Below are 288,358 nucleotides of genomic sequence, written 5' to 3'. Positions count from 1 at the left end.
AGGGCAAATGTTCCCATTAGGATTTCTCTTCCTCAGGAGTCTGAAAGGGGAAATACCAGTTGTACTATGAGGGGTAACCAAATAAGACCATAATTTGCCCCTAAGGAATTTTTCTACATCTAGACTAGAAGACACAGCGGTCTGTATTCCTTCCTTGAAAAACCTATTCATTCTCTCGACTAGTCCGTTGGAAGAAGGAGAGTATAATGCCACTTTAAGATGTTTGATATCATAAGACTTGAGGAATGACTCAAACGAGGATGAACAAAAATGAGAGCCATTGTCACTGACCAGCTCTCTAGGGGGACCCTCAGAGAGAAAAACTTTACTGAGAAAATCAATGGCAGCAACAGAAGTGGGAGAGTCTAAGAAGTCAAAAACACACCACTTAGAATGATAGTCAACTAGTGACACAATAAAACGTTTATTACTAGGTAAAATCTCCCAAGGACCAGAGAAGTCAATAGCTAGCTTTTGCCAAGCTTCAGCAGGAAAAGGAACTGTATGCAACGGTAAAAGGGGTGTCTTCCAGTGCTTGTCCGAAACCAGACAAGTAGAACAAGACCCAATCCAGTTAGCAACATCACCATCTAGACCAGGCCACCAAAAGTGTTCCTTCAATTTCCTTGAGGTGCTGCCAATGCCAAGGTGTCCCTGATGAGCAAAGTCAAAAAGTTTTTTTCTAATACCCAAAGGAGGAACACATAAATCACCCCTAAAAATGACATCATTAGCAATGGAAAGTTCACCAGACACTTGAGCAAAGACTTTCAAGGACGCAGGGAGAGAGCGAATTCTTGGCCACCCAGAAACAATTAGATTTTTAACATTGAGAAGAACTGAATCCTCAGAGCAACTATGCTTCCATTCAGTCTCTGATATACAAAAAGGTGAAAGGACCAACTCTTCTATGGATGCTACAACACACTCAACGTCATCAACGGAATCATCATCAACATCATTTTCAAGTAAAGTAAGTCTTGAAAGGGCATCAGCACGCAAATTATTGCCACCTGAAATGTGTCTAATGGTGAAATTGTACTCATGTAGTTTAGACAAAATACGAACTAACCTAGAGGAAGCCTTGCCTGTACCATTACCATTGAGAAGATGAAGTAAGGGCTTGTGATCACTGAGGAGAATAAAGTGAGAGCCCCATATAAATGTTTTGAATTTCTCAATTGCCCAAGAACAGGCAAGGGCTTCTCTTTCAATAGTGCTATAGTGAGACTCAGCTACATTTAAGGCTCTTGACGCAAAACCTATAGTATTCTCCCTACAAGAGTCTCTTTGAGTTAACACTGCACCTAAACCCTTTTGACTTGCGTCAACAGCAATGGTACATTCTAAACTTGGATTGAATGATGATAGTGCAGGTGCTTCAACAATAACCTTTTTAACAGTGTCAAAAGCCTTGTTAGCTTCTTCAGACCAAATGAATTTGATATCTTTCTTGAGTAAGGTGCGGAGAGGTTGGACAAACTGAGAATAATTTTGTATGAATCGTGAATAGTACTCAGCAAGTCCAAGAAATGACCTTAGGGCATCCTTATCTTTAGGGACAGCAACATTGGAAATAGCTTTGGTTAAACAAATCTTTGGTTTAATACCATATGCAGAAATACTATGGCCCAAGTAGTCAAGTTCTTTTACCATGAATATGCATTTCTTAACACCCAGAGTTATGCCAACTTCCTGAAAGCGAGACAAAACTTTCCTTAATACTTTAAGATGCTCTGATCTATTTTTTGAATGGATCAGGACATCATCCTGATAGGCTTGTACATTAGGGATGTCATGCAAAATTGTGTCCATGAATTTTTGGAAGACACTGGCGGCAGAAGCCAAACCAAAAGGGAGTCTGAGATATTTAAATGCCCCGAAAGGGGTTATGAAGGTTGTTAACTCAGAGGAGGACCTCGAGAGAGGAATCTGATGGTAAGCACTCTTGAGGTCTAAAAGTGAGAAAATTTTTGATTCTGAAATACCTGTCAACAATTCTTGAATTTTAGGTAAGGGATGGCAATCCACAATGATGTTTTGATTAAGGGAGCGCAAATCCGCACATAAACGAATAGAGGAATCCTTTTTCTTAACGACAACAATAGGACTAACCCATAAAGAAGAATTGGTGGGAACAATAATGCCTTCTGAAACTAAATTGTCTAGAACTTTTTTAAGGTCATCTCTTACATTCAAAGGAACATTCCTCAGTTTATGACAGACAGGAATGGCATTGGGTTTCAATCTGATCAGATGCTCAAAATCTTTGATGTAGCCCACGGAATTTTTGAAAACCTCTGGAAATTCAGATATTAAACTCTGAATCTCCAAGTTTTCTTCATGAACTACATTAAAAATTGAGGTTTCATTGATTTGGACTGGTGTGTCAGAACCAGGAACCAATTTCAAACCCATTCTAGCCAAATCTTGCCATCCAACAATAAGTTTTCCATCAATGGCAATGTATACTTTTGTATTAGTAAACCTACCTAAACATTCAATTCTTGAAATAAAATATCCTAACATGTCAATATGTTTCTTATTATATGCTTTGGGAATGATGTCAAGAGGAGATAAAGTTACATTCTTGCTCCAGATTTCATCAAATAAGGTATTAGAGATGATGGTAACAGGTGCCCCTGAATCTGCCATCATGTCTAATTCTACACCATCAACAATTACACAGCAAGTGGGGTCTTTGACAAGTGTAGTGTCTAGATCAAGCTCAACTAAATCAATGGAGAGAATTTTCCTTTCAGGAATAGACAGGTTAGAATCAACATTTTGAATAGAGTTAATGTGAAGATCATCAAATGGAGATTGCAAGACAGACATTTCAATGTTGGAAACATTTACATTAGGGTCTTCAACAGAAGAAAGGTTATTGATTCTAACACCTTTCCTGTTTCTGCAAACAATATTAAAGTGGCCAATTTTGCTACAAAAAGTACATTTTTTACCCAACGCAGGACATGTGGGGCTGTTACTAAGGTGGCTTTTTGATCCACATCTAAAGCAATAAGAATTAAATTTCTTTTGAAAAGGTTTAAATGATGAGTTTTTTTGAAGAACAGCATTAATTTGTACATCCTTTTCATGTTGAAGAGAATTTCCATCGGTGATGCATCTGGAAGAAACAATCGACCTTTCTACACTTTTGGCCATATCCAACACTTCATTTATCGTGGGGTCACGACAACTTAAAATCCTTTCCTGAATTTTTTTGTGATAGCAGTTGTAGACAAACTGGTCTCTTAAAACAGTATCTAGATATGCTCCAAAATTGCATTCCGCAGCCAAATTTCTTAAAACAGAGATGAAGTCTTCTACAGACTCATCTTGATGTTGTTTCCTTTTCATGAAGTTGAAACGCTCCATCATAACACTTGGCTGATCAATAAATTTTTTATTCAATCTTGAAATTGCATCTGTGAAAACATTCCATCCTTCTCCATCTCCTGATGGAGGTATAGACAATGGAAGATTGTTGAAAATTTCTTTTCCTGCAGTACCCAAATGGCTATATAAAATGGCCAGCTTCCTTTTTGCAGAGTATTCATCTGCTTCAATGGCCACTAAGTAATTTTCAAAACTTATGAACCATAACTTCCATGACTCTTTAGGTTTACCAGGATTGGGTAAAAAATGGTTCAAATAAACAATTTGTTGACTAGTGGCCATGATAAAGTAATTAAAACAGGAAGCTTTTAAATTTCTTGTGAAATAGTAATAACAGTATATAACATGTAGTTAAAACGAAATGCAGGAAGTCTTTTAACTTGTAAATATAAAACAAATACTTTTTTAAAAATGCAGAAAGTCTTTTCTTTTGTAAATATGAAGCAAATACCTTTTGAATTAGGTGTGCGCGCTGTTTAAAAGCAACTTGAGGGTCACTGGTTGAAGAAAATCAACTTTAAAATCACTCGTTACAGCGTTGTCATAGAGACGAGTGAATAAACCTGGCTGTCTGGGCGTGAGCGTAATGACGTTGAAGACGATGTCATACGCGTAGTTGGCCGCTAGACAAATCAAACGCTGGTATCCCAAAACTGTGAAAAGAGAAGAAATGCCTCACGGCTCAGCGCAGTGCCACAGGATGACGAGGTTTCCAGGAATGCAGTAGCAGATCAAAATCGAGGTTAGCGCGGTGCACACAAAAATGAAGGTATTTGAGAAGGATGCGCAAAAATGGTGAAATGCTGGTAAAATCGCCGGAGTTGCCGAGATGCTTGTCGCCAATATGTGAAGAGCGATTGATATAGGAAGCAGACGGTGAAAGTATTAAGAAATACTTTATTTAAGTAATATACAGCAGAACACAGGAGCGCAGCCTGTTCAAGTTAAGTCCAGGGAACAACTGACACAAACCACTAAACATAAACTGTATACAGGATTGACTCGAGGGAACGCACTTTTGAAGAGAAACATTCTCTTCAAGAGTGCGTGTACAATGATGGAACACTGAGCGGGTGCTAAAACATGAGCGCGTCGTAGCGTGCTATGTTGACAATCAAATAAAGAACTTACGTGTACTTTACACCGGGCAAGCCACCTGGCGTGACACGTGGAAGGTTATGAAGGGAGCATGTGGGAAGGGCAGGGCCGGGCATCAGCATGGGGAGCCCTGGCACTCCTGTGGGGTTCAGCTGCTTGTGGGGCTCAGCACCGGACGCTGTGATCCAGTCACCCATTGTGGAAGTTGGCAGCCCTACCTGTTGTGCCGGCACACCCGGGTGCCAGAGAAGATTCTTGGATACGTAGAAATTGGTAACTGGTGACGCCCTCTCGACGTCCCTTTTTCTGGAGACAACCACTCCAGGCCTCATTAAAGTGCATATTTCTGTGAAGACGTCTTCAATGCACTAATCTGCATATTTTACCGCGGGTGAAGCCTGTCGGGTGCATATGCGATGCTCATAACGATAATAACTGGTGAATAGGTCCATTTCCATACAGAAAATGACAACAGACACAACAATTTGCCCATTTCATTTCAGATAATGGCGGCCACACATGCACCAATGTACCAGGTCTGCTAGTTTCCCTCCGATAATGTTACCTGGTTCATCCTATATTCCCAATCCCACAGATTGCGGCCATCGGGCATATACAGTCTGCCCGGTTCCTGGGTATATGATGACCCCCGGTTTACTTCCTGCCCTTTTGCTGCGTCAGAAAACGCTCCAGCTCCGTCTTTGCTTTCAAGCTATACTTTCACCTTGTGCTTGTACTAGTCTTTTCAGCTCTGTTTACACCATGCATCTATCTGACAGACCTCTGTCTTGCTGGGTACTAAATGGTTTAGAAGTCCCCCTCCCGTTACTCTCTCCATCCATCCCTTCCTTCTTTCCCCTATGTGCTTCTCGTTACCATAGCCACAGTGTTATTCCTCCCTCCAGCTTCCCATTTGTGCTTCTGGGGCTGTTTAATTTTTTTCCTCCTACAATCAAAAGGCTGTCTATATTGAAATCTGTTACCTTTTGTACACACCATCTTTTACACCCGTCAATTGAAGATCAAGTGGCACGGGTGCCTTCATGAAAGTTTTTCCTTACTTTTAACGTCATAGAAATTATGACAATAATTCAGCCTCCCAGTCTTCTAAGTTTTATTTTTATTAGAAATTAAAACAGAACGGTATTGAAGACAAGGGGTTCTGCTGGACCAGTGGCATAGCTAGGGGCGGGGGTGGGCGGGTGGTCCACTCCAGGCAGCACAATTTTAGGGGCGGCGGCATTTACAAGGTGCGCGCTTGCTCTTCACACAGGAGCCGCGCGGCACTGGCGGCGGCCTCTATAATTTTTTGGGGGCACTTAAATTCTATAATAAAATTAATTATAAAGGGCGCCGCCAGTGCCGCGCGGCCCCCGTGTGAAGAACAAGCGCACCTTGTAAATGCAGCCTGCAGTGCAGCATGCGCGTCTTACCCCGTTTGTGTTTGTCAAAAATCGGATCCGATACAGTCCCAGGACCGTCAATCTTGTAGCGCGTGAAAGCGCTACCAATGACGGCCCTGGGCATTATGTTTGGCCAGCCTTCACCTGAGTCATGTGCTCCACAACCACGCACGCGCTCACCTCTCGTGAGCGGATGCCAGCACACCTGTCACTGGAGGTGGGCCGGACCTGGGCGGCAAACTCAAATTGCCGCGGCCGGGACACGCTGTAACACACGGCCTGAATCTGCCGGCAGCCAGCCTTGCTTGCACCTCTGCAGAGTGCAGACCGGAGTCGATGGATGTTTTCAATTATATAGAATGGTGAATTTAAGTGCAAGGCCAGAATTCAACCCTCGCAGTGACGTCAGGCTGACCCATTCAGCTGTTTATCAGATCCGGCTGTGGCACAGAGTTTGAACATAGCAGGTAAGGAAATGAGTGGCTATTGTTCAGATAAACTGTTTTTTATGTGGCTATGGATAGCTCATTGGGTTACTTGTAGTACAGAAGTTACAATCCGAAAATAGGACAGTGACCTATAAACTGACATCAAAGAGCTGCATATAAACCTGAATGGTATACTTAGAACTTTTTTTGTGTGTTTCCAATGTAGTTAAAATTTCCCTACTCTTTCATTACTGTAATGTTGCTATAAAGAGTTTGTTTTGGTAGATATACATTTTAATCAGTAAAGCCAACCCTGTAAACACTGGGGTATACTTTCAATCCTGTGTTTGTGCTTATCCAGACAAAACCTTCTTAAAACATATTGCCCACCAGTATGGATGACATGTGATTCCTACACCTTGTAATCTTCATTGGCTTATATGACATTCCCTATAGGCTGATTTACATACTTTTGTGATTCATTGTCTCTGCTTAATGTGTACATGATGTAAAGTACTGTGACACCCTACACTATGAGTAGCCCTATATAACAATTGAAATCAAATATGAGTGAGGGGCTATGGAGAGATGAATGACACTGTTGGAGGGTGCAATTAGGGAATCCGAGGAGGAGGTCATCAGGGGGAAAGGCTATGGAGTGATAAGGGGCACTGATCGAGGGTGGCAGTGAGGGAATCCAAGGAGGAGGCTATGGGGGGCTGGGCTATGGAGCGATGAGGGGCACTGGTGGAGGGTGCCGGTGAGGGAATCCAAGGAGGAGGTCATGGGGGGCTGGGCTATGGAGTGATGAGGGGCACTGGTGGAGGGTGGCAATGAGGGAATCCAAGGAAGAGGTCATGGGGTGGCTGGGCAATGGGCGATGAGGGGGACTGGTGGAGGGTGGCAATGAGGGAATCCAAGGAGGAGGTCATGAGGAGGGGGGCCTTTGGAAAGAGGAGGGGCGCTGTTGGAAGGTTGTAGTGAGGGAATCCGAGGACGAGGTCATGGGGGGATGGTGGAAGATACAGAGAGATGAGGGGCACTGGTGGAGGGTGGTAGTGAGGGAGTTTGAGGAGAAGGTCATGAGGGGGAGGGGCTACGAAGAGATGAAGTTGCACGGTTGGAAGGTTGCAGTAAAGGTATCTACAGAGAAAGAGGTCAGTGGTAGGGCGCCAATAAATAACTCTCCACATGTTCTGTATACACACAGAAGCAATCCTTGTATCATAGTGACTGTTGGCAAGTAGATATGATGCACATGAGTAGTAGTGGCATGAGCATCACCAGAGCCTGCCCTGATGACCTGGCATAAATATCTCTAGATCCCTAGTGTCGCACAGCGACTGACAAGTTACACACCAAGTGTAAATACACCAGACGACACTTCAAACAAAGATTGACATTTTGTTTTCTGCCCGTGGCTCAGAAGCAGCTTAGTCTACAGTCGGGTATTCAGTCCATCCGGCATTACTGTTTAACGCCTACAGCACAGCAAGTGTCGAAAGACCACTAAATCCAACACCCCCCCTTCAGATCTAGGTGAGTGCAAAAGTAGTCTGTCTCGAGTGACAGTCACGACGCACGCTGATGAGAGCACCGGTCTGTGAACATGTGGCATTGCGGCTGTTTGGAGAGAGCTCAAATAATAAACCAGGAGAGAAGAATCACTAAAATCCATGCTGCTCACTCTGTCCCACATGGGACCTGGGCCCAGACTATAACAGGGTGTGAGGGGCCCTAACACCGATCTCAATTGCCTCAGGCCTATACCATAAATTCATAGTGTCAGCTGACTTAAGGACTCCGGCCACCATTTTGAGCATGCGCATAATAGCATGATTGCTGGGCAAGCCTCAGCAGAGCCTGTGCGACACACAGTCGGCAGGATGACAAATATTTTAAAGTATTAAAAAAAATCACACCAGTATAATTAAGTGAGTGGCCCCGGGGTGCTGTGCGCAGCCCTCTACAACTGCGAGTTCAGGTAGTTAACACTTACTTGCACTAGTTAATAGACCAATGTAAAACTAGCATTCAAATGATACATGTGAGAAATATTTGGGACCGAAATTTGACAGTGAGGTGAGATTCAAAATTCGAGTCTGAGACTTAAGCTCATCCAATCACAGGGCTGCGGATGCCATAGGCGGCAACCTGAGGGATAGCCCCGGGCACCACAAGCTCTAGCTACGCCTTTGTGCTGGAGGAGAGCGGTTGTGAGATTCCCAGATCCTTAAAAGGCTCCCAGGTTGTGACTTCGGCCTTCTGGCGAATGAACAAAAACTTTCTTTGCAGGGACATTAGGGCGGTTCTTAAGGTCATCAACTGCAAACTGATGCCTAGTCTAGCCTGTTGTTTTAAAGATCATCTTGTAGTAAATTGGGGTAACATTAGTGCACATGTGTTTTTATTTATTTATTTATTTATTTGAACTTATATCGCGCAACAGCTACCCACAGTGGGTTTCCCGGCGCAAGGGATAGACTCAAGAAGGAAAACACAGACCTGTCAGACAGCACCACAGATCAGAATAGAGCAGCAAGGAATATTTTAAAAAAGAAAAGTTTTCAGTTTTTTCCTAAAAATGAATAGATTAGTTTCGGTTTTCAGAGAGGTGGGTAATGTGTTCCAGTATTTGGGACCTAGATGAGAAAAGGTCCGTCCCCCCATCCTAGCAAGCTTAAATCGTGGAACAACAAAGTCGCAGTTAGTAGAAGATCTAAGTGTGCGACTAGGCTTGTACTTGTTTCACCCACCTTATGCAAAATAAGCCTGGGTAGGGTGACCAGATAAATCCTTGGCAGCGCGGCACACTTTGCATGTTGATTTAACATATTGGTGCATCCTGGGAGTTGTAGTCTTGGTTAATTTTCAAAGAGCCAATTGGACCAACGGTGTTGCAAATGCAATAGGTCTCGCATTTGCGCGAGATTAAGCTATTGGCATTGTAAATGACAATGCCATTTATTTATCTGTTTTCAAAACCAACACACAAATAACACTTTTGTCATTTATAATGCCAATAGCTCTAACTTTTGTAAAGGTGAGACCGTTGCATTGTAAATGCTTGTTCAGGTATTAATATGTGCGGTCAGAGATATTGGGAAAGGGTCTTGAGAAAAATGATGTGTCATGTTTGTCCTTGTGTATTATGTGTACAAATCAACCATTTCAGAGTTTTGTGGTTATCCACTTAATGGCCTCTTCACAGTATAATGTATTTAAATGAATGCCATAAACATTAGCAACACATCAAAATTCTACAGCATCTGATGCATAAGGAATGAATGCATCATTTTACTTCTTTAATCAAATCATATAATTCGCATATGAGATGCCTTAATGTAATTATGAATTCACTGAACATTTGAATGTTGCAATTACTTTGTTGGGATATTAATACCTCTTGTTTTTAAGTTCAGCCTCGGTTTGTCTTTTGCTCAAAACATCTTCTGAATTCAAAAAACCCTTTCATGTTTATGAAGTCTGAAATATTACCCGAATTTGATTTCACAAAAATAGTTTTAGGAAATGGTCAGTTACTTGTGAAATATTATTTCACTGAAGTGTATGCGTTTGTGCCTATGTAGACTTTGCATGAAATCATGGACTGACATGAAAGAATTGGACAATAGCGCAACATCACAAATGACAATATTAATTCATAATTCCAAGTGAAAAATTATGTTACAATCAGTAACATTATATTAGGCGCACCTTGTGAAAATGGCACCCAGGCAAGTGCATTCTGCCCTGTAAATGGACCCTCATCCTGTGAGAATGGTATGGGATCTGTTAATATAGCAACTCGTCTGTCACTGGCCATGCGGGGAGAGGGACTTACACCTTCCATCCACTGGGCAGGGTGGGGATGAATACAAACTAAGATATTCACCCTTCAAAAAGTGAAAGGTTAAAGCTTGTAGTGCTGCTTCACTGCAATGGAAGTGAAACAAAAACAACAACAAAACACAGCCTTGGGCAAAGCTGAGAGAGTTTTTTTTTAAGTCACTCATGTGATTCTTCCCTACAGTACGTAGGGGAGGGGAAATAATACCCGTTACAGCTAAAAATACCTCACCAGGCCACTGCGCAAGCTAGGGGGCAAAGATAATTTAAACAGGAGTCCTGCTTGAGTGAGACAGATTTAAGGACTGTAGTAAATTTCCCAGCCATTGGTGAAGGCAGGAGGTAAACAGTCACCCCCACACTACACAAACAACCCTCTTCAGCCTTTCACACAGGGGGTTCAGACCACCGTGGGCTTGTCATTACCAGTGGTTAAAAAGCACCCAGGGGTCGCCTGGTCAGGTATTCAAAAACAAAACCTCGATCTTTGAAAAATACATGAAGCTTAGGAATCTTCTCTCCGTCGGATCGATTTTAAAATAATTTTAAAGAGTACAATGTGTGCTTCGTTTTTTGCATTTGATATTAAAACGTGCCAATCTCTAAAGCACTGGACCTCTTTACTAGAACCTGAACCTTATACTAAGATACGCCTGAAGACATGTTATCGAGGCCCTATCGATACATTTTATTTTTTTATTTTTTAGTTCAGAAAAAGTTTATTAATGTAAATAGAATGAAAACATACAAAATAAGGCAATAATGATGATGAGAAGAACATACAGCAAAACATATAAAATCAATAATAAGGGATGAAATAAAGAAATAAAAAGCAATATACAAGTTTAACCGACAGTAATTAAAGCATATGGCAATAAAATACATTAAGAATCTTTATAATAGAAAGTCAAACATTATAGTAATAGAAGTAAATATAATAACTTGAGGGAAGTCATGGAGGTTTAGTAACTTCTTGTTGCAGAGGATTTTGAGGCAAAGAGCACCTAGCACTCATATCGAACAATAAAGTGACTGGATCCCACAATTCCCGTCTCATTGGGGCAAGAATCATCGGATAAACACATTTTGTATCTAATCTATGGTTATAACATACTGCATACCACCAAGCCTGATAGGAAAGTTTGGTAAAATCTTTCCAAAATTTGGTAATTTGTTGGAATGCCACTGCTAATATTAAATCAATTATTTTTACATTAAGGGCATAATGATCCCAAATAGGAGAGATACTGCCTAACAGAATGTGGGAAATAGAAAAGGGGTGATTAGAGGAAAAAATATTATTTATTTGAGACCATATTTTGACCCAAAAAGTGTGAACTGGGGTGCAATGAAAAAGCATATGAACTGAGTCTGCATGTGGAGAGGAACAAGTCCAACATGTATCTGCAGTATCTGGATGTCGTTTGTTAAGAATAAATGGCGTCAATAAAAGTCGGTTATACACAAAAAACTAAGTCTAAGTAGTATTCGCAGCTCTGGAAGATTTGCGAATCTTCAGCCATATTTTTTCCCACAACACAATGGACCAGGAAACATCTAAATCATTTTCCCAAGCTTCTTCTATCTTGGTCTTAACACGTGGTGATATTGGAGCCTGAAGAAGTGCATACATTTTTGAAGCTCTAGTACCTTTAAGTAATAATGAACATAAAGTTAAATTATTAGGGTGGTTTGAACATGAGGGGGGAGGGGAAGTGATGAAAGTAGTATAAGCAAGTTGAAGTGCTTGTGTTAATAATCTGAATTTGATGAAATAGTTGATGCACCCATATAAGTCCTCTCTGCCTCCAAGATTTCCCAAAAATCGGTTTGTTATTTATTAAAATGGAGGAATTATGCCAAATAGGTTGTTAAAAAAAAGATGTGATAGGAATAGGTGGGAGAATTTTAGAAGTATATTTAAGGATGGGAGTGGATAAAGATTGTGGCTTACGAGAAAATGAAAGGTATTCTTTAAAAGAAAAAGGAGATATGAAAGATTGTTCCAGGGTCGACCAAAGAGGAGAGGACAAGGAGAAATCAGAGAGCCAACGAGATGCTTGATTTAATAAAAAAGATTTATGATAAAGTGAAAAATCCGGAAAATTCACCCCCCCTTCCATTTTGGGACGTATCAATTTAGATAAGGACATATGAGATTTTTTGTGACCCCACAAAAAAAGTGTCCATATGGAATTGATTTTCCTGAAATGCTTCAAAGCGATAGAGAATGGGATGTTAGAAATTGTGAAAAGAATTATGGGGGAGAGCATCATTTTTATTGTATCTAATCTTCCCCACCAATATAAGTATAGAGGATGCCATTTTGTGGTAAGGGTATTAATTTTCTGTATGCAATCATCCATACAGCGAGTAACCATGCCCGAGAGTGTGGATGTAAAATTAAGACCTTGATATTTCTTGGAATCAGGACTCCATGAGAAACCTGAAGCACTAAAATCAGTCTTGAAGGTAGATTTAGTAAGGGGTAGAATCTCACATTTGTCCCTATTTAATTTATAACCAGAGACCTGTGCAAAGGAATTAACCTCTTCTAAAAATGCAGGAAGAGACGACTTGGGTTGTGATAAGAACAACAACACATCATCAGCATATGCTGCTATTTTAATTGTGGATTGATGAAAATTAAAACCATGAATATCATTATTTTGACGAATACGAAGTAAAAAAGGATCTAGGGCCAAATTGAACAAAAAAAGGGAGAGTGGGAAACCTTGTCTAACCCCCCTACCAAGGGAAAAATAAGGGGAGATGCCACCATTCGCCGAAATAGCTGCTCTGGGATGAGAATATAAAAGTGAAATTAAGGTAGAAATTTTTGGTCCAAAACCAAACCACTTTAACGTCTGAAAAAGATACGACCACTCGACTCTATCAAAAGCTTTTTCAGCATCTAAGGCTATGGCCGCGAGGAGGTGTGAAGAATGCGAAGCCTTGGAAAGTATATAAAAAAATAACCTAGTATTATCTGTAAGCAATCTACCCTTAATGAAGCCAGATTGTTCTTTTCCCAGAAGGTCTGGTAAAAAAGATTCTAAACGAAGAGCTAAAGCTTTTGAAAAAAAATTGTAGTCTATATTAACTAGGGATATGGGACGATCATTTTTGCAGTATTGTGCATCTTTACCTGGTTTAGGAAGAATACAAATAAGCACTATCAACACACTTAACCATGAGTCATTCAATTTCAGTCATACATTCTGATGATCTATAGTGAAAATTTCACAAAAGATTAGGTTGTCGAAAGAAATTAAGGTAAAATATATATATATATATAATTATATATATATAAAGTATTTTATTAAAAAAAGGGGGTTTAAAAACACATATTTCAATACACAATAATTTATACAACAAATCAATAAACAAAATAATAATAATGATCCGACGAAAACATACAATAGTGCAGGAGAAATCACAACTAAAAAGACAATAAAATCTGTCTTATGTACAGTTAATTTACACACAGTTGGTTCAACAAAGGTTTGGTAACATTTCCTGATCCCCTCATAGGCGTTGACCACTATAAATTTAACTTGCAATACAGCGTTGACGCGTTTCGGTGGTCTATGAATGATTTTAACCACCTTCCTCAGGACAATTTTATGTTACTTCTCCTTTTCAATCAGCATTACCCATGTTTTTGCACCTGTGTGTTTTATTCCTTCTTTTCCTTTAGTTATATCCGGGGTTGTTTTCATATGAAAAAGACGAGGCTGGACGGGGAAGCATAGTGCACGAAATTAAAGTGATTAATCATCGATACCCGCAGCCAGAACCGAAGTGAACGGGAAAGGGATTCAACCGAAAAGGGAGGACTCTCAAATCAAGAAGTGGCCCTGAATCCCAGTGGATAAAATAACAGCACCACTCCCACAGAAATAATATAAGGAACATTTACTTCAGAAATTGGGGATTGATGGTTAAATAAGAAAACAACCCCGGATATAACTAAAGGAAAAGAAGGAATAAAATCTTTTAATCAAAAGACAAGTTCCTCGATATTGAAAGAAGAGGAAACCTATGACTAATTCTTGACACACAGGTGCAAAAATATGGGTAATGCTGATTGAAAAGGAGAAGTAACATAAAATTGTCCTGCGGAAGGTGGTTAAAATCATTCATAGACCACCGAAACGCGTCAACGCTGTATTGCAAGTTACATTTATAGTGGTCAACGCCTATGAGGGGATCAGGAAATGTTACCAAACCTTTGTTGAACCAACTGTGTGTAAATTAACTGTACATAAGACAGATTTTATTGTCTTTTTAGTTGTGATTTCTCCTGCACTATTGTATGTTTTCGTCGGATCATTATTATTATTTTGTTTATTGATTTGTTGTATAAATTATTGTGTATTGAAATATGTGTTTTTAAACCCCCTTTTTTAAATAAAATACTTTATATATATATAATTATATATATATATATATTTTACCTTAATTTCTTTCGACAACCTAATCTTTTGTGAAATTTTCACTATAGATCATCAGAATGTATGACTGAAATTGAATGACTCATGGTTAAGTGTGTTGATAGGACTTCATGACATAAACCTTCTTACCTTAAGGGATAAATTTGTGTTTACTGAACGTATACTGATGCTCCATTCCCTTTGGGTCTACAAAGGAGTAACTCTCATTGTCTTTGAGAATACAAATAAGAGCATCAGAAAATGTTCCAGAAGCAGAAACAGAATTAAGAAAGGTTGAAAGGAGAGTATGCAATTTGGGGATAAGTAATTTCGAGAAATGAAGAAAAAATTCAACTGTGAAGCCATCAGGGCCCGGAGCTTTACCACTTTTAACAGTTTTTCATGCAAGAATAAGTTCTTTTTGAGTTAGATCTGTCTCCAATGGGGAAAGATCATGACATTTATCCGAAGGGAATTGAATCTTAGATAAGTATTGGGAAATAGAGTGTTCAGAAGATATTGTTTCGGATGAATATAGTGTTTTATAAAAATGAAGAAATTCTTGTAAAATTTCATCATCCTTATGTTTCAATAAACAATCTTGACCGAAAACAGATTCTATGTTTACTTTATTGTGTTTTACTATCAAATAATTGGCCAATAATTTACCTGCCTTGTTTTGACCACCGTAGAATTTAGAACTAGACTTTAATAAAAAATTGGAGGCATTGTCTTTGGAATCCTTGTTAAATTGAATTTTAGTAGCAATGAGTTCAGTTAAACATTCTTTGGATTAAGAGGTATGATAAGAGTGTTCTAATTGTTTAATTTTAAATAAGAGATTATTAGTGATTTGTTGTACTTTTTTAAGTTTACGAGAAACATAGCTAATAATAAAATCTCTAGCCGACGCCTTGAACGCATCCCAAACTACATGAAATGAAATGTCATCAGTGTGATTCAACAAAAAATACTCGTGAAAGAAAGAGGTGAAGAAAGAGACGAAATCTGAATCAAGAAGGAGGAAGTTACTAAAACGCCATTTCCGAGTAACTTTAGATTTTTGTAATACATCCAATTGAATAGTAATTGGTGCATGATCAGAGATCAAAATGGAACCAATATCCGAAGCAACCAAGGATTGGGAAAGTTGATGTGATATGAAAAAATTAATCTAATCTTGATTGGGTTCGATGAGGTGGAGAGAATAAAGAGTATTCTCGCAGAGTGGGATTAAAAAGTCTCCATGCATCAACAAGTTTGTATTGATTAATAAGTTGTACAAAAGACCTGTGAGATTTATGAGGGATGTATGCAATAGAAGAATGTCTATCTAAAAATGGGTCATAAACTTCATTACAATCTCCTACAAGAATGAAATTGTCATCGTAATATTGTGTAATGTGCGGGGCCTATGATGTCCAGAATGAAGCATCACCAGTCGCCGGGGCATAAATGTTGAAAAGGGAAATAGGGACATTATCAATCGTGAATTTCACTTGAACCCATCTACCTAATTGATCTGTGCAATTTGTTATTATCTTAACGGAAAGAGTTTTCCGAAATAAAATGAGTACCCCATTACGCTTTCCATCACCAGGAGAAAAGAAAACTTCACCCACCCAATTCCTTTTTAATTTAGCAGATTCCTCATACGACAAATGTGATTCCTGTATACAAGCAATGTCTGCATTTAGTTTGGCTAAGTGTGTTAATACTCTTTGTCTTTTGATAGGTGAGTGCAAACCTCTAACATTCCAAGATATTATTTTTAAAGGCATTGGAAAAAACGATAAAAATACATCAAAAGCCAGTTAAAGTGAAACTTCAAGGAGCGAGAACTATTAATACATTTGTAAATGTCATATAGATACATCGGGGAACAAATATAATATATCAAACAGGAGCAAAAAATCACTAACAGTAATTAATAGCCATCTGTATGTCAGGTTAGGAAATTGAAATTGAAAAAAGGAAGTAAAAAAAGAAGGAAGAAAGAAGAGAAAGAGAAACAGCAAAGAGCGAAAATTGAAGCTATGTATAACTCGAAATTTACAAGAATTGGAGAAAGAGATAAGAAGAGAATAAAAAATAAGGGATTTGAGTATATAAAGAATATGACAAGTAACATAGGAATAAAGTGAGCATAGAGCAACTGGATCAAGAGACAGAATATAAAAGAAAAAATAGAGTAAAACAAAGTGATGAAGGTATTCGTCAACTTACATAACTTCGAAAACATACAAGGGGGTAGGAGGATGGAGGCCACATAGAACAATGACGGATCCTAGGCTCCGAAGGAAGGGCGGGAAGGGAAAACGACTCCAACGAACTCCAAGAACAATCGGGAGGAATGAAACATGTAGAAAGGAAATCTGTTTGGAAGGGAAAAAGAACAATGCAAAACAACGTTAGTGAGTGGGATAATGAGTCACATATACGTCATAAAATAATACTTATAAATTACGTCATCGACAACTACTAAGGGTTCAATATAGAAGCAAAACTATCAATTGACAGAAGTCATTTAGAACTCGATGCTGAAGCAGTGTCCATTGTGACTACACTTTGAGAATAAAGGAAACTCTTTAATTTTAATGGATCTTTATAAGTGGTTGTTGTTGAGGGTCACTTTAAAAAGGCAAGGGTGGAATAACCCATATCTTGCTTCCCAGTGAGCGAAGCTGTGGCCGTAGAAACAAAAATTATTTACGGCGATCTGCAGTAGATTTGGCGTAATCTTGTGAAAAGAAAAGAGTGCTTCCGGACCAGGTAATTCGAGGCATGGCTCTGGCAGCTGATAAAATTGTAAGTAAATTACAAGTAATGGACGTACACCGCTTAGTTTAAATTAACCACTTCTTGAGATTCTCTGTGCTTTCCTAGGAATCACTCCCCACTCCGGAGTGTGTGCTATATGGCTATTGGTTGCAGTCCAAAAGTCCTTTTGAACAGTCTCACAAGGGCACTTAGTGATGTGCTGTATATCCAGCTTAACTTATTCGAAATTTCTTTATATAAAAATAAATGAATGGCTTTTCCTTCGTTTGAGAAAATGGCTTTTTATTACCAATGTTTGACTTCACATCAGTTAATTTTCTTACGAAATGCCATGATCCTTTCTTCAATTACAATCTTCCTTTACATCTTTATCTTTCACCATTTCATTCCCAATGCATTTCGACATATTGTATGCCTTCATCAGGGGAAAATCTGTAAGGTAAATGACGTTTGTTCAAATGTTTGAAAATGATCCCTAGAAGTTTACCTCCACCCTCCCATAAAGCGCCGCGGTGCTTACAGCTGTACTTTATGTTCTGTCTTGGGCTGTGCAACTGTGTATGTGTTTTGTCCTCTTCATAGCTGTGCTGCCCTCCTTATTGTAATGTGTGTCCCCGTCGATGTTAATCCCTTTGGAGTTATTAAAGTGGCCAGATTGCTATCACGATGTGTGTAACTGATTAGCTCGTGTGTGTTTGCTTACAGGCATATGAAGGTTAATAAACCGAATGTTGTTTATGGCTATGTGCTCCCTTCAGGTACTATATCAGGTTACGCCTGGTTCATATTCTTTACGGTGTGTGAAGCGCTTATGAATCCTATTGTGAAATCGGCGTACTGCCGGATTAACTAATTAGTTTGCGTGTGTTTGCCTACAGCGTATTAGCGTTAGTATGTCGTGTGTTGTTTGTGGCTGTGTGTTCCCTTAGGGTGCTATATAAAGTACGCCTGGCTAATGTCCTTTATGGTGTCTGAAGCGCTTAAAAATCTTACCGTGAAACCGGTGTGTTAACCGGCATATGGTGCTCTCGACCTTCGCTGCTCGGCTTGTGCGCTGTGTTCTGGCGTCAGTACGAATGTTGCGACGTTGGCTATTTTTTTAAAGTGATAGACACTCTTCCTGTGCTGAAGTAATAGTTTAAATAAAGTACAAATAAAACATCGCTGAGTCTGCGTGTAAGGCTGTGTATTGGTGTTGGTAATGTATGTCATGTGTTGGTAACCGACAACATATTTGTTAACTATGTGAGGCTTATCTTGAGGCGTTTGGGAATCTGAATGCGAAACTCATATAAACATTTAAAAATACGTGTTTACTGTTTGTGGTTGATTGACACTGACCTCGTATAAGGGTCTCCCTTCCAGGACCTGGCCGGGGTCGACCCTGCTTAGCTAGGGTGGTACTATAGTTCTCCTGTATGTGAATACCTGGCCTAAGTGAGATCTATTGTTTGAAATATGTATTATGGCCGCCCAGTGCACTCAAGGACAGATATTGTATGCCACCGTTACCATAATATACAATAATGCAGAAGAAGTAAGATCGTTATTTACAAATAACACAACAATTCCACTCTGTCATTTAGTCCATTTGGTTTCATTGTATTTAAAAAATAAATCCAGCGATTCTCTCTTTTCAATAACAATTTCTTATTGTCCGTGCCTTCTCTCTTTCCCACGATTTCAATGATGCACGCTCTTAGTTGGCTAATTTGATGTTTTGCTTCCAGAAAATGGGTAGCTATGGTGGATTTCATCATTTTAGTCCTGATGTTGCTCTTGTGTTCGTTAAGTCGGACTTTCAATTTTCTCTCAGTTTGGCCTATATAAGCCTTACCACATGGGCATTTCAACATATAAATAATGTTGGTAGTGTCACATGTTGCATTAACTTTAAGTGTTATGCTGTTTCCTTTCGTAGGGTGTGTGATGGTTGAACCCCTCATAATAATTTTCCAGTTGCTGCCATTGTGACACGGTTGCGAACCAGTAAACTTCTTCCGTGTTTGTTTCTCTATGGGTGGTTTTAACAATTCTCCTATATTTTTTGACCTAGTATGGGCAAATAAAGGTTCGTTGATGAATGATTGTTTGAAATCTGGGGATGTATGACGTTACAACGCATACTTTTACAACGCCTACCTTTACATCGCATTTTTTACAACGCATACCATTACAACGCATAATGCTTTTGGGCGCTGGATAGTGAATAGTTTAATTTACTATTCCAACTCCAGTCCCCGTGGATAGTAGGGAAGGTGTTGGATAGAACATTAAACCTATTCCCTATCCTAGAGCGCCCCAAGCGCTATGCGCTGTAATAGTTTGCGTTGTAAAAGTTGCGTCGTAATGGTAGTGCGTTGTAAAAGTTTCGTTGTAAAGGCTGTTCACCGAAATCTGGTTCTGCTTTCAGTAAAGCCCAGTGTTTTCTGATGATCCTTTTGAAATGCGTACTCATGTTAGAAAATTTGCTGACACAAGTTATGCTTTTTTCTGATCTCTGTAATCGTGTGTTAAGAAGGTCTTCTCTGGTCTTTAGTTGTGCTCTGCTTAGTGCTTGTTTAAGGGTTCTTTCAGGATAGCCTCTTTGTTCGAAGCGGGATAGCATTAGCTGTGTTTGTGTATTTTGTTGTTCGGGTTCCGAGACCACTCGCTTCACCCTTAACAATTGGGAGTACGGTAGGTGTTTTTTGAATGACGGAGGGTGGAAACTCTCGTATCTCAAGATGTTGTTCCTGTCTGTTGGTTTTCTAAAAATGTTCGTTGTGAACCCTGTCGATTTCTTTGTGATTTCTACATCCAAGAAATGGATGGTTTCTTCCTGAATCTCCCACGTGAATTGTATCCTATTGTCTACTCGATTCAATTGAGTTATCTGATTGTGTAAAGATTCTTTGGATCCTTTCCAGGTTACAAATATGTCGTCGATGAAACGAACATAAAGTTGGATGTTGGATTTCCACGGTTCTATCTGCAGTATATTGATTTCCTCAAATACGCTCATGTAGATATTGGCATAGGCTGGTGCAGCGCAATTACCCATCGAGGTCCCGCTCTTCTGTAGGTACCATTTATTGTTGTATGTAAAATAGCTGTGCATTAACGTGAAATATAATAGTTCCATTAGGAATTCTTGCATTTCTTGTCCATTTTCACTGGACAGTAACCCTTTTCCACTGTTACCAAACCCTGTTTGTGCGGTATAGATGTATACAACGCCTTTACATCGATGGTTGCCATGATGATGTTCTCGCTGTCTTCTACTTGTATGGTGGATAACTTATTGAGGAAATCTGTGGTGTCCTTTATGTAAGATTTCGTGGTTCTGACACTTGATTGTAAGTATTTATCCAGAAATTTCCCAACTGGCTCGTAAATGCTTCTTCTGGTTGACACGATAGGTCGACATGGAGGGGTTTGTAGGTTTTTATGTACTTTGGGTACCATATAAAAACTGGGACAGACTGGATTCTCTTGGGTTAGGTATTGCTTGACTTCTCCTTGTATTATCCCGTTTTCTGTGGCTTTCTGTAGTATGGTCTCCAAGATGTTTTTGATTTCTTGTATTGGATTTGAGTCTAGTTGCATGTAGATGTTGTCATCCTCCAAGTGGTTTTCTACTTGAGATTCATAGTATGATTTATCCAGAATCACGAGAGCTCCTCCTTTGTCTGCCTTTTGGCATATTATTTGATCGTTACTACTGATGCTGTTTAGTATCCCATATTCCTTCTTGGTCATGTTGAGATGTTTACTTCTTTTTTGTGTCTTCAATTTATGATGTCTTGCTTACATAGTTGCTCAAATAGATCTATGGTCTTATGACTTATTGGAGCCATGTAGGTACTTTTTGTTCTCAATCCTTTTAACTGATCCTCATCCTCCTGACGTGTATCGGTTATAATGTTATCAAAGAAATGTCTCAATCTTATCTTCCTGGATAGTTTAAATAAACTGATTTCCAGTTCTAAGGTGTTGGTGTGTGCTGTGGGAACGTAGGATGTGCCTTTTTGAAGAGTTTGTATCTGTAATTTGCTTAGTGGGTATTTCGAAATGTTTATTACTAAATTGTCCTCCATATTTTCTAGTTCAGGTGTTTCTTTGTCTTGTCTTTCTTGGCTGTAACATTCCTCGTTTGGGGAGGTCCCTTGTCTTTTTCTTTTTCCTTGTCCCCTCCTGGGTCTTCCCTTTCGTCATGGGCTCCTTCTAAAAAAGGCGCCTTAGATGATGTGCTGGCCTGTTCTTGCGGCTGTTGATTGTTACTCGCCCGTGGTTTATGAGTGGCTGATGTATCGCTCTCAGTGGACGATGAGTCTGTTTGCAAGGTATACGTTTTACTTTGTCTCTTTCTTGCGTATATGTCTGCCCATATGTACACCTATTCCAATTTATAGTCGATGGTGTCTCGTCTATACTTTCGTATTTTCCTGTCGTTTACTTCCTGTGTGTGCTTATTAATATCCTCTAGAATTGTAGTCATCTCCTGTTGTGAGATCAATTTGTTGAGTTCCTGTTTGCTTTTGTCTATATCCATTCGGAGTTATTCCAATATTTTTGATAGTTCTTCTATTATCAATAGTATGAGATCCAGGCTGCATTTGTTTAAAATGGCGTACCATTTTTCTGTGAATTGCTTAGAATTCTTACAGAGAGAGGGTTTCAGGGATATTCGAAGGCCCCTCGGAATCATCTGCGCTTTATGATATCTGACCAAGGTGCATGCATGTAGGCGTTAGTTTATTTCTTTTCTTGTATAGTACAGTAATTGTCTGATATGTTGTTCTTTGGTTTTGGTGGTGGTAAATTCCGTAGTTTCTTCATGTATCAAGGAGTATATCCTTGAACTGGCTTCTTCCGCAAATGCAAATGTTTCCGCTCTGATTTCTGTGAGATGTTTTATCTCTTCGTACTGCATAATTTATGATGGCGTGCTGCGTCGTTAGAGTAGGTTCCAAATGTCAATTACAAGTAATGGACGTTCGCCGCTTAGTTTAAATTAACCACTTCTTGAGATTCTCTGTGCTTTCCTAGGAATCACTCCCCACTCCGGAGTGTGTGCTATATGGCTATTGGTTGCAGTCCAAAAGACCTTTTGAACTGTCTCACAGGGCACTAGGTGATGTGCTGTATATCCAGCTTAACTTATTCGAAATTTCTTTATATATAAATAAATGAATGGCTTCTCCTTCGTTTGAGAAAATGGCTTTTTATTATTTAAACCTCTAATAATAGGTGAGAAATAATTATAGTCAGTTGAGATAACTCTTGAAAATTGAAGAAAAGTGCGTTATGGAGTGCCTTAAGATACTGAAGTAACGATGTTATACATTAGAACTGTGCAGGAGTTGTAGAATTATGATAAGAGCGTAAGAGAACAAAAATGTTAGTTATTTTCGAAATTTGCCATTTATATAGCTGAGCGCTAATTATGGACGTCCTGAATGCCCAAAAACGATATTTCCTGAAGAATATGTAACTGTTTGAGGTAAGCGCTGAAAACACGTCAGCGTATAATACAGCAAGACTGTGAGCTATGAGGAGGACTTTCGTATGTGAGAAAAGCACTAATATAATAAATTCAGCCGAATTCTTGATAAATAGCGCTGCCAATGCGGAGCACAGGAAGGTAGAAAATGAAAGTACGGCAATTGCTTCAGCAAAGTGTCTCTGCGCAAAACGAAGGAACCGCTTGGAGCGAAGCTCCGTCAGCGGGACCTCAAAATGGCGGCCGCAATCCTGGGTGTCGGCGCTGAACTCACTTGAATACGGTAAAGCTGAAAGGAAGCTTTGGAAGGGTCACCAAGAGGTAAAAATCAAAACCTCAAGGTTTCCCACATCACCCCTGTGCTTTTCTCCTCTTATTATCGAGAATTGGAGTCGCGCTGGGCCCGCCTCCCGGAGAGCTAAGGGAGAGCCGCCATCTTCTTTGGGCGCTAGCCACGCCCCCCCTATCGATACATTTTAATAAGGGAAATGCTAGACTTCCCTTGACCAGTTCTGGGGAAATAAAACAAAATTGAAAAATACCCGCTATTTAGGCAGTTGCTGCCTGTGCCAATGTAAACCTGAACACTGTCCCATATTCTATGCTGCTCTTGAGGCCTACATAAAGAACGAGTGAAATTAATTCCAACCTTACGAAGATGGCGATTAGATTTTGACAAAAGTAGTAAAGGTGTGCTTCAACACCACAGATACACAGCTAGCCAGTGGACTACTAACGTCTATAAAATACAAGCATTGGCAAAGCCAAGAGGTTTAGTCAATGGGAGATGTTTTGGCTTTGTAATTTTTTTTATCTATGTTGCACAGCAGCCCAACCACTGTTAAATATGTCTGAAAGTAAAGAAAATAAAGGAGCTATAGCGTGGTCAATGCTGGTAAAGTCACAATGCCTTTTTTTGTTTTTAACATTCAGCCCTGTTGTGCAGCAGCTGCTGTGCAAAAAGTCTGAAAGTAAAAAAAAAAGGCAGTGGCGCAGAGCCCTGCTGCCTCGTATCACTTTTCTTTTAAATATCTAAAGAGAAGATATAAGACTACTGTAATTCTACCACACCACATAGAAGGTGAGATTTCACAGCCTGATAAAAGAAAAATAGTAGAGATACTGAAACAAGTGAAAGATGAGGACAGTTGGTAAATAGCAAACTTTATCGACTGAACATTATAAAATTGTACGACTTGTTTATTTGCAAGGAACAACAAATAATGTTGCAGAATCAAGGTCTGCCCGGTTCCTCACCGGTAATCTACATTACTCCGAGTCCTGGTCTTCCCGTTCCATTTCTCATGAGCGTCTTGTCTGCGCCACAGAAACCTATTACCTAGCAGAGGTTAAACACTTCCTCCAATGTGGCGCTGCCTAGCTGGCATGCATATAGTGGCGACTGCTATGGGGCCATGGTGGTGGGGTGAAGGCCGGCGGGAGGGGGGGAATAAAAAAAAAAAAGGAAAATTGCACCTACTTGGCTGTCGCCTCTCCTCCGTTGCACGCAGGCTCCTAGTCTCTCCCAGCCAATCACGAAGCTACTGATAGCAGCATCGTCATTGGTCTGAGTGGCGTGGTTTGGTGCTCAGACAGGCAGTGGGAGCCTGGGCATGTTTTCCATCTTGGCTGTAATAGAGCCTGGGGGAAGAACATGCAAAGTGCGCATGACGGTTTGGCTGGCCCCAGACGGCTGGCCAATAGTCATGCACACTTAACTTCACATACCACTCCTCCACCTGCTGGCTGACATCCCAGCCCTGCCCCTGAAACAAAAAGGGGCGAGTACCATAAAAATAAAATACTAATAACATGTTATTATCATTTTAGTTTTCATGCGGGTCGACGCCCCTCTGCCGCTCATGCATAAAGAGCCTGAGAATACCAAAGAAAGCAACAAAAAAAAAACACAAAACAATCACCTTAAACAGAAACAGGGAGAGAAAGGGTGTTACAAAGATGAAAGATGCGTAGACCAAGTGATGTTGAACAGGATCTCTGCTTTATTCTTAAGAACACTTCTTAGTTACAGATAACCAGATGTAAGTCAGATCCTTTAAAGTGCCCCACCAGGAGCAGCCCGCTCGCTGCTCAGCCCATCCACACCAACTGACTCTCTTCATATACAAACCCACTCAACATTCTATATGACCTCATCACAGGCTGAGCAGCAAGGCAGAGAACTACTGTAGGGAGAGTGCAATAAGTAAAAGGTACATTACAACACATCTCCCCCTTTATAGCAACTAAAAACATTTAAAAATGTGTGAAGATGATAAAACACACGTTTGAGCAAAGGAAGATGAATAATCATCAAAATGATACATCCCCCCCCCTTGCTATGATGATCATAACAATCAAATGCAGGGAAGAAGTGAATTATACAAATGAGAGTAACGAAAGATGCATGACGCATGAAATAACTAAGATCACCACACACATCTCCCCTTAATAATGATCACAAACAATAAGAAAGCCAGATAAATACATCCATTCTTAAAAACTAAAAACTAGTGGAAACTATCCACATAACTCACACCCCAAACCGCGGGTACAATAGTGTCACCCTTCACAAAGTACCCAATGCGCCACATACTAAACCAGCACAAAACTGTGGCAGAACAGGGATCTACAACCCTCAACTGCACAAACTAATGGCAGAATAGGTCTACCTCAAAGAAGAGGAATAAGACTCCGCCCAAACCAAAACAGGGTAATAAAATCCCTAAAAGACTCTAAAAACTAATATGGGTATTTTCAAATCCAAAGTAAATCCAGGGTATTCCTTAACCCAAAGCAAACATATTATGGGTGTGCTTAAACCCAAGGCAAATATATTATGGGTTTCTTTAAACACAAGTCAAACATATTTTGGGTAACTCTAAACCCAACGTGCACAGCCAAAATGCACAGTCCAAACACCTCCTTGAGGCATCAACCACATACAGGGTATCATCAAAACAAATAGGAGAAGCTATACAAGAGGTAAACTTCCCACGTGCGTACCCGTAACGCACAGTCCGAAAAATACTCTACGTGCATATCTATAACGCACATTCCAATACATACTCCAAAGATACTCTCAAAAATCAGCCTCATAATAAAAAAAACAATTTGCAAATACATACTCCAAAGATACTCTCAAAAACCAGCCTCATGTTAAAAGAAAACAATTTGCAAAATGAGATACACAACACCACAAAACACACACCAACCCCCAAAACCCTACCAGATGAGAATAAAGCAGGAACACTGCACTCCCAACAACCATACTTCCCCACCGTAAAATAAAATGACTGTCTGTCTGCCCACAAAACCTGCCCAGAAAGAGTGGTAAGACACTAACCAGGATAGAGGGTAAAAGTGATACTAGCTGCAAACTACCCTACAAGCACATCAAAACAAAAGGTACATTGCACACACTAATCAAGGCATGACTTAAACTTCAAACAAATACATTACAAAGTTGAGCTATCCCTTCTGATTGTCCGTGTTGTTTTCAGACAATAAACAAGTGTGTGCTGTCCCTTCGGATTGTCCGAGTTGTTTCCAGTCAATAAAGAAGTTTGAATTTCATGTGTCGATCCATAACATCCAAAGACATGAATATTCTCATGTCACACAAAACCATACTTAGAAGCTGAACTAAACCACCTAACTGCGAGCTTCTAAACATAAATTACCATGTGTGTGACAGAAACGTCTTTCCTCGTTGCGGGCTTGGAAACATCGCGTAGTCCCATGAGTCCATCTCGTTTGACTTCAAATGTATTCTCCCGATTTTAAATGCGGCAAGAAAAAAACCAGTGCGGTTGGTGGCAAACATACAGGAACTAACATAGAGGATCAAAGATGAGACCGCCCACAACAAGATGGCGGTACACAGCGCACGTCGTGCTGGAAGGTTCACGGCACGTCAGTGCATGTGGCATCCAAAAGAGGGCAAATGACGAAGAAACCATGACGATAAAGAGAATCCCACCAAGAAACTTCAGGTAAGGTCGCGCGCGCTCTATTAAGAGCTCGCGACTCTGTGCTTTGAATCCTAACATGGCAGTTGACCGTAGCCATAGTATGGATGTCATAGCAGACACCATCAACAAGAAACATATTGTCGATACTCACAAAACAAGTTGGTGCGCCCGTTAGCAAAATATTCTGTCACGAGATCACTTGTCCTAAATATCCAAGACGTGTGTATGAGCTTTACAACGCTCTCAGGGTTATCAGTTTTCCCTGTCCACATCACAGCCACCATTCACTGCTGCCAATTCCCAGCACACATCGCTGCTCTCCTCTGGAGTTTTGAGGCATTCACTTGAAACATTCACTTCAAAACAGTTCAAGTTGCAGGTGCCAATACCAATGAAATGTCAGTCAGGTCAAGGTAGAGAGCAAGTAGTAGCAGTGATGCTCATCCAATACAGGTTACAGCAAGTTACACAGGCTGGCACCTGGGCGACCGATGACAGGGTCACTGGTGGGGCTTGGGTAAGTGCCAGTTTGCTTCACTCAAATAAAGTTTCCATACCATAGAGAAATGTTCATACCTTAAAGTCTTTAATTTCTTTTAAATCGTCGCCAGTGTTACAAAGATGAAAGATGCGTAGACCAAGTGATGTTGAACAGGATCTCTGCTTTATTCTTAAGATCACTTCTTAGTTACAGATAACCAGATGTAAGTCAGATCCTTTAAAGTGCCCCACCAGGAGCAGCCCCCTCGCTGCTCAGCCCATCCACACCAACTGACTCTCTCCACATCTATATGACCTCATCACAGGCTGAGCAGCAAGGCAGAGAACTACTGTGGGGAGAGTGCAATAAGTAAAAGGTACATTACAATACAGGCTCAGGAATGGAATGAGAAGACCAGGACTCAGAATAATGAAGATTATCGGTGAGTAACGGGTCATTACCTCCTTGTCTGTTTTCCCATCCCATTCCTTACATATAAGCCCATATCCAAGGGCATGGTAATTGAAACACAAAGACCAGAGGGATGCAGCAAAACCAACATGTCAGTTTAATTGTAGAAGAAAACAGTACAAATCACAAATCATGCACAGCAGACAAAACGTGAGCACCAAAAGCAGTGGAAGCCTCCTTCCACAACTGAAGACAGGAATGAGAAACAAAAGTGTGGGGAGAGGCCCATGTAGCAACATTACAAATATCACATAATAAGGCACCCTTACCCATGGCCCAGGGCGAGTAAACCCTCTGAGTGGACGGCTCCTGGACAGATGATGGAATAGGACAGTGAGCAGCCTTGTATGGCAAGAGTACTGTACACTTCACCCATCGAGTCAGAGTGGACAAATAAGAGCTTTAGACCCACCCCAGAGAGACCATAGGTAACAAACAAGGAATCCACCTTCCTAAAACCTGTGTAGGATCCAGGTAGATGCAACAGGCCCTCAACACATCCAGAGAATGGAGAACCTCCTCCCCCTCCGAAGATGGGTCAAGAAGAAAAACGGAAAGGACAATATCCTCCTGATAGTGGAAGTCAGACAAGACGTTGGGTAGAAAAAACTGACGACGACACAAAATCACTCTGTCTGGGCAAAAACACCATAAAGATGGAGAAGCTAGCAAAACCCCAGTCTCACTAACCCATTAACGAGATAAACGGCCAGATTCTCAAGTGCCATACCCCCAGCCGGAGGCGATGAAGAGAGGAGGCGCTGAGAAGAGGAGCAAGCAGTGGAGATGGGTACAGGGTACATTTTCAATGGGGACACACTGCCAAACCATGAAGATGGCGAAACCAGGGCCTGTAGGACCACTCCAGAACAACCGGAAGAACTTCTGCCGGATCTAACCGAATCTTCCTGAGGACTCGAGAAATCAAGGGAAGGGGGGGCAAACCGGAGTCCCTGGGACAACAGGATGGAGGAAGGCATTAAATGCCCAGGCCAACGGTGAGGGAACTAGGCTGAAAAAATACAGAAGAAGGACTGTCTCCTCCAAAGCAAACAGATCCAGCCAGAGAAGGCCAAATCTGAAGAGGATCTGCCAAAAAAGAAGAGGAGACAGACACGTGATTACTGATGAGGGGAGCAACCTCTCAAAGAATCTGCAGACCGATTCTCCTTCCCCGGAAGACAGACTGCCAAGAGAGAAGGGAGATTCCCTTTGGCTCACAAGCCGATCTTCTGAGAAAGGAGAAACAGATACCAGCGCATCCCCCCTGCCAGGTGACATAAGCACTAATGACCTGGTTGTCGGTCTGAATGCAAACAGCTCAGTTCTGAAGGAGGGGATGGAACCAAAGAAGAGCCCGCCAAACTGCCATCAATTTCTGCCAGTTTGAGGATTGAAGAGTCTCAAAATGGTACCATCAGCCCTGGACCTTTGAATCCCCAGAACTGCCCCCAACCCAGTGGCACTGGCATCGGTGGACAAGATCACCAAGGAAGGAGGAGAAAGAAGATCGAAACCCCCATAGAGACTGAGAGAGGACAACCACCACTGCAGGGATTCTTGAATCTCATGAGGCACGGGAATGAGATCCTTACAGGCCTGAGAAGCAGCATCCCAGTGGTGTAGAAGATGATGCAAGAGGAGATACAAATGGGGATGGGCCCAAGCGAGGACATGCAGGGTGAAGGCCCTTTCCCCCTGGATCTGCAGCCAGAGCCAGACAGACACCTGAAACTGGGATAGCACCCAAGAGAGATGCTAGAACACAGTCAATTGTCTTTTGAGAGACAGGAACACCTTTCCCAGTTCCACCCGGAAGAGGGCCTTAGAAACTTCAAAGACTGCAGTGGCAGAAGAGAGTACTTCCTGTGGTTTATGAGAAACCCAAAAGAACCCAGCAGATGACAGACTTGAAGAACATCCTCCGAAGCCTGCAAGGAAGAAGGAGAAACAATAAGCCAATCATCAAGGTAAGGATACACCTAAATACCCCTAGAATGGACAATACCCACCAGGGGGACCAAGAGCTTCGTAAAAACCCTTGGCACTGAAGAAAGGCCAAAAGGAAGCACCTGGACCTGGAAGTGCTGTAAGCCAACAGCAAAGTACAGAAACTGTTGACCTGTCAGAGAAATAGGCACATGCAGTAAAGGCATCCATCGGGTTGAGGGAGGTGAGGTAGCACCCCTGGTATACTAACTGAAGGATTGAGTGCAAAGCCACCATCTTGAAATGACAATGAGGAATTTGTATTTTCAAGCCCTTCAGATCCAACACGGGGCGGAAGTCTCCGGTGTCCTTCTTTGAAATCAGAAAAAGAATGGAATAATAACCCAGCACCCGTTACAGGGGTGGAACCTCGATGATAGCCACCTTCTCCAAGAGAAGTGAAACTTCGCTTCACGGGATTCTGTGGCAGAGGAGTCTCCTTGAATACTTGAGCTGGGTGAAATGAAATTTCGATCCGGTAACCGGAGGTCACTGTCCAAACTGCTCAAGCTTTGGAAAGACCCTGCCGGTGGTGACAAAAGAAGCGAAGTCAACCTCCAACTTGAAAAGGTGGATAGTCACTACTTGGGAGAAGGAGCGGAGGAAATACCACTGGACTAAGACTGGGACTTGTCACCTCCAGGCCTCTCCTCCCCCGTCCACAACCCTTGCCACAAAAGGTCAGGTGAGCACCCCTGGCCTGAGGAAAGGCAAAAGCGTGGTGATATCCAAAACTCTGACTCAGAGAGGGAGCCACCATCTTCTGATTCTTGGCCGACTTCTTGACCATTTCCTCCAGCTGGGGGCTAAACACCTTCAAACCTTCAAATGGCAATTTCCGAAGGACAAGCTTCTGTGAGGCCTACGTCTTCCAAGTCTGCATCCAGATAAGGTGATGAGCTGTAATATATGCCCCAAATGCAGCAGCAGCCACGCACAAGTTATCAAAGGAGATGTTGGACAGGTAGCAAACCTGGAGCTCCAGCAGAGCCAACAGAGAGGAAGCATTCTCACTTTCACTCAACTGAAGAGCCAGAGCCTAGAAATCCATCAACACGGACTGCACCATATATTTGGTATAGGCCGTTGCCCTGACTGATTAATTGAAGGTAGCATTAGACCTCTTCACAGCACCCTCCACCTTCTTGCCGATGGGGTTGAAAGGAAGGGTGTCATCTGAAAGTACCATGCCCTGGTATGAAAGGCCAGCCATTGAATCATCCACCTTGTGAGACTGAAAATTTCTCTGAAAATCTTTCCAACGTGTAACGTTTTCCAAAAAAGCAAGGAAAAGTAGATTTATCAAAATCCCACCATTCATGGGCCAGCACCTTGTGGACCACACTGTGCAAAGGCAAAGGGTCTGGATCAGGTTGGTGGTACTGGGTAAAAAAATCCTCCTCCAACTCATTCACCACAGGAGAAGGGAAACCCTGATTGCCCCTGACATGGGCAAATAATTCAGAGAGCTCAGACCCCTGCACAAAGCAACTGCACCGTCCTTCCCACTCATCGGGATCAACCAAATCAGCGAGGGGATTAGCCTAGGAACCTTAGCAGGAGCTCCTTCAGCCTCCTATGCCCAGAATGTTGGCTTCACAGCCTCATTAATCAAGAAGTGCAGCTCATCTACTGGTGGAACCCCCACAGAGCTACAAGAAGCAGCAGGCTCCATGATTGCAAGCACGAGCATGGGCACTTCCAAACAAGGTCTTGCAGCCCCTACCTCTTGTGGGAGACACCAGAATGCAGGAAGCACATGTAAGCACAAAAGCAGCCCAGTCGGGCGGGTGCCATAGTAAGAAGGAGCCTGAACAGCACAAGGACGCTTAGCACTGCCACCCACAGTGGCACCTACGCCTTCTGAGCATGGCAGACAGGTCGCAGAAAGCAGCGAGACTGCTAAAGCAAGTCACAAAGGAACAAAGTAAGAAAAAGAAAAATAACGTACCCGACTACTCTAGGCAAACAAGACTGCAGCCGCAATAAGAAAATAACAGGATGTCATGGTGACGCACTTCACCCTTCCTGCATGCTGTGTAGACAGCACCATATTGGGGGAAGTGTTTGACCTCTGCTAGGTAATAGGTTTCTGTGAAGCAGACGAGCTGCTCATATGTAAGGAATGGAACGGGAAGATGGATGAGGAGATATGACAGCTTTCCACTAGCAACCTCGGATAGTGGTCAACCCACAGGAGCAGTGGTCGAAGTGGGGGAAAAGAGTAAGGAACTGGGGGCAGAGAATCAGAGGGCAGGAATAACCTGAGGATTGGATCAGTGGGGGGAGTTAGTGGTGTGGCCAGGATTGGCAAAACATCCCAATCTTTAGTATTTGTTTGGCATTTCACTGACCAGTTACAGCCTATTATGTTATGCAATTCAATCAATGGTTACACATGATTATTTAACGATTAATATGAGTTATTGACATTGAAATAAATTCATAAAGTGGGATATGTTTCTATTCACAGAATGTCCCAAATATGCTTAAAACTGGAAGCACAAGCCATTTGTTTCCGAGACATGGAATAGAAAAATGTCAAAACGGCATTTCCAGCAAAAGTGTTTTTCTTTTTTGCATCCATTTCACAGGGGAACAAATGAACGACAGGAAGAAAGAGAGGGTGAGAACCATTTCTTGAGTCACGGTTTTCGCTAAGTGAGGAGGAGTTAGACAGAAAGAGAGGAAATGAGAGTAAGAAAGAGAAGGGGGCATCTGCCAGCGGCAGAGCAGAAGCGGACACCTTCCTTGTCTTGTCTGGGCATGAAGCCAGAGACAGAGACCTTTTCCTTCTCTACTCACCGCCTATCCCCCAACAGTCACTAATGCCGAGCCTTCTCTGCAGGCCTTGGATATTTCTTACGTCCAGGGACGCATGTTCAAAATAAACAAGCATTGGCATAGCCAATAGGTCTCGCTTTTGGGATCTTATACGTGTTTAGCCATGCAACACTTGATGTTGTTTAATGAAGGATATTGTGCTGGATAACTAAACACTTACAATGTCCCAAAGGACATATTGGCTGTGCATTGGGGCACCTTTTAAGTGTTTAGGTAGAGCTATTGATTTTGCCAATGTTTCTAAGCTGTGCTGTAGAGAAGTGTGGCTGCTGTGCAGCATTCTGAGAAGTTGTAATTAAAAAGTGTAAGAAGCACTGAGTGATGCTGTGGTGTCGTTGAGTGATGCTGTGCTGGTCCTGAGTTATGCAGTTGTGGTGTTGAGTGACGCTGTTGTGGTGCTGAGTGAGGCTGTGGTTACTACCTCGTAATTTCCCTTCTTCAAATTATTCCTCGCACAACTGGGTGGTAAATGAAACGTGTCTGTCAGTATAAAAAATAAATAGTGCAGTGATATTAGAGACCAAACAAAACAAAGCTTTAAAGATTAAAGGAGGTAATAATGAAATTAAGGACCCCCACCAATATCTTTCTGGGGATAGTCTCTTAAAAAGCTTCAGCTCAGTGTAGAAACTCTTCTCCTAACATCCTCTTAAACTAAGTGAAAATGGAGTACTAGAACTAAAACTATTTATAGACTTCCCTTAAGTCTTGGAAAAAAGAAAATGTAATGCTGTCCCTTTCATTTTCAGGAACTGAGGTTAAAAGACAAAAGAAGCATGTCTCCACAGAGGGGAGCAACAATCTTAAAGAAGTATAACACCTTAATATGTTCAAGATAAGCCTTAGAAGGAGAGCCTACATGGTTACCGTGAGGCTGGGAAACTAGATGTTTGTTTTTTGTCTATAACACGTAGCCACTTTCAGGAGTCAACGTGGGATGCCAGAAATCACTGCCGCAACCCAGAGACAATGCAGGGGCACCGGGAAGTTACCTCTCACTACCAGAAATCAATGCGGGATGCCCGAATCACCGCCGCAACCCCACGTCTTGGAGTTCTGGACTTTTTGGTTCCGTCCAGAGGTGTCAGGGAAAACACCCGAAGACCCCGGAGTTCAACCTGTCTCGGTGCACAAACAAACAGAAACACGGGCTTCTCGATGGTGGCGTCAAAGACCAAAGGTTTATTACTGCAGGGACACAGAAGTCACAGAAACTGCACAGGGGCAGTGTCTAGGAGCCTGTTCAATTTGTACAAAGAGGGTTACTCCTTAAATACTAAATATTCTGCTCGGGGCAAATTCTTTACATGTTACCACAGTTCTAAACATTCGTGTCTTAAACAATAAATATTTGGCGTTGCACAGGAATCGTCAACAGTATCTGATGTCAAAACATTACGAATGAGGGGTTCCCACTTTTCCATCATAATCCCATGTCAATTTCTCATTCAAGACCCGGACCGCCTCATCGTAAATTTCGTTACCTCCCCCTAATAAAGGCCCAGAAGGAAAGGAGCAGAGCCAGGTGCAGAAGATAGAACGACAGGATAAGAGATGTTTGTGGGTCGTAAATGGGCACGGTTACCAGCTTCGGCCGCCTAATCATGATCAGGCCAACGAACACAAGAACCAGTATAGCAGGACTGGCCTCAGGCTGGGGAGGCAGTTCTTGCCGAGTCATGCTGCTACAGCGTTGCTGGCCTAAGGTGCACGTGTCACTAGCAAGGTGAATCGCCGGTTAAAGCCTACGTGTCCTTTAATGAAAAGAGGTCATTGCGTGTCCATTGACTATGTGAGGGCAAGGAATACAAAATGGCTTCCGTGTTCTAAGATGGATGCCACGGGTAGAACAGAAATGTGTTTGTAACAGGAGTGCTCTTGCTCGTAGCATAGCGAAAACACCAGGATATACTAAATGGATCATTTGCGGTTCACTGATACCAAAATTATGTATTTACGACAATGTCAAAAACACGGGTAAAATCGTCACGGAACCTCAGACCCTCCTTTTGCCCTTACATAGGCAATTACTCAGTCTATGTCAGAGTCAGAGTCTAATTCTATGCTCATTAGGTCAGTGACATGTTGTTGCATCATCATCCTGTCTCGTGCCTTTTCTCCTAATGCAGGTGGTTTTCTGAAACAGGTTGCAGCACAGAGACTACACAGAGCGGGACCACATTGGATAATAAGACAGCACGAGAACAGAAATACTAGGATGACACCAATGACCATCAGAACCTTCCATCCCCACGCTGATACCAGAGTCCAAAACCACTCCATGAAGGACCAGTTTCCCTTGTCTACGTGTATAGAGTCGGAAATCTTGTGTAGCTTAGAGATCGCTTCATAGACTGTTGGAGCATTATTTGGAATAAAGACACAGCAGCTCGATTGGATCATTCTGCATACCCCACCTCTATCTGCAAGTATTACGTCTAGAACCATACGGTTCTGTAACATCATGAGACGATCCGCCTGAAGCTCAGCTGTTAAGTTACTAAGGGCACCAGCAGTTTCTGTAATAGTAGATTCAACTACCCGTGTTAGTTGACGTAGATTTCTACTATTGGCCATAGGCCCCCAAAACGGAAGGAAACCTTTGAAGAAGTCTCCAGCTTCCTGACCAGCGGTATCTTCCTTGCTGAAGACACCTCTTGCTACTCTGGTCTTGTGATAATCTGAAGAAGCAGTGTATGTCGGAGGTAACAATCGAGCAATATAACATGAACCTGAAAAGTCAGCAGGCAGCCATGTATATGCTCTGTCCTGACAGATGAAGTAGGTACCCCTAGCAGTCAGGAAGGCAGGGGAGGAGTTAGACGGAAATACGTAAGTCTCAACGCACTCACTCCTCCCTAGCTGAGCTCTCAGATTTCTCCCATTTCCTTGCAAACAGACCTGACCTCGGTGAGGCACGACCCAAACTGAAGTGGAGCTTTTACGCTTGCTTTCTCCCAAACTAAGGCGATACTCGGTAGAGTTCCAACTCAAATACACCCGTAATTCATCTCTAGGGTAAGATGGAGTATTATTGACGTCTTTAATCATGTCAATAATTCCCTGGACTAAAGCTTTGTTGGCTGAGTTGTATTTAGTGGACCGTGGTGGACGCGGAGGATAGGTCTCAAGGGCATATGAAAAAATGGTCTGAAAGGCCTGAAATGATCCATTGTAGCTAAAAGGCAAGACTAGATAGGGAATGCCTTTATCCATAGTGTGAGGTATCAAGCCACACACCCAGCAGTCTGTAGTATTAACTACCAGTTGGTGTTGATGCAAGAGCTGTACAAATGTATTGTTAATAAATTCTGAGCGTCGAGCTTGTTCGTGTTCAGGAAATGAGTGAAAAGAATGCATAGAAGAAACCGTAGAAGTAGTAGGATCAAGGGGAGGTACTGTAGTTACTGGCATAAAAATCAAATGTACACCAAAGACGATTCCACCCACCAACGTTATCAAAACAATTAAAAATGTAACTGCACATTGCATTAGAAAGCATTTGCTGTGAAGTATTCTGTACAGTCTATTTCTGCGAACATAAATTACATTTTCTCGTTGCAGCTCAGGAAGCTCCATCTTCTACAATCCGCTCGTGACCACTGATGATGTGTACGTAGATGAAAATGCCTCTATCAGCCCTGGGAGTTCCCAGAACTAACAGAAAGATCGACCTTGTGTCTGACCCCCGCAGATTCAACTAGGCACACAGCCACGACCCTACGGCTACCCAGACGGCAAGGCAATTTTAAAACAACAAAATAATAGCAAACTTCCTGGCTGGAGGCAATGTATAGAAAATTCAGATCTGAAAATAGGCAGTTTCCTGCTTTATTTGTCCATATTGCGAGGTCGCAAGTTGTATCTCAGTTTTGCAGGAGCTGTCTGATCTGGAAACAATGTATTTTCAGCTGACGTTACAATGTTCACGTTCGCAGATGACAAATGTTCTTTTGGTGCAGATGGCAAATGTTCGTTGGGTGTGGATGACAAATGTTCAGGGTTCAAAAGAGCAGTTTCAGGAGGAGAGTCAGAATTTGGTGAATCCGTGATCAGTTCTGCATCGCTGAAAGGTATGAACCTGGGGACTTGTTCCGTTTCAGAGGCACCGATTCCTTTCTTTACCCAGTTGTCGTAAGGAAGTGGCAGAGGCACACGTTTGACGTGTGTCGTATGGATCCAGTTCTTCCTTCCGGCCACTCGAATAGCAGTTCTTGTCGCCAATAGGACTTGGAAAGGGCCAATGAATCTGGGTTGAAGATTTTTCGTTCTTGCAAAATTTCTAATGACCACCTGGTCACCCGGTTTCAGCTGATGGCCTGGACTCTCCGGTGGCTTTGGCAATGCATCGAAAACCTGGTGGTGAATAAGACTCAATTTAGCAGTCAAGTCGAAAAGGTAATCAATTAACATTGGGTATTCCAGCTGCTTGAATTCTTTTGGTCTAGGTACCCCCCAAAAATTTGCAGGACGACCAAAAACTATTTCATATGGACTAAGCCCTACTCTAGAATGTACAGTTGCTCTTGTTGATAGCAAAGCCAAAGGCAATGCGTCTGGCCAGGACAAACCCGTGGACGCTTGTATCTTAGCAAGTTTCAGTTTAAGGGTGCCATTGTAACCCTCGACTAAACCCGCGGACTGGGGATGATTCGCACTATGAAACTTCTGTCTAATCCCTAGGCCGGCACACACACTCTGCATAACTTTCCCTACGAACTCACTTCCGTTATCTGACCATACAATCCGTGGCATTCCGTATCTGGGGAAGTATTCTTTAAGAAGAATTTTGGCAGTGGATAAGGCAGTATTGTCCTTTAGCGGGTATGCTTCGATCCATCTGGAGAAAGCACAAACTACCACTAGGACGTACTTTAGGTTATTACAACGATCCATGTGAATGAAGTCTAGCTGGATCACTTCAAAGGGGCAGGAAGGAGGAGCGAAGTGACCTGCAGGTGTGGGGATTCCCTTGCCAGGATTATGCATCAAGCATACCATACAATTTCTCACCACTCTCTCTGCACACTTACTAATCCCATCATTCTTCCAGACCGGAGCCAACATCTTACAAATCCCTTTTGAACTGATGTGCGCTGTTCCATGTGCCATCGTTACTACTGCAAGCACATACGCATCAGGCAACATCCAACGCTGTTGTTCCGACAAGTCAATCCAACACCCACTCGAGTCCAATTTACCCGTGCTCTCTTTCCATGCACGCTTTTCCTCCTCAGTCGCCTCTTTCTGAATTTCCTTCACGCTTTCCACTGTGTCCTCACACATTCCAGACTCAGAAATCCATCTTGCAGACGTTGCAACATACATTCTACTCATCATATTTCTAGCTGTCTGTTTTGCAGTCTCATCAGCAAAAGCATTCCCACGACCAACACCATCCGTGATTGCTTTATGAGCACTGCATTTCACAATCGCAACTTCAGTCGGCAAGGTTAGAGATTCCAACAAGTCATTAACTAGCTGACCATGTTGAATCTTAGTCCCATGGGACGTAATGAAACCTCTCTCTTTCCACAAGCGGCCAAAACTATGGGCCACGCCGAACGCGTATTGACTATCTGTGAACACATTCACTCTCTTTCCCTTAGCTAAAACGCACGCTCTTGTTAGCGCGATCAATTCTGCAGCCTGGGCAGAATTCTGACTCACTCTTGCAGTCTCCACAATCGTACTCAAGGTCGTTACTGCATAAGCAGCAGTCACATCACCATTCTCCAATTTGAAGCAAGACCCATCAACATACAGCGTGCCATCTGGATCTGATAACGGAGTGTCTTTTAGATCAATTCGTCCTTTTGTTTCTTCCTCAGTTTTGAAACAACAGTCGTGTGGTTCGGAATCACTCGACTCTTGGCTAGTCGGCAACAATGTTGCTGGATTCAATACATTGCATCTCTTGATCTGAATATGACTAGCTAACAGTGTCAGTTCATAACCTGATAATCTAGCACTGGTAAGGTGCTGCGTCTTGGTTCGGTTCATGAGTGTATCCACAGCATGAGGAACCATAACCACTAGCATGTTGTTCATTACTAAACCAGCAGATTGTCGAATGGAGGCTGCAGCTGCGGCTGCAGCTCTCAAGCAACTAGGCAATGCTCTGGCTACCGGATCTAACGTTGATGAAAAATACGCACAAGGGCGTTGTTTATCGCCAAATTTCTGTGTCAAAACACTCAATGCACAACCTTCTCTCTCGTGGACATAGAGCGTGAATGGCTTACTGTAGTCGGGTGTACCCAATACAGGAGCTGAACACAGTGCATTTCGCAATTCAGAAAAACTCTGCTGACATTCTGCAGACCATGGTACCGGACTCGGAACATTTTTCCCAGTCAAGGCTACCAATGGTTTTGCTAAAAGAGAAAAATTTGGGATCCATTGCCTACAATATGAGGTAATACCTAAAAAGGCACGTACTTCTCTCTGCGTGCTAGGAACATTCATCTGTGTAATTGATTTTATTCTCTCTGGGGTCAACTTCCTTCCCTCCTTTGACAAGAGATGACCTAGGTAGGTCACTTCTTGGCAGCAGTATTGCATTTTTGAAGGTGACACCTTGTGATTCAAATCTGACAAGTGATGCAATAAAGAAATCGTAGCTGTTTTGCAAGTTTCCTTGTCATCAGCAGCCACTAGAAGATCATCGACATATTGTACTAAAGCAGAACCAAGAGGAAGTACGAAGGAATCTAACTGACTTTTTAATGCTTGACTGAAAATGGATGGGCTTTCACAATAGCCTTGTGGAGCGCGTTTAAACCTGAAGCTTCGTCCTCCTAGAGAGAAACCGAAGATATCTCTGCTTTCTTCGGCTATCGGAATGCTGAAAAAGGCATTTTTCAAGTCGACAACCGAAAACCATGCTGCTGTAGCAGGAATCAACGTTAACAACGCAGTAATATCTGGAACCACAGGAAACTGTGGAATCACAATTTTATTAACCTCTCTGAGATCAATTACAAACCTATATACTGGAGGTTTTGTTGGGTCAGTTCGTTTCAAAATAGGCAGTACAGGACTATTACAGACATTACCTCTAGTTTCTTCTATAACGTCTTTCTCAATCAGATCTTGCACTATCAGTAGGAGCGCACGCTCACCTTCACTAGAGATTCTGTATTGTGGAATTCGTGGAAGTTTGACATTTGCTTTCAAAGTTATTACATAGGGTGGAATTTCCAATAGACCTACATCATTAGGACCAGTCGCCCAAAGAGTATCAGGGAGTGAACGCAGCTCTGGTGGGAGCGCATCCATCGACAAGTACATCGGAGAGATTATTCTTTTACCCAACGTAAGCTGTACTCCTGCTGGAGAACAGTACAATGTCGCGTACAGGCGTTTTAACAAGTCTAAACCAAGCAGATTTTCGTTACAACCTGTCGTCAAAATCAGGGGTGCTTTCAATTGACGGGGTCCAACAGAAATAGACAAAGGACCAGAAACCGGATTGTGAACAGGGGCGCCAGAAAAACCTACTGAAACGTTTGTTAAGCCAGACAAAGGTGCGCCAGGGAGTTTCGCATAAATGATAGAACTTTTTGCTGCACCAGTATCCAACAGAAACGGTTCGACTATACCTGATGTTGCTACTGCGACATAAGGCCCACTCTGATCTACTGGAACTGATACTACTCCCTCTCTTTGTCCATGGCTGTCCTAGTACTCACTTTGCTGAACTTCCTCACTAGCTTCATAATAGTCTTCAACATGATACTGTGGAGACCTATTCTGTTGGGCAGATTGTCCATTTCGCTGGTCGAAATAATTAGAAGGGCGATCACTCGTCTGCGGAGGCATAGCACCTCTTCCTCGACCTCTAGAGTTTTGCATAGAACTACCACGACCTCTCTGAGCTGCCGCAGCATTATTTTGCGTTCGAACTGGACACTCATTTTTGTAATGACCTTCCACTTTGCAATAAGCACATTGATTCCATTGGTATTGTGGCCTTTGAAAATTATAATCCGTTCTTTGATATGACCCTTGCTGCATACTAGTCTGATTCGTGCGAGGCGGATAAGCTTGCTGTAAAAGTACTTTAGTTTTTAAATCTTTCGTCTTTTTATCTGATTTTTCCTTCTCTTCTTTATCCCTATTTTCATAGTACTGGGCAGTCGCAAGTATTTGCGCAGTCGTAGAGACAGCCCACGCACTTTCAGAATTCTTTAATTTACCACTAAGTTCTGGCAACAGATTGTGCACAAATTTATCAACAAATAATCTCTGGCCTCCTTCTGTGCTCATATCCTGACCACTATGATCCACAAAAGTTTCCTCGAATCTTGTGAAAAAGTCGGAGACGCTTTCGTCTTTCTTTTGTTTGCACGCGGACAATTTGTCCCAGTTAATGCGCAATGCTGGCATCAAGGTTTTCATTAAATCGATTATCCTACCAGGCAAATTAGCAATTAAGGGTTCAGGTTTAGAACCACCGAATTATAGCTGCCCAATCACCACCTAGGGCAACTGGATGATTCTCTTTACGAATTTTAGCCCAAATTGGTTGTGGTACTACATTACCAAATAGCAGATCTATGTCAGCCAGATTCAATACACAAGCGTCAACTGTCTGAGCCAACTCTTTGTAGTATCCTGCAGGATTTTTACGCGGATCTGGCAAGGCCTGTTTTACTGCTAATACTTCAGCTCGCTTCCATGGAATATGTATCCATACTCTCTGGAATTGGGCCGGAGCGGCTGCAATACCAAGCGGTGCATTAGCTTGCACAGCTTCACGCCAAATTGGTGGAACCTCTCTCATTGGATATTGACGATTTTGTTTCGTACTACGTTTCCCTAACTCTCTCGGGGAACGAAGGGATGAGTCGGTCCTATAACTTAGAACCAGTTCCATCGCTTCTTTTATATTGTGTCCAACTATCATACCTGCAGCAAACTCTTTCTGAACATTAATTAATTCTTCTAGATTTGATTCAGGGTCATCCTCTTCCAAGTCCTCACGTAGAAGGAAACACATTTCATCGAACACATATCGTTGTGTCGGTTCATTCCATTGCATAAACGTATCTAATACATCTTGTACATTATATCTTCCAACTTTTGAAACCCATCTAAGAGCAGTGGAATCTAATATTCCTCTTTCTTCAGTACTGGGAAGCTGACTACGTCTCTGCACAGAGTCAGAGGTAGGAGTCTTAATCAGAGTTTTATAGAAGGGAGATAGAATATTAGAGACAGAATCAGTGATTCTCCGACGAACAGAAAGTGGAGTCATAATATTAGCAGAAGCAGTAAATAGAGTAGCAGTTGGAACAGATAGATCAGGAACAGTAGGAGTAGCAGGCAAAATAGCTTGTGAACTAGCAGGTGTGAGCGACACAGGCATAGGTAAAGAAGCCGGCAACCCTGGAAGAGGGGTTGTCGAAGGAACATTAATATTGACCACAGGAGGTACAGGAACTTGATTCAGGGGAGCGGGAACAGGGACACCAGGTTGTCCGGCAACCGGTAATTGAACATTCGGCATAGGTGGAGCCGTAGCACCCTGTGCATACGGTGGGGGTGATCGTAACAAGTAAGACAACAGGGGATCCTTTTCAGGGTCCTCTACTATCTTAGCTGTACTCGATGGCAAAGCAGGATAGCACTTGTCTATCGCTAAATTACGCTCTCTATTGGCCACCTCCATCGCTTTCTCAGACTCGTTGAGTTGCAGCTGCTTAGCAGACTGTTCTAAAGTCAACTCTTGCTCTTTCTGTTCTTTCTTCAACTTTTTAATTTCTCTCTGTTTAGATTCTTTTCGCCAATAACGGAAAGAATCAAACATTGCCGGCCGGGCTTTCTTCTTGAATAATTTCATTTCTAAATTATCAAGAACTTGAGGTTCAAAACTACCATGCAGTGGCCAACTAAGGACACCATCTTTCTCCGTGAAGCGGATCCATACCTCGTTATAAGATATAGGGCCCACACCAAATTTGCAATATAGATCATAAAGGGGAGTTCCAATCGGAGGAACCAAACACGAATCCTCCAACTGGGAATCACTGTTGCAACTGAAACAAGACAACATAAAATTTTTCCGACTTACCATTTTATAATCCGGAACACAAAACAAACGAGACACAAACAGAAAAAATGCGCACTCGAACCAAGAACTTAGGCCTACCAGAACTGATAAATGTATCGATACCTGAACTGAACAGAATGATTATCGTAACCAGAATAACCAGTGATAATCTTACAGAACTGAACTGAACTGAGAACTAAAAGGATTATCCAAACAGGAGCAACCCTCACAAAATACTTAACTGAGGCACTGAAGACGTCACCAAGGAGAAACCCGTCACGTCTCGCCGTACTAAGGACTGCACCTCGGGTCCAAGACAGGGCGACGGTCAAGGCAACGGACCACTGCAGCCGTCTGAACGGGAACCCTCGCGGAAGAGAACGTCGGGGCCACTTTTGCGATATGCCGGGATCGATGAAGTGGGGCGCCTCCCTCTGAAATCTTCACACGAAGCTCCTCGAACTCTTCAGGCTTTTGGACCGGTACCGAATGACGTCGCCCCACGTTGGGCGCCAATTGGAGTTCTGGACTTTTTGGTTCCGTCCAGAGGTGTCAGGGAAAACACCCGAAGACCCCGGAGTTCAACCTGTCTCGGTGCACAAACAAACAGAAACACGGGCTTCTCGATGGTGGCGTCAAAGACCAAAGGTTTATTACTGCAGGGACACAGAAGTCACAGAAACTGCACAGGGGCAGTGTCTAGGAGCCTGTTCAATTTGTACAAAGAGGGTTACTCCTTAAATACTAAATATTCTGCGCGGGGCAAATTCTTTACATGTTACCACAGTTCTAAACATTCGTGTCTTAAACAATAAATATTTGGCGTTGCACAGGAATCGTCAACAGTATCTGATGTCAAAACATTACGAATGAGGGGTTCCCACTTTTCCATCATAATCCCATGTCAATTTCTCATTCAAGACCCGGACCGCCTCATCGTAAATTTCGTTACCTCCCCCTAATAAAGGCCCAGAAGGAAAGGAGCAGAGCCAGGTGCAGAAGATAGAAAGACAGGATAAGAGATGTTTGTGGGTCGTAAATGGGCACGGTTACCAGCTTCGGCCGCCTAATCATGATCAGGCCAACGAACACAAGAACCAGTATAGCAGGACTGGCCTCAGGCTGGGGAGGCAGTTCTTGCCGAGTCATGCTGCTACAGCGTTGCTGGCCTAAGGTGCACGTGTCACTAGCAAGGTGAATCGCCGGTTAAAGCCTACGTGTCCTTTAATGAAAAGAGGTCATTGCGTGTCCATTGACTATGTGAGGGCAAGGAATACAAAATGGCTTCCGTGTTCTAAGATGGATGCCACGGGTAGAACAGAAATGTGTTTGTAACAGGAGTGCTCTTGCTCGTAGCATAGCGAAAACACCAGGATATACTAAATGGATCATTTGCGGTTCACTGATACCAAAATTATGTATTTACGACAATGTCAAAAACACGGGTAAAATCGTCACGGAACCTCAGTCTCCGTGGAAAAAGCTAACCCAAATAAAACCCTGAATTTTGAACTGCAACTGCAAATTGGTTAGAGAAGCTGAGGAGGCGCAGAGGGGAGTGACACCATAGTAGATGGCACCCCGGTTGGCAGGGGGTGGAGATAAGGGAGGGGGGAGGTTTTGAAGCACTGTCTGGATAATAGGAGCCCACCCCCCCCCAGAAGAGGGGGGCAACTAAAACTGTGTTGAAAGAGGATCCATTGGGGACAGAGTGGATCTTCCAGTAGCCTACACTGATTTAATGCTGCCCAAATGCCACTGTTCGCATCTTCAAATACTGACAGAACCTTGGGCTGTCGCCTAGGATTTTTTGGCACTACTGAGGCGCCTCCTGAAATATTTTACATTCCTGATCCTTAACTTCACACAGCCGAGTATACCTAGTTTCACAAACTGCACAACGGGTCCTGTCAGATTGCTTCTGCAAAAGCTCTTCAGCAGTGTTTAGTGCACAATACTTTTCTTCTGCCTTTATGTCCCTGTTACACCTACAGAAGATTTTCAGCCTAAATGAGCACACTTTGGTAGCAGATGGTCTTTGACAGATTATGAATCCTTTAATACATTACTCAATGAATGGTTCCTTATAACGGTGGGGCATCTAATTCCACTGGCCGTGTTCGCAGCTTTCTCCCTCACCGGGGATGTTAACCTTACCCTAATCGGTGTGGAACCCTGTGCTCTCTTACCAATGCGCTTGGGGTACCGCTGCACCCGTGGCTGACTCCGTGACCCACACACCATGAAGGTGGCCTGTCTATCCGAGTTAGCTGCAACGCCTCCCTCTTCCTACCCTCCCGTTATTGGAGATCCCCTAAAATGATTTCCCGGAGCACTGATTTCAGCTGTGGCTCCTCCCGGTCACAGAGGTCCTTCCTTTCACCCTACAGTGTCCGTGCACCTCCATTTTCTGTACCTGACAGTATTAAAAACAGTGTGAATGACAGGGATAAGGATGTTCCCCATCTGCCTGGATGACCAAAGGGTACGCGGCATTCATCAGGACCATCTAAATGTCAACTGCTACAAAGTTTAAGAATGTGAAAAAAGAAAAAAGAAAAACCATACTTAATTATATGGGTCTCTCCAGGACCAACTTCAGTCTGGTCTGCTTCAGGATCAGACCAATTGTCTGCTTCTACCTTTACTAGGTCCTCTATACGCTTGATTCACGGGGAACGGCTCTTACTCCTGCGGTCCTCCAAATATAGAGGCCAAAAGGAGAACCGATGTAAGGGCAGAGCTCTTCCTTAAATGCTCGCCCGACACTGCCCTTTCCGACCCCAAAAGGTCTTTTTTATTTTTTCACATTCTTACACTTGGTAGCAGAGTGACACTGTTTTTAATACTGTCCACAGGGATACTTATTACACACATTTTCCCCTGTTGGAGGCAGTTTTAATTCACTTTTTGAATTTTATTTTTGCACTCTGCCCCTCACTCACTGTATGCATTGGAGAATAAAACACCTCACGCTCCTCTCCTGAGGGAGAGTTGCAGCCCACACAGTGCACCTTGCGGGCATTGTGTGCAAGAGGGAACCCAATGATGAAGCATTTCACCCTTAAGGTGAGTGAGGGTTCTCGTCTTTAAAAGGCAATTGCCCCATTTTTTCTGTTCATTAGGACATTCACATTCACATGCTAGGTTGTGACAGCATCGGGTTGCCTTTTGTGTGTATTATTATCATTAGTAAACGCATCCGCTGCCTTTGATTCAGTGCATCACCCCACATGGGTTCTAAGGCTAGCAGATTTTGGTATTTAAGGAACCTTCATATAATCATTTGTGTTTAGGTGCTCTAATTGCAGAGTTTTGCCTTTGGAAAGTAACAGGCTTTCTTTGTTATTTCCTGGCAGCTGTCCTGTTTTATGCAAGTGCTGTCTGCAAAGAACAAAGGGGCCCATTAGGATAGTGGGCAGATACTCCCGCTGTGCAGATTCCTTTTACATTGTGAGCGGGTCTGCAGCCAGCAGATCCACCTGCAATGTAAAAGGTCCAGGATGTGCCTGCCAATGTGGCTGGCACATCCTAAATTGAATGGCGTAACCGCCGCAACATTCGTGGTCGGTCCCGTGCTCCGAGGTGGTGGCGGGCGATCATAGTCCGCCCGTCATCGTAATAGGCCCCAAAGTGTGAATTTTGCTTTGCCATTTTGCTCTTCCTTCCTATTCCCAACACTTCAGATTTTCCCTAGAGCTGGCTGTCTGTTGTCTTGTATAAACAAGTCATAACTCTTAAACAGACTTTCAGAAACTTATAATGCACAACTATTCACGGAGCTACAACTTACAAAAAAAATAGCTTATTATTAATCAAATCGGGAAAATCAAATGCATTTACCGATGCTATTTTGGTCTGGAGTTAGCCAAGATCCTATTATTTTACTAAAATGATATGCATAATATACTACTTATCACTGTTCTATTATTTTGTCATTCACATTATTATATCACCTACTACAGCATACATCATGGGGCAGATAACATCAGCTATTGGCTGTGAGTGACGGCTTTCACTGTGAGTGACGACATTCACTTTGAAATCAGTCGTGGCCGGCATGACTCGCGGGTGGGGTGGTCACGCGGAAGGGGGTCAGGTGGGGAAGGTTTAATTTTAATTAAATTAAAAAATAAGAAACTTACCGTAGCCACCCGATCCGGTCCTGCACTGTCTCTGCTCCTCGCAGACGCAGGAAGCAAGCAGCCTCCCTTGTCTCCCCTAAGCCAATCAGAATGTTGCAATGGCAGCATTGTGATTGGTTGGGATGCCGATCACACTAGCGTCTATGGGGAGGCCTTTTTCTCTATGCAGGCTGCATTCAGCCTATATGGAGAAAATTGCAGAGTGCGCATGACTGGTTTGGTCGGCCCCAAAGGCCCGACCAAACAGTCAGGGCCCGCAACACTGAGTTAGCCACTCCTCCCCTGCCTTGTTGCAGGACCGGCCACCCACTCGCCCGCCCCCAACTAAACCCTTCTGCTTCCTCGCAGTGCGAGAAGCAGTAACATAAAATGGTATACAATTTTATGTTCCTGTTTTTCGCACTGCGAGAAAGCAAGTGGGGCGACGTTCCTCCGCCCACAAGGAGGAGCCGCCCCTGTTTGAATGATGGCATTCTGTACTTTCACAAAGACCACCTTCATGCACAAAGTAGTTGTCTTAAATGCCAGGAAATATTTTGGCAATGCCTGCTTTTAGCCTGCTTTTGTTTAGATTTTTTAGACTCTCAAGGGCACGTCAGCTTCTCTTACAACAATGCCAAACCAAAGCAAGAATTGACAAAGCCAAAGGGCTGGTGGCTAACACCAGATCTAATGTATTTGCAAATACTTGACTACAAAAGAAAGAAAATATTTATTATTATTGTTATTATTACAATTAAATGAAATGTGTTGTTTATTTGTTACTTCAAACCGTTACAGGATAAAAACAGCCTAAACAATGAATTTGTGATTAATGTACAGAGACTTCATTACATTTAATTTATCAGTATTCATGTAAGGTTAATCCAATAAAAATGTTTTAGCAATGTGACAATTATTGCTATGCCACCTAGCAATATACTAAATGTTTAATATGCAATTAATATTAGGTAAAAGGAAAACTGGCTTCATTAAAAATGACCTACCTCAGTAAATCAAGGTTATTTCCTTTCCTTTAAAAAATAAATAAATACAAAATTAGCTCAATATACCCTAAAACAATTAATACCTAAAAACCTCAGCACGCACAACACATACCTATTTATATGGTGCATCTATACTACTATTATAAAGGAAGAACTTTGAGGCGGGTAAACTCGGGAACCACAGCACCAATCCACACACCCGATACACTTATGGAATCCTCAGGGTGTGCAGATGGACATAGGCTATATAAATTTAAAAAATACGTTATATTTAAAAAATTTACATTTAAAAAAAAGTAGTCCCCTCGAAGTAGCGCCGGCGGCGACCTGCGTGCTGACGTTGTCCAGGAGCACGGGGAGGAGCGGCGTCCAGGAACGCGAGGAGGAGCAGCGGACATGGCACGGGGGAGGAGCACTGACCAGCGGCACACAGGCGGTGAGCAGCAGCAGACCGGCGGAGCGGCGAGGAGCACTGAACTGAGGAGCGGCGGCTGAGCGGCGGACATGGCGCGGGGGAGGAGCACTGACGAGCGGCACACAGGCGGTGAGCAGCAGCGGACCGGCGGAGCGGCAAGGAGCACTGAACTACGGAGCGGCGGCTGAGGTAAGGCTCCGGGGGACAATGTCGGGGCAGGCGGGGGTCGGGGCAGGCGGGGGTCGGGGCACGCAGGGGACGGGGAGTTACAACAAAAAGGCTCCATGAGACAATGTCGGGGCAGGCAGGGGGTCGGGACAGGCGGGGGACCCTCTGGCATAATTGTGCTCAAGCTCCCGACTCCCGCCGGCCGCTCCATACTCTGTGAACTCCTACTCTTATCCCTGCAACCTCTGCTCATCCTCGCCTCCCTGCAAACAGAGCGCCAGAGCCCCACTTACCCACAAAGCTCTCCAGTGCCTCAGGCGCTGCTGCTGGCCACCACTGCAACACTGGGCCTCTAGCATAATTGTGTGAGGTAAGCCTCCGGAGGACAATGTCAGGGCAGGCGGGGGTCGGGGCAGCCGGGGGACAGGGCGGACGGGGGCCCGGGCTGCTGGCCAATGTGGGGGCAGGCGGGGGTCGGGGAAGCCTGATTGCTCCCGGACAAGGTCGGGACGGGCTGCTAGTTAAGTTTATAAAATACATTCTGATGGAGCAAGGACTTGTAGAAAAGAGACTTGCTCGAAGATAATCCTCTCATTGAACTTCGAACATTGTATTAACTGTGTATTGTGTTAATTAATATGCACATTACACATACAAGAAAGAGAAGCTTGCCTATGTGTATTACTAGTAAGTAACACTAGTGAATTTCTAAAATGGCCGCTAACGGGTAAAACTGTACTGCACATGCGTCAGCTGCATCTACGCAGTATGACGAGCTGTCGCTTGGAAGGAATTTCCTGCGCTTGCGCAAATGCTATTAACATGGCTGCTTGAAAGCTCACATGCTCAGCATCTGCTTTTCTGAAAATAAATGCTAATACCGGGAAAGCTTAAATAAATTAATGGGATTACAGTAGAGATAGGTGGTATACAGTGAAACCATTTATGTTCGAAATTAACATATATATTTTTGACTCTTTTATTAGTGTTTGTCTTGGGCCTTTCATATGATACTAAGGTCTGTTTGCCACCTAATCTCTGCACATGCGTGGTGTGATCGAGTTGAAGGAAGTGATGGGACACTTGAACACAGTCCAAGGACAAAAGAGATACATATCCTTGGAACCAGAACTCAAGTCCTGTGGATGAATAGAAAAACATGAGAACTTTTACACTTGTTTCAATTATGATGTGAACACGGGTGGGAAATAAAGATTTATGAATAAAAATTAAGGGGTGGGACTTTTAACAATGGATTAAAATAATACATTGGGAAATAAGCATGGTGTGATGATCATTTCCCCTTGCCTGTCCAATCAGAGTTCAGAGTTTCATGATATTGAAACATTTTTGGGAGGTACATGAATATTGTAGGGTATAATTGAGGGAATTCTTAGTTAGTGAGAGACATCAATACTGAATGTTGCAGAGCTCGGCATGCTGTCGGAGTGACGAGAGAAGCGGAAGAAGAATCGAATGCAGAGCATCTTTATCTTAAATTAATTTACTTAGAAGAAGATCACAGAAGAATCTCGAAGAGGAAGAGAGTGTCAGAGAGGGGTGATACGCAAGCGACGGTGGTAGAGAGGTAATCTATCCGGCCATCTTTTTATATTTTGATTATGTGCAGGCCAGGTAGGGTTATTGAAGCCTCTGCTGATAAGACATAATACCCGCCCAGGAGTGCCTACGCCTTGCAAAAACATCCATGCCAAGCTGCCGCGAATAAGACCATACTCTCTTTCTGATACTTTTCTTGAAGGCATTTTGGGATACATTTGATTTCCAAAACTTGGAAGTATTCAGCCGATTGGAACATTCCTCATGGTATAAGGAATGAGGCTGTCTGACCTTTTCGTGCCACAAAAGAGCCTCCAAGCTTATTTCCCTGGCCAGCCAGAGTTTGTGGCAAATATTTCAGAACACTTCTGCCCGAGCCCCCCCCCCCCCGCTGGACTTGGAGGTCGAATTCCAGTCGGATCTGCCTGGCTGATGACAGTCGTGGCAGGCGAAGAGTGGCCTTATAAAATCTAGTGACCAGGTTGCTTAGGAGCTCTTCAACCAGGTCAGGACTGGCCGTTGCGGGCACCGGGCAATCCCCCGGGCCCCTGGGGGCCGTTTTTGGTACAGGGCAATTATTGCAATGCCACCTAGCAATATACTAAATGTTTAATATGCAATTATATAAGGTAAGAAGGAAAACTAGCTTCATTAAAAATGACCTACCTCAGTAAAACAAGGTTATTTCCTTTCATTTAAAAAATAAATAAATACAAAATTAGCTCAATACACCCTAAAACAGCATAGCTGCAAAAACGGCCCTGTAACAAAAAAGGCGGGCCGGTTTTTGGTTCCTAGTCCGGCCCTGTCCTCAACCTTCCCCAACAGAAGTTCACTGCCATAAGGCAAGGTTGGAATGGCCTTGGCCTTCTTTACCTTCAGGAGTGGATCATGCCTCATACCCCACAGTGAGCTAGGCAGTTTAAAAAAGACGAGAGGCCCAGTGCATTAACTTCCACAACTCCCCTATGATGGACAAGAACAACTTGCATCAATTGTAACACCAAGATATTTATACGACGGGTCCTTGTAAACTCTCTTGCCATTAAAGTACCAACTTCTCACCTTATTGATGTGTCTGCCCACAATAAGAATGGCTGTTTGTTTTAGCTTGACTTCCAGGCATTTGCATCCATGTAGCAGTGCAAAAGTTTGATTAGTATATGGCTCGGGCTTTGAAAATCAATGAGCAGCTAAGAATATGCCTGAGTTGGGAAATGGCGGAAAATAACAAATATGAGTACTGTGCAAAGAAGGAAGATGCCATTTTAAATACTGAACTGAGGGGCATATTATCAACCACGGCGTTAACATTATCGCCGCTTTAGCGGCAGAAAACTGCCGCTAAAGCTGCAATAATGGGCTTGATAATATGCCCTTGTGAATTCCCATAGAAGCCCATGTTCTGGTGTAAACATGGGCTTCTATGGGAAATCACGAGGTCATATTATCAAGCCCCTTATCGCCGCTTTAGCGGCAGTTTTCTGCCGCTGAATTGGCGATAATGTTAACGCTGCGGTTGATAATATGCCCCAAATGCACTTCTGGCGCTACGTCACTTACACTCAACGAAACAACTGGAGAATTAGAGCAAGTTGCAGAACTCCATTAAAAAGGGTAAAGTGCTACGTGAAGCTACGGTAATTTCAGCGACGAACAGATCATGGATGTGTTTGTTTTACAGTTTAACATTCATTCGAGGATGGTGATGCCTTGGCTCAAAGGGAACCTCAGCTTGACCGAGGTTACAGCTGCTGGTAAGTGTTTGACCAAGGACGATGGATTGTCTGGAACAATGTGAAAAGGAAGTTACTGAAATGCTAGCGTAGAGCTGCAAGAGATTAAAAACCATTGTTTATTAAGGTATTTAGTGATCAACAAGATGTATTTATAATTATTAAAAAAATTATAAATACATCTTGTTGATCACTAAATACCTTAATAAACAATGGTTTTTAATCTCTTGCAGCTCTACGCTAGCATTTCAGTAACTTCCTTTTCACATTGTTCCAGACAATCCATCGTCCTTGGTCAAACACTTACCAGCAGCTGTAACCTCGGTCAAGCTGAGGTTCCCTTTGAGCCAAGGCATCACCATCCTCGAATGAATGTTATTAAAAAAAACGTTCCTTTTGAGCACAATTTACCTGATGTGTTGTTGTGCTGTACATGAAACTAGTAGACGCCAAACCTTCCACAAACATACTTTAACACAGCACATTTTTATTAAACATTGTTAAAAAATGTTTTGAGTTCTGACTTTAAAAAGAAGCTGCATTATTGTCTACGTTTTAGAAGAATAAAATAGTCTCGTTTGTATTTCTATTTATTCATTACCGTTTTTAGTTACTTACATATTATTTATTTCCATAGCACATACAGCTATATGAAATGCAAAAAATAAAATGTATTTCTATGAAGATCCGCAGTTAAAATTTCACTGTTGTGGAAACCATGCACTAATTTCAATCAACCTGCATTGATGATCATAGCCATGTGCGACCTTCTTCGTAGAATATAAAATTCGTTAATCACTGCAGGTTATTAATACAATATTTAAACAATATTTTTTTATTGAAGTTGCAAATATTATTTCACTCTCCCTAAAATATAAAAAGTCTGAAGCACAATTTATAGTCATTACCACATAAACATAGCTGAATACCATCTTTCAAAGTTCTAATTCCATTAGCGTTAACTTATCAGTTCAATAACATTTCCTAATTCTTTTCAAGGAGGGCATAATGAGATCAAATGAGACATACTCTGTGTCCAATTGACTTTGACACTCTCAAACAATGTTAACGTAAAGTAATATTTAATTACCATACATAAATCCAACCCCACACATGCAGCCAAGCCCATGCGGTGCATGGACTTTGGCCGTGCGCAGTGGGGGGTTGAGCACAGGGACATGACCTGTGGCCAACCCCTCACATGCAGCCAACCCTTCGGTTCATACAGGCAGTGGGGGGTGGCTGGCCAACTCACCCACAGGCAACCACCTGCACATGACATTTGGCCATTCAGAGTGGGGGGTTGGTCACAGGGCCTAGCCCTTGAGACCCAATCCCATAGGGGCTTTCTTTTTTTAAAGGGGTGGGGGGTCGCAAACCTATGATAGCCCTCGGGACACCATTCTCCAGGTATTGATATTTAATCGGGAGGGGGTGTGTGCCCCACCCACCCTGAGCCTCATTTGGCCAAATTATCCAGACACATGCCATCAATCTTCCAATACATGACAAACTTGAACACCAAGTCTCGCATTTATACAAACTCCTCTGACCGGTCTCAACGAAACTGAATGTAAAGAACAGCAAGTACTGGCAGGCCCAACTCGGGTACGATCTCACAGACCAAGATTAACACACCCTCTGGGCAGCCCCATCAAAAAACATCATATCCCCAGTGCTAGCACAAACCAAATTCTGGCTCTTACATCAGGCTTACTGGACACCTGCCTGCCTGGCATCATTAGGTCTAAAAGACAATGACAGCTGTTGGAACTGCGGCGCGGCCGGTGGAGACCTCGCACATCTCATCTTCCACTGCAGTAAGGTGAACAAATTCTGGGGGAAGGTGTTCAATTTCACCAAAGAAGTCTTAGGATGCACTCTACAACACTCATTTGCCACAACAGCCACCGCCTTCATCACAACAGACCTAACCACACAGCACGACAAAATACTTCTAGACTTCCTCATGACTACAGCAGTCAAGACGGTACTGGCGAAATGGAAAGACACCTCCAAGGTCCCTTTCAAGGAGTGGCTAAACTGGATCACATTCCTTAGAGGGGCTGACATCACGGGCCTACGACAGACACCATGGAAAAACCCCAACCGAGGAATGTGGTAAACACTGGACGAATTCCTCAGCGCACACAAACCCCCATAGATCAAAATGATACTCCAGATCACACACCGACAACCCGTAGTAGTGAGCGAGATTTAGCAACAAACGGCCCCCATGCACCTCTATGTTATATGTCTGTATGTCGTACGCCTGTCAGAGATTAAACGTCCAAACTGAGATACTTATATGTTAAACGTTAAATGTTTAGACGTCGGATGCCGAAACATAGGGCAAACGCATATGTAAACGCATACTCCAGTTAGCTTGCCCGGCAAACGTCGTATTCGCTATCTGTTATTTGGTTTTCTATTTTTGTACTGTACAAAATACCAATAAAAATATATTACAAAAAAAAAGAAAATGAAAAAATTATTTTCCAGACAAAACTTAATCATCAGCAATATCATATGTTGTAGGAAAGAGATCGACCGGGATTTTAGAAAATGTTTGCAGGCCTGAATACTATCAACATGTTTGATAGCGGTATACTGGCTGCATACATCCAGTATAATCAGCAAAAAACCTTGATGCCAAAACACATCCTTGATTTTGTTTAAAAAATCTTTGCTATCCCTTATATAAGAAGGGAAGCTTTCTAAATAAGGTCACAAAAAAATAGATGTACTTGGATGTTTTCTCCAATGAGGAACCCATCGAGGACACAATAGGTCTCCCTGGTGGTCTCAATGGGTCCTTGTGCAATTTAGGCAATATGTAAAGAATAGCCACTTTAGGAGCACGATTCAAGAGAAAAGAGTATTTATCCCACTCAAAACTTACCTACGTGTGCCATACTTTGAGCATATTGGGATATGTGGTATTGGAATCCTAAATCATAACTTTAGAAGCTTTCTCACAGCAATCCTGATTCTCTAACTGTCGTAAGCCCTCTTGTAGATAGTCTTCAATATTCAACATGACAACATTACCCCCCTTATCTGATTGGCAGATAACTATACTCCGATCTAATTGCAGAGATTTTACAGCCATTCTATGCTTCTTATTCAGGTTGTCATGATGCCATTGTATTTTTTTAGCCAATCTTTTTAGATCATTAATCACCAAAGTTTCAAATATATCAATACCACATGAAGGAAGTGCAGGGTTAAAAATAGATTTAGGTGTAAACTCACTTTATAACCTAAAGATTGAGCATTAAGAGGTGTTAATTCCAAATTGTCAGACTCCTGTTCCTTCAGAGCAATTAGAGTATCCACCTCGTTGATAGACTCTTTGGCAGGAGCAGCTATAGTTAAAACATTATAGGTGGGAGAGTTCTTAACTTTCAATTTATGCCATTTCCCCAGTCTCAATTTTCTTACAAAGTGATACAAATCAACCCTTTCTTGCGGATAAGAAAATGAGGTTGTAGGACAGAAAGATAAATTGTAGCACATTGTGTTCAATAGTACTCAAAGGACGATTCGATTGAGTTACCACATTCCTGCAGTCCTTCATTTATATGACAGCAGCTACAAGTAATCCGGAGGAGCCACCTGACTTACTGCCTAGGGGAGGACCGTAGCAGCATAAAAGGAAGGTGGAGGTGAAACCCTTGTCTTGTGAAGGGTGTCTGATGAAGGCACACTCAACGCAGAAATGCATTATGCTACATGCTTCAAATAAAGAGAATCTTCCAAAAGGTCCCAGCTATGTCCTCTGATCTCTTCTGCACGGGGTGGTCTCATTTTGATATACATATCATATATATATATATATATATATATATATATATATATATATATATATATATCTATACTACTATAATAAAGTAAGAGCTTTCAGGCTTTGAGGCGGGTAAACTCGGGAACCACGGCGCCAATCTACACACCCGAGACACCGCTGAAATCGTCATGGTGTGTAGATGGTTATAGGCTATATAAATATAAAAAATAAACGTTATTTACAAAATCTATATAAAAAAAAGTAGTCCCTCCAAAGTAGCACTGGCTGCGACGTGCGTGCTCACGTCAGGAGCACGGGGAGGAGCGGCGTCCGAGGAGCGGCAGACATGGCGTGGGGGAGGAGCGGTGACGTGAGGAGCAGTGGACAGGCCAGCGGTGGTGCGAGCAGCGGAGAGGCGGACATGGCGCGGGGGAGGAGTGGCGGCGGACAGGCGGTGAGGAGCAGAGCGGTGAGGAGCGGTGAACTGAGGAGCGGCGGCTGAGGTAAGGCTCCGGGGACAATGTCGGGGCAGGCGGGTGTCGGGCCAGGCGGGGGACGGGGAGTTACAACAGAACAGATCGGCTGAGGAAAGGCAATGTCGGGGCAGGCGGGGGTCGGGGCAGGCGGGGGACGGGGACTAACAAGGTGACGGGTGGAACATTTTGCACGTACTACTGTCCACGGGGAGTTACAACAGAACAGATCGGCTGAGGAAAGGCAATGTCGGGGCAGGCAAGGGACGGGGACTAACAAGGTGACGTGTGGAACATTTTGTCCGACCTCCATTGACTCAGGACAGGCGGGGGTCGGGCCAGGCGGGAAAACAGATTGGCTGAGGAAAGGCAATATCGGGGCAGGCGGGGGACGGGGCGGGCGGGGGCACGGGCTGCTGGGCAATGTCGGGGGAGGCAGGGGTAGGGGAAGCCGGACGGGCTGCTAGTATATATATATATATATATTACCTACTGGCGGTCGCCAGTAGGTATATATAGTTAGGATTTTTTCTCTATGGGTTTTTTGAAAATTCTATGTCTAATAACTTTGGCGTTTGTGGACGGAATTGGCTGAAATTTTCAGGAAAATGGCACATTTTGTTTCGGGGCATCCCTTGAAAATTTGGGGGGGGTTCGTCAAGGGGGGGCCGAGAAAAAAGGGGGGTCCCAAAACGTGTTTTTAACATTGAGTTTTCCATAGGGCGGTTGGCCTCACTTTTAGCCCGAACGGCTGAATGGATTTGCACGAAACTTGGCAAAATTGTAGGGACTGGTAGCCCGATGTGCCTTTTGTAGGTCTCAATATATGTGCTGCAGTGGATTTTGAGAAATTAACGTTTAAAAAAAGATATATATCTGTAACAGCGGACCGGGCAGCGCTCCAGTACGCGTACTTTTCGCGCAACGGAGCTTTGTGAAGCGAAGCTGATTGGTTCTCCGGCGTCTGTCAACATTCCAAACAGTCCGTAGCGGCCGCCATCTTGTCTCTCGGTAGGATCGAGAGACAAGAGGAGGCCAAAGCGAAGGGGCAAATGACCATAAGGGGGCATAGTACATTGTCGCTCACCCCCTAGGTTTGATGTGGAGGTTTTAAAAGGGCCCCGCGGGGCAAAAAAAAATAAAAATAATAATAATCGAACAGCTGAATGGATTTGCACGAAACTTGGCAAAATTGTAGGGACTGGTAGCCCGATGTGCCTTTGCTAGATCTCAATATATGTGCTCCAGTGGATTTTGAGAAATTAACGTTCAAAAAAAGATATATATCTGTAACAGCGCACCGCGTACTTTTCGCGTTACGGAGCTTTGCGAAGCGAAGCTGATTGGCTCTCCGGTGTCTGTAAACATTCCAAACAGTCAGTAGCGGCCGCCATCTTGTCTCTCGGTAGGATCGAACAGCTGAATGGATTTGCACGAAACTTGGCAAAATTGTAGGGACTGGTAGCCCGATGTGCCTTTGCTAGGTCTCAATATATGTGCTTCAGTGCATTTTGAGAAATTAACGTTCAGAAACAAGATAAAATTATATGTGTATTACCTAGCTGTTGCTAACACCAGTTAGCGACGGCTAGTAGAAGATAGCGACCATCTTGGGCCCCACTTTGCATGTGAGTGATATTTATCACTAATGACATGCAAAGTGGGCATGCCAAGATGTTAGCGACTGGAAACAGTCGCTAACATCGCTATCTCCTATTATCAACTTTTGGAAATATTCGAGATAAGCGCGAATATCTCCAAAAGCTACCACCTGCCCTGAGCAGTTCTTAGCCATGTTATCCAATGGGAGGTGGATAACATGGCTAAGAGCATTAGCTCGGTAATGCATGAATATCGCTGAGTTTTCAGCGATATTAATGCATTGCGGTCGTTTTTTATCGTATTTCCGATAAACCTTGATAATAGCAAGGTTTATCTGCGATAATTTCTGACGGTAAAAAAATCGTTGCTAAGCATCGTTAGGGATAAATATCGCTTAACTTTGGTAATATGCCCCAACGTCTGTTAACGTTCGATTCGAAGGAAATCAGGAAGTGTTGAAAAACATTGTCTGCGCCATCTTGTCTTTTTTCAAATGCCACACTTTTGTCGTGCACGGCAGCCATTTTAGATGCCTTGACCAGACCCACTCTGTGCACGCTGTCGATCCTTAGCATGGCTCCCCACCCTCGCAAGCATCTCCCCCAGGCAGTGGTCACCCCCGCTCTCTGTCTTATGCATGGGTAATAAACCTCCCCCATCTGCGCTGCTCTTCCCTGAGAATCACACCCTGTGCCCGCCCGACACCTCCCTTTCGCCCTATTCACTACCGCACCCTCTGATACTCCTTTTCCTCTGTGTCCGATTGTCCAGGCTGGTCCTAGGGTATCAGCTAGCCCTGCAGATGTAGTTTATGGCCACAGCTGTAAAGAATCACCCCTCTTCAAAGGAGTTATAGTAGATCAAGGCCCACACTCGATGAGATCCGTCACAGCAGAAGCGTTGCTATTATCTGAAAACCATCCTGTATTGTGATTGGGGAGGGGACCGAGCCTGAAGCGGAAGATTCCAGGGATGACTCTTTGTACATCAAAGTTTTTACAATTATGTGTCACATTAAAAATATATAGCACTCCGACAAAGTAGTAAGATTATAAAACTTTAATAATTTATAAATATATACAAGAAAACAAAAATAGTAATAACATATAAACATTTTTAGGGAAAAACAACGAAGTAGCGGTCGGCTGTGCGAATAGTCCCAACGCAGCACAACGTCCAGATTTCCGGCGTGGGGCGTCGCGGGGGGTGGGTCATCAGTAGCAAACTGTTGTGCGAATAGTTCCAAGGCAGCAGAACGCGCTGAAATCTAGATGACACTAAAGTGATGTCTAGTAAGTTGCCACCCAGCAAATAACGGCATGGGGCGTCGCGGGGGGTGGGTCATCAGTAGCAAACTGTTGCGCGAATAGTTCTAAGGCAGCAGAACGATGGCACCAAGGTGATGTCCAGTAAGTTGCCGCACTGGTTTTGGTATCCTACAATGCTGCTCCGAATAACGGCGCGGGGCGCCCCGGGGGAGGCGGTGAACGGGCCTGTCCAGGTGGAGTGTCATCTGTTGTAGTGGGGCGCCCCTTTACCGTTTCAGTTGCCATTCCGTCCGTTTTTGGTCCACTGTGTCAAAAGCCGCAATTCAGCTGAGTTGCGCCCACTCTTGCGGTGCAGCGATAGGCGGCTGTCACAGGACTCTCAAAATGGCGGCAGGCTGTTTCCTTTTTGGGCCTGGTCCACTGAAATGGCCCTGGGACACCTTGGAAATCGGACGCTTGTCTGCTAGGTCTTGGACCCCATTCTCGAAAGCGTCCCCTCCGCCTTGAGAATTCATCAAAAGTTTTGGGGGCTCCGACTCCTGCAGGCTTCTGGTGGGGAGCGGCTGCCATGATTGCTCGCGGAATGACCACGACTGAGCTACGAGATGGTGGTGCTTTCATGCTGACGCCAGCTTCAGTCTGAAACATCCAGAAACAAGGTGGGGCTTTCATCGTTTGGGGAAAAAAAAAAGTTTTCATCCTATGAAAAGTGTTGTTTTTAGGTCACATGATCATGCCTTCCATCATTAGGAAACCAAAAGTAAAATGAACCAATGAAAAGTTTTATAAACAAGTCACATGACCTGTTATGCGGCATAGGGTGTAAAATGCGGAGAAAATACGTTGGTACGTGAGGCGGCGTCAATGTGGAGGCTTTAAAAGGGCCCCGCGGGGCAAAAAAACAAAAATATTTTTTGTTTTTTTTGCGTGGGTAGCGCCCGGTACGCGTACCGGGAAGCGGTCGGAGGAGCGTACTATGAGGAGAAAAGAAAGACAGGGTATAAACATTTTGGCAATTTTGTTATAAATGGAAGGTAGTTCTGAAAAGAACTGTTTTTTTATTCTTTTTCTTTTTTTTCTTTTTTTTAATGAATTTTCTGAACAATTTTTTGATTTTTTTTTGGATTTTTGAAAACTATTTTGTGTTTTTTTTGTGTTTTGTAAGGGGGAAATAACAAAAAAGCAGGGTTAGAACATGTCTCAACAGGAGCAAAAAAAAATAAAAAGGATTCATTGTTTTCTCATCTTGTAGCATTTATGATTTTCTCCAGCTCGGTTAATCAAAGTAATACTCTTCTCTCCATAAGCAATAGTTCCTCCACAATATATACAAACTATTTTGTAGTGTGCAAAAGGAGCTTGAATATTGGGGATTATTTCTCGGCCTTCTGGTCCGGCGAATGAGCTTTGACCCCTGTTGGTGCTGGGGATGACATCTGGGGGGTTGGCAGCAAGATCCCTTACTTGTGCTTGGGAAAGATTATTGGGATGCCATCGCTCCATGTGGCGAATCATTGTATGATTGCCAAAGCTGTATTTCTTGTTGGGGTTGCCACGAGAAAGTATATTTTTGCAAATCAAACAAGACACCTGGGGTGCATTGACCTTCTTTTGTCCAGGTGGAATTTTAAAGAATTGCCATATGTAGTGGTCTTTAATATGGCTCTGCCTTGGTGTTTCTGGCAGGAACTGCCTTACTTGCTCTTCCTCCTCCTCCTCCTCTTCGTCCTCATTATCTTCCTCTCTACCAAAGTCCAGTGTTGGTGGTGGTCCTTTTGGTGGTGGTGGTGGTGGTGGTTGCTGAGAAGCACCAGCTGCAGCTATTACAGAAGCCATTGTGAAAAATAGGTCTTGCTCTCTGGAAATAGAAAGTAAGAATGAGGTAAAAAGAAGGAGGGGTTTTCATCATTTGAGAAAAAAAAATAGTTCTAAACCAATGAAAAGTGTTATTTTTAGGTCACATGACCAAGCCTAACAACATTATGAAACCAAAAGTGAAATGAACCAATGAAAAGTGTTATTAACAAGTCACATGACCTCTCACGCTTATGTTACGCGCTGCGGAACACGCCCCGGATAGCTTCCGGGTCGCTGCGCTTCGCGCCTTGGTCCGCGCCCCGGAGCACTTCCGGGTGCGCTAACGCGGTACGTCATAAGACGCATTACGCGGTAACGCGATACGTCGCGCTTACTCGACGCGCCGCGGATCGCTTCCGGGGAGCTGCGTTTCGCGCATCGGTCCGCGCCCAGGAGCACTTCCGGGTGCGCTAACGCGGCGCGTCATAAGACGCATTACACGACAACGTGATACGTCACGCTTCCGCGACGCGTCACGATAATGATTTCTAACGTGGCAGTTGCGCTAACGGAACGTTTACCGGTTCGCGGACCGGGTCGCGGCATCAAATTGAGCTAACGGGAAGCTTCTTACATCATTAGGAAACCAAAAGTGAAATGAACCAATGAAAAGTGTTATTACCAAGTCACATGACCTGCTGTGTTTACGTTACGCGCTTTGCAGGGCCTCCCGGTTTGCTTCCAGAAACCTGTGCTTTGCGACTCGGTAAGCGTACCAGTTCGCTAACGTAGCACGTCATATGACGTATCACACGACAACGCGAAACGTCATGCGGACGGGAGGCGTGATGATGTTGTTTTCTAACGCGGCAGTTGCGGTAAAGAAACGTTTATATGCTCGCGGTCTATTTCGCGGCATCAAGGTCAGCTAACGGGAAGCTTCCCGATTCGCGAAGCGGGAACGAAGAAAAAAAATATATTAAAAAAAAAAGTTATTAATAAACATATAAAATATATTTTTGGATTTAAAGAAGAATACATTTTACAGGTATAGATATTAGCTTTTAAAAAACCAATGAAATTCACTGAAAAAACCATAGGTTATAGACCATATATAGTTAGGAATTAGCATTTACAAAACCTTGAAAATTCACTGAAAAAACCATAGGTTATAGACCATATATAGTTAGGAATTAGCATTTACAAAACCTTATTTTACTCACACAAAACCATTGAAATTCCATATATAGTTAGTTGCACTAACTATATATCGCGCACCCGCAATCCACTGCTGATGATGTCACATATTACATCATTCATGACATGGTCAGTGACATCACTGATGACATCACTGATGACATCTCAAATGACATCACTGATGACAATACTGATGACATCTCATTTGACATCAATGACCACATCACTGATGATATCATTCATGTGACAATACAATGCATCTCCTCACATTTTAATATAACCTCTGTTACACCCAGTGTTAAATACAGAGTATAATTTTTGAAACCATTGACACACCAATACTAGTTACTACATACACACTCACTGATTCCTATGTCTACACACACATTCACTCATTCACCCATACAATCATTCATACATACAATCACTCATCTTTACAACACTATCATATGCACTCATACACCTATACAGACACTCACACTCTGCCACTCATCCATGGAGTTACTCACACACCTAGTCAGTCCTGTAAAGAATCAATCACACTTCCATTTTCTAATCTATACAGTTAAACATAGAGCACCTTACATTTTCAAACATATACTAACACATACTTACTCTCTTATACAATCATTGATACAAGTACACATTGATCTGCACAGAGTCACACACCTCCCAGCCAGCCACACACACACTCAGTCTCCCATACAAATACTTGGACAATCAATCAATAACCCATATAGTTACTCATATAGCTACTGATCAACACATGCAGCAGTTTACAGAACAACAGACATAATGATGCACAAATTAAGACAGTTTAGTCACTAACCCATGCACTCAGTGAGACACATTTAATCACTCACTCATACATTCAGTCATGCACCTACTAAATCCTTCGTCCAGACACTTATACTTCCACTCATTCTTCAATATGTAAGACATATTTTAACTTTACAGAAACATACAGTCACTGGATGTTGTCATCAGTGATGTCATCAGTGATGTCATCAGTGATGTCACTGACCATGTCATGAATGATGTAATATGTGACATCATCAGCAGTGGATTGCGGGTGCGCGATATATAGTTAGTGCAACTAACTATATATGGAATTTCAATGGTTTTGTGTGAGTAAAATAAGGTTTTGTAAATGCTAATTCCTAACTATATATGGTCTATAACCTATGGTTTTTTCAGTGAATTTTCAAGGTTTTGTAAATGCTAATTCCTAACTATATATGGTCTATAACCTATGGTTTTTTCAGTGAATATATATATATATAGACCGCCAGTAGGTAGTTATAGTTAGGATTGTTTTCCATAGGGAAATTGCAACATTCTATTGGGAATAACTTTGGCGCCGGTTGAGAAATCTGCCTGAAATTTTCCTCAAATTTGCCTCGCGGCGCTCCGGTCCTTCCCTGAAAGTTTGGGGGGGATTCGTCAAGTGGGGGCCGAGATAAAAGGGGGGTCCCAAAACGTGTTTCCCCATGTTAATTTCCATAGGGCGGTTGGACTCACTTTTAGCTCGAACGGCTGAATGGATTTTCACCAAACTTGGCAAAATTGTAGGGACTGGTAGCCCAATGTGCCTTTGCTATGTCCTAAGATATGTGCTCCAGAGGATTTTGAGTAATTTAAGTTAAAAAAAATATATATATCTATAAGCGCGCCCCAGTACGCGCACCGGGGAGCGCACCAGGCGCGTACCGCGAGTTCGCGCGCGGAAAGCTGATTGGCTCTCGGGTGTCTGTCAACATTCCAAACAGTCCGGAGCGGCCGCCATCTTGTGTCTCGGTAGGATGGAGACACAAGAGGTGGCAAAAACAAAGGGAGAAATGACCATAAGGGGGCAGGTTAGACCCCCCCTGACCCCCTAGGTTTGATGTGGGGGCCATAAAAGGGCCCCGCGGGGCAAAAAAAACCGGGGAGCGTACCGGGGAGCGTACCATGGAGAAAAAAGAATGACAGAGTTTTAAAAAAATTTAGCATTTTTTTAAAAATTGGAGGTAGTTCTAAAAAGAACTGTTTTTTTAATTCTTTTTGTTGTTTTATATTTTTTTAATTTTTTTGGAACATTTTTTACTTTTTTGGGCTTTTCTGAACAGTTTTATATTTTTTTGTATTTTTTATGTGGAGAAACAAAAAACAGGGAATTGTAAACGGCTCAACTGGAGCAAAGAAAAATCAGGAAAAAATTAGGGTTTTTTGGGGCAATTGTGGTTGTCACCAGCAAGGACGATGAGCTTTACGCTCTGCTCACCATAGCTGATGGTCTTACCACAAAAAATACAAGTGACCCTGAATTCACCAAACCGTGGTTGTATAATTGGCATCACCTCTCTTGTCTCTGGTCCCGATGGAGTGGGTTGCTTTCTTTTGGAGGTGCTGGGTGAAGATTGGGGAGGGTGAAGTAGAAAAGATTAGGGACAGATCTCCAAACAGGTCTTCCTCAATCAAAGGACAAAGTCAGAATAAGGAAAAAAGGTGGGGGCTTTCATCATTTGGAAAACAAAACTGTTCTGGACCAATGAAAAGTGTTATTTTCAAGTCACATGATCCGGGCTTTCATCATTTGGAAACCAAAACTGATCTGCACCAATGAAAAGTGTTATTTTCAGATCACATGACCCGGCGTGCTTACGCTACGCGCCCCGGGGCGCGCCCGGGGGCGCGTTGCGTAAGCGCGCCAGGACGTTCCGCGATCGTATGCGCTCGCGTGCTTCCGGGTGCGCTTACGCTGTGCGTCATATGACGCATCACGCGGCTACGCGATACGTCACGATGTTGTTTTCGTTCGCGGCAATAGCGCTAACGGGACGCTCACCGGTACACGCCCTGGGGCGCGCCGTAACACTGCGCTCACCGGTGAGCGCATTGGTACGCGCACCGGGAGCGCTCCGGGGCACAAAAAAGAATAAATAAATAAACTTAAAAAAAATTGTATAACTTCATTATAAAAATTATCACATTTCATACCTATAGAGATTTGCTATTAAAAAAACCTATGAAATTCACTGAAAAAACCATAGGTTTCACATCAGTTATAGTTAGGAATTAGCATTTAAAAAACCTATTAAATTCACTGAAAAAACCATAGGTTTCACACCAGTTATAGTTACCAGGAAATTTTACTCGCATAAAACCATTGAAATTCCCACGTTATAGTTAATTGGACTCACTATAACTTGCGCGTGCAATGCACTGCTGATGACGTCACATATTACATCACTCATGACATGGTCAGTGACATCACTCATGACATCACTGATGACACCATCCTTGTGACAGAGTGACAGACCTCCTTTCACTGTAATGTAACCCTTGAAACACATATTCAAAAATAGAAACTAAAATTTTCAAAAAAATGGAGATACCCATACCAGTTATAACAACCAATTCAGTAATTCCACCATCTATATACACATCCATTCAATCACCAACAGTTCTATATAGTCACTCATACATATACTCACTCATCATATGTAGTGATACACCTATACATCCTGTTACACACCGACAGTCATCCAAAAGTTACTCACACACATACTCACACATGCAAATAAACTATTGAACATCCATTTATTTGCATATACAGCTATACACACACTACCACTTTACTTCTAAGGAAACTTACACATACTTACTCTCTTAAACAATCACTTATAGAAACACATACTAATTTAAACAGGAACTCTTACAATCCCCACTCTCACATATACTCACTTTTATACATCAATAATCACATATACTAGATTAAAACATATGTAGTTACTGATAAAGACACTAGAGAGACAGTCATTCACTCACTAACACACACATATACACACTCATCCACCCATACAGTCCTGCACATATGCTGTCTTCAAAACACATACAAAGAGAGAGTCAGTCATTCATGCATGTATGTGCTAAGTAATACTAATTCCTAACTATAACTGATGTGAAACCTATGGTTTTTTCAGTGAATATATATATATATATATATATATATATATATATATATATATATATATATATATATATATATATATATATATATATATATTCACAATATAGCAAAGGTTGCAACTTAGTTGTAGTTAGGGGTTATAACATAACAACACACCATTTAACCTACACAAACATTAGAAATACCATATGGTATAGTTTTCTTTTCAGAGTTTCCATTACAACTTTATTCATACACATGATACTACAGTCCATAATCAAACATTACATATATACATCACTGATAGAACCAAACAACTATAACTCACCATATATATAGCACCAGTAAACGAAAAAGCTTGCATCGCCATATCACAATACATATATCAATGCTACATTAATATATGTCTTTAGAAGCCATTGTTTAATGGTGCGAAGAATACATATACAACTGGCGAGTTATAGCTGTTCACCTCGATCAGTGACATATATCTGTAATGTTTGGATCATTTACTTTCATGGAGTAAAGTAAGGTTTGTTTTGCCTAAAATGTGGGTCTTCTGAATATAGTCTTGTCGAACAATATTTGCAGCAAAGTTTGGAATAGGACAATCATCATATTGCCCTCCTTTTCCTGTTGGAAATAAAACTGGATAACATCAGCCCTCTGAAACGTTTTCCAAAATACTAATACGATCTCCTGTACCTGCTTTCATTTCATAGAGTTCTAAGACATAACCGATTAAATCCTTTGAATGCAACAGCTGTCTACTATAGTGTTTGTATATTTCTTCTGAGTGTTGTTTAGGCATTTTCTGAAACTGTCCTACATTACTTTTGTCTGCAACAAGTAGGGCATTGGTGGCTATGAACATTCAGTTAAACATTTTGGTAGTGTATGTTCTTATCTAACAAGTAAGAAATTGCGTCTTGTATTTTATAAATCTTGCCAATATTTAAAAATCTTTTGTTGGAACACCATTAACTAATAAACTAAAGGTTCTTCTAATTTGCTCCGTACTCCCTCAGTGACAATATTTTTTTTAAATCTAATGGTAGAAAAACAACCTTTCCTTATAGTGCACACACTAATTCCTTATGCTTAAAAGTTCCCAGATTTTGATTGCAATCAAATAATAGTTTGAAAAAGATGTAAAGTTTGATTTAAGATAGTTTTGTACAAATTCTAATTTTGTATTTCTGAAGGTATAGGATACATTTCCAAATTAGTCCAAATTGCATGTGAAGGCATAAAGTGACAGTCAAGTTTCCAAAGGCAATGATAACATACCATTTGATCAGTGCAAACATCACATCTGTTTTCCATTATAAGATAAATAGCAAGTTTTCTCCAAGCTACTCTGTCTTCTTTTTCAGTTTTTTGTAGTAAATCAATATATTTAGTTTGTTTTTCATAATCTGTGTGTCTACAGCAAATGCACACTTTGGGGCCTATTATGATTGCGGTTTTCCCGCATCCTCCGGGCCGAACCCGGAGGATGCGGGAAAACCGCCGCGGAGCCGAGACAGACCCACCGCCACATTAGGATGGCTGGTGGGTCTTGCAATCTGTCCGCAGCTTTTCCGCCTCGGTCGCCTTCCGACCGCGGCGGAAAAGCTTTAACATGGCTGGCGGTGTCTATCAGACACCGCCAGCCATATTATGATGGTGTAAAATGTATGCTTTTCCGCGGTGGCTTTTCCGCCGTGGAAAAGCATACGGACCTTCACTTTGGGGGCCCGTTGCGGGCCCCCTGGGTGAAGGGGGGTGGGGGGTGCACATGGGGGGATACCTATGGTACCCCCTTGCATTTGCGTGAACAAAGCAGCAGGCACCGCGCGGTGCCTGCCGCTTTGTGCACGCAAATGCGGTGCATGCATTTTTAACATTGTGGCGGGTGCAGCTTCAAGCTGCACCCGCCGCAATGTTAAAGATAGAGGATGTGACCGCCACCCTGGCGATCACATCCTAATCTGCACGGAGGGAACGCCGCAGCCCATGCGGACGTTCCCTCCTACTCTCGGGTCGCAGACGGACTCAAGTCCGTCCGCGATCCTAATGACCCCCTATATTTGGAAATTCTAAAATGGTTTATTGAATAGCCAAATATTCAAATCATACGGGTGAAAGTCCCCAATTAGATTGTCCATTAAACTTTCCGGGTATAAAATATTTTGAGGCACGTCATCTTGAAAGTCACTTCTAAAGTATTTTGATTGTATATTCATTGTAACTGATTGGACCTTCTCAGGATTACAGAGTAATAGAGCATCATTTATTTACTCCAATTGTATTGCAGGGCCTTTAACAAAGTATAAAGTTCTAACTAGTTTTCATTTTCGTTCTGTAGAAAGCATTTTAATGTAATGAAAATTGGAATTACACAATATTTTTAAGGCCGCCTAAAACTATGGTATTGTAGCTGTGTAATGTTTCAAAAAAGGCATTTGTCAAATGTTTGCAAAAGTTTAATTTAATTTGTTTTTTAAATATTAAGAAAGTTTTGTCTTTTTTATAATAATCCACAGTTGTATAGCGCACAATCACCCGTAAGGGTCTCTAGGCGCTGGGGGTCGTCGGGAAGATTGAGCAAGCTATTGCCCAGAGTTACATGGTGCTGGGCTAATCTGCCACCGGTGAACGGGATTGAACCATGATCCCCAGATTCCAAACTCAGTCGCCCTAGCCGCGGCGCCACACCTGTTCCGATGGATGTTGTCTCAATCTTGCATACTGAAGTGCAATTCCATTGGTAAACAAGATGTTTAATATCTTTTTTCCTGTAAATTCTGGTTTGAGTGGTCCATTACATGTTTCACTTTCTTCTCTAGCCCAACAAAAGAACCATGTATAACTTCATTGCAACATCCTTGACTATTTAGCAATAGGACCTAATTAGTATGGTAACCCCCTTGGTGAAAGTATGGTTCACTACTGGATGTATGTCCCCATAAGCTTCTAACTATGTTAGAGAAGTTTAGCCGATTCAATGTTTTTTAGGCTAACTTACATACTTTGGAAGTCAGAACTAAATGCTGAGTGTTTTGATTCAATTCATGTTTAAAATAAGCAATTTTCTTTTCAGAGCAAAGGCTTTTTCCACAATCAAGTGAACATATTATTTATGTTTTGAAGTAAGGTTTTTGCAAGTGGTAATACAGCTAATGTAAATACTGTTTGCATTAGTCTAGTATTATTGGGCTATGTCTGTATCCTAATGGTAATTGTAATGCAATAGCCATTTCTGTTACATCCAAATGTTATTTATAACAAACCTTATTAGTAGGTATTTTTCTCATGTGATTAAGGGCAGTCAGTCTTTCATATCACTTTAAAACAAACCCGTAAGTGCATAACAGATACTTGTTGGGCTACCTTTGTGATACTATAATCTATTGGTTTACATATGACCTTAAAGTGTAGAGAAATTGCATTAGCTATTGTGTATTACGTTTAAAATACACAGCCTAGTCTTTTTGTGAATGAATGTGTTTCTCTAGTACTATCTGGGATATGTTAGCCATCACATATAGCTAACCATCCTGTTCCGTTTATAAGAATAATTAGTTACAAGGGTACTCTCTAGAGACCAATGTGAAAGCACTGTGGTAATCCATAATCCAAAAAAAAAAGACATATGCACCTTTCTAAACATTATTCCCTACATATCACCACTGTACTGACCTCATTACAATAACAATTGCAAGGCTCAAATTGTTATAACAGACATTGTTGAAGTCTATTACAAAACACATTAAACCTGCTTAACAAAACATGGCTGCCTTCAGGTTTTGGAAAGGTACACATTAGCCAATCAGATAATCCCTTGTCATTGCTATGTATTGAGGGTGCACTGCGATACTGCAGCAGCCACAGATATAGCTGAAAAAAACTTAAAACGTATCTTTTACTTATTGTACTTGTCTGTACTACCCCACAGAATAATCTACCCCCCTACTATATAATACTGCCAAATATCACTAAAATCTAGACTGTTTTCGTGCTATGCGAAATACAAAAGTCAATGCAAACTGTATTGAATTTCAAGCCTGTTTTGGGACCCAACTTTTTTCTTTGCACTGCCTTGATGAAATATCGCAAAACTTTCAGGACTTTGACAATGAAATGGGGTTGCTAGGTTTGCAAACTTGCACAGACAATCCTCAAATGGGTGCCAAGGTATTAAGGGACAAATATCTTAAAATCCCGATCTCTGATCACCCTAACTATAACTACAGAGTGGCTACCGCCACGCTATAAAAAAATATATCTATACCTCTGTGTGTATGTGTCTGTATATATATATATATATATATATATATATATACTAGCAGCCCGTCCCGACCTTGTCCGGGAGCATTCAGGCTTCCCCTACCCCTGCCTCCCCCGAAATTGCCCAGCAGCCCGTGCCCCCGCCTGCCCCATCCCCCGCCTACCCCGAACCCCGCCTGCCCCGAAATTGCCTTTCCTCAGTCGATCTGTTTTCCCGCCTGGCCACCCCGCCTGTCCTGAGTCAATGGAGGTCAGACAAAATGTTCCAACCGTCACCTTATTAGTCCCCGTCCCCCGCCTGCCCCGACCCCGGCCTGCCCCGACATTGCCTTTCCTCAGCCGATCTGTTCTGTTGTAACTCCCCGTGGACAGTAGTACGTGCAAAATGTTCCACCCGTCACCTTGTTAGTCCCCGTCCCCCGCCTGCCCCGACCCCCGCCTGCCCCGACATTGCCTTTCCTCAGCCGATCTGTTCTGTTGTAACTCCCCGTTCCCCGCCTGGCCCGACACCCGCCTGCCCCGACATTGTCCCCGGAGCCTTACCTCAGCCGCCGCTCCTCAGTTCACCGCTCCTCGCCGCTCTGCTCCTCACCGCCTGTCCGCCGCTGCTCCTCCCCGCGCCATGTCAGACTCTCCGCTGCTCGCACCGCCGCTGGCCTGTCTGCTGCTCCTCACGTCACCGCTCCTCCCCCGCGCCATGTCCGCCGCTCCTCGGACGCTGCTCCTCCCCGTGCTCCTGACGTGAGCACGCACGTCGCGGCCGGTGCTACTTTGGAGGGACTACTTTTTTTTTATATACATTTTATAAATAACGATTATTTTTTATATTTATATAGCCTATAACCATCTACACACCCTGACGATTTCAACGGTGTATCAGGTGTGTAGATTGGCGCCGTTGTTCCCGAGTTTACCCGCCTCAAAGCCTGAAAGTTCTTACTTTATTATAGTAGTATAGATATATATGTATACTAGCAGCCCGTCCCGACCTTGTCCGGGAGCATTCAGGCTTCCCCTACCCCTGCCTCCCCTGATATTGCCCAGCAGCCCGTGCCCCCGCACGCCCCGTCCCCTGCCTGCCCCGACCCCCGCCTGCCCCGACATTGCCTTTCCTCAGCCGATCTGTTTTCCCGCCTGGCCCGACCCCCGCCTGTCCTGAGTCAATGGAGGTCGGACAAAATGTTCCACCGTCACCTTGTTAGTCCCCATCCCCCGCCTGCCCCGACCCCCGCCTGCCCCGACATTGCCCTTCCTCAGCCGATCTGTTCTGTTGTAACTCCCCGTGGACAGTAGTACGCGCAAAATGTTCCACCCGTCACTTTGGTAGTCCCCGTCCCCCGCCTGCCCCGACCCCCGCCTGCCCCGACATTGCCTTTCCTCAGCCGATCCGTTCTGTTGTAACTCCCCGTCCCCCGCCTGGCCCGACACCCGCCTGCCCCGACATTGTCCCCGGAGCCTTACCTCAGCCGCCGCTCCTCAGTTCACAGCACCTCGCCGCTCTGCTCCTCACCGCCTGTCCGCCGCCACTCCTCCCCCGCGCCATGTCCGCCTCTCCGCTGCTCGCACCGCCGCTGGCCTGTCCGCTGCTCCTCACGTCACCGCTCCTCCCCCACGCCATGTCCGCCTTTCCTCGGACGCCGCTCCTCCCCGTGCTCCTGACGTGAGCACGCACGTCACGGTCGGTGCTACTTTGGAGGGACTACTTTTTTTTAATATACATTTTGTAAATAACGTTTATTTTTCATATTTATATAGCCTATAACCATCTACACACCCTGACGATTTCAACGGTGTATCGGGTGTGTAGATTGGCGCCGTGGTTCCCGATTTTACCCGCCTCAAAGCCTGAAAATTCTTAATTTATTATAGTAGTATAGATATATATATATACATATATATATATATATATATATTTATATATATGGAGGCAGAAATAACAAAATGGAGACTAATGACCAGATGAAAAAGTGGAGAGATGAAATGATGATAAGATTGGGGAAGGATGAGGACGTTATAAAGAAAAGCAAGGCTGTTAAATTTGAGCGAGACCAGTTGGATTATCAGAACGGACACATTTTTACTTTTGCCCGGAGATACGACAATGTGAAAGCTCAAGTGGGAAGAATAGAAAGAAAAAACACGTGATGAAGTACCAACATCAGCCTCATCCACAGATCTCAGCTCGGCAGCTGAAAGCGACCTTGAGGGGGACCCCGCAGGTATACAACGAGTGGGGTTTGTCAAACTATCCCTGGCGCAAGAGGTAAGCTGCCTTTGTCAAAATCGTTGGGACACGCTAAGACCCAGTGTGCCGTCTGGAAGTAAACCAAGCAACAAAGAGCCAACTACAGGCGGTACCAGCGTCGTAAATCCCGCAAAAGGAAAGAAAACTGGAGAAAAGAAGGCAACCCGGGGCAGGTGGAACAGGTTTCAAAACCGACCCCAACCGTCAGCATCAAGTCAATAATAAATCTTACAGATATGAAGTTAACACCAAAAGATGAAGCAATCTTGGGACTGGGACTATCGTATTGTCCACCGTGTAATTTCAATTATGCCAACACATGTATAGACCAGAATATTATTGTGCGGCAAGCAGACAAAGGTGGGAACATTGTCCTGTGGCCACGCAATATGTACATCAAAGAAGCAGAATCTCAACTGGGTTATCCTTTGTGCTATAAAAGGAGCAACATCATGGCGATAAAGGAAGCTTGGAATGATCAAAAGTCAAAACTGGTGGCATGGAGAAGCGGTAACTTAATTTAAGATGAAGAGTTTCCTTACCTCAGAAAAGAACATCCTGTGATTCCGACATTTTATTTGATTCCAAAAGTCCATAAGGACATTAATACACCACCTGGTAGGCCGATCATTTCTGCCATTGATAGCTCCACCTACACAAGGAGATCATGATGAACAACGTACGTTGTATTATACCTGAGATACATAGATGACCTGTTTTTGGTTTGGAGGGGTTCCCAGTGCAGTGCTGAGAGCTGCGATTGATAGCTCCACTGAGAACATTTCCAAGTATATTGACTTTTTTTTACAGGATTGGGTGAAAAGTTTGAATTTTTTTATTGTTTGTTATTGTGATGGAATGAAAGCTGCTGAATATTATTTGAGCAAACGTCCAATGAATTTCTTTAACCACAACAGGATGATTTTAACAATGTTACAGATGTGTTTGAAGCAGAATTATTTTCTATTTAATGGTCAGGTATTCCAACAAATAAGGGGTGTGGCTATGGGGGCCTTTTTCTCCCCCAGCTTTGCATGTTTGCACATGGGGCTGTGGGAGGAGCGGGTCCTCATGGACCTACACAAAGAGATCATGATGAACAACGTTGTATTATACCTGAGATACATAGATGACCTGTTTTTGGTTTGGAGGTGTTCCCAGTGCAGTGCTGAGAGCTGCGATTGATAGCTCCACTGAGAAAATTTCCAAATATATTGACTTTTTTTTACAGGATTGGGTGAAAAGTTTTAATTTTTTTATTGAGTATACTACTGATTTTATTAGGAAATTGGAAGATGTGGCCTGGAATTCGGATTGTCTATTGATGACTCTAGACGTGACTTCTCTATATACGTCAATTAGACATTGTGATGGAATGAAAGCTGTTGAATATTATTTGAGAAAACGTCCAATGAATTTCTTTAACCACAACAGGATGATTTTAACAATGTTACAGATGTGTTTGGAGCAGAATTATTTTCTATTTAATGGTCAGGTATTCCAACAAATAAGGGGCGTGGCTATAGGGGCCTGCTTCACCCCCAGCTTTGCATGTTTGCACATGGGGCTGTGGGAGGAGCGGGTCCTCATGGACCAACACAAAGAGATCATGATGAACAACGTTGTATTATACCTGAGATACATAGATGACCTGTTTTTGGTTTGGAGGGGTTCCCAGTGCAGTGCTGAGACCTTTGTGAAAGATTTAAATGACAACAGCTTTAATTTGAAATTTACATCTGAAATTAATGCTAAATCAGTATATTTTCTTGACGTAGAGGTGTTCGTAGATAGTAATGGCTTGGCCACAAGATTGTATAGAAAAGCAACTGCTGGCAACACGGTGTTGCATGCGGCTAGCCAACATCCGCATCATTTGATCCGCAGCATCCCCTATGGGTGAGATGCTGCGCATCAGACAAATCTGTAGCACGGAGTTTGAATGTGCCACTGCGCAAGAGGCTAGCAAAAAACGCTTTTTTGAGAGGGGTTACTCGGAGGAAATAATCAACAATGCCATTGCAAGAACAAGAAATATTTCAATACAACAGGCATTGATTCCCAAGAGCGCTGCAATTAAAACTGATGATTCAGCAGCACAGATTCAGTCGAGAGTCATTTTAACCTATAACAGACAGCATTCTGAAATCAGGAGAATCTTCTACAGAAATTGGAATTTGGTGAAGGCTGACCCTGTGATAGGCAGTTTGGTGGCTAATAAACCCAAACTGACCTTTAGAAAATCTCCCTCGATGGGTAATGCCTTGGTCAGCAGCAACCTTGAGGCTCCAATTTCAAGCACATGGATGGCGTTAAGTAAGGGTTTTAAAAAATGGCCATCTTGTAAGGCTTGTTGCTTTGGTTGCAATAAGACTTATTATTCAAGTCCGTTCAAAAGTCAACCAATACCCATTAATAAAAGATTAACTTGTAAAACTGATTATGCGGTATATGTGTTGCAGTGTCTGTGTGGGCTCAGATATGTGGGCAGCACTCATCTGCCCGCCCACAAACGGATTCTGCAACCCATTAGAGCCATTTCAGGAAAAGATCAAGTGTACCCGGTGGCGTGTCATTTTGAGTTGAAACATGACAGCGACCCCAAATTTCTCCAATATTTTTTAATTGACTCGATATTACCTTTAAAATGTGGAGGGGATAGAGAAGCGAGATTGCGTCTCCTCGAGACACGTTATATATTGGAGTTGGATACTAAGAAGCTGGCGGGTCTGAATGCCAGCGAAGACTTATACACCTGTCTTTGAAATAAACTGGGTGAACTTAGGATATCATGATAATGGATTGACAATTGTAGTGTAGCTATGCCTGGAAGGTAGGTCACGATGTGATGAAATAATAATCAGGAGAATGTGACACCTTCATTTCCTAAAAATCTTTCAGAATAATGAATTTGAAATAGACACGGTTCTGGTACTGTAGGGTACTTTGTATTATTACGCACTAGCACATATGTTTTTTTTTTTGTTATTTATATCTACATCACCCCCAGGAGGGTAGGTTAAGAGTGCCTTGTACAAATGCTCATCAATAGCTAGCTCAATTTATACTTATGCCCACTGGGGTGTGATTTTTGATGGCCATAGGATTATATGATAAGTATTCAATCAGTGGTCTAGTGGCTGATTGATTACAGGAATTTAGATACAAATGTGTTTGGACATTGTCATAACATAAAAACATCAAATTAGATTCATGGTGGAAATATTTTTATATGGATTTATCTTTCTGTAAATAATCATGTATATATTGTATATAAATTAAGGATTATACGGATGATATTTATTTATTTATATATTATTTGTAAATATGACATTTGAATGAATTTGAGACACTATGGGGTCCATTAGGATGGCGGGCGGATTGCCCCCGCCAGGCTGGCGGTAGCCACCGCCAGCCTGGCGGAGGCAATCCGCCCGCCATCCTTCTCTGTATTCCCCCCGCCATATTAGAATGGCGGTGGGGACCATGGCGGAGCAAAACACCGCCCGCCACTTTTCCGCCCCGGTCACATTGCGGCGGGGCGGAAAATGATTAATATGGTGGCGGTGTCTAGCAGACACCGCCAGCCATATTATGATGGGCTGAGGGTGATGCCTTTCCGTGGCGGCGATGCTGCCACGGAAAGGCATGCGTTCTTCACTCTGGGGGCCCCCTGCGGGCCCCCAGAGTGAAGGAGGGCGGGTATTGCTCATGGGGGGTACCTGTGGTACCCCCCTTCATTTGCATTAACAAAGCGGCAGGCACCGCGGTGCCTGCCGCTTTGTTAATGCAAATGCAGAAATGCATTTCTAGCATTGTGGCGGGCTTTGCTGAGAGCACCGCCCACCACAATGCTAGAAATGCAGGATGTGCCCGCCACTGTGGCGGGCACATCCTACTGCTGGCGTCGGGACCCCCGCCCTTAAGGCGGGCGGTCCCGTTTACCGATAGGGTGGCGGGCGAGCAAAGCCCGCCCGCCATCCTAATGGACCCCTATATCTTATATTTAAACTAAATGTTTACAAACACTACAGAATTTTTTCTATGTCTATTTTGAGATGTTGAATTCCCTTGAGCTGCTATTTCGCGCACTTTTTTGCACTTTAAATACCCTCTTCTATGTTAATGACACATCATGTGATCAAGCCTCGGGGAAGAGGCGAAACGGGTCATGACGGACTGCTGGGCGATATTTTATGCATTAATAAAGCACTGAGAAACTACACCTATTTGTGGGTCCACTTATCGTCATTTTCCGGGATTGGAAGTGTTTGTGTGGCGAGAACTTTGATATATATATACGAAAGGTAATGAGTTGTTCTGGGACAATACTACAGATCCCAGGAATCACTGTGTGCTCTAAGCACGGCCTACAAATGGGCGGCAACTAACTGTCAATCAGCTGATCCAAAACTCCCTGCGCAACACGCATACTTACAAGTGACCTTTGAAGAAGCGAATTGCACTCGAAACGCGTCGGTCAAGGAAAAATTACCCAAAAATGAGGATGCGAGTTTTCTGCTTTGAAAATAAAAACCGGTTGGTTTTCATCTGCTGTTGTGTGCGCTTCTGATGCTTTTGGGCAATTGGTGGATAATCTATTTGCACGGCAGCCCTGCCGTGGGAGGCTGCACCATCCACAAGACTAAAAGGAGGCTGCGTGGTGAGAACTGAGTCTCTACTCGTGATGCAGCACAGCGGACTGGGACACTTAAACTCGCAGATGCATTAGGGGCCCACTGAGGGTTAATGGAACTATATGGCGGTATCGCAAGACCTACGAAAGGTAATGAGATGTTCTGGGACAATACTACAGATCCCAGGAATCACTGTGTGCTCTAAGCACGGCCTACAAATGGGCGGCAACTAACTGTCAATCAGCTGATCCAAAACTCCCTGCGCAACACGCATACTTACAAGTGACCTTTAAAGAAGCGAATTGCACTCGAAACGCGTCGGTCAAGGAAAAATTACCCAAAAATGAGGATGCGAGTTTTCTGCTTTGAAAATAAAAACCGGTTGGTTTTCATCTGCTGTTGTGTGCGCTTCTGATGCTTTTGGGCAATTGGTGGATAATCTATTTGCACGGCAGCCCTGCCGTGGGAGGCTGCACCATCCACAAGACTAAAAGGAGGCTGCGTGGTGAGAACTGAGTCTCTACTCGTGATGCAGCACAGCGAACTGGGACACTCAAACTCGCAGATGCATTAGGGGCCCACTGAGGGTTAATGGAGCTATACGGCGGTATCGCAGGACCTACGAAAGGTAATGAGTTGTTCTGGGACAATACTACAGATCCCAGGAATCACTGTGTGCTCTAAGCACGGCCTACAAATGGGCGGCAACTAACTGTCAATCAGCTGATCCAAAACTCCCTGTGCAACACGCATACTTACAAGTGACCTTTGAAGAAGAGAATTGCACTCGAAACGCGTCGGTCAAGGAAAAATTACCCAAAAATGAGGATGCGAGTTTTCTGCTTTGAAAATAAAAACCGGTTGGTTTTCATCTGCTGTTGTGTGTGCTTCTGATGCTTTTGGGCAATTGGTGGATAATCTATTTGCACGGCAGCCCTGCCGTGGGAGGCTGCACCATCCACAAGACTAAAAGGAGGCTGCGTGGTGAGAACTGAGTCTCTACTCGTGATGCAGCACAGCGGACTGGGACACTTAAACTCGCAGATGCATTAGGGGCCCACTGAGGGTTAATGGAGCTATACGGCGGTATCGCAGGACCTACGAAAGGTAATGAGTTGTTCTGGGACAATACTACAGATCCCAGGAATCACTGTGTGCTCTAAGCACGGCCTACAAATGGGCGGCAACTAACTGTCAATCAGCTGATCCAAAACTCCCTGCGCAACACGCATACTTACAAGTGACCTTTGAAGAAGAGAATTGCACTCGAAACGCATCGGTCAAGGAAAAATTACCCAAAAATGAGGATGCGAGTTTTCTGCTTTGAAAATAAAAACCGGTTGGTTTTCATCTGCTGTTGTGTGCGCTTCTGATGCTTTTGGGCAATTGGTGGATAATATATATATAACCACTCTTGGGCGGCAACTTTGGTGTTTCAGGAAATGTGGTTTGTTTATATACCTGTGATAATGCACTTTTCAAACTGACCGTGAACAAGACAGCGGAGGCTGTCGAAACGCGTTGGTTTTGTCTTGGTTTTGACACCCTATGGATTAAAATAAATAACTTTGAAATCAATCTCCTTGAGAATCGTGTTGGGTAATTGCGACTCCAGGATTTCCTTCCGCGGAAGTAATCGTTGTTTGGATAAATAGCGGTTGGGCTCAACCGCAGGAGCAACGCGGCCACAACTAGCAGCGCCTACCGGAAGAGAAAGAGAGCCATATGGATTGATATATATATATATATATATTCACTGAAAAAACCATAGGTTATAGACCATATATAGTTAGGGATTAGCATTTACAAAACCTTATTTTACTCACACAAAACCATTGAAATTCCATATATAGTTAGTTGTACTAACTATATATCGCGCACCCGCAATCCACTGCTGATCATGTCACATATTACATCATTCATGACATGGTCAGTGACATCACTGATGACATCACTGATGACATCTCAAATGACATCACTGATGACATCTCAATGACATGACTGATGACATCACTGATGACATCTCAAATGACATCACTGATGACATCTCAAATGTCTTACATATTGAAGAATGAGTGGATGTATAAGTGTCTGGATGAAGGATTTAGTAGGTGCGTGACTGACTGTATGAGTGAGTGATTAAATGTGTGTCACTGAGTTCATGGGTTAGTGAGTAAACTGTCTTAATTTGTGCATCATTATGTCTGTTGTTCTGTAAACTGCTGCATGTGTTGATCAGTAGCTATATGAGTAAGTATATGGGTTATTGATTGGTTGCCCAAGTATTTGTATGGGAGACTGAGTGTGTGTGTGGGTGGCTGGGAGGTGTATGACTCTGTGCATAGATGTGTAAGCAGTTGATTCACTAGATATATGGATTCAAAAGTGCATGTGGAAACAGGTGTATGGGCGGTTGACTGAGTGCATTGGTGAGTGAATGGATATCTGAGTGCTACATGTCAAAGTAAGAACATATGTAAAACACAGTACATGTGAGAGTTGACATATATAAATAACTGTGCATAAGAGCCAGTGAATGTGTGAGTGGCTGTATTGATCATTGTGAACTTGTATCAGGGATTGTAAAAGAGAGTAAATATGTGTTAGTATATGTTTGAATAAGTAAGGTATGTATAACTGTATAGTTGAGGAAATGGAGGTGTAATTGATTCTTTGCATGACTGAGTAGGTGTGTGAGTAACTCCATGGATGAGTGACAGTCTGTGAGTGTCTGTTTACACTGAGTGTATCTAAGGTTATTTTAGAGTCTGAAGAAGTTCATCGTATTATCACATGAATGATGTCATCAGTGATGTCATCAGTAATGTCAAATGAGATGTCATCAGTGATGTCATCAGTCATGTCATTGAGATGTCATCAGTGATGTCATCAGTGATGTCATTTGAGATGTCATCAGTGATGTCATCAGTGATGTCACTGACCATGTCATGAATGATGTAATATGTGACATGATCAGCAGTGGATTGCGGGTGCGCGATATATAGTTAGTACAACTAACTATATATGGAATTTCAATGGTTTTGTGTGAGTAAAATAAGGTTTTGTAAATGCTAATCCCTAACTATATATGGTCTATAACCTATGGTTTTTTCAGTGAATTTTCAAGGTTTTGTAAATGCTAATTCCTAACTATATATGGTCTATAACCTATGGTTTTTTCAGTGAATTTCAATGGTTTTTTAATAGCAAATATCAAATCCTTTCCAATGTATTCTTCTTTAAATCGAAAAATATTTTTTACATGTTTTTAATACAATTTTTTTTTAATTATTTTTATTGTTTCGCTCCCGGTACGTGAACCGGTTAGCTTCCCGTTAGCTCAATTCGGAGCCGCGACCCGGTCCGCGAACCGGTAAACGTTACGTTTGCGCAACTGTCGCGTTAGAAAACAACATCGTGATGCGTCGCGTCAGCATGACGTTTCGCGTTTTCGCGTGATACGTCATATGACGTGCTACGTTAGCGTACCCGGAAGCGCAGCGGTACGCGAACCGGAAGCGATCCGCGGCGCGGCCCGGACCGCGTAACGTAAACACAGCAGGTCATGTGACTCGGTAATAACACTTTTCATTGGTTCATTTCACTTTTGGTTTCCTAATGATGTAATACTAGGTCATGTGATCTAAAATTAACACTTTTCATTGGTTTAGAACTTTTGCTTCTCCCAAATGATGGAAACCCCTCCTTCTTTCCTCACTCTGACTTTCATCTTGGTGAGAGAAAGACCCTTTATTTACATTGTGACATGGCTTCATTAGTAGCTTCAGCTGGTTCTAACCCACCACCTCCACCAAATCCAAAGAAGAGAGGACCACCTGCTGAAGTAATTTTACAACAAGAAGAGGAAGAACAGGAAGAGGAGGAAGAGGAGGAAGAGCCAAGGTTTTTGCCAGAGGAGCCCAGGAGGTTTAATCGAAAAGAGAACTACATTTGGCAATTCTTTAAATTTCCTGAGGGGCAAAAAAAAGTAAATGCACGCTACGTGTTTTGCCGTATATGCGGTGATAGACTGTCAAGGGGGACTGAAAAAAAGTACAGTTACGGAAATTACACTATGCATCGGCATATGAGTAGGTGGCATCCTAATAATTATAGTGCTGCCCAGCTACGTGATGAGCAACAAAATCCCCCTGCGATGGCAAGAAGATCGGTTGTTCCAGAAGTGTCGGGACCAGAGGCGAGGGAGATGATCCCAAACATTCAAATGTTGTTTGGGGAAGTGAAGCAAGTGTGCGTGCACTGCAACCAATTCATTTGCTACAGGGAAAGTAGCATCATTTTGATTATGAGAGCCATTGAAAATCATGTTTGCCCGAAACGCCCCAAAAAATAAATTCTTTTTTTTTTGTTGCTCCTGTTGAGCCCTTTACAATGGATCGTTTTCGTTTCCCCCCCCCCCCCCCAAAAACCCCAAAAAAATATAAAAACGTTCAGAAAATACAAAAAAAGTAAAAAACATGTTCAAAAAATACTAAAAAAAATATAAAACAACAAAAAAATTTAAAAAAAAGTTCTTTTCAGAACTACCTCCCCGTTATAAAAAAATTGGTAGAATATTTGGAACTCTGCCAACCTCTATTTCTTTTAGTTCGCTCCCCGGAGCGCTACCCGGTACGCGAACCGGAAGCTAACCAAAAAAATTATTTTTAAAAAAAAGAACAGTAAGTATAAGGGAAGGAAACAGACAGTTATGTGAAAAGAAAGACAGCTCTAGGGAGTAAACAAGAGATACTGTTACCCACAATCCACTGCTGATGATGTCACATATTACATCATTCATGACATGGTCAGTAACATCATCAGCAGTGGATTGCGGGTAACAGTATCCTTAGTTTACTCCCTATAGCTGTCTTTCTTTTAACATAACTGTCTGTTTCCTTCCCTTATAGTTACTGTTCTTTTTTTAAAAATTTTTTTTTGATCAGTCAGAAACAGTGACATTAATAGAAACAGAGAGAGTGAACAAGAGTGAAGAACTATGGTCCTCCTCAGCCACCCTCAGAAAACCAAGGGGGTCAAGATACATCTACCGTGCCCCCTTCTACCCATTCTGAACATTATTTGCCCTCCATCTTGTATCTTGATTCGACCGAAACACAAAATGGTGGACTCCCGTAACGCTGCTGGTTTGCGAACCGGGCCGCTTCCCGGGAAGCGGTCCAAAAAAAAAGGTGGGAAAGTAATTCACAGACACTAAGAGTAATAGAGACGGAGTGAGTGAACAAGACTGAGGAACTATGAGAAGAGAGGGACTGAGAAAAAGAGTGGAAGGAGTTGAGTAAGTAGGTAATAGAGAAAGGAATGAGGAAAGTAGCAAAGGCAGGAAACTGAGGGTTAAAGAAATGAAGCAGTGGAACTAATAGTAGGTGAATGTGATAGAAATGTAACGAAAAGAGTACAAAATATTTACCTTATAATTGCCGTTAAATTACTCACTTTTTGTTTTTATACTTTCAATCTGTGAAAGAGAGAACCAACATTTGAAAAATATTAAAACATGTATTTAAAAATTACAAAAGACAAGGGAAAAGATTGAAGGACAAATAGTTTTTCAACAACTTTGACACTGACAGAAGCTTCTGCTTCTCCAGGCCCCCTACACAGTCCAAAAGATATACATTTTAAACTAACAGTATCTTGATGCAGATGAAGTGAGGCCTATCTTAAAACATGGTGCATCTTTTGCATTGCTCTTGTTTCAGAAAAGTGTCGCTTCAGGATGCCAATAACATGTCTCCTATCCAGAGGTTTGTTTGAGGTGAGGCCAACTCAGAGTTCAAGATGAGATTTACACTTGTTGAAGTGTACAGAGGAGATAATATCTGTGAAAGTCTACCAATGAAGTGAGTCATGTCCACTGCACTCTTCAACAAAGTACAAACCTCCTATGTTTCCCTGGACAGACCTAAACTTGATCTGCACAATGTGATTCGTAATGATAGGAAACACAGGTGATGTAATTGAAATATGTGCAATTTATTTTGCTCATTTCACAATCACATCACTTGTGTTTCCTTTGCTTAGGTATCTCATTGTGCAGATGTAGTCTAGCATATGAAAGAATACGCAGAAGTGCAGCACTGTATGCAACACCTTTGACACTTACAGAAGCCTCACCTTCTCCATGCCTCCTACACAGTTCTACATGTACATCATAAATGCAAACAGTACAGAATTAATTATACATGTTAAATGGTTTATTTTTGCTGTTCTCAGAATGTATCAAATTTCACTAAAAACAGTGACTTGAAGGTATTCATCATGTAACAGCGGGGAAAAAAACACAATCAAAATGATTGTGTTTAAAAAACCCATACAACATCAGAAATCAAAATTCAGAACTCCTTAAAGTTAACTTACTTTCCATGACGTCCAAGGATGTCCTATGAACAGCTTACACTCTTTTGTGCTGTTATTACTTTCAGCCCGCCACTTTCTGAAAGAAAATCTCCATCGTTTTTAAAAACACGTTACATGCAATAAATGACTTCTTGCTCTCTACCACAATTTTCCACAAGGCCAAATCTGGTCAGAGCCATTTATAACTCTTGGATTTCTTGTAAGCCAATCCCGTCATTTGGCATTTCCGCAACTTTCAGAATTAAAATGTTGAAGATCATTTTCACAATCCTGGAATAGTAATATCTTCCCCTTCTTGCTCAGTCATGTTCTACATTTCCTATGACACTGATACTGCTTACTATGAAGCAGACTTACACTACCTCTATGACTACTACATCACTTTTAATCACAAAGCAATGTAAAACAGTAGACAGCATTGCAGACTTACATTCCCTCTACTCCATGTTTTGATTGGCTGCTTCAAAAGAAACAGTTTTTCTGAACTCATTGAAAGTGAACACATTTCTTCATGACGTCCAGTCCTATGGTTAGAAGTTATGTCTCTGAACTACACTTATCCTCAAGGCCAAATTGTGTAGGAGCCATTAGAACTTCTTGAAATTCCACAGAGCACATCCCGAGATTATTTCCCTAAAATTTTGGTTTTAAAAACACCAGGTAAGAGTTTTTAAGGTCATACGGCAATTTTTTTTTGAAAATTAAAACAGAATCATTGCAGAATGACCAGCCATTTCTAGACTTTAAATAAGCTGTGTAATGTCCTGATGTTATTGAAGGGCCGTCATGATATATAATTGCTGCAGTTACAAAAGTCCTTCCTGATATTGACAACTGCGAAGCTACAAATTTTTTAATTAAAGTTGTCAATTTTGTTCCATCAGGCCTACATCGTTGGAACATTAAAATGACATACTGGCCATATGTTCGTATAAATAATGTGGACATCATTTCAGATTTACATTGGCTACACTCCATGTTGTGATCAGCTGCTTTTACTAGCTTATTAAAGGAGACTGATTTACTGTCTGGCAAAGTTAAATATATAAATCTTTCTGAGTCTACACTAGTAGTACTTGATACCATACAGTTCTCGCAGTCATGCTGCCATTGATAAGAAAGCCCAAACAGGTGATCTACATCTACACCTTCAGCATGCAATACATCAAGCATATACATTAAAAACTCCTGACAATCTTGCTGAATATTTTGAGAGAATTGTGTTTGGCCTGAACATCTGTCTAACAGATTTCGAATTTCAGACACACTTTCTATGTTTCTTCTATCAGTGCTACATTTCTCTAACACAGAATTTAACAAACTGCAAAATCTTTGATCAGAATTGACCACAATCTCTTCTTTTACATTTTTTAGAGAAAACAAAACATTAACCACTACATTAGCATAGCAGTTGACACCAGAACTGTTTTCAAACTGAAAACCAACAACATCTTCAACAGAATCCTTTTTGTTTCTGCTTGTAATTTTAGGTTCATTGACTTTTTGTCTTTTTGCTACAACCTCCCCAGTATTGTTCTCATTTCTTCGTTTCCGGCCTACCACACGTTTCTCAAACAAAGGATACTGAGGCAAATGTGGCGCATACTCTCTTCTTAACCTATTGTATTCCTTAACACAATCTAGATCCGCACAAATGTTTGTGACATCACACTCAATCAAGTACAATCCCGATAAAGTTCTAACTCGTGACAATGCCACATATGCCATACCCTCCTTGAACACAGAACTGCCAATATTCACCAATGCACTGTCTACACTTAAACCTTGCGATTTATGGATTGTCACCGCATATGCCAAGCAAACAGGAAACTGCTTACGGCGAACATATAAGTCTTTTACAAGCAAAAATCTAGCAGAACAACGACCAATTAGCTGTACTTCCTCAATGCCATCAAATTTAATTTTTAAAAATTCAATTCCATCTCTATTTCTGTATTTCACAAAATCAACAACATTACCCATTGATCCATTTACCAGACCTCTTTCAACATGTAAATTCCTTCTTAAAATTATACGGCAGTTCAAGCACACATTCAGAGTCTTTTCAAAACCTGCAGTTTTAGATATACTCTTCTCTAATGAATCCAATTTTGTTTTCAGATTCTCAGACAAAATAATTGTTGATCCCATATGCTCTACTCTATCAATAGCTTCCAGTTTCACAATCTCTTGCTTTTCTAAATGCAACATTTTGTTGTTAAATTTGGCACATTCTGCAAGAGTTGGCATCAAACATATTCCAGATTTCTTCTCAGTAATTTTCTGAAAAATATTCTCAGGCACAACATCTTGTTCTGGATATAAATTTGACAGTAATCGTGCATGTAAAGCTTCTTTCCCATGCTCGGTCACTTTTCCAATTCTAACATCTTGTAGAATAGTCTTGTAAACTTCATCCTTCGCCTGACGCATATTTTCATGCAGTTCAGCATAATTGAAGTTTAACCATATATTGACGTTGCCAATGCTGCCTAGGCACTTCCTGGTACCTTCATGCGTGAGCATTTTGAACACAGGTTGCCCTTTCACTGGTGTCAGCTGCAGAAGATCTCCGAAAACAATGATGTGTTTGCCACCAAATAACACATCATACTCTGTTTTGAGAACTTCTTGCATCCTCAAATGCACAAAGGCAAGCATGACATTGGAAACCATGCTTACTTCGTCAATGATAAGAAGTTTCATTTTCCTCAAGATTCTTGAAACTTCAAAACAAGCATCTCCAGATAGCTTGTGATATTGTAATTTGTTGTCATGCTCCACTGGCAGCATCAGTAAACGATGTAAAGTAATCCCTTTAATATTATGTGCTGCCAGTCCAGTTGGAGCAGTGACAACACAAGACAGCGATGACTCTGTCCTTTCCTGCAAATAGCATGAAATTGCTTTGATGAGGAAACTTTTTCCAGTTCCCGCTTCTCCACTCACGTACAGTCGGACAGGCTTCAACGACGTACATGAGCACTCTTTCTTATCATGACTTAATCCATGATCAATTTGCATGGTAACTTCGTCATATATTTTCCTCTGCTCAACGTTGAGTTGTCTTTCCAACTCTTCTAAGTTAACCGCATCCTCTTGAGCATGTGCCATGGCTCTTTCCACTTCATTCATAGCAGTGGCAGCTTCATTTTCAATAACAGGTCCTCCTAGTGGATCCTGACTCAATGAAGCAGAACTCTGACTGTCCTGAGAACTGTCTCTGGCAATCTCGGCTGCAATCGTTGCTTCCTGCTCAATTTCCGCATTCAACATTTCTACATATTTGGGAAAAGCAGGACATTCTATGGTCTCCTTGGCGGCATTGAAAGAGTCTTCGTAACAGAGGAAATCTCCAAGCAGTTCCTCTTCTGCACGCCAAGGCTTGAAAAGTTGCAAAAGTGCTAAATAGAAAAACTCCTTTTTTTCAGGAGATTCGCCACTCAATTTTCGATGGTTTACCAAGTGGCATTTTCTTTGCTTGACCAGACATCCCTCACTTCCTATTACAGCATACACTCTTTTCTCAGTATCTTCTTTGATGTTCCTCTTGAATATGTAATTTTGCAGAACCTCATACAGACAAACATTCTCGAGGTGACTGCTTCGATTTGGATAATATGTATCCAACATGTTTGTCTTCAAAATGTCGGTACTGTTTGGCTCCTTTTCCGCCAAATACTCAATTTCCCGCACAGGTTTGAGAACTCGATTACGCGTTGCTGCAAGACCAAGACTCGCCCAAACGATACTCCTGGACTTGGCATAGAGACTTGCTGAAGACAACCGGTCAGAACATTCGTACGCTCCGATTTCTCGATGCGACAACATCTTCAGACTGAAACTGTACAACTTCTTGCTGAGGCTCTTTTCATGGGAAATGTCCTCCCACATATCCTTCAATTCTGTCTTCTCTTTTTTGGTGATGTAAGACGTCACATACCGAGCCACAGCCATACAGTTATCAGCCACAAACTGTATATCCATGTTAGCATTCCACATGGACAAAATCACCGGGTTGTAGTCGTTGATGTACTTGGACTCTTCGGTCCTCTTCAAATTGTAAGTGTTTTTAGGTGATTTCTTCATGACATTGTGTCGCAGCGAAGACATCAAACTGTTTACTCTTCCTTTAGAAATCACCGGTCGTGGAAAGCCGAAACGACATTTAGTGTAGAACTTGTCCTTGTTTCGGAATTTACGACGGCAGTACTTTCCACATCGATGGCTTTGGAAACGCAGAACTTTTTCTCTTAGGCTTTTCTTCTCCTTTGCGTTTGGAACAGCACACGTAGAATACTGTTGGATGAAACTCATCACTGAGTCTTCTGGATCCGTTCCAAATTTAGGTGCATCCTTGATCCACAGCAACATATGTATATGAGGAGCACCTCTTGCTTGGTACTCCTTTCTCCAGAAGAAATCCAACACCTCTCCAAGAGGTGGATTCTTCTTATTCATGATGAAAGACATCATAGCTTCAAATCTATGATTGAAGTACCTACATACATTGACTGGATCCAAAGAGCACAGTTCTCCGGGTGTCTTGAATTCGATGTTATCTACGTTAGCATTTGCCTCTCGTAGAAATTCAATAAAGTCTTCCCAGCCATACTCGGCACAGCTCAGAGTGAGGAACCATGTGGGAGTACCTAAGTTCCTCAACATACATTTTAAATCACCATGACGACGGTACCAGTACTCATTAGTACCACGCTGACACGCCATGAGATTAATCAGGTGAGAATCCAAAATACTGTCTTGGACATTGACTTTATCCATAAAGTCACTTGCCGAGATGTTTTGCATGTGTATACCACTTTTCAAGATGTGGTTCACTGCATATGACAGTCCAGACAGATCGCTTTCAAACAGGAGATGAAACAAATAAGGAATGCATTGTCGAAACCTAGCATCTCCTGCATACAATCGCAAAGTCCGGTATTCAGAAGCAGGAATTTGATGAGGTCGCTCATCATATCTTCCTCCCTGACCTGTTGGAAAAAGCTGTGGGAAACACCGAGCATCCAAACTTTCCTCCCAAACACTAATGGGACTCCCTTTGGCTTGTTTCATTTGAAACAACTCAATAGCATTCCCCATGACTTCCTTGGAATGCAAAGGATGAACACTATAATGTTCATATATTTCTTCACTAGTAGAGGGTTCTACTTTCTCAATTTGACCAGCACACAAATCGCTATCCTCTTCCTCACTTACTTCCTCTTCTGCAACATATACATTCTTATAGTATTTATTATTTTTTTTCAAATACAATGTTGCCTTTTTAACTTTCCTAACATCTACTAAATCTTGCCATATTTTCTTATTCTTTGTCGGAACCCCATTAACTAAGATAACCAGAGGTTCCTCTTCCACTTTTTCTACTCCAATTGTGTTAATGTTTTTCTTCAAATCTAGAGGCAAATAAACAACTCTTCCCTTTAATCCTCTATGTAAATCTGATGGAGGCAATTTCCCTGTCTTTGGCTCCATTCTTACAATAGCCTGAAAGGGATGGATACTTTGAATCAAAATAGATTCATAAGTATTTAAATTCTTAAATTCAGAAGGAATCTCAATCAATTCCAGATTATTATGAACTGCTCTAGCAGGCATCTGGTTTTGATTTAATTTGTTACAACAATAAGTACACACACGTTGATCCAATCCCAAATCAAAACAATTTTCTACCATCAAGTATGTTGCGAAATCCTTCCATTCACTATTATTTTCCCTTTCACTTTTTGCATATAAATCCACTAACTTAGTCTGATTCTTATAATAAGTGCGTCGACAACACACACAAGTGAAATTTGGCCTCTCACTTGATTTGACCTGAAACGTCGCAATTTCCCTCTGGAAATTATCTGTACTGGAAACCTGTACACTATCTTCCACATTACCCGCTTCTTCTTGGTCAATTTCAACATTCTCCTCTTTACTTCCAAAGTAACAAAACTCAATTTCTTCACATATATTCTTCACATCTATTTCAGAACCATGCAAAAGAGCAGCGCATAATTGTTTAAGCATAATTGCTGGACTCTTAGCATAATACAACATTCTAACTAATTTCCTCACTTTATTATGATGCACTGCTAGCATCCTGAAATGATGAAAAACACTCTGGCATACTCTCCTGGAAAGACAAGCCAGTGAATGACCATGCAAACCTGTCACTTCTCTCACTCTGCAAGGATCTAATTCTTGCAACAACATCATTTTCTGCTTCAAACTTTTCTTATTAAATGACCGTACAAAATCACAAAGCAAATTGATGGAATCCTGTCGCACGCTGCAAATACTACTACACTTCCAGGTGTACACAGGACCCTTAGCTCGACTTCCTAAAACCTCATTACCTAACACCTCTTCTGCCTCTGTTGTCACAAGTTTTTCTTTTTCAACTGGACAACCATCTTTCACTTCATAAGCACGACCACTGGTGTCAACTGCATGCACCAAATCATTATCCTGGAAATAACTCTCCTCATTAAAAAATGCCTCACAGCTTGAACTATGCATCCATTCTCCAGAAAAAACTTCACAAAAATTACTACGATTAACTATTCTCTTCCATCTACTATTTCTTTTGAAATCATAAATTGCCTTGTTTAGCTTCCTAATTCTATTGATTATCAAAATAAATAACTTACGTTTAATTTCAAATGCCTGATCAATAACTTTCTCATCTTTTTTTTTTCTCTTATAAAAAACCAGTTTCTGTTGACCTTTCTTAATATTTTTTAACAAATTGCCAATTATCCTGTTGCGGAACATTCGTTTACGAATCTCCCTAAACTGTTGTTTCCTTCTACTATCATGCACAGAGTTATCTCTTGCTCTAGCAGTAACATTTTTCATTGGCCTTTCCTTTCCATTTGAATTCCTTCTCGTTTTATGGACTGAAACATTTTCTGTAGTAATATTTTTTTTACTACACATATTTCTTATGAAATATTTTGTGCTCTTACCCGGTGCATTCTTCGTGACTTGACAAATCTTTTTGTTAGAGGACTGCTGCTTATTTTGTTTCACCTGCTGTCTTTGACGTTTTGCAGCCTTTCTCTGTCTTTCTATTGTTGGCATGGTGAAATCTTGAAATGATCTGCAGTTGAATCTGTGGTAAAATATAATAAAAAATGTTATTAACCATTATTACCAAACAGTAAAACAATAACAGTGATCAAAAACTTAACACACTACTTGACATTTTAAATAGAAGATTTTTTAGTCCTTGCAAATTTACAATACAGAAATAGCAGAAAAGAAATGACATTTATATTTATGTTACCTGTGCTATTTTATATGTGAATCTGATCTAATTTTATGAGCATATTTTAATATTTTATTGAAGACACTACACATAACCTGCTTTTGAAGGTGTCTTTATTTTTAAATTAAACGGTTTACCTTTTTACTTTTTATTAATTATAAATTTTAAAAATAAATGTTTATATTTCCATAGGCTCAAGCAGGTCAGCTTCCCATCCTATGTCATATAATTCGGACAAATCTGCATCCTCATCACGCTCTTCTTCATCCTCAGGATTTAAATCATCCAAGGGATCAACATCCACTGATGTTTCAATTACAAGTTCAATGATGAGGTCAAAATCAACTGATTGCAGATTGTCGCTCATGTTGAGGTTGTCTTTATCTTTAAAGAAAGATAACAACAATGAGATGTTGCAGAGTAAGAGACAAATCTCAGAGATTATAATAGTAAAATTGTTTAACAAGAGTAATATTTTGCAGCTATTATTTAGCCATGTCCAGCAATGCTGAGCAGGTGAAGACTATGTCTAAATTTTCAGTGAACAGGACTCATCTCTTCTTAACCTTGGATAAGCCTCACCGACTCTGTGTGTCCTGCACATACTTAAATGTAAAGGGGCAGATTTATGTTAAATGGCACATCCCCAGGCATGCACCAGTTAACGTGCACCACTACTCTGCCACCCATGGTGTGCCGTATTTACAATCAGATAGGAGAAAGCTTCGTCAAAACCCTTCGCCTGCTTTAAGCAGGCATAGGTCTTGACGCAACATTGTGGAGATGGGGCACCCCTGAGCCTTGCTTGAGCTGCATCGCACTTGCGATACAACTCCAGCAATCACTACCTTTACAGCACAGATACGTCACGCATCTGTGCCATTTTTGCCCCATGATGCCCCGCATTCTAAATGCAGCACACCATGGGTGGCGGAACAGCGGCACAGGATGACTGACACATCCCTGGTGATGCACCAGTCATCATAAATCTATCCCTAAGCTTCTTATCTTGTTACAGATGAACCGCCATATGTAGCATGAAACTATTTTGCATTTCCTAAATAGCGAATTTTAAGGAATAAATAGCAATTCTTTACCATTCCTAATTTGCAATGAGCAAATTGCTAATTGCAAATTAGCACCGCCGCTGCATCATAAAAGTGACGCACAGTGGCACAAAAGAGGCATACACCTATCATAAATCTGTCCCTAGCATTTTAAATGATTAATCCAGGATGACAATAAGGTGTGGCCTATCCAAAGGTTTGTTTAAGGTGAGGCCTACTCAGGATTGCAGATTAAAGTTACGCTTGATGAAGAATACAGAGGAGATAATACATGTAAAGGCCTACCAATGAAGTAAGTAATGTGCACTTTATTGCGCCAGTCATCATAAATGTATCCCTAAGCTTCTTATCTTGTTACAGATGAACCACCATATGTACCATCAAACTATTTTGCATTTCCTAAATAGCAAATTTTAAGGAATAAATAGCAATTCTTTACCATTTCTAATTTGCAATGAGCAAATTGCTAATTGCAAATTAGCACCGCCGCTGCATCATAAAAGTGACGCACAGTGGCACAAAAGAGGCATACACCTATCATAAATCTGTCCCTAGCATTTTAAATGATTAATCCAGGATGACAATAAGGTGTGGCCTATCCAAAGGTTTGTTTAAGGTGAGGCCTACTCAGGATTGCAGATTAAAGTTACGCTTGATGAAGAATACAGAGGAGATAATACATGTAAAGGCCTACCAATGAAGTAAGTAATGTCCACTTTATTGCGCCAGTCATCATAAATGTATCCCTAAGCTTCTTATCTTGTTACAGATGAACCACCATATGTACCATCAAACTATTTTGCATTTCCTAAATAGCGAATTTTAAGGAATAAATAGCGATTCTTTACCATTCCTAATTTGCAATGAGCAAATTGCTAATTGCAAGTTACCCATTCACTTCCATGGGCTAGGAGGCTCATAGGAATGAAGGTTGCAATTTGCGATTAGCAATTAGCTCATCACAAAAAAGGAATTTTTTCAAGCGTGCAGGGGTATCTCAAGAACACCCTGCTACACCCCTGAAAAAGAAATTTGGGGGCATATGGCACACATACATCCCCTAAGGACATGTATAGGCGTCATATGGCACCTTTTGTTTTTTGGAAAAAAAATGCTTTTTGAAAAGAATTCGCAAATTACCACAAACTAGAAGTTGGTGGTAGTTTCCAAATCCTTAATATCATTTTTTACATATTTTTTGTTTGATACATTGCATTTAAGGAATCGCAAAATTTGCAAATCCTTCAGTGCAATCGCAAAATAAGGAATAGCAAATTTAAGAATTAAGGACATTTTAAGTAATTTCCACATGTGCAGTGTTTTCAAATTATGATTTGAAAATCGTTTTTGGGGAAAAGTAATGGTTTGCAAATTTATGACAAGGACATAATGGTGTATGCTTCTCTATAAGGCATTTCAGTGTCTCTGATGTCATTTTTCCCATATTACATTATAAGACCTTTCCCCATAGAGCACATTCCTTGTAAATATGCTCCCACCTGTGCATGGTGAATTTAGATTTTGACTGTTTGAGTCACATAGCCATGTTAAAAGTCACCCCAAAAAATTGCAAACGCTTTAAAAAAACACATTCATGTGTCTTAAGGACATTTTAAGTCATTTCCCCGTGGACAGTGTTTTGTAAGTGGCGCAAAAGAGGCATACACCTATCATAAATCTGTCCCTAGCATTTTAAATGATTAATTCAGGATGACGATAAGGTGTGGCCTATCCAGAGGTTTGTTTAAGGTGAGGCCTACTCAGGATTGCAGATTAAAGTTACGCTTGATGAAGAATACAGAGGACATAATACATGTAAAGCTCTACCAATGAAGTAAGTGATGTCCACTTCATTGCGCCAGTCATCATAAATGTATCCCTAAGCTTCTTATCTTGTTAGACATCAACCGCCATATGTATCATATAACTATTTTGCATTTCCAAAATAGCGAATTTTAAGGAATAAATAGCGATTCTTTACCATTCCTAATTTGTGATGAGCAAATTGCTAATTGCAAATTACCCATTCATTTCCATGGAGCAGGAGGCCCATAGGAATGAAGGTGCAATTTGCGATTAGCAATTAGCTCATCGCAAATTAGGAATTTTTCCAAAGGTGCAGGGGTGTCTCAAGAACACCCTGCTGCACCCCTGAAAACGAAATTTGTGGGCATATGGCGCACATAAATTTTAACAACATTCCTTTACCTCAAAAACGATTTTCAATTCATAATTTGAAAACACTGCCCACAGGGAAATTACTTAAAATGTCCTTAAGACACATGAAAGTGTTTTTTTATTGCCTTTCCAGCATGGTTGGGTCACTTTTAACATGGCTATGTAACACAAACATTTAAAATCTAAATTTGCCATGCACAGGTCGGAGCATATTTACAAGCAACTTGCGCCACAGAGAAAGGTCTTACATTAAAATGGGAAAAATAACATCAGGGACAGTCAATTGCCGTATAAAGAAGCATACACCATTATGTCCTTGTCATAAATTTAAAAACAATTCCTTTTCCCCAAAAACGATTTTCAAATCATAATTTCAAAACACTGCACATGGGAAAATTACTTAAAATGTCCTTAAGACACATAAAAGCGTTTTTTGATTGCCTTTGCAGCATGTTTGTATCACTTTTAACATGGCTATGTAACACAAACATTCAAAATCTAAATTTTCCATGCACATGTGGGATCATATTTACAAGCAATTTGCGCCACATAATTCATAATTTTCTCCTTAAAGCACACTATTCTCTATCTAAATTAAAGAAATATTTTCTCACCTTAGCAAATACTTTGAGTTTGAAAACAGTCTCAGAAACACACCAATTTGTCTTCAGCAGAGCAAAAGGTATGCACTCCAGAGTCTGCAGCTATCAAAAGCACAGAAATGCTGTAAATCTTCACACATATCTCTCATGTCACCCAATCAAAACTCTTCCCTCACTTTTTTTCAAATGAAAACCCTTCCCCCCTCTGCCATTTCATGCCTTTTCTGCATGGCAACCACCTCATTGGAAGACTTCTGGTGTTTGCAAGTTCACACAACTTTGTTGCAATTGAACTCTGAACTCTCAGTGCACCTGCATATCCAGTGCATTCTTTCATTTAATGATTTTTTATTGACCATTCAAAATACATCTTTCAAAGAACACATCCGTGCACCCTAACTTTCTGTTTTCAGCAATCAAAATCCACCAATCACTGTTACTGCTTCATGAACACAGAAACTCCACAGTTTTTTTCATTTTAAACTCTCATTTTTTCAACTGCCATTTCATTGCCACACTTCATCTGACTGCAGGAGAACCTTCTCTCACCATGTTTTCTGTCTGGATTGTTGGACATAGTTATATTCACTGGGCTCAAAGGTACGTTGAAAACAGGAATTTACCTAACCTCAATTTACAAGATGTGGAAATTAAGTGGTTTGGCCACAGAGGATTAAAATGTCACCAATTGATACCATTGGTGAAAACCTTTATGCATTTGCCCAAACCTGACCTGTTAATTGTGCACTGTGGAGGTAATGACTTGGGCACTTTGACTGGGGTAGGTCTGGAAATGCTTTTAAAGGACACCTTTGAGCAATTGATGGCACTTTTTCCTCAGACTGCCTTGGTATATTCAAATATATGCCAAAGACAGAAATGGAGGTGGTCAAACCAATTTTGTCCACAAATTGAGAAGTCGAGGAAGCATGTAAACAAATCTGTTTCAGCTTACATGAGAGACCATGGAATGTGCTCCCTGTACAACAATAACTTGCGTTACTACATGCAAGATATCTACAGAGGAGATGGAGTTCACTTCTCAGATGAGGGCAACAGAGTTTTCACTCTGAATTTAAGAATGTGCATTGGTACCTACTTATAAGTACCTAAATGTACCATAAACCCAAAAGCTCTTCTCAGAGCTACCCTACATCTAATCACTCACAATTATTATTTTACTCTAACATTTTTCACTAATTTTCAACAAAGTACGCTCCCCGGGGCGCTACCCGGTACGCGAACCGGGAGCTAACCTCGCGAATTTTTTTAAAAAAATGGTTTTTTTCCGCACATATAAGCCTCCTCAGCCACCCTCACAAAACCTAGGGTGTCAAGATAAGTCTACCGTGCCCCCTTCTACCCATTCTGAACATTATTTGCCCTCCATTTTGTATCTTAATTCGACCGAAACACAAAATGGTGGACTCCCGTAACGCTTAAGGTTCGCGTACCGGGGCGCTCACCGGTTCGCGTACCGGGTCGCTCCCTGGGAAGCGCACCATCAAAAAAGGTGGGAAAGTAGTTCACAGAAAAGCCACTGGAGACAATTTCACCAAATATAGATTAGCTCATACTACATACCAATCCCTACCATTTTCACAAATTTGATTGGAATTCCATTTAGTCATTTAGCCTGTAGACCTCTCTAAATACCCTGAGGTAAATTACTTCACAAAACACATCTGAAGTGTTGGAATTGACAACCAATGAAAATGTTACTTTCATTTTCTACTTTTTTTACCTGACATTTCATTGGTTATATACCTGAATATATATAAAGGAAGAGAAGAAAACACAGCCATTTTGACTACTACTTCTTGGTGTACATTTCAATAGTATTTTCACTAATTCCTTCAACTTCTTTCTAAAGGTAAGTTTTTATTTTTAAAACTGAAGTATATTGTGCACTATAAGTTAATATGGTAAACTTTTTCTGATAGATATATACTATCCCTCTGTAGTAGTTATAGATTTAGAGAGACTTCTCTGTTATAGTTATGGATGGAGTTAGGCTTCTCTTGTATAATTATGAATTTACTTACGTTAAATCACATACACTTTTTTAAATTCCTACTTCCACTCTGATACTATACACTGCCCAAAGATAAATTCACTGATAAAAAATGCCTATCTAAAATTATTCCCAACATTGCCCTATCTCTACTAATATATATTTTTTTAATCCAAATTTCAGGCAAAATGGAAGGCGAAAACCAAGTTTCTTTTGAAATGGACCTGCAAGAGAGCAGCCAAGAATTGATTGATACAATTGATCAAATTGACATTGAATTTTTCGATGAAACTTGGGACAATGAACTACTGCAATGTGTACAAGCAGTAGATAACCTCCTTGCAAATGAGGACATTTTACACCCTCAGAGACTACAATGTATATTCCATGATAATTATGAAATTTCTGACAATGAAATGTTAGAAAGTTTAATAAATTATGAAACACAATCACAATAAAAAAAAATGCTTAAAAAATAAAGAAAATAAAAAATAATCAACAAAACCAACAATCAATTAACATACTGCATTTGAAAAGTCTCTCATTCTTTTTTCATTGTAGTACGCTGCCCAGAACGCTTCCCGGTTCGCGTACCGGGCGCTACCCACGCAAAAAAAACAAAATGTTTTTTTTTTTTTTTTTTTTGCCCCGCGGGGCCCTTTTAAAGCCTCCACATTAAACCTAGGGGGTCAGGGAGGATCTACTATGCCCCCTTATGGTCATTTCCCCCTTTTGTTTGGCCTCCTCTTGTCTCTCAATCCTACCGAGAGACAAGATGGCGGCCGCTACGGACTGTTTAGAATGTTGACAGACACCGGAGAGCCAATCAGCTTCGCTACGCGAAGTTCCGGTACGCGCCCCGGTCCGCGAACCGGGGCGCGGACCGGAGCGCGCTTACAGATATATATCTTTTTTTAAACGTTAATTTCTCAAAATCCACTGGAGCACATATATTGAGACCTACAAAAGGCACATCAGGCTACCAGTCCCTACAATTTTGCCAAGTTTCGTGCAAATCCATTCAGCCGTTCGGGCTAAAAGTGAGGCCAACCGCCCTATGGAAAACTCAATGTTAAAAACACGTTTTGGGACCCCCCTTTTTTCTCGGTCCCCCCTTGACGAACCCCCCCCAAATTTTCAAGGGCTGCTCAGAAACAAAATGTTCCATTTTCCAGAAAATTTCAGCCAATTCCGTCCACAAACACCAAAGTTATTAGACATAGAATTTTCAAAAATCCCATAGGGAAAAAATCCTAACTATATATACCTACTGGCGACCGCCAGTAGGTAATATATATATATATATATATATATATATTCACGCTCCAAGGTTGTCCACCATGTGAGTAGCACGCGAGCAGCAGCTTTATTTATGTGTAGGTGAGGACGGGGATCCGCTTGTAGACGCCGCTCCGTAATGGATCTGCCCGACGCGTTTCGAAGCTCCATCTGCTTCTCTTCAGGGGCTTTAACGGAAGCGGTGTGCGCACCCGCTACACTTCTCCAATTATATAACTCGCCCGTCGATGGGAGGCTCCAGTGAGACTTCTGGGAAGTGTAGTACGGAAAGCACACAATCAAGTCCTGTATGGACTCCACAAGTGGGCCCGTCCTCGATTCCATGTACGGCTGCTACTTCACTGCCGTGACCCCCACGTTAACGGGGTGGTGCATACTCTGCGGCTGGACTGCCGCATATAGATTCACGCTCCAAGGTTGTCCACCATGTGAGTAGCACGCGAGCAGCAGCTTTATTTATGTGTAGGTGAGGACGGGGATCCGCTTGTAGACGCCGCTCCGTAATGGATCTGCCCGACGCGTTTCGAAGCTCCATCTGCTTCTCTTCAGGGGCTTTAACGGAAGCGGTGTGCGCACCCGCTACACTTCTCCAATTATATAACTCGCCCGTCGATGGGAGGCTCCAGTGAGACTTCTGGGAAGTGTAGTACGGAAAGCACACAATCAAGTCCTGTATGGACTCCACAAGTGGGCCCGTCCTCGATTCCATGTACGGCTGCTACTTCACTGCCGTGACCCCCACGTTAACGGGGTGGTGCATACTCTGCGGCTGGACTGCCGCATATAGATTCACGCTCCAAGGTTGTCCACCATGTGAGTAGCACGCGAGCAGCAGCTTTATTTATGTGTAGGTGAGGACGGGGATCCGCTTGTAGACGCCGCTCCGTAATGGATCTGCCCGACGCGTTTCGAAGCTCCATCTGCTTCTCTTCAGGGGCTTTAACGGAAGCGGTGTGCGCACCCGCTACACTTCTCCAATTATATAACTCGCCCGTCGATGGGAGGCTCCAGTGAGACTTCTGGGAAGTGTAGTACGGAAAGCACACAATCAAGTCCTGTATGGACTCCACAAGTGGGCCCGTCCTCGATTCCATGTACGGCTGCTACTTCACTGCCGTGACCCCCACGTTAACGGGGTGGTGCATACTCTGCGGCTGGACTGCCGCATATAGATTCACGCTCCAAGGTTGTCCACCATGTGAGTAGCACGCGAGCAGCAGCTTTATTTATGTGTAGGTGAGGACGGGGATCCGCTTGTAGACGCCGCTCCGTAATGGATCTGCCCGACGCGTTTCGAAGCTCCATCTGCTTCTCTTCAGGGGCTTTAACGGAAGCGGTGTGCGCACCCGCTACACTTCTCCAATTATATAACTCGCCCGTCGATGGGAGGCTCCAGTGAGACTTCTGGGAAGTGTAGTACGGAAAGCACACAATCAAGTCCTGTATGGACTCCACAAGTGGGCCCGTCCTCGATTCCATGTACGGCTGCTACTTCACTGCCGTGACCCCCACGTTAACGGGGTGGTGCATACTCTGCGGCTGGACTGCCGCATATAGATTCACGCTCCAAGGTTGTCCACCATGTGAGTAGCACGCGAGCAGCAGCTTTATTTATGTGTAGGTGAGGACGGGGATCCGCTTGTAGACGCCGCTCCGTAATGGATCTGCCCGACGCGTTTCGAAGCTCCATCTGCTTCTCTTCAGGGGCTTTAACGGAAGCGGTGTGCGCACCCGCTACACTTCTCCAATTATATAACTCGCCCGTCGATGGGAGGCTCCAGTGAGACTTCTGGGAAGTGTAGTACGGAAAGCACACAATCAAGTCCTGTATGGACTCCACAAGTGGGCCCGTCCTCGATTCCATGTACGGCTGCTACTTCACTGCCGTGACCCCCACGTTAACGGGGTGGTGCATACTCTGCGGCTGGACTGCCGCATATAGATTCACGCTCCAAGGTTGTCCACCATGTGAGTAGCACGCGAGCAGCAGCTTTATTTATGTGTAGGTGAGGACGGGGATCCGCTTGTAGACGCCGCTCCGTAATGGATCTGCCCGACGCGTTTCGAAGCTCCATCTGCTTCTCTTCAGGGGCTTTAACGGAAGCGGTGTGCGCACCCGCTACACTTCTCCAATTATATAACTCGCCCGTCGATGGGAGGCTCCAGTGAGACTTCTGGGAAGTGTAGTACGGAAAGCACACAATCAAGTCCTGTATGGACTCCACAAGTGGGCCCGTCCTCGATTCCATGTACGGCTGCTACTTCACTGCCGTGACCCCCACGTTAACGGGGTGGTGCATACTCTGCGGCTGGACTGCCGCATATAGATTCACGCTCCAAGGTTGTCCACCATGTGAGTAGCACGCGAGCAGCAGCTTTATTTATGTGTAGGTGAGGACGGGGATCCGCTTGTAGACGCCGCTCCGTAATGGATCTGCCCGACGCGTTTCGAAGCTCCATCTGCTTCTCTTCAGGGGCTTTAACGGAAGCGGTGTGCGCACCCGCTACACTTCTCCAATTATATAACTCGCCCGTCGATGGGAGGCTCCAGTGAGACTTCTGGGAAGTGTAGTACGGAAAGCACACAATCAAGTCCTGTATGGACTCCACAAGTGGGCCCGTCCTCGATTCCATGTACGGCTGCTACTTCACTGCCGTGACCCCCACGTTAACGGGGTGGTGCATACTCTGCGGCTGGACTGCCGCATATAGATTCACGCTCCAAGGTTGTCCACCATGTGAGTAGCACGCGAGCAGCAGCTTTATTTATGTGTAGGTGAGGACGGGGATCCGCTTGTAGACGCCGCTCCGTAATGGATCTGCCCGACGCGTTTCGAAGCTCCATCTGCTTCTCTTCAGGGGCTTTAACGGAAGCGGTGTGCGCACCCGCTACACTTCTCCAATTATATAACTCGCCCGTCGATGGGAGGCTCCAGTGAGACTTCTGGGAAGTGTAGTACGGAAAGCACACAATCAAGTCCTGTATGGACTCCACAAGTGGGCCCGTCCTCGATTCCATGTACGGCTGCTACTTCACTGCCGTGACCCCCACGTTAACGGGGTGGTGCATACTCTGCGGCTGGACTGCCGCATATAGATTCACGCTCCAAGGTTGTCCACCATGTGAGTAGCACGCGAGCAGCAGCTTTATTTATGTGTAGGTGAGGACGGGGATCCGCTTGTAGACGCCGCTCCGTAATGGATCTGCCCGACGCGTTTCGAAGCTCCATCTGCTTCTCTTCAGGGGCTTTAACGGAAGCGGTGTGCGCACCCGCTACACTTCTCCAATTATATAACTCGCCCGTCGATGGGAGGCTCCAGTGAGACTTCTGGGAAGTGTAGTACGGAAAGCATACAATCAAGTCCTGTATGGACTCCACAAGTGGGCCCGTCCTCGATTCCATGTACGGCTGCTACTTCACTGCCGTGACCCCCACGTTAACGGGGTGGTGCATACTCTGCGGCTGGACTGCCGCATATAGATTCACGCTCCAAGGTTGTCCACCATGTGAGTAGCACGCGAGCAGCAGCTTTATTTATGTGTAGGTGAGGACGGGGATCCGCTTGTAGACGCCGCTCCGTAATGGATCTGCCCGAAGCGTTTCGAAGCTCCATCTGCTTCTCTTCAGGGGCTTTAACGGAAGCGGTGTGCGCACCCGCTACACTTCTCCAATTATATAACTCGCCCGTCGATGGGAGGCTCCAGTGAGACTTCTGGGAAGTGTAGTACGGAAAGCACACAATCAAGTCCTGTATGGACTCCACAAGTGGGCCCGTCCTCGATTCCATGTACGGCTGCTACTTCATATATATATATATATGTATATATATATATATATATATATATATATATATATATATATATATTTCCAAACTCGAATCCACCAGCCGTTGCTCCACTGTTTGCCGCGGGTGCTGCGTAACGCACGGTGGTGTGCGTACTTATTTTCCCAACGCTCGGCTCCTCGTCACGGAGGCCAATTCCAATCAAGCGCACATCAAAGCCATTTACGATATCCAATTTTGCCACATTTATTACGAGTTGCAAAAAGTTAACGTGCTCACACGTCCAGCAAGAACTGCTGGCGATGGCCAGCAGCCCCAGCATGCTGTGTGGCCAATAGAAGGGGGAGTGGGTGAAGCCGTATTAACATTCAATCGGTCAAACGTAATCTCACTCAGGACTTAAGAGAAGTGCAGCATGAATTGATGGAGGTGGGCAAGAGAGTCTGTATACTCGAGGAGGGAGGTGAGGAGTTAGAGCATCTATGCCAGGAGGTGCTTCATCTACAGGAAAAGCAATTAACCTTCCAGGCCCACACGGAGGACCTGAAGAACCGCTCCAGCCGGAACGATATTTAAATCTGGGAGGCCCCTCAGGTGTGGAGGGTCCAGATATTGGAGGCTTTCCTGACAGCCCTCTTTTGGCATATATTAGTTTCACAAGCGGAGGCATGCATGCAACTGGACAGGGTACACAGAGTCAACCACACTGGCCCTGCCAGTCCTCTTCCACAGACATAAGCTTATGCTACCAGGACCTCTCTGCCCTTATCCTCCAGAAGCACAGAAACGTTTGCCCCATTTCAGAGTTTCTCCAGACTCAAGGCATTTCATATGGCAGGTGACATCCATTCTGCTTAATCTTCCCCTAAGATGATGTAGGAAGGTGGATACCTGACTATGGTTACCCCAGATTTTTTTGCCTAGTGATTAGCTGGTTTTCGACTTAGTTGGCCTGGGATCCTGCTAATCAGGGCCCAGGCTATCTGCTCTCAGTGTAAAATGGACTCCATGTACTTTAGGTACATACCTAATTGGATATTGGGTCACCTTATGAGCTCCTGTATAGTGTACTATAGGTACCCAGGGCATAGGTGCATCCAAGGCCACCAGGGGCGGCAGCATGAATTATGCCACCCCTGACTGGCCATCCAAACTGACACAACTGGCTGATCACTCAGCTGGGGCAAGGTTGTGTAATCACCCCTTGCTTAGATATAGTATTCCTATATCTACCCTTATATCTAGACACATATACACCTATAAGTCACTCCTATGGTAGGCCTTAACAATCCTGGAGGCAGAGTGCTTGGTTTTATGTGAGATGAGGCTCTATCATGAGCTGAGCCTGTCTGCAGCTTTCGGAACCATGTCCTTATAGCTGTTTTAGGATATAGCCATACCATATACTCTTAAGTGTATTATGAACCTTCGCGGTTAAATGCTAACTTTGGTTTGGCTTTATCAAAACATGTCATGTAAGGTGTCATACGCTTTGGAATACTACCCCCTCGCCAGTTCTGGCGACGGGGGTAGCATTCCACCCTTCTGGAGGGAGAAGACATGTTGTTCCTACTAATCCCGGTTAAAGTTAACCAGAGCCTCAGCATCACAAAATGGATGCTGCTGCCACAGACACAAGTCTGACCTCCTGCTGCTGGGAGTCCTTCCAGTGAGGGAGGCTTGAATAATAGGTTTCCTGTTTTGGGAGGTGCTAGCACCACCCCCAGACAGGCCATAGTGTAATGGGGCAGGGAGGGCTGAATGAAATGAGACACTGCCTGGGGCACACAAGGTGCCTCATGCATAGTCCAGTTCAAACCGGTGCTGGGGCACTCCAGCCCCAGCTCTGGCTCGAAACTGGACAAAGGGAAAGGGGTGTAACCACCCCCATCCTGGGTCCCACCCATAGGAGGGACCCAGCAGGTAATCCAGCCCCTAAATTTTGTATATAGGTAGGAGCTGAGTCCCAAGACTTTAGATTTTATCCTGACTGAAACTTGAAACGAAACTCTGGACCTTCGACATTCTACTCGACATAGAAGACTGAAGAATCTCCCTTGTGGTCAAGGAGTGACCACCCTGTGCAAGCAGGCACCATCAATCGATCAACGGTTTGCTTTGTCAACGCTTCTGCCGGAGCCCGAGCACAGAGCCTGACAAGACCCAGACTTCCAGACTTCCAACAGCCCGATCCACTGAGACCGTGGAGGCGACGAGAGACGTGGGACCGGCCATCTTGGAAAGCCAGCGAATTGCTTTCCGTGCAACTTCTGAGGCACCCTCGAAATTGTGCATTGGGGATTGAGAAGCCCCAGCCCCGAGCACCAACTGCACCGAAGATCAGCCCTCCACACTCCACGAGTTTTGTGTGGGGCCCTTCTGCATTTTCCTGCTCGAAGCGTCTGTCCGGTCGCTTGCCCGTTGGCTAGTGGCCTCTGTGATGATGAACCTTTAGATTTACACCACTGGTGTGGTTGCTCCAGACTGGCCCCTGCTTCCCTGAAAAGGAGAAGCCCATCAGACCGCGCTGGTCTGATCCGTAAGCCATCTTCGATTCCTGGGTGGGTTGCCTTTGCCAAGGCTTGTTGACTCCAATCCAGAAGCCGATACCGCCGACAGTGAGAGCCTTCGTGGGACAGTCTGTATCCAGCTCCTAGTTGTTGTCGACACCTCCTGGTCCACGTGGCTGCAGAGACAAGCTTCATGACATCACCTGATTGCTTCGCGACATCGCCTGGTTCCTTCCTGGTTCCTTCCTGGTCATTGACTAGTGACCCAGACTCTGTCCCCTCTGCTTTTAGGTACTCTTCATCCTCGATCCGCCCTTGGATCCAACTGGACACTTCTCTCCTGGTCGCCTGCAGCATCTTTCTTCAAGGCTCCATAGGATTCAGCGACGAAACCCGACACACTTTGACAGATATGCACCCGCTTCCTGTGGGTGAGGTAACACGAGTATTTCGTTACTCCTGTGGGTATTGACTATCCTAGTGTCCTAGTTACAAGTAGATTTCTCCTAGTCCATCCGGAAGTGACCTAAAAGAACTAGTTTCCAATTCTTTCGTTCCCATTCTAACTCTATGGTAACTCACGTGTGTGTAAAGACACTGCACACGCATCCCGTGGGTCTCCTGCTCCCTAACCTTTGGTAGTACAGCGTAGCCCCAGCGATTCTCCAGGCCCTAGGCCTATCCTTTGTTTGTGACGTGGTTCTTATACCGTTATTTTAGTATATGGTTCGAAGTGCCCCTAGGGCATTACTGTATTTTGTGCAACTTATTGTATGTTGATTAAGTCTCTTGTTATGTGCTTATGCCTCTGACCTCATAAAGAGTTCAGAGGAGTAATTTAGTAATAAATACATATATATTTTTCATATATAACCTGTGTGGTGTCCTTTCATTTGGTATTAAAGGGATTGCATATGGTAAAACAGCTGGCTTCACATGCCCTCTTGAGTTTAGCCTACGACTGCTTTGTCCCAGTGGCGGCTGGTGACATTTGAAAGTGGTGAGGCGTAAATACTGCACTGTGGCGAGCGAGTGCAGCAAGCGAGGCCGAACAACCTATGGGGCGTTCGGGGGGTTCTCCTACGAGAACATTTTGAAAAAAGATTGGGCAAATGGTGTATTCTCAAGCACATTTAAGAAAGAGGTGGCTTGGCGAATACATCTCTGGGAGTAGCCAGACAAGTCTCTTTGCACAGATACATCTCTCTCGCTCTCCCTGCATTCACATAGGCACAGTCACCCTGCACTCATAGACCCATTACTCACCCTTCCCTGACACATTACTAAGCCAGCAATCACCCATCCACATCACTCACTCTGGACTCACACAGACATCACTCACCCTGGACTCACACAGGCACACTGCTCACCCTGCACTCACACAGACATCACTCACCCTGCACTCACACAGGCACACTGCTCACCCTGCACTCACACAGACATCACTCACCCTGCACTCACACAGGCACACTGCTCACCCTGCACTCACACAGACATCACTCACCCTGCACTCACACAGGCACACTGCTCAACCTGCACTCACAAAGACATCACTCACCCTGGACTCACACAGGCATCACTCACCCTGGACTCACACAGGCATACTGCGCTCAACCTGCACTCACACAGACATCACTCACCCTTCACTGCACTGCACTCAATAGGTTTCCTTTATTACAGCCTGTCTAGGCCTGACATTGCCTGGTGACAGACTACCACGTCTGCTGGGGCCTCTGAGCAGGTGGGGGTGCTTAGCACAGACCAGAGAATGCAAGCAACCTCCCCACAGACACTGGCGATATTGTGGTTGTTGTAGGCTGTTAGTCACTGCATGCGAAGACGTTCAGCAATTGCCCCCAGCCGCGTGTGCGCCCCGAGGACTGACATCATTCAACCACCATCAGGAAAACCAAAACAAACATCGACAAATAAGTTTCCTGGCTCCCCATGAACTTGTCTCCAAAAGGTAGTAATGGGCTAAAATCTAAATACGCTTTATTTTCATCTGGTATTCCATCAAAGAAGAACCTGTCCCCTGACTCGCCCTCTCCCCCCTCCAACTTTCTCTCTCCTCTCTGGGTGTGCTGTGTTACTAGAAGCCCTTTGCAGATGTGTAAAGAGAGGTTTATACCGTTAATTCGCAGCTTACACACGCAAATGCTTTTCACCTACAGCAAATATTGATCCACTCTAAGTCCGTTTGTGTGGTATGCACGCTTCATTTTGATTTCACACACACCATTACAATCCTTGCTTCTCTCTAGTATTCACAAGCAAAGCATTGACGATACTCTGCAGCTATTTCTCTCTTCACCCCTAATGGCTCCCAGAGCACTTCACAGCTGTAGTGAGCTCCCTACATGCTTTGCTGGCATACAAATCTCTTTCCTAAAACCCAACTTATTTTTCCTATTTGCCACCTAGCTTGACAATGCTATTTCGTACTTTGGATTTTGAAACCATTTGTATGCTAAAGAACCCAAATAAATACTCACTTTTCTTCTTCTGACTAAACGTAACTTCTATATTTCCATTTAAAGCAATGACACGAGACAAACAATTCGATTCAGCAGAGTAACAGAATCTTTGTACCTACAAATGTAAACTAGTCTTTAGTTTTACGAGAAAAACTGGTGCATCATTTCCAAAAATTAAGCAAAGGAGACTTAACATGTGAATTTAGTTTAACGGATGATATGGCCGTGTTAAACCTCAAACTTCTCGTTCCAGACAGGCACCAGCGGGGGTGGAGGGGGTACCTGGCTCGCCTTGGGGTAGCTAAAATGACGATTCTGTTGGGACTTTTCTGGAAGGGTGAAAAACTATGTGAACACCTTCGCGCTCGGAACCGTCTTCCCCAGCTCTTGCAATACTCGCCGTCGTGCCGTGGGGGTCGTCATGTGTCCTTGCTGTTGTTAACCTGGAACAGGTTATCAACAGTGAACTGGCCACTTTGGGTGGATTAGCAAACAGAAGTGTGCCCAGACCGGCTGGCAGGGCCGGGAGACGTCAGTCAGGTGTCACTGTTAGGTCGATTGCCGAATCACTCACAAAACTCCGTCTCTTAACATAAATCACCCACCACCAGGAGAAAACTAGTCTTAAAGCATGTTAAGCAACGTATGCTTACATTAAGCTGGGTCATGTCGCGCAGGGCCGGGGGTTAAAATGAAACATTTTAAAACTTACCAGGTCCGCGCCGTCTGTGCTCCGGAGTCCAAGTCCAATTGCTGTTGGCGCCTAGCCGCCTACAGGAACATCCGGCGATCCCTCACAGCCAATCCTGGAGCCTTAGGGCACAGTTACTCTCTGCCCGACCGCCCACCCATCCCGAGGCTTGAGCCTTTGCTCAACCCTCGCTCTTCTCAGCCACAGCAGGCACTAGTGCGCATGCGTGGGCACGGAGAAAAATTGGCCCTCCGTCCCCACTCGTGCGCACTTGCTGCTGCCCCTGGTCTGACAATGTAAATGCCTGTCAGCATGACGTCCCGACGTCATGCTAACTCACAGGCATTGTCATGATGCGTCTCAGACTGAACTTAAGTGAACTGACTAAGAGTTCAGTTTACTTAAGTTCACAAAAGCCGAGGGAGCTGCGGTCCGGACGGCTGGTAGGGCAACGCCCCAGCGCCCTTAATGGACGCACCGCCACTGCTTTGTCCATGCTAGCACTAGGATAGCTGGTCTATAAGGTTGACTTTACAACCATCACCATAAGGTTTGTTTGGACTGGTGCAAGGTGCTCACTAGAATAGTGAACATCATATACCAGGCCAACTTCTCACATTGGTGTGCAGTGGTTGAGATTTGAGCTTGCTGTTGTTTTACCAATTGTAATCTTTGAGATATCATTTGAAAGATCACATTAGGTACAATAGGTACATATAACCATATAACAAGACTTAGAATACTTAAGTTCTACTGAACTTAGTTGTTGTAGACCAAAGGGCTTAGCACACCCTGACTACAACTCCTAGAGAGGTTTAGTAGGAAACACTTAGTGTAGGTAGGTGCACACACCACACCTCACTAGACAATGTCAGCCACAGGTGAACCTAGTGTATCTCTACCTGTGGGAGGTTACCCTCCAAGGGCACCCTCCAAGTTTGACATACTCAACTTCAGAGAGCTGAGACACTTGTGTACCACAAGGAAGTTGAAACAGGGTTCCAACCCTACCCTTCAGCACCTTATAGAACTCTTAGAAGAATCTGAGGTTCTCAAGGCCTCTAGCACAGGTCCTACAGGGAATGCAGAAGTTCTGCCCTCCACAGAAGTTGATGTCCTTGACCCTACTGTCATCGATGAAGATGAGGTAGTAGAGGAGGAAGATTCTGAGGATGAGGTAGGCAGCCAGGGCCAGGTTCAAGTTAGGAGACTTGGCTAGGCCAACCTAAGCCTACATGGGGCTGGAGAGGGGCAAGCCCGATACAGACCTATCAGTAGACTTAACCAGAGGAATAGGAGGGAAAGATCTCACTCAGGTGACTCTCTCCACTCCAATGCCTCTAGAGGTTCTCAGAGGGGAATGACTTCCCCTCAGAGGAAAGAACACCAGGCTAGGATGAGGGAAGTCCAAATCAGAATAGAGAGGGAAGAACTTGCCCTAGCCCAAGCAAAACTTGCTTTGGCAAGGGAGCAAAAGTTAAGTGGATTAGATTCCACTGGTGGCAGCAATATCCCTAAGGACAAAGATAGGTCCTATGATCATAGAAACCTAAGTAAGATTGTGTCCACCTACAAAATTGGGGATGGCATCCATAAATGGATAACTGCTTTGGAGAGGGCTTGCAAGGTACAGCAGGTACCCCAATGTCAGTGGGCAGCAATCTTGTGGCTCTCCTTTTCAGAAAAAGGTAGAGATAAGCTCCTCACAGTTAGTGATGAGGATGCTAAAAACTACTTAGCAATGAAGAGTGCTCTGATTGATGGGTTTGGCTTAACAACTGAGCAATATAGGTTGTTGTTCAGGGATACCCAGAAGACACAGACTCAGGACTGGACTGATTTTGTATAGTGTGCTACTAAGGCTCTGGAGGGCTGGTTGATGTCTTACATCAAATGAAAATGGTGGATGAAGCATGGCACCTGCTGAATCTCCTGGAAGAATCAGAATGCAGCCCCCATGTGGATCACCTGCAATCACGAAGAGATGACGGACGAAGCACTGAAATTGCAATGGGCTTTGTCCAGACTCTGACACCATCGCTCTGGAGTGGCAAGTGGTCCTGGACAGTCTTTCAGCTGACCCAGAGAGGCATGGGGTGAGTTGACTCTGATTTGGCCTCGGGAGCCCCTTGGGAGAGCCGACGCATCATAGGAGGTCCACTCTCTGGACTTTCAAAGGGGTGGAGGAGGAGTTGGAGACATGGACAGATGAGGATGAGTAACCCGGGGCGAAATACTACGCTACGCTCGCGTGGTTTGCAAAGTTTGCGCTACTTCACACTACGCGATGTGCACGTAGCACAGTGCAAACACACGTAGCGTAGCGGTCTGTTTTTGCCTGCTCACAGTCCTCAACGTCAAGTTGGCGACCACGAGCAAGAAAAATGACATCTCGGCGAGATATTTTCCTCGTTCGCTATCAGCAACATCAAGTTGACGATCGCGAGCATGGAAAATAAACCTCCCGGCGAGATTCTCAATGCGGGGAGGTCAGGTTTCTCATTGCGAGTGGTCGCGTATGCTCACGACCGCTCGCGATGAGATACTACAAGTCCGCATTGAGAAAGCTGCCGCTCGAGTAGAAATCTACTTGAGCAGCAGAAAACGACCGCTTGCACTGTGCAAGATGCGGTTTGCACTGATTGCACAGTGCGGACAAGCATTGGGCACTGTGCAATCAGTGTGAACAGCATTTTGCACAGTGCACTACGCAGTTCGTGTAGCTACGCGTAGCTCGCTTAGTGCGAAGTGCACTTCGCGTAGCGCTACTACGTGAACTGTGCCCAGGGTTAAGGGTGAGCCCAACCTTTGTCCTGCAGATAGCCATAGGATGCCCTTGGATGTCACCGCTTCAAACTGGACAATTTTGTTGTTTACCAGTTCATGATCTTTGGGGTATTTATGGGGATTGTAATCACACTTCTGCGCACCGACCTCTGTGGGCCTGGTCCCTCTATATTCCTGGACCTACAGCAGACCCGGCCCCTGGCCGTAGCGCAGGTCTCCGGCCGGGTGGGCAAGCATTGACATGCCAATACACACATGCCCACCCCTCCTGAGCTAAAGGTTATCAGTCTCAATGTCCAGGGTCTTAATAGTCTGGTTAAGTAGAAGGAGGTACTATCCTTCCTGGAGCATAGCAAAAGAGACATTTTCCTTCTCCAAGAAACTCATCTGCTGTAACAAGATTGACACAAACTCAAGTCCCGTCACTTTCTGCACAAACACTTTTCCTCTAACCACACTAATACATGAGGAATAGCTATATTATTCACATGCTCCATCATTTGAATGCTTGGGAGTAGAGTGGCAGACATTTGGGGGAAGCTTCGAGTGCTCCATGTCCAAACAAAGGGGCTATCCCTTCCTATCACATCTATCAATGGTCCCAATGAGAACTAGAGGCAATTTCTACTGAGAGCAGTGCTGGTCACCATGGATACCCCTGATCAGACTGTGTTATTAAGGGAGACCTCAATCTGGTCATGTGCAATGATTGGGATAGGTCAGGACAAAGGTACGGACAAGCCCGGCTCTGTCGGAGGGTGGAGAGAGATGGCTGACCGAGGCAGGTTTTGGAGACTTTTGGCAATTAGCACCTACGCACACTACTATTCTACCACCTACAACATCTATGTCCACCTGGATTACCTCTTATGCAGTCAGTTCCTGCTATCTAAAATGCAGACAATAACTATTAAGCCAAGGACGCTCTCCGACCATGCCTCCATTTGTCTCACAATACAGGTTGATCCCTCTTAGGTGACAAGGGGACCGTGGAGGCTGTGAGGCAGCCAATTACACCATCCAGATACGATTGCCAAGGTTGAGTGCAGAATCAATAATTACCTCTAGACCAATAAAACAGGAAACAGTATGAGAAGCGCTTAAGGCTTTTTTCAAATGTGAATTTATCGCTGTCTCTGCAGCCGACAACAAAATGCACAAGGACACGTGCAAGCAGCTAGAAGAGCAGGTGTGGGAGCTGGAAACTATCCCCAAGCACACAGGGTGCTGAGAGTCTGGTGGCAATTCAAATCTGCATGGGCCCAACTTCGTGGCCTAGAAAGGGACAGAGCAGAATAGGCACTACTAAGATTGAAACACATGTTGAACTAGGCGGGGATGAATGTGGGAGGTCTCTATCACACAAGCTATGGGCTAAAAGCAAAGCAGAGAGGATGGCAGCGCTTGTAAAGCTGATGGGAGCAAGGTCACAGAGGAAGAACATATAACAACAGCCTATTTTGACTTCTATAAGATCCTCTGTAAGATGCATGATCTGCATGATGTGAACATCCACCCCTATCTATGGAGGGCCCAGACACAGCGATTAACCCTGCAGCAAGCTCGTGCTCTGGAAGAACCTATCAGGATCGAGGACGGCATCTCAGCGATTGCCAACTGTAGCTCCATAAATCTCCCAGCTCGGATGGCTTCACAGCCTTACCTTATAAAATCTTCTGCCACACACTTGTCCGTATGCTCCCCAGACTTTTTAACTCCATTGCAGACATGCTCCCCATGTCCTGATCCATGTTAGAGGCCTCAATCTCAGTCATCCCCTAGCCGGGAATGTATGTATGCAGATTCAGCTCTTACAGTCCGATCTTGCTCATAAATGTGGACGCCAAACTATTTACTGGCATCTTGGTAGCACAACTCAACCTCCTCACACCAGGCTTGGTAGCCCCTGACCATGTAAAGTTTGTAAGGGATTCTGGGTAAGAAAGAACTCTGGGATCCACACAAGCTACACCTCCCTGGACTCTTCCAGGAGTCTAGATTTTATAAATGTTTGCGTTTGGTACATTTCCCTAGATGGCTGCTGAGATAGGGGCCAAAAATGCAGGTACCTCCTTGCAAAAACAGGTTGTTCTTTGATAGATATGGGGGAACCTGCGTTTTTGGTTCCGTGCTTGACAGCCATCTAGGGGAACCTATCAAACCCAGACATTTCTGAAAACTAGACACCTTGGATCCACCAATGTTTTCCTACTCTGCATCCCCTGCCAACCTCAAATTTAGCTAAAAAGTAAACTTTTCCTCACATTTCTGTGTGGAGAAGTTGTGCGCTGACACACATTTCTCACCACTCAGCATTTTCCGTGGTCTCTCAATAAAAACAATATCTCCCTTTTACAGGTGCCCAAAGCAGAGTAAAAAGCTGCCCTTTTGGGCCCACTTTGGTTCATCCTTAGTTTTCCATTTGAAACGTTTATAGGCTCAGTCTGCTGTGGGCATCCAAATAAGTGAGGTATCATTTTTATCGGAAGACCAAGAGGAATGCTGGGTGGTGGGAAAAGTGTGCTGGCGAGGTGATCCAAGAACTCTTCTATACAGAAATGTGAGTAAAGTGTGATTTGTTAGCTAAATTTGAGGTTTGCAAGGGATTCTGGGTAATAAAACGCTAAGGTATCTCTGCAAGCCACACCACTAGCCAAGTGCCAGTCCACGTGCACTGCCAGCCAAGCACTATACATGCACAGCACCAGCAAACTGCCAGCAGAGCAACAGTCCATGCCCACTGCCAGCCAAGCTTCATCCACACACACAGCCAGCCAAAAGACAGTTCAAGAAAACCACCAGCTGAGCACCATCCATGCACAGCACCAGCCAAGCACCATCCACACACATAACCAGCCAGGCAGCAGTTCACACACACCACAAGGCAAGAAACAGTCGATGCATACTGCCAGCCAAGCACCATTCAAGAAGACCGTTAGCCAAGAGACAATCCACATATACTGCCAGCCAAGCCCTAATCAACGCACTCCACCAGCCAGGCACGAGCCCACACACACCACCAGCAAAATGCCCCATCACACACAGCCAGCCAAACACCAGTACATGCAGACCATCAGCCAAACTCCAGTTCTCATACCCACAGACACTTTCCATGGTGTCCAGTGGTTTTCTGCCCCCTTGGAGGTCAGATGAGCCAAAATATATCACTGATGTGCCCCAAGGGGGGGCAGATATAGCCAAAATGTGTGCCCCCCAAAAAATAGGAGCGACCCTTGCCCAAGAGGCCTCTTCCTGACATGCCCATTAACATATCCGTGGTGCCTGGTGGATTTTCTGCCCCCCAAGGGGGCCATAAATACTGTGCCCATTTGTTTTGGGGGGGATTGGGGCATTGGCATGCCCATTATGGACAGCCCCCACCTGTACACAATGGAAACAAATTGTCCCTGATGCCTATTGGACTTTCTGCCGCCTCAGGGGAGCTGTTCGGGGGCTATTGCCCCTATATGCCCCTGGGGGGCAGAAACACTGTGCCCAATACTTTTTGAGGGTGTGTGTGCATTTGAACAGCCATTCTGGCAGCCCCCACCGTTACTCTATAAAAATAAATACTCCCTGGTGCCTAGTGGGCTTTCTGCCCCCCAGGGGGAGCAGAAAGACTGAGGCTAATTTTTTAGGGGGGCGGCATTGGCAGCACCCACCCCTAACATACAAACAAATCAGTCCCTGTTGCCTAGTGGGCATTCTGCCCTCCTGGGGGGCAGATGGGGAACTATTGCCCCATAGGCTCCAGAGGGGATGGGCAGAACAAATATGCCTTTTAGTTTTTGAGTGTGGTGGGGCCATTTACATGCCCATTCTGTGCACCCCGACCCATACTCTGTGTAATACAAATACTCCTTGGTGCCTAGTGGGCTTTCTTTCCCTGTGGGGCAGGAAAACTGTGGCTATTTTGTGGGGTTGGGGGCATTGGCTTGCTCATTCTGGTCAGCCCTCACCCCTAAAATACAGACAAAATAGTCCTGGTGCCCAGTGGGCTTTCTGGGGGCAGAGCAGGGACGTTTGCTCCCAAATGCCCCATGGGGGGAGCAGAAAGAATGTGCCCATTTGTTTTTGAGTGGGATTGGGGCATTGGCATGCCCATTCTGGACAGCCCTTACCCCTACTCTGGCTAAAAGAAAATACTCCCTTGTGCTTAGTGGGCTTTCTGTCCATCGGGGGGAGCAAAAAGACTGTGGATATGTTTTTCGGGGGGTTGGGGCATTGGCATTCCCATTTTGGACAGACCCACCCCTGAAATACAAATACAATAGTCTCTGAATTCCTAGTGGGTTTTCTGCCACCGGGGGTGTGGGGGGCAGATTGTGGGCTATTGCCTCCATATGCCCGGGGGGGCAGAAAGATTGAAATTATCAAAAAACATTGGAGTGCACATAAGCCTCTGCCCAAGGTGCCACTCCACCCTCACTGGGGTATAGTGGTGGATTCCTGCTTGGGGATCACCCTCCTGCTGTGGGAATCCCTCTGCTGTAACAGCAGGGGGGTTTCAGGGTCATGTGGAGAGGATGAAACGGTTCTGTCCTTGGCACACGACCGCCATAGCCGAGGACAGAAACGCTCCGTCCTTGGCACTGAACCCATTAACGGCTGTATTTGACACTGCCCACCACCGCGCTCTATGGGAAGGACTTCTGAATATCAGAATTAGTGAGAGTACTTTAAAATGTATTGCTTCTCATCTTACAAACAAAGTATAGTCTACTTACCCGCTTTTCACATCACCTCCCCACACACAACACTGTGGCAGGGATCCCTCATATCCCCTGGATTATTCAATATCTACAAATCTGATTAAATCATGCAACCTCACATGTTACAACTGTGAAGATGGCACCTACATCATGTAGAAAATGGATAGCCCCAAAAACCTCCACAATTCAAAACTCTATCACTGCCTCCATGCCATAAACACATGGATGATGAATAACCATCTAAAGATCAGTATACTATTTGGGCATCCTCCTGACCCCCTCAATCCCACGCAAACTGGAACTGAATTACTCGTCCTTCTTGACTTAGACTAGGAAGGAGCTTGATGGGTGGACTTAACATAATCTATCTTGGTTTGGGTGCATAGCCGCGGTCAAAATGACGATCCTACCGCGCATACTCTACCTCTTCCAGACCCTCCCGCTAGTGCGGCCGCCTAAAGCACTGCGAATCCTACAGCTTGGGGCCGGAGGGTCGGCAGCCAAGCCACCCAAACAACAGCATAGACAGAAAGGGCACCGAGTCCAACCACAACCGGAGGGCCGTTATTGAAGACCACTCCCATCCATTACATGACAGAGAACAAAAACGTATCAAAACACACCGAAGTGGCCTCCTGCTGAGAATTCCGGAAGAGGGACTCACAACCGGCAGGGACAATATTTTATACTACATTTCTACCATTGTGCAGGTAGGATGGGATCCAAGCAAGAACTTTGCTCTCTATTTCGGCTTCCTGTAATCTTTGAATTAGTGTGCCATGATCAACTGTGTCAAAGGTCACTGAAAGATCCAACAGAAGTAGGACAGCAATCCCATTTTGGTCTACTGTACTTTTTAAGGTCATCCATGATTGAGATTAGGGTTGATTCAATGTCTCTTCCAAGACAAAATCCAGTTTGGACGTCAGAAAGTAGAGAATTGTCTTCAAATAATTCTGACATCTGGCTGAAGGCTGCTCTTTCTATACATTTTCCTCAGTATGGTCTGTTTGTGTTAGGCCTGTAGTTGTAGGGGTCTTGAGAGCCTTGATTAGTTTTCTTTCTTAATATGCCTTTTTTTTAATCTTCTGGGAAAACTCCTGAGGATAATGAGTTGTTGATGAGTGTTCTGACTGGGAAGGTCACTGAAGTTGTTAAAAGAATATTTTTGAAGATTTGAGATGGACAAGTGTCCAAGGGGCAGCCAGTTGGCTCACTCGATTTGACAAGATCCAGAAATTAAGATGGTGAAAGTTCTTAGAAGATGTGAAAAGGATGTGTTAACCTTCCCCTGGAGAAGTTTCCTGCAAATAGATTGCAGCTGTTTTTTTGTTTAGGTAAGAATCCAACGTGGTTGCTTTAGTTGTGTAAAGATTTGGCAGTTTGTCAAAAAAAATCTTCAGAAATGGAATTGGTTCCTCCTATGCATTTTGGCTTACGGAATTCTGTGAGTGTTTTATGAAATCTTCATTGCTATATTTTTTATTGCTGATTCGACTAGAATAGAACAGGTTTCATGTTTTTTTATTGTAGACTTGAATATTGTTATTTCTGTGTAGGCATGTTTTGTTCCAAGGAGTGTTTGTTTTGAGCCAGTTGTGTTGAAGCTTAGCATGAGTAACTATGATCGTGTAGCCATTTTAGATGTGCCCTATGGACAGGTTTAATTAACCGACTCACCTGCCTTTTGTAAGAAAACATGAATAAAGAGAAAAATACATACAAACAGTCGGGGGCTTTCAGTCAGAACTGTGCATTTACTGAGCTGTTTCCGTTTTGCTTCTGTTCATCACATCGACAGCATTGGACAAAGGGTCTGCCCACTGTAAACAATAGCTTTCTCGCAATGTGATGGCATTTTTCCTGGTCAAAAGTGCCCATTCATCTAAAAGGAAGTACCCCGCGTTGGTAGCTGGTGGGTCAATACTTTATTTTGTCAATGCTTCTAACATTCGTTATCCCTTCTATTGATTTTACATATATTGGAGTTTTTAAACGATGTTTTCACATTCCGTTTTTTGTGTCATCAAGAATCATATTTCCTGTGATGTGAATTAAAACTAAAAAGGGTTCTTTAACTGTTATTTGTACACCTTCCTGCTAGGAAGTACTTGTCCTGTTCTATCACAACATGAAACGAGATTAGCCAACAGACAGTGATGGCTCAACAGTATTTAAAATAGTAGATGTTACACTGTGTTGAACATGTAATCTATATCTGTAGATATTTAACTTATGCGGACTCATGAGAAAACCCTTTAAAATGAAAAAGTAGATTTTTAGGGGCAAAAACTGGACCTCTTCTAAAATTCATTACAACAAGACTTCTTAATGCAAGCTTTGTAAAATCGTGTTTCAGTAAGTGGAAATTATTTTTTCCTTCGGTTTGAATGGTCCGTGAAACCTCAACTCTCCTTTGTTTAATGTACTAAAAGCAATTTGTTCATTTTGTCTTCGTTTCTATTTAGAGCACATGACTGCATGACGTCAAAAGCGAAGTGGGAACCCTGAACAGAAGGAAAGGCCAGCATGAGATGTGAAAACCTGCTTAAGGGCTCTTCAGAGCCTTAACATAAATGCTATTATTGGCTACTTGTTATTTCCTGATTATATATCATTTGTTCGCAGGGTGCACAAATGGGTGACATTATTACTGATGAGCTGAGATCAAACAACCTCCAAATAATTACTCAACAGCAATATGTAAACTCCCACCCACCTCACTTCAGGAACCAATGCAGCTTAATATGGATGGTTTGAAAAAGCCCCACTCTCAGTGGGATATGTAAAATAGAAGTGGCTAGGTGAGGCGTTTGCCGTCATGGCTTAACGCCTCACTCCGCCACTTCTGAAACGCAAGGAAGCACCATATTCACAACAATATGGTGCAGCCTTGCTTTTCCTCCTGCGATGGAGCTACACTTAGAAGTGTAGCGCCAATGCAGGTACACTTGCACCATACCGCAAGGGTGTCTGCGTGCAGGGGAGAATTGTTTATGTCCAGGAAGGTGTCCCTTCCTGCACATAAACAATCCTAAAATGCCATTTTGTCACTTTCATGTGTGCTGCTTAATGCAGCACACATGATAGTTACAAAATGGCTTTTTTAAAAGATTGTTTATGTACAGGAAGGCGGACCTTTCTGTACATAAACAATCCATGGCATTTTGCTTTTTCCATGCGTGCTGCACAAGGCAGCACACATGGAAAAAGCAAAATCGAGGAGAATTAATGCATTTCTCCTCATTTCGCCAACTTAAGACCAAGTTTTACCTGGTCTTAATTTTGGCCCGACTCCTATGTACGCTGCCCTTGTACATAGGGGGCAGTGTCAAAATGAATGGGTGTTGCGGTGGAATGCCCACCGCAACACCAGCTGCCCACCCCTTGCACCCTAACCATAGCGTGAAAGGGGGTCTTATTTACAAGGCAGCGTTAAGCCACGTTACGTGGCTTAACGCTGCCTTGTAAATAATGCTATGCTGCTTTGAAAATAAGGCTAAGCCCCTATCGCCACCACAACGGCGATAAAAGTGACGCTGTGGTGGCGATAGGGGCTTGTACATATGCCCCGCAATGTTTCCACTATAGATACTATCCCTTACAGACATGTATTTCTTACTGTAGAGCACTTGTGTTACCTTCTAATCATGTCAGAGGCGGGATCAGTTTCCATGATCAACTTGCTTATATACTTTGGTTCATTCCTGGGAAGATAAATGGAGACACAAAGAAAGAGTTAAGTATGCAATGGGAATGGGGTGGCAATCAGACCCCAGCAACTGCAGAATATCGACTATCTCTATATCATCAATGGAAACTGCAATTCTTAACTTCACATCTATTTACCTTGATGATGCATATTGGTTCCATTTCACTATTTATCATCTAGTTAGGTAGGCTTTTATGTCCCAGTATATTGTTGCATTGTAAAATGTTCACAGCCCTTCATACCCCTAATGAGCCTCCATAGTGCTAGCATTTATCCGTGAGACTACCCATTTTATTCCACGTTTTCAATGTATATTTGCAGTATGCTGTTATATCTATGTAAATGTGTAAATGTACAGGAATTTATATAGCGCAAATCACCGAGCGGTTTCTAAGCGCTTGCTTAGGGAACCCGTCCTGGTATTCCCCTGTGAGATAACCCCGGCAGGGTATCCGCAAGGTGAAAGCCAGGCATCCCGCCGCGAGGGGCCGTTGTGGAGATTAAGCAAGCTATTGCCCAGACTCGCAGAGTGTGAATCTGTGAATCGAGTAGGCACCGAAGCGAGAATTGTCGAGTCCATGGACATTTTAGGACTCAAGACCCCGCCGAGCCGGGAATTGAACCCTGGTCCCGGGCTGACCTCTGCTTCCAGGTCTGCCTCCTCTAACCAGTGAGCCACACTTCTCTCCCAATCAATGCTTGATTCCTCTGCATTCTCCTCAGAATCAATTTGTTTGTGCATGCCTACTTTATTTTACTCTTGCAGTTGTAGACATTGCACAGATTGCCTCCCATCCTTACTATCACCTCTAACTAAAATATTCTCTTTAAATGTGGCCCTTTAATGCGGGCCTTTAAAAAAACCTGTCCTCCATTTTTCCAAAAATATCTCCAAGACTTTGACACACAGATTTGTAATGCACATACTGAAGACCAGCACCATTGTATCTTTGAAGGCAGTGGGAAATCTGCCTTAATTTTCTTGTCCCATAACAAAGGATTATGTATGTGCGTATACGTATGGTATTTCTAGAGTTCAAGCACAGCCAAAAGACAGCAGGCACTGTACAGTTTCAAAGACAAAAAAAGTCAAAGAGCAGGTAGCTGGTTCATGGATGGTTAGTGCATTATGATGACTGTTGTTTAAAGAGGTGAGTCTTCAAGTTGTTCCTAAATTGGAGCAGTTCCAGATCCAAGGTTCATTGAAGGAAAAGGCCTTTAGACTTGTGGTAAAAAAAAAATTCTAAATGCACCATGCCTTTCGTAAATGTGAAATCCTCAAAGGCCAGAAGCTTTTTAGTACCCCTTACACATTCTTCAAAATTGACCTCTCACTCTGTATATTCGACAATGGAAATATCTTGGCTAAAGCATATGAAGATAATCTTCTTTTTCATCTTCAAATCAACACTCTCTTACTACCACCTGACTAAATCTTCTTTTCAACACTTTACTGTGAAAACGCATAGAGCATGAACTGCTTCTTTCTGCCCCACTGCACTGGAAGGTTATAAGTGCCTGAGAAATAAAAGGAATTAGGATCAACTGCAATTTACCAATTACAGTGCAACCAATGTTGCCACAGAGTAAAGCTCAGAGTTGATCGGGCGATTAAGTATGGATTTATTACAAACTCAAAGCCAAGCTGATATAAATCAGTTGCAGAAACAAAGTATAAAAATACAGTACTCTAATGGATATCCGAAGCGACATACAAAATGTATCCTCAATAATAGAAAGCAAATGAGGAATACTGTAACTGCTAAACAAAGAATGAGAAACAAAGTCTGGTGGGAAGACTGAAAGTTTTGATCCTCTTGCCTATATATGAGGTTGTCTAAGAAGATCTACTAAACACTATTCTAAACTTTAAATCAGGGAATGCTAATGTATCAGGGAAGCATAGAAAGGAGTCAGCATAGTAGAACCTCTGTAGAAATTCTAAAAAGGAAAATAATATTATACAGCATACAGCCACACAACAGAGGTGTTGCAAAGTGGTCTGTAGGTCTAAAGGAAATCTGAACAAAGTTAAAGTGTAAGCCTCAATTATATCTACAACAGATCTTTGAGAATCATATTACATGTTTCATTTATTTCCATCTTCAGATGAAAAAACTTGCCAACAACACTCGATATTTGTTTACTTTGGTCCACACAGAACAAAGTACTTGGATTCCTCTTGTCTCTCTATTCCGCTCCGACAATAGTCCTCCCTTTGTTCATTAAATCTTCTTATCCCTGCCAAAAGATACTCCTTTCAAGCCTCACTATCTCTTGCATACAATGTGCCTTTCTGTAACTGTGGCAAAATCACATTGTCCCTAGAGGAAACATTTGAAAAATATTTATAATTTGTAATAATGTCACATTCATGATCATTTAGTCAATATAACCACAGGGAATATATGCACATATTGTAAATGTGATTATATGCTGTCTTTAATTCCAATCAATATGTTTTTTTTGATTACCCATAACCCATGCGAAAGGTGTTATGTATACTACTGCTAATTAATGTATGAACCTCGGTAGTATTTTTGTTGCCAGCTATCAATTGAGGATACTCAAAGTGAAATAAAATATACTGTTGTGATATATTCTGGTATATGTGCATATATTCCCTATGGTTATATTGACTAAATGATCATGAATGTGACATTATTACAAATTATAAATATTTTTCAAACGTTTCCTCTAGGGACAATGTGATTTTGTTATTGAATATACCCAGTCCCGAGGGGATTATTGGGTGGCTCTGTGATAACTGTTTCTGTAACTATGAGCTCATGCTCTGCACCTGCAGAGGACAGAAAAACAATGCATCCAAAGCAAACATTCACATTAAAAGTTAAACATCATGAAATCCCAGTTCTTAATCTTTTGGTCAACTTAGTACAGCAAGCTTCTCAATAAACATTTAAATTCAGATTATAGATATATAAAGGGTATGATATAAATTCTAATTCAAATGGATGCAATTTCAGTTATAAAATAAATGGAAAGCATTATTTAAAGAAATACGTCAACATATAAGAATTACAATGTTATCCAAACCGCAAAAATGTAATTATATGTGAGAACTGCAACTTGTTGTTTCTGTAAAGAAAACGTTAATATGTACTTTACCTTTCAAGCTGGAGGAGGCCAGCTGCACATCTTTGGTTCCTGCATGGTCGGGTGGGACTAAGTCCCCCAGCAATCTTGGCAGCGGTGGTGAGGGAGGCAGGGCTACTCCTCCGATGCCTACAAATCAGCTGGTGCTCTCCGGCAGCATGGGATACATTACCTTTCGGGCCGGAGGAGGCCCACTGCACATCTTTAGTTCCTGCATGCTCAGGTGGGACTCAGTACCCCAACAATCTCGGTGGCGGCGCGCGGGAGGTGGAGCTAGTCTTCACGACACCTACAAACTAGCTGCGGATCTCCCGCTGCGTGGGATATGTTAGCTTTCGGGCCGGAGGAGGCCTGCTGCACATCTTCGATTCATGCATGCTAGGGTGGGACTCAGTCCCCCAGAAATCTTGGCAGCAGCGTGCAGGAGGCTGGGCTGGTCCTCCTGACGCCTACAAACCAGCTGGGGCTCTCCCACAGCGCGGGATACGTTTCCTTTCATGCCAGATGAGGCCCACTGCACATCTTTGGTTCCTGCACTCTGGGGTGACGATCTCGGTGGCAGAAGCGCAGGAGTAGTCCTCCCTAAGCCTACATACCATCTGGGGCTATCCCGCAGTGTGGGACACGTGCGGGCGTGTCCGGGCTGTGCCCACGCCAAGGGTGGGCCAGTCTGCGCCCATCCGCGGGTGATCGAGCCTGGGCTGGGCCTACTCCTTCGGCTGGTTGATAGTGGAGCGGATGCAGAGTGAGGGATACACCATTTCTTCATCGGGGGAGGAGCCTCTCCATTCCATTGCTAGTTAGTGAAGACTATAAAAGGTCCGAATTCTATTGTGAATATTGACTTGACAGTGGCTTGTTTGTTCTTGTGCCTTGGCTCTTTCCGTTTAATGGGAGGAGCCCCCACTAGTCAGCCACCATGGGGAAGAGAAAAGCTGCTCACACTGATCACCCTAATAGATGTAAGAGGGATATCTTTGACTTTTTCTTGGCATAAGCGGTGGGAGCTATTTTCAAATGAGATCAACAAAGCAGAGAGGAGATTTTCTTTGGGCTCTGTCAGTCCCCCAGTACTTTTGCCTGGTGAAACATCACACATGGTAGCTTTGAATCCATAAGCCACTTCCTCTAATAATTCACATGTTTCTGCTATATGCACTTTAACGCCCTTTGAGGGAGATCAGTGCCTTAGTACTCCTTCTCCTGGCCCAGTGGGGAAAGGTCGTGAGGTGACCTTAGCCACTAAAGAGGGATTGGATCCAGATGCATCGCCCGTACCCAAGAGATCGTGGAAAGCAAAAAAGAGAAATGAGCCACAGTAGAGAGAGGAGGAAACAGTAACATCAATTAGCTTGACAGATATGGGGAAGTTCTGGATTGCATTAAGAAAAATATTTACGGATTTGCGTACAGATCTGCAATCGCAGCTTTGGGACAAACTTGATAAAGTATTATCAGACTCTAGAGACACACTTGGTGAAGTGGAGAGTATATTGAACACTATTACTAAGGTACCCTACCCACCAAATGCCCAGTCACAGGAAGTACGATCTCGATTGTCCTTGCAAAATAATTTAAAATGCAGGTCACTATCTATTAATCTTAAGATGGCGAAAGGATCGATGAGACATGAAACGGATCAGGGCAAGGCTTCTTGTAGAATATCTAACTCTAAAACAGGTGGCATGGACAGGGGAATTGGAGAGCAGCACTCCGCTGCAAGTGAGTTGGAGAAATCCAGGGATAGTCCAATCATTATAAACAGAGTAGGTCTACCAGTAATTAATCTTCCTCCGGCCTTTTTTCCCTATACTGTGGTTCTGGTGGGGTCCAAGGCTTGGGCAAACACAGTGAGGAATCCACTAATAAGCGGATTATTAAAGTGGCGCACTGGTCAGGAAAATACAGTAGATTTATTGTGAGAGATCATAGTCACATTTTGATGTCCAGAAGGGTCTCTTTGAATGGGCGTTCCAAGAAAACATTTGACGTGATACCGTGATTGTCACCTTTAGATTCCCAGCACTGGCAGGCAACATTCTGAGACATTCTGTTGAGTTCCCCTTTTATGCCTCTTACATCAAACCACTTACTTTAGGTTTCTTTTATAGGCCTATTGCTAATACTTTAATAAATAGCCATGTTTTAGGTCTGGAGGGGGTGATTGTGCTTGGGAGGGTTTAGAGGTGTCACCTAATGTCTTTGCCCCCTGTCAGATCTCAAAGGTCTTGATTGACAAGTAGAGTGCACTGAACATAGCATAGCGCATGCAACACAGACTGACATACAAGCACAGGACAAAATGCCTAGTGAGTCCCAGCCAAGTGAGAATGCAGGCCATTCTCTGAGTTGATTAAATTCCATCTGCTGAATGGGATCCTGTGGGGCAGCTATAGCGTCTCTTACACCTTTTAGGTTGGTATGCGGGGGAGATGTCAGTTGATCTCCTGGAAAGTGGCAGGCCTAGCTTCTAAATTTGAAGACGACAGGTGGACTCAATTTATAACATCATTTAATATTATTTGTATTCAGGAGACCTCGGAGGTGGAAAATATTTTTTTCTGGAAGGATATAAGACTGTCTTCATCCCAGCAGAAGGGTCGACTTCTGGTAGAGCAAAGGGAGGATTAATAGCACTTGGGTTCTGTGCGTTCGTGAAATGATTGAGTTGGGACTCCAAAGTGGCACATTAAATTAGTGGTAGGGAGAGCATTGCCGTTTACACTAATACATTTTTACAATGCAAAAAATAAGAAACAGGGCCCCTCCAGTCTGGCGGAGCTAACTGGGCTGCAGGAATCATCACAGGGTGATGATCTCCTACAGGAGAACCTTATTCTGTTAGGTGACTCCAATTGTCATTTATACTCTGATATCGGACAGAGCTTGGGAAACACCCCCACATGCTCGGTATCAGAGGAATGGCAAATGGAGCATTCCCCAGATGGCTGTGACTTAAATGCTCTTATAAATACTTATGATCTAATATTCACATTAAAGAAGACAGCTAGTTCCCCTAATAGCTATTACCCACCATCTTATAAAGGTAGGGGTTGTGCCACAACCATTGATTTATTTTTGTCTCATCATCTCTGGGGCACATTATATCTTTAAAAACGTTTTACTTAGTCCCTATAGTGATCATAACCCTCTGACTCTGGGGCTGGCGGCACACGGCTTCCATTTAGTACAAGGTAACAGGAACGTGGGGACAATACTGCCAACTGATCAGGGGAGGTGCGTGCGGTGGTCGCAGGTGGATACCAATGCTCTCAACCATTCCCCTTTTAAACTGAGGCAACAGGAGATCTTGAAGTGCCTAGAAACATCACCCTCAGAAGATGACATAATGAGTTCATTTATTGTTATCACTCAGTCAGTTACTAGCTTGTTAACTGTTCCAGTAGTCATCCCCTGCTCGGATAGTCGAAGAAGGTTCGATAGTGGGTGTTCTAAAGCTCTTAGGATCCTTAAAATGGCCCTGAAAGAGACTCCCCCATAATAGATCAGGGTAGCCAGCTGCCTCAAAAACTGTAAAAGTGCTCTCAAGGAACGGAGGTCCTCATTACAAAAACAAGCCTGGGATGAGCTGATACAAGCAAGTGAATTAAAAGATTAACTTTCTTCTCGATGATGTTAAAACTGGTATTGAAGGGCTGTCCCAGAATAAGGTACCAGGTCAGGATACGATTCCCCCGGACCTGTTTTGGAATAAAATAGCTGTCTAGGCCCGCTCCTGACAAGGGTATTGAACACAGCAGTGTTATCTTCCATGCCCCCGTCTTGGTCTACCGCCATTATTGTCCCAATCATTAAGACGGGTGACAGGAACAACCCTCACTGTTACCAAGCCATATCCCTGATTGACTCTATTTTAAAGGTTCTGGGCCGTGTCCTATTAAATAGGCTACCTGAGTGGGCAGCTAAAAATCAAATCATCTCGGAGGTTTAATATGACTTCTGAGTAGGTTAATCAACGGTCGGTCAATGTCTGAATCTTTACCTATCTAAATATAGAAGTGCCAAAGCGGTTTCTATATATCTAGGTTTTATGGACCTCGCTGGAGTGTTCAATAGAGTGAACCGCAGTAAATTGTGTCTGTTATTAGATGAGTTAGGAGTTGAGCGTGTAATAATAAACGTCTTAATGATTCTCTATGCCCATACAACAGCAACAGTCAGATTTACCCAAGAGCGGGAACTTACTGACAATTTTAAATGTTCAAGTGGAGTGAATCAAGGGTGTATTCTTGCCCCTTTTTTATTCTCCTAATACATTAATGGTTAGAATCTGCCCTGATATCCCTACAGACAGATACCCCGAGAATAGGCAGTAGATCAGTACCAGTTCTGTTGTATGCAGATGACACTGTGCTTATAGCACGTACTCCCAGAGCATTGCTAGTCCTAATTGGTGAGTTTGTTTCCTTCATGAATTAATTTGGTACTCGCAAATTGCGCATGCAATTCCCATTGATTCCTAAGGCCTCTAGGCCCATAGAAACGAATAGGAAGCAATTCCTTATTGGAGATTATCAATTTGCGATTCCTAAATTGTAATTTCTTAAAAATCGCAATTTAGGAATCGCAATGACTTACTTTGATGCATGTTGCCCTAGATTAACTTTCTGTAACTGTTCAAGTGCACTACATTATGTTAATGAGGTTTCATCACAAGAGTACAGAAAACCATACGTAAACATACATGTGGCCTAGTTAAACATGATAGGATGGAGCCAGAATTATGCTGTTCCAGCCCCGCTCCAGATGGCGAATCAAGCCATTACAGATTATCATCTGATTTTATCATATGACCATCTAAAACCTTGTGGTTTTAAGCATCTTTCATCAAAAATCCTCCAGACGCTTCATGTTGACATAATATTCACTCTGACTCTCCTCTAACTCTATATCTGCTCTCTTCCTCTTCACTCCCCCATCTAATTTGTGCATACTTGTATCCCTTATAGATCAAGACTAGGAATATTACACAAAGAGCAATTATCTAAATGGTTTTAAGATGGCACTCAGAATTTCACTACCCAGGTTTCCACTCTATTTACCTACAGCAGAATTCCCAAAAGCTTCAAAAGCTTCTTTCGCTATGAACTCTTTAAAGTCTTTTGTCAGTCTAGATATATTCCAAATATATTTCTTCAAATCTTTACTTTCCTCTGGGATATAAGTACAGCATTGCTGAACTTTGACGGCTACTTCCTTTTCATCTTAATTGACGCCGCCCCCAATTTTTGGATATATTATGCCAGCGTCAAATACATGATTCTTTACGAATATTTGGAAATCTGTGATTCCATGTTTTGGCTCAGGGATCTGAAGCCAACTTAGTTTATAAACGGTAATGATTTTGAAATAATTGCTTGTCACAACTATTATCATTTCTTATTTCTTTCTTTCTTTCTTACAGCATCACGCTAATTTCCCTCTTTCCCTCCTTTCTTGGGGCACTGTTATTGTATTTCATGTATTGTAGACCTTGCCCATTGTGATTAATTTACAGTGTTTTGCTTTAATGTTTTTATTATTGTTGTTGTAAATAAATATGACTAATGTCTAAACGGTTCACTGGGACCCTTTTCTCATATATCATCGAACTTTGAGCATCCTGCAGACTCCGCCCTCCTTTGCGAGTAAAAGTTATAATGCAAGTCGGTTTTGTAAAACCATAGACCTTATCGTAACCAGTATTTACAAGCAATAAAGAATTTGCACTACTAGTAGCCAGTTTATCCACTATTGTAGACAACTTTCTAATGTTTATATCATTCAGAATCACACCTATGGATGTGATTATAGCACCAAAACTATCTTCTGCTGCACTTACACATCGTCTTTTTCTAGATTTTGTTTCCCTTACAGGATCATTGAACTGTTCCACGTGGTAGATCTTTGGGAAACTATACCAAGACAACATGTACCATGCCATCCATGGAGCAATTTAAAAATATGCATACTGTCCACAAATTAAGTATATCCAGAAATCACAGCATCCTGTCCCTCCAAGAAAAGATCATTCTTCCCTCTTGCCTCGAAAACATGTTCACAGTCACGCTGTCCTAAAATAACGGATCTATATAACATTGATCGACATCTATAGACAGCTTTCCCATATGTTGCCAGTCTACGGTCAAGGCAGGTACATTTCCCTTCCTATCTGATGCTCAATTTAATTCACTACTCCACCTATGGTGTTTCTTAAGATCTTTATCAGTTTCAGATTTGACTCTAGATATTGCTTCCTGTCTTCCACTAAATTCTGAAAATTCTTCTCCACCTCAGATATTAAACAAGTCAAATTATGCCTTTGTGCATATTAGGTATCTAGTGACTTAAGAGACACAAAATATTTGCCCGCAATCGCTGCACCTTTAAAATAAGGATTCCTATTCAAGTGTTTGAACATAGGGACTTCTGAAAGGACTAAATCATAGTTCAAAAAATAATATTGAAAACTACCCTGTCTATAGAATAGTCTCAGTAGAAGGCTACAAGAAATTCCATAGGTCAAAGGGATATGATGGTACGTTATACCCTCTGCCACAGATACAGGCAACTTAGTGCCTATGTAACAATCTATCGCATTCATAGTTTCAGTGTATTTATAAAGCAATCTAAAATAAGTGTTTGGAGCATAATCCACCCATGATAGATCTGTCTTCAGTTTCTAAATTCCCCACAACTCTAGGCTAGTATCAGCATGATGTAGTGTAGTATGAGCAACAGTAGCCTTAACTTCTGCTGTTTTATGTGTAGCTGGGTATAACCCTGTAAGCATGATGATTAATACGACAACTACAGCTATTAGTGTGCCTCCATTCCTTTGTCAGAATCTGAGCTGTTGGGTGAAGCATAGCAGCTACAGGGTCTTCTCTGTCAGTTCCCACATTTGCAAGTGGCAAAACCAAGTTCACAATGTATGCAACAAAATTATGCACTAAGTCTTTGTGACTCTTTTTCTTCCCAACAACATCTATTTAAATGTCTCTAATAATAAAAGGTTCAGGTTCACCGACAAGCAGTCCCAGTATGAATTGCTTCCGTTTATTAACTAGCACAGGAAACTCTTTGGCATCCAAGAAAGGAAATTCAGCCACATCCAGAATAGGATGTCTCAAGGCGCTCAATTTCACTATCAATGAAAGTTCCAATGTAGGATCAAACTGAATATCAAATTCCTGAAGTTTCAGTTGAATTGTCACAATGATTCCAGAATTCCAAGAACCCATTCTCACTGTTGTTTGCAAGGAAGTAAGTCCATTCAGGGCAAGAGTACCTTCGATAAGGAACTCTTGCTCGCTTTGGCCTTCTGAGTGTATTCCCCTCACCTTCTCCACCTCTCAGATTAGAATCCTCAGTATCCTCTGGAATGATTGGTAGGTAACCTTCTCCCTGCAGGACCAGTCTTCCCCTCTCCTGCCTTCTCGTCCAACGTTCCCCTGGGGCTACGTTGGATCCGAGTCTGGCTTATTTACAACCATAGAACTAGCCCCTTCGTTTTCAGTGTCGACAACCGACCCTCCAGGACCCTCCTCGGGTCGAAAAAGTGCCATTTCAGATTCTTGCTGATACCCAACAGCTTGTCTAACCTGCTCCTGTGGCCTATCAATCACCACTGGACTTCAAAGAGAGATGCTGTTATATCATCTAGGGGATACGGAACCCGGCAAGTGTGGGCAGCATGCACCCAGTTGGGGAACCCTCTGCAATTTACAGCAGCAGTGGTGACAAGGATCACCTGGAGCAACTCACTCCAAGAAGGCTCCAGACAACTCTTTTGCATGTGTTTTTTCACTAGGACACATTGACCAGGGCTGAGGTCATGGCACTACTCCTGGTGGGACGGGCTGTGCCAGCTTCAACCTGATGAGACACAGAATGCACCACATCAGCCAGTCCTTTGTAGTAATTAAATATCAGATCATCAGTAATTTTCACAAGCACATGTGCAGGCACTGCTGGCAACCTCATTGCCCTGCCCATGATGTTCTCATGGGGGAACAATTCTGTCCTTACATAAGGTATACTACGGAGACTCATCCACAGAATCAGAAAAGCATCAGGCTATTTCAAAGATGCAGAAGCACACACTTTTGCAAGGCTCAATTTCAGAGTCCCATTGACCTGCTCCATCAGAAGTGTATTCCTCCGTCAGATTCCAAAGAGGTTGGTAGGCCAAATCTGGATAATAACTTCCTCATTAAAAGCTTCGCTACTGTGAGACTATCATTCCTTTGTGTGGGATATGCCTTAACCCATCATGAAACGATACACCCCCTTTTGGCTCTCATCCTTTTGGATCTGTTGACAGCCGTTGATACGGTTGACCATGTCACCCTTGTCAACCGTCTCAGTAAATTGGGCATTGCCGACAAATCCTTGGCTCTACTCCAATCATTTGTAACTAACAGAAATCATTCAGTTATGTTGGAGAACTTTTCTTCTGATTCCTTTTCACTCGCATGTGGGGTCCCACAGGGATCTTCATTGAGTCCTCTGCTTTTAATGTTTATGTTTCAAAACTAGCCCCCCTGATTAGATCTTTTGGTTTTTCCCCTATCTCTTATACAGACGACACCCAAAATGTGATGGCAGCCTCGAACAACACAGAAGCAACTACCTCTCAGTTTCACAACTGTATGAGAGCAGTCAGTGGCTGGATGGAAACTCACTGTCTCAAGCTAAATGCTGATAAAACTGAGGTGATACTCTTTGGCAATAACCCTTCCTTTTTGGAACCCGGCTTGCTGGCCAACAGAGATGGGAACTCTCCACACTCCTGTACAAAAAGCAAGAAATTTGGGCGTAATAATAGACGACAAATTAATCTTTAATAAACACATCAGGTTGGTTGTTTCGGCCAGTTTTAATACTCCAAGGATCATCCCTTTAACCTCCAGAAAAACAGTTGTCTCTTTATTAATCTTATTGAAATTCGACTACTGTAATGGTCTTTTTGCCAAACTTCAAAAACAACATATGAAGAAACTTCAAAGTGTGCAAAATAAGGCAGCCAGGCTTGTCTTCAACCTGCCCAAATTCCACCCAGTTTCATCGGCCATCAAGGAACTGCATTGGCTCACGGGACCTAACCCTATCAAATTTAAGGCATTATGCCTTATTTTCAAAGCCTTACACGATGTAGGTCCCTGTTATTTAAAATAATCTCTCTCATGGTATGTTCCAATAGAGAAATTCAATCAAAAATACCTTGACAGTGCCATGTCCCAGGTTTAAGAGATTAAAATGGGGAGGCAGTTGTTTTACCACCGAAGCCCTTGTCCTGTGGAATCGTTTACCTATAAACATCAAGGCAGCTCCAATATTGCTGGATTTCAGGAAGCTAATAAAAACCTGGCTTTTCAATTTTTAGGTGCCTAGTTATTTCTAAGCACCTAATACCCTCTCCTGACAGCCATTCAAATAGCGCCAAGACACCCATGGGCATTCAAGCGCTTTAGAAACCTTTTTAACATAACATAACATAACAACAAGGAACAAGTACCTCAATCCATTACACACAGGCATCTAAATAAAATCCAACTGCATTTTATTGAAAGGACCACCTTACCTCTCTATGTGACTTCGTGTTACTGCAGTTCTGTTTCCTAAATTATTCTGTTGACACACAACACATCTATGGCACAGAGCTTCAGTCATCAACCTAAACCTTGGATTAAAGCAACTCTTCCTGAACAATCGGACCATCGCGTCCCTACTCACATTAGTAGGACCATGATAATGCCTACCATCGGGAGTAAAAGACTGTTAGACAACACTGGTCTACCATCTCCTGAACCCCAAATCTCATCCTCATCTCTCTTAATACAACCTGCTTTGACCCAACTTTGCTGTTCTGTCTCTGACACTTCTTCCTGCAACCTCTTGACTTCCTCCCACGTATCGGCTATAATTAACAAAAGGTTGTAGTTGGTCTCGCCTGTTCCCTCATTTGTATACTCTCCATTAAAGGTACAAGAATTGTAAGTGCAGGATATGGCAACCTCATCAGCATATCTGTTGCCAACGGTCACATAACCATCCCCCTTAAAATGCGCCACACACTTAACAATGGCAATTGTGCAGGCATCTGCAATGCTTCAAGGAGTTTTTGGATTTGCCACTCATTCCGGATGGGCAAGATCGAGGAATCCATAAACCCCGTCTGGGACCATACCTATCTGAAATCCTGAACAACACCAAAGCCATAATGACTATCAGTGAAAATGGTCCCTCTCTGCTGGTTTGAGACACAGCATGCTCTAATAAGAGCAATCAATTCACCCACTTGTGCTGAAAACACTCCCTGGAGCCACGAGACTTCTACTACTCCTGAAACTATACAGACTGCATAAGCAGCTCATAAATCTCCTTCATGGTCTCGCAAACACAAACTATCCACAAACAATGCAAAATCAGATTCTGGCAGTGGCTCATCTTTTATATTTGGTCTTGGTTTGGTGCACAGTTCATCAACATTCAGACAGTCATGCTCCACTTCATTCAATCAATCAATGTATTTGAAACATTTTTTAAAGCGCAAATATGACCCTTGCAGGTATCAGAGCGCTGTACACAGAGGCAGAAGTATGCAGGCACTCAGAACAGTTGAGGTCAACATTGTAAAACAACAAGGAGTAAATAATTAAAATCAGGTATTGGGTAGAGTGCCCTGCTAGTTCAATTTCTCATATAGTGCAATATATTTCCTGTAACATTCAGTAAAACAATCATAGAGTGGCTCGTCACAGCATAGTAGAGTAAATGACAAATCTGTAATTGGCCCAAGAAGTATTCTTCTATTATAGTCCCGGAAGGGCTCTAGAGTAAAATAGCAGTTTAACACCCAATCAAAGATAGATAGTGAAAGATACGTTGGGATACATGTCAAATCTGTCAACAAGGGGACTAGAGAAAGAGTACATGATGATGCAGTTAATGTCCACTCAGGAAAAGCCATTTGGCCTGTTTCTTGATATAGGCAGTGGATGGATTGGTTCTCATCTTCGTAGCAAGAGCGTTCCAAATCCTAGGCGCAAGGCCAGAGAAAGCACGTTTGTACGTACTTTTCTTTTTGAATTAAGGAGGTTTCAAGAGTAGTGTAGACGTACTACTTAAGTTCTGACCAGAGCCAGAAAGAACCAGCTTGTTCGCCAGATAGGCCGGAGTGTTGAAATGCAGGACTTTATGGATGAGGCAAGCAGATCCTGGCTTCAATAGACAACCCGTTGAGCTGCAAAAGGTCAGGTGCGATGCGATCGTGTTTTTTTGAGGCTGTGATGAGCTTGGCCGATGTATTGAGCGTGGCTCTGAGAGGGGCCAAGCTCGCTTTAGTAAGCCCTACCAGGGTCACCAGGCCATATTCCAGTCATGATATCACCAGTTATTGTACTGCAGGCTGTCAGTCTTCTGGCGGAAGGAAAGGCTTGATTTTCTTAAGTGTGTTAAGATGAAAGTTGGCACCCCTAATAGTGGTACTGATGTGAGTTAGCATAGTAAGGTATTTGTCCAAGGTAATGCCCAGTGATTTCGCGGAATCAGCCACGTGAGGGGTGCAGTTAAGGGCTGTGAGTTGATTCAGTCATTTGCAAGTCGGTGCAGAGTGGCTGTGTGGGGCAATCAGCAGGAATTCAGTTTTGAGGTTATTCAACAAAAGATGGTTCTGGGCAAACCAATGTTGAGTTTGCGGGAGAGCCTCATTTAAGGGTTTAATGTCCTACAGAGGGGAGATCTTCAGGTATAGTTGCGTGTCGTCTGTGGGCATGTGGTAATGACTTTGAGAAATGTTCAGAATGACAGTGAGAGGTTCCATGTAGAGTTTAAAGAGCGTGGGCAAGAGGGTGTATCCTTGCCGAACACCAATCCTGACCAGGGTACTGGATGCAAGGAACTGGTTGACTTTATTCCTTTGAGTGTGATTATGTAAGAAAGAGGCAAACCACTTTAGGACCGGCCCCGAGAGACCCATCCTAAGTTGAAGAAGATTAATCAAGTTTTCATGTTTGATGGTATCGAATGCAGAAGACAGGTCCAGAAGGATCAGAAGACACGGAACATTATGATCTAGGGATATCAGGGTGTCATCCACAATGTGAGTTACAGCAGTTTCAGTACTATGCCCTGCTCTGAAAGCGGATTGATAAAGGTCAAGTAGTTAAAATTTCTCTGTATGGTTGCAGAGCTGCTTGTGGACGCATTTCTCGAGGAGTTTGGCTAGTGTTATGATGTTGGTGATCGGTCAGAAATTGTTAGGATCAGATAAATCCAAGTTGGGCTTCTTAGGGATGGGAGTTACTTGGCCAATTTTGAGACAAACAGGGACGCTCCCCCGCAGGAGAGATTCATGAATGATCCTCGACCATAGTGGTAGAATGGCTAAGTTGAGGTCTTTAAAAACTTTTGCTAGCAGAGGATCATTGAAGTGGTTGGCCGGTTTTAGAGTTGTTATATCGTGTAGTAGTTCTGTGCAATCTGGCAGGATGAAGGAATTCCAAGAAGCATCATTTTGGGGAGAACACCCCAAAGGTAGGGAGAGTGCCAAGGGAACCCCGAGCTCCCCTGATGATGTGGTGTAGATTAGAGGTGGCACCCTGGGAGTGTTAGGTTGCATCCCCTGTTCAATTTTCCTAGTTTTCTCAGAGAAGTGCACTGTGAAGTCCTCCCCACTAGGAAGTGGAGTCAAGGAAGCCAGGTAGGGGTTGGAAGTGTGGTTTGCTTGCTGTTTGATGATTTCAAACAGCATCTTGGGTCTATTTTTAGCACTGTCCAGCTGCTCCCTGAAATGGTCCGTTTTAGCAATGGGGATTTTTTTGTTGTAGGCGCTTCTCTTTTTCCTAAGCTGATAGAGGCTAGTAATGGAAGGCTCATTCCTCCAGAGCCTCTCTGAAAACCTAAGTTTACAGCATTCATCATTTAAGGTACCATTAAACCAAGATTTGGATTGTTTGAGAGGGATCCTTTTAAGTTGTTTTGGCGCAATGGTGTCAAAGATATTTGCCATAGTGCTAATGTAGTGCTCAGAAAGATTATCAAGGTTGGTCATGTCAGGGGTAGGCTGAAGTCTATTCATAGTGATGGAAGTAAGATCATTAATGTTGATGTCTCTCATGTTGCAAGACAATTGTTTAACTTTAAGAGGTTGTCCCTTTCTGCGAGTGGTCTTTTCCAGTATGTGGAAGGCAATTTGATGATGATCCGACCAGTCACAAGGTAGGATGTCATCCAGTTGGATGATATTGTCTCTAGCAATAATGAGGTCGAGGATTGCGCCTTTATTGTGGGTAGGTCCCTTACAAACCTGAGATAATTTGATGATCTGCAGTTGATCAGCATCGAATTAATGTGGGGGAGGTGTTAATGTCTTCCTGATGAGTGGTAGTAATTTAGAGTAGGTTTTCCTTAATAGCCGATCTGAAGTTGACCCTGGGTTCTTTGTCTGGGTCCGGGGAAATGGCGGGATGTTATTAGCGGAGTTAGAGAAGGCGCCTGACCCTGTGCCTTTGTATGAGAGTACAAAAGCGAAGGTGTCCTCATCCGAGAGCTGAGGCTAAAACCTACGAGGTCTGGATTGATGGTTAGGAAGAGTCCTAGAATTCCAGCTGGAACTAGGTGGGAATCGGGTAAAGTATTGTTCGTCCCCATCCCCGAAGACTCCAGGAGGATTGCGTTGCACATTCCACAGTGGAGGGAGTATATTCCGTACCTTCTCCATCTTCATGGAGCATTGTAGTAGGGACTGCATGCTCTCTTTGACAGTGACTCCCTAATGGAGTTTCTCGAGCGGATTAACTTGACTGATGTCAACTTAAAGTTCACCGCACAGTATAGCACTGATCAAGTTGAATTTTTAGATCTTCTAATAAAGAATCAATATAACAGATTGGAAGTTGATCTATACGTGAAACCCACGGCACGTAATACGCTGCTCCATTTTAGCAGTTTTCACCCTAGGAGTCAGCGCGAAAGTATTCCTTTTTCGCAGTTCCTAAGGGTCCGTAGAAACTGCACAAATCTCAGTGATTACGATAAACAGGCCTCTGTCATGAGAAAAAAGTTTCTGGATCAAGGTTATCCACACAGACTCGTTAGAAACTCTTATAAAAGAGCGCGATTTTATGATCGCGATGCTTTATTAAGACCTAAAGTATCAGCTGCTAACGATCAACTTGTTTGTGTCACGAGACATTCTACTTTGAATGAACGTATCAAACAAATCATTAATGCCAACTGGCATATTCTGAATTGTAACCCTACTTCCAAGAATTATTTGGTGAAACCCCTTTTTGCACATAAGAGGAATAAAAACATTAAAGATCGTATTGTCCATTCTAAATTTGGAAATAAGTCAACTTCTGCTGGATCTAGTCAAAGGTCATTGTTAAACAACCTTCCAATACGTGGGACAGTTAAGTGTTCGTCGTGCAAATCATGTACCAACATTCTTGGGGGTGAACACTTTTCCCATAATGGATTTTCCATCAAAGCATGTGAAATCTGGAATTGCAAAACAGCAAATGTGGTGTATTTTATATTATGCCCTTGTGGTCTAGGCTACGTTGGAGAAACCAGCAGATCCATTCAGGTACGCTTAACAGAACACAGATCTGCTGTAAAAACAGGTAAACTTGCAGCACCTCTAGTGAAGCACTTTTTAGAAATTAATCACAAGCCAGATGATTTTCAATGGCGCATTCTGTAAAGAATTAGGACACCTGACAGTAAGGGCGGTTGCGCCATTCAAAAAAAGAAAGAAGTATACTGGATTTTTGTATTGAGCACTTTTAAACAGGGATTGAATAGCGAAATCCCATGGGAAAATGCGATATTTTGAACTATTCTGAACGTTGCATTTGGCCATTTTGGACTGCTTAAATTTCAGTACAATTAACATGTTAATTCCAATTTATAATTTGAATCAGGGTTTCAGTATAACTGTTCCCTGGTTCATTTTAGTGAAAATATAGGTACAAGTGGATGCGTTTGCATGCATCTGACCTAGATATTTCTGTGGAGAATAATTGGTTTCCGTGGTTTGGTTTATTTTTTCATCATTACTTTACGGTTATTACCATGTATTATGTAATGATGATAGACCGTTACGAGATTTAGTACTATCTTAATAATATCGATCACGATTGTTATACATCCCCCCCCCCTTTTTTACTTTTATCACAGCAGCCCTGTTGACCGCGCTATGTTTTACCAAATCGCTGCTGGTTCTTTAAATTTCTCACAGAGTTAGTCACATGACCATCGTGAAATGTGTATTTAAACCAAACCAGGCTCTGGTCTGGTGATGTACTTTTTAACCGCCGGAAGACGCCGACAGCCATCTTCTGCTTCGGCGCCCGTTGAATAGATAAGCGGCCGCGTTTTGGTAAGTGGTTTTAGTGAGGGGCTTATTCCTCGGCAATAAGCTTGAAATGCAAAGTTTTAGCGGTATCCTAACCGATTTCCTAATTATAAAATCCCATCTGTTTTTGTTTTATTTAGACTCGCGTATTTTGAGTCTTTACCCATGTATCAAACTACAGAAAACTGGGCCGTGTGTGAGCATATCAGCCTGGTATCAGCGCACGCTTCCGCTTGACTTGTCGAAATAATCTGAATCATTTATATTTATATGGGTGACTGTATTGAAACTTCTCTTGGTGAGTAAGGACTATTTTTGTTGTGTTTAACATAAACATGATCTGGGAGAGCCGCCGCTTATATTAGACACACGCAATAATGTATACTTTTGCGTTGTGTTGTCTTTTCCTAGATATTACGTGTTAAATATTTTCCAGTTGATCGGTCTGGAATACACGCCATCGGCCATCTTCCGATTGAGCGGTGACAAAAGAGATTATTATTTGGTGATATTTTCAACAATTTAGAAGGTAAACATATAAAGTTTCTTTTTTAACATACCTTTTGCCTAGAACTAATATAGAGTAGAAGACCATTTCTTTGGTTTTGTACTCCTTTTAGATACGGCACGTGTAATATTTAGAACACGCTCCCTTGGGGAGATTACATTCACAACCCGCCTTTGATTGCGTCCATGTGGAAGAACCATTACTAGAACATTACGAATAGTATTAATTGGTGAGCAAATTAGGATGGTTTCATCTTCTCAATACTGAGCCGATATATGGTTTGATTATGAATGCATTCTCTGAAATATCATCTTAATAAATGCCTCCCCATTTTTTCATTTTCGAAGTTAGGCAAAAAATGGAATATTTTTAAGCACAGCTATATTGGATTCAGAAAAAAGTAGATATCAGGCTACTGTTATTGTGACATCAAGTACTAACAACATAGGAAGTTATCCTTTTTTAGTAAGTCCCCGACTGTCAACATAAGTATTCTTTATAATGTTTATTTAATTTGGCATTAAAATTATACTCGCAGAGACTGGGGTTCCGTACCTGCCCTGCATTAATACCTTGTGCGTTTGGCGAGTACACTTTATTATCTTGAGTTTCACTTAGAGGGTTGTTAGGGTTATCCTTCCCTTGGACCCAATATGTTTATCATATGCTAATTTAACATAAAGGGAAAAGGTTGCTTGTTAAGTGAACTAGACTATGTATTTTGACAATGGATTTTATGAATATGTAAAAAAACAGTTTCTTAAAAAGATAAAGGCTCATGATTGTTTTTTTGTTTTTATTTGTATATTTCAGAACAATTTGTGGCTCCTGAAGAAGGCGTTTTCTTAACGCCGAAACGCGCGTCGATACTATTAATTGCCACCTTTGATATTAATTGAGTATTTTAATTTGTTTTTTTGTAATTGCATTTTTGTAATTGTACCATGTTGAATATGAATCATGTTTTTAATATGAATGTCTAATTAAAGAAAATATAGTTTTATAATAGTTTTTGTCTTATATGTTCCCTTCTTGCAATCCTGTTTCCCTTACTGTTGTTGTGATTGCCTAGGATTGATATACGCATATTGCTCTCTTTGACAGCCCAGAGATCTTTATTTGGTCTTTGAAATAAAAAACATAAAAGTACAACAATGCATGAGACACACTTCAAAATCAACCTTGATATTAACAGTTTGAAAATCTTCCTCAATATCAACAGTTTAAAAATGCATATAATAAATACACAGTTAAAAAGCTCATCATGAAATGTAGCTGTTCCTGCAAAGGCTTACCATCGCAGCCACAGGATGTAACATTAACACTCCTATTACAACCCCCGCAGAAAGGCTAACGAAAAGGGCAATAGGTCCAGCTGGAACCTAGTAAGCAGCAAACAGTCGTACCTACTTTTAACACACAGGAGGAAAGGCTCGGTATAGGGCACATTTTTCCAGAGTACATTTCGAGGAAGACTAGTCTTCTTTAAAGCATCCGCCTCCCTATCCAACAACCTCCTGCTAAAAAAGTTTTCTTTCACCAATATGTTGTCCTGCTTGCAGATACTGTCCAGATTCCTAAATAAATCTCCCCTACCTAAGTTAAGAAAACAGTCCCTGATATATTTAAACCAGGGAATCTGAAGGAAATGATCCAGGGCCAGGCAGTCCTTGATCATTTCGTTGCTCAGTTGGATCCTTGGCCTGGTCCAGATGTGTATCCAAAGGGAGTGTGGTCGAAAGGCAATAATATCAGTTCGATAAGCCACTCCCAAATATTCATGAACTACGAAGGTTGAGGTACTTTGTGAGACACACAGAAAATGTCTCAAACAATTGTTTTAAAAAATGTGCAACTCCTTCTGATTAGTGTAATCCAAGATTTCTCTTTCATAAACTGCTTTAGAAATAGACTTAGCCCTCTAAATCTGTGGGAGAGTACCTAGTCATGTAGCAAAATTAATTACAGCGACATGCGCCCTGACAAGGTCCTCTTTTTTCCTGTTACCCATGGGACGCCAGCTCAAGGAGAAGTCAAACAACAGACCCAGATAAGAAAACTCCCTGGTCTTTGGCATCGGAAAATACTCAACTTTAAAAGTAATCGATTTGGTTGAACGGGGGCCTGTGACCATTACATAAGATTTTTTATTGTTCACCGATAAATCCAACTCCTCCGTAAAAAAAACGAACAAGTCCAATAAGGTCTGAAGGCTCTAGCGGTTCTGGCCATGAGTACTGCATCGCCTGCTTATAATAAAACCGGCAGACGCCGGGGACCCACCTGGGGACAGTCTACTCTTGAAATAGACAGGACCTGCACCAAATTATCTATACTAATATAATAAAAAGAGAGCCCAAACCTTTGAGGTGGGTAATCTCAGGAGCCACAGCACCAATCACAACACCCAATACAGCGTTGGAAAGGGCAGTTGCAGCAGAAGGACATAGGCTATGCAGACGCCCACCATATACATTTAAAAGGTAAAAGAACCGTGCCAGCAAAGTAGTCCCTTATGGGCGTGTCTGCGTTGTGCTGTGGGCGTGTGCTGGGGGTGTGACAAACACTGGGGCGCGTGGTACGTTCCGCCCTTCATGCCATGTCTCATATCGTGTGCTGTGGGTGTGTGCTGGGGGCGTGGGCGTGTGCGGGGCGCGGGATTACGGAAAAAAGCGAGCGTTGTGCCCAATATTTCATTGTTTTTTCTTCCCAGGTTCTGTACATTCCAGCTCCGGGTGTCCACCTTGCTCCCTTTAAATACCCCTGCACCCCATAATCATAACCCACCCTTACTCCTTAAAATACCCCAACACCCTTAAACACTAACCCATCTTAACCCTATAAATATACCCTGTACCCCAAAACCCAAACCTATCCCTAAACCCTAAAAATACCCCTGTACCCCAAAACCCAAACCTAGCCCTTTACCCTATAAATACCCCTGTACTTCAAAACCCAAACCTAGCCCTGAACCCTAAAAATATCCCTGTAACCCAAAACCCAAACCTACCCTTGAACCCTAAAATACCCCTGTACACTAAAACCCAAACCTAGCCCTGAACCCTCAAAATACCCCTGTACCCCAAAATCCAAACCTACCCCTGAACCCTAAAAAAACCCATGTACCCCAAAACCCAAACCTAGCCCTGAACCATAAAAATAACCCTGTACCCCAACACCCACACCTACCCCTGAACCCTAAAATACCCCTGTACCCCAAAACCCAAACCTAGCCCTGAACCCTAAAAATACCCCTGTACCCCAAAACCCAAACCTAGCCCTGAACCCTTAAAATACCCCAGTAACCTAAAACCCAAACCTACCCCTGAACCCTAAAAATACCCCAAAACCCAAACCTAGCCCTGAACCCTAAAAATACCCCTGTACCCCTGTACCCCAAAACCCATACCTATCCCTAAACCCTGAAACTACCCCTGTAACCCATAACCCAAAACTTTATCTGAACCCTTAAAATACCCAAACACCCCAAAACATGTACCTCAGTACCCCAAAACATATACCCCTATACCCATACTTACCTTATCCAAACATTTTTTTAAAACATGCTTTTACCATTCATGCATTTACAACGAAGTTCGTTGTAAATGTATGCGTGGTTAAAGCATATAAAATGTAATGCCATGCGTTATAATGGCATTGCGGAGTGATGGTACGCGGAAAGAAAGTTGCGGAATAGTGGGTGTTTACCCTCCCCCGGTAAGTACATTGGTGGCACGGCGGCCAACATCTCCGGCAACATACCCATATTTTTTCACCACCGATTTGAAAAATGCACAGGTCTCTCTCATTGATGGCCAGCACCAACATACACTTTTAGACACACCTCCCGCCACAAGTTCTAGAATTGCGAACTTTAGGGGTGGGGAGCTACGTTTGAATCTCGGCATCAGCTCAACATCCTGTGATTCCAGGCAAATCGCTTTGTCTCCCTGTGCCTACCACAAATGAATGTGTTCTTCTGTAATGTAAATTGTGCTCATGCCATGTTGTCGAGTTGGCGCTATATAATATTGCAAGGATAAATAAAGTAGGGAAACTTGAGTTCACACACTACTGAACGCGCACTCTTAAGTGCATCAGCAGTGCACTGTGAATTGGAGCGTTTCACAGGCCTGTCACAGATAAGAAATGCTATCAAAACGAAATCCTACAAAACAATATACTACTGGCCGGCAGCAATTCATACCCGGACAACGTCGGGACGGGCTGCTAGTTAAAGTATAAGTTAAAAAGGAATGGGGCCAAGATACAGCCCTGCTGCACCCCTCTTTGAATTAAAAAATGACAAGTGACCTTTAGGTCTTTAGAATAGGTGAAGGTCCCTCAAAAATAAAAAAAAATCCTAATCTACCCCCATAGATGACAGAATCTGCCAGAGATTGGTTCTATTTACTCTGTCAAACGCAGATGGTAGATGTATGGAGCATGGCCCTGCAACAGTATATTTACTTAAAACTATGTATAAGTTCAGGCATTAATCCATGGTTGACCTCCCGTACCGGAGACTGTACTGTGCCTCTGACAAAATGTTGTTAGTCTCTGTCCATTCAGAGAGCCTGTTCAAGAGAATGCACCATACCACCTTAACCACTGAGTCAAGCAGTGGTATGGGCCTGTAACAGTGAGTACTGTCTTTGTCAACCTTTTTAAAAACTGGTACAATAATTGACGTTGCCCAAGACTTTGGGGGCCAACCTCCACAGCAAGATTAATAACCAAGATCAGAACGGGGACCCACACCTCCACATCCTGTACGGAAAGATCAGGGGAATTTCATCCGGGCCTAATGCATTGGTTTTTGATAACACAAATATGGCTTTCTTGACCTCCTCGGATGAAAAATTTAAGGTAGAGTTCCCTTCCAACCTACCCATTCCTCCACTAATTCTAGAGGATGGGGAATTATACATTTGCTCCACTTCATTTTCATCATTATCAGTCTCAGGAAGTGGCAGTAGGGTGTCAGGATTCAAAACAGAACACCTCTTCAGAGTAACGTTTTCAGCCACCATTATGATCTGCTCGGTGTGCAGTCTAAATATCGAGTTTTTATTTTCGACTGGACATAATATCGACTCCAGAATATCGAGATGGCATTAATGTCGAGGTAAGTAATATCGATGTATTTTTTATCGATTTTCATGTATGTTAAAAAATATCGATTGAAAAAATATCGAGTAAGTAATATCGATAGTAAAAAATATCGTTATTTCTAGTAGTTTAAAAATATCGAAAGTCAAAATATCGGTTTTAAGAATATCGAAAGTTGTGTTATCGACAGTCATGATTAAATATATGTTATTTTTTTATTTATTTATATTGAAAATAAATTTATAAATATAAAAATTAATTCAAATAGTATAATAATTTCTAGGAGCGGGTAGTGGGTTTTTAGGGGAATAGGGTGGGAAGTAATTTAATTATAATTAATTAAATATGTAAATTTATTAATTGGTAGTAATATTTAATTAATTGTTAATTAAATAATTTTTTTTATTTATATAAAATTTAATTGCTAATTAATTGAATTTAATTGATTAATTGCTAATTATGCTAATTTAAATAATTTATGTCATGTAGCGGGTTGTGGGTTTTTAGGGGAATAGGGTGGGAAGTAATTTAATTATAATTAATTAAATATGTAAATGTATTAATTGGTAGTAATATTTAAATAATTGATAATTAAATAATAGTTTTCAAATATATAAAATTTAATTGGTAATTAATTTAATTTAATTGATTAATTGCTAATTATGCTAATTTAAATAATTTATGTCATGTAGCGGGTTGTGGGTTTATAGGGGAATAGGGTGGGAAGTAATTTAATTATAATTAATAAAATATGTAAATTTATGATTTGAAGTAAGATTTATGTAATTGTTAATTAAATAATTTTTTTAATTATATAACATTTATTTTGTAAATAATTTAATTAAATTGATTAATTGGTAATTATGTTAATTTAAATAATTTATGTCATGTAGCGGGTTGTGGGTTTATAGGGGAATAGGGTGGGAAGTAATTTAATTATAATTCATCAAATATGTAAATGTATTAATTGTTAGTAATATTTAATTAATTGTTAATTAAAAAATATTTGTTGATTATTTAAAATGTCATTGGTAATTAATTTAATTTAATTGATTACTTGCTAATTATGTTAAATTACATTTTTTATTTCCTGTAGCGGGTTGTGAGTTTATAGGGGAATAGAGTGGGAAGTAATTTAATAATAAAGAAGGAAATAATAATATTTATTAAAGGTATACAACGTTTACCACGCAACTTTTACAACGCACTACCATTACAACGAAACTTTTACAACGCAAATACCATTATAACGCATGTATTTACAACTAATGTTTTTACTACGCAGGTACTTTTACAACGCATACCATTACAACGTAAGTATTTGTAAGTATATAATTATATTTAAAATGTTATAGGTTTGGGTTTTTGGGTAAAGGGGTATTTTTAGGGTTGAGGGTCAGTTTTGGGTTTTTGGGTAAAGGGGTATTTTTAGGGTTCAGGGTCAGTTTTGGATTTTTGGGTAAAGGGGTATTTTTAGGGTTCAGGGTCAGTTTTCAGTTTTTGGGTAAGGGGTATTTTTAGGGTTCAGGGTCAGTTTTCAGTTTTTGGGTAAAGGGGTATTTTTAGGGTTCAGGGTCAGTTTTCAGTTTTTGGGTAAAGGGGTATTTTTAGTGTTCAGGGTCAGTTTTCAGTTTTTGGGTAATGGGGTATTTTTAGGGTTCAGGTTCAGTTTTCAGTTTTTGGGTAAAGGGGTATTTTTAGGGTTCAGGGTCAGTTTTCAGTTTTTGGGTAAAGGGGTATTTTTAGGGTTCAGGGTCAGTTTTCAGTTTTTGGGTAAAGGGGTATTTTTAGGGTTCAGGGTCAGTTTTCAGTTTTTGGGTAAAGGGTATTTTTAGGGTTCAGGGTCAGTTTTCAGTTTTTGGGTAATGGGGTATTTTTAGGGTTCAGGGTCAGTTTTCAGTTTTTGGATAAAGGGGTATTTTTAGGGTTCAGGGTCAGTTTTCAGTTTTTGGGTAAAGGGGTATTTTTAGGGTTCAGGTTCAGTTTTCAGTTTTTGGGTAAAGAGGTATTTTTAGGGTTCAGGGTCAGTTTGGGGTTTTTGGGTACAGGGGTACAGGGTGAAAATTACGTTTATACTTGGTGGAGTTGGAATAGTAATTTGTATGGGTTCAGTGTCCAGCACCTTCCCTGATGTTATACTTGGTGGAGTGGGAATAGTAATTAGTATGGGTTCAGTGTGCAGCACCTTCCATGAGTTTACAATTGGTGAAGTGGGAATTGTAATTTGTATGGTTTTAATGTGTAGTATGGTTTTGTGAGTTTATAATTAGTGCAGTGGAAATAAGAAAACATTTTTAATACAAATAATTATTATTGGTAGGATACTATAATAAAGTTTTAAAATTACATAGAAAATGTTTGTATTAATTATAATTATTGTTATTGTAGTAGTTAAAAGATAAGTACATTTTTAAATTTATTAAAATTTAAAATGCATTTTTAAATAGAATATTTCATATGTAATTAATATTCATATAGAATAATAAAGAAGGAAACATACACAGGGTTAAATGGAATAAATGAAAAACAGTTTATTAACATATAAAACATAAATTGTAAGTAGAGATGTATTTTTTATTTCTATTGAAAATTGTAAGTAAACAGTTTTTATTATCCAACAAAATATATGAAGTGCATATATATGTTTTAAAGAAATAAATGATATTTAAATAATTATATGTTTATTCACATATATTGTAATTTAATTAGTTAAAGAAACAAATTGGTAATATGTACTTTTCATTTAATAACAATTATTTTATTCACATAGACATTGAATATATTGTCATAGATAAATATGTATATTTGTTTTATAACAGTAACATTTTTGTTTTTTACAAAGTAATCATATTTCTTTTTACCAATTAATATTATGAATATTTAACATATTTATAATATTAATTTTTACATAGATAAACACACAAATACATTTTTATATACATACATAATGTTTAAACTAATATGAGCTATTTTTATAAACAAATTATTTGTAACAAGGTTATATATTCACATTTGTTTAACATATAGATTATTTTGGGGGGCGTGGCTTACGCGCCGGCGAGTAATGGCGCTGCCTCCGTGAGCTCTGTGACGACGCGGGAATTGCAGCTGTTTTACCGGTACTTTCTTCGCATGCGGAGACCAGCAAGTGGCATCCCTGCACGGCGGAACATGGTCCCCGTGTGTTGCGCGATGCGGCGGCTTTCCTGATTGCCGCTCTCACCAGTTTTGCCGCTAAGTATCCCTCGGCTGCTGTGGGACGCGAGCGGCCGCCATTTTGTGCCGCCGAGCTCGCGTTCCGTTTTCCCTTCACCTTTGCCGCCTCAACAGCCTGTTGTTCTCCTGCTGCACCCTATGGACATATTTTGATGAGGTATGTTGTAGGGAACATCCATTAAGCTCCTACTCTACCTCCATGACTTTTGGCGCCGCAGCTCTCTTCATGGCTTCTACTTATATTAATACTGAATAGCGGCGGCCATTTTGTGGTGCTTCTTGCGCAATGTGCAACACCTTCCTCTCCTCTACATATAATCCTCTGTGGAGTACCAATTGATCCCTTTGGGTCTCATTTAATATGGACGCTTTGCTGTTTCTCTACTGCCATATTCCTGGTTTGTTTTCTGACTGCGTATTGAATTGATTTTCGCTCCATTTCGATGCATGTCCTGTGGATTTGAGATTTTGCTTCTCCATTGCTCCTTATTACCTCTTCTATGACCTCTTCATTCCAGTGCCCCTTCTAGCTCTACATATAGGGTCTCAACTTTTTGCCTATTGCGGTGTGACTTCCATTCCTGCGGTCCTCCTAGTTTGCCCTTCTGCTGGCATCATGTCTCAGACCGCGGGTCATGCGAGATCGTCTGTCACCGGTACCACACCAAAACGCCTTAAGAATGACCCTCCATCTCCAATTCGCTCCTCTCCGAACCCTGTGCTGGACTCCATCCTAGAAGAGGTTCGTGGCTTACAACCATTTATGGTGGCAACTAACGAGAAGCTCAAGCAGATAGAAGAGCGTTGGGTTGTTATGGAGAACAAGGTTCTACAACTAGAACAACGCATCAGTGACGTCCAGGATGTATCTACGAAAATTCCTATTCTTGAAAAGGAGATACAGCAATTGAAACTTCACACAGAGGACCTTGAAAATCGTAACAGAAGGAATAACCTTCGTATTTATGGTGTTCCGGAGTCTCTTGAGGGGGCCGACATGGTGTCCTTCGTCCGCAAATTCCTATGAACTTTTGGAACTCCAACCAGAATCTACTCCTCTAAACATACAGCGTGCTCACCGTTTGGGCCGGCCCACGTCAAACCCGACCAAACCTAGAGGCATTATCCTGCTTTTTCTTGAATTCACCGAATTGATGACTGTTGTTAAAGCTGCGAGACTGAAACGTCGCCTCCTCTGGTCGGGCCATAACATCTTTATTGCCCAGGACCTATCAAACGCCACGAATGCTCGTCGCAAGGAGTTCCTCAATCTACGACCACATATGAGGGACTTGAATATTCAATATGGAATCCTACATCCTTGTCTCTGCAAAATAACTCACAACGGTCGTTCCCGTACATTTGATGATCCTCTGAAGCTTCGAGAGTATCTCCGAACTGTTTCTGCTTCCTCTTCCACCATGGACACCAATGACTGAAAATAATTCTTTTCTATTTCCTGCATTCACTTATATTATGTCCTGACGACTGTTGTGGCCTTGTCCTGGTCTCTTCCTTGTAATTCCTTACTACAACTTCTCTTCTTTTTGTTTATCTCCTATCTATATTCCCGCGTTTTCCTCGCTCTGTGGGGTTGGCGCCTTCGCCGGCGTCTCCATGCTCCTAATGTCTCGGTCTTCTCTTTTCTCTCAGATCTGGCTTCTTTGCCTTGATCTGTTTGTTATCTTTCTCCTTCTCTTTCTTTCTTCTCTCTTTTTTCTTTTCACAGGCCATGCATGTTTTCCCCATGTTCATTTATGTTCCGTGTTCTTCTTTGTGTACCTATCTTCCTTTCTCCTTGTTACCTACCGTACTTTTCATTGCTCCCCTTCTTTTTTCCTTATGCTTGAAATGCTCATTCGTCTAATGTTTCTCTATATTTACCCGAATTTCCTTGCCTTTGTTCATATTTGGTATTTGGTTCTCATTTCTAACATGTTTGTCTCCACTGTCTCTCCTTGTAGTTGTTCACCCGCAGTGTATTGGACCCAGCTGTTATCCTTCTACCTTGTCCCCCATCATGTGTAATTTTGTGATGTGGAATGTTCGTGGTCTTGGAAACCCTGTTAAACGTCAAAAGGTACTGTCCCACTTATCCAAGTTAAATGCTCAGATTGCTTTTCTCCAAGAGACTCATTGTACAGATGTTGAATCCTTGAAACTTAAGAGGGCTTGGGTGGGTCAAGTTGTATTTTCTCCTGCTGTTGATAAAAAAGGTGGTGTTGCTATACTATTTCGTAAAGGTTTGGATGTTCAAATTCTCTCCTCTCAATCGGATGATGAAGGTCGCTGGGTTATGTCAAAAGTGGTTATACTTAACAAAACGATGGTACTCCTAAATATTTATGGGCCTGTCCGACCAGATCCTAAATTTTGGTCTGACATCAAAGTCCTTATTTCCTCCATTGACTGCCCTAACATTATCATAGCTGGTGACCTTAACCAATGGTTAGATCCCTTTTCAGATAGACTGTCTTCCTCCAAATTCCAGCCTGATAAGACACATAAATCCTTTCAATCAGCCATTGCCTCACGTCCCCTTTTTGAGGTATGGAAAACATGCAATCCGAACTCACTCGAATATACATTTTACTCCAATGTTCACCACACCAGGTCCAGAATTGACTATATTCTAGTCAGCAAATCCCTTCTCCCTGCGATTCAGAACTCCGAAATTGGTTCTATTTTTTTGTTGGACCATGCACCTGTTTATGCCACTTTTGACCTAGCTCAAACCTCCTCCTCTTTTAACCGATGGAAATTTAATACTTTCCTTCTCTCCGATTCTGTCTTTATGTCTAAAGTTAAAGATTTCATCTCTGAATACTTCTCCCTCAATTTACCTCATGACACGTCTGTCTCGAATAATTGGGATGCCTTTAAAGCTGCCTTACGTGGTTTCACAATTTCATATGTTTCTAAAAAGAAAAAACTTAACCGCACTAAATATATCGCCCAACTCTCCAACATCAAGACCCTAGAACACTCCTATTTTTCTTCCAAGAATCCTGAAGCTCTCCTCCACCTTATCAAAGCCAAATCTGACCTCAATTAACTTGCCACGGTTGAAGCTTGTAACACCCTTTTGAAGATTAAATCTAAATTTCATGGGGGTCAAAATAAAGCTGGGAAAATGCTCGCAAATTATCTCAAAATTAAATCTGAACGAAAATCAATCGGCCCCATTCTCAACGAAGTAACAAACACCCTGGTTTCTTCTGATGAGGATATAGCACAAGTATTCCATAACTACTATAAACTCCTGTATACTGATGATACGCGTCCTGATGATGATGACCTCTCCTGTTTCTTCAAAGACCTACCCCCTCCCCCATCTCTCCCTACCGAATTCCATCAACTAGAGACTGAAATTACTCCTCAGGAAATTCTTAAGGCCATTACATCCCTAAAGAAATCAAAAGCCCCTGGCCCAGATGGTCTCCCAATTGAGTTTTATTCCACCATGCACACTATTTTTGTTCCTCATCTGTTACAACTTTTCAACTCCTTTATTACTAATGCCAAAGCCTCTGGATCCTTTTTGGATGCCCTAATAATCATAATCCCCAAGCCTGACAAAGACCATTCCTTGTGTAAAAACTTCCGTCTCATCTCCCTCATTAATTACGATTGTAAAATTTTTGCCAAAATTTTAGCTGCCCGCCTTGAATCCCTTATCCCTCTGCTTATCAGCACTGATCAAGTTGGTTTTGTGAAAGGTAGACTTGCTGCTGACAATGCCCGTGTTTTTGCCAATATTATTTCACATAGTAAAGCCCCCCTAGCTGCCTTACCCCTGGACGCTGAGAAAGCGTTTGACCGTATTAATTGGAATTTCATGTTTAAATCATTACAATGGTTTGGGTTTGGCCCCTCCTTCATTTCTTTAGTTAAACTACTCTATTCTGCTCCTCGTGCAAGTGTTTTTGTCAATAATCAATTCTCAAAATGTTTCGCCTTAACCAGAGGAACGAGACAAGGCTGCCCCCTTTCCCCTTTACTTTTTATTCTTTGCCTTGAACCCTTTCTCATTAAAATCCGCTCTAACCCCCTAATTAATGGGTTCAAATTGTCATCGTCTGAGACAAAAATTTCGGCTTATGCCGATGATGTCCTGGTTTACATGGCTAATCCTGTTTCTTCCCTTCCTCCATTTTTGGAAGAAGTCCGCTTATACTCCTCTGTTTCTGGATATAAGCTTAATCTCTCAAAAACGGAGGTCCTACCCTTAAACTCATCCTGTTATCAATATATGTTTGCGTCAACTGATTTTGCCTGGTGTCCCTCCAAGATCAAATACTTGGGTATTTGGTTTTCCTCTACTTTAGGTGACACACTTAAACTGACCTTTACCTCTCTTACTCAAAAAATTCAATCGCTTCTTCAATTATGGTCTCCCCTTTTTCTTTCATGGTGGGGTCGTTTAGACACCATTAAAATGATGATTTCCCCACATATTTTGTACACTGTCTCCATGCTTCCTGTGAAAATCCCTCGATTATATTTCAATCGGTTGAACTCCATTTGCTCTAAATTTCTGTGGAATAATAAAAGACCTCGTATTGCTTTACATAAACTTATACGCCCGAAATCTGAAGGTGGGGTTCGCTTTCCTGACTTTCAGTCATACCACTCTGCCTTTTTAATAAAACAAGCTTTCTCATTGGCTTTCAATTTCAATGATACCCCTCTGCCCAGATGGATTGCAATCGAACGGTCCTTGTTAAAAGATTTTACTTTCCAACAATCTCTTTTTATGTCAAATTGTTCATTCCTGACTACTCACCCTGTACTGAAATACTCACATACTCTACTGCACACTGTATTCTCGAAAGACTCATCCCCCTTACAATGTTTTCTTTCTTCTTGTGTATGGTACAACAAATATCTTAAGTATAAGGGTAAATCTTTTTATTTCAAGTATTGGAAAGAAAAGGATATTATGTTTGTATACCAATTTTTCTCTGATTCCTCCATTATTTCATTTTCTGTAATGCAAACCATGTTTGATTTACCTGTACACTTTCGCAAAGAATATGACATTATTACTTCTGCCATTTTATCTCATTTGTCTACCCTTCCTCCTTTTGATCTCTTTCCTTCCCTTACGCCTACCACTCCTCTATATCCTTTGTTTACTCAACAAATCCCTAAAGCTGCTCTAATTTATAAACTGTTATTAGATACTGTTGGTCTTAGACCTAAAACCGTTATTGAAACTGTTTGTGAAACTGATTTATCTTTCTCGTTATCTGTTGATGTTTGGGATCGCTTATGGTGTAAGCTGTTTAAGACTTCGATTTCAGCTCGTATTACTCAATCACTTTTTTTTCTATACCATAGAGCTCTTATTACTCCTGTAAGCATAACAAAATTCTCCCCTTCCTCCTCCCCCCTTTGTTGGTCCTGTTCCTCTCACCCTGGCACGCTCACACACCTCTTGTTTGAGTGCCCCTCTGTTCTTACTTTTTGGAGCTCAGTTTGGGATTATTGCATGCGTATTTTTCTTTTTTCTGAACCATTCTCAGCGCTGCACGTTTTTTTAGGTTCCATATCTGATGTTTTAGACTTACATTCCTATAATGCTAAGTTATTTGATCTTTTCATTGCAACTGCTTTCAAAGTAATTTTGTCTTGTTGGAAGGATAATACTAAATTGTCTGTGCATACATGGTGGAATTTCATATGTGATGAGCACAGAATTGCAATTGCTTCTTCTTCTTCTGTCGCTTTAAAAATTAAGTCTGACCTTATCTGGCTGCCTTTCGCTACCTTCTTATCCTCTTCTCCCCCTCCCTAACCATCCCTCCCTCTTTCTCTCTCCCCCTCTTTTTTCCTTTCTTTTCTTATCTTTCTCTCTTTCCTCCATTTTCTTCCTTTTCATATTTTATCTGAATCATTTTTCCTCTCCATTTATCTCCTATTGCTCTCTCATATTGGTTCTGATTTTTGTCATGCTGTTATATTATGATGTACTTTTTTTTTTCCTAAACAAAATAAAACTTTACTAAACTGAAAAAAAACATATAGATTATTTTCAAAATGTATATATAAATAATAAAATATTATTTAAAGTAACAGATAACAGTTGAATAATTATTTGAAAGTAATGAATATTTAAGAAATAATTTTCTACAATTTAAATAATTATTTACACTTAATATAATACTCAGTGTATTTTTTTAAAGTGTTGGAATATAGAAATTAAAGAGGTTTTTGCTGTATACAGGGACTACTTTTTAACCGCGTAATGTTATTTAGGCTTATTTGGTGCTTCAACAGATCGCGGTTGGATGCTGCTTCGCGTTAGAGAGGGTAAGTTTGTTTTTATTGTATTTTAGAAGTTAATGAAGTTAGTGTTAGTGTATGTGTGGTGTGTTTAAGTTTATGTACATAGGGTTATTAAGAGAAGATTGTGTTTTCGGTGTTAGGTAGAGTGTACGATATTTCATTTTTACCGCGTTTTAGTTGTAGGTGTGTGACGTGAGCTAATATGTTTAAATGTTACAAAGATAATATGTTTGGTGTATAAATATGTCTTTTTATATATGTATGGGTGTTTTTGTGTGGGTGGGTATGTATTTTATTTTTTCCAGGTTATCGTCGCGTTTCACTGTTTTTGAGGAGGTCCTTCTTTTTCGATCAGAGTTGTGTGACGAGTATTATATACTCTTATTTTTGCACACAAATATTTTGTTTTTCACGTTTTCCAGGAGCGTTTTAAAAAAAAAATTACTAGTTTCGGGGTTTCAATGGTATATCGTGTGTATTAAATTGGAGAGGAGTCGCTATGGATTTGCTTGTATTTTTGCATTTTTTTTGGGCTTCCATGGATTGTATGGGTTTTTGCTATGGTGTCGTATGGATTGCTTGGAATTGGATTACGTTTGAAGGTGCAACAGAAAGGTCAGTATTTACAAAACTTTTTATGGGTGGGGAAACTGTTTTAATTTTTGCTTTAGTTACGTTGTATGTAACATTTTGTAAATAAATTATCTAAATACATTTTATATATGTTAATATTATGTATTTGATAATTTAATTGCAAATTGTTACATGTAAAAATTAAGGAATTTAAAAAAAAATGCTTAATGTAACGTGTATAGTTACGTTATGTTTTAAAGAATAATTTTTGCAATCATTGATAGATAGTCTAGTCCTTTGCTAGTTGGATAGAGGGTAACTTGACTTTGGAGTGTGTTATACATTTTTTTCCTTTCTTTGGTGAGTTTAGGTCCGATCAAAGTTACTGATTGCTCCATTCGGAGCTCCTGGTAACTCTGTTCTTTTTGTAAGGATTGTATTAATTTGTGAAGGGTAGGTGTTCCTCGGCCTGTAGTTGCTTGGAAGGCATTGTGCCATCCTTCAACTGCATTGTTTGTTTTAGCTTCCTTATTTAGTGTGCTAAGGTAGACATTCCACCAAGCTATTTGGTATTTGGGTTGTCTTCTATGGCCTGATCTGTGTAGCCTTCCTACCCATGTGTCTTCGAAGTAGTCAAGCATAGGGCTTAGTCTTTCTTCGTTTCTTTTATAGTAGGGGCTGTCTATTAACAAGTTATAGTGCTCAGTTACATCTGTCAGTGGAACATAGGCTAGGGCGATGAGTTTTTTTATTTGATAAGCAAAAGTGCTATCAGTGGCGTATTGGATACTCAAGGTAGATTGTTGTAGATGTCGCCAGATACATTGGTTAAAATGGTAATAGCAACCTTGTATTGCTGTGTGTGGGTAGGTTTTAAGGATGGTGTTTATCATAGCTTTTTCAAAGTCAATGATAATTTTTTGTGGAAAATAGTTGTTAGTATGTTGCTTGACTTCAGTTAGTATTTCTTGATAGGTAGCTTGCTGTTTGTTTGGTGGAAGGGCATAAAGGAATGGAATATTAGCATTTTGGAAATGACCATGGATAGTGTATAATTGATAAAAAGGTTTGGGGCATACAGAAAAAGTACCGTCCATCATCCAAGTTTGGCATTGGGTAAGTTTAGTCATGTTGTTTGCTGTGGCAAACAGTATAATTCTTTTATCTTTACATTTGTTGTCATAGAGTATAAAATCATCTTTATTGTGAGTTACAGAGAGTTCAGGGGGAATTTGCACTTCTTCAAAAGTTTTTGGTGTGGGAGGAGTAGTGCATGTTGCTCTTTTTTGTCTAGCTATAGTTTTTTTTAGGGATTCGATAGATGGTAATTGGCTAGAAGCATGTTGGGGAAGTACACTTAAATGGTGTTTCAGAATAGCAGTTGTTGGTTGATCAGTACTAGTACTAGCTTCTTTAAGGGAATCTAGCATTTGTCTAATCTCTATTTCTGTTACATTGGGTGGGTGATTATGTTCCTTAGTATAAGTAACAGTAGTTTCCTGAGTTATAGCTCTACCATAACATTTGTTGGCATAATATTTCGTACACTTCCAAAAAACTTTCAAATCTTTTTGTTTCTCTTGAGTGTAGACATATCCCATGTAACAAAGAAGCATTTTCCCTTTTTGTGAATAAATGAATTTAGCTCCTTCAGTCATGCTTGTATTGTAGTGCTAGGAGGTAATTAAAAGAGAATGTCATTAAATTTTTTGATAAAATAATGTTGTATTCTAATAATACAGTTTAACACATTTCTAATTTACCTGTAAATCTTTTTATGATTTCAAGTAGTTCTTTTCAGGTGTTGATGTTCTTCAAACTGTTATTTTCTGTGTATATATTTTTGTACCTGTGGAAGTTGAGAAAATGTGTACAAATATTTTATAACTATTTATGATATTTTGGTAGAGGTTTTTAGCTAGTTTCTATTTAGTTACCTATCTATTAAATGTCGAAGTTACATTTAAATTATATACTTACTTATTTATATTTAACTTTTGATGTCCAGGTGTTGTCTAGGTCTTCTGTATTTTCTTTTTGTCTGTAGGATAAATAGTAAAAAAAAACATATATTTTAGGTATTTGGCTTTTAAACATAGGTGTGAGGTTTGAGAGTTACATTTTCGATGGAAAATAATGTAGTAGTACTTACTTTATATAGGTGTAGCTGTCTTTATGTTGAAGTCAATACGTTTTCTTTCAGAAATCCTGCAGAGTTTCGTCTTCCTTTAGTTAGGAGATTTAGGCTGCATTTTTAGTTTGCTGTAATCTTGTTTATATAGTATTAGTCTAATAGTTTCTGAAGTAGGATTGGTTGTTTAAATTGATAGTCTGTTTTAATTCGTGGATTTGAATTTTTTAACCTGTTATGCTAATTGCTTTCCTTATATGGGTGACGCCAATTAACGTTTATTTAATGTGTAAGGCCTTATTTTGTATAGGTAATGTTATCTTTATATTTTTAAAGTGGAGGAATATATATAATTTGCAGTAAGAAATGTTTAGTTGTTCGAAACATTGTTTATGTATTATAAAATGTATGTTTTATTTATTTTGTGTTATAAATGTTAGGAAAATATATAGTATGTTTTATAGCTTTTTAGAAACAATTAGTGAATAAATATGAATAGTATGACTACATTTTAAGATAATACAGTGGTTTATTCAAGGATGTAGTAATTTCGATATTTTAAAAAAACGATAAATTTGCTATCTATATTTTTGTATTTGATATTTTGTCAGTTTTTCATTTAAAGATATGATAATCGATGTTTTAGAAATCGATAATGTTGTTAGTTGATATTGTTGTAGTCGTTGTTTTTTTTAGTCGATAATGTGGTTTCGATATTTTTGTGTTTTGTTGTTTAAGTATAGGCAATCGATAATTTTGTAGTCGATAATTTTTCATCGATATTTTGTACAGTCGATATTCGGTCTGTCGAGGTTATGTCAGTGATCCGATCTGCTCAACTGGGTCAGGTAGCTGTTTGTCAAATGAGGAGTTTGGGTACGCGTCAACAATATTTTTCCACAGAGTGAGGCACGTACACTGTTAATGGGTGACACATTACAATGCCGTTACATGTCTCTATGCTGACCCTCACGGCTGCCACAGATTTAAGACATCTGGGCAATGCCGCCGCTTCTGAATCTACAGTAGTATGCCACAGGTATATGGGCACTTCCATGAGTTTGTGTAAGTACTGAGAAAAGCAGCCCTCCCTCTCACTGCAAAAACAAGAACAGCGCTTTGTTATACTCAGCATGCCTAGTGCTGAGGCACTGGATAGGCTTTCTTCTCACTCTAAGAAGGCAACCAAACAATCATTGTCTCAGGGCGCAGGATACAACACATCTTGGTGTGTTAGCCTATGTGAAGGCTTGGCCACTAGGGAAAAGTTGGGTATCCACTATCAACAGTTGCCCACCATTCCCAAGACCATCCTGACCTCTTTCTGGGTCGTTGGAGGTTTCATTTGCAAAATCACTGCGATTCTCTCCTGCAAACCGTTTCTGACTACTTTCTCAATGTGAAGACCAAGATACAAGACTTCTTGCAAACAGTACTGCAACCTGCTGGGGGACACTTTATGTCCATTCTCAGCCAAGTGGTTCAACAATGCAATAGTGTTCGTTTTGCAAGCTTCCTGAGTATTTGACACAACAATAGGTCATCACTATACTTCACCAGGACAGAGATACAGTGCATAACCAAAGACTCCAAATTCTTTTTAAGGATTTGATTGAAAATAGAGGAACTCTCCATATACTCTTGTGGGACTTGGCACCATGCCAAAACATGACTGCCAAGCCAAAATGCAAAGAGGAACTGACTGTCTTCATGCAAGGGTATGGAGAAGAAAGCGTGACACAAATCAATGAGAGAGAACACCTCAGCCTCACATGAAATTTGAAACAATATCACCAACAGGATTCTGTGCCACTGGACAACAAGGGATCACAATAATGTTTATCTTGCGAAGGTCCTGCACCATGTGGTACTTACCGCAGGCTTCTGCAGGCCCACAATGGGTGAGTTACATGAACTCCCCATAATCTTTTTCAAAATACCTTGTTGAATCATTGTCTCGGTTACTGAACATATTCCAGCAATTGTTTCAGGAGTCAAATAATACTGTGGTGTTATGGGATATTCTGCATTTGGTTCTAACTTTATACGGACAGGCTCAACTCCTTTAATGAGCCCAATGTACTTTCCTGAAGAATTCCAAACCTCGGACTTCAGAGTGTCTCTAAGGTCCAAGGGCAATTCTTTACTCATCATCATAAGGTGCAGTGCAAAACCTTGATTTTGATTATCCATTTTAAAGGCTACATACTCATCATGGGTCTTAAAATCCACACCTCTCGTGTATATAGTAAATGGTGCAAGTCAGCTTGCAAAACTAGTCATGTCCTAACAAACTCACAGAGCTTGGATCACAGACCACGAATTGGTGATTAACCTCAACATTTCCTATTCTCACAGGCACAATCTTAGTAATGGGATTCCTAATTTGGTTATAGCAACTCCAACAACTTGGATAGTTCATCTTGAGAGGGGTAGGTCTGGAACTTCCAATGTTCGGACAGTAGAATGGGTAGAACCAGTATCAACCAAAAAGGATACATTGTGGCCGTTTACCTCACCATCTACATATGTGCCACTCTGGTCTATTTCCAAGACTGTGCCAAGCATACATGGACAGCGCAATGGTGGCAGAAAGTGCGGTGTATACACACAGAGGATGCCCCAAGAAATGGGGTAAATGAAATGCATTCAAAGGAATTATATGTGAACCCCACAGGCAGACTCAATCTCGGATGTCAGTTCGTAATGGGTGTCTCAGACTAATATATTTCTGTTTGGCTATGTTGCAAAACGCTAAGTTGGAAATGAAACAAAATCAAATGTTTTTATGTGCATGTATGAGCGACAAATATTGTACTGTATAAAAAGAGATGAGTACGCTTTAAGATATGATGTAAACTTGATTATGTTTGGTTTTGGTTTGAAAACGTAATAAAAAATGTTATTAAAAAAAAAGACTGTGCCAAGCATGCAATCTTCCTCCCTGTTAGGCACCGTCAGGCGGACTGGATCGGAACCAAAATTCTCAATGAGCTCAAACATAGGATATTGCAGGTAAGGAATGTTACCAAAGAAAGAATTCTGATTCACATTTGGAATATGATTCAAAACAAATCTGGAACAGGTGGCAGCTTGCTATGGCATCAGGGTTGTTGAACGTGCATCACTGGGTCTTGGGGCGCATTAAAATGTTGAAATTTTGGGCTCTGTACCTTCTGCGGCTGCATAGACTTATTGTTCTGAGACTGTGTCAACCCTGGATTCCGGCCCTGATTTTCAGGACTAAGATGTTGTGTTCGAATATAGGTTCTGAATGAATTTCCCGATTCATGCCCTTATATAGGTACAATTTGTGTTGCACTTATATAGGCATAGAAATTCAGTCCTTATTTAGGCATAGCCCATGATACCCAAATACAGGCATGGCTACTTCCATTCGTTCATCAACGTCACCACGATTTCTTGGAAAATCACTCTTAAGCAGAAGGGACTTCCCCTAGCCTAGATATTGATTTCTCCAAGAAACTCATTATTATGCATGAACAACTATTCATTAGGGGTTCATCCATGAAGTTCATATGCCCGACTTTATGTCAAAGCTGGCATTCCTAAACTACTTCAAGGTATAAATCTACCTTCACTTGCTATAGCAAAGCACGGTGTGGTTCGGTGCAGTTCGACTACCTACTTGCCTAACGCAGCTCGCTAAAGCAAGGGCCGAAGGAAGCCGACTCTCCTAAAAACACACTGACAAAGAAGCTGACATCCTCCTGCCGAGAATCCAGCTCCAGTGTTTCTGACTCCCCTTGCGGGGTGTTGGGAAATCGAGTCCAGAGACAGAGATACTAACCTCTTTCATTCTAAAGGTATGGAGCTGATTAGAACCTAGAGAAACCTTGGGCAATTCTTGGCAGAACTAAAACTTATGTTAAGCAGCACCTACTTCTTCCCTGGTACTAGACCTAGGTTAGGTACATTAGGGTTGGCGTATTTTGGAAGCACCAGTTGAGTATTTTAGCCTGTGTTATTTATGTATGTATTTTTACAGGTCATAGCTATAGGCAATGATATTACAGTATTATTTTATATTACTGTTCTCGCTATACGCATTATACTTTGCATTCTGTCTAACGATTGTAGCAGTTCACCTCTCTTGCATGAGAAAGAAGACTGTTCAATAAATACCTTTTATTGAAACGCCCGTCTCTCTATTTCTGTGCAACTCTGTTGGTATAGAAGCATGCAAAATTGACTGAAGATATTTGTTCCAGTCCTAGGGAAACAAAGTTATCATGTTTATGCGGTTGTCAGAAACTAATCCCTTCTTGCTTATTCGAGAACGTTTCTAGTGACCTCTGAGTTAGTCGGCACACAAAATTAAGTTTAATATACTCGATAGAGATATACTGACCGCAGTCCAATGTCAAATCTACAGTGTATATTATTCCAATGTGCAGAGCCTATTGGGAATATAGGAACTACACTACAGGCTCTACCAAATACAATAGTGGCATGGATTAGATTTTTTTCAATGTGGCTACATTACTTCCAGTTTTTGGATCAATAGGAATATCCCAACCTCTACCTTGTGACTGAAAACCACCTCCACCTTGCATGGCAAGAGCTCCCTGTGGGTACACTCCCTGCATATGGGGACCATTCCCAACAAAGGGAGGACCTTGACTTCCCCTCTGAGCAGCTTTAATTTCAGCTACCATACGTTTTTCCTTCAATTTCTTCTGCCTCATGTCAATCTCATCATTGCAATGCTTAGCGTATCACAATATCTCATCAACTGACATATTCTGCCATCAAACCAAATGCTTTTGAATCATCATGCTAATCTCAGGTCTCAATCCAGTCACAAACCTAGACACCAAATGTCCCATATCCCTAAGCTCCAACATTTCAATTCCACTATACTGTTTGAACACCTGTAACAGTCTCTCATAATATGAATGAGTCATCTCTTTAGGTTCCTGAGTCGTATAATCAATCTTGACCCAGTGAATATCTTGACTTGACACTTTAGACTTCAACCATGGCATCGCCTGGTTGTACTTTCTCATTGCTATGGGTGACGGACCATTAGTCAAAGGAAACCTCCTTGGTTCTCTCTCGGGCCATTCTGCAGCTATCTTACATGCTATTCACAAAGCACTCGGACCACACTATGAAATAAAGTATTCAAAATCAGTCCACAAATCCTTTGAAATGTTCACAAACCTTTCAACTTGTTTTTACCACTCCACAGGTTTCTCTCTTAACCTAGGGAAATTGTCAGTGAATGACGCAAGATCTCTTCAAGTCCGAGGTACATGAACAGAACCTCTACTAGGTACCTCTCGTAAAGGAAGCTTGTGGCTCCCACTCCCTCCTCTCTGGAAGGAGGTAGTTTTCCCATTGACCTTTTGGGACTTTTCCTTTTTGAACATTTAACTTCCCAATTAACCAGCACACTCCAAAACCCGATACTCTGAATTAATTCAAAAATTTGCATTTTCAACCCTGGTATTCTCATAACCTAAATCTTGATCACAAAAACAGAGCCAGTGACTCTACTGTAAAGCTTTTGCCCACTCCAAACCTACTTCATATTTCTGAGCTATCTCAGATAATGTATAATCTATGTGTCTTGCTCTCCTGATAACATCCTTGCTCATAAACAGAAACTCATTTTTCTGATGTGTCTATTCGAGCCAATTCAAGACTTTCACTTATCATTTCATCTAATTCAAGTTTTAATTTAACTTCAGCCACCAAATTAACTTTTAATTATGACTTAATCATTCCTTGACTTATTTCTGTGCTTCAACTTTCATTTGAGGTGGCATTGAGAACCTTCAGCCATTCATCTAGCTCCTGAGTATCAAGTCAATGTGGCCCCTCTGATGTTTTCGATACTGGTCCTTCTTTGGGGTGCTACTACTATGCTTATTCAAGGGGACTCCCAAGTGTGCAAACCCAAAACTGGTAACCCGTGAAATGTCCTCAAAGGTCCAAATCTGGTCTGATTCGTTGATGGATTACACTTGCACCACAAGGGGTCCTCGCACTAATTGGGGTCAAGGGAATACACTTTACATTCAAACTTGTAGGAGCCTTCTCTGGGGCTCTCAACTCAGTTGCAACAGCCAAGGTATGTGTAACAATCCCTGTGGACCTGGGATTATATAGGTACAATGGCCAATGGTAACTGGAACAGTGAGAGCATCCCGAACATTCAAAGCTGTGGTAACATTCGGAACTGTGGAGGGGCCTGAGGCACAACTCCTCGAAATCCCTCTCACTAAGGGCCCGATGTAGGTAAATCTTTTTTACCACTTCTTAAATACCGATTCATACCGATACGGTATTTAAGAAGTGGTAAAAAAGAGGAGATGTAGGTAATTAATTACCGAATCGGAAGGAATCGGTATTTGAATCAATGGGCATTACCGATTCGGTATTTACCACATCGGTAAATATCGAATTTTGCAAGGGTGCAGGGGGTGTCACTTTGACACCCTCTGGCACCCCAATTACAGGCATGTGTGCCGTGTGGCACACATACATGCCCTAAGGGCATGTCTGTGTGTCACATGGCACAGGTGTGCATGCACAGATGTGCATGCACACCTGGATTCGGTATTTCACCACCCAATTGGATTGGGTGGTAAAATACCGACTCCTAAAGGCCTGTGGCACTGTTTGCAGTGCCACCTACATGTGAGATTTACCGAATCGGTACATTTACCGATTCTGTAAAAAAGGTCCCCTACATCTCAATGACCCATTTACCGGTCGGTAACGGCCGAATTCGGCCGTTACCGACCGGTAATGGTCACCTACATCGGGCCCCTAAGACTTTATTCATAGTAACCGGCTGGCCCCCATTGTATCAGGGCTCACAGTTACTGGTGCAGTTGCATTTCTAGAATGTCAACTAATATTAGCACTTCCACCTCCGCTTGTCTGGGTCTCATTGTGTGAGGGCAGATGCTCCGACAACAACACATGTAAGAGACTTTCACTAGTAACGCTGTCACTGTTTTTACCTCCCTCAGCTGATTCCGTTGCCTCATTTCCTCTCTCTCTCTCTCTCGCTCTCTCTTTGTCTTCTCTTATCTACCTTATCTTGTAAACTCTATTCTAAAGGAAAAATCAGGGAACCCTATTAAGTAACCTCTGTAGAAGTTCTCTAAAGGGAATGGATATTGCAAATCATAAAGTCACACAGCAGAGATGTCACAAAGAGGTCTGTACCTCTCAGAGTCTAAAGCGAATCTGAACAAAGCTGAAGTGTAATCCTCAATTATACCTACAACAGAACATTCGAGAATCAGATATTACATGTCTCATTAATTTATATCTTCAAACAACAAAACTTGGCAACTACACTTGAGATTTGTTTCCTTAGGCCTACACATTAAAATGTTCCTGGATTCCTCACGTTTCCCTATTACGCTAGTATATCCCTTTGTTCATTAAATCTTCTTATCCTTGTAAAATGATACTCTGTTCTAGCCTCACTATCTCTTTCAGAAAATATGCCTTTCTTTAACCATGAGCTCACGTAACTGTACCTGCAAAGGAAACAAAAACATTGCATCCAAAGCAAGCATTTATGTTAAAAGTTAAACGTTAAGAAATCCTAGTGCTTAGGGCCTTTGGTCTACTTAGTACAGCAAGCATCTCAAGACACATTTAAATGCAGATTATTTTTATATTTATATATATTCAGTTACTATATAATTGTATAGCACTATTCAGATGGATACACTTTCAGTTATAAAGTAAAAGGAGAGTATCACTTAATAAAATATGTGAACATATAAGAAGTACAAATGTAAATATATGTGAGGACTGCAACTCATTGTTACTGTAAAGAAAATGCTAATATGAACACTCATATAAATGTTGTGATTACACAGTAAATGCACTTTCTGTAACTGTTCACGTGCACTAAATTACATTAATAAGGTACATCACACCAGTAAATAAGCCAAAACGTAAAGCTACATGTGGCCTAGTTAAACATGAAAGGGTGGAGGCAAAGATTTGCTGCTCCACCAGTTACCTCAGCTGGTCATTTGAATCCCACCGTCACCCACTCCCTTCATTCCCTCACACCCTGATCTCTGATTTTCACTCATTCTCCGTCTCCATTCCCTTCAACACTCTCCTCTTAACATCATGCATATCAAACCTTCTCCTTTCTAATTTCCTGTTTCTCACTTTTCTCCCCCTGGCAACCCTCCTCCTTTCATGTACTTACTATTTCTGAAACGTTCCCTCTACTCCTTTCCTGCTATTCACTCGTACCTTCATGCTCACCCAAACACGTCCTCCATGCAGCCTGATCCACACCAACTCCCTCTTCTCTTGCTTTTTATTCATCCTTCTTCCCAGCTGCCTCTAAGTTGTTGGTTTTCCTTAACCCACCTTCTAAAAATCTACCAAGCCAAATCCCAATGACACTGCATCTTCTACTAAATAGCACCAAACCCACTCCTATTCTACCTTCCCTCATGAAACCTTGCAATAACTATTACTGACCCGTTACTCACAAAGAAAATACAATTAAAGCTCAGCAAGAGCAATAGGCCCTTCTATCACTGATGTATGTATGTGGCATGTGAATAGCATTAACCAAACCTACAAGTCAAGGAAGCAAATACAGGGTAAAACTTGCAAAATGATATTGACATCATTTCTTAACTGAAACTTTAGTCTCATGTTACAGTCACCCTGTCATGAATCTCCTGTTTCCCCAGGCATATAAACACAGCACAAAAACAGAAAAAGGGAAATGGGATTGGTCATGCTGAATGCCATAGGCAATCTTCTTCAGGACATATAAATGTTCAAATGCCTTTAAACTACCATTCAGATGCCTTAATCCCACCAAACTGACATCATTCTGTAGTAGCACTGCCAGACAACAATAAATCCTACTCTGAAGAAATGACTGACCATGATCACACTGCTACACTCTAAAGATCACTTATTGCAGAAAGACTAAGTGCCCAATTTCAAGTTTGGTGGTCCATCCGAGGGTCAAACTCGATGAAGGTGCCATCGCGGACAACCGCACCAGTGGTCCACCCGCCATATTATAACGACAGTGGTCATACTACCAGAGGACAGCCGCAACTGCCAGGGATCCACGATCCCTGGCAGTGGCGTGGCGGTCTGAGGGTCACAATATGCTGGCGGTGCATATTACGAGTTTCCTCACCGCCTTGGATCTCATGACGGTGTGCCTGCCATAAAAACTGTCCTGGTGAGGAAACTAAGGGATCCGTACAGGGTTGAGGATGCATGCAGGGAGGCAGATGGTGTGCCCATTTGTCTGCATGCACCCCCTTTCCTGCATGGCATGGACTGCACAGTCTGCACAGGAACATGCTTTGGTGTTCCCATTGCAGTGCCTTTTTAATAGGTACCGACCATGGGAATGCCAACGGACCACCAGCCAGACCATGAGGAAACTCGTATTCTGGCGGGCTGGCGGCGGTGAAGTTTGATGGTGTGGGAGCAGGGTGGTGGCATGCTGCCCAGCTCCTACACCTCCAAACTCATAATCAGGCCCTTAGACTTTAATTATAACAGACAGATCAATAGCTACATTGTCCTCAGTCCTGCTGGACAAAGACTTACAACAATCTGACTGTCATATAGGAGCTACTCATAAACTACATAACTGTTGACAAGCCTCTCACATTTACTGGCCTGACAACTTTGTGCTCCCATTATCTCTCATCATACCAAAATCATCTCTGCAAACTCAACACAATCACAAGTATGAATAGGTCACACATATGAAAAACTATTTCTTGAGACCACAAGCATAGGTATTAAGCAATAACTCCTCTGGGTAATGTACAAGAAGGTTAATAAACTATTTTTAACCTTTAGAAAAGCTCCATTGCAACCATCAAGGTTACTCTGGCCCCAGTTCAGAAAAAAATATTTAAGATAAAGCTTGCAAGGGATAGTACACACCCTCTTTAAATGCTGAGAGGCAACCCAAATAGAAAGAATTACTTACATCCACCCTGACCAAAAACGAAAACCTCAAGTCAAATTTCAGTGGTGGCTGATGTCATTTAATAGTGAGGGGGCCGGTGGAGGGGCGAGAGGTAGCGCGGGGGAAGCGCATAGGTGATTAATAAATAAAGAAAAACGTACCTCATGATGATTGGCGCCTTGCTTCTTGCTGCTTCTCTGCTCTGCTGCCCACAGCAGTCCTGGGACAGCATAACAGACTCCCCATCCAATCTCTGCGCTGCTCTCAAGCATGAGAGCAGTGTGGGAATTGGCTTGAGCGGGCTGAAAAGATGCTCAATCAGGCACAGGGAGTTTGTGTTGTTTCTCCAACCCGGCTGTATAATACAGGATGGTTGGCGAAAGCAAAGTGCGCATACCACTCCTCCTCCCCTCTACCATTGCTCAGCCTACCCCTCCCAGCACAGGATGGCTCAGAGCCAGCAGCTAAAACAAATTTCAGCTGCTGGCTCTGATCCAGTAGGGAAATGCTCCTCCTCCTTTGCCGAGTAGCTGTGGCTGACCAATTTCAAACCCAACTTTCTAAACACCAAAGCAAGCATTTCACAAAGAAAAAAGAAAAATAACTAAAAAGTATACTAAGAAGCTTTGTACCATTATTACATATCAAACTAAAAACACCACTATGGCCCTCATTACAAGTTCACTGTTAACTCTGTAGGGAGATATAACAGCTGGAATGGACCATACTGCTCGTATCTCTATGTAACCTAACAAAGATGATCAGTTAAACTCTCCGGACCAGGGAATAACTCAACAGACCTGGAATTACTCTTCATAGCAGTTTACCCTGATCCTAGGGAAATTAACGCAGGTATTTACCACCTTTTCTATACAGGTCATAAATGAATGTGGGCCTTCTTAGGTTTGAGAGTGTTTCTCAGTGAACTGGGAAACAATGTTCCCTCTAATTCTTTTTCCCTGTGTGCAGCAGTAAATGGTCTCTGTGCACTGCCAATCAAGGCCGTGTGCGTCAAAGACATGTGACAACTCATCAACCAAACGAGTGCACTACCAGAATCAGTGGTATTTGTAAGGAGATCACTCACCCTTTAACCCAATATCACATCTCAGGGCTGACCCCTTGTCTGACTTTTAGCAATACAGCTGACATATATATTTTTTTTATTTAAGTGATTTGTAGAGCACATAACTGCCCAAAAGGCTTCATAGAGCTAAGAGACTCATACCGTAGGAGAGGAAGAAGTGGATTCATAATATTGATGGAACAGCAGGTTTTGATCGACTTCCGGAAGCCTGCTTCCGTTTCCAGGAGTCTAGATTCGCTATTGATACGTCGATAGGGGATGGGAGGACCAGGAGTGGACACTACAGAAAGTTAACAGATCATTTATTGAGTATAGTTTTGCAATTACATTTATATAGCGCTTATTAGTCCGTAAAACGTGTTGAAGTGCTTTATGCCAATCAGCACTTTGCTGGGAAGCAAAGGTAGGCGGTTAATCAAGTGGTTATTTTTGTAGAGTTTAGTCTAATTCTCTCAAGGAGACCATTCCATGTTTCCAAATTCACTCAAGTGTCCTTGAGGTGGATTAAAATGAGTATCAGTTAGCTATTATTCTTAGTGAGGGTGGGTACAGGAGTTCATGCAGATGACTGGTGCCATCAGTAGATGAGCTATACCACATTAGGTATTGCTGCGTTGCACAGTCTGATTTACCAAGAAGGACCGGTTTTAAGCTTTGAGATGCGGTGTGGGCAATTTGCACAAATACTATAACAGAGATTGAGGCCAACATGCACATGACTCAGATGGAAGACATACAGAGGATGGACAACAAGGCCAGGGTCATTCAAAGAAAAAAAGGAGAGGTGACAATTGGAGGTTTCAAGTTGTAAATCAAGGACAACATTTTCAGGGAGGGTTTTAGGCATAGAGTAGATGTTTGACATACCATGCACTCAAGGATACCAAACGGAAAAAAGAAACATCATTATTTGCATGTGATATGGTTCTATATTGCAAAAACAACAATGATGGACAGAATGTGGATCAATGTCACACATTCACCCCAGTCCAAAGATCTGGGCCCAAATCCATCGTTTTTTTGCACTCCACACCACCCTGGGTTAGACAATGGCGATATGCAAATCAGCGCTGACCCTGTGCCCCATGGGAACAGTCCAGTCCGAATTACAAAAGCCATGTCCTTCCCAGAACGGAAACAAGCATCCGAGGACCGGCCCGGTTTCGAGGTAACACCTCTCATCAGCCCGGCTAGCTTGACTCCAGTGGTGTGGACGGAGCATCCAATTACCGCTCTAAGTGTACTGGGGATGCTCAGACGTGGGTCCCAGGCACTCCACACCACTGGAGTCAAGCTAGCCGGGCTGATGAGAGGTGTTACCTCGAAACCGGGCCGGTCCTCGGATGCTTGATTCCGTGGTGGTGTGGAGTGGAAAAACGATGGATTTGGGCCCAGATCTTTTGACTGGGGTGAATGTGTGACATTGATCCACATTCTGTCCATCACTGTTGTGTTTGCAATTATGGTTCTATATTGGGCATCTTGGAAAGGCACTAGAAAACATTACTCTGCGTGAAAGGGGTGTTCCATGGGTGTTGATTTGGTTGTTCCCATGCACCATCCAAGGAACCTGACGCATGCCCAGATTTACCAGGTTTTGTTAACCTGAGAATGAGTCAGATTACTACACCTCTCCATGTGAGGCATAGGGGGGTGCAATAAGGAAAAATAACGTTATTTCTCCTCATTTTTCTTTTTCCTATGTGGGCTGCATTTTGCAAACATAGAAAGAGGAAAATACCTCTTGTGATTGTTTTTGAGCAGTAAGGGGCTCATACAACACAGACACCATGCCACAAGGGTGCCTAAATTGGCGCATGGCAGCCCGTTGTGCTGCAGCTCAGGGGATAAGGACATGAATGTGCTGTCGATACAGTGCATTCCTGTCCTTTTCATTTGAGGCATGGCAGCACAGCAGGAAGGCTTGCTGTGCTGATGGGCGTCAAAATATTACCATAGTTTTTAAACATGAACCATAAATGCCTTGCTCACTCTGCCACTGGATTCAAGATAGCCTGGCTGATGAGGGTTATGAACCCGAAACCGGTCCCAGGATGCTTGTTTCCGGTCAAGGGAAGACATGGCTCGGCAGTTCGGGATGGACTGTTCCCATGAGGCACAGGGTCAGACTGATTTGCGTATGGCCATGTCTGAACTGGGGTGGCAGAGTGGGCTAGAGAACGGTGACGGATTAAACCCAGATCTGCTGACTGGGTGTTGATGTTTGATTGGTTCAGATGCTCCGTCCATCACTACCCCCTTTTGTATCGCTTTGTTCGGCATAAGTTGGCAGGGAATGCTCAGACGTGAGTCCCTTGCTCACTTTGCCACTGGATTCAAGCAAGCCTGGCTGAAGACGGCTGAAATGCCAGAAACCGGTCCTAGGAAGCTTGTTTCCAGTCCAGGGAAGGCATGGCTTGGCAGTTCGGGCTGGACTGTTCCCATGAGGCACAGGGTCAGACTGATTTGCGTATGGCCATGTCTGAACTGGGTTGGCAGAGTGGGCTAAAGAACGGTGATGGATTAAACCCAGATCTGTTGACTGGGTGTGGATGTTTGATTGGTTCAAATGCTCCGTCCATCGCCCCCCCTTTGTACCACTTTGTTCGCCATAAGTTGGCAGGGTACGGTCAGACGTGAGTCCCTTGCTCACTTTGCCACTGGATTCAAGCAAGCCTGTCTGAAGACGGCTGAAATGCCAGAAACCGGTCCTAGGAAGCTTGTTTCCAGTTCAGGGAAGGCATGGCTTGGCAGTTCGGGCTGGACTGTTCCCATGAGGCACAAGGTCAGACTGATTTGCGTATGGCCATGTCTGAACTGGGGTGGCAGAGTGGGCTAAAGAACGGTGATGGATTAAACCCAGATCTGTTGATTGGGTGTGGATGTTTGATTGGTTCAGATACTCCGTCCATCACCACCCCCTTTTGTACCGCTTTGTTCGCCATAAGTTGGCAGGGTATGCTCAGACATGAGTCACTTGCTCACTTTGCCACTGGATTCAAGCAAGACTGGCTGAAGACGGCTGAACTGCCGGAAACCGGTCCTCGGAAGCTTGTTTCCGGTCCAGGGAAGGCATGGCTTGGCAGTTCGGGATGGACTGTTCCCATGAGGCACAGGGTCAGACTGATTTGCGTATGGCCATGTCCGAACTGGGGTGCCAGAGTGGGCTAAAGAACGGTGATGGATTGAACCCAGATCTGTTGATTGGGTGTGGGTGTTTGATTGGTTCAGATGCTCCGTCCATCACCGCACACTTTTGTACCGCTTTGTTCGCCATAAGTTGGCAGAGTATGCTCAGACGTGAGTCCCTTGCTCACTTTGCCACTGGATTCAAGCAAACCTGGCTGAAGATGGCTGAAATGCCAGAAACCGGTCCTAGGAAGCTATTTTCTGGTCCAGGGAAGGCATGGCTTGGCAGTTCGGGCTGGACTGTTCCCATGAGGCACAGGGTCAGATTGATTTGCGCATGGCCATGCCTCAACTGGGGTGGCAGAGTGGGCTAAAGAAGGGTGATGGATTAAACCCAGATCTGTTGACTGGGTGTGGGTGTTTGATTGGTTCAGATGCTCCGTCCATCACCACCCCCTTTTGTACCGCTTTGTTCGCCATAAGTTGGCAGGGTATGCTCAGACGTGAGTCACTTGCTCACTTTGCCACTGGATTAAAGCAAGCCTGGCTGAAGACGGCTGAAATTCCAGAAACCGGTCCCAGGAAGCTTGTTTCCGGTCCAGGGAAGGCATGGCTTGACAGTTCGGGCTGGACTGTTCCCATGAGGCACAGGGTCAGACTGATTTGCGTATGGCCATGTCTGAACTGGGGTGGCAGAGTGGGCTAAAGAACGGTGATGGATTAAACCCATATCTGTTGACTGGGTTTGGATGTTTGATTGGTTCGGATGCTCCGTCCATCACCACCCCCTTTTGTACCGCTTTGTTCGCCATAAGTTGGCAGGGTATGCTCAGACGTGAGTCCCTTGCTCACTTTGCCACAGGATTCAAGCAAGCCTGGCTGAAGACGGCTGAAATGCCAGAAACTGGTCCTAGGAAGCTTGTTTCCAGTCCAGGGAAGGCATGGTTTGGCAGTTCGGGCAGGGCTGTTCCCATGAGGCACAGGGTCAGACTGATTTGCGTATAGCCATGTCTGAACTGGGGTGGCAGAGTGGGCTAAAGAACGGTGATGGATTAAACCCAGATCTGTTGACTGGGTGTGGGTGTTTGATTATTTCAGATGCTCCGTCCATCACCACCCCCTTTTGTACCGCACAGTTATTCATTCATGCCTTTAGACTATAAGTTTGCTACATATATTTGAATCTAATGCATTTGGTATCTGAAACAGCCTTTGTTTAGAGAGTATTATGTAATAAACCCCAAGCCTTATTCTAAAAGTGATAGTCTTTGCATTTTGTTAAATAAAACTCCTTTTCAAAAGGTGCTGTTTGTTCTGCGTTGAAGTCTTGTGCCAGGGGTGGTAAGACATGCTCAAAAGTGTATATTATTTAATGGTGCAGTGGTATATCTGCCTCCCAGGTGGGAGTGCAGTGATTGGTGTGGCTTATTGGTGAGAAGCCACATTACATTTAAAACACAGGGTCAGACTGATTTGCATATGGCCATGTCTAAACTGGGGTGGTCGAGTGAGCTAAAGAATGATTATGGATTAAACCCAGATCTGTTAACTGGGGGTGGGTGTTTGATTCGCTCAAACGCTCCGTCCATCACCCCCTTTGGTATCGCTTTGTTCGCCCTAAGTTGGCAGGGTATGCCCAGACGTGGGTCCCTTGCTCAGTCTGCCACTGGATTAAAGATAGCCTGGCTGATGAGGGTTATGAACCTGAAACCGGTCCCCGAATGCTTGTTTCCAGTCCAGGGAAGACATGGCTTGGCAGTTCGGGCTGGACTGTTCCCATGAGGCACAGGGTCAGACTGATTTGAATATGGCCATGTCTGAACTGGGGTGGTCGAGGGAGCTAAAGAATGATAATGGATTAAACCCAGATCAGTTGACTGGGGGGGGAGTGTTTGATTTGCTCAAACGCTCAGTCCCTCATCCCCCTTGGTATGGCATGGTTCTATATTGGGCACCTTGGATAGGCCCTAGAAACCATTACTCTTCGTGAAAGGGGTGTTCCATGGGTTTTGCTTTGGTTGTTCCCATGCAACATCCAAGGAACTTGACGCATGCCCAGATTTACAAGGTCTCGTAAACCTGTGAATGAGTCAGATTACTACACCTCCCCATGTGAGGCATAGGGGGGTGCAATAAGGAGAAATAACGTTATTTCTCCTCATTTTTCTTTTTCCTATGTGTTGCGCATTCTGCAAACATAGAAAGAGGAAAATACCTCTTGTGATTGTTTTTGAGCAGTAAGGGGCTCATACAACACAGACACCATGCCACAAGGGTGCCTACTTTGGCGCATGGCAGCCCGTTGTGCTGCAGCTCAGGGGATAAGGACAGGAATGTGCTGTCGATACAGTGCATTCCTGTCCTTTTCATTTAACGCATGGCAGCACAGCAGGAAGGCTTGCTGTGCTGAAGGGCGTCAAAATATTACCATCGTTTTTAAACATGAACCATAAATGAACTAATAGGCAAGACAGTTGTGATGTAAACCCTGTAGGTGGTCCAGATTGTTAAAGAGTGACATTATAGCATATTAAATCACACACAATAGATTTTTGTACAACTGGTATTCTAAACGCACATATTTGAAAGTGGTTTCATATGCAACAATGAAGAAAAAGGTGTTTTGGTGAAATAAAATATTAGCCTGAGATCGCACACGTTAAGCAGGGAAGCTATGATTTTAGAAAGTTTTACTTTGTACAAATCTGCTACTAAATATGCATCCATTTGTCTTTACTCATTTATGCTAATGCTTTGATTTTCCCGCGTTGTGCATTTTTCTGCTGTTTTTATTTAGGGCAATGCATTGGCACATTTTACATGAGTTATATTGTTTTTGTAAACCTGGGAAGATAAAGCGATTTGCACAGTATCAGAGGACGTTGAGCGCTGCTGAGATTTGAACTTGGTTCATCAGCTTCAAAGACAACAGCAGCTCTGGCCAGAAGGTCGCGGAAGTCACGTGGTATTTGAAAGGGCTTGTAAAGGTCTAAGTACATCTACATAAGAATGTACTTCACACCAGCATTACAGTAGATTGCTTTGGTAACAGCCGCCTGCATTTGAAGTCATACTGTCCCCTTTCAGTGGCCAATCTGAAAAACTATAGAAGAGCAGGAGTACTGCTCCTATGACAACGCACACCAAGAGAAAGCTTCCTTAAGCTTTAATGATTTAAAAAGCTTGGGAAGACTTTCTCTTGATGCACGCTCCAGCCGAGGTCCTGCTTGCCTGCAAACAGTACAGTGCGTGTGCGCGCACACATGCACCTTACAAGGTACAAAGGTGGGAAAGCATCTTTGGCTAGGGAGACTGTGCGCTTACTGGTGGGAGCACTGTCTACTGCCTTCATACTGCAGTAGAGGGTGGGTAAGTGACAGGCTGTACTTGTGCCCACCACCACTGCCTGTCTCCAAGAGGTCCAGTGTTTTCTGACCTGGAATTACAGGTTCATAAGCATCAGACAAATCATAGTTGCATGAAGCAGTAGCTCTCGCAGCTGTAGCACTCTGCAAATCATAATGATGGCCTAACTCTGTTCCTATTCCAGATGAAATCCTCAAATCTTCTTTACAACCATTTTTCACACCCCTACTTGTCATCTCGTCATGCCTTCTCCTCTTGTTCTCTGGCCTCCACCTCTCCTTCCTGTTCCAATGTTCTACCCACACACCCTCGCTACTACCTACCACTACACTGCCTTCTTCTTTTCAACTTTGATTAGCCCTCCTAATTCACTGTTACTTCTTCCACAATACCTGTATTCCTCCAATTACTTTATCCACCCCTTTTCTCTTGACCTTCTGCCCCAATCACAATTCTAATCACAAATACCTTTCTACCGTCTCCAGCAGCCATGTGTCCTCATCTTACCCTTTTTTCTCAATCTTGAGTGACAAAGCTAACTAATTGGACACCCATCACTTTAAACTTGAATATTAATCCATAGACCTTCCTCTCAATAGAGTTGCTTCGAACTGATTTTTATCCTTCCTCTTAAGAATTGGAAAATATCTTCCTTCTCTGGTTCACACATGTAACTCTCCTTTCTATTCCCAGAAACAACACAAAGCACCACTCTCAAAGAGCTTCACCTACTTACTACTGAGTATATTAGATAGCTCATTAATGACAATAATGTTGAATAATTCAGCCTCCTCATAATTTTTCCTCCAATGCGCCTCTTGTTGGTAATTAATTCCCCTTGAATAGTCACAATCATTTCTACAGACAACATTCATCCTGAAACACTCTAGTCCTCCCAAACATTTACCACGATAATTCCAGACAAAGCTTGATCTTATTTCACCCAACTTCTTCCTCTTATTCCTAATCCAGGTCCAACACACCCTCTCCTCCACCACCATGGCCAAATTTGATAAAGGTTAAATACCAGATATTCATTGAAATCACCATTTGTTTCTCCGTCCCTGATCAGAGACCAACTCTCTTTTCAGCTTCCTGAAGTCTAACTGCAGATGTGCTTTAAACATCATATTGGGATTATTGACACAAGCACTTCTCTGGATCTAGACTGAAACTTGAATCAATGACACCTCGTGGAGAATTATGGACTTGCTTATCCCATCCAATTACTCGCCTGTTTTAAAAAGTAAAGTAAGATTGGAAGTAGTGTTGCAGTTATTCACAAAAATTGCACTTTATTCAAGGGCATTTAAACTGTGTTGTCTCTCTCTGATGCCTGGTGCCCAGACATCAAACCCACTGTTGGGCATGGCTTGCTGCAGATGTGTGACCGAATTTTAAATAAAAACAATGCATAGATCCATCAGGGTCCATAACCTCCACTGAGGTGGTCCTAATCTACTGCCTCCAAATTTACCCGCTTCCTCCACAATTGATCGTAAACAGCACTGCAATAAGTCCACCCACGTGTAAGATTCCATACCAATGTCATAACTTCCAAATAATGTATCCTATTGTCAGGTGAATCTATTCCAGAGGATTGGCCAAGCATTTCCCCATTTGTTTTACCTTCCTCCTTATTAAAACCTTGAACACCAGACATCCCTAAAAGAAGTCTTAGGTCCATGACATTAAACACATTGATTTGACCAATTTAGCATCACAAGTAACTGCTTGCCTATCATACAACTTCAATATCCATAAACTCAAGCCTTTAATTCTTATTAAAATGAGACTGTCAGACATCCTCAATGAAATTACTGCTATGAAAGAAAGCATAAAGAAGATTATGAAGTAGCCCAAACACTCTAAAGCAATTGAACCTGGAAAAACATTCAGGGCTATCGAGAGCCTCTGGTTTCAAAATCGATCTTTAACCAACTTGAGTAATCTTTGTGCTGCCACAAAAACATAATTTACAAAAAAGCACATAAAAATTGCTATAAAAAAAAACATTTAAATCTGTCAAAATATCTCCTAAAAGGGTTAAACTTCTCCATGAGATTTCACTACAATAATTATAATATTATGGCCCGATTATGAGCGTGTTGGTGTTTTCTGACCCCTGCACAAAACCCTGTTTGCGCAGGTGGCAGAATTCCACGTTGCGTGCTAGTTATTGCACCCAAAAGCATTACAAAACCTCACCGTTCATACCATTTTGTCACATTAATCCTGCTGTAAATTACCAGAGTAAAATAGTATGGTATTTACTGTCACATGTTGAAATTGGTACGGTAAGCACCTAAATCCTCATGTTATTCCCCAAAAACTTTGAATAGGAGCTATTTATCGTACTCAATAAATTCCGAACCCTTGCGAGTCAGATTTTATCGAGAGCAGTAAATAACACTTACTCTGCCACCCAAATCATAATCAGGGCCTAAATGTGAGCACAGCACCGTTTTGGTTGACCACCAAAGTCCTGAACATCCTCTTAACTTGCCTTCAGACCAACCTCTCTCTCTTCCTGTCAGTAGAAAAATATTCTTTTAACAAATGGTGCAATTTCAAGAGATCGCCCAGACATTATCAACCCTATTTCCAAATTAAACCCTGCAAGACACTGTTTTGATCTCTTTTCCTTCTCTGTGACCATGGATATAATTTCCCATTGCTACTCTCCTAGATAAATCACATCACATGCATATAGTCAAAAGTCAAAGTCACTCATCTTAATAAAAACAATGCACAGCAGGTCCAAATGATGTAAACAACTTCTGGTCAATCAATGGCTTGCCTTTCTATGATAGCTGATATAAAGTTGTATTAATCTTAAATAGAAACAGTTGGTTGTTAATCCGCTCCTAAAATGTGCATAATCTGTATTCAGGTACGATTGTAGCACAACAACAGGTGTCCTCTAAATATTTGACACTGTTTTAGCTCTGAAAATTCTGCTAGATTTTGTAGATGTTCAGATTGGCAGTGATGGGATCCTACTCAATGACTTTACATTTCATTTTAGGGACTGCTAAGAAGAGATCACACCAGGTAGTTCTGTCTCTCCTTCAAGGAGTATCTCTAGCATTCTTGTCAGCACTGTCAGCTATTTTTATTTTTCCTCTTGGACCTCTCTGACACTTTTCCGCATTACCCATCACCACTATTCTAATTACACAGATTTATACTTGTAGGTTTATTCTCTGAACATGATATTTGTCTTAGCCTCCATTCTTGAAAACATTCAAGTTTCCATGACTCCGCATCACTTTAAACCCAACTCTCTCTAAAATTATTTTCTTCTCATGAACGCTCTTTTGGTACTAACCCAGTTAAATCCTGGCTGGTCTCTATCAAAATATGATTGGTAGCACATCATCTACCATCAAATGTACCATGGGCCTCATTTATGAAAAGTGACGCATCGCTGCGTGAAAACAGCGATGCGTCACTTTTCACTGCGCCCTCCTTGCGACACCAATGATGCGTCATATTTACAGTATGACGCTTCATGGCGCAAGGAGTTACAGATACGTCAGAATTTCTGACGTATCTGTATGGCGCAAAAGTGACACATTGCTGGAGTGTGTCACAAAAGTGACGCTACTCCAGCAATGTGGCCTTTTACATGGGGCAAGCCCATGTGAAAGGGCCTGCATCAGTCTTACGCCTGCTGTGAGGCAGGCGTAAGAAATTGACACATTTGTGTCCTAGAAGTGGCGCAGTGAAATCTTATAGATTTCACTGCGTCACTTCTATGCATCTTTCTTGCGTCAGAACGCCCCCCCCTGCAAACATTATACCTGGAGTAGGTATAATGTGGCGCAGGGGTTTCCAAAGTGAAGCATCTACCTAGATGCGTCACTTTGTAAATATGGTGCAACAAGGCACATTTTTTACGCTGCTGGTGCGTCACAAAAAGTGACGCACCGGCGGCGTAAAAGTGACGCACAGCATCATAAATGAGGCCCCATATTTCTTGGTTTCTTTCTTAACCTTAGGCTCAACAGCAATACTAGTATCAATCGTAAGGGCAAAGTGCTTGCAACCCACTAATATTGGTTTACCCATGAGCAGGTCTTCAAGGCCCTAGTCCAGTCCTTGGTACTTTGCTGACTTTACCTCAAGAGCTTTATTCTTAGTGAATACCGAAAACACATTGTTTTCCTCTGAAAGTTGATCTCTGCGCAGCAGCAAGTCTTGAATTTGGCCGTAACTGTTTTGACCTCATCACTCCCATATTCATTCAATGGATCTTCATTTATGCGAAGTGAATCCTCAAAATTGACCGCATGATGCACATTACACATTTCACTTCCTCTAACTACCTTTCTAACTAACTTTAAAAGTATGGGGGCTTTCTCTCTCTCTCATCTCAGAAACTCTCTTCCCTAGAAGTCCCAGACACCGGCACCAATCCTTCCACTTCGATGTTCAATAATGACCTAATAGTCTACCCTCTTATTCGTACTAATATCTCTTTATATTCCCATGCTCCTAATTTCCCCTTTGCACTACCCCAACAAAAAGTTGCTATTTTAATCCCTTGTCAAATGATGTATATAAGCCCTACTTAACGCTCCACACTGGCTTCTTGACTTCTGTTGCATATGTTTGCATCCCCTCTCTTGTACATACCTGCAATCGCTGTTTATTTTATGTGATCACATTGATAATTCTGTAAAAATGTTTCTTTTTTTTGTCATCCTCCCATCATTGAGCTCCTAATGTTTTTTCATTTAATTTTGTGTGTGTGCTTTATGCCCATAATGCAGTTTTGCTTGTAAGGGTCTATGGCACTGTATCACATGTCATACATGAATAAATGCATAAATAAATACAAATAATCAAATGAAATTGTATTCCATGAAGCAAGAATGTAATCCTGCTTTTTTTTAAAAAGTTTAATTGAGGTGATTTCTACAGCACAATATATTCTATCTCTGGTCACTTGAGAGCCATTTGTTTTACAGACGGTCATGCATATTTGTGTTATTACTCCCGGATTAATGTACATTATATAATGTACATTATGTAATGAGACTAGAGCGAGTAAATGAATTTGTTTATATAGTTCAAGTACTGGTACTAGTCAGAGTTATGCAGCTAATAACTGTGTCTGCTAGTAGAGAAGGTTAGTTAGTGGTGCAGGATATGTGTGCTAGATGTGGGGTAAAGTATGTTGGGAACAAGAATCTGGAGACTGACTATTGAAAGGGCCAGGATCATTAGTTATAAACCTTTTTCTAAAGACACACTCTGATTGTTCTTTTTAGAATCATAAAGGTCTGAAATGGATTAAATTATTAATACACAGTCAATTAGCCAATAACCTTCCTCAATACATATTGCTCTCCTCTGCATTTGTGACCAAATCAGTCCACTCGGGAGAGGAATATCTCTAAGGTACTCGAGCTCTCCTGGATCTTCTCGTACATTTTGGGTTTTGCTCGGTCTCACTTAGATCCAACTATGAAGATTCACTTATTGGTGCAGGCTCTCTTTCAGATGCAAGTCTCAGGTTCTCCATCCTGTGTATCACAGGCCAGGTCTCACCTGCAGCATCTTTCTTCCTTAACTGCAGACGACCACTTGTCACACCAGTCTCTTCTACCGAGTCTGACTCCCTGTCACTTGCAATGTTACCGTCTTCCTCGGAGTCTATGTCAGGGTCTTGTGTAGCTTGACCCCCTCAGATCGACTTGGTGAGTATCCAAGTCTCTTCAGGTACATGTAAAGCTTGGCTCGTCCCCTCCCGTGACCATTGGATCATGGCTGGAAATTCTTCTGGGAGAGGACCTGTATCATCAGAGGGACCTTAGACTTGTCGGTGTGAGAGGCATGGACCCAATTTGACACTCCACCACACTTCACAGCAGTAGCAGTCACCAGTATAACTTGATATCAACCACTCCAACAAGTGTCAAGACAGTTTTTCCTCACAAGCTTTCTAATGAGAACCCATTCTCCTCGGCTCAACTCATGGCAGAGATCCTTTGATATTTGTGCAATCGCTGTTTCAACCTGATGAGACACAGAATGAACCACGTCAGCCAATCCTTTACAGTTGTCAAGGACCAAATCATCTGAGATGTTCGCTAACACGGTAGCAGACACAGCAGGCAAATGCATCGCTCTTTCCATAAGTATTTCATGGGCTGACTACCCAGTTCTCCTGTCAGGGATGCCGCACAGACTCATTAGCACTAAAGTTAAAGCATCAGCCCACTTGAAAGATGTCCAAGCAAACACTTTAGCCATCCTCAATTTCAAGGCACCATGGATTTACTCTACCATTCCTGATGCTTCTTGCCTGTAGCTACAATGCAGTCTCTGATCCACATTCAGGGCGGTGCACCACAACTTCATAACCTCACATAACCTCTTTGCAGAAATGCATACCTCTATCCAACTCCAATGTAGTTGGAAATGTGAATCTAGGAATGAGTTCCCTCAACACCAACTTAGCTACCGTGAAGCTATCACACCTCCTAGTTGGATAGGACTCAACCCATTGAGAAAAGATACATACAACAACCAAAAACTATCTCAAACCATTGCACACAGGTATCTCAACAGAATCCATTTGAATCAGAATAAAGGGTCCCCCGATCTGCCAATGTGGCTCAAGGCAACAACAGTCTTCTTCTAAGCATTCGTTTGTTGGCACGTGACACACCCATGACACACAGCTTCCTCAATCACTTGAAACCTCGGGTTGAACAAGTCTGTCTGAACAATTCTACCATCACGTCCCTTCCTATGTTAGCTTCTCCATGAATTTTCCTGCCATTGGATGTTTAAACTGTCTGGTAACCCTGCCCTACCATCAGCTGACACCCAAATGTCATATTTCCCTTTCTGTGAGAAGTTGGCCTGATATATGATGTTTCCAATTCTGGAACCACCCTGTATCAGTCCAAACAACCCTTATGGTGTCTGGTTGTAAGTCAACCTTATTAGACAAGCTATCCTAGGGGTAGCATGGACTAAGCAGCCTAAAGGCTTAACTTAAGAGGTCGTGTTAAGCGAGCTGTTTTACCACATACAATCCTGTAATATCAAATGAAAGGACACCACACAAGTATATATTATAAAAATATATGTATTTATTACTAAAAACAATCCCCAGTATTCTTTATGAATAAAGGGGCACAAGCGTTAAATCAAAAGCACAGTATAACATACAAAGTTGCACAATTTTGGATCAGGCCAAGGGGCCACTCGAACCATATACTAAAAAAATGGTATAAGATAGACCATTCGATCAGTGGTTAGGCCTAGGGCCTAGGGAATCGCTGGGAGCAGTCGGGACAAGCAATGCTGAAGTCGGGAAAAGCCCGCGGGATTCGGGTGCAGTGCAGAAAGTGCACGCATGCATCAATGTTACCCAATGGTGCGTAAAAGTCACAAAGTTAGAGTTTAAGGACACTTCCGCTGAATCTAGAGGAACAAAACTTAAGACACAGACCCTAGAGGTGTGTACCAGTGTGGGAACACCGGCGTTGCAATGTTACCTCACCCACAGGAAGTGGGTGGACAGGGTCGAAGTTGAGTCGGGTTTCGTCACGCAGTTTCTTGGTGCTTGGAGCTGAAAGGGCTGCAGGCGAGGTGAAGGAGAAGTGCCCGGTGGAGTCCAAGGGTGGACTCAAGTCGAAAAGTACCTGAAAGCAGAGGGGACAGAGTCTGGGTCACTCAGCAGTGACCAGGGTGGAACCAGGACGGAACCAGGCAATGTCGGGCGCAATCAGGTGGTTGTCGAGGAGCTTCTCTCCGCTGTCACGTGGGCTCTGGGGCATCTACGAAGTCCAGGAGCAGGTCACGATCTGTCCCACGCAGGTTCTCGCCGTCGACGCTGTTGGCTTCAAGATTGGAGCAAACAACACTTGGCAAAAGCAATCCACGCGGAACTGGAAGATTGCTTCTCACTCAGACCAGGACAGTCAGAGTGGGGGCTCCTTTTCAGGGGAGCTGGTGCAAATCTGGAGCAACCAGAATCACAAGTCGAATTTCAAGTTTCGTCGGCACAGGGGCCACAAGCCAGCTGGCAAGGGACTGGCCAACGCGGTGAGCCAAAAGAAGCAGAAGGGCCCCACGCAGCACTCGTCGAGTGTAGGGGGCTGAACTTCGGTGCAAGAGTGGCTCAGGGTTGGGGCTTCTCAAACCCTGTTGTACAGCTTCGAGGGTCACTCGTGGGCTGCACGGTCAGCGTCTCGTGGTCTTTCCAAGATGGCGTGCCCCACGCTTCCGGTCGCCTCCACGGGTCTCAGCTCTGCAGGGACTGTGGATCGGGCTGTTAGAAAGCAGGCAAGCTTGATCTCGTTGATCTCTGTTGCTCGAGTTCCGGCAGGAACTGCAACAAAGTAGACGTCGAGGGCTGGATGGTGCCTGTTTGCACAGGGTGGTCACTCCTTGACCACAAGGGAGATTCTTCAGTCTTCTACGTTGAGTAGGATGTTGAAGGGTCCAGAGTTTCGTTTCTTATGTTTCATCAGGATAATCTGAAGTGCATTGGCACTGCTCCCAGTCTTATACCAATCTAGGGGGCTGGATTACTTGCTAGGTCCCCTCCTATGGGTGGAACCCAGGAAGTGGGTGGATACACCCCCTTCCTTTGATCCTTGCCGCGCTGGGACGGGGGTTGGAGTGCCCCAGAACCGGTTTGGCCGGATTATGCAAGGGGAATCCTTGTGCTCCCCAGGCAGTGTCTGGTTTCTTTCAAACCTCCCTGCTACAATCCACTATCTCCTGTCTGGGGGGTTGTAACACCGCCCTGCGACAGGAAACCCTTTGTCCAGGCCCCTTGGGCTGAGTTTCGGTCAGCTTCAGGGGGTCAGACTCGTGTCTGTGGCAGAAGCATCCATTTTGTGGATCTGAGGCCCTTTTAGAAATTAACCGCATTTAAGTAAAGTAACATGTCTTACCCCTCTTGAGGGGTGGAATGCTATCCCCGTCGCCAGAACTGGCGAGGGGATAGTATTCCAAATCGTATGACACCTTACACGACATGTTTTGATAAAGCCAAACCAGAGTTGCTATATACCCGCGAGGATTATAATGCACTTAAGAGTATATGGTATGGCATTATCCTGAAACAGCTTAGGGATTTGTTCCCGACGGCTGCAGACAGGCTCAGCTCATGCTAGAGCTCCATCTCACATTAAACCACGCACTCTGCCTCCAGGATTGATAAGGCCTTCCATAGGAGTGGCTCACAGGTTTATATGTGTCCAGATATATGTTTAGATATAGGTATACTATATCTAAGCAAGGGGTGATTACACCACCTTGCCCCAGCTGAGTGATCAGCCAGTTGTGTCAATTTAAGAACCAGCCAGGGGTGGCAAAAGATATGCTGCAGCCCCTGGTAGGCCTTGGTGGCACCTATGCCCTGAGCACCTATAGTGCATGGTACAGGGGCTAACAAGGAGTCCATTTCCAATTATGGTATGTACCTAGGGTACATGGAATCCATTTTACAGAGAGAGCAGATGGCCTGGGGCCCTGATTAGCAGGGAACCAGGTCAACTAAGTCAAAAACCAGCTAAACACAAGGCAAAAAATCTGGGGTAACCATAGTCAGGTAGCCACCTTCCTACATAACCCCCCCCCCCCCAAACGAAAGGAGATAAGGCTATCCTTGGCCAGGTAAGCCTATATTGCCTGAGTGGCCATATAAGGAAGTACCTGCACTAGCATGGGTACCCCCTGTCTCATGGTCCACTAAGCAGTCCCTCACCCTTGGGGTATTAGAGGGTCTCCACCATAGGGAATCACTACCTTGGGTGTGTTTATGCTAAGTTAAAGGCTGGTTTGGAAATGGAGTATTGAAGTGAGGCTCCACTAATTTAGGGCTCAGCTTCCTCCAATTATCTTCCACCATGTGTGCCTTTCTTTCTTTAACTGAGTTGCACTGTGCTCTCAGGGTCAACCTCTGGCTACCTAAAGCTGGAGGCTGGGTCCCTCTGTTTGGCTTGCTGGAGGGACAGTTCAGGTTTGGGCCCTTTGGGTCCCAGGTTTGGCTGTGCCCAACAGAATCCATCTGTGGGAGGTCCCTAACTACTTTTAAGGGGGCTCCCTCAGGAGTTTTTAAAGTTTTCACCTCACTAGGGCTACTAGTTTTGGTGCCCCTAATCTGTTGATGGGGGTGCATTATTTGACAGGGGGCCCTCTGGGTCTCACTCTCCTTCTTGTCCTCTGCAGCCCTGGGCTGACTAAGGCAAGGTAGAGAGGGGCAGGTTACCTGCTCCAGACTGGGTCCCACCTGAGAAGGGTCCACTGACATCAGAGGCTCTGTCAGGCTAGGCCTAACCACCTCTGGGGCAGTTCCTTCATCAGGGGTAAGATCAGTTCCCTGAGGAGGCTGATCCTTTCCTAAAGTCTGGTGAGGGGGCGATTTCTCGTCCTCCTCTGTGCTCTCAGTTTGTGTGGAGTTATCCATCATTTCAGGTTTCACAACACACATATCAGTTTGAGTTTGGCTGTGGCCATCACAGCCCCACCAACCTTTTCAGGAGGGGACTCAGTTTGGGTTTCTGCTGTTATCATAACAGCTTTGCTATTCTGTTCAGGAAGAGCTTCTGCTAAAGATGGGGCAGAGAGTTGCTCAGCCCTACCAATCTTTTCAGGAAGGACATCTTGAATTGGGGCTGTAGCCATTACAGCCCCACTAACCTTTCCATTGGAATTTACCATTCTAGAATGGGTTTCCTGTTCAACCTCAGGCCAGGCTGAGATTTCCAAATCATTAGGCGCTCGACCTCGGACCTGGGGATCTGGGTTCGAGTCTCGGTAACGACGCCAATAACCCCCTGTGATTCTGGGCAAATCACTTAATCTCCCCGTGCCTAAAAAAATGAAAGTGTGTAACTGGTGCTATGTAAAGCGCTCTGATAACTGATTCGGTTCGGTTCTAGTTCGCGCTATATAAAACTCCCAAAAAAAAAATAAAAAAAAAAAATTACCAAGTAGGCAGTCTACAGGCAAGTTTGCTGACACTGCCACTCTCTTTGGGCCAGTGACACCTCCCCAGCTGAGACTTACTACTGCCATGGGATGATTTGTTTGGATTCCATCAATGTTTGTTACCTGGTATGTGGCACCTGGTAAAAGTTGCTTAGAGGGGACTATACAGTCAGCCACCATGGTGATGCTAGCCCCTGTGTCTCTAAAGGCTTCAACTTTCAAACCATTGATGATGGGTTCTTGTCTATATTTGCTCAAAGTATTTGGGCAATCAGAGAAGTTGGCAAACCCCATGCCAGTCTCATAAACAAGATTATTTGGGGAGGGGGACCTGGATAGGCCAGGGTCCTCCTGGGCTCCAAAAGTAAACCCACCCAGATTCCTGGGTGTGCTCCCACTTCCTGGGGGATTACTGCTGACAGTAACAGGAGGTGTTGGAGCTGGCTTTGGAGGTATATTTTCTTTATTGCCATTCTTGGGACAACAGTTGTCTGTTTTGTAATGGCCAACCTGTTTACAGACATGGCAATAGGGCTTTTTCTCAGTGGAAGAAGTGTCTTGGGACCCACCCCCATTCTTGGAGTTTTGGGGCCCTGGGGAAGTCTTTTCTTTACTTTTATCCCCACCCTTATCTTGAGGCTTGGTAGACTCCTTCTTCTGGTTACTGTCCTGATTCTTAGGCCTAATCCTGGTTCTGACCCATCTATCTGCCCTCTTTCCCAATTCTTGGGGAGAGGTCAAATCTGAGTTCACCAGGTGCTGGTGTAAGAGCTGGTTTTGACAATTACTTAGGATCTGCTCCCTCATAATCAAATTATACAATCCTGTAAAGTCATGTACTTTGCTGCCCTGTAGCCAACCCTCCAGAGCCTTAGTAGCACAATCTACAAAATCAGTCCAGTCCTGAGTCTGTGTCTTCTGGGTATCTCTGAACCTTAACCTGTGCTGTTCAGTGGTTAAGCCAAACCCATCTATCAGAACACTCTTCAGGACTTTGCAATTGTTTGCATCCTCATGTCTGACAGTGAGGAGCTTATCCCTCCCTTTCTCTGAAAAGGAGTACCATAAGATTGCTGCCCACTGTTCTTCAGGAACCTGCTGTACCATGCAGGCTCTCTCAAGAGCAGTTATCCACTTGTGGATGTCATTCCCTTCCTTGTAGGGGGGAACAATCTTTGTCAGGTTTCTACTATCATAGGACCTGGGTTTCTCTTTAGGAATATTGCTGCCACCAGTGGCATCTAAGCCACACATGTTCTGTTCTCTTGCCAAGGCAAGTCTAGCTTGAGCCAGGGCTACCTCCTCCCTCTCTATCTGGAGTTTGACAGCCCTCATTCTCGCCTCATGCTCTTTTTTCTGAGAGGGAGTCATTCCTCTCTGAGATTCTCTTGAGGCACTAGAAATATGAGAGTCCCCTGCTGGAGATCTCACTCTTCTGTTGCCTGGGAGAATGTTATAGGGTCTGGGGAGGTGCTGGCCCTCTCCATTCCCAAGTAGGTTTAAGTTGGCCTGGCTAAGCCTGGCAACTACAACCTGGTTAACCCCTAGATCCTGATCTTCAGGGTCCTCTACCTCTGAGTCCTCCCCACCTTCCTCCTCTGGAGTGGTATCAGTTACAGGGGGGTTCACTCCATCTCCTGACTCTAAGGGAACTGCATTCGCCTTTTCTAAGTCATCCTGTTCTAGAATGGCTGTCAGGGAAGGACTGGTGGGACTTCTGCCCCTTTTTAACCCTCTTGATATGCACAAGGCAACCAAGTCTTTGTGGGTTAGTTTGTCATAACTGGAAGTTGCCTTGGTAAGGTCAACTGTCACAGGAGCAGACCCTGAGGCTTTTCCTGTGTCAGACATGACTCTAGTGTGGTGTAAGTGATGCACCTACCTACACTAAGTGTTTCCCTACTGTACCTTGCTAGTGAGTTGTAGTCAGGGTGTGCTAATCCCTTTTCTCTACAACTACTAAGTTCAGTAGAACTTATATATGCTAAGCTTTTGAATTATATGTACCTAGAGGTACTTGATGTGATCTTTCAATTTGATAAAAAGATTGCAATGGTAAAACAAACAGCAAGCTCAAATCCGCACCGCTGCTCACCAATGTGAGAAGTTGGCCTGATATATGATGTTTCCAATTCTGGAACCACCCTGTATCAGTCCAAACAACCCTTATGGTGTCTGGTTGTAAGTCAACCTTATTAGACAAGCAATCCTAGGGGTAGCATGGACTAAGCAGCCTAAAGGCTTAACTTAAGAGGTTGTGTTAAGCGAGCTGTTTTACCACATACAATCCTGTAATATCAAATGAAAGGACACCACACAAGTATATATTATAAAAATATATGTATTTATTACTAAAAACAATCCCCAGTATTCTTTATGAATAAAGGGGCACAAGCGTTAAATCAAAAGCACAGTATAACATACAAAGTTGCACAATTTTGGATGAGGCCAAGGGGCCACTCGAACCATATACTAAAAAAATGGTATAAGAGGGACCATTCAATCAGTGGTTAGGCCTAGGGCCTAGGGAATCGCTGGGAGCAGTCGGGACAAGCAATGCTGAAGTCGGGAAAAGCCCACGGGATTCGGGTGCAGTGCAGAAAGTGCACGCATGCATCAATGTTAACCAATGGTGCGTAAAAGTTTAAGGACACTTCCGCTGAACCTAGAGGAACAAAACTTAAGACCCAGACCCTAGAGGTGTGTACCAGTGTGGGAACACCGGCATTGCAATGTTACCTCACCCACAGGAAGTGGGTGCACAGGGTCGAAGTTGAGTCGGGTTTCGTCACACAGGTTCTTGGTGCTTGGAGCTGAAAGGGCTGCAGGCGAGGTGAAGGAGAAGTGTCCGGTGGAGTCCAAGGGTGGACTCAAGTCGAAAAGTACCTGAAAGCAGAGGGGACAGAGTCTGGGTCACTCAGCAGTGACCAGGGTGGAACCAGGACAGAACCAGGCAATGTCGGGCGCAATCAGGTGGTTGTTGAGGAGCTTCTCTCCACTGTCACGTGGGCTCTGGAGCATCTACGAAGTCCAGGAGCAGGTCACGATCTGTCCCACGCAGGCTCTCGCCGTTGGCGCTGTCGGCTTCAAGATTGGAGCAAACAACACTTGGCAAAAGCAATCCACGCGGAACTGGAAGATTGCTTCTCACTCGAACCAGGAGGGTCAGAGTGGGGGCTCCTTTTCAGGGGAGCTGGTGCAAATCTGGAGCAACCAGAATCACAAGTCGAATTTCAAGTTTCGTCGGCACAGGGGCCACAAGCCAGCTGCCAAGGGACTGGCCAACGCGGTGAGCCAAAAGAAGCAGAAGGGCCCCACGCAGCACTCGTTGAGTGTAGGGGGCTGAACTTCGGTGCAGGAGTGGCTCAGGGATGAGGCTTCTCAAACCCCGTTGTACAGCTTCGAGGGTCACTCGTGGGCTGCACGGTCAGCGTCTCGTGGTCTTTCCAAGATGGCGTGCCCCACGCTTCCGGTCACATCCACGGGTCTCAGCTCTGCAGGGGCTGTGGATCGGGCTGTTAGAAGGCAGGCAAGCTTGATCTCGTCGATCTTTTTTGCTCGCGTTCCGGCGGGAACTGCAACAAAGTAGACGTCGAGGGCTGGATGGTGCCTGTTTGCATAGGGTGGTCACTCCTTGACCACAAGGGAGATTCTTCAGTCTTCTACGTTGAGTAGGATGTCGAAGGGTCCAGAGTTTTGTTTCTTATGTTTCATCAGGATAATCTGAAGTGCATTGGCACTGCTCCCAGTCTTATACCAATCTAGGGGGCTGGATTACCTGCTAGGTCCCCTCCTGTGGGTGGTACCCAGGAAGTGGGTGGATACACCCCCTTCCTTTGATCCTGGCCGCGCTGGGACGGGGGCTGGAGTGCCCCAGAACCGGTTTGGCCGGATTATGCAAGAGGAATCCTTGTGCTCCCCAGGCAGTGTCTAGTTTCTTTCAAACCTCCCTGCTACAATCCACTATCTCCTGTCTGGGGGGTTGTAACACCGCCCTGCGACAGGAAACCCTTTGTCCAGGCCCCTTGGGCTGAGTTTCGGTCAGCTTCAGGGGGTCAGACTCATGTCTGTGGCAGAAGCATCCATTTTGTGGATCTGAGGCCCTTTTAGAAATTAACCGCATTTAAGTAAAGTAACATGTCATGCATTGTTGATTGGCTCCTGAGGCGAAAAGCCGGGAGCAGGGTTTTATAATTTTTAAAGCATTTGTGATCTAATACTGTGTCTTTTAACTGTTACCCGCACCTACCTGCATCTTTGGCTTCCCAGAAACAGCGCTTCTCGCTGCAACGACTCCCTTCCTTCAGCCGCCATTCCCGAGGGCGAGGCGAGACACGCCCCCTCGGCTGGCCACGCCCCCCCGCCAAACCTACAAATAGAGCGCGCCGATTCTAGGCGCTGCATTGTTGATTGGCTCCTGAGGCGAAAAGCCGGGAGCAGGGTTTTATAATTTTTAAAGCATTTGTGATCTAATACTGTGTCTTTTAACTGTTACCCGCACCTACCTGCATCTTTGGCTTCCCAGAAACAGCGCTTCTCGCTGCAACGACTCCCTTCCTTCAGCCGCCATTCCCGAGGGCGAGGCGAGACACGCCCCCTCGGCTGGCCACGCCCCCCCGCCAAACCTACAAATAGAGCGCGCCGATTCTAGGCGCTGCATTGTTGATTGGCTCCTGAGGCGAAAAGCCGGGAGCAGGGTTTTATAATTTTTAAAGCATTTGTGATCTAATACTGTGTCTTTTAACTGTTACCCGCACCTACCTGCATCTTTGGCTTCCCAGAAACAGCGCTTCTCGCTGCAACGACTCCCTTCCTTCAGCCGCCATTCCCGAGGGCGAGGCGAGACACGCCCCCTCGGCTGGCCACGCCCCCCCGCCAAACCTACAAATAGAGCGCGCCGATTCTAGGCGCTGCATTGTTGATTGGCTCCTGAGGCGAAAAGCCGGGAGCAGGGTTTTATAATTTTTAAAGCATTTGTGATCTAATACTGTGTCTTTTAACTGTTACCCGCACCTACCTGCATCTTTGGCTTCCCAGAAACAGCGCTTCTCGCTGCAACGACTCCCTTCCTTCAGCCGCCATTCCCGAGGGCGAGGCGAGACACGCCCCCTCGGCTGGCCACGCCCCCCCGCCAAACCTACAAATAGAGCGCGCCGATTCTAGGCGCTGCATTGTTGATTGGCTCCTGAGGCGAAAAGCCGGGAGCAGGGTTTTATAATTTTTAAAGCATTTGTGATCTAATACTGTGTCTTTTAACTGTTACCCGCACCTACCTGCATCTTTGGCTTCCCAGAAACAGCGCTTCTCGCTGCAACGACTCCCTTCCTTCAGCCGCCATTCCCGAGGGCGAGGCGAGACACGCCCCCTCGGCTGGCCACGCCCCCCCGCCAAACCTACAAATAGAGCGCGCCGATTCTAGGCGCTGCATTGTTGATTGGCTCCTGAGGCGAAAAGCCGGGAGCAGGGTTTTATAATTTTTAAAGCATTTGTGATCTAATACTGTGTCTTTTAACTGTTACCCGCACCTACCTGCATCTTTGGCTTCCCAGAAACAGCGCTTCTCGCTGCAACGACTCCCTTCCTTCAGCCGCCATTCCCGAGGGCGAGGCGAGACACGCCCCCTCGGCTGGCCACGCCCCCCCGCCAAACCTACAAATAGAGCGCGCCGATTCTAGGCGCTGCATTGTTGATTGGCTCCTGAGGCGAAAAGCCGGGAGCAGGGTTTTATAATTTTTAAAGCATTTGTGATCTAATACTGTGTCTTTTAACTGTTACCCGCACCTACCTGCATCTTTGGCTTCCCAGAAACAGCGCTTCTCGCTGCAACGACTCCCTTCCTTCAGCCGCCATTCCCGAGGGCGAGGCGAGACACGCCCCCTCGGCTGGCCACACCCCCCCAACCTTCCCACCCACTGGCATAAAGTATGTGTCTTGGCAGGAAGCGCAGCGGACGAGCGCAGCGGGCGCGACTTTTGCGCGCCGAAGGCGTGCCTAAGGCAAGCCCGTCTGCGCCCGTCCGCGGCCGGACGGGGCTAGGGGCACAACTCCATGCCAATCCTTTATTCTACTCTTCCAAGGATCTTATTGCCCTTCAAGGTAAATGGCCACTTCCAGATCCCACCCGCAGACTGATCTCCTCTTTAGGCCTTACCTCCTCTCCCTCCATAGCCCCTCATCCCCCGCTACATGCTCCCTTGTCACCCTGCCCCCTTCCTCCCGACCTCCCCCCCCGTTCGCCGGCATTGTCTGTTTTTCTACTCAATACCAGGTCAGCGGTCAAGCACCACCATGAGCTGTTCGTCTTACTCGACTCTGAGAAACCTGACCTACTGCTCCTGACCGAAACCTGGTACTGTGACACTTCCCTCCCCGTTCTCCTGGCCACCTTACCCCCCTCCTATGTGGCCCTTCGAGCCGACCGGCCGGCGGGAAAGGCAGGCGGTGGGGTTGCCCTGATTGCTCGGTCAGAGCTGAACTTCCAATCACTTCCCTCACCCCCCATTCCCCCTGCTGATTTCCTGGTGGCCCGCTCTCTTTCATTTTCCCCCCCCATCACCTGCCTATTAATGTACCGGCCTCCCCAGCCCTCGCCTGCATTTTTGCCGGCCTTTCAAGACCTATTGGCCAACTTAGCGGTCAACTACGCCTCGGTTTTGGTGCTAGGGGACTTCAATTACTGGCCCTCTGACCCACACGAGTGCTCAGCCTCAAGAGAGTTTACAGACTGCCTCTTAACCCTTAATTTCGCGTCGCACATATCCGTTCCCACTCACTCCCATGGGCACACATTGGACCAGGTCTGGTCACTCAACCTCCCCGTGGCCTCGGCCACTGTCTCGCCGTGCCCTTGGTCCGACCATGCCCTCATTTCCTTCTCTATTCCCCACAACGTGATGCTTAAAACTCCGCATGCCAAAAACACCTGGGCACGGAACTGGAATAGATTGGATTACCCCTCCTTGACCTCCATGCTCCGCGACTCTACTCCTACTCTTACTGGCTTAACATCTACCTCTCAAGCCACGGCCATTAACACCTGGCTGGCGGATGGCTGCGACTCGGTGGCGCCCCTACGCCGCATCTCCATCCGCCGACCAAAGGACTCCAATAGATGGTTCAATGACCACCTAAAAGATCTCAAACTGAGCGCCCGACAGGCAGAAAGGAAATGGAGGAAAAATTACGATCCCCTATTAAAAACCCACTTCTTATCAGCACTGGACAAATATAAAACAGCAATCCTGGCTGCTAAGTCCACCTACTTTTCGTCCAAAATTACTTCTGCCGAAAACAAACCCAGGGAAATCTTCGGGATAGTGAATGACCTGGCATTCTCTGACCGAACCTCGCCCAATATCCCTCCCTCCCAACCTCTCTGCGACCAGCTCAATACCTATTTTTTAGATAAAATAGCAACCATCAAGCTTAATATCCCCCCACCCTCCTCTGCCTTCGTCGATCCTGCCCCTCCTTCCCTCCCCTACACTCTTACCTCTATCCCCCCCCTCACGCAGGACTCTTTTCTGGAGATACTCCCTAAAGTGAAGTCGGGATCTCCCGCGGACGTCTGCCCAGCACGAGTCCTGCAGCAAATCTACTCCAGCTGCCCTGACCCCCCCATTGCCTTCCTCAACAGTTCCCTGGTTCAGGGTGTAGTGCCCTACTCGCTTAAGGCAGCTACCATAGTGCCCATCCTGAAGAAATCTGGCGCTGACTCCTCTATCTCGGCCAACTATCGCCCCATCTCCCTGCTACCCTTCCTGGGCAAGGTGATGGAACGCCATGTTACCGCGGTGCTCAGCGCCCATGTCGAGACAAATGGGGGACTGGCTTCTCGCCAAGCCGGGTTTCGTCCCAGGCATTCGACCGAGTCAGTCGTGGTCTCAGTCCTGGACAAACTCAGAAAGGGTATGGACGAAAACAAACACCAGGCACTGGTCCTCCTTGATCTTTCCGCCGCCTTTGACACGGTGGACCACACCATCCTACTCACCCGTGTCAAGGCGGCCGGCATCGGGGGATCAGCTCTGATCTGGCTCTCCTCCTTTCTGAGGGAACGCACTCAGGCGGTCCGGTTAGGCGACTTCACGGCCACTCCCCTCCCTGTCACTTGCGGTGTTCCCCAGGGATCCTCGCTCTCCCCCTTACTTTTCAACCTTTATATCTTTCCTCTCATCTTTGCACTACAGCAGCTGGAGGTCACCGTCTTTAACTACGCGGATGACCTCCAGCTCATCTTTGATCTGTCCCTTTCTCCTCTCTCGGTCTCCAATTTCCAGTCAACTATGACATTCATCAGGGACTGGATGAACCACAACCACCTCAAGTTGAACCCGGATAAAACCGAGTTGGTTCTCACTGGTGGTTCATCCAGTCCCTGGAACTCTCGCTTCTGGCCCTCTTCTCTTGGCTCTGCACCGACCCCCTCCACCACGGTCAAAACACTTGGTGTCAAAATAAACAGCCAACTCACTCTTCATTCACAAATTAGCTTTGTGGTGTCCTCCTGCTTCCTTTCTCTCCGCACTATCCGCACTGTCTCCCGCTTCTTTTCTCCCCAGGCACTTAAGATCATTATGGCCGCACTCGTGATATCAAAATTGGACTACGCTAACGCTCTTTATCACGGTATCCCCGCTTACAGTTTGCGTAGACTCCAGACCGTCCAGAATCAAGCAGCCCGGCTTGTGTACGGCCTCCCTCGTTACCACCACTCCACCCCCCTTCTCAGGGAGCTTCACTGGCTCCCCATAAAGGAACGGGCCCTATTCAAGATCGGGTGCATGGTCTTCCAGGCCCGCCAGGGCTCTGCCCCTGCCTTCATCTCCTCATTAATTAAGTCCTATGTACCTATTAGACAACTTCGGTCTTCCTCCAGGTCCCTCCTCCAGATCCCTCGCTTCACTCGCAAAAAGTGGGGCGGGGCTAATTTCTCCACCCTAGCTCCAACCTTCTGGAACTCACTTCCTGACCACCTCCGCTTTGCCACTCAGTACCTCCCCTTTCGCAGAGATCTGAAAACGTTCCTTTTCAGCCAGGCTTTCCCCACTTAGACTTCCTCATACATCCCCTTCATCTCTCCCTGGTCTTTCTCTTTTCTTTTTTTTTTTTTTTTTTTCACCTCAGTTGCCGATCCCCCTAGCGCCAAGAAACCGCAAGGTGGACGCTGCGCTCTACAAGTATTTTAAATTAGAAATTAAATTAAATTAGAAATTAGATGTCTTACCCCTCTAGAGGGGTGGAATGCTATCCCCGTCGCCAGAACTGGCGAGGGGATAGTATTCCAAATCGTATGACACCTTACACGACATGTTTTGATAAAGCCAAACCAGAGTTGCTATATAACCGCGAGGATTATAATGCACTTAAGAGTATATGGTATGGCATTATCCTGAAACAGCTTAGGGATTTGTTCCCGACGGCTGCAGACAGGCTCAGTTCATGCTAGAGCTCCATCTCACATTAAACCACGCACTCTGCCTCCAGGATTGATAAGGCCTTCCATAGGAGTGGCTCACAGGTTTATATGTGTCCAGATATAGGTTTAGATATAGGTATACTATATCTAAGCAAGGGGTGATTGCACCACCTTGCCCCAGCTGAGTGATCAGCCAGTTGTGTCAATTTAAGAACCAGCCAGGGGTGGCAAAAGATATGCTGCAGCCCCTGGTAGGCCTTGGTGGAACCTATGCCCTGAGCACCTATAGTGCATGGTACAGGGGCTAACAAGGAGTCCATTTCCAATTATGGTATGTACCTAGGGTATATGGAATCCATTTTACAGAGAGAGCAGATGGCCTGGGGCCCTGATTAGCAGGGAACCAGGTCAACTAAGTCAAAAACCAGCTAAACACAAGGCAAAAAATCTGGGGTAACCATAGTCAGGTAGCCACCTTTCTACACTTTCTCACAACCTGCTCTGAACAAACCCGCTTGTTTCTCCCATGTAACCTCTATTTGCAAACGCCTCACTTCATCCCACATGTCAGCAGCTGCTAGCATCATGTTGACTTAAGGCTTCTCCGTACTGTCTGCAGTATATTCCCCATTAAAGACACATGCATTAAAGGCACAGTGACGCACGACTTCATTAGCATACCTGTTTCCAGCAGTCGCAAAATCATTCCCCTTCCATGGGTCGCGCACTTGACGACAGCTACTTCCCTTGGTAAGTGTAATGCTTCCAACAGTTGTCTCACATACTCCCCGTTTCTTACAAGGGGACCCAGATGACATCAAGAACCCTCTCTGTGACCATTCCAAGACCAGTGATTTTCAATCAGAAGTTATGATGTTATAGTCCACATCAATCTCAGGAACTTAGCTGCCAGTATTGCATAGCAAGGTGATGGTTCAGTACGCAAAATTCTCAGGGCAACACTACTTTGTCTGGTGCCCAGATTCTTGCAGGTCTGTGCAAGCCATACTTTAAGGGGGCAGCATAGGTGGGGCAGACAAACAACACATGGGGATAGGTTTCTTACTGGTCTGTACAAGCGGGGCCTTTGTTATCACCTGATGTGGTGCAATTTCCAGTGAAAGACTTTAATGGAAGTGAGCCCACTCTAAATTGAAAATACAATTTGCTATCAAAGGGTTTTAAGATTGCATCCCAGAAAAGCTTAAGGCTTGGCCAAGGTTTAAATGTTAAGAATCTCCCTGTCAGCATTGTACAATCACATGATCTAGTGGAGTTTTGGCCGACCAGTTCCCAATATCTTTCCTTAATTATATCTCTTGATGAGAACTGGGTACTAGATGGAGTTTCCCACAGTTGCAACAATCCCATGCTAAATAGGACCCTTTTGATAAAACGTAGCTAGCTGATTTTGTGGAAGTGATCTGTCTCAATAACATCCCTTAGCCCATCAGCAAAGGAAGCCAATTCGGGGGTGCAACAGATTTTACGCCAGTATAAGATAGGGCGTAGCCTGGCTAGGTCTACCAGGGCTTTCCTGCCTAGGTCATTCAGCAAGGGTAAAACAGGAGTGCTTTGTGGTAAGCTGGTTGTCATTCAGAGGAACCTATTTTCCTCTGAGGCAAGCTGCGTTAGTTTCTCAAAGTCCTATAGTTCTGCCTCATACATAACCAAGCTCACTAATTTTGCATTACAAATCTACAGTACCAGGTTGACAGGCCTTGTCAGTTTGGCCTATCAGTATAGATCGTGACTTGGATTTATTCAGAGATGCGACATGCACATGTCAAGGCAATGATTTCAGCCACTTTAGCAGAGCATACTCCCTGTAACCAAGCTGCTTCCACCACTCCAGAAATGGTACCATCAGCAAACGCTGCTCTCAAATTTCCTCCATTTCGTCTTAGGCATGAAACATCAACAAAGAGGATTTGATTAGTGTAGGAAAGTAGGATCTGCTTTTATGGTTACCCCCACTTTTTGCCTGGAGCTATGCTGTTCTGACTAGTCTGACTGGGATCCTGCTAATCAGGACCCCCATTCTCTCTGCTCTCTCCCCTATATTGTTATGGTAAGTACTTCGGTACATCCCAGGTTGGATACTGGGGTACCCTTATCAGTCCCTAATATATGGTACTAAGGTACCCAGGGCATAGGTACCCCAGTGGCTGAAGCTGAAGCATGTATTATGCCACCCTTGGGAGACCACTCAATTTGTAACCTGAGGCCTGCCATTGCAGCCTGTGTAAGCTGGTGCTCGCACCACTTTGGAAAGATATAGGTTTCCCTATTTCTAGAGTAACTGCATTTAAAACCTATAAGTCACCCCTACAGCAGGCCTTTCTAATCCTGAAGGCAGGGTGCTCAGTTCTAAGTGTGTGAGGATGCCCCTGCATGAGCAGGATACCCCTACAGCCTTCGGAGTCCATTCTCCCAGGCTGTAAATGAGACAGCCATATTACATTTAGAAGGGCACTGCGCCATTACGCAATGATCATCTCAAAACTGTCCGGAACGAACTCTATCGTGTTTGGTATCAAACATGTTGGAATCATCGGTGTGGGAGGTATGATTACAAGCACTGCAAATTCCCTCCATTAGGTCCACAGTGTACCCGGTACCAGTGTTCCATACCTAGACAGCACAACATGGCTGTTGCTGACCAGAGACACAATTCTGCCCTCCTGCTGCTGAGCCAAGCTCAAGCAGAGAAATGCAGAACAGTAGGTGTCCTGTCACAGGGAGGTGTGACCACCTCCCAGACAGGGTTCAGTGTATTGGGGCTGGGCGTGAGTGCTTGCCAGCACCATTCAGTCTGCTTGGGGGCACATATGGTGCCCTCCTTGCATAGTCGAGTTCAAACCAGCTCAGGGAGCCACTGGCTCCAGCTCTGGCGTGAAACTTGACAAAGGCCATGGGAGTATCCTCCCCCCTGTCCAACCACTCTCCTCGAAGGGAACCATGAATTGTCCCAGCCTCTTCTTTAGGGTAATTAAGGACTTACCTGAGGGTGGGTGCCTAGGTTCGTCATGGGACATGATGCATTTCAGACACCACTTCGACCATCTGGGCACTCTGGACTTCGCTGGACTTCACTCTGGGCATAAAGGCTGCAATCAGAAAGACTCCTACTGGTCCCACTCCTGATCTCTTCGCCCTGCTTGTCTACTGCAGCGTATGTGCCTCTGTTCTATACAGGAAACCTTCCAAAGCCCGTGGGCATCCGGGGCACCTGAAGGAATCTCCCTTGAAGTGAAGGAGTAATTTCCCTGCATTTGCAGGCACTGCAACTAAGCTGGCCGGCCTGCTGTTCCTGGGTTCCCACAGACTCCAAAAGGCTCAGCAACACAGGTGGTAGTACTTCACATCCATTGAGGCCTGCCCAGTCCTCTCACCAAAATTGAGGACAGTATCTCTTGTCGGAGCCACCGGAACAGAACCCCTGCGTACAGCGTCGACTTGCTGTTGCAAAGGCTTGCTGACTTGCTTCCATCAAGATCTTCGGGCTCCAAGTAGCATCAACCTCAAGCATCTCCAGTGACCACAATCTTTGCCACACTGCATTGCTTGCACCGTGGGCCTGCTTCTTTGGTAAGCTGCTTGGGGTCCACTTGGGACTCCAGTGCCTCCGGCCTGTGGGTCCTGTCGAGGGTCACTTTTAAATTCTTTGGGCTCCCCTGATTTCTCAGGGCCTGCCCTGACTTCCCTGCTTATGGTGAGTCTCTTGAACCCTGCTGGTCCCTATATTGCACCTTCTTCAACTTCCACGTTGGTTGCAGTGGCCAAGGCTTGCTGGTGCTCCCGCTGGACACCGACCCCTCAGCTCTTGACATCCAACATGGGACAGCTCATGTACAGCTTCTGGACTTCCACAGCATCACCTAGTCCACACAGCTGCAGTTTCAAGGTCATCGTCAGCTCTCCTGAAGCACACGACATTGGTGGGCGTTCGTCTACCTTACCTCTTGGTCACTCCTGAGTAACATAGACTATGCCACCTCTGCTTGCAGGTTCTTCACACCTTGAATCCACCTTTGGGTTCCACTGGACATTTCCACTTTCTACAGCAGCAGCATATTTCTGAAATCCTCCTTTGGGTTTGACTGCAGTTTCTGATGCCACTTCACACCTATGCACCCGGCTTCCCTGGTGCAGGTATCCTGGTTCCTAAGGTATCCACGGGTGGAGTGGCTCTCCAACCTTCTGTCTTCCACAGGGTTTCTTCAGGGTCCACTGGGTAAGGTTCTATTTCTATGAAATTGCAACCGCGACTTACACGTTGATTTGTACAGAGCACGCAGTTGTGCTCACACACTGCACACGACCTCCGTGGGGCTGCTGGATACTCACCTAGGGTTGTTCCTTGGGCACCCGGCACTTCTACATCATCTAGGTATATCCTTGACTCAAGTCGTGGTTTGCATACCCCTATTTGAATATGTGGTTAGTTCTTCCCTGGGGACCACTGTGTATTCTGTGCCACTTACGTGTTTCTTTCTATTGCAAAGTATTGTGTGCATTGTGTACATCTCCGGATAGGAGATATCTGTATGTGTTAGTGAGTGTCTTATACTAAATACATATTTTTATAAATACCTTGTTTGGTTCTTTTTTATTTAATCTATACCGTTAGGATTATGTTCTGGTTAAACAAGCTGCTTTACACTCCTTCTGGACTAAACCTAAAGGCTGCTCTCCAGAACTAAAACTTAGAGAGCTTTCTAAGGTTGTCTAAGACCACTAAAGTAACCATAAGGGTTGTCTGGATGAGTGCAAGTTGTCCGCTTACATAAGTGTAAATCATATATTGACCCAGGCTCTTATAATCAGGATCAGACAATGCCTCAACAACGTCAGATTTTGGTTTCGTACATAGTTCGGTGACATCTAGGCAGTCATGGTCTACATATTTTTTATCATCAGCACTTGGAATGGGTAACAAGATAGCAGGATTTAACACAGAGAACTGCTTCAGAGTAATGTTTTTATAGGCAAGAATCACCTGCTCATACCTTGTCAACCTGTTATTTGTCAAATGCTGCGTTTTGGTTCTCGTCATCAAGTGTGCAACTGAGTGTGGTACATATACTGTAACAGGATGACCCATCACGATGCTTTCAAATCATTCAATACTGACACCTGTTGCAGCAACCGATTTTAGACATCCTGGCAAAGCTGAAGCTACAGGATCTAGAGTAGCTGAGAAATGGGCCAATGGTCTACGGGCATCTCCATGTGTCTGTGTGAGTACAGCTGGAGCACAATCTTCCCTCTCGTGGCAGAACAGCAAAAACGCTGTGTTGTAATCAGGCCTTCCTAAAGCTGGAGTGCAACACAGGGTCTCCCTCAACTCCAGGAAGGAAGCAGGCAATCGTTATCCCAAGGTACCCCGGATCACACACATCCTTGTGGGTCATCATCTGCAAAGGCTTCTCCATCAGGCAAAAATTAATTATCCACGGTCGGCAGTAGTCAACCATGCCCAAGAACATTCTGACCTCTTTCTGGGTACTAGGCGGATTCATTTTTATGATTGTTTCCACTTTTTATAGTGACACCTTCCTTTTGCCCTCTTTAAATGATGGCCCAAGTACTGTACTTCATTCAGACGGTACTGAAGCTTACTCTAAGACAATGTATGCCCAATGTCAACCACATTGTTCAGTAAGGCAATGCTATCGACCCTGCAAGCGTTTCACATCACAGACGCAATGAGAAGGTCATCAATGTATTGGACGAACACTGAGTTTTGGGGCAGAATCAGACTCTCAAAGTTCTTCTTCAGGATCTGATTGAATATGGATAGACTTTCAGGGCACCCTTGAGGGATACAGCACCATGTTAAGACATGGTTCTCCAGACAAAATTGGCTTTCCTTTTGCAATGGAATGGAGAATAAAGCTTGGCAGAGATCAATGACCGTGAACCATTCAGCTTTGCAAGCAAGCTGAAATAGAATTACAGATTGATTCGGTACCACTGGACAACATGGAATCACTATCCTATTGATTTTGCTAAAGTTCTGGACTATGCGATATTTCCCCCTCGGCTTCTGCAACCCCATTATAGGAGAATTGCATGGAAATCCCATCATCTCCTTTAGGAAGCCCTGCTAAATTATGGATTCAATTACAGGTGTAATCCCTGCCACTGTTTCTGGGGTCAGATTGTACTGGGTTGTTCTCTGAACCTCTGCATTTCGCTTGACCAGTATGCGGACTGGCTCAACTCCTCAAATCAGTCCGATCTCCTCTCCTGAGAGGTCCCAAACCACTGGAGAGATGCCGTCTCTGAGATCCAGCAGAATGTCTTCCACTGTCAGTAACGGATACATTGCAGTACAAAGGTTCTGATTTGCCAATTTGAAACCAATGTCCTCACCATTAGTCTGCATTTTAATTCCCTTTGGTGTGCAGTAGATGATACAATTCAACTTGCACAACAGGTCATGCCCTAACAAACAAACTGAACTCAAATCACACACAAACGATGGTGATCCTGAAAAGGTCTGATTTTCACCAGCACCTCTTTTGTCAAAGCGGTTGTCATTCTTTTATTGGAGACTCCTACAACTTGGATTGATTTTCCTGACAGGGACAGGTGGGGACAACTTCGGTTCTCACAGTAGAACAGGTAGCATCAATATCAATCAAGAATGTAATGGGATGACCACCCACATATGCTTCTAGGTATAGCCTACTCTGGTCTACTTCTATAGCTGCAGTCTTCCCCCCCTTCCGCATTAAATGACCTTGGCCTTGTCACAATCTGTAATTGATTCACACCATCTACCACCTGTATAAGTTCTCCTCCTTGCTTTTGGTTCGCAGAATTAAGGCGACACTTGCTCTTCCAATGCCCGATCTAATGACAAAAAATTACAGGCGGTGGTCTTCTTCAGGGTCACAACATCTATCCCTTTCTTCAAATCTATAGGGATAGCTCTCCCTCTTCCCTGTCCTGTTGACCCTGCAACTGAATGTACTTGTGCATCTCCTGAGACATTCCCCTGACCATGAATTATAGCTCCCATCATTGCCTGCACCTGCTCCCCTTTCTGGGCATTTGGACTATCATCAATGTCTCCTTTATCCTCCTATGTTTTCAGTCCACCTCGTCACTGCAATGCCTGGCATACCGTAAGATTTAGTCTACAGATTTATTTTGCGAACAGATTAGGTGCTGTTGTATCATGAGGCTGATCTCCGGCGTCAGTCCAGTCACAAATTTGGACACAACTTGTCCCATGTTTTTCGAGTTGACCGTATCTAACCCACTGTACTGTATGAAGGCTTGTAAGAGCGATTTGTAATAGGCATGTACCAACTCCTCAGATTCCTGGCTCGTTCAATCTATCTTAACCCAATCGATGTCCTGTGGTGCTATTTTGGACTACAACCATGTGATCACCTGATCGTACTTCTTCATGACCATCAGCGAAGGACCATGAGTTAATTAGTCCCTCTCTGGTTCAGCACTACGATACTCAACAGCTATCCTACAGGCAGACCATAGATCACTAGGAACCACAATTTCGAGATCTTTACAAAGCAATCAACTAGCTCATACCGCGCAACAGATTTCTCTCTTATTCTGGGGAAATTATTTGTGAATGTAGCGCGGTCACCCTAACTCCAGGGAATATGCATGTACCCTCCACTAGGCATCTCACGTAGCAGATATACCTCTATTTCCTGGGATCCCCTTCCTAGACGAGGCATCTCTCTTGTCATCTTTCTTGCGCTATTCTTCTTTGAACACCTCTCCTCCTACTTTTCCAGCATACTCCAAGCCCTTATTCCTATTACTAGCTCTTGAATGTGCAGCCTCAAACCAGTCACTCTCTTTTCCTCGAACTTTGGGTCACTGTATGTAAGCCTGTGATTTCCCTGCAATGCCTTCATTTGGGACTAATCTACCCTTTACCTTTGAGCCAACTCTGACAACTTCTCATGTGCTTGTCTTGCCCTCAGCCATAAACAACAGATCATCTGGCACATAGGTCTCTATTATGTCGAAAGGTAAACTTCCAATGATCATTTCCTCGAATTCTGCCTTCAATCTCACCACATCCACTAGCTTCACCTTGCCTGCAGTCTTGATGGTACACTGACTCGACTTATTATTCTGACTCTCCTCACTGTTATTATTTATGGTCCCTCAACCATGACTCTAAATCTGTAACATCTAGAACGTGCTGATTCTCTGACTTGTGCTAGCTTCTTGAGTCATGTCACTCAGTCCTCTCACAGGAGTTTCCCACATTTGCAGATCTGAATTGGATCTTGTCACAGGTGTAAGACTTGTGGTACTGGAGTCAATCCATACTTCGGAAGGGTCTGCAGTAGTCACTAAAGGGGTACTGGATTCCACAGGCACTAATTGGATGACAATTCCCATTCATGCTCCCCGTTCTTCCCAAACCAGTCCCTTCAGCATGTATGGATTGTCTCTGACCAAGACTTCCTACTGGGCCTGGGTCATAAACAGGAATGACATAGCCAATGGTAACCTGTACTGTAAGAGCTTCTGGCAACCGTGAAGCAGCAGTAACACTATTTTGTTCCATAAATTCCGAGACGGACACTCCTGCCTACCCTACTCCTGTCGATATAATTCCCACAACCCCTGGATCAGGAGCACTGAGGCTGATCTACTTCCTACATTCTTGGTACTTTCCACTCTTCATCTCCCTTCACCCAGTTGTGGACTATAGGGTGGTGGACACTCAGCCAACAACCCATCCAATGAGCTGTCTTTGTTATCACTACCGTCACTCTAATTTGTACTTCTGTTCCGATCCTATGGTCCTCCATCCCCTACCAACACTGTGTATAACCTCTCTTCCTGAGTGGTTTCCTCTTCCATCTCTTACGCCTCGCATCCCACTGTGCATTCCTGATATGCTTTGTAGTTTTCTTCATCCTCCCTTGATATTTTTCTCTTTCCTAAGCATGAGCTGGATGCATCCATGTGTCTAATGCTTCAAACGGTATGGGTCTAGACAAAGGTCGCATCGCAAACATTGTTCCCCTGAGTTGATTCAATACATCTAACCTAAATGTACCAAAGCGTGAAAATGACAATTCACCCTCATTTTCAGTGATTTTGTGCCAATTTTGGAGCCAAGTTATAGTGTGGAGCCCAACCTTTGTCGCCATATTCTGTTCTAGACTATCGTTGGGTGGCACCTCTTCTCCCATTCGAGTAACTACCCTTTCATCAACTCTTGAAAAGATCCTGTATCATTCTGAAGGATTGCGTGATTTAAAAAATGCATTATTTGTTCAATTGATTGCAACCGTACAATCCCTTTAAACCACAGACTTCCTGATGACTACCAACCAATCACAGCATGGCATTACACCAACCGACCCATCACAGCACAGCAAACCCCAAATCACTCTCACTCCTCTCAGCGGCTCAACCTCCTTCACAATTTCTCTGAATGCATTCACTCACACAATCATCTTAAACCCGTCATTCTCTGCCATTCTAAAAGATCCACAGAATTCAATCACAAATGCTAACCCTTGACCATTGTGGGTCATCCGAATTGGAATAGCCAACCTCTGTACACAAGGTCCACTAGACGATTCAAATACGTCCTAAACACACAAAGTTCCGTGTCGTAGGTGGAACAGCCAATGACATCTCAGGACAACTCCTCAATTCTTCGGTCAGATAATCACAATCGCAGTGTCTTCTACACCATTCAATATCCCGGGATCTTAGGCCACTTCGGAACCTGCAACTTGAATCTCAATCCTTAGGCCACATCAGACCAGAAACTTAAGTCATTCGACTCTCACTCCAACTCTGCAAGACATCATACAATCAACCATTCCTGCAATGTAACAATCTACATACACCCTGTTAATACTCACTCCTCCTTCCGCAGCTGATCTCACCAAACAATCAAACTCTATTGATCCCTGCCGGATCCAGTCACCTTCTGCTCTTGATCATTGGGCTCTAGTTCGGGGTTTTGAGGTTCTAATTTCCACCTATGCTAAAACCACTTCTACATTAGCCCCTTACTTCATGTACTAACCATCCTACTCTGCTGTCAACTCAAAGGGCAGGGCCCACTACTTCTAAACCTTTTCTAGAGACAAACTCCAATGTTTTGTTTCCACAGCATAAAAGTGTGAAGGGGAGAAAATCGTTAACATACAGTCAATTAACCAATAACTTTCCTCAATACATAATAATCCACGGACAACTAGATAAGGTTAGTTAATTTATTACAAAGCCAAAAATAAATGTACATAGAGACACCTTAACACGAGGATGTAGAAATACAAAGAAATTAACATGAAGCCAAATCTATGTATCCAATTTAAATGGTGCAGCATGAAAAGAACTATTAATTCAAGAAGTAGGATACAGAGAATCAGGAAGCATGAGTCTAAATTTCCCTGCATCGAGGGTTGATGAATGTAGAGCATTAAATATATCCCTACTCTATCACTAAGATTACATCCCTATATGAGCATTTCAGAAAAAAGGTGTCAGTACGTGGAAAATTTCTAAGAAGCCTCTCCACCATCAATGGGCCAAGTAGCATAAAGCCACTATAGCAAGAGAAAGAGCTTGTTCTGGGTTGTTCCCTCTCCAAAGGCGAGAAAGACGTGGGCTCTCCCGTGTTAGTTAGTCTCCGTCTTTATCACCTCCAAACCATGTAACTTTAACTTCTTTTCTCCTTGCCTAGCTACTAAAACAAATACATTACTTTTTCCCTAATGAAAATGTTTCTCCACCTGCAATGCAAACATGAGAAAGAACAGATTCCACAGTGCACATGAAATTCAACTATTAATTCTAAAGCTAGAGTTTTCAGGGACTTGCATTCCAGGCGTACGACTTGACTTTAGCTAACATAAGAACACATCACTTAAAGCATTACGGATTTACATAACAGTAGAGCAGTTCGACTAATACATCTTACCAATCATAGAATCATATTTAGTGTATGAGGAGTATCAACTTCACAACACACGTTTTTTCAGGTTAACATTTTCTGCTAGTTACACATTCATTTCCTACGTTAATTCTCCATACCACTTCTCGGTAACCTAAAATATCATGCAGTTACGTTAATACATTTCATAATTCTAACCCTTCACGTCTACTTAACACAAAATATTAGACTGGTGCTCTCTACATGTGATTATGATGTACCCCTACAAATGAAATGAGATTTCCGCTCCATCACCATTTAACATTGCAAATTGGGCGCACTTAAAATTATCAGTTGTAAGTTTACCTGAATTTTGCTGAATATGCTCATCGGATGAGCAGCATCAATTGTCTGTAGCCATTTTCACAAGACATTCTGCCATGGGGTACTTGTCATTGTTTTGGCATATGGAGAATGTGTTGTCTGATATCAGGTTATGAATGGGATGTAATAAGCATTTTACCTCCATCCCTATTTTTCTAAAGCGATATTCATATGCAGGGCCAGACTGGCCATAGTGGGCACCGGGCAATCCCCCGGTGTGCCACACGGGTGGGGGCCGGTTTTGGGCCCCTGGGGGCCGTTTTTGTTACAGGGCGTTTTTGCAAAATCTGCCCTGTACCAAAATCGGCCGAAAACCGGCCCCGGAAAAGAGCTTGGCGGCACCTCCAACCCCCTGAGTGTGGAGGGGGGGAGTGGGGCGGGGGCGAGCACTTTGCCAGGGCCGGTTGTGGTTCCCAGTCCGGCCCTGTCCATATGACGGACGCCTTTTTGTCCTGGCTGTAGCTAACTGTCATTTTGCCACATTCTCCCTATTTCTTTGCTCTAGATGTCTGGCATTTTACAATCCACAGGGTCTGCAGTTTAAGATGGTCACTCACGTGTAATCTTCTACAAAGTATAGGGGATTTACTTCCAAATTGCCATAGCCCTTACCCGAGTAAGACAGCTGTCTGAGTGCAGATCATCTCCTGAGCTGCCTGCACAGAATACAGATACGAGAATCCATCTGCATATTGCTCTGTTATGAGTGTCTGGTGGTCATTACCTTTGCTCGTGCCTCTAAAAGCATTCACAATGAGGTCTGGTCGAAAAAATAAAGGAAAACATGACCAACGTGCACTGTGGAGAGCCAGGACGAAGAGTCCAAGGGGCAGATTTACGAGCCCCGTGTGTCACATTTGTACCGCCGTTGCGTCACTTTTGTAACGCAGCGGCGGCATAAACCATGCGCCATGTTGCGCCCTATTTACAACGTGACGCATCGAGGGAGATGTGTCACGTTGTAAAGCCCTGCGCCACATGAAACATGCTTCAGTTTTCATGTGGGCGTTCGGGCGAAGGGTGGGTGTTCCGGCGCAGGAACGCCTCGGAAAATTGCCTGAGTGAAATTTACAAGATTTCACTCAGTCACTTTTCCGACGCTGCTGTGTCAAAACCTTGCACCTGCTTGAAGCAGGCGTAAGGCGTGACGCACCGTATTGAGGATAGGCCAGGTTGGAACAGTGCTGGAGTTGAGTCGCGACCGCGACACAACTCCAGCACTGCGCTAACCTTACGCCGGCAGATGCAACACGCATCTGTTTATCCATGCGTCATGATACGCTGCATTGTAAATGCGGCGCATCTGTGGTGGCACAAGGGTACACTTGCGTCACGCATCTTTCCTGGCGCATCCCTGCTGATTTGCAGGGATGCACCAGGAAACGTAAATCTGCCCCCATATTACTAAACGTAAAGCTTCTGACAAGGGTACGTTTTACACCTTCTAACCCCGGGATAGAAGAGTCACGAGAAGCATCTGATGGGGAAATTCTGGGTCATTTCGTGTGTAATACACTACACATGCTCCTACTTATTAAGGCAGTACAAAGGAACAGACGGAGCAGGAACGAATCCCCGCATTGATTAACACAAGACGTCTTTAGTGTGCCCTTAACGACGAGTGCCCTTTGCATTCATAGAGGGATTGCTTGTCGTCCTGTGGTGTGATTGACTAAGAACTTGTTTGCTTTAGTTATTCACGTTCGTTAAATACCACTTAGCTCCTTATTTCATAACGTAGCCACAAGAAGCTGTCAGAAGGCTCTAATGCCATACGCAGTGGGTCCTAACAGGCCTCTCTCGGTAAGAGATGCAGAGTGCCATCTCTCTTTGGCAAATGCTTATTAATCCGCCCCGGGAGGTTGAGCAGGTGCGAGGGCCTCGCATTAGTGTTTAAATTGAACGCTCACGCCCTGCGTGTTGAATCCCGTCATGAAAAAAAAGATACCAGTAAATAGTCGAAATGGTAATTAGCTTCCCTCCAACGGTGCAGAAGACATGGGCTCGTTGCCACGGCAACAGATGCAGCCAACCTGGATCGCGACCTCCCGGAAGAGAAGATGCCTAGAGGCAGCGCTAAAAGTTCAATCTGTGGATTTGGCAATGTGAATTGGTCGCTATGTGGCTGGATTAACCTTTAAACCAAGAGGGAATTCAAGATTGCGATAAATGAGCGGGTTACAAAATGTAATACTCTCCCAGGGTAATGCAGGTTTTAAGAATTAATATGGCCCTGACATTTTTCTACCAGTTTAAACCATGAAATATCGGGCAAGACGGCGATCAATACAAACCCCATGAGACAATATAAGTGTGGAAAAGGCCTTTTTAATGAAAAACCTTGGCATCTAGTCATACAAACTAATCAATCTCACAATCACTGTATATTGTAACAACTATCCTTCCAACCCCTCCCATAAATAAACGTTTAATGCCCATGCCACTCATACCTCTCCAATCTATGCTCACTCAAAACTGCACCTGTCCAAAATGTTCAGTGTCTTCTAAACACTTGTCTTCCTGTAACCTTTCAACTTGCCCCTTCCTCCCCCTGCATCCCTCAACTGTGTCTTAACATGACCAATATCCCCTGTTGAACTACCTGCCACCAGAGAAAACCTATTGAGTGTATTTCTGCACCCCCCAGCCCCAGCACCTTAAGCTGGATCCCTCAACAAACAGGACAAACCATCCGCAACTGTAGTAATTACAAATCCATGCCTAAATACAAAAAATAGACACCATAGTCGCTGGAAAATTGTACATCTTCGAACCTGATCCCTTTATGTTCTACTACGTACCCCCTTCCTCTCTGCAGAATCTCCTTATGCCTCAGTGACATGTTTTCCCTTGTCCTGTCAATCTCCCCGCTAACATATCCTCTGCAAGAAAGCCATCCACACCACCAGCGTTGTCCCTGCCCTCATCTTCCTAATCTCGCACTGGTCCTCTTTGACATATTTGGTAAGGGCTAAGCCCTTCATCTTTACCAAATATTTCTCTACCAAATGAAGTACTACTACATCCAGATAATGAACAGTTTTCCACAAAGCTTCCAACCTGGGCAACAATTCCATCCAACGCATGCCGCTTTTCCCAAACCATTTCAACTGAATCTTCAAATCATTAAAACCCAATTCTTTGCTGAACTTCCTGGAATCAGCCTGCCATTCTGCCCCCTTCACTAAGGAATTCCCGCAAATCAAGGCCATGATGTGTTCCCGCTCCAGCTCTGCAATGCAACCTATAACAAATAGAGAACACATTTTAAACCCTGTCTCTCTACCAAGCAAGTCCCTATCGCATGTGACGTTTATAAATTAATGATTTCCACCTCCCCACCCTCTGAATCTCATGTCCCTGCCATCCACACATCTCAGCCTCAGTTGCCATTCCAATTCTAAATGAATCTGGGGCATATTACTCTTCCGGTAAACCCAACCTTCTGTAACACTCCCAAAACCTGTGACAGTAACACTCTGTCGCATGTTGAAAAACTGCACCCACCAGGAACTCCCCTCCTGTGTACGTTTGCAGTGATTGCTGCGGGCAAACTCTCTAATCAGGGTAGCTCTTAAGACTTACACACTTCCTGCACTTTTGGTCTGTTTGAGACCTTGGCATCCACACCCTCAATTTATATGCACGTTCTCCCCTTGTATACCCTCCTTCTTCTTCGTCCTGATCAACTCTCCCACTTAAAAAGTCCAAAAATCCAGCCAAACCATCACCACTGAAAACAACCTGCTCTCCTGCACCCCACGACAAACCAGAGGAAGCACTCCCACCAGTTGCTTCAATAACTGTAACGTCACTGCCTGCGGCACCCTTTCCTGTGGATCCCGATACCTGGCCCAGCCTTGCAGCAATCTCTCCCCAACGCAACCACCAACAGCTCACAACCCATGTACAATCTGTCGAAAAAAGCCAATCCTGACAGCTTACCTGTCATTGTCACTGATGACAAACCTCTTTCAATCAAAATCATAATGAACTTCACCACATCTGCTATGTGCAACTCATCACCGTTATCCAGTTTCCTCCTCTGAGCACCTGTACCTCTGAATTCTCTCCAGGCCTCATTGTACGCAAGTAAACCTGAAACCCGAGATATGCTATTAGGCAATCTCTATTTTTTTACACACCATTTTGCATTTCCTACATAGCCATTTCTAAGAAGCAACTATTTAGTAAATGTTAAATAAGTATTTCGTACATCTGGCCCTTAGTAGGTCATCTGAGTTGCACGTGATTGTTGATAGATCTGATTTTCTTGGAGTTTATTCTATTTTTTGCATGTCTGTGATGAAAATCAGGGACTTGCTACATTGGTTTTATAGTAAGTTGTAACAAGCAGCAGTGAGTCATACTTATGTGGAGGTTATTCCTTTGGTTGTATCATCTCTATTTTGACTGTACAACAGCAGCCGGGACCCTGCCCTTTGAATTCCTATAGTGCAATGCAGAGGGCTTTGAAGAATATTCTTCTGTCCACAGGTGAAGAAATCAGTGTAGCGCTATTGCGGGGGTGTACAACCCACAGGCCTTGGAAATATCAGAGGGACAATTCCCAGTTGATTTCCCCCTGTAGTCCTGAGGATAAAATGAGGAGGTGTCTGAACCACTCCAGTCAGTCCAAGTTAATCCTACTCAGTATAGCTACCATACCAATAAGAGGGAATCTTGAATTTACCCAAGGAAAGGGATTAGGGAAGTGTCAGAACCACTCAAGTCAGCCCCAGTTACTCATTCCAACTGAGGGGAATGCCTTTCCTTTCTAAGACTCTCAATCCTGGACCCACACCTAATAGCTATTGGTAAACTCCATGTATAAACTCCCTTGCTCAGAATGGAGTAATGGCATTGTATGGATCTAATCTGTGGGCACAGGGGAAAGTGCCAGAGTCCGTCCCCACCTTCGTAAGATTGGCCTTGGCCCCTTACCTATGCTCGTGTAGCCTTGAAGAACATCCTAGGATTTGTAAGTGGACTAAGGCTTCATGAGAGTGTATGCCATATATTAACTGGCACATACTATCCATTACTATTGATATGCAAGTCTGCATGACCACAGGCTTTCTTCCAGGATTTCTACTAAGAAATAACATGCTTATGTAACAAGGAGGAAAAACCAAAGGTGGTGATGGACGGAGCGTTGACAATACAAACACTCACCCCCAGTCAACTGATCTGGGTTTAATCCATCACCATTCTTTAGCTCACTCCGCCATCCCCGGTTCAGACATGGCCATATGCAAATCAGTCCGACCCTGTGCCTCATGGGAACAGTCCAGCCCGAACTGCCAAGCCATGTCTTCCTTGGACCGGAATCAAGCTTCCCAGGACCGGTTTCTGGCATTACAGCCGTCTTCAGCCGGGCTTGCTCAACTCCAGTGGCAAAGTGAGCAAGGGACTCACGTCTGAGCATACCCTGCCAACTTAGGGCGAACAAAGAAAAACCAAAGGTGGTGATGGACGGAGCGTTGACAATACAAACACTCACCCCCAGTCAACTGATCTGGGTTTAATCCATCACCGTTCTTTAGCTCACACCGCCACCCCAGTTCAGACATGGCCATATGCAAATCAGTCTGACCCTGTGCCTCTTGGGAACAGTCCAGCCCGAACTGCCAAGCCATGTCTTCCCTGGACCGGAATAAAGCTTCCCAGGACCGGTTTCTGGCATTACAGCCGGCTTCAGCCAGGCTTGTTCGACTCCAGTGGCAAAGTGAGCAAGGGACTTACGTCTGAGCATACCCTGCAACAAGGAGAACAACATATTTGATGTTTATGAGATAGTTAAAATATTCATAATTCAGAGCAACATACATTGTATGTTTCCTGCTTCTATGTACTTTAAATGTGTATGTCAAATGTAATTCTGTTAATTTGATTCAATGCAATATAATCTAAAAGTGCACTTAACATTGACATTATCTTGTCAAACTCATCGATGTAATTTTCTACTCATTGAAAGTAATTTAAACTCTTGCCTCACGCCTTTAATAGGTTTGTTCTCTTAACCCAACATTGCAAAAAGAGTATTGACCTTAAGTTGATTTACAGAACTGAAAATAGGTCTTTTTACCGTGCATAATCACTGTCTCAATTACCTTTCAAACATAAAAGATCTAATAAATGTCTTCCATCCTTACAGTCTTTTCTTCCACAAATTATTGGGCGTGAAGCCAACCACTCCCTCATATCATTTACAGCACATGACTTATTCATGTTTACACTTACTAATACTTGTGTGTTTTTGTGTCCTGCACTTCACTGATTTTGTATAAGCTTTATTTCGATACATGTGTCATAAAAGCTAAAAAGACAGTTAAATACAGGTAAAAACGTGAGAATGAGCTATACATACAACATGCAAAAACAAAAGGAATCCTCCTTCTTTTACTAGTACCAGCCCGGGGTTATGAATACATTTTTTTTCTGCTATACCCACGAGCCAGGTGCTTTTTAATTTTCTCACTGAATCCCACCACTCACATAAACACTTACCCACTCACACGCACCACATATAGCCATAACTTAAAAGTGCTCCCGCGTAGTCGTAGGTCGCAGCACGCCGCAACCCGCTAGAGGGTTGCGAAGACCCCTATGATGAAGCATGACACCAAGGGGCCTTTTGGTGTGTGAGGGGTATTTTACAAAACACTAAGTGCTCCCATACCACTGAGGAGAACACTTCCCTGTCATTCTAAGGATGATTCCTTTTGTTTATGCATATTAGTTTGTGGAGTAAGAATCCTTCAATACTACTCTACCTCCCCTCTCCTGTTTATTTATCTATACATACAACAGTCATTACAACAAACATGCAAGTTCTTCTTTCCACAACAATGTTATTTGGCATTGTTCTTCCTATAATGGGACTTCATAGCAGACGGTGTGCAGTGATTTGGACGCGCGATGCAACTACATACAACACCTCAGCTGAAGAACGATCCAGAGTATAGCCTAGTAAAAATGTGCCATGCTTTGTCATCAATAGCCGGTTGGGAAGCAGTTCGTCATCCAGACTAATTTTTACACGCTTTAATAAAATTCATTTAGCTTGAAAATACAACATGCATAACGATAAAAGCAAAAATAAACGCAAGATTTTTAAAAACAGCAAACAAGTTGTTCAAAACATAAAATGTGCTTAAAAAACAGTCTGAAATGGGAAAAAGGTTCCATCAGAATGTTAAAACAGTGGCAATGCGGTAGTCTACTTTTCATGCCCTACTGTCATATTATTTTATTTGACTTTTGAGCCCTCTAATGGGGACACTGCAAAGTGGTTATTTGTGTTAAAGTGCTTGTGCATTGTGACTGAGAATATCCCAGATTACATAGGTGGGGAAGCTGGTAATCCATAGGACATCTTTGCCTGGGAGACGGCCTGATATTTATCGGTGGAGTTCTTTCATTAATGCCTTCCTCCTGATGCCCCACATGTGGCTTAGGAACTTTGGGGCAGCTGTATGAAAGCAATTTTTAGTCACAAACGCTGCGATTCGCAAAAAAGCAGCGTTTGTGACTAAAAAATGGCAAAACGGTATGTATGATGCAAATCGCCTAGCAAAATGAGGGAATCGCAAAACTTGCAATTCTTTAATTTTGCGTAAGCATTTAAGGAATCGCAAATTGCGATTCCTTAAATGCTATGCATCAAGCATTCAATTTTTGCGATTTCTCATTAAGAAATCGCAAATTACCACCAACTTGAAGTTGGTGGTAATTTGCGATTTCGTTCACAAATGCACTTTTTTGCATTTGTGAAGGTGCCATGTGGCGCACATACATGCCCTTAGGGCATGTATGTGCACCATATGTGCACACATGTGGATTTCAGGGGTGCATCAGGGTGTCCTTATGATGCTCTTGCACCCTTGAAATTATTCTCAATTTGCGATTCTCAAATTGCGAATCGCAAATTGACAATAACTTCCCATTCATTCCTATGGGCCTCCTGGCCCATAGAAATGAATGGGAAATTATTTCTTAATTGTGATTCGCAATTTGCTAATCGCAATTAAGGAATTTTGAGAAATCGCAAAAAAAATTGATTTTCGACATACATCCCTATTTGCAAATCTCAAATAGCGATTTCAAAAAAATCAGGATGTTGATACATCTGCCCCTTTATCACTCCACAGACAAAGAGTGGTCTAGGATCCTATTTTAGGATACGCAATGCTTCCTGATCGTTCCGTGTGCCCAATTGTTGGCAGATCGTTTTTAGCCATTTGGATCTGGGATGCGCGCATGCCGGACATGCAAAAAGTGCATGGGCCGTGGACTGCACTGGTGCCTTGCATCCTGGAGCGGTACTCGGACTTGAAACATTTGAATGCCACTTAGCTGTTTCCTCACCCACAGGAAGAGTGCCAAACCGAAATTGGATATATAGCATCCGATCCTTGAGGGCCTGGATTAGGTCTAAGTAGGGTTCCAATAGCCTGGCTTATTTGTGGGAATAAGATTCTGTTGTCAGTTTCCCCTGGTTGGGTTTAGAGAATTCTTTCTACTCAACTGATTCCCAATACTGTTGCTTTACTACCTCTTTTCAGGACAAGAGTGGATCTCGGCTATCCCTAAGGGCCTGAAGCCCTACATCTGACACCAGTTCCTTAACATTTCTGATCCACCCTACCCTGTTGCATGTGTCTAAATGGAGGACCTTGGATAGGGCTTCCGCATAAGGCAGAAGGTCTAGGGTCCTCCTAATACATGCCCAGAAAAGAAACGTGAGGAGCCTCGCTATGTCGCCGATAGAGCGACAGCCCATATCGAGCAGTAGAGGGGTGGGAGGGGTACTTTGGGGTAGCATCACCAGTTTCCTGAGAAAGTTATGCTCCGATCTACTGAGCTTGGATATCCTCTCAAATCCCCACAGCTCTGCACCATACAGAGCTGTGCTGACTGCTATCGAGTCCTAGACCTGTAGAGCAGCAGCTATGGGTCTGCTAAGTGCGGAGCAATGTTACTTTCCCAGAGCCCCCGTAACTCGCTTTTGCCCCAATAGCAGCTTGGTCAGGTGGGGCTTCCATGTCATTTTGTCAGAGAGACGAATGCCTAGTTGGTCAAAAGTACTGATTCTTTCCAGGGGTGTCCCATCTAGCGTTAAATTACTTTTGTAGGACTTATGAGGGTTAAAGGCCATGAATTTGGTCTTCGTGGTGTTAATGACGAACCTCCTAATGTCACATAAATGCTGGAATCTCTTTAGTAAAAGCTGTAGCCCTGCCGCTGTCTTCGAAACCAGCAGGGTGTCATCCGCAAACAAGAGGGTTGGTACCTTGCTCCCCCTCAGTGTGACAGGTAAAGGCTGCCCTTGCCAATCACTGCAACTTTCCAGTAAACAGTAGGAGGCACAATGACTGGTCGATTGTCCTCGTCTTTTCCCTGAAGTCAGCTTGGTATTGAGATAAAATTACATTGTCATCTGCCCATGACTGGATCTTCTGCAGAAGGGCTCTGCCAAAACCTTTTGGAGAGCATTGATCAGACTGATGGGCCTGTAGTTGAAGGGATCCTCTCTATCTCCTCTTTTGTATATTGGAACCACCTCTGCCCCCTTCTATAACTCTGGTACTGGGCCTCCGCTGGCTTCTGCATTTGACAGGAGTTAGATAGAGTGAGCCCAGCTTTTGATTTCTGATAAACATAAGTCCCCTGGGCTGCCATCAGGTCCTGCTACTTTGGAATGCATTATTCCGCCAATGGAGGCCTCAATCTCTTCCAAAGTAAAAAATTGATCGTTCAAGAATACCCTGAAGGAGACCGCTGCCCCCATTTGAGGCCGTCCCCTAGGTCTGTGTAGAACTTCCGAAAATGCTCAAACCATGCCTGGCCTTTGACATGGTTTGGGGGTGATTGGGCCCCGAATTTGTTGCCCCAAGTTACTAGGAACCAAAATGATTTAAAATCTTTTTCGGTGTATGTCTCCTTTAGTTGTTGCCACCGGGATCCGTACCACACCCTTCTTGCCTGATGCAGATTTGCCTTGTGGCGCTTCCTGGTGGCTTTGATTAGGGCACTATCTTTGGCTTTAATTTCAGAGGCTAGCTTTAAAGGCCTCCATCTACAGTCCCTTGTGTACCACAAGGTTTCCCCTGATGGGATGCTAGATCTTCGATCTGATCTCAGGGCTGTAAAATGAGAACTAAATTGATCAAAGATACATGAATGGGCGATGGCTACTTCAACCACACCATCAGTGCTTACAGCCAGGGACTGAAGCTCAACGGTACCCACTAACAGAGCGTGCTGCATGCCCTTAATCTTATTTTCATGCAGAGCCATCTTCCGCCATTTTAGTGTACGCCTGTTGTTGGATGTATAAATCTCCTTGGTGATACTCAGCGGTAGATTGCCCATGGTGTTAAAGGGAGCATCCCACAGGGGCCTTAAGCTAAGGCAAAGTTGGTTGTCATCTCTGTCAGTTGTGAAGCCCAAATTCATATCGATCAGGTCTCTCCAGAGTCTCAGATCAAGAAGGATGTAATCAATACGAGATGGGCCGCTGTTTCTGTTAAACGTGTTGGCACCCTGTCTATCTGAGGGAGATCTTCCGTTTACTGCCATCAACCCATATTCTACATTTAGAGCATTCACTTGGAGTGGCAGATGCATCCATTTTTTAACTGGGAGGAGATTTAGGGGAGGGACAACCCATTTGAGGTCCTCTTTGTGCGTTCCGGTTAGGTCCTCCTTGTAAAGGGTTTCAAAGGAGATGTTAAAATGTCCCACTACTATTGGACTTGAATATGATGGACAGCTGGCTAGGCTCTCCCCCAGTAGCATTAGCATTGGCGAAGGTCTCTATCCCTTGGTCCACCTCACATACATGTTAAACAGATTGATAGAATTTCCCTCCATAGGGCCTTTGATGTGAATCCCCAAAACGTCTGGGCTAACATTTGGGAGAAGAGTAATCTGGCATCCCAGTGTGATCCCCACCCAGATGATCAGTCCCCCTGCCGGGTGCCCTCTACCTTTATTGAACAGTGGCAAACATACCCAGATTTAAATAAGGGGACCAGACTCCAGGTCTCCTGAAAGACACAGATAAAGTATCCTACAATTAAGTTATTCTAGTGAGGGAGAGGAAATTTACTGCTTAGCCCTGCCACGTTCCAAGATATAATTCTGAGCTGACAATGGGATTCGAGGTGAGGAGAGAGTGCAGATGTGGGATTGGCAGGGCAGTGATTACTCGGAGCCTGGGGTGATACTCGGGGATAAGAGTCCATACAGGGGACCAACCCTCAAGAGATGACCGATGAGCTTCCCTCATCTGCCATTCGCTGGGGTCCACTCCCCCTTGTGAGAGCCTGCTTCAATAGAGCCGGGGGGCTGTTGCTTGCATTGAAGTGGTGAATATGAGAGGGTCTAAAGTGACGTTGGTCTTTTCCCAAGAGTCAATTGTTGGTCTCTAATTGGGAGCCTCTGATTAGTCCACCCAGGGAGCGGGGTGAGTTGGTATTTATCTGCCCTTGTGGGATAAAACGTTTAAATTGAATTGAGGATGCGTCGGGGAGCAGGTTCAGTATTCGAAAGCAAGGAGATTTGCGGCCAACCCCACCCCCTTGAGAGTGACTTACTTACAATCAAAGGGCCGGTCAGAGAAAGTACATCTTCTTGCTCTTACGAAGTCATCACGAATCACGGAACGGCATCCCCTGACATGGCGTATAAGGTGGATAGCTTTATTAGTTAATGTGACTTCCCCCTCGTATCCCGCTCTTCTGCTTAGTTTGGGTACATTAACCATATAGATTTTCTGAGCATACAGCAGGCGGGGGAGGGGATAATGAAGTTATCTGGGGCCTACCTAGTTTCAGCGGTGATTGCCCCTGTTGCAGATTATTACTTCTTACCCCAGGGTGGTTGAAGTGACTAGACTCTGTTGTGGCATTAGGGGGATAGTTTGTTTAGATAGAGTTAGGTTCAGGTAGTGATTGTGTGCGTGAAAAAGCAGCCGGGTATAGATGGGGGTGCCTGCAAGGGGGAATATTCGGTTTTGGCGTTAATGGTGAGTTATGGGTAACTCAGGAATAGATAGGTTGGTTGACTACTCCCGGAGTGGCCTCGGTCTCAGTGGGCAGTGGAGATTGTCGTCCTTTCTGCAATAGTTGTTTAATTAATGTTGCAAAGCCATCCAACATAGATCTCATAGCCCCTACTTCTGCTCTAAGAACGTTAATAAGCTGATGAGTGCACTGGTTCTGACAGTCCAAGCAAGGTGTGGACGGCATTTCACCTGTCTTGTCAGATAGCTGGCAGAAGGTATCACCCTTCGGGTCATCGGTCAGATGCAGAAGGGGAGCAAACCTAAGAGTGCATTGGAGAGCAGGTTCGGGCTGAGTTGTGGGACAGCAAGGGAGGATAGAAGGTGGATGATGGACCTTCACAGTGGGGAGTGCTACCCCCTGATCGTTCGAGGGTAGCCCCTTAAGTAGTGCTCTCCTAAACATATTGGGGATAACTAGTGGGCCAGAAGGGATGCTGGATTTGGTAGGAGATTGTCTGGCAGCAGTGAATGACATGATGGCTGGCTCTGCATCTTACATTCATTTAACAGGCTATCGATGTGGTCTATTACTCAGTTGCTACCCGGATGCCTAGATGTTTTTTTTTACTTTTTCCCCTTCCCAGCTGGCCCTCCTACACTCCCTCCGTGCCGCTCGTAGTCGTGGACCTTGCTTTTAACCCCGACTGGTGTTTCTACTGTCTTAAAGCCCTGAATCCTGCATCGACCGGGACGGTAGCTGAATCACAAGCTTACATCGTACCTGGAGTCCTGGAGCTGCTGTTGGTTTGCCTGTAGTCTAATCTTTATCTGGGCGCTCACGGGGGTGCGGGACTGCGAGGCCCAGAGGTCTTTGTGCTGTGACAACCTCGCGCACCTGGTGCCTCTTCCCGTCCCCTCCTCCTCCTATTTAAGGTACACCCCTACAAGCCACCGCGGGATGCGCGTGGGACAAAGCAAGGGCGGGCCAGCTGTGGCCGTCCGGGGCTGGCCAAGGCTGGCCTGGGCCACCTTATTAATGCCTTAGACAACATAAGAACCAGAAGTAAGGACTATTATTAACTAGAATATTTATTTGCCAAGCTGGTAAAGACTGTGCGAACTCTATTAATTTGGGAAGACATACGTGATTGAACTTTATGATTAATAGCCAGGCCTTTTGACTGTTGTAACTCTACTAAGGAACTATGAGTAGACGTAATAGTTTAGGTAGGCCGTCTCTGGTGGGGGGCTCTGTAAGGGGGACCCTTGATGCATTTATTAAAAGGGCTGCCTCCGTATTGGAAAAAGAAATAGTATTAACGGAGAAACACCTGTCATCAGAACTAATGAACAAAAAACGCTCTTCCTTGGGGGCAATACAATCTGCGGTTTCTCCAAATAGACAGTATGTAGAAGATATCCCATCCCAAACCCATGACTCTTTAATTATGAATGAACTGTCTCAGTCCCCGCTCCTGGAAATATCTATGCATGATACAAATAATACTGATTCATTATTAGATTCTCTTTTAAATATATCACCTGATCCTGTAATTATTGTACCCAAAAAAGGGCTTATTGTAAAAGAGGCATCGGTTAAAACAACGGGCATAACAGTCCCACCGTCAAAAAGAGGAAGCTGGAGAGAAATTGTCAGGGCGACAAGGACAAAAAATTGGTGACGGTATCTGAAACCGAGCCGAGTAGTACTCGGACAACTACTTTAAAAAATACCCCAACACAACAGTCCTCATCTACATTTGTAAATGAGCTTCTTCCCAGCTTAGAAAAGTTGATTAAATCACTAATTTTCCCACTATTAGAAAGGGTTAAGAGGATTGGGGAACAATTAGTTTCTATTGAACAGTAGGTGATAAAGAACTCGTCGTTGATCAGTAAACAATGCCCTCCTTGTCCTACTGTACCCATAAAAGACAATCAGGTAGTTAAACAGTCACTAGCCAAATCCCCCCAAAAAGTTCAAATATCTTCCTTATCAGAGAAGACGCTACCCTCTAAAGTAGTACCAAAACGAAGTATGAGTAAACAAAAGAGGGACACAACGGATTTAGGGGAAAAAGCGGAATTCTCCCAAATTAAGGATAACGAGAAGATTACTACCTCACAAAATATACATAGACCAACCAACAGAAGAGTAGATTTACCACCTGAATCCGCTCCTTTTGTTGTTATTATGGCAGGAGTTCCTGTCCTCCCTGTGGGAGTAAAGGAAGATCATCGAGCCTTAAAAAATAAAGTAATATATTGGCTGTGTAATAATAGACCTTTGCCTGCCCATGTCAATGGAGAAATCCTAAATGTTAGACGTGTAAATTGGGTCGGATCTCGGCCCAAAGGTAGAAAGGGAGAGGCCATCATCATTAATTTCAAAGACCATCGAGCAGAGAGGCACATTGGCGACTGGTATGATGCGAGAGGTAGTGACAATATCTCTACACATTATCTAAGTTACTTTTACCCGCAGACGTCGGCCCCACACCCTAAAGGTTTCTCTCTAGGAACCCAGATGTTAAACAGGCATGGCATAGACCATTATGGTATTAACCATTCAATTTTTAATCACCCACAAAGATTTCCTTTAAATCAGGGTTTCCATAACCTTAATACAGAACATCAGGGTTTTAATATTCCAACCATTAACCACTTTTCGATGCTGTATGGGTTAGAAGGTGTGGATTGACTCCACCCCACTGCCATTCTTAATTCTAGTACTCCGGCCAAGCCTGTAATGTCTGAAACCTCAATAGTAGGAGGTCCAGATATACAGGAAGAGGACACCAGGGTCAAACCGCCATCAATGCAATCCACCCGGAAGGTAGATAATATGGCAGACCAAAATAATGCTGGGAGGGGCCACCCCAAATATAGAAGAAACTACTATGGATACATCTGTAGCTGAGGTCCAGTTGGGAGCCTATCATACCCCCCCCGGAAGATAGCATTCCAGTAAATGAAGGGCAATCACTTAAAGTCATGGTCTGGAATATTGCGGGCCTTCGCGTAAAGGTTGATGACGGAAGTGCCCTAAATTTTGTCCAGAACCATAGCGTAATTTGTCTCCAGGAGACTTGGGCCACGACAGAACTGCATTTGGTGGGATATAAAACATATTTTACCCCTGTATTAGCAGTCACCTCAGGTAGGGCTAAGGGAGGTTTGACGATCTTTATAGCTAATACAATTCGGGGATTGAAAACAACGGTAGTACACCTGGATGCAAACTATCAGTTGCTCAGCCTATCGTTTAATAATAAAGAGATCATCCTTCTGCTTAATTTTTATAATAATTTAGTGGAAGGACAGGCCCTGAATGTTTTGGGTTCCCTACGCCACAAGTTCTCCCAGCTGACTCAGGAGGTAGGAGCTAGAGCTACTGTAAGTATTGTTTGGGGGGGTGACTTCAACCAGCATCCTTGTACACACAGTAACAGTATTATCTGTGGGATGGTAGATGAAAATGAAGTCCCAATTGTGCATTTTAGCCATACTCGCACGGGGCCATACCTGAATGAAGTGCTCTCAGATTTGGGACTCATGATGGTTAATAAACTAAATATGAACTCCCACCGGCTAGATCCAACCTTTCTGGGGAGGGGTCATGAGACAACAGTAGATTACATCCTAGTATCCAATCCTCTTGCCAACAGAGTCATGACCTTTGACTTATTGGTGAACACATTAAGCGATCACAGTGCTCTCAGCTTAGAACTTCTTCAAGTACACGCTCAGGCTCAGGCTTCCCCTCAGATTATAGCCAGTGCCTTAACCCAGAATACTCTGCATTTAGCTAAAACAAATGGATATTCCCTTAGATGGGAAAAGGTAGACGCTGGGGAAATAACCAGAAAAGTGATATGTGCAGTCTATTCTTCTATAGTTAAATGCCTAGATCTGGGAGCTCCGGGGGAGGAAGTCCTATACAATTTTGAGGTAATTCTAGAAAAAATAAACGAATTACTAATAGTTAAGACACAAAGAGATTGCCCCAGGAAAACAGGATGGTTTAATCATAAATGTACGGCAGCACATAAAAAACTGAAAATAGCCCTAAACAAAACGAACAGAGACCCAGAAGAAATAAGAACTTTAAGAAAGCTTTATAACATAGTTTGCAAAGAAAGGAAGGCAGAACTTAAACAAGCCCTATGGGACCAACTGCATGAAAGCTCATTAAATAAGAATAGTGAGGCATTCTGGAGGGTGGTAAAAGCTCCTTTTTTAGTAGATCGTAAAAACCTTCCAACTATAGAAGTAGCCATCGAGGCATCAGCATGGGTGGAACACTGTCCTAAAATATTCACAAAAGGCCCGGAACCAGTAGGGCTTGACACAGTATCTAGTGATACCGCTTCTACGGTGGTAGATCCGATTTCGCTAGAAATTGCCATAAGCGAGGTTCTTCAAGCGCTAAACGCAAGCAGAAATGGGAAAGCCCCGGGCCCAGATGGGGTTCCCGTAGATTTTTTCAAATATAAAACGGATCTGTGGGCCCCAATATTGACTAGGGTGTTCGAGGCAGCAACGAAGATTGGTTTGCTGGCCTCCTGGACTAAATCCATCATGGTCCCTATCTTTAAGAAAGGAGATAGGCATGAGGTATCCTGCTATCGCCCGATTTCACTGCTGGACTCGCTGGGAAAGGTGGTGGGGAGAATAGTGCTCGGGCGTTTACAGCAGTGGGCTGACGATGGTGGGATCCTCTCTGACCTCCAGTTCGGGTTCCGGGAGGGTTTTGGGACGACCGAGCAAGCCCTAAATTTATCAATGTTGCTGGGTAAATACGTTTGTGCAAAGCAGGGCAGGTTATACATGGTGTATGTTGACCTGTCTGCTGCTTTTGACTGCGTCTCCCATACGAAATTGTAGTCCGTCCTGTTATTATTGGGTGTTGATGTCCCTCTGGTTGATTTCTTGAGAGAATTATATTCGAATGCCTCTGCGAGGGTACGTTTTGGCGTAAAAGGCGAGCTGTCTGAGCCGTTCAGAGTAGAGCGTGGTGTCCGGCAGGGTTGTGTCCTGGCCCCCTTTCTCTTTTCACTTTATACAAATGGCCTGGAGGTGGCAATGTTGAAGGGGGGCCAGGACCTACCGCAAGTAAGAAAACGCCCGATCCCAGCTCTGCTCTATGTGGATGACGCAGTGATACTGGCCCGTACCCCACGCGAACTACAGAAGGCCTTGGATAGGTATGCCACCTTCATGGGGAACCTTGATCTAAGAATAAATATAAAAAAGACCTATGTAATGGCAGCTGGTTTAAGGAAAAAAGGGGGTAAAGATATATTCCTTAACAAAGAAAGACTCGAAGTTACTGGCCAATACCTCTATCTAGGTATCATAATTGATGACAGAATAAATTGGAAACCCGCAATCGAGGCCAGGAAACACCATTTAATGCGAGCAATTGCTGCACTTATAAGTTTTTCGCAGAAGCTGGGAAAAAGGCCACCTGTAGAATTGTTACATATCTATAGAGCCAAATGTCAGACGATAGCACTGTATGGGGCTGGATTGTGGGGGCACGCTAATACTAGTCCCCTACAAGTGGCGGAGAATACTTTTGTAAGATTTTTACTAGCGGCACCTAAATGCGCATCTACCTTTGCGTGTCATGCGGAATTGGGGATCCCACACTTGGTGGACTTGGCAAAAATTCAACCACTTTTACTTTGGCAACGTATCTGGACATCAACGAAAAATTCACTTACTAAGCAAATAGTGGCAGATTGCATGTCATTAGATTATTCAGTTAACATTAGTTGGCTTATGTATGTGAAAAAGTTTCTGACTGATCTTGGGCTCGGGAATTATTACTTTGCTCCTGAGACGATCTCTGAAATATCCAGAAAGGAGTTAAAAGTGAGGGCACTGAGCTTCGTAGAAGAGCTGCGTATCGCCACGGAAGCAAGAAAAGCTTCCGTCCAACACTCATCCAGACTGCACTTTCAATTCAACCTTATCTAACATATGATCTGTCAGAATTTGAGCGATTTCTTTTGGTTAGATTTAGACTTAACATCTTTCATCGACTAGTGTTATTCCTGGTCCAAAACAGTTGGGATCTAATTCTTTTATCTTGTCCATGTGACGGAACATCAGAGCAATCAACCATTCACACTGTTTTGTTCTGTAAATTTTATGATGGACATCGTAAGCTTTGTTTGTTACCGCTGTTAAAATCATTGGGTGTTAGAAGATGTCGCCCAGCCATGCTGCAATTGCAGTTTATAGAGACTGAATGGATTTGTAAATACATTGTGACATTTCTGAAATGTATTTCTAAACATAGAGTTAATCTTTGATAAGTTTCATCTCTATGAGATTATATGCATTTTAGAAATCTAGAATGCTGATGTACTAGCTAACATGGTCAGGGATCCCTGATGCTCCGTATGAATAACACGTTTCATATGAATTGTAATAGCTTTCGTTTTTAACTATGTATAATTTATGTTTTTATTTGTGATATTGCTTTTATGGTTTGTATGTACTTTAAAAACCGAATAAAGAAATATATATATATATATACACTCCCTCCAACACTTAACTCTTCCCCATCCCAAATCACAGGCTTCAGAACCACAAAATGGGACCGAAGGATCGGGAGATCAAGGCCTACCCCCAGGTGTTGAACAGGTAGCTATACCAGAGAGACTAAAGCACCTAGGCTGGCAAGAGGTTACATGGCGCCTCGGAGCTCTTACCCTCCCAATAGGTAAAAAAAGCAGGGCCAAACAAGGGATCGCTTGGGGAATTACAGCGTATGAAAAAGAAGTACTTGAGAGTCCGTGGCAGGCCTCTCACAGAAATCAAATGGAATTGTTAACAGAGCACTTGCAGCCAATTGACTAGTGCCTCAAGGGCTTGAGTCTCGCACAATAACACATGCTTGAATGCTGAATGGCGGGTTGAAAAATGTCTGAAGAAGTGATTGGGCTATCAATGTCAAAGCCAGAGCCTGAATCTGAGCCTGGCATACAAAAAAGAAGGAGAAAACAGTGCCTTGTAACATGGGCAGCCAATTCACATAGAAGCCATGCAGGAGCCAGGCACAAAGGGGGTGGCCCCGCCCTGCCTCTTCCTGTCAATGACGGGCAAGGACCGGGCCGCCCTTAGCCCGAGCTTGCCTGGGTGCGGCCCGCATGCATCCCGCTGGAAGGCGTTGGCGCTTATTAGCGTGTTAAGCAGCCACTCCTCCTGGCAACTGCAAAGACTTCTGGGGTTTTGAGTCCCCCACTTCTCCTGTGGTAGATTGTAGTGCCCATGCCGTGGGAAGATGGCGCTTATAAGCACATTAAGCAGCCCCTTCTCCTGGCAACAGCAAAGACTTCTGGGGTTTGGAGTCCCCCACTTCTCCCGTGGTAGATTGTAGCACCCCGTGCCGCGGGAAGACGTTGGCACTTATAAGCACCTTAAGCAGCTCCTTCTCCTGGCAACAGCAAAGACTTCTGGGGTTTGGAGTCCCTCACTTCTCCCACGGTAGATTGCAGCGTCCCTTCACTGATTTATTAAACACTATTTATTAAGACTTTTGAAAGAGCCGTGCAACCTCCTTCACTATTTAGGTGGGATGAGGGGCAGTAGCGATTGCCACCGAGTAGCATGGGGTAGCGGGCGGGAATAGAAAAATCAATTAAAAAATTACTTACCTTGCTGCCAGACTGCCACCTCACGTCGTCCTCTTCAGTTCCTACTTGAATCAGGAAGCACAAACAGGCTCCCCTAGTCAATCACAACGCTGCAAGGCGGCAGCATTATGATTGGTCTGAGTGTTGTAGTTCAGCACAGACAGGGGGAGTCTGTGCGTGTTCCCCACCAGGCTGTGTATTACAGCCTGGTGGGGGACATGCAAAGTGCGCATGACTGTTTTGGGCGGCCCAAGACGGCCGTCCAAACAGTCATGTGCACTTAAGTGCCCATTACTCCTCTCCTTGCTGGCTAAGACACAGGCAAGCCCTGCTCCATGAACTGGAAAAATAAAATAATAATTGATACTGTGGCGCCGAGAGATCCCCCTGGGGATGATTCATTGCGCGTAACAAATATTAATAATAATAATAATAATAACATAATGTTATTATAATTGTATTTTTCCTTTATCTACTGCTCAAAATGTAGTGGGGTGACGCTCCTCCACCTTAGCGGAGGAGTCGCTACTGATGAAGGGAGGAAGAAGAGCACTTGCGTCCCCACACCACTTTCTACATAGTTTGTCGCTAAGTAACAATTAACTTTTTTTGCTTTGTGGTAAATTGTACTGATTTTGCCAGGAACAGGATTTCATTCTACGTGGATGTTATCGATAATTTTGGATTTTATTTTTAAATAACACTGTAACATACAGGAAGTTCGAAATTCAGTCACAAAAATTGTTATATTGATATATGTGCATGTCTAATATACCTATTAAAGTGTGTTGGTCTGGTCGAAGCAACACCGTTCAACACGTATATTGACTGAGTTTCGTTTTAGCAATAGCCACAGAACATTTCATTCAACAAATTGAGCTTGCAGAATGGAGAACAGAGCCCGAGGACTCAAAGTAATTCGTCCAGGAGAACACATTACAAGAGGTGGGTCTTAGTGAGGCAAAAAGAAGCATGATTTGCAGGGTTGTCTGAAAGAGTTTTGCAGCACCAGGGCAGCCTTCCCTTCCTGTAGACATAATTTGTTGCCCTTATCGTTATTACTTTTATTTTCATTTTCAGATAGCACAAGCTTCGCCCAAAAGCATTAGAGCACCAGATTACAGATTAACTGATTTGCCCAAACTCACGGGATGTTGAGAGACAGCACTCGAATTTGGTTCCCAGGTTCTCTAGTTATAAAGGAGGCAGCTCTTGCCGTAAGTCTACATCTCATTCTATGCCTTTAGTCTTGCCTAGTTTTGCATCTGAGAAGGATATATAGAATAATAGATTGATAACAGTGAATTACGGGATGTTTTTCACTAGGGGTTCTGAATGACGTCAAAAAGACAACGAGATTGAAGCTTGAGTTGCCTATGATGTCACTCAGAAAGAACCCTGAGGTGAAAAACATCCCTGCAGATCACTTTTTAACCATCTATAATTGTATGCTATGTGTGGCCCCCAAAATCATCTGCCCCTGCCCTCAACTACTCTACAGGGGCAGAGGATAATGGGCAAGCTATACATAACATGCCCTCTCCTCCCTGATGCAAATGTGAAAAATAACTATCTTTACCTGTTATCCTTCAGCAAAACCCACTATCTTCCTGCCTTCCTTCCCCCTCCTGCAGCTCTGCTTTCTGCTTTCGGTCAAAGCAGACAAACAGAGCTTCACTGACAGGCTCTCAGGGAGCACTGTCACCTGGCCTGGAAGGCCCTTATGACATCACAACAGTTGATAACCAGTTTTGCTATCAACTGTTGTGATGTCACAGCACGGAGTTATGACTTTCAGAAACAGAAATAAATGATAGAGGTTCTTTATAAGAGTCATATATAACAATTAGTGTAGAAAAGTAGGTTCTGCTTCTTATGGTTACCCCGACTTTTTGCTAAATATAATGTTTTTTTTTACTAGTCTGACTGGGATCCTGCTAATCAGGACCCAAGGGTATCTGCTTTCTCCCTAAACTGTTTGTGATGTACTTAGGTACACTCCAGATTGGAACCTGGGGTACCCTTGTCAGTCCCTAGTATATGGTACCCATGTACACAGGGCATAGATACCCCAGAGACCTCCCATGGGCTGAAGCATGTATTGGGCCACCCATGAGAGGCCATGCAAAATGGAACTACAGACCTGCCATTGGAGACTGTGTAGGTTGGTGCATGTACCACTCACTTTAGATATAGGTTTACTATATCTAAGGGTCACTGCACTTAAAACCTATAAGTCACCCCTCTAGCAGGCCTTTACAATACTGAGGGCAGGGTGCTTGTTTCTAAGGGAGAGGGTGCTACTACATGAGCAGAACACCCCTGCAGCCTCCGGAGTCCATTCTCCTGGGTTGTCAGTGTATCAGCCATTTACGCCATATAGAGTAGCATTATGGGACTGCGTGATGACCAACTCTAAAACAGCTGAAAGTAAGTCTACCCAGTTTGGTATCAAACATTGTGGAATCATACCCCCATACCGGTAACTGGTGTGGGAGGTATGATTCCACCTCTCAGAAACAAGCTTTGTGAGGTCCCTGGTGTTTCTGGTACCAGCCTTCTAGTCCCGGGCAGCCCAAAATGGCTGCTGCTGACCAGAGACAGATTTCTGCCCTCCTGCCGCTGAGCCAAACTCGAGCAGGGGAAGGCAGAACAATAGGCATTCTGTCACAGGGAGTTGCGACCACCTCCCAGACAGGATTTAGTGTATTGTGCCTGGGTGGGTGTGCTTGCCAGCGACTGAAAGCCTGCATGAGGGGCACATTTGGTGTTCCTGAGCAAAATCCAGTTCAAATCAGTCCTGGGAGCCGTTGGCTCCTCCTCTGGTTCGAGATTGGATCTGTTTCTGATGGTTACCCCCATTTCTTGCTAAATGTGATACTGTTTTTGACTAGTATGACAAGGATCTTGCTAATCAGGACCCCAGTCTATCTGCTTTCTCCCTAAACTGTTATGTGATGTACTTAGGTACACTCTAGATTGGATACTGGGGTACCCTTTTCAGTCCCTAGTATATGGTACCCATGTATCCAGGGCATAGATATCCCAGAGACCTCCCTTGGGCAGAAGCATGTATTATGCCACCCATGAGAGGCCATGCAAAATGGAACTAAAGGCCTGCCTTTGCAGCCTGTGTAAGGTGGTGCATGCACCACGTACTGTAGATATAGGTTTACTATATCTAAGGGTCACAGTACTTAAAACCTATAAGTCACCCCTCTAGCAGGCTTTTACAATCCTGAGGGCAGGGTGCTTGGTTCTAAGTGAGAGGGTGCTACTGCATGAGTAGAACAACCCTGCAGCCTACGGAGTCCATTCTCCTGGGTTGTCAGTGTATTAGCCATTTACGACATATAGAGTGGCATTATGCGACCGCGTGATGACCAACTCTAAAACGGCTGAAAGTAACCCTATAGTGTTTGGTATCAAACATTGTGGAATCATACCGCCACACAGGTAACTAGTGTGGGAGGTATGATTCCACCCCTCAGAAACAAGCTTTGTGAGGTATCTAGTGTTCCAGGTACCAGCCTTCTAGTCCCTGGCAGCCCAAAAAGGCTGCTGTCGATCAGAGACACATTTCTGCCCTTTTGCCTCTGAGCCAAGCTCGAGCAGGGGAAGGCAGAGCAATAGGCATCCTGTCACAGGGAGGTGTGACCACCTCCCAATCAGGATTTAGTATATTAGGCCTGGGTGGGTGCACTTGCCAGTGACCGAAAGTCTGCATGAGGGGCCCATTTGGTGTTCCTGTGCATAGTCCAGTTCAAACCAGCCCTGGGAGCCGTTGACTCCTGCTCTGGTGCGAAACTGGATAAAGGACATGGGAGAAACCTCCGCACTGTCCTGACCCTGCCATGGGAGAGTCCCCTGGGAATCTGTCTACCCCTCTCCCGTGGATACAAAAGGGCTTACCTGGCTGTAGGACCCTAGATTCAACATGAAAAAGATTCTGAACCAGAAACCACTACACTTCGACCATCTGGACGCTCTGGACTTCTCTGGACTTCGTTTGGGCCTGAGTTTGTCTCCCTCTTAGTCTGAAGCATCGTCTGTGCCCATGCACATACAGGCCTGTGCAGGACCTGTGGAGCATCAAGGACAGCTGAAGATATCTCCCTTGGAGTGGAGGAGTCACTCCTCTGCAATCGCAGGCACCATATCTCAACTGACAAGTCTGCTGTTCCTGAGGTGCTATGGACTCCGAAGGCTCCAGCAACACAGTAGGTGGGTTTCCATGTCCCTCGAGGTCTGAGCTGCCCTATTTCTAAGTTTGAGGTCAGAATCCCTCATGGGGGCTGCAACACAGTGTACTTTGGCAAGTGCATATGCTTGTTGGTGTTTCCAAAACAAGTGCACTGGGATACGAGTAGCCTCAACCTCCAGCACCATTTCCTACAAAGAACTCTGGCCTCCTCGCAACGACTAATTCGTGGGCTGCTGCTTTTTTAAACTGCTTGAGGTTCCCTCGCGACTCTTGAGGGTCAACAGTGCTTTTCTTGGGCTCCCCTAGTTGCTCAAGGTTTGCCCTGACTCCCCTCTGTTTGGTGAGCCTCCTAGACCTTGCTGGTCCGAACCTTAACCTTCCTTTACCTTCCTTGTGGGTTGCCGCTGCCAAGGCTTGTTGGTGCTCCTGCTGGACACCGACCCCTCAGCACTCGACATCCTTTGTGGGACAGCTCGCATCCGGCTCCTGGTCATCCTCAACGTCTCCTGGTCTCTCTGGCTGCAGAGTCAAGAACCCTCTCAACTAACCTGAAGAACCGACATAGGTGGGCATTCGTCTACCAAGCCCCTGGTCACTCCTGTGTGACCCAGACTCTGTTCCCTCTGCTTTCAGGTACTCTTCATCAAGACAGATAAAAACAGGCTCATCCGTAGATCCTTGCCCCCCTAAAATTCTCACTCCAGTAATCGACGTGGTTAGTGAAGTTATCACCCTAATTTGCAACGCCATGTTCCAATCTGGGATTTTCCCGGATAAGTTAAAAAACACACTATTGAAACCCCTCCTGAAAAAGATGGGTTTAGATAAAACAATCCTCAAAAACTATAGACCCATCGCTAGCCTGCCTTTCCTAGCCAAAATAGTGGAGAAAGCTATGAACAAGCAACTAGCTGAGTACATCGAACATAACAACCTCCTGGACGAGTCTCAGTTTGGCTTTCGGAGATTACATGGAACAGAGACTGCTCTTATAAAAGCTGCCGATGACATCAGGACCATCAGAGACCAAGGAGGAACAGCTATACTGGTCCTGCTGGATCTCTCGGCAGCCTTCGACACGGTCAATCATTCCATCCTGATTGACCGTGTCGAAGAAATGGGCATACACTCAAGGGCCAAGGAGCTTTTGGCATCATTTCTGTCTAACAGAACGCAAGCAGTGACCCTGGGCGCATTTCAATCCACTGAGCTCGCCCTCCCATGTGGCGTTCCGCAAGGCTCATCCCTAAGTCCGACACTTTTTAACATCTACGTGTCGGACTTAGCTAGGGTAATCAAGAACTACCGGATGAGCCTCACCTCATACGCCGACGACACCCAACTGGTGATCGCAATTAAGAACGATGGCGAGGAAGTAGCCGCCAGGTTCCAGGAAGGAATGGTGGCCATTAAGGAATGGATGGCTGAGAACTGTTTACGTCTCAACTCAGATAAAACTGAGGTAATGATTTTTGGAAAATTATCGCCACAGTGGTCCACCACTTGGTGGCCGACTCCACTTGGAGCCCCCCCAGATCCTGTGCAGAAGGTCAGGAACCTAGGAATTATTTTCGATGATAAACTTAACTTCTCTAGCCAGGCCAATCAGGTAGCTTCGTCTGCCTTTTATAAGCTTAAGATCATCAGAAAAATCCTGCCCTATCTTCCTGAGAGTACAAGGAAAACAGTGCTGAGCTCCTTAGTACTCTCATCGCTTGATTACTGCAACGGATTATTTGTAAATGCACAGGCACGGGTGGTGGCCAAACTGCAGCTTATTCAAAATGCTGCCGCAAGGCTACTATCCGGCATTCCTAGATTTCAGTCCACCAAACTAGCCATCAGGAACCACCACTGATTAACGGTGAGAAATCGCATTAGATTCAAAACCCTGTGCCTCACCTTTAAAGCTCTTAACGGTCAGGGCCCAGCGTTTCTCAAACAGAAACTTGTCCACTATTTACCGAAAAGATCTTTACGATCTGAACAGAGGCAGCTACTGATAGTGCCGCGTACTAGGACGGTTACATGGGGCGACAGATGCTTTACCAATTCTGCAGCCAAACTTTGGAACACTCTTCCAAATGAAATAAAATCTGCACCCTCGCTACTTCAATTTAGGAAATTGGTAAAAACTTGGCTATTTGACCAATAACTGCTCAGGACAACACTTCTTAAGGTAGATATATGCTCAATCAGAGATCGCTAGCTGAGTCATAGCGCCAAGACACCCACGGGTAGATGCTGCGCTTTATAAATTTTTAAAATAAATAAATAAATAAATCAAGAATCCACCTTAGGATTCCGACTGGAAACAGTGGCTCTTCTTCGAAGTCCTCCATAGAGATCGATGGCGGTTTCTGACGCAATTTCAGACCTATGTACCCGGCTTCCATGGGATTGCTAACTCTGATATTACGGTATACATGGGTGAGGAAACTCTCCAACCTCCTAACTACCATGGAGTTTATTCGTAGTCCATTGGGAAGGGTCCTTAAACTTTAAAACTTCAACCGCGACTCTCCCACAGAATTGTACGGCGCATGCGGTCGTGTTCGCACACTGCAACTTCTTCCGTGCAGTACCCACTTACTCACCTTGGGTGGTTCCTTGGGGTTCCAGCAATTCTACATCCTCTAGACACTGTCTTGACTCGAGTCGTGGTTCTTATACAACTATTTTAGTATATAGTTTGGTCTCCCCCTGGAGCCCTCTCTGTATTAGTGCTATTTACTATTGTTTCTGTGCCACTGTATTGTGTGCTTTGTGGGTATCTTCATGTAGAATATACTGTGTCATACTAAGACTGTGTTATAGTAATAAATACATATTTTTATAACTACTGTGTGGCTCTCCTTTCATTTAACCAATACTATAAGTTTACATTCTGGTAAAACAAGCTGCTTAACATTCCTTCAAGACTAGGCCTAAAGGCTTCTCTCCACAGCTACCACTTGGATAGTTGTCTTCGGTTATCTTTCACCTCTTAAATCACCATAAGGGTTATCTGGACTGGTGCAAGACACCCATTTTAATTTGTGGACAGCATATACCAAAGCCAACTTCTCACAATTAGTGAGTTCTTTGAAATTTACAGTAAAAACGTTATCATATACTGTTTCCTGAAGCCCAAGCTACCGATTGAAAAAAACGTTATACAGGACTTATGTATGAAAAGTGTATTTTAAAGTTATCATACTTCAAAGAACCGAGAAAGGGAATTTAATATAAGCTAAGCGGAAATATAAAACACTCAGGGCCTCATTTACGAAAAATATGGCATCGTTGGGGAAAAACAGCACGTAACACTTTTCATTTTGCCCTCCTAGCGACACCATGGATGTGTCATAATTACACTACGGGCGCTCCATATCACAGAGGTTGACCAGATAGGTTAGAAATCGTGATGTATCTGGTGGCGCAGTAATGACGCATTGCTGGAGTGTGATGGTAACCTGACGCAACGCCAACAATGTCTCACTACACATTGGGCGATTCCATGTGAAAGGCCCTCCTTCATTCTTTACGGCTGCTTGAAGCAGGCGTAAGGATTTGACAAAGTCAAGTCGTGGAAGTGGTGCAGTGAAATCGCATAGATTTGACTGGGCCTCTTCTACAAGCCTTTTTTAAGTGGAAATGCTCACCCTGCATACATTATACCTGACGCAGGTATAATGTAGCGCAGGCATTTACAAAGTGAGGCATCTGCCTAGACCCCTCACTTTGTAAATAGGGCGCATTATGGTGTATTGATTACGCCAGTACAGAGAAACTGAAAAGTGACGCAACAGTGGTGCAAGTCCTTCATAAATAAGGCCCCATAGTTCTATAAATCATGATTAACAAATCACTTCCTATGGAAGAAGATTGATCTAATGGCCGATGCTTCTAACCTTCCTCTGTTGTTGATTCAATCCCATCTCACTCCTAACCTCACATTCCAATCAAAAATATTAAATTTCATCTGGCAAAAGTAAAAAACGTTTTGAAAGGTATCTCATCAATCAAATCGTGTTTATAGTTAAATGCAATTCAAAATGTGAAAACTAGATAGAACAGAAAAAGGAAAAAAATTGAGTTGTATGTACAGTATATTTATATATAGTGTTTAAAGCAAGTCAGTGTTACGGGCTATACTAAGCAAAACAGGCAGCGCGCACTGTCCATTTTGTTTGTCTTTCTGATAATTGTGAAAAACGAACTCAGACATTCAATAGGCAAGAGATCATATGAGAAATCTATAGAAATAGAGTTTAAAGGTTACATAGACTTTCCCATTCCAGCATGAAAGTGAGAGGGGCATATTATCAAGGATGTATCGCTGAGTTAACAGCACTTTATGGCAGTCAAAGGCAGGATAAATTTATCGCCCCATTCACAAGCTGGTGCTAACAGCCCATATCACCAGTTTACCAGCGTTAGCAGCTGCAAAAAAAATCGCCGCAGATGACCCCCGCAACTATCGCTAATAAGATGCAGAGTAGGCGTTCCCGTGCAAAAAGCCACAACCACACCTCTCTGCAACATTCTCAGGAATATTGTGTTGAGTAGGCTGGACTACTGCAACTCTCTGTATCTAGGAGAACCGCAATACATTCTTCAGGGGCTGCAGAGAGTCCAGTCTATGGCAGCGAAGATGGTGCTAAACAGGCAACGTGGGTCCTCCACAACGTTGGCTTTGAAAGACCTTCACTGGCTGCCCATTAAAGAAAGGATTCACTTTAAATCACTTTGCATTGCCTACAGAGCAGCACATGACTTGGGTCCTGTCCCATTGCAAGAGAAGTTTACCTGGTACAATCCCAAGAGGCAGCTTCGTTCCTCCAGCACAAATTTATTGATGACTACCAGGTTTAGACGCTCTAGGATGCGGGGGAGGGCTCTCAGTGTTGTAGCCGCTCATCTATGGAATGAGCTGCCTCCGAACATTAGACAAGCCCACTCTTTGGCTGAGTTTAGAAAGAGCCTGAAAACTTGTCTCTTTCCTAGGCACGATTTCTAGCCCTCCTCTATTCCCCTTTATCCTACCGGTTGATGTTTAGGTTGGCTTCTCAGGTCTGAGCGCCAGGATACCCGTAGGGTGGCACCTGCGCTATATAAGAACTCAATTCAATTCAATTAAATTCAACGACCAGCCAGATTGGCGATGAGAACCCAAAACAGGCGATAAGGCGCGTTAGCAGCAGGAAATTAACACCTGCTCTGACCTGGTGTAAAGTCGGACAACAGCCTGCACCGGAAAAGGGAGCCCAGCCCAGAGCCACACCTGAAGGGCAACAGAAGCCATGGAACCCCTGACCATGCAGCTGGGAGCCCCAACAGGGCCACAACACCCACAGCCACCTCCCTCCCCCCAGGAATCCCCCACCCACTGGGCCCCCCTAACCCCCCGAGAAAAGACATGTCAAATCAACTTCACAAAATCATGTAAAAAATAATTCGCCTGATGTCACACAATCACAACAGATAACATGCATGTGTCATCACAAAATGAGCATTTCTTCGGGACAATCTGTAGGTCACTGCCTGCAAGACAAAATTCCAGATAAGAAGGTGTGTCATGCGCACGTCAAAGGAAAGAGAGAGTGCTAAAGAGAGAGAGAGGTACAGATAGAGAGAAAGAGAGGGAGAGAGAAAGACGGAAAGAGAGGGAGAAAGACAGAGAGAGAAAGACAGAAAGAGAGGGAGAGAGAGAAAAAGACAGAAAGAGAAGGAGAGAGAGAAAGACAGAAAGAGAGAGAGAGAAAAACAGAAAGAGAGGGAGAGAGAGAAAGACAGAAAGCGAGGGAGAGAGAGAGAGCGAGAGAGAGAGAGAGAGATGGAAAGAGAGGAAGAGAGGAAGAGAGAAAGACAGAAAGAGAGGGAGCGAGAGAAATACAGAAAGAGAGGGAGAGAGAGAAAGATGGAAAGAGAGGGCAAGAGAGAGAGAGACAAAGATGGAAAGAGAGGGAGAGAGAGAAAGACATAAAGAGAGGAGAGAGAGACACAGTAAAAAGAAGAGAGGGATAGGGAGAGAGAGTGCCGACACTGTGCACCCAGGCCTCAATGCTCACCTGCTAGCACCAGTGTGTCTCCAACGACGTGCCGGTATACACTGCAGTTCACCAGGTCCCTCATCTGAAACAGATACCTCATCTGAAACAGAGTCCAGATACATGAATGGCAGAGGACATACAATTGCACAGGCAATCATAGCCTGCCTGCCCCTGCACACCCAGGCCTCACTGCTCACCTTCCGCCACCGGCGTGTCTCCAAGAGGGCCTACCACGTGCCGGTGCAAGCCCCAAGCCTGGGTCCCGCAAACATTGCACCCTCCACTTCATGCAGCCCGCTCCGTGCCACTAACTCTGTGACCCGCAAGGCAACGCCACGTGGCGGTAGGCCGGCACTACCCGCTGGCTCAGGCCTATACTGCAGTCCAGCAGGGCTCACAACAATCAACACCAGTCCGGGCCGTCAGGATGAGGCATCATCGCAGGCTGCAGACCTGCTCAGCACTTAAGGTGCCCCTACCGCAGTGCACCGAAAGTCACTGTCCCGTGGCTGTGTGCCTGTGCTTGTGCCAGACGCAGTGTATCCGGTGCCACCAAGTCTGTGCCCCGCTAGTCATGGACCCTCTATGATTAAGTATCGTGATGCGGACGCCATCATGTCACCTCCGGCCCTGGGGAATGTGATGGTGCACCGCCCTAGGCCCTCATGCATAAATGAGAACCACACGGATACACCCAGAGAGACAGTAGAAATGGCGTCGAGCACGTGCGTCCGGCCCTTTTTATTGGCAAGGTCACATGTCCTGTGACACGTGTGCTGGATGGGTGTGGTGTGGGTGTAAACCAGCCGTGAAGGAAGAGCTGGGACATGTAGCGTTGTCGTCCTCCCCTGTGAGCATAAGTGGAATGGGCTGGCCTGGCGTATGCAAGTCCAGCTTAAGGGTTTAAACTATGACCCCGCGGCTCTTGACATGGTTCCGTACGGGCTGGACAAGGAAGTAACTAATGCGTGTGTCCCTGTTGTTGTGTCGGTGCCACCCGGACCGCAATCAGCAATGTGTCACCCTGTGACCCAAGTCCAACATCATGAGCAACATGGACGTAAGTGGGAATCACTGACCCTACATTCATCCATACTTCCATACTTGAATGATCATAGACATGACACATCTATGTGAATATGAATGTTTAATGCACTTTCAGTGGAGTGTTGCCGCTGGAGCAGTACAAGGCCATGCTAACCCCACTTTACAATGTTGGCCTGAGGAGGGCCAGCCAGAGTACTTCAGGCAATGACAAGTCCAAAGAAGAGGAAGAGTTCAGTTCGCAGTCTGATTGCTGTGTCATTGTCGATCAAACAGAATATGGCAGTCCATGTTGCGGTAAAAGGTGAGTGTCGCAGAGTGTATCGGGGGCAGTGGAAGGTGATGATGCAGAGGGCAGAACCAAGCAGAAATAGGGCCCTATGGCAGAGATGAATGCTACTGCTTCTTTCTTACCACGAAGTTAGATTCATCCGCATCTTCGTCCTCTGCTGTTTCATGTGCCTCATGTGTGGGTGGTGGTGTTCTGGCTCCAGAACTGTGTGGCAGTGACACAATAGTGGCGGGAGGTGGAATGTCTGCCACATTGTGTGGCACTGACAGGGGGCAGAGAGGTGGATGTATGGTAGCAGCAGTATGCATCAGCGCCAGGCCTTGTGGCAGCAATGCCATGAGGTTGGTCCTGAGGTCATTGAGGAACCCAGCTACCTCTTGCTGGTGTGGAGCCGTGGCAGCCGCTTTTTCCACCTGCATCCGCTCCATGGTCTCCATTAACCTCTGCATGTGTCCCAACTTCTGTATGACATCTCTAGAGCCACTCTGACTGGACAGTTGTTCTAGTCTCTGAGTCAAGGCTCCAGTGATGTCAGCCATGGTCCATTGGAGAGCATGGAGCATACTGTGGGTATCCGTTAGGGACTGTGTAGTCCCTGATGGGACTTAAACACCCACGTATGGCATCTAGTTTGGCTGCCATGCGGTCAAACCCCACCCGCACCTATTCAGCCAGATTCTCCTGGCACCCAACACACGGTGTTGGTAGGCCATTTGTTCTTCGTGGGGGTCCTGGGAGGCAGCCGTGGTGGTGGTTGCTGCCTGCTGCACGGTATGTGCAGGGGCTGGGGTCTCCTCGTGGCAGCTGGGCTGCCCCCCAGGGCCTTCAGACCCTCACGGGTGATTAGTGCGCTCTACAAACGTTTGATTGATTGAGGTGGGGAGAGGAGGCTCTCCACGAGCTGTTGGAGGGCGTCGGAGTTGACGCTGTGGTGGTCCTCTTCGTCATCAGAGAAAAGAGCTTCGGGCTGCTCTGCAGGAGGTGTTGGATTTCCCTCTACAATGTGAAGGGGAAATGCATTTTAACATTGTGTTCACATGTATGTTTGCGCATTGCACATGTTTACATTCAGACTGCATGACAGTGTACATTACGACTGTTTGGGAGGAGCTGCCTATTTGATGCAGGATAGTGGACATTTTGACAACATCATGGATGATGTGTGTTAGTACTTGTACATTGTCAACTTATATTTCCCTGCAATGCCAAATGTTATTTGCCATCTTCTACACACATGCAGCACCAGTTGTGTCATGTGTTCTGTTGAGGACGTGTTGAGGTTTGTACCACATCGTTGTCAATGTTGATGTGCTCTGCATGGAGAGGTGTGGCGCCGCGGCCAGGGCGACTGACGCTGGAATCTGGGGACCACGGTTCGATCCCCGGCTCCGGTGGCAGGTTAGCCCAGCACCATGTGACTCTGGGCATTAGCTCGCTTAATCTTCCCGACGGCCCCCAGCGCCTAGAGACCCTTACGGGTGATTGTGCGCTTTACAAATGTGGACTTTACATGTTAATTATTTGTGCTGCATGTTGGGGGGTTCGCCCCTGCAGCTCTGATTTTGCGGCCCCTTCTCCCTTACATGCGGTGTGCCTTTGACTTATGTGCTTATACGGTGCTGTGATGTTGCATACTTTGGTACATTGGTCTCTTGGTGGAAGTTGGGGGTCTGGGGGATGGTTTGTCTGCAGATATGCTCTACTTAATAGTGCATGTGTGCCATTGTGCCCATCTCCCCCCGTCCCCCCAGTCCCTGGTTGTTACTCACCCTGGTGCTGTTGTGTCTGGTCATGTTGAGCAGTGTCCAGTCCAACTTCTGCCACCGTCTCCTCACTGATGACTGTGGACACCATTTCATCCATATCGTCCAACTCCTCCTGTGGACTCCCACCTCCAGTCTGCATTGCTGCCTTCCGGTTGTTGGAGAGTTTCTGCTTGGTCTTACGCTTCACATCATTCCAGCGCCTCTCGACCTCTTCAAATGTCCTCTTCAGCACTCCGACTGCATTCACCTTGTCCATGATGGACTGCCATATTCCATTTTTTGTTGCCAATGACACAGTGGAGTTGAACCGCTTCTTCCTACTCTTCTTCGCTTGCCCTTCCCCGACCCCTAGGTCCCAGGCTGGTCCTCAGCATGCTGGTGTGGTTCTGGTTCTCCTCTGTACTTGCTCTGGCAACCTCCATTGCGCTTCACTGTTGTTTCGCTTTTGTTTGTGTTGGACTTGGCCCTTCTGGCAGGTTCACCCCTGAACTTTTCGCCTTTTAGTATTACAGAATTATAATGATTTCTGGTCTTTGCGCACTTTAGCACTGTGGCGCAGTGTAAAGTGAGTGCGCTCTCTGAGTGCATGTGTGAGGTTGGCCTGCCCTCCCATGGGAATGCATGGGGAATGTATGTGTCCATGGTAATTCCTGATGCTTGGGGAGTGCAGTTGCGAGTTTGGTATGTGCGGACCAGTGTGATTAAATGCTGCGCGATGATATGTGCGGCGTTTTTGTGTCTAGTGTGGAAGTGCCACTTCTAGAAGTTGGCCTGTCTGTGCAGTGAATGTGCTGGCTTGCGATTGGCTGGGGCTGGCTGGTATGCCAGGCTCCTGGAGTCAGGGTGGGTCTGCCCCGGTGGTGAATGGGAGATCTGCATGTTGATGGCTGGGGATGAGTGCACCTGGGACCTGAATTGTGCTGGGCTTTCCCCTCACAATGCTGGTTCCACCCCCTGTGGTGTGTCTGATGTCCCTGACCCATCCTGTGAATAGGCAGAGGGGCTGAGCAAAACAAAGTGCTCAGGAACCAGGTGTAACTGGTTCGCCCCTTGCCTGTACCTTTAGACAAAGGAATTGTGTGTATAAAAAGAGGCTGTGACCTCTTGTAAAATGTTCTTGTTTCCTGACTAGAAACTACCAGGGGTGTGCTGCTGCTGGGGCCCAGGGGAAGGCTTGCCTCCCTGGGCCCTGCCTAGCCCCTGGATTGCTGGAGGACTTCTTTTGGACCCTTCTGCCTGGCCTGAGGATGGCTGGGAGACTTTCTCCTTGCCCTGGAGACCTTTTGCTGGGACCCCTTTGCTCTGGGAGTCTTTCCTTGGGGGCTTGATGGTTGCTGTGCCCCAAAACCTAGTGGGTGCCATATTTTTCCTAAAGGAGCGCTTTGTTTCCGCCCTGCAGAGATGGGCTGCAGTGTGTGCTGAGTATTCTCCCTGCCGTGTGCTCCTCGCAGGTGCCCACCCTGCATTATGTCAGATTATCGTTATTTTAATGGGCAGGAGCCTACCCTGCATATTGCCCGCATTTTAATTATTTTTATTTACGGGTGCCACCCCGTTTATATGCACCTTAGCGGGTGCCCACCCCGCTTCTACGCTTGTTTTATAAACCAAGGGTGCCCACCCCTCATTTTGCCCCTGTTAAATCACAGCCGGGGCCCTCGCGCCGCAAAATAGGAAGTCAGGCACCGTAGTGCCTGACTCTGGGCGGGACTTCCGGGTTGGAAAGGAAGTCCCGTCTGCCACCTCGCACTGACTGGAGGCTGCCCGGAGAGAGGGAGAAGGAGCATGGCGGCGCCGGTTCGAGCAGGGCTCCCGTGTGCTAGAGAGAGCCCTGCTGGTGCACAATAAAGCCCCGGGTCCCAGGGGGGGCCCGGATGAATAGAGGCAGCTGTTCCGCGGGGCTCCCATGTGCCAGGGAGAGCCCCACCTTTACCCGCAGAAAAAGTGCCGATGCCCGGAGGAGCCCCCGCCAGAGGAACTGCCCGGTGAGTTGGCAAGGGCTGGGGCGGGCTCCGGGTGTGCCTCAATGGTGCCAGTTCAAGCCCGGTCTGTGTCTTGAGCGGCCCCCGCCTGAAGGGAGGGTCGCTCCAACGAAGGGGGCACTTTCTCTCTCGAGCCCACGAAGCTCCAACGGGTTGCCAGCAGTTCTGAGAGCCAGATGGCTCCCTCGGAGGCATGTTCATGTTGATCGCCAGTGGCCCCTTGGGGGCACAGTTATTTTGAGAGCCAGATGGCTCACAGGTGCACATTGTCTATTTCACCAGGCCCCACCATGGCTCCTCCGCATTCCTGAGGATTCATAGAAGCCTGAGAACTCCAACCTTTGGGGCCATATTTTATTACTTAAGGAGCCAGGGTGCTGCAGGGGCAAAGTTGATTCCAGAGTCAGAGTGCTCTAAGGCCCCTATTTTTTCACTAGAGCCTAGAGGGCTCCCACAGTTTGGCGCAGTTTTGTTCTAAAAGGCTACTGAGAGCCCATGCCGAAATTGTGACTTTCACCGCTGCCCAGCAAGTAGTGGGCAGCTGCTCCGTTTAGGTTTTCCTTCCTAGGGACATGTAATTTCGACTCAGGAGTAAGTCGCACTCCTTCATCCCTACCTTGGCCTTCCCCAGCTGCGCAGCACATAGTGCCAGCTGCAGCGTTTAGGCCCTGTTCTGTCCCTGTCCTCAGCTGCCCAGCAAGTAGTGGGCAGCTGCTACGGTTAGGTTTTGGCACAGTGGCGCAACCTGGACTTTGATGTGAGTTATGTGCTTCATGTGATTTCTGCGCTAAATGTGATTTACGTGCTTCTTAGGGTGCTAGGAAATGTACTGTGTGTAGAATGTTTTGCGCACCCTGTTCTGATACCTCTAGACATATGTTTATGCTTAGGAGGTTGTTTTATCTAGTATGAGTTATACTAGTGTGTTCATGGTTCCCTGCATGATATTTGCCTAAAGTGTTTAGGATTGCGTAGGTGGTACTTACCTGTTGACAGTGGTTACTGGTTGTGGTCTACAGTTGCTATTTGGCGCTATAGGTATTATATGTGCTATGTGCTAATTCTACTAAGTTCTAGTTCTAAAAGTGCTTATTCCTGACAGTGGTCCATGTGGCCCTGTCCTGTACATATATCCCCTTTTAATTCTGCCTGTGCCTATGGCACAATATACATCCTGTGATTATGATTCTGATGTGTTCTGATAATACAAAGGCTATTTTTATATAACCTTGTGTGGAGTTCCTTTTGTGGGGGGCCTGGGATGTTGTTGCTGGGGGTGCGTGCGCAAATGCTTTACACATTGCCTCCGAGATAAGCCTGACTGCTCGTGCCAAGCTACCAAGGGGGTGAGCAGGGGTTATCTTTGGCGGGTGACTTCCTTGCCCTGATTAGAGTGGTGGTTTCTGCCTGGCTTTGGCGCAAGCCTCAGCCAACCAGAAATCCCATTTCTAACAGTTTGTATGTCTTTTTCTACTTTTATGGTGATTTTTCCCACCTGACGTGTGTGAAGTGCAGGCCTGTTGCTGGTTTTTGCCGATTTTTGTATTGCGATTGGCCTCATCGCAACTTTTTTTGTGTTTGTGTTTCGCATTTTTGCAGCCTTGCGTTGACTTTATTGCGGACATTTCACACGTTATCATGGGTCTATCGCATGGTACCACCGTGTTGTGAATACTAAGTTAACACAGCGTTATTTTTCCGTGATAGACTGCGATGTAAAGAGTTGCGTTAAGCTAATTTGCGGTGCTTATCACACGTTCTTGAGAATATCCCCCAGAGTTTTTTTCAGAAGCTGTCCACCAACCTCTCTTGAAATAACCAGAGATGGTTCCTTGACTCTCAAGTACAAGCCAAAGATATCATTTTTTACTCATTAATGAATGACCAATACTCCCGCTGATAGTGAAATGCCAAGCCAAAAGAATGACTTGGAGGGAGGGCAGGGTGTAATTACTGGTTTGAGTACAAAAAGGACCACAGAGTAATTAGCCTATCGGTAACTACTTGAGGCAGTACCTCTACACACCTTGTCTTTATGCCAGTCATTACTTGCGAAGAACACCAAACCTTTTCCATGGACTTCAACAATTTACAAATAACAACTAGCATATCACTTCTTACAACACCCAAGTGATTTAATAGCAATGTTTATGACAACACACAGGTCAGGACTCCAAAATCACTTTTCGTTTTATCAACAACATTCTACCTTTACAGTCTATAATGAGATACAAAAGTGTTCACAGATGCCAATACATCTTCCCTACACATTTCTGGGTTCAGCACCCCCTGAATCTCAGTCCATGATGCAGCTAGCCTCCTTGTAGACCTCCCCTGAATCCTGTCTGGAAGAGGACAATCCACCAGGCAGTATGTCAAAGCAATAGTAACTTTTATTCACCCACTGAGAGTGGATTTACACACTTTCTAACCCTTGTTTGCTGCATCAAAGGTTACCAGAAGACTGTCACTAGTATTAACGTATTTTTTAAAACAATTATTATTAATCCTCATTCGCCTCCATACCCAGAAAACTAGGAAATTAGAAGATTGCCACTGTTACTCAATTATGAGACGTAGGCCTCCAACTACCAGCAGCAAACCAACCTCCTTCCTGTTGCTGACCTCTCATTGTCGAGGAGAGGGTGGTCGCGCTCTCTTCTGGTTACTTAAAACCGACGACTGTTGCTGAAGGCCCACCCAGGAATCGAAACTAGGGGCCAAGAAGACACAGCGAGGCTCAGCATAGTCTGAGAGCTTCCCATGAGGCTTAATAATAGGATCTGGGGTTATGTGGATAATTGTGCTAAAACAGGACGATTTGTGGGTATTTAGACTGAAGTCCAATTTATCAAGCAGTCCCAGATGGCTCTCTTCCTACTATTTTTCAATCTGGCCAAATCAATCTTAGAGGTTTTATACAAGGAAGATAACCAATCTGAATGTGTGGGGGGTAAGACCTCCATCCATCTCTTGCATATTTCCCGTCTAGCCAGCAAAATGGCATAGAATAAAAAACCTCTGCTCGAGCCTGTGATTTCACTTGTTATGCCAAAAATGATGAGTCTGGGGGAGATTTGTACTGGACATCCCAGAATGATCGTTAGAGTGTTCCCAACTTTCTCCCAGAATTCAAACATGGCTGGGCAGGCCCCAAAATATGTGTGTTTCCGGGGCATTTTCCATATCACATTCTTTACACTTAACTTACTTTACTTTAGTCATTTTAGAAAGTCTCGCTCGAGATAGGTAAGCCCTATGTGTGGCAAAATAGCCGTTTCTTCTAAACCAGGCGGGCTTTACCACTGTAAACAAGGTGTTAAAAGAAATTTGTCACAGATCTGCCCAATTAGTCTCCAAAATAGATTCTCCCAGCAACTCTTCGGCTTGTGTGAAATCGCCATCTATGGCCTCTTCAATAGCCCAGTAAAAGAACGATACTTCCTTCTTTCCTACTGGCTTCTGTACCAAATGTTCATCCAGAGTATTGACCAAGCCTATTATTAAATTCTGGGACCAGCTCTTTAATTGTAGGTATTTAAATCTGGACAGCCCCCCTCCAGATTTTTGTCAAATAGTGCCCAAGGTAAGAGTGAGCCCTCTGCAACTAGATCTCCCCAAACTAAAAACCCAGCTGTTTTTAGAGGGACTGCCAGTTTATCCTTCAGACAACTTGGTACACCTGGGATGTCCTACAGTGGAGCCAGCCTTGAGCAGTACTCTAGACCCATTAGTTCCTAATTCTGGCCCAAATTTAAGCTGCGCTCAAAAGGACTTTCAGTCTTACTTTCTTGAAGAATTTCTTATCTCCGTATTTAAAAAGAAAGCCTTCATGTGATAACCCCACTGGTTCCAACATAGTTAGAAACATTTTCCCTTTTCCTGTTGAGTCTGGAGATTTTAGCAACCTTCTTGAATGTGTTAGCTGGAAAGCCCGGCGTAATATTGTATATCTGGGAGTGCCAGACCACCTTTTTCCCTCCTACATCTCAGCTTTTTCCTAGATATCCTAGTGGCTTTGTACCCCCACACAAATGAATAAATAGTTTGCTGGAATTTATCGATTACTTGTTTCTCAAAGTGTAGGGGGATGGTGTTGAAAAGAAAGGTAACTTTTGGTAGAATTACCATTTTTATCAAGCTAATTCGACCTAAGATGGTCAGGGGAAGATGGGCCGAGGATTTCATACATTTTTGGCACTCTCTTAAGATGTTTAAAAGGTTGGTCTTCGCAATCTTATCTATGTCCTGGACAATCTTCACTCCCAGATACCGCTTCTCATCTTTGGCTTGATGTCGACACCCTAGCAGATTCCAAGTCATAATTTCAGTTTTCTCAGCATTGATTTCATAACCCGAAACCCGACCAAACTCCCTTGCTAAACTGATGACACAAGGAAAAGATAACTCCAGATCAGACGAGAATTAGTTTGTCATTAGCATATAGGGCTGATTTCCTCTCCCATGTTCCACGTTTGAATGGTGTGATGGGGAACATCCTTTTCAACGCAACTTTTTCAACGCACTACCATTTCAACGCAACTTTTACAACGCAAGTGCTTTTACAACGCATGTCTTTTCAACGCATGCTATTACAACGCAGATGTCATTACAACGCAATTCTTTACAACTTAAGTATATTGGAAAGTATATTTTATTATAAATAATATAATAATGATATAATATAATATATTAAATAATATAATATATATAGGGCCAGATGTAGGTAATTCTATTTTACTGACTCATAAATACCGAATTTTACCGATTCGGTATTTATGAATCGGTAAAATAGAAGGAGGGAGATTTAGGTAAATTCGGTAATTGAATTACCGAATCTGTAAAAATCGGTATTTACCGAATCGGTAAATACCGATTTGGTAATGCCCGTTGATTCCTATGGGCATTGAAGCCCATAGGAATCAATGGGCATTACCGAATCGGTATTTACCGATTCGGTAAATACCGATTCCAGCAAGGGTGCAGGGGGTGTCACTTTGACACCCTCTGGCACCCCAAATACAGGCATGTGTGCCATGTGGCACACAGACATGCCCTAAGGGCATGTCTGTCTGTCACATGGCATAGGTGTGCATGCACATGTGTGCATGCACACCTGGATTCGGTATTTTACCACCCAATTGGATTGGGTGGTAAAATACCGAATCTGAAAGGCCTTTGGGGCTCAGAAGAGTCCCACCTACATCTCGAAGTTACCGAATCGGTAGAAATACCGATTCTGTATTTTACCGAATCGGTAAATTTACCGATTCGGTAAATTTACCGAATCAGTAAAATTGACCCCCTACGTCCCAAATACCCATTTACCGGTCGGTAACGGCCAAAATCCGCCGTTACCGGTCGGTAAATGGCCACCTACATCTGGCCCCATAATATTTTAAAATTTTATATTAAAATTAATACTCAAGTAATATTTTTTATTGATTATTAAAAGTATTAAATAGATTATTTTTAATTATATTTTTAATTTTTAAAACAAAATTAATACTCAAGTAATTTTAAATAATAATTTATACTCAAGAAATAGTTTCAGAAAATGTTCATGAAAATTATTATTTAATTAAAAAAAGTATTTAGATGTAAGTTAAAAATAGATGGAATATATTAATAATTTTATATTAATTTAAGATTATTATAAAAAATATAAAATTAAAAATTAATACTCAAGTAATTAAATTAAGTATTTATGTAATATGTATATTTTATTTTAAATAATATAATAGTACTATTTTCAAATGTTATATTATAAATAATACTCAAGTAATATTTTTTATTTATTATTAAAAGTATTTATTAGTTTTTTTTAATTATATTTAAAAAAAATTAAGTATAATTAATACTCAAGTAATTTTAAATAATATTTCAAAATCAAGTAATAATTTCAGAAAATGTAAATGAAAAGTATTATTAAATTAAAAAAAGGATTAAGATGTAAGTTAAAAAAAGATGGAATATATTAATAATTTTGTATAAAGTTAAACATTATTAATAAAAAATATTAACTTAAAAATGAATACTCAAGTAATTTTATTAAGTATTTATGTATTTTGAAAGGTTATTTGTTGATATGTAATGGAACATAAATTAATAAATCTTTTATTACGTTTATTTAAAAAAATGAAATAGTCCTTTTTTCATCTTTGTTGCTCAAGATGACGTCGACGCGTAAACGTCCATGCAAGCGGACATTTTGAAAAGCATCGATGGAGGAAGCAGCAGGAAGCTGATCTGCGCTCAGGTAGGAAACACTTTAAAATTTATTTATTTACATTACAATGTTTATTGGTAAATATATATTGTAAAGAAAGGATAAGGAGAAGTTGCATATGTTAAATGATAGGTTTACGATGTAATTTCAGCATGTCGCCGATCATGTTAGTAGAGTATGCCTTTGTCGTGTCGTAAGATAAAAAAGGGTAATGTTATTTATACATGTATTATGTAAAAGATTGCTGAATGGTAATGTTATTTTACAATGTGAGACTATTTTTTTCTCAACTTTAAGTTTAAAATGAAAATGCATGGAAATAAATTATCCAGAAGTGTTTCGAATTCAGGTAGTTGGAAATAACTTGGGGGGGTCATTAGGATGACGGGCGGACTTTGTCCACCTGCCATCATGCCGGTATGCGGGACCGCCCGCCATAAGGGCGCGACAATGCTTAAAAAACACTTTTACATTTGAATAATCAAAGCGGCAGGCACCGCGCGGTGCCTGCCGCTTTGATTATGCAAATGCAGGGGGGTACCACAGGTACCCCCGTGTGCACCTCACTATCCTCCTTCACTCTGGGGGCCCGCACGGGGCCCCCAGAGTGAAGTCCGCCTGCCTTTCCGTGGCGGCATTTCCGCCACAGAAAGGCATTGCCTACAGCACTTCATAATATGGCTGGCGGTGTCTGATAGACACCGCCACCATATTATTTCTTTTCCGCCCGGCCGCAAGGCGACCGGGGCGGAAAAGTGGCGGACGGTGTTTTACTCCGCTGCAGTCCCCCCGTCATTGTAATATGGCGGGGGGAATTCAGGTAAGGATGTCGGGCGGATTGCCCCCCCAGGCTGGCGGTGGCTACCGCCAGCCTGGCGGGGGCAATTCGCCGACATACTAATGGGCCCCTTGGTGTTGAAGAATGACAGAGTGCTGGTTTCATGGAATTTGGAATACTTTGAAGTTTTGGTTGAAATGAAGTTTGTTATCAAAAAATGTTGTTATTACGGAGTTTTAGATTTTTAAGCATATGGACTTTGGTAGATGGAATTAGTAAAAACAAGGTTTTCTAGGATTTAGAATGATTTCAAGTTTTGAGTTAGAAAGTTTTTGAATTTTGTTCACGAAGTTTTACTTTTAGGATGCATATGGAATTAAGAAATCTTTTCAGTTTGATTTTTAAAGAATATGGATTTTTATTTTTTTAAATTTAACGAAAATATATTTATTGAGTTCAGTAATCCACCAAAGTTGATTTTGGATTATAATCAGGATGCATAAGAACTTTTGAAACATTCTCAGATGTATATTGAAAAACCTGCATTCCGTGAATTAAAAATGACTTACAGGATGCTTATGGACTTTGGAAACTTAAAAAAAAGGTCATGGAAAGAACCTGGATTTCGTGGACTGTGATTTATGTTCAGAATGCATTTGGAAAGAACATGGATTTCCTTGACTTTGGATTACCATCATGAGGCTCATGCACGTTGGAATACTTTCAAGATGATTTTTGAAAAAGAAGAATTACGTCAAGTTTGGATGACTTTCAGGATGTGGAAACCTGTGAAAATGGACTAGGAAAGAACATGTTTTTCGGGAAGAACATATTTTTCGTGGACTTTAATTTATTTTTCAGATGGAGTAGGAAAGAACATGGATTCCGTGGACAGTGGATACCTTTCGGGATGCACATGGATAGCATTTGGAAAGAACATGGATTTCCTTGTCTTTGGATTACCATCATGTGGCTCATGCACGTTGGAATTCTTTCAAGAAGATTTTTGGAAAAGAAGAATTACGTCAAGTTTGGATGACTTTCAGAATGTGGAAACCTGTGAAAATGGACTAGGAAAGAACATGTTTTTTCGGGAAGAACATATTTTTCGTGGACTTTAATTTATTTTTCAGATGGAGTAGGAAAGAACATGGATTCCGTGGACAGAGGATACCTTTCGGGATGCACATGGATAGCATTTGGAAAGAACATGGATTTCCTTGACTTTGGATTACCATCATGAGGCTCATGCACGTTGGAATACTTTCAAGAATATTTTTGAAAAAGAAGAATTACATCAAGTTTGGATGACTTTCAGGATGTGGAAACCTGTGAAAATGGACTAGGAAAGAACATGTTTTTCAGGAAGAACATATTTTTCGTGGACTTTAAATTATTTTTCAGATGGAGTAGGAAAGAACATGGATTCCGTGGACAGTGGATACCTTTCGGGATGCACATGGACGTTGGAAACTATTTCAGAGGCATTATGGAAAAACTTGAAATTCGTGGAGTTTGGATGACATTCTGGATGTGAAAAACTTTGCAAATTAACTTTGGAAGAATATGGATTTCGTGGTGTTTGAAAAATTTCCAGGAAGGAGTTTGAAATTTATGGGAAAAATGTGGACTTTGGATTATTTTTTGGATGCACTTCCATAGTACAAAGTTTATTTGAGAAAAAATATAAATTTTTGACATCCTTACTTTGCTTTGATTTTTAGATTTTGACTGCAAAGGGATTTATTTATTGAAAAACAAGAAGAAAAAAAGAAAGAAGACAACTAAAGGTAAGCAGACACAACGTTAATTTAAAAAATACTTTTTGGAAAAATGTGAATGCCAATTGAATTGAAAAGTTTGTATAATTTAGGTAAAAGCAGGAAAGTAAGGTGTTTATTCATTTTAGAAATGTAGAATGTTAGCAACATTTTCAAGGTAGTCTAAAGCCACACACAACGAAAACTGTTGTAGAATAGCCAATAGTCTCTCAGACATTTCCTTTGATTTTTTGGAAATGCGTGGGTTTAGGCTACCTGTTAAGGTTTGAGAGATTCTCATTTCTTGAAAACTTTGCTCCTTCTTCAAAGTTTCCAAAAATGAGTAGAAGTTAGGGTGTGGTTTGCCAATTGTATGATTGAAGAAGTTATGCCATCCCTCTATGGCGTTGTTTGTTTTTGCTTCTCCTTCTAAACAGCTCGTGTAGCAGTTCCACCACTCCACATGGAAACGTGGCTTCCTCCTGCGACCCGATCTGCTTAGATGCCCAATCCATGTGTCCTCAAAATAATTTAGTAAGGGTGCCAATTTATCTTCATTTTCGTTAAACAAATCTGATTCAGTAATTGCAGTGTAGTACTCGTCTACACTTTCAGGAGGAACAAAACAAAGAGCTGTTATTTTTTTAATTTCAAACTGTAGTTTGCTATCAGTTGAGTAATCTGTAACCAGGGATGTTTTTTGAAGTTTACGCCAAAATGCCTGGGAAAAATGAAAAAAACATCCCTGAATTTGGGTATCCGTGTACCTTTTAGTGATCACATTGATCATGGTCAATTCAAAATCCACAATTATTTTCCGAGGACTTTTATTGGATGTTTTGCTTTTAATCACTGATAAAAGTTCAGTGTAGGTTGCAGATTGCTTATCTGGTAGCAAACTATACACTAAGGGAATTACATTATTGTTAATCTTTGCATGAACAGTGTAAATTTATGTGAAAGGATGTGGTGTACTTTTAAACGTCCCATCCATCATCCAAATTTCACTGTTCTCTAACTTTACAAGGTTGCGGGGTGTACTAAATATAAGAATACGTTTAAGAGGGTTTTGTTTGTCATGTAGGAGGAAAGGTTCATTAGAAAAAGAAATAGTGAGTTCAGTAGGAATTTGAATGTCAGAAAAGGTATGAGGAGTTGTAGTTTGTGTATTACTTGCCTGCTTTTGTCTTTGAATAATTCTTCTCAAATTTGGAATAATAGACATATTACTAGCAACATGACTGAGGACATGCTGTGCAACTTCTCTTAAAATAGATCCAGTAGTGTCATTGGAGGTGCATGCAATTTCTTTCATTTCATTGATTGTTTCCCTTACTTCAATCTCCATTGCAGAGGCAGAGTGGTTATGTTTGGTGGTTTTAATAATTATTTCATCAAGGGTAACCGCTCTGCCACTGCAATGGGATGAGTAATATTGCACACACCTCCAAAGTCTACGTGGTTCACTTATCCTTTCTTTAAAATATATATAACCAGCATGTTTCAACAAACGGTTTCCTTTTTTAGACTTGACGTATGTTGCTGTTTCTTGACTTGACATTTTCTGAAAAATAAAAAAAATTAATATTATTATTTTTATTTGTTACAATAGTAATTGTTACCCTTACACTATCCATCACTTTCCCTACTGTTGCACCTTCCTGCAGTTACAATAGTAATTGGTACCCTTTCACTATCCAACACTTTCTCTACTGTTGCTCCTTCCTGGAGGTAGAATAGTAATTGGTACCCTTACACTATCCAACACTTTCCCTACTATTGCACCTTCCTGGAGTTAGAATAGTAATTGGTACTCTTACACTATCCAACACTTTCCCTACTGTTGCACCTTCCTTGAGTTAGAATAGTAATTTGAACCCTTACACTATCCAACACTTTCCTTGCTGTTGCACCTTCCTGGAGTTAGAATAGTAATTGGTACCCTTACACTATCCAACACTTTCCTTGCTGTTGCACCTTCCTGGAGTTAGAATAGTAATTGGTACCCTTACACTATCCAACACTTTCCCTACTGTTGCACCTTCCTAGAGTTAGAATAGTAATTGGAACCCTTACACTATCCAACACTTTCCTTGCTGTTGCACCTTCCTGGAGTTAGAATAGTAATTGGTATCCTTACACTATCCAACACTTTCCCTTCTGTTGCACCTTCCTGGAGTTAGAATAGTAATTGGTACCCTTACACTATCCAACACTTTCCTTGCTGTTGCACCTTCCTGGAGTTAGAATAGTAATTGGTATCCTTACACTATCCAACACTTTCTCTACTGTTGCACCTTCCTGGAGTTAGTATAGTGATTGGTACCCTTACACTATCCAACACTTTCTCTACTGTTGCACCATTCCTGGAGTTAGATTAGTGATTGGTACCCTTACACTATCCAACACTTTCCTTGCTGTTGCACCTTCCTGGAGTTAGAATAGTAATTGGTACCCTTACACTATCCAACACTTTCCTTACTATTGCACCTTCCTGGAGTTAGAATAGTAATTGGTACCCTTACACTATCCAACACTTTCCCTACTGTTGCACCTTCCTGGAGTTAGACTAGTAATTGGTACCCTTACACTATTCAACACTTTCCCTACTGTTGCACCTTCCTGGAGTTAGAATAGTTATTGGTACTCTTACACTATCCAACACTTTTCCTACTGCTGCATCTTCCTACATTTAAAAAACCCCCCAAAAACAATAATATCATATGATAGAGTTGCATTTTCTTTACTTTTACCTGTTTAGTTTGGTGTTTACTCTTGTAATTGAAAACTGTGTTTTTGGTTTTTTCTATGCGTTGGGTTTCTTTCGTGGTTTGTTGTTATTCTGCAAAAACACAAAATGAATACATTTTTTTAAGCATGGTTTTCGTTGGTAAATAAGCTTAGATGTCTGTATTCCAGTGCAGTGCATTTTTTAACGATTTACCTTTTAAGTGTGCAGTTTTTTCCTTTGTTTTGAAGAAAGTGAATTAGATTTTGTCTTTTCGTTTGTTTTCTTTGAATTGGTGTTTTGAATCTGCAAAGTTTGTAAAGAAAAAATATGTTATAGCATGCTCCAAAATTGATATATATTTACAAGACTGTATTTCTGTGCTCAATATTACTATTTGCTTAATGATGCACCTTCCTGGAGTCAGATTAGTAATTGGTACCCTTTCACTATCCAACACTTTCCCTACTATTGCACCTTCCTGGAGTTAGAATAGTAATTGGTACCCTTACACTAACCAACACTTTCCCTACTATTCCACCTTTCTGGAGTTAGAATAGTAATTGGTACCCTTACACTATCCAACACTTTCCTTGCTGTTGCACCTTCCTGGAGTTAGAATAGTAATTGATACCCTTACACTATCCAACACTTTCCCTACTATTGCACGTTCCTGGAGTTAGAATAGTAATTGGTACCTTTACACTATCCACCACTTTCCTTGCTATTGCACCTTCCTGGAGTTAGAATAGGTATTGGTACCCCTACACTATCCAACACTTTCCCTACTGTTGCACTGCATCTTCCTACATTAAAAAAAAAAAAATAATAATAATTTCATATGATAGAGTTGCATTTTCTTTACTTTTACCTTTTAAGTTTGGTGTTAACTCTTGTAATTGAAAACTGTGTTTTGGGTTTTTTCTATGCGTTGGGTTTCTTTCGTGGTTTGTTGGAGTTCTGCAAAAACACAAAATGAATAAATATTTTTAAGCATGGTTTTCTTTGGTGTAAAAGCTTAGATGTCTGTATTCCTGTGCAGTGCATTTTTTAACGATTTACCTTTTAAGTGTGCAGTTTTTTCCTTTGTTTTGAAGAAAGTGAATTAGATTTTGTCTTTTCGTTTGTTTTCTTTGAATTGGTGTTTTGAATCTGCAAAGTTTGTAAAGAGAATATATGTTATAGCATGCTCCAAAATTGATATATATTTAGAAGACTGTATTTCTGTGCTCAATATGATTATTTGCTTAATGATGCACCATCCTGGAGTTAGATTAGTAATTGGTACCCTTACACTATCCAACACTTTCCCTACTATTGCACCTTCCTGGAGTTAGAATAGTAATTTGAACCCTTGCACTATCCAACACTTTCCTTGCTGTTGCACCTTTCTGGAGTTAGAATAGTAATTGGTACCCTTACACTATCCAACACTTTCCCTGCTGTTGCACCTTCCTGGAGTTAGAATAGTAATTGGTACCCTTACACTATCCATCACTTTCCCTACTGTTGCACCTTCCTGAAGTTACAATAGTAATTGGTACCCTTACACTATCCAACACTTTCCCTGCTGTTGCACCTTCCTGGAGTTAGAATAGTAATTGGAACCCTTACACTATCCAACACTTTACTTGCTGTTGCACCTTCCTGGAGTTAGAATAGTAATTGGTACCCTTACACTATCCAACACTTTCTCTACCGTTGCACCTTCCTGGAGTTAGAATAGTAATTGGTACCCTTACACTATCCAACACTTTCCTTGCTGTTGCACCATTCCTGGAGTTAGAATAGTAATTGGTACCCTTACACTATCCAACACTTTCCCTACCGTTGCACCTTCCTTGAGTTAGAATAGTAATTGGTACCCTTACACTATCCAACTTTTCATTGCTGTTGCACCATTCATGGAGTTAGAATAGTAATTGGTACCCTTACACTATCCAACACTTTCCCTACTGTTGCACCATTCCTGGAGTTAGAATAGTAATTGGTACTCTTACACTATCCAACACTTTCGTGTTATATTGAAACCTTTCAGAACTTTTTACCTTATTTCTTTGGGATATTGACTTTTCAGGAAGTGTTTTCTTTGGATTTGCTTTCCTTTGCTTTCTTTTTGAAGGTTTTTCCGAATCTGTAATTTTTCAAAAGAAAGAATATGTTTTTAAAATTTAAAAATCGATTTATTATTTTATTTGAATGAATTTAACTGCATTTTCTATGCTTATTACAACAGATTCTACTTATAGGTAGTACATTATAATTTTAAATCCGTACACTATCTCTCTCTATCTAAAATTCTGAACTTTCGAGGAGTTAGAAAAGTAAAATATATCTCTACACTATTCGTCCCTTTCCTTACTGCTGCACAATCCTCACCTTTAGATCGTACATTATATCGCTTTTTTGCCTAATCTTTCCCTACTAATGCATCTTTTTGACTTTAAAGTAGAAAATTACAGCCCTACTTTATCACATATTTTCTCTATTGTTGCACCTTCCTCAATTTAGAATAGTATATTGATTTATTTTTCAAACCTACACTTTCCGACTGCTAGATATTATTTCTACACTATCTGAAATTTTTAGTTTTGCAACATATTGTAGCTTTTACAATATTAAATGGTACATCTATAGTTTCCTTCCATTTCCCTATTGTTCCCCCTTTCTGGAGTTTCGAATTCTAAATGGTTCACCTACACTTTCACACACCTTTGCTTCTGCTATAATATGCTGGTTTTAAAATGGTAAATGCTATCCCTAGTTTTTTGAAAAATAATGTACCTTTTTAAATATCGTCCTTGGTTCTTGGTATTTTCCAATAATGTAGGTGTTTTGTTTTCTTATCTCTGTGTTAATGGAAACATATTGGTTTGTATCAGAAAATGGACTTTCAGTTTTACGACTTTTTAAAAATTGAATTTTTTTTTAAAAAAGAAGTACCTTTGAGATACTATTGACTTGTAGTTTTGCTCCTTTGCGAAAACACTGCTTTTATTGTGTTTTTCGCTTTATCTAATAATTTTCGTTTGCTGTCGAGAAATTATATTGGACATTTAGGGCCAGATGTAGGAACCAAAATACCGGCCGGTAACGGCCGATTTCGGCCGTTACCGACCGGTATTTAGGATTTGACATGTAGGGGACATCTCATTTACAGAATCGGTAAATTTACCGATTCGGTAAATATACAGAATCGGTAAAATACAGAATCGGTAAATTTACCGATTCTGTAAATGAGATGTAGGTGGCACTTCAAAGAGTGCCACAGGCCCTTAAGAGTCGGTATTTTACCACCGAATCCAATTGGGTGGTAAAATACCGAATTCAGGTGTGCATGCGCATCTGTGCATGCACACCTGTGCCATGTGGCACACAGACATGCCCTTAGGGCATGCATGTGTGCCACATGTTACACGTGCCTGTATTCGGGGTGCTAGAGGGTGTCAAAGTGACACCCCCTGCACCCTTGCATGTTTCGGTATTTACCGATTTGGTAAATACCGAATCGGTATTGCCCATTGATTCCTATGGGCTTCAAGGCCGAATATACCGAATGTTACCGATTCGGTAAAGAAATTAAAATTTACCTACATCTCCCACCCTCTAATTTACCGATTCATAAATACCGAATCGGTAAAATTCGGTATTTAAGAATCGGTAAATTAGAATTACCTACATCTGGCCCTTGGTTTTTTAAAAATTCGCATTAAATTGATTTTCTCTTTTTAAACATTATTTAAATACATTTTTAATAATTAAAAAAACAATTACACTCTGATGTTTTTCATTTTTGAAAATGTTTTGGTTTACTTTAAAATTCAAATTATTCCTGCCCTTAAAATGTCTTTTTTATACTTTTATTTTTTTCATAAACTTACTTGTATGTCTCAAAAAATTGCTTTTGGAAATACTCTGGGTCGTCGCAGTTTCAATAGGTCAGAGGTTTAGGTTTTGGCGTCTGCTCTCTCTGGGCGTTGATAATCATCTGGTTTCAAAATGGTGTCTTGCTCGTATTTATATGTTTCTGTCAGTGTGTTCTTTATTTTAGAGAAAAACTGCGTTTTAAATCGCTTTTTGTCACTATTTTTTTTCTGTGGGAACGTAATTTAATTACTCGATTTAATTAGTGTAGTTTTAACTTTCTAGATCCGTTTTGGCATTATTATTATTATTAAATTACACTTGTATAGCGCTATCTACCCGGAGGCCTCGTATCGCTCATGACTAACACTTTATTAGCGCGGGCTCAGGGCAGATCAGCGTACTTTCGCATACAAGTGTGTTTTAAGGGCCTTCCTGAAGGAAAGATGGTTAGTGGTTTCCCGGAGGGGTAAGGGGAGGGCGTTCCAGAGCCTGGCCGCGGTGTGTGAAAAGGAGCTGCCGCCCCATCGAGCCTTCTTGACTCTGACGGAGGTGGCCAGCTGGAGGGAGCCAGAGCGAAGGGAACGCAAAGGAACATAGGGGGTGACCAAGGTCTGTAGAATTGCGGGGCCAGTGTGATGGAAGGCCTTGTGTAGAATACACATCGCCTTGAACTGTACTCTCTCTGCAATAGGGAGCCAATGGAGTTCTCTTAAGGCCTTCCTAGCTGACTGCCAGCGAGGGAGATTGTAGAGAAGGCGAGCCGCGCTGTTTTGGGTGACTTGGAGCTTTTGAATAACAAAGGAGGGGGCTCCCATAAAAAGAGCATTCCCATAGTCCAGGCGCGATAATATCAGGGCCTGGACCAGGATCCTCCTGGCCTGAAAAGGAAGCAGGGGGAGCACCTTCCACAACATCCTCATCAACCCAAAACAGGTGGCTGAAATCTTAGTGGCTTGTACCGAGAAGTTCAAGGCTGAGTCGAACCAGATCCCCAGGCTTTTTATCTGGGGCTTGGGAGTGGGGGGCTCACCCAGACATGGTGGCCAGATGGATGCAAAAGCGGAGGGGGAAGAATTCCCCAGCAGGATGACGTCCGTCTTCTCCCCGTTAAGTTTTAAACAGGAGGATTGCATCCATCTGGCGACCGCCTCCAGACAGGGACCTAGGGTGTGGGACGAACCCTCCGCGTGGTCTAAAGAGACCACCAGTTGGGTATCGTCCGCGTAGGTGACAATACGCACACCGAAGGGTTGGACTATCCTGTCTAGAGGCTCCATGTAGGCATTAAACAGGGTGGGGCTCAGGGAGGAGCCCTGAGGGACCCCACACCTGAGTAGATGCTTAGGGGACACTGCCTCACCCTCAAAGACCTTGAAAAACCGGTCGGTCAAGAAGGACGTCAGCCATTCCAGGGCCGCGCCCGACACGCCCATGTCCGTCAGTCGTTGCAACAACGTGACATGGTCCAATAGGATAATGGCGACTTTCCCACCCTGATCCAGCACAACTCTTGCTTCTTCCGTGACCGCTAGAAGAGCAGTTTCCGTCCCATGTAACGGACGGAACCCTGTCTGAGAGGCACGCAGGAGACTGTTTGACTCCAGGTAGTTCGTTAAGATGTTATTTACGTGCCTCTCAAGCAGTTTGCTCAGCCAGGGGAGCAGGGAAATGGGACGATAGTTTGCAAGGTTACTTTGGTCAAGATTGGGCTTTTTCAACAGCGCTTTTACCATTGCGCACTTCCAAGGCGGGGGAATGGATTTGGAGGAGATGGAGGTATTAAGAACATCCAATATGATGGGGCGGATCATATCCATAGCCAATTTGAGAGTTTGTGGAGGTGCTGGATCGTTGGGAGATCCAGAGGTGACTTTAGCAGTCAGTTTATCTAGTGCCGGAACATCCAAGAATGGAATTGTGTCTAGCCTACAGGAAGCTAAGGCATCGGAGGTTGGGGGGGTGCAGGGTTCCAGCTCATTGTTGCATCCCCAAATGAGGAGTATATTGTTAGAATCTTTTGAGAAAAAAAGTTAGCCAAATCGTTGCAGCGGGTTTGAGCACCCTCAGTATCGGGGCATTCGGCAGGAGGGGAGATGAGGGATTTCACAATTTTAAAGATTTCCCTGGGGGCATTGGCAGCTGCTTGAATTCTGCTGTCGTAAAAGGAGGTTTGTGCTAGTTTTATCTCCTGTTTATAGAGCCTAATATTGGCTCTATATTCATCCTTCCTGGTTTGGGAGTAGTCCTGTCTCCAAGCCCTCTCCTGCTTACGACAGGCTAATTTCATAATCTTAAGTGCGGGTGTATACCATGGAGCAGCTTTTGTTTTTTTTGTAAGATTATTATTTTGAACAGGAAGAACCATATCAAGTGAGGAGGTGATCCAGCCGTCGAAATTGTTGGCTGCTATATTGGCGTGCATTACCTTCCCAGGGGGGTCTCTAGCCAAAGCAGCTTCCCATGCAGGGATGGAGAGAGAGGACCATTTCCTAGCTTGGTGTTTGGCGAGACAGTGGGCAGAGGGGAGGGTGTTTGTGCGCCAGATGAAGGGTATCACAAAATGATCCGTCCAAGGTAGAGGGATGGGGGGGCTCCACTGTAATGTCGTTAATATTGCTAAAAACAGTGTCGAGAAGATGACCTCTGTTGTGCGTTGCATGAAATCCCTTTTGATAGAGGTCTAACGCTTGAAGATTAGCACGAAGCGAGTTAGCTGCAGTATCGAGAGGATCATCAAGGTGCAAGTTGAGATCCCCCAACAGGGTAAAATTAGGTGAAGATAGAACGACACTGGCAGCAAGCTCAGTAATCTTAGTAATAAAATTATTGAGGGCGCCAGGAGGGCGGTAGATCAGAATGCCGGAAAAGGTGGTAGTGGGGGAGAGTTCTAGCGAAAATTGAAAACTTTCGCAAGTCGATGATGTGGTGGGGGTGATTCGGCACTTGTAACTGTCCCGATAAACAATAGCCAATCCCCCACCTCTCCCAGTTTGGCGGTCCAATCTCTTAAGAGTGAATCCTAGTGGAATAGCTCCGACAATAGCCGGGTCATTGTCTGCCTGAAGCCATGTTTCTGTTAGGAAGAGGGCATGGGGATTAAGCTCTTCAATCAGTAGGCGCAATTCGGTGTGGTGTTTGTTAAAAGACCTACAATTTAGTAGGAACATTCTCCACTCCTGAACAGAGAGTGAACGGCGATCGACGCAGATTGAGGGACTCCAGTTACAGTTTTTACAAATAAAATCAGAGAGAGTAGGAAGGACCAGGTGATCACATGCCGAACTAGTAGCGTGACGTAGGGCATGGAGCGTGTAACAGTCATAGACCAGCGGGGGTACAGCCATGATAAGCAGATCTAACCACAGGTAGCAGGAAGCGTCTGGACGCGGACTGGCGCAGACTGGCTTCTCTTTGGCGCCTCTTCGGCGCGTCTATGGCGCTCCCGCTGCGCGTCACCGCTGCGCTGGGGATGAAGGCTCATAAAGATTAGGAGGGGTGGGGAGACTAGACCGTCGCCCTTGGTAAAATGTCCACCCACCAAGGAGCGATCCGGCAGCACTAGCGCTTACCTCCCTCCACACAAGCAGCCTAAGATCGCTGTGGTGGACCGGGGAGCAGCGCGAGCAATTACAGTGATTCAATTTGATCAATTAAAGTGCTCAGGCTATTTTAAAAATAATTCTGTATTTTAAAAATTGCAATGTTACAATATCACACACAATGTTAAAACACTCGTCTCAGATGCGTCGCTACTGCACCCGTTAGCGCGATGAGGTTATTAGTCAATCTGTTTTTGTTAACAGTGTTTTGATTTTGCGTTCATGAAAATCGTTGTAGGACTACTTTCTTATGTACCCTATTCAAAATGGCTGGTTTGTGTTTGTAAATAGTTAGTTTTTTCGTAAAGCTGTTTTCTTTAATCGTTCATTTTTTGAAAGGTTATTTTGAAGTCTATAAAATTACATATTGTAATGTTTGAGTATTTATTTTAATACTTGAGTATTAATTTTAATACTCGAGTATTAATTTTAATACCCGAGTATTCATTTAATAAATATGCCCTGTTTTTCGTATATTTTACGTGCAGTTCCTTATCACATTTTAATACACTTCCCCACCCAAAACCCCTATTTTCCCTGCATCCCGTGCCAGGTTTTATTTGACAAAATTTAAAAATATATATATATTATATTTTTTTATGCGTTGTAAAGGTATGCGTAATATGTGTTTTCGTTGTAATGGTACTTTTTGTATGTTTAGTCAATTTTGCGTTGTAAAGGTTTGCGTTGTAAAATCATGCGTTCTAAAGGTACTCGCGTTGTAAAAAACTGCGTTGTAAAAGCTTGCGTTGTAATAGCGTCATACATCCGGTGTGATATCTGTCTCCTCCCTAAGACGTTGAGCAAATGGTTCTATGTACATGTCAAATAGGAGGGGGGGGGGCAGCCCTGTCTAGTTCCTCTCTTAATTCTAAAGGTCAGTTTTCCATTAACCACAAGCCTTGCAGAAGGGTCACTATATACGAGACTAAAAGTCTGGCAAAATTTTGGCCCAAAATGAAGCCTTTCAAGCACGGCCGCTAAATAATTCCAATTGACCCTGTCAAAGGCCTTAGTGGCGTCCAGGGTCATTACTGCCAGAGGGAGTGAAAACATAGAGGCAAAGTCAATGGCACCTATAAAATCGCGAGTGAGGCCAAAAAGATTTCTATGTCTCTGAAAACCCTTTTGGTAGGCCTCCTGCTACTGCGGCCAACCTATCTGCCAAATAGCCTGGTTAATACTTTATAGTCAGAGTTTAGAAGTGAAATAGGTCTATATGACCAGAATTTTGTTGAGGACTTGCCTGGTTATAAGATCAATGTTATGTTGGCTTCACCCCACGAGGTAGGAGGTCCTACTCCTTCCATTAAAATTTTGTTGAAGATGGTTGTCATGAATGGAAATATCACCTCTCTCAGACTTTTATACAATTCTGAAAGAAGGCCGTCTGGCCCTGCAGCCTTCCCTGCTTTATAAGCTAGAAGCGCCTTCCTAACCTCCTGTTATGATATGTCAGATTCTAAGGAGTCCATTAGGATGTCGGGCGGTGGCACCACCGCGGTGTTGGTGGGCAGAAAAAAGCCCTTTTCCGCCCGCGATCAGCGGTTCTCAAGTCCGCCACATTAGTATAGCAAAACATAGGTCATTTCCCGACCGCCGCGGAGCAACACGCACCGCCATTAAAGTGCGCCTGCCACCGCTACGGTGGGAGCCAATGAAGACTCATTGCCGTGCGGAATGACGTCCGCCCCGCTCCACAAATTAGGATGGCCCTGTAGTGTTTTATCTAGGAAACCCGAATCGATATTCCTATTTTATGCCCTTGTCCGGCTATAATCAATAATGTCCATACAACGGCAGAATAATCATATCCATAATTCAGTCGTAGCACATGCTGTCACATTAAGCAAGGCTACTTCTCCGGCCCCCTAGTAAGCACACCGAGTTCTCTAAACAAAACCAAGCCTCCAGCAACCTGGGAAATCCCCCTTGCTCTTGTTTTGATTTCGTCCTAGAACTCCTGTAAAGCACTGTAAGAACGGCCAGTTCTTAGTGACATCTTTATTGACGTCTTATGTCCAACCTTACGTCAAACCCAGGCACCTTTCAGGTATAAATATACCAACGTTGCCTTAAGCAAACACACGGTGGTAATTCTGGAGCAGAGCAGCTATCTACTTCCGAGAGCCCAGCTGATGTGAGAGCCCACGGACGCTGCCCCTCCTCCCTGACGCGCTGAGAAAGACGCTGTCTTTTCTCCTGCCGAGAAATCCAGCTCCGGCGTTTCCAGCCTACCCTTGCGGGTTGCTGGGATATCGAGTCCTGAGAGAGAGATACCAGACCTCCTGCTTTCTATTACCCAGGTACGGAACTGACTAAACCCTTACAGAGAATTCTTGAGTCAGATTCTTGGCAAAACAAACTTAACTTAAAACTGCTACTTACTTACTCCTTCCCACGCATTAGGCTTAGGTCAGGTACACCGGGGTAGGCGTAGTTAGAAGCACCAGTTGAGTACGATTAGTCAATGTATATATGTATGTATATATCTTATCTATTTTAAAGTATCATATGGCTAAGAATCCATATCAATGCTTTTACCGTATTATTTTATAATCCTCCTTTTACTGTACGCACTTTATTTTACCATGAGTATTACAATCGTGGCAATTCATTTCTCTTGTATGAGGAAGAAGACTGCTCAATAAATAACACCTTTTATTGAAAACGCCCGTCTCTCTTTTCTCTGCATTCTGGTGAAACTAGGTACGCACATTTGACTGAGTGAAATAGCTGTCTTTTGTTTTCACACGACTCTAGAGATATACTCTTATTCAGGGAGAGCAAAGTTGTCATGTTTTATGGTTGTCAGAAGCTAATCCCTTCTTGTCTATCCAGGGAGGTTAAACTCCTCCTCGTTTATTCGAGAAAGTTTCTAGTGACCTCTGAGCTAGCTGGCAAACCTTAAGTCTAATATAGTCAGTAGAGACTTAGATAACCTCAGTCCTACGTCTACATTGCTGAATATATTATTCCAATGCGCAGAGCCTATTGGGAATATAGGAACTACACTACAGCCCAAACAGGCAGACGCACCGCAGCAGAGACACCGCCCAACCAGACACGGCGGAAACTTGACAGCGGAGCGCGAGAGCAGAGACCCGATCCTCTCCACCCGGTCATGAACGCCATGGACCCAGCTCTACATATGCATCCGGTCATGTACCTGCTACAGCACTACCATCAAATGGGCCGCCGTAGGTACGCAAATAGACAAATACAACACACAACACACGGACTGACACAGGGTCCAATTCCACCACAGACACCCTGCTGGGGGTCACAATACATCCACATGGGCACCCACACATTACCCACCTGCCAACAAGACACCCCTCTGCATCCAGGACACACATCAACCGCGAACTAGCAGCAACGTCCCGTTCCCGGTCACGTCACTGCTGCAGTCAACACATGCGCACAATGCAGAAGGCAGGGCCACTACAAGGCATGGACAGGGCACAAAGACCACAGGGACACATCACCCAGAAACACACATCAACACACCCCATCAAGTCACAGGCCAGGTGCCCATCCTGTGCACCCCCGTGCACACCAACAAGCAACCAGCACAGCAACAAGCAAGCACAATACACACTCTGCACCACCTAACAAACAACGAGGGAGACAGCCACTGCAGGAGTGTCTGACAAGGAACACACAACACCAGTGCCTCACACACTGAAGGCTGCCAATACTTCCCAGCACATACGCACACCAACAAACACACACTCTGGGTGTATCCACAAACAAAACAAACACACAGGGAAACCTGAACAGATGCCTGCACAAAAATTACACACAAACACCACAGGAACACACACAGAACCCCAACAGAAACAGACATACCCTGTCAGCTAAACTGTGGAAAGGCAATGGGAGCACAAACACAACATGAGTGCACAACATCATCACTCAAGAACTAAACACACACACAACATACCACAAATCACACAAGAAGTGCACCTGCCCAGACCTACACTGCCACATCAAACCAACCACAGATGTCCATGAAAGCACAAATCATCAAACACCACAGGACATCAGGGGATGCACATCAGGCAAAGTCAAGCCCACATACACACAGCACTGTATGCAAAACAAGCAGTGTGTGCACACCAAGCACAACAGTTACACACAGACAGGACTGACACAACCTCAACACACACACCACAAATCAGAACAGCACAAAAACAACAGCATGCCCAGGAAGTGAAGCAATACCACAGCCAACACACAGACTTCCAACACAACAACAACAGGATGCACCACTCTGGGATACAAGAGCAGAACCACCTACACCAGAGCACTGGGCAGCACACACAGCCCAAGTGCACATGGGCAATCCTCACTGATAAATAGCTCAAGAACATCACACATAAACCATTGGGGCAATGTCCAGAGTGCAACATCACTCTTGGCCCAAGAACAGCACCCCAAGGCACAGTCTCACTAATGAAATGATGGGGAGGCACAAACACATGTAAACAAAGGGGACAGCTGACATCAAAGTCAACCGACTTGCATGTCAGTAGTCGACATGTAAGGGGTGTACCATACACAACTAGAGGGAGTGCAGACCCATAATGGCTAGACACAAGTGGCACACATAGGGGATGGCATCACACCACACACACAATGCCATGCATGAGGAGAAAAGGCACCATGTGCCTGCAATGCATGAGAAACACAAACACAATGCCAGTGAGGAGCAGCAGGGCCACACAGTCTAACCAAACACACTCAAGACACATTGATGATCAAACAAACACAACACTGATGTGCAAGTTACACACTTTGCACACTCATAAGTGACCAAAACAACAAGGAGAAGTCACACAGAACTGCATGGACACAACAGCACACTGCACAGTGCACAACAGACAACTCACACAAGTGCATACAATCATTTACACAGGGCAGGACAATCCAAACAACAGGCACACAACTCCTGGCTGACACATGTGTGTCTATCACAACACAGGGGCACACACACACCCACACCCACTACAAAGTCACACCCTTCACACTTCTAACTTCCTCACCACCCAAGAGCACACATATCATGTAGGCCAGGGGACCAGGACTAAGGGCCAACACAAAATGAACATACACATGCACAGCTGGGCACATATACAGGAATAACACACATACATCATGACATTGCCCAGCCTGCATGCAAACCTGTGCACAGCATCACACCCTGTGCTGGCAGTGTACCCCAACCTGACATGGAAACAACGTAGCCAACAATAGCAAACCACTAAAAAGAGAACTGCATGACAGGTAAAAAAGCCAACACAGATAACACAAGTATCAGTGTTTGAATGGACTGAAGACCCTGTCACCCCTGTTTACAAATTTGATGCGGGCAAAGAGCTTGGCAATGTAGAAGTCACACATAGAGCATGGGACACAGGCAACCAAATGCACACACCAAAAGAACTTTAATCAGCAAGGACACTGACAAAACACACAACAGGAGTAACTGTCTTTGTTCACATATTGCACAGATGTGACAGTAGGTCAACAGTGGACAAGAGCAAGGCACAAAATGCTGACCATATGCAAGATAATCTGCACAGGCAAACTACAAACAGGAAGGCCAGTGGGCATGGCACAGGGGAGAGTACAACACAGCAGAGCAACAGGGCCAGTGGCCATGGCACAGGGGAGAGTACAACACAGCAGAGCAACAGGGCCAGTGTCCATGGCAGGTGGCACAGCAAGTACATGAGAGGCTGCACATGGGAGAGTCCAACACAGCAGAGCAACAGGGCCAGTGTCCATGGCACATGTGAGAGTACAACACAGCAGAGCAACAGGGCCAGTGTCCATGGCACAGGGGAGAGTACAACACAGCAGAGCAACAGGGCCAGTGTCCATGGAACAGGTGAGAGTACAACACAGCAGAGCAACATGGCCAGTGTCCTGTTCATGGCACAGGTGAGCAGGCGAGAGTATAGCACAGCAGAGCAACAAGGCCAGTGTCCATGGCACAGGTGAGAGTACAACACAGCAGAGCAACAGGGCCAGTGTCCATGGCACAGGGGAGAGTCCAACACAGCAGAGAAACAGGGCCAGTGTCCATGGCACAGGTGAGAGTACAACACAGCAGAGCAACAGGGCCAGTGTCCATGGCACAGGGGAGAGTCCAACACAGCAGATCAACATGGCCAGTGTCCATGGCACATGTGAGAGTACAACACAGCAGAGCAACAGGGCCAGTGTCCATGGCACAGGGGAGAGTACAACACAGCAGAGCAACAGGGCCAGTGTCCATGGCACAGGTGAGAGTACACCACAGCAGTGAATGTCAATATCAGCGGCCAGGGAGAAATGCAGATTCAGGACATGAGAAGCTGCACAGTGAGTGTGTTTGACTGTACCCTTCCATGACCAGCAACACACCCAGGTGGCAAACAATGGGCAGGACTAGCACACCTGTATGCGAGACAGGTGTATGAGGGGGACTGCCACTCACATTTGGCTGTCACGCGGACTTGGAGTTAGCTGTCTGTTGGGGACAGCAGGAACACTTGAGTGGGGAGACAGAGGCACAGGTGATGTAGGGCTATCTGTTGTCTGTGAAGCTGGAGGGCTGTTTGGACCAGGTGGCATAGTGGCACGTGGAGGTGGAGTCATGCAGACCTGTGACACAGTGTGGGTGGGAGAGGTTGGAGGGGTGCCCTTCCACTTTTTGGGAATACAAAATGGCTTCCCTGTCTTGGGGTTAATGGGAACTGGTGATGACACAACAGGCACACACACCAACTGTCCGGCATCAGGTGCAGACACTGGCACTACCTCTGGTGATGTGCTGGATCCTGCGGAATGCTTTGTCTGGCTACGCCTCTGGAACACCTTCCGGTGTTTGCCAGGTGTCCCACCTACAGTGCCCTCCTTTGCCTCTTTGCCAGGGGTGGCCCATGCAGTGCCCTCCTTTGCCTGTTTGCCAGGTGTCTCACCTATAGTGCCCTCCTTTGTCTCTTTGCCAGGGGTGGCCCCTACAGTGCCCTCCTTTGCCTGTTTGCCAGGTGTCCCACCTACAGTGCCCTCCTTTGATCCTTTGCCAGGGGTGGTCCCTACAGTGTCCTCCTTTGCCTCTTTGCCAGGGGTGGCCCCTATTGTGCCTTCCACCACCTGCTTCACTGGGCTTGGAATTGGAGTTGATGTGGTGGGGGGATGTGGCCCTGTGCCCTTCCTAGGTGTACCCTTGCTATACAACAACTCCTCAGTGGGCACAGACACTGCACACCTAGCTCTGTGTGAAGTTTTAGGGACTGGAGAGTCCTTTGATGGTGATGCCTCTGAGGCATGTGAGCATGATGTCAGCCTCATTGCTTTTTCAGCCTTGCTCTTCCCTGACGGGCTCTTGTCCTTGTATTCTGGGGTGGCTCTGTTCTTCTGTGGGGATGGTGTCTGTGGGTGGGACCGCTTGGGTTCTGTCTGCTGTGTGCTCCTTGTGCTGTATCGTGTCTGTGACTCATGCGAACCGTGGTCACTGTCATCTGATGTGGCCACTGACTGAGGGGTGGACAAAGGCACCTGAGCAGGAATGGGAGCATGTGCTTGTTGAAGGGCAGCAGTCACAGCGTATGACAAAGCTTGGACTGTACGGTGTAGCCCACCCACGTCGGAGTGCATGCCCTCCATGTAGGCAACCACCTGGCCTAATTTCTTATCATGGTCAATGAAGGCATTGAGCAGGGCGGCCTGGCCCACACAAAGCTGGCACAGAAGTTCAACGGACTCAGCACTGAGGGCAGCAGGGGGGACAGATGCAGGCTCAGCGGTGCCAGGTGTGAATGTAACTCGTCCCCTCTTACTGACACGGACACGGGCAGCACCAGATGAAGTGGATGGGAGGCTGAGCACTGTTCGCTGTGTGGTAGATGATGTTGCAGACTCCCCATCCCCAGTGCCTGCCAACATAGATGCATCACTACTGGCATCAGATGATGTATTACTCTGTGTCTTAGCAACGGATTCCTCCTGCATACTACGGTCCCCTTCAGATGCACTGGTGGGCTCTGTGTCACTGGCCTCCGGTGCAGCTGTGGTGCTACTCTCGCCACCACTGGTTTCCTGCTCCCGTTCCTCCGTGCCCACTGGCGATTCTGCATGAGAGGGAGATGCAGGGTTGTGTTAGTGTCATCTGGACAAAGCAATCCAATCAATGCAGTACAGGGGATGCCCAAATCAACATTGTGACCACCACACCCTGCAATCACATTGCAGCAACACACTACATATACCACAACAGTGCCTGTAACACTGAATATCTGCCATGACTGAGCCATGTTGAGGCCACACAGCACAACGCCATGCCCGTGGATGAAGTGTAACAGACACACAACTTGCCCTGCCCACACCTATCATGTCCCAACACTCATTGCTACTGACAGACCTTCAGGGAACAGGAGGGGACAACACACACACCTGTTAGGACATGACAGTCCACAATGTCAAGTAGGCCATACCAAGCACCATGTGTTACTCTGTCACCTTGTTGTCAGATGTGTGTGCCTCACCGATCATGGTGCTTGCAAAGTAGGCATACATGAATTCACATTCAGACAGTGGACCCTGCTGTTCAACCCCTAATAGATTCCCCACACTATCCCAATGCTGAATGACCATGTAGATACTAACACATCTGGCTATGGGAATGCACAGCAAGGAGGATCACCTTTGTAAGGCCTGTTTGTCCCAATGCCTGACACTGGCACCCATCCCAGCAGCCACTCACATGACACAGCACAGCACCACCCCACAAACATCACATGGGCCACCGCTGCCACAGGCCCTGTACATATGCATCCGCTCCCAGCCAAAGTCACCCTCTCCAAATACTCACCCCTGCCTTGCTGCCGATGCTCCTTCAGACGTGCATCCAGTTCAGGATGAGTCACTGCTAAGATGCGGCCCATCAGTGGTGTATTGCTGTGCCATGCCAAACGCCCAGTGCATGGTAGCAGACCCAAGGTCATCTCTGCCACGTTCTTTGCAAGCCGGCTGATATCGTCCCACCTCTTGAGGCAGTGGGTGCGTCGTCGGTTAGATACCCCCAGGGCTCGCACCTTTGCTGCAATGGCCCTCCACACGGCCTTACGCTGGTGTACCTTGAGCTGCAGGCATGGAGGAAAAGAAGGGGAAATGATCAGTGACACAGTGTCATGTACCAACATCTATCAGTACAGTAGCAAGACACAGACTCATTACCAAATGCAATCTCCCTCCATCCCAAACTGGGGAACACCTCACAAGGGCACTCTGCATGGGCCAAGCAGATGTGATTGCATGCATTTATGAGGGTGTACAGGGTCCCTGATAATCTCACACACATGCAGGATGACTGTACTGAACCCCCTCTGTGGCTTGCACACATCTCCAGTCCTATGCATGTCTGGCCACTACATACATCACATATCAACCTGTGTCTGTGCGTAGAATCACTGTGTGCACGACTGGGCAGCATTCAATGAGCATGTCCTGTGAACATATGTGTATGTAATGTGTGTGGCATCGGGGTACATGGACTCACCAACAAAATATCCATCTACACAAGTGTGGTTGTGTGTAATTATACATGGCTGAGATGGTGCATATTTTTATTTCAGTGTAAATGAACAAGAGTAAGGGCACAGTGAGTGCAGTGATGTGATCTCGTCTAGGTGTGCAGGCCCTGGGCATAGCCTCTGGGTTCACACTGAGTCGGACAACAGGGGCACACAGAGACAATCAGCCAAGCAATTACTGTCCTGGCACATGCATTTCCAACATCCTGTGGCTCTGTATGGCTGACAATGTAACATACTCCACTCAGACATACAACTGCAGGCAGGGAAAACCGTGACATTGGGACACACACACTCCTTCGCTCTGGAGACAGCATGCTTGTCAGTGTATGACACAACCCCACACCCTCAGGCATATACTGCAGCAGTACAACTACATGTCTGCCCCCCCTGCCCTACACCTCCCTTTACGATGACTTACCACAACATTGGGGGCACCATACAGCCTTGGGTACTGTGCGAGCACCTTGTCCACCAGGACCTCCAGCTCCTTGCTTGTGAATGGACTGGCACGGATCTTCTCTGTCCTTGCCATCCCTGTGGAAATGGCACACCTGTGGTGGAAGTGGGTAGTGAGGGGTTCCAGGCAGCAGGCTATGTAGGCAGCAGCAGGAGAGGGCCCCAGACAGCAGGCTCTGTAGGCAGCAGCAGGAGAGGGTCCCAGGCAGCATGCTCAGTAGGAAGCAGCAGGAGAGGGTCCCAGGTAGCAGGCTCTGTAAGCAGTGGGAATGTGAGGCTCACTCCCACAGATTTATTGCCCCCTGGGGTCGTTTCTTAGGTGCCAAGCTGCAACAATTGGTTATCCAGGTCTGCCTCATTCAAAAGCATCCAATGACCGCCTCCACGGTGGCAGAGCACGCCTTCCGCGATTTTCAAAACTGCATCATGCCACCGCAATCATCGCTCCCATTGGCTGTAGGCAATGCTCCATGGCGGTGATACACCGCCGGGGCCAGGCGGTAGCTACCGCCATTTGGCCATGTTTCCATACCAATGACTAATGCACTTGTGTAAGGGGTGGTGCTGGTGACACACCGCCGTGGCCAAGCGGTAGCTACCGCAAGTAGGGTGGTGGAGCATGCCCACCGCCATTTGGGCATGTCTCCATGCCAATGACTACCGCACTTGTGTAGGGGTGGTGCTGGTGACACAACGCCATGGCCAGGCGGTAGCTACCGCGAGTAGGGTGGCGGAGCATGCCCACCGCCATTTGGGCATGGCTCCATGCAAATGACTACCGCACTTGTGTAAGTGGTGGTGCTGGTGGCACACTGCCGTGGCCAGGCAGTAGCTACCGTGAGTAGGGTGGTGGAGCATGCCCACCGCCATCTTCCCATGTCTCCATGCCAATGACTACCGCACCTGTGTAAGGGGTGGTGCTGGTGACACACCGCCGTGGCCAGGTGGTAGCTACCGCGAGTAGGGTGGTAAAGCATGCCCACCGCCATTTGGGCATGTCTCCATGCCAATGACTACCGCACTTGTGTAAGGAGTAGTGCTGGTGACACACCGCTGTGGCCAGGCAGTAGCTACCGCGAGTAGGGTGGCGGAGCATGCCCTCCGCCATTTGGGCATGTCTCCATGCCAATAACTACCATACTTGTATAATGGGTGGTGCTGGTGACACAATGCCATGGCCAGGCGGTAGCTACCGCGAGTAGGGTGGTAGAGCATGCCCACCGCCGTGGTCATTCAGTAGCTACCATGAGGAGGGTGGCATGAAATGGCAATGTCTATCAGGAACAGTTGAACACGTACACAGTGGCAACATGGTGAAGGGCACATCTTCGTGCACACAATGCGATTATTCCATAGAATCCACAGGTGCCCACACGTGCCATGGTTGGGTATGTGTGACTTACATTGGTCTGTAGTCCCTGCCATGTCAATTATGAATTTGATGATTGATGTGCATGACAGTTTTCAAGTGGACTCAACAATGTGTGCACTAATCAATGTGTTGTGGGTCAGTGATGACTGTGGCAAGGCTTGTCTCACTGTATGATGTTGTTACTTACTTGTGCTTTTATATTTGCTCATACACACAATTGACAGTTCACGGACTACTGTGATCATTGTGTTGTGGATGTGTGTCAAGTTTACATGATGCATTGAGGTGTGACAGGTACAGCAGATGAGTATGAGACAGTCATGTTCATTTTACACACATTGGCTGTATGGTACGCTGCAAGGCGTGCATATGTGAAATGTGGGGTTTAGTATGTGTGCATTCACATTGACCTATGTGTTGTTTGAAGCACTTGTGTATGGTAAATGGAGAGCTGTGCCCTCTGTGTGGCTCAAACGTCCACCCATGTAACCTGGTGTGTCACACATTTCTCAGGGCAGTCTTTGTTTTTCCTTGACATCCTTAACGGAATCTCATGATGGTTGTCATTGACATGTGTCCATTTTCATCTCAACTAGGAGGAGGCCTAATCTCCTACGCCACTTGACACTGCTAGAGGACATGGAGGAAGTTGCAATCATTCGCAAATTCCGTCTTTACAGACCCACCCTGAAGACCCTTTGTGATCTGTTAGAGCCCGACCTGCAGCCTCGTCGCCACTACCCAACAGCTTTCACACCAACGTACAAAGTAATGGCAGCCCTCCATTTTTTTGCAACTGGTTCCTTCCAGGAGACCGTGGCCAGCGCTGCAGGGATGTCTCAACCCATGTTCAGCCTGGTGCTGAGGGATGTTCCTGCAGCCATGATGATCTATAAGGACTGATACATACATTTCCCCAGGGGAGCAGAATTGGCTGTTGTGAAGGGAGACTTCTATCCGCTTGGGAACCTCCCCCATGTTGTTGGTGCCATTGATTGCACACATGTCGGTCTGGTGCCACCACAGGTGAGTGAGCACATTTTTCGCAATCAAAAACATTATCCCTCAATCAATGTGCAGGTGGTGTGCCTGGCAGACAAGACCATTTTGCATGTGTGTGCCAGATTCCCCGGCTCGGCCCATGACTTGTTCATCCTGAGGAACAGCATTGTGCCCCGGATGGTGGCAAATCTGCTTCCCGAGCATGCTTGGATTGTGGGTGAGTATGCCTAGTAATATGGCGTGCTGTGTGTGTGACCTGCTGCCCTCTGCCTGTGTAACATTGCAATGTGTGTTTGTCATTCTTAGGTGACTGCATATCCCAGCCGTCCATGGCTTCTGAGCCCACTCCGTAATCCCAGGACCCCGGCTGATATCAGGTACAATGAGGCCCATGGCAGGACCCGTTGTGTCATTGAGTGGACTTTTGGCCTGCTCAAGTCAAGATTCCGCTGCCATGGCAGGACTGGAGGTGCACTGTCAATCTCGCCTGGGAAGGTCTGTAAGATCGTTGTGGCATGCTGTATGCTCCACAACATGTCCATTCACAAGGGGATTCCCCTGCTCCTGGATGATGATGAGGACCCAAGGCCCCCGCCTGCCCAAGGACCTGAGTCCAGTGATGAGGACAGTGGAGAGGAGGAAGGAGTTGACATGCGTCAACAGCTCATCACCAGCTACTTCACTTGAAGGTGGGCGACGAGGTACAACTTGTACTATGAATGGTGTGATTACTGTTGTCATGAAGCGCTATGTGCGGATGGTACAGACAGGTACATGTAAAGTCACCTGTATGTGGAAATGTGGCAGTGACATTTCATCTGTGAACATATATACGGGACTCAGTTTGTTGACACTTGTTGTACATTGTGTTGTCTGCCTCTTGACTTATGTAGATGGTTGGTGTAGTGTACTGTCTGTGATGCCACACTCTCGCCAGTGACTGTTCTGTTGTGTCTCCCTAGGTGCCTTGAAATTATCCTGGCCTACATACTGTACATCTTTTGGATACATTAGGGACATTTTGGACACTGGAAATATTGCACTAAAGACAAAGCTGAACCAATTGAAGTGTGTACGGTATTTTATTTACAAAGTTGACATGTGAGGGGTGCGGGCAGATTTACATGAAGGTGGTGATGGAGCAGTGAGTTGATAGCCATGGTAAATGAGGTGTAGAGTAGACACCACATCGATGTGGTGACCCAGTCCAACAGACAGGTGCCATTCACAAGGCAGTGTGGGGAAGGACAGTCCAAACAGTCAATGCAGTGGGGAAGAGGGTTGCCATCAGGGCTGGCTTCTTGACTGGTGTTTGGCTGGTGCTTTGCCTCCAGAGACTCCCAGGCTCTTCTTTGGACGGCCCCATGGTCGCTTGGCCGTGGGAGGGGACCCTGCTGCATGGCCAGCGGCATCTGAGGACTCACCCTTCTCTGTGGCCGCAGGGGAGGATGGTGTACTGTCATCCTGCAGCACAACAGAGGGGGCGGCGGTATTGTTTGGGACGCATGTCTGTCCCTCAGTAACACCACTTGCTGGCTAATGAGGTATACCATTTGTCCCATGCGGGTGTTGATGGACCTCATCAGCAGGATGAGCTCGTGTCATAGTTCTTCAGACCAGCCACTTTGTCCCTGGTCCTGTTCGTAGGCCCGATGACTCTGGTGAAGTGATCCAGGTATGGTGTCCCAACCTCCTGAGGTCTGGGGGTGACCCTGGCCCTCCCACCTGCCCCGCTGCCACGGACCTGTTGACTCACCACTGTGGGTCCACGCACACACTCCCTCCCGTCCACAGTTGTTGGTGTGGGCTGGTCATCCCCTGGGACAGGGAGGGTGCTGCAGGTGGCACTGGTGGTGGTGGTGGCGGCACAGGCCATAACTGCAGGGGTCTGCTGTGCAGTTGTTGTTGCAGCAGACGTGGTGGTGGGGAGGATGGGGGCCTGGTACCTGTTGCTCCCTGGCACACCAGATGGGCCGGCCTGGAGCTCATCATCCAGAGAATCCTGGGAGTCTACATCCGAGAGTCCATGTACCGGGGGTGGAGACTGGCTCTGCTGGTCGTTGTTGTCATCCTCAGCAGTGAGTTCTTGGTCACCTGTGGATTAGATGGGGAATGGTCAGTGTTGTGCACAGTGCAATAATTCTGTTAGCTGTGTGTCATCCACTGTCTTTACACTACACAATTGAGTGATCTTCACTATTTTTGTGAGTGCAACAATGTGCCTCATTACATGATGCAGAGGTACATAAATTACTTGTACATGTCAGGTATCGATGCTTTGCATGCAATTAGTGCTGTGTGTCGTGATGCAGGGCTCCCACACACAAACAGCCAGCCCTGGGAAGATGGCTACCTAACTGTAAGGTGAGGGTGAACAATGCAATGGCTTCCAGGTGCTCCAGGGTGGTGTGGGGAGGGCCCCATCTTGCTGGGAGGTGGGACAGGGGGCATGGTGGGAGTAGGAGTACAGGCCTCCCTCCCACATACAGGCCTCCCAAGCAAGATGGCTACCTACCTGTAAGGTGAGGGTGAACAATGCAATGGCTTTCAGGTGCTCTGGGGCTGGTGTGGGGAGGGCTCCCTCTTGCTGGGGTGTGGGATCGGAGGCATGGTAGGAGTAGCAGTACATGCCTCTCTGCCACATACAGGCCTCCCAAGCAAGATGGCTATCTACCTGTAAGTTTGTTTGGTGAACAATTCAATGGCTTCACAGTGCTTGTGGGAGGGAGGGAGTGTTCCATGCTGCTGGGGTGTGGGACAGGGGGCATGGTGGGAGTGGGAGTACAGACCTCCCTCCCACATACAGTCCTCCCAGTGAAGATGGCTACCTACCTGTAAGTTTGTTTGGTGTACTGCAAAGGCTTCAAAGTGCTGGTGGGAGGGAGGGAGTGCTCTATGCTGCTGGGGTGTGAAACAGGGGGCATGGTGGGAAGAGTAGTGCAGGCTGACTGTGCTCACGCTCCCATGGTTATATTGCTAGCTATATTTAGGGTACATGGGAGTGGGTGTCTGTTGGATCTGCGAGACAGGTTTTTGTGGGTATGTGATGCAGATAGATGTGATTTGTTTGGTATGATGTGTGTTTTGGGATGTGCAAAACAGTACATATCAGTGTGTTGGTTGACATTTGTTTGTACTTACCAGCCTCCACTCCCCCGGATACTCCTGTGAGACTCTCAGGATGCAGTATGGCATGCACCTTCTCCTCCCATGGTGTGAATGTTTTCTGTGGGATGGGAGGGCCACTGCCAGTCCGGTTAGCCAGCTCCCAGTTCTTGGTCCTCCTCTCTTTGAAAACCCTCTTGAGATCATGCCACGCTTCATGATCTCCTTCCCTACTGCATTGAGACGTTGTACTATCCTTTCCCACATTTGAGTCCTTGTGGCTAATGGTGTCTGTTGGACCAGGCTACCAAACAGTTGTGGTTCCACTCTGACTATCTCATTTACCATGACTGTCAACTCACTCTCTGTGAATTTGGGCATTTTCTGTGATGCCATGGTATGTGGTGTTTGAAGTGTTTGTGGGTGCAGGGGTGTGGGTGGTGGGTGTGGTGTTTTTGTGTGAGGTGTGTTATGTGCTGGGGGATTGTTGGTGCTGGTGTGATGGTGGCGGTGGTGGTAGTGGTGGTGGGTGTGCTGTGTTCTCTTGCCTCTCCTGTCAGATCTGGTGGATGCCCTTTTCTTCTGTAGTGTTGCAAAGGATTGTGGTCAGTGAAGGGGCTGGTTTTATACACAGCTGTGTGGGTGTGTCCACATGGGATTTTGCTGTCAGGTGTGTTGTGGGGGTTGTCCTGGGAATTGTATGTTTCTGTTTGGCATATTTCCTTTTTATTTGGTTGTGTTTTGTGTATTTGGGGGGGCATGGCTACTTTGGTTTGTGCAATGTTTGGCATTGTGGCAGTGTTTTTGCATCATCCGCCATGTTTTTCATGTATCGTCCGCTGCGGTGGCTTTGCTGCAGGTCTTCCGCTGTCTCTCACATTCACTCCTGTATGCGACAGCGGCGGTTGGAAACTGCGGATCCTACCGTGGGAACATCGGGGATATACTAATTTCCCGTGCGGAGTCTCCGCTATGCTTGTGGCAGGCTGTAGCTTCCCCCTACGTTTCTGATTGCCGCGGTCGGTTTTTGGACATCACCGCTTGCGTTGGTGCGGTTTTGGTTAGACCGCTACCACCACGTTTGTTTTTTTGGGCGGTTGTTCCTAATTTGACCGCCGGATTCTCCATGGTCCCGGCGGGCGGTTGTTACCCGCCTCCATGGTGGTCAGGGTGGTTTTCCACCCGTCATCCTAATGGGGCCCATTGTTTCCACATATTCGTATAACAGTCTAGTAAAAACATTCTTTGAAAAATCATTGATTGATCTATCTCTATGTAGCTCAGTATTAGCCACAAAATGTACATCACTCTTTAAATCAGTTACAGTTAGAAACCTTTTATTCGGTTTAACGAATCAACCATATAAGCGAAACAGACATGCATCGTTATTCAGAGCAATACTGTGAGAATTTGGCCTGATGTATGATGTCCACAGTTCTGTGGGCACCCTGTATCAGTCCAAACAATCCCTTATGGTGGTGGTTGTAAGTCAACCTTATAGACAAGCTATCCTAGGGGTAGCATGGACTTAGCAGCCTTAAAGGCTTAACTCAAGAGGACATGTGAAGCCAGCTGTTTTACCATATGCAATCCTGTAATATCAAAGGAAAGGACACCACACAAGTTATATATTATCAAAATATATGTATTTATTCTTAGAATAATCCCCACTACTCTTTATGAGCAATGAAGCACAAGCGTTTAAATAAAAGCACAGTATAACATAAACAAGTTGCATGTTTTTGGATGAGGCCGGTGGCCACTCAAACCATATATCAAAAAAGTGGTATAACAATCACTAATCGATGTGTGGTAAGGCCTAGGGCCTTGTGAATCGCTGGGACTACACTGGACTAACAGCAGTTAGGACGGGAGTAGCCCGCGGGATTCGGGTGCAGTGCGGGAAGCACGGCTTGCACCAATGTAAAGTCAATGGTGCGTAAAAGTTACAATGTTATTGCAAAAGGAGTCTTCCGACTGGACTAGGACTACCAAACTTTAGACTTAGGCACTAGAGGTGTGTACCAGTGTGGGAACACCGGCGCTAGTAGTTTCAGTTTCATGAGTCTTTATTTCGATTGTTATATCATAAAAGACAATTTATACAATAAAATTAGTGGGTTACAAAGATGGTTAAAACAACATATTTACCTAAAACATTTCATCATTAAAAGAACAATTAAACAATTTATTAATTAAAGACCCAATGTATGAAAACCCTGAAAGAAAAAAAAGTTTTGTTTTACCAATCAGGTGCCTGCTAATATCTGCAAGTGTCTGGCACGAATAATCCATGCCCACCCCAGATATTTAGCCACGCCTATTACCACCATCTCTGATGTATTAGTACGTAGCACCCGCAAAGCTTCAGTGCTTCCTTTAATTTACAATTTACAAAAAATAGGCCTAATCCATTTAATTCTGGGGGTATGATATGCTGGACATGCAAAGACAAAGTGACCCACACTCTCCCTTTGGTCAACACACCAGGGGCAAAACTCATTAGAGTGTCCCGTACAATTTTTTGTAAAGGATCTTACTGGCAGGGACCCAACTCGAAATTGATGATAACGTTTTTTATCTAGGGTTTTTGTTATGGCGTCCCAGTAAGTCTCCAGAAGAGGGTCTAGTTTATGGGCCAAGAATCTGTCTGTCAAACTAGTGACATCAGATTGCACGATAGAAGGGAGTCTAACAGATGCCCAATAAAGTGCTTTAAATGATTGCTTTGGAGGGAATATGGTGGATCCTGGAGAAACCCATAGGTCATTAAGACCCATCTCCTCCAAAATTGTTTTAACCTCTCGTAGCCAAGGGATGTTACTAGAACCTGGTAATGATCTCACATCCAACAATTCGCTTGCAAAGCGACTTAGATCTGGAGACGTCCAGATCCTTCTCCACAGCGCCACTAGCCGATAACGCGCCATCTTGTTTATTGGTTTGCAGCCCATGTCCAGCAAAAGCGGTTTAGTTGGTGTGGATTGTGGGAGACCTACCAGGTTCCGCAAAAATGTATTTTGTATTTTTACCAATGGGGAGAGGTCCTTGTAGCCCCATAGGTCGGCCCCATACAGAATGGCAGAACTAATCTTGGCCTCATAGATCCTAAGTGCTGGTTTAACCCGTTTAGTTAGTGAGAATTTTTGTTCCTGGATTAAACAGCCTGTGAGGCGGGCAAATTTTAAGCGGAATACATCAATCTGGGGTTTCCAGCGGAGGCGATAATCTATAGTTACTCCAAGGTAAGTCATAGCCTCAACTTGTTCAAGACTAGCACCATTTAGCGTAACAAAACTTTTAATGGGGCGATTTTTTGTTAAGACCATAAATTTGGTCTTGCTCACGTTGATTTGCAGATCATTAAGCTTACAAAACTCCTCAAACCTATTTAATGCCTTTTGCAACCCTCCACGTGTCTTGGAGAGGAGTAAAGTATCATCTGCAAAGATGAGCATTGGAAATTTAGTCCCACCTAAGCATGGTGCATCCGTTGGGGTTTCCGCAAAAAACTTAACTACCTGATTGATAAACAATAAAAAAAGGGTCGGTGCCAAAACGCACCCTTGTCGGACACCTCGAGTTACGGGAAAACTATCCGTTACCTGCCCCTGGCTACCCCACCTTACCCTTGCAAAATTGTCCTCGTGTAATCTGATCACAAGGTCCAATAGGTCTAACGCAAGTCCTAGGTTTCTCAGAACCTCCCACATCTTAGATCTTGGCACAAGATCAAAGGCCGACCTCAGATCTATAAAGGCGGCATAGATGTGTCCGCCGCCCATCAGCACCACCTTCTAGTAAATCAGAGTGAGTCTGAATACCTGATCGATGGTGCTGATGCCTGATCTGAAGCCCGCCTGTAATGGGGAGAGAACGTCTTCCATCTCCATCCATCCCTGGACTCTCGCAAGGACCATCCTGGCAAAGATTTTTTGTAGAGAATCGATAAGACTGATGGGGCGGTAGTTCCCCGGGGCCGAACGGTCCCCTTTTTTAAAAATTGGGAGAATTTATGCCCCTTTCCAGGATTCAGGAATCCTTGCTCCTTTGGTGATTGCATTAACAATCAGAGTTATGTAGGGAACCCATAGTTGGAGATTTATTTTAAAGAGATCCGCCAGAATAGAGTCCATCCCTGGCGCTTTCCCCATTGGACCTGCCTGAGAGCAGACTCGGTATCAGAGGTTGTAAAAATAAGCGCGTGATTAAGATTAAGGTGGACAGGTGTCTGCGTCTCTTCCCTATTAAAAGGTTGCGGATTGGGGTCCTTAAACTGTCCTGAGTAAAATTCCACCCAGTCTTCCACAGACACATGGTTTGCTGGAATTTAAGAGTCGGGGTTCCTACCCCATTTCACAATTTCCCAAAATTTGGCCTGATTTGGGGATTGACATGCCTCAAAAGGATTGGACCAATGGCACTCATCCCAATCTCTCTTCGCCTCCCACTGTGTTTTTTTATACGTTTTGCGTGCCATTTTAATATCGCTAGTGACCCGTGATTTAATAGCTGCAATTAAATTGCTATGTTCTACCCTGCAGTTCTTGTTATACCATTTTTTCCGTGGACCCATTCCCATCTCCTTTCCTTGTTTATTTGGGAGAGTCAACAGGGCCTTAAGTTTGGTAAAACACTGTTCATGGAGCTCACTAATCTGAGAAGCGGCCCCCAAAGTGGATGATACGTTCAACATGGCGCTCAGTGTCATCGAAACTTCCTTTGATATTCCCTCCAACAATGTGGCATCATTCATGGCCCTGCTCCATTTTACCCTTCTTCTGTCGTTTGTCAGGACGGCCTTGGCCGTTATGCACGAGGCTAATTGGGGCCTAGTCGAATCACATGGGAGCTTAAGGCTCGTGACCAAAGAATTGTGGTCGCTTTCTGAGCGAGTCACAACTTCCATGGCGACAAGAATTGGCCAGTATTCCAGTTTAAGCAGGATATAATCCAGCCTACTTTTGCTAACCCCGTTGTCGAAGGTAGGGCGTCCAACCTTATCGGAGAATGAGCGCCCATTTGCCGCTCTCAGACCCCACTCCAAACACAACCCTGACCAGTGTAGTGAGGCCTCAGTCCCCTTCTTGATTTTATTCAGGGCCAATTTCGGGATGTTCCACACTGCATCTACCTCAAACCCTAAATCCTCCTCTTTGCTGAGCAGGCGTTCAAAAGTACAATTTAGATCCCCTGCTACAAGGATTAATTTGTCTCTCCCAATTAAGTCAAGATAGGAGTCCAATTCGTTGACAATGACCGGGCATCGTCCGCCAGGGCAACCTCGGGCATAGATATTAATAACTACTATGTCCAAATGGTTCTTCTTCCGTAACTTGATACCCAAAAGATCTGGGTTATCCACTACAATTTCTGTTGGTTTATAGTCGATGGACTGTCTAACCCAAATCACTAGACCCCCAGAAGCTCTACCTTTGAAACCCTGGATTGCAGGTTTGTAGAAGTTTAAAAACCCTACCCGATATATAGGATCAGGGGGCATATTATCAAGGGGGTTTATCTCCGCTTTTTTGGCTTTAAAAGCCAAGAAAGCGGAGATAAAATTATCTCCCTATTACCTAGCTGACGCTAACACCAGTTAGCGACAGCTAGTAGGAGATAGCGACCATCTTAGGCCCCACTTTGCATGTCAGTGATATTTATCACTAATGACATGCAAAGTGGGCGTGCCAAGATGTTAGCGACTGGAAACAGTCGCTAATATCGCTATCTCCTATTACCAACTTTTGGAGATATTCGCGCTAAGCGCGAATATCTCCAAAAACTAACACCTGCCCTGAGCAGTTCTTAGCCATGTTATCCAATGGGAGGTGGATAACATGGCTAAGAGCATTAGCTCGGTAATGCATGAATATCGCGGACTTTTCAGCGATATTCATGCATTGCGGCCGTTTTTTATCGCATTTGCGATAAACCTTGATAATAGCAAGGTTTATCTGCGACAATTTCTGACGATGCTTAGCGTTAAAAAATTCGTTGCTAAGCATCGTTAGCGATAAATATCGCTTAACGTTGGTAATATGCCCCCCGGTGCCCAACTCTCTTGGAAGATTAAAATATTAAATGTATCAATAAAGTCTATACAATCCTCGGAGCTCACACGCCCCTTTAGCCCTGCGATGTTCCACGAGGCCATTTTAAGCGGCGTACCCTGGCTAACAGGTGCAACAAAATCCCAAACACTCTGCTCTGGACATATTTCCCGACCAATGCTCGGGGGGCAAGCATCAGACCGGATACTGTCTACGAAATTAATTAAAGCTGTAGCTGGCACTTTCTCCAGATGTTCTCCCTCCCAACTTGTCACTACCTTGTCTACTACATCACCCCTGTTATCAGAGTTTCCACATTCACTCCCTCCGTCACATGCGGGATGGAGTCAATCAATACCCTCCAAACCAGATAAGGGTTCAAAGCGATTGTACAAACGAGGGTAGAAAGGGGAATGAGGAAACCCTGCCAGTTGGGGTCTACCAACAAAACAATTCCGCATCAATGGGTTGACAACTGGCACATTATATCTTTTGGGGTAAAAATAGGCAAGATTCAGTGACTGTACATCACCCACCCTCCCATACCTTGCATCTCTACGAATATAATCCACCACCCAAGGATCTCTAAAATTTATAATAATACAATCTCCTTCTAGATCCTTTTCACAATGTCCCACCCAATCAACCCTTCTCACGTTCAGTATGTCAGTAACGGAGGACGGGGGAAGGGGGCGATTTTTATTTAACCAAAACACAACTTTATTTTTAAGGTCCCCATGGGATTCAATTTGGCCCTCCCTACAAGGTGAGACACCTGTTAAAATGATTGTATATGGGGTGGCTTCAATGGGTAGGTCTGTGCGGGGGGGTCCCCGTTTATTAGCCTTCAATGGAGGAGGGACTTGAGTACTCGTAGCAGCACTCCCCTCCCCTCGTAGGTTTGTTTTGGGTTTATAGAGGGGGTAGAACCACCCCTCACATGGACCAAGGAACAAGTTTTGGGTATTGATGCAAGATTGCTTTGGGAGCCGAGTGATTGGATTTAAAGCTGGCCTTCTTAGGTTTTGAGACCTGTGGGCATGGTGCTTGGGTGATGACATTATGAGGGTTCCCAACACCGGGATCCATACTAGCATGGTTATTTGTGGCTGGCCGAGAAGTTACTGACTTACCACGAGCTAAGGCAGACTGCTTACTGCTAGCAGCTACACGCTGAGTTTTAGATTTAATAGTACTGGTAGTGTTGGGCAAAACCTTTTGGTCACTAACCAGACTTTTTAGCAATCCAGTGTTAATATTAACAAGGTTATCAAGAATATCCAATTTTGAGTGCATAAGTCTAGTTCTTTCCAATAGGGGAAGCATAAGTGTTTTAAATAATACTTCAATTTTTCCAAGTAGACCCTCATCACCACTACAACTCACGGGATAGGGGTCAGAAGAACCAAGTTGGACTAATGAGGGCAGTGGGAGATCCCTATCTGTCAAGGGGACTGTGAACTAGAGTAGGGTTCTAAATTAATTGGGAGCCGGTGAGAGTCAATTAGTTTGGGTATTTTCGAGATACCTCCCCTCTGGCAATCCTTCCTACGTTTTCTATGTTTCCTTTTACCAGAAAGATTGATTGGAGAGTCCCCAGATGACGAGGGATCTAGTTGTGATTGGCTAACCAAGTGTGCACTCCCCCCCTCCACACTCCTGGAGTGATCACTAGAACTCTCTCCACTATCGGTGGGAATCAAAGACGGGCCCTCCGCCTCGCAGTGTATATCCACCAAAACTGGAACCAGGGATGGAATAGTACCTGGTACCATGTTTTGAGGACTTGGTACCGTAGCAAGGGGTCCTAACGAAGAGCGTTTCCCGCTAATCAGATCAAGAGAGAGCTTTTTTTCGGCAAAGGCAATCTCCTTCTCCAAGATTCCAGTGGCCTTAGTAATAAAAGCATCCAAGGGCCCAGTAACTACCCCCATTGTGGTCTGTAGTTGGACGGAACGTTCCTTCCCGGAACGTAGGGGCATAATGACAACAGCTAATGACAGTAATTAAGAAGGGAACAAATACCTATATGTTCATGATTACTCACTTAGTAGGGAAAAAAGAGCCAAGGAGGATGGCCCAACCCAACCTCGCCCGACCGCGGACGGCCGCAGACGGCCCCGCCCTTGTCCCGGGCTTCTCCCGGGACGCTCCCGCGCGCTCCCGCGCGACGGGAGTAACAGTTTGTTGATATAGGGACTTTGGTTAGTGGGGCGGGGCAAGCAGGGAGAGAGGCCCAGGTGATAGCGATTCGGGCTAGCGGGAACTCCTGGGAGTTGTAGTCCTGGTCCCGCTGCTCGCAGCCCTGCCTGCAACTCACACACCCACAGCAGACTCCAGGGGGCCAACACTTACAATGTCCACTCACCCACTACAGCACACCCCACGAAGCGGGACCCGCGGAGCGGGTGCCGCGAGGCGCAGCACGAAGATTCAGGAAACAGAGCACAGGGTCCCGGCAGGTACAAAGATTTAACCGGCGCTAGTAAGTTACCTCACCCACAGGAAGCGGGTGCACAGGTGCCAATGTGTGTTGGGTTTCGTCACGCAATTCGATGGTGACTGAGGATGAAGATGCTGCAGGCGTCCAGAAGAGAAGTGTCCGGTGCGATCCAAGGGTGGATCGAAGTTGATGGGTACCTGAAAGCAGAGGGGACAGAGTCTGGGTCACTAGCCAGTGACCAGGAAGGAACCAGGCGATGTCGGGCGCAATCAGGTTGATGACGGGTGCCTTGTCTCCGCTGCCACGTGGTCTCTGGGGCACCGAGGATGTTCTGGAGTGGATCACGAGCTGTCCCACAAAGGTTCTCGCTGTCGGCGGTGTCAGCTTCCGGATCGGGGTCAACAAGCCTTGGCAAAGGCAACCCACGCAGGACTCAAAGAAGGCTTAACACTCGGACCAGCAAGGTCAGAGCGGGTGCTCCTTTTCAGGGGAGCGAGGGCCAATCTAGAGCAACCAGACCAGCTGTGTAAATTCTTAGATTAGTCGGTTCTGAGGCCACTGGCCAACGGGCAAGCGACCAGACCAACGCATCGAGCAGAAAGATGCAAAAGGGCCCCACGCAGCACTCGTCGAGTGTGGAGGGGTGAGCTTCGGTGCACAAGCTGCTCGGGGCTAAAGCTTCTCAAACTCCAATGCACAGCTTCGAGGGAGCCTTGGGTGCTGCATGGTCAGCGCTTTGTAGTTCCTCCAAGATGGCCGCTCCCACGCTTCAGGTCACCTCCACGGGTCTCAGCTTTGCAGGGACTGTGGATCGGGCTGTTAGAAGGCAGGCTTGCTGGGTCTTGTTGATCATTGTCACTCGAGTTCTGGCGGGAACTGCAACAAATCAAACGTTGAGGTGCTGGATGGTGCCTGTTTGCACAGGGTGGTCACTCCTTGACCACAAGGGAGATTCTTCAGTCTTCTACGTCGGGTAGGATGTCGAAGGGTCCAGAGTTTCGTTTCATAAGTTTCAGTCAGGATAATCTGATGTGCATTGGCACTGCTCCCACCTATATTCCAAATCTGGGGGCTGGATTACCTGCTAGGTCCCTCCTATGGGTGGGACCCAGGAAAGGGGTGGTTACACCCCTTTCCTTTGTCCAGTTTGCCGCCAAGACTGGGGCTGGAGTGCCCCAGAACCGGTTTGACTGGAATCTGCCCAGTGACACCTTGTGTGCCCCAGGCAGTGTCTAGTTTCTTTCAACCCTCCCTGCTACAATCCACTATCTCCTGTCTGGGGTGGTGTGACACCTCCCTGTGACAGGAAACCCTTTGTCCAGGCGTCCTCTGCCAAGTTTCGGTCAGCAGCGGGAGGTCAGACATGTGTCTTTGGCAGCAGCATCCATTTTGTGATGCTGGCACTCTGGTTAGGATTAACCGCGTTTTCAGTAAAGTAACATGTCTTCTCCCTCTAGAAGGGTGGAATGCTACCCCCGTTGCCAGAACTGGCGAGGGGGTAGTATTCCAAAGTGTATAACACCAAACACAACATGTTTTGATAAAGCCAAACCAAAGTTAGCATTAACCGCGAGGATTATAATGCACTTAAGAGTATATGGTATGGCAGTGTCACTGGAACAGCAGTAAGGAAATGGTTCCGAACACTGCAGACAGGCTCAGCTCATGCTAGAGCACCATCTCACATAAAACCAAGCACTCTGCCTCCAGGATTGTAAAGGCCTGCCATAGGAGTGACTGATAGGCATATATGTGTCCAGATATAGGTTTAGATATAGGTATACTATATCTAAGCAAGGGGTGATTACACCACCTTGCCCCAGCTGTGTGAACAGCCAGTTGTGTCGATTTAAGTACCAGTCAGGGGTGGCAAAAGATATGCTGCAGCCCCTGGTAGGCCTTGGATGCACCTATGCCCTGAGCACCTATAGTGCATGGTACAGGGGCTGACAAGGTGTCCAGTACCAAATTGGTTATGTACCTATAGTACATGTCTGTGAATTTAGAGAGAGAACAGCAGGCTGTGGGTCTGATTAGCAGGCCCACAGCCACATTAAGTCGAAAACCAGTGAAGCAAAAAGCAAAAATTGGCGTGACCATAGGATAGCAGACCCTACTCTCCTACAAATACACAATAATAAAAAGGATTACTCGTACGTAAAATAGAAAAGAGATTGATCATAAAATTCTTAAACATGAGAAACTGTATAATAAACGCAGATACATGATTCATATACTCCCCCTGTATTTATGTAAACATGAATAATCCATATTCAAAAAAGTGCAAGTGCAGAAATTACTTAAAATACCCTATATATCATCATACGATCAAATATCAAAAGTCATTGATTTCCTAATATGAATCGCGCAGGTCATTGTCATCCAAGAAACACATCTTCTTCAACATGAAGTGAGGGATATGTTGAGCAAAATCAGATGGGTAGACTGTTTTATTTGCACTAACCACAATGCGAATATTCGTGGGATATTAATTATCTTTAAAAAACAAATAAGAGCCCAGATTCTTGCCTATGAGGAGGACTTTAGTGGGAGGTGGCTATACGCTAAAGTTAGTCTAGAGGGCAATACATACAACTTGGTTGGTTATTACGGTCCCAATCAGGATGATCCCTCATATCTGAATAAAATCCAGAACCACCTACTAACAACTCATGGTCCAATAATTTGGATGGGAGACTTCAATTTGGTACTTAACCCAAAGTTAGATAAATCCCCCAATTCAAGGGCATTAACTTACAAGAAATCCAGGCAGGTACTGGGGGATGTTATGTCGGCGCTCGGATTGGCGGATCCATGGAGGGAGAGGGCTGGCGAGACTCTCTGCGTATCTTATCATAACTATAAATACAACCACAAGTCGAGAATTGATTACGCTCTTTTCAGCTACTCTTTAAGGGACCCCCTAAAGGACCTAACATACCTGCCCTCACACTTATCAGACCACTCCGCTATTCTTTTCTCTCTACAATTGGCTCAGCAATCCTCTCAGACTTTATGGTCATTTGATCGTACGATTCTTTTAGAGGATGATGAAACTTACCTCCTCATCCAAGAAACCAAATTTTTTATGGATACTAATATAAACTCTACCCAGTTAAATACAGTATGGGAGTCTTATAAGGCCTATTTGAGAGGCTACATAACCAACAGGGCCTCTTATCGAGGGAAAATATATAGGGCAAAGATCGCCAATATCGAAAGAGATATAGCATTATTGGACCAACGTATTGGCTCCGGAAATGGAACCAACAGGGAACAAGAACAACGTAAAGACCTAAAAGAGAAGCTTGATAATATCCTCCAGGAGAGGGTCGCACGGAGATGGGAAGCAAGTAAGCTCTCCAACTTTGAATATGGTGAGTCCGCGGGCAAGCTTCTTGCTTGGAAAATTAAATCTGAGCAGGCAAAAAAACATATAAAACATATAATGGTAGAGGGCGAGACACTTGTAAGATCATCCACCAAAGATATTGGAGAAGCATTTCTGGAGTTTTTCCAGAAAATATATAAGGAAGAGACCTTGGGGGACCCGATATCAAAATCCAGATGGCTGGAGAAGATTAGTCTACCCACTCTTAGCTCTGAACAAAGAGATCGTCTTGATAGGCCTATCTCAGAGGAAGAAGTGAGGGAAAGTATTAACAAGGTGAAGAGGGGTAAGGCAACTGGCCCTGATGTTCTCCCTGGGGAACTATTGCGTGTCTTAGCACCCGAAATAGTTCTGGTCCTTACAAGGCTTTTTAATGACATCTTAATAAACGGGGTGACCCCTCCTACATCATGGGGCGAGGCGACTATTGTCCTGATCCTGAAACCCGGAAAAGATCCAACCAAGTGCGGCTCATATAGGCCGATCTCGCTTTTAAACAGCGATTATAAGCTCTTTGCAGCTGTGTTGGCAAACAGGCTAGGGCGTGAGGTTGGCTCAATAATCCACACTGACCAAAAGGGCTTCATAAGGGGTCGACAAATTTCAGATCTTACGTATGACCTAATTGGGGCAGTGGATATAGCCTCTACATTCTCTCTTCCTTTGGCCATTATGACCCTCGACGCTACTAATGCGTTCGATCGAGTAAACTGGTCATATTTAGATGAGACCATGAAGAAATTCGCACTCGGTCCAAACTTTCGGAGATCAATTGGACTCATATATGCAAATCCTAGAGCAAGTATTATGGTCAACGGTGTATGTACCCAGCCCTTTTTGATTACCAGGGGAACAAGACAGGGGTGCCCCCTATCCCCTTTACTTTTTAACATATACATTGAGCCACTTGCACAATCTTATAGGGATGACTCAAGAATCCCTTCATTTAAATTTGGCGGATGGGAAAGGAAAGTAAGGCTTTACGCTGATGACATTGTAATCTACACCAGTGATCCAGTGAATGCTTTTCCCATAGTGGTCGAAAGGGCCAAGGAATTCGGATGTATTTCAGGCTATGATATCAATGCCGATAAGACTGAGCTAATGACATGGAATATTGCCAATCCGGGCGTTGAAACAGCGCCCTCAAAATGTTCAATGCGTTACCTCGGGGTTAAAATAACACAAGATATTGAAGTCTTGGCTAAAACAAACCTAGATCTGGTCGCCAGAGAATGTAGGGCCCTTTTGAGATCTTGGGACGGCCTTAGACTATCAATTTTTGGGAAAGTGAATATCGTAAAGATGTCTATCCTTCCGAAACTGACTTTTATTTTTAATACAATTCCCCTTGCATTAGATCCAAAACAACTGCTTAAGTGCCAACAAGAAATTAATTCCTTCATATGGGGCTATAAAGCGACAAGGTTGGCTTGGAAAAAACTGAGGAGGAGGAGGGAAAAGGGTGGATTGGCTCTCCCAGATTTGCAGTACTACTCCTAGGCATTCCAGCTTTCCCATTCAAGAATGCTTTTGAAGTCACCAGATACTACTTCAAATGGGAAACTATTTAAGGAAATGCTGGTAGGGGCAAACCTTCCATTAGATGGGTTTTTGTTTAAGTTTGGAGATCGAAAGTTTTTCAAAAAGGTGAGGTTGAAGACTCTACTAACACAACTTAAGTTATGGGTACAAATCAAACGTAGAGTGGGGTTGGCGTACTACTCTAATTATGCTCAAATTTGGGATTCTCCAGGGCTCCCACTGTGCATGCAAGATTCTCTGGCTACCCCCTTAATTACAGCTGGGCTTTCTAGATGGGGTGAACTGCTATATGAAGGTATATTGATACAGTGGAATGTCCTTAGGGAGAAAGTAGGGCTGACATTGTCAAGATTTAAGTACACACAAATGAGTAGCTGGGCCACAGAACTAATCAGGAAAGATTCTAATATCGGGAGAATTAGTCTCCTAGAACAACAGCTCGTCGAAAAACAGACTGGGGGTAAAGAGGTGGCTCTTTGGTATTGGTCCATACTGGAAGAGATAGATGGAGACTTTCATCTCCCAACAGAGCTATGGGGTAGAGAAATAGCGTCATTAGACGAGGACCGGTGGACAGAATCTTTTTCCCTTCTGTATAAATTGGTTAAACCCGCCTGGCTTAAACGAAACCACTTGTTTACTCTACATCGGGCCTATCTCACCCCTTTACGTCTATCCAAATACCAAGAGGGGAAATGCTGTAACAAATGCCTACTGCTAGCAGCCTCCGACATCTCCGACATACACATGTTCTGGGACTGCCCCTACATATCTACTTTCTGGATGGAGATCAAAGTAACTTTGGATTCAATTACTAAGTCCAACATTTCCTTAACTTTACCACTTGTTATCCTTGGTCTTGACCAGAACATCACTGGGGCAGTACGGTCCTTTATATTTTATGCCATTCTGCTGGCAAGACGGCAGATATGCATGCACTGGGTGGACGCCACCCCTCCCTCTCACTCAGCATGGCTAACCTCACTTTATGAAACCTCCAAGGTAGACTTGAAAAGATCATGTAGAGCCCAGAACCTCACTTTTTGGAAATTCCTGACAGAGTGGAAGTGAAGTTCTTTCTGTTTTTCTCCTTGCCTTTTGGGTTTTTTTTTTTTCCCCCAAACATCCGATGATTAAGCCCACCTATCTAATGGTTCAGTATGGTGGTCCGCCCAGATTTCGACACCTAAATACTGGAATTATTGGCACGAAGCTGCCTGGAGATATCGTCACAAGATGCATGGTTGTTCCCACCAACTCATGAAAATTTCTGCCTAGGCGTGTAGCGGCTCAATTCCCAGGGCATCGCTCCCAACGGCAGTGAGCTGGTCGGGGGGCTTTCACTGTATCTAAAGGACGTGTGTTGGGCAGATGAGGATACAAAAAAAAAAAAAAAAATGAATCGCTTTTAAGAGGAATGTTGCAGTATAGAAACACAATCCTGGGCCCTCTAGTCTTAAGAGCAAATTCATAGCGTCTTTGGTAGATCTAATATTATAGCGT

This window comes from Lissotriton helveticus, chromosome 1_1, assembly GCF_964261635.1.
Source record: "Lissotriton helveticus chromosome 1_1, aLisHel1.1, whole genome shotgun sequence".
Classification (NCBI taxonomy): domain Eukaryota; kingdom Metazoa; phylum Chordata; class Amphibia; order Caudata; family Salamandridae; genus Lissotriton; species Lissotriton helveticus.
This window is presented reverse-complemented; position numbering follows the sequence as displayed.